This window comes from Dermochelys coriacea, chromosome 9 (genome assembly GCF_009764565.3).
Source record: "Dermochelys coriacea isolate rDerCor1 chromosome 9, rDerCor1.pri.v4, whole genome shotgun sequence".
In the NCBI taxonomy this organism is placed as follows: domain Eukaryota; kingdom Metazoa; phylum Chordata; order Testudines; family Dermochelyidae; genus Dermochelys; species Dermochelys coriacea.
Window position 1 is genome coordinate 7,946,225 of NC_050076.1, and position 278,124 is coordinate 8,224,348.

General features: G+C 51.0%; 9 protein-coding genes and 2 long non-coding RNA genes across 30 annotated transcripts in view; 8 read left to right on the top strand and 3 right to left on the bottom strand.

Annotated features, from left to right (window-relative positions):
- The window catches only part of EIF2B5 (eukaryotic translation initiation factor 2B subunit epsilon), a 24,380-nt gene extending 8,724 nt beyond the window's left edge, over window positions 1–15,656 (top strand). For both annotated transcript variants that reach the window (XM_038415595.2, XM_043492540.1), the window contains 9 exons: window positions 1–141; window positions 497–635; window positions 1,355–1,456; window positions 2,686–2,793; window positions 3,799–3,889; window positions 5,062–5,185; window positions 10,925–11,050; window positions 12,673–12,783; window positions 13,859–15,656. The exon at window positions 1–141 is cut by the window's left edge and continues 5 nt beyond it. In XM_038415595.2, the coding sequence (XP_038271523.1) occupies window positions 1–141; window positions 497–635; window positions 1,355–1,456; window positions 2,686–2,793; window positions 3,799–3,889; window positions 5,062–5,185; window positions 10,925–11,050; window positions 12,673–12,783; window positions 13,859–13,924 (1,008 nt within the window). In that variant the 3' untranslated portion in view covers window positions 13,925–15,656. The remainder of the gene's footprint in view (window positions 142–496; window positions 636–1,354; window positions 1,457–2,685; window positions 2,794–3,798; window positions 3,890–5,061; window positions 5,186–10,924; window positions 11,051–12,672; window positions 12,784–13,858) is intronic.
- A 3,597-nt stretch (window positions 15,657–19,253) lies between these two features.
- On the top strand, window positions 19,254–71,439 carry DVL3 (dishevelled segment polarity protein 3). Of its 5 annotated transcripts, none has more exons than XM_043492460.1 (17): window positions 19,254–20,190; window positions 54,798–54,867; window positions 59,207–59,328; window positions 60,089–60,195; window positions 61,079–61,214; window positions 61,504–61,597; window positions 62,080–62,149; window positions 62,936–63,075; window positions 63,238–63,314; window positions 63,949–64,016; window positions 64,438–64,488; window positions 64,604–64,753; window positions 66,260–66,391; window positions 66,732–66,899; window positions 67,600–67,812; window positions 68,807–69,199; window positions 69,638–71,439. In XM_043492460.1, exons 3-17 carry the CDS (start codon window positions 59,282–59,284, stop codon window positions 69,667–69,669), a joined length of 1,878 nt encoding a protein of 625 aa, XP_043348395.1. In that variant the 5' UTR covers window positions 19,254–20,190; window positions 54,798–54,867; window positions 59,207–59,281; the 3' UTR covers window positions 69,670–71,439. The 5 variants fall into 5 exon arrangements, with proteins under 5 accessions (XP_043348395.1, XP_038273412.1, XP_038273413.1 ...); XM_038417484.2 differs by lacking the exon at window positions 19,254–20,190 and adding an exon at window positions 26,536–26,813 and having other exon boundaries at window positions 64,604–64,681; XM_038417487.2 differs by lacking the exon at window positions 19,254–20,190 and adding an exon at window positions 26,539–26,813.
- A 2,002-nt stretch (window positions 71,440–73,441) lies between these two features.
- AP2M1 (adaptor related protein complex 2 subunit mu 1) lies at window positions 73,442–116,729 on the top strand. 8 transcript variants are annotated; one of them, XM_038416136.2, is made up of 12 exons: window positions 73,442–73,558; window positions 93,111–93,223; window positions 101,565–101,830; window positions 103,482–103,564; window positions 108,552–108,557; window positions 109,231–109,366; window positions 109,506–109,647; window positions 112,909–113,028; window positions 113,651–113,786; window positions 114,734–114,831; window positions 115,032–115,143; window positions 115,600–116,729. In XM_038416136.2, exons 2-12 carry the CDS (start codon window positions 93,150–93,152, stop codon window positions 115,732–115,734), a joined length of 1,308 nt encoding a protein of 435 aa, XP_038272064.1. In that variant the 5' UTR covers window positions 73,442–73,558; window positions 93,111–93,149; the 3' UTR covers window positions 115,735–116,729. The 8 variants fall into 8 exon arrangements, with proteins under 8 accessions (XP_038272064.1, XP_038272067.1, XP_043347876.1 ...); XM_043491937.1 differs by lacking the exon at window positions 73,442–73,558 and adding an exon at window positions 79,159–79,274; XM_043491938.1 differs by lacking the exon at window positions 73,442–73,558 and adding an exon at window positions 85,027–85,049.
- A 5,068-nt stretch (window positions 116,730–121,797) lies between these two features.
- On the top strand, window positions 121,798–130,527 carry LOC119861380 (matrix metalloproteinase-23-like). The gene is made up of 8 exons (XM_038416459.2): window positions 121,798–122,019; window positions 123,308–123,438; window positions 124,547–124,683; window positions 125,135–125,302; window positions 127,253–127,417; window positions 127,932–128,042; window positions 128,263–128,389; window positions 129,037–130,527. Exons 1-8 carry the CDS (start codon window positions 121,897–121,899, stop codon window positions 129,242–129,244), a joined length of 1,170 nt encoding a protein of 389 aa, XP_038272387.1. The 5' UTR covers window positions 121,798–121,896; the 3' UTR covers window positions 129,245–130,527.
- A 101-nt stretch (window positions 130,528–130,628) lies between these two features.
- On the top strand, window positions 130,629–147,807 carry ABCF3 (ATP binding cassette subfamily F member 3). Of its 3 annotated transcripts, none has more exons than XM_038417765.2 (21): window positions 130,629–130,950; window positions 131,691–131,838; window positions 132,165–132,244; window positions 132,877–132,929; window positions 134,940–135,037; window positions 135,163–135,285; window positions 135,618–135,884; window positions 136,235–136,315; window positions 137,031–137,090; window positions 137,703–137,759; window positions 138,056–138,078; window positions 138,714–138,769; window positions 139,002–139,202; window positions 139,619–139,695; window positions 140,298–140,342; window positions 141,759–141,891; window positions 142,277–142,365; window positions 142,843–142,934; window positions 143,773–143,905; window positions 144,424–144,511; window positions 146,571–147,807. In XM_038417765.2, the coding sequence occupies exons 1-21, from the start codon at window positions 130,689–130,691 to the stop codon at window positions 146,727–146,729; spliced, it is 2,325 nt and encodes a 774-aa protein (XP_038273693.2). In that variant the 5' UTR covers window positions 130,629–130,688; the 3' UTR covers window positions 146,730–147,807. The 3 variants fall into 3 exon arrangements, with proteins under 3 accessions (XP_038273693.2, XP_043348907.1, XP_038273694.1); XM_038417766.2 differs by lacking the exon at window positions 130,629–130,950 and adding an exon at window positions 130,965–131,245; XM_043492972.1 differs by lacking the exon at window positions 137,703–137,759 and having other exon boundaries at window positions 130,782–130,950.
- Window positions 147,808–150,554: 2,747 nt separating this feature from the next.
- LOC119861945 (PHD finger protein 23B-like) lies at window positions 150,555–158,135 on the top strand. 2 transcript variants are annotated; one of them, XM_038417769.2, is made up of 5 exons: window positions 150,555–150,931; window positions 154,346–154,438; window positions 154,675–155,284; window positions 155,679–155,726; window positions 156,043–158,135. In XM_038417769.2, exons 1-5 carry the CDS (start codon window positions 150,806–150,808, stop codon window positions 156,267–156,269), a joined length of 1,104 nt encoding a protein of 367 aa, XP_038273697.1. In that variant the 5' UTR covers window positions 150,555–150,805; the 3' UTR covers window positions 156,270–158,135. The 2 variants fall into 2 exon arrangements, with proteins under 2 accessions (XP_038273697.1, XP_038273695.1); XM_038417767.2 differs by lacking the exon at window positions 150,555–150,931 and adding an exon at window positions 152,396–152,630.
- A 719-nt stretch (window positions 158,136–158,854) lies between these two features.
- Window positions 158,855–164,516, bottom strand: LOC119861946. Its single transcript, XR_005295074.2, has 3 exons — window positions 164,316–164,516; window positions 162,277–162,361; window positions 158,855–161,094 (listed from the first exon to the last, which is right to left on the bottom strand). It is a non-coding gene; the product is annotated as an uncharacterized LOC119861946 (long non-coding RNA).
- A 5,888-nt stretch (window positions 164,517–170,404) lies between these two features.
- On the bottom strand, window positions 170,405–175,035 carry LOC119861947. The gene is made up of 3 exons (XR_005295075.2): window positions 174,882–175,035; window positions 172,956–172,994; window positions 170,405–170,813 (listed from the first exon to the last, which is right to left on the bottom strand). It is a non-coding gene; the product is annotated as an uncharacterized LOC119861947 (long non-coding RNA).
- Window positions 175,036–184,733: 9,698 nt separating this feature from the next.
- On the top strand, window positions 184,734–230,866 carry VWA5B2 (von Willebrand factor A domain containing 5B2). 4 transcript variants are annotated; one of them, XM_038417140.2, is made up of 22 exons: window positions 184,734–185,155; window positions 192,971–193,147; window positions 194,518–194,679; window positions 203,658–203,889; window positions 204,535–204,689; window positions 210,308–210,439; window positions 210,958–211,082; window positions 211,303–211,479; window positions 214,704–214,814; window positions 215,590–215,792; window positions 217,568–217,682; window positions 218,963–219,145; window positions 219,397–219,607; window positions 219,935–220,224; window positions 224,714–224,939; window positions 225,142–225,483; window positions 225,569–225,706; window positions 226,240–226,359; window positions 226,961–227,038; window positions 227,891–227,960; window positions 228,462–228,570; window positions 230,153–230,866. In XM_038417140.2, exons 2-22 carry the CDS (start codon window positions 193,009–193,011, stop codon window positions 230,819–230,821), a joined length of 3,987 nt encoding a protein of 1,328 aa, XP_038273068.1. In that variant the 5' UTR covers window positions 184,734–185,155; window positions 192,971–193,008; the 3' UTR covers window positions 230,822–230,866. The 4 variants fall into 4 exon arrangements, with proteins under 4 accessions (XP_038273068.1, XP_038273069.1, XP_038273070.1 ...); XM_038417141.2 differs by having other exon boundaries at window positions 184,735–185,155; window positions 219,397–219,595; XM_038417142.2 differs by having other exon boundaries at window positions 184,735–185,155; window positions 203,658–203,877.
- Window positions 230,867–231,750: 884 nt separating this feature from the next.
- ALG3 (ALG3 alpha-1,3- mannosyltransferase) lies at window positions 231,751–239,358 on the bottom strand. 2 transcript variants are annotated; one of them, XM_043492974.1, is made up of 9 exons: window positions 238,980–239,358; window positions 236,899–236,998; window positions 236,541–236,688; window positions 236,027–236,187; window positions 234,678–234,798; window positions 233,870–234,075; window positions 233,393–233,469; window positions 232,886–233,030; window positions 231,751–232,210 (listed from the first exon to the last, which is right to left on the bottom strand). In XM_043492974.1, exons 1-9 carry the CDS (start codon window positions 239,320–239,322, stop codon window positions 232,021–232,023), a joined length of 1,491 nt encoding a protein of 496 aa, XP_043348909.1. In that variant the 5' UTR covers window positions 239,323–239,358; the 3' UTR covers window positions 231,751–232,020. The 2 variants fall into 2 exon arrangements, with proteins under 2 accessions (XP_043348909.1, XP_038273073.1); XM_038417145.2 differs by having other exon boundaries at window positions 238,943–239,213.
- A 642-nt stretch (window positions 239,359–240,000) lies between these two features.
- Window positions 240,001–273,094, top strand: EEF1AKMT4 (EEF1A lysine methyltransferase 4). Its single transcript, XM_038416345.2, has 3 exons — window positions 240,001–240,296; window positions 259,588–259,871; window positions 271,598–273,094. Exons 1-3 carry the CDS (start codon window positions 240,125–240,127, stop codon window positions 271,883–271,885), a joined length of 744 nt encoding a protein of 247 aa, XP_038272273.1. The 5' UTR covers window positions 240,001–240,124; the 3' UTR covers window positions 271,886–273,094.
- Window positions 273,095–278,124: the final 5,030 nt, after the last annotated feature.

The window sequence follows — 278,124 nt, forward strand, 5'->3', positions numbered from 1 at the left end:
GAAGTTATCCTGGATGGAGCATTCCTCTGGAATGGTGTCCACGTAGCAGACTGCGTGGAGATCTGTCAGTCTATTGTCTGTGATGAGGCTGAAGTGAAGGAGAAGGTCAAATTAAATCCTCACTGCGTTCTGACTTCCCAGGTGAGCTGCAAGATTCTCCACGTGCCCTTGTAGAGCTATTAGACTTGCTCATTGAATGTATGAAACTGAGAGAACCTGGCCAGCAGCTAGAATGAGGGGTGCTCCAGGCCGTTTTTTTCTGGTTGGGGCATAGGCTACTGCCCTCACCTTGTCCCTTCTGCAAGGAGTTTTGTTTTATTTAGCAGGCTACATGCCCAGGCACTGCTAATATTTCCAAATATGTTTCCATGTTAAGCAGTTCCAGGAGAGACTCTTTGAGTCAGCCCTCGGCTCCTGGGGATGGGGAATGAGAAGTGGCAGTGGAGGGAGCTGTGCTTCTGTTCCGTATAGAAATGTGTACGTCCTTTATTTTTAGGTGGTGGTGGGTCCTAACATCAGTCTCCCTGAGGGCACCGTGATCTCGCTGCACTCACCAGATGAGGAGGAGGAGGACGACGATGAGTTCAGTGATGATTCTGGAGTGAACAAGGAGGAGAACAAAGTGAAGCTGAAAGGTGCATGAGCTTTTGTTGAGCCCTTGGGTCCTGTCTTTTGTGGGGCTTCACCCTCTGGGACCAGCCTGTGGTCCAAATTTGCTGAAATGCAAAGCTGGTAGCAAAAGTCTTAAGTTAAACTTGGCATCTGTGCCCCTTGAGTGGGGAAAGAGGGATATCCAGTATACCAAGCTAATAGTCAAGTCAAATAACTGGTGACTACCTGCCTTCTCTAGCACTCAATCTCCTGTTTCATCATAAAGATCTGTGGATGCTTGTCTTGGGGTAGGAGCTCTCTACAGATGACAGGCTAAAGCTTGAACAGTTACTCAATTCAGGACAGATCTAAGACATCTGGCCCTCAATTCTCTTCCACTGCACCCCAGGGAATACCTGGATCTTAATCCTCCTCCCCCATGGGGATATTGGTTCTGTCAGTCCCTACTTGTGTAGGATTCAGTGCGAGAATCAGAGTGTCGAGCCAGTCAGGCCATGCTGCTGTAAGGCGAGATGAAAGAACAGCATGGTTGTCTTCTACAGGGCTAGGTTAATGAGAGCAGCACCCTGTATTCATGGATGGGAGACCCAGCCCTCCCCCTGTGGGTTAAGTATTTGGTACACAGCTTGGTGCAGGTCATTCTGACCCTCCCCTCACTCCCCCACTAGAGGCCAATCCATTTCAGGTTGATTGGCTGTCCCAGTGTGCTTCCTTCCTTCTAAACGCCATCTTCTTCTTTCAGGTTATAATAAAGCAGAAGTGGGGTCAGAGGGCAGAGGTTACCTCTGGAAAGCAGATGATGAGAATGAAGTGGATGAGGAAGAGCAGAGACAGAGTCTTTGGGGTGAGGAAAGGTTTGATGTAGACTGCTGGAAGTGGAAACGCATGTACACGATTTCAGCACATTGCTGAGTGGGACATTAATAACGGGCAGGGATCATCTTTTTGTTCTGTCTTAGTGCGGCACCTAGCACAGGCAGGTCCTGGTCCATCACCTGGGGATCCAAGTTGCTGTAGTAATACAAATAATAATTAGTATCTAAGGTCATCAAAGGTGATGTGTTGAACCAGGCTGAGGAAGTCTCCCCAAACAAAGTGGTGTGAAGTCCATTACTGAGATGTCAAAACTCAGATTAGACAAAACCCTGGAGAAGAGGGAGTGGGGGGAACAACCTTGGTTAGAAATCTGACACTCCAGCTGAATGGGGAAATCCCATCCCTCTTGGAGCCCTTGTTTCAGACTGCCTCCAGATGCAGACAGATGTCACTCTCCCAGTTCTGCTAAGGACATGTTTGGAAAACCTCCTTCCCAGCCATAAAGGCTAGATACATTTTATTGAAGAGAAAAAAAAAAAAAAAAAAAGGCAACTGAGATTCTGGAGCACAATTCCATAGCAGGGTGGATCTCGTGGCAAACAACAAAGTCCGTGGCGTCTCAGTTATAGGTGTGGGATTGGGTGCCATGAAGTCTCCCATTGAGCTCCATGTAGAGTACAGTGTATATGGATGCATTGCGTTGACCAAATGCTCCTCTTTGCTCTTTGAATGATGGTCGCAGATCTTGTCTCTTCTGCTCCAGCCTTTTGTCTCACAATAACAAACTTCAAACCTGTGTCTAAACGGTGAAGGGAGCCCATTACATTCCAGGCACCAAGCTGTTGCTCTCACCCCTCGGGGATGGCGGGGGGCATGGATGTTGATCATCATTTTCCACCAGAGCTGCTCAACTCAGAGGCTGTATCTGTTTTTCTGCAAGGTTCCAGCTCAAGTGAGAGTCCCATGCTGCTGGCATTGGTCACCTTGCAACGAGTGAGCCGTTTGGCTGGGAGGGATGCTTTTGCTTTAATCACTGACCCGTGCTGCCTGGTTCTAGGGACCTAGCAAAGCCCCGTCAAGTTAGTGGCAGGACCCACTCAGTGGTTATGGAGGTCTGGGTCTGTAAGTAGCAAATCCCATACAAGGAGAGCTTGTTCAAACCTGCCTGGATTCCAGCTTCGTCAGCTGGGGAATTACTGCAGCTCCTCTGCTTTCGGGGTTGCCCCTTAGAAGGCTGCGTTTCCCTGTGTTTATCAGGCCCCACCTTGAATCCAGAGGAAGAGAGCGAGACGGAGAGTGACCTGAGCCTGGGCTCTGAGCAGCCAGACAGTCGGACTGATTCTCCTCAGCTGGATGACATCAAAGGTGAGAGGGCTGGGCCTAGAGGGAATTCTGTGAGGGCTGGGGAAGGGCCCTAACCTTGTGGGTAGTAGGGTGAGCCCTGTGCTGTTGTAACTGTGTGCACTGAAAGTTCCTACCTTGCTCCATCTCACGCCTCCCTCTTCAGAGAGGCCCCCAATCTTCCTGGCCAGCGTTTCTCTTGTTCCTGCCATAGTTCTTTGATATTCTCTTCCGTGCCGTTGCCTGGTTAGTACATGCATAGGGGCCCAGGTGGGAAGGTTGAGAAGGACTTTCGCTGTTCCTGACCAAAGGCTGTTTGAGGCTGTCTTTGTCAGAGACTGTTCCCTTTCCATAGCAGCTTATTGTGGTAATTCTCCCCCTGCTGCACATCCAAGAAGCCACAAGATGTGTTAGTACTTGTCAACATGGGAAAGTTTTACTGGTATAGTTAAGCCAATGTAGTTACACTGGAATTATGCCCCATGTGGCACTCTTAGTTTGGTATGAGTGCTTTTTCAGTTTAGCCTATGTGACTTGGAAAGAATTTGTTGTTCTGGTATCAGTGGCTATTTTTCAGTTTAAGTGCATCTACTTAGGGAGTTATGCCAGTCTTGCTATATGAGTTTAAAGTCCCCCCTAGCTTATACCAGTATAACTTTCCACGTAGATGAGCCATTAGGTCATGGAATAGCCTGTCAAGGGAGTTGCAGAAGCCCTGTTGCCTGAGTCGTTTAAAACAGGTCTGCATGCAACCCTGGAGAACACGTGGTGCAGTAGGAGACGGTCCTGTACTGGTGCCTAGGGATGAAATTGGTGGGATCTGGCAAGTCTTTACTTTTACACGTGCTCTGCAGTTACTTACAGGTGGAATAACTGTGGACATGTGTTGGGTGATGGAGGAGAAATGAGGAGCTCTTTAGTAGGCTTGTCCCTGCTCCTGTCATGGGGCTGGTTTCTCTGTAGTGAGAGGTGCTGTTTGCTGGACTTCTCCCTCTCCTACCTAATGGCCTATTCTTGCGTTGTTTACAGTTTTCCAGAATGAGGTTCTGGGTACCTTGCAGAGGGGTGAAGAGGAGAACATCTCCTGTGATAATCTGGTCTTGGAAATCAACTCTCTCAAGTAAGTGCTCCACCTGGGACTGCAGTGTCTTTTGTCTAATGAGCATGATGCTAAGAGGTTTGAAAGGGAACCACGTGACTAGCCCATGTGGCGATCAGTATCCGGTTAGTTTCTCAGCAGTCGGGCTTAAGAGATAGTGATAACTGAAGATAGTGACATGAGGCGATGCAGAGAGTGCTCTCGCTCCATAACCTCCCCAGCTAGCTTTAGCTGTTGTTCCATGAGCTCTCGGGCTAGGGACTGAATATCCATTGGGTGCCTATGAAGGGAATGGGAGAACACCAGTCCTTTTAAAGCTAAGCCACACGTTCGTTTACCCAGGGTGTTGCTGCTCTCCATACATTGCAACGTTCAACCAGCAAGTCCAGAGCCAAGAATCTGTGTGTGGTGTGGCATTTCCAACTTATTTACGCAACAGCTCATGGGTTTTAGCCTTCGTGATATTCTGGTCTGCTCTTATTAGCATCTCCACTGCTAACGTGCTTAGGGTAACCTCAGCTTGTCCATGTTTTAGAATTCACCTTCCAGCCTCTGCTGTCACTGAGAATAATTAGGCAGAACAAACCCGTTGGGCCTCATTAAAGTCTTCTCTCTACTGGGAGCAGACTATAAACTAGAGACACAGACAAACCAATTGACTTTTTCCTGAGCACAGATGGCAGTGGACCTGGTTTGTCTCCCGGGTCTGTGTAGGGGTGATGAAAGTAATGCTTATCTCACATTGAAAGCTATCAATTGGTGAGGGTTGGAGCGCAGGGTCTAACTGGGTGTGTTCTATCTACCACTTCTCAAGTACAAGTCTGTTTCTCTTGTTTTCTCCATCATATTCCTGCATCATACCAGTAAATGTGAGTGTGCTGTCCCTGTCCAGGCAGCATGTTACCTTCTGAAACTTGGTCTTCAGGAATGTGGTCTTTCATGAGACCCATTGCAATGCAGGCATGTTTCTGACTGCATGTATACACTAAATATGTGTTGTTGTTTTTTTAAAAAAAAAACTTGGGCCCAGGGCTGGGAAGTTAAAATTGAATGGAATTCTTAGAAGTTCCTGTCCTGCAATAGAAGAAATGACTTCAGTGATTTGCCATGGCTGGAGGCAGGATGCCAGATTGCACAGACTTATGGTTGTAGAAGGTGTGTTAGTCTGACAACTCCTCTCCTTTCCCTTACAGATATGCCTATAACATTGGCCTGAAGGAGGTGATGCAGGTGCTCAGTAAGGTGGTCATGGAGTTCCCATTGCAGCAGCTGGACACAGAGATAGACCCCCAACACTACTGTGTAATTCTGATTCCTGTGAGTACACCTCCCCACTCCTTTCAGTTTGCATATATTTTCTGTTATTCTATGTGATATGGCGTTTTAGAGAGAGGAGTCCTGGTCCCTGCCCCTGAGTTAAATTAGACTAGTCTCAGGCAGTATTACAGGAACAATAGATGGGTGTTCCCCTTTGTGCTGAGCACCATATGTAAACATGAACCTTAGAAGAGGGCTGGGGATGGGATGGAGAGCTACGCATTTGGCAGTCTCTTGGTTTTTGCACTGGACACACCCTTCTAGTAAAGTGGCATTGGAGTGTGGGGTTCAGAAGTGGGATCTGAAGGAGCTGGGAGCTGCATGGCCTGCGGAAGCAGGGAGAACATTCCCGGTGTATGCAACAGCATGGCAGTAAGTGGGACAGGCACTTGTGGGAGAAGGACTCAATAGCGCACCGGGCTTCAGTTTGTGCCAGCAGGCAAGATACAGGTCAGTTCAGAATGGTACAATCTTGAAAGTGAAGACAAAGAGATAAAGAGCCTGGGAAGGTACATTTTGGTCAGACTGGAGGGACATGAGAGTCAAGAAAGCCAGAGAGCAGGAGGCTTCAGCAGCAGCTAAAAAACAGGGGAATGGAAAATTAAGACTTATTTATTCTTTCTTGGGACTTCTCTCCTGGTGCATAGGAGTGGGTTTGGGTCCTCCAGCCACCTGCTGGCTACAGGATCATTGAGCCTAGGGACTGGCCTGTTGAGAATTCAAGGAACTTGCTGGCTCATGAGCCTCTCTTGATTCTCCTAAAGCAGTAAAATTATCAACACTGTTAACTCCAGTTGACAAAGCTCAGCTGGGTGTCTGGCTTGGAAGAGACTTTTTTGTTTAAGTAGCATATGCTGCTTTCTGTCTCCTATGTGTGAGAACTGGAAATATTATCCCTTCCCTAGAGAATAGATCCAAAAGAGGCACAGTCCTATTGGTAAGTCACCAGGAGTACTACTTGCCTGCAGTACATACCTAATACTGGTAACTTTTCCAGTGTCTACTGCAGAGACAAAGGCAGGACCTGGCTGCCTCTGAGTAAGATGCAGAGCACTGCTCCACCCCTAGAAAGACCCTGGGTGTATGTGGCTGTGTAGAAGGGGCTGCCATGTTACCTGCTGACCCTCAGTGAGAGCTTGTCCCAGGACCTCTGGTCTCAGTTTGGAGGAGGTGGACAGGTTCCCGCTTTTTCTGCTGTGGCCTCTGATGCCAACTTGTGTGTGTTGGACTGAGTGACCCTTTAGTGCTTGCAATGATGCATGTATTAGAAGAAGCAAGTCTGGCTCCTAGTTCCAAAGGGTTGATTTGGATTGTCCTGCCTCTTGTGGGATATGGGGAGCAAAAATGGGCAGCTCCTGTGTTTTCTGTGGGTCAGTGTGATTGTGTGGGGTGGGGAGGGTGGGGGAAAAGACATTTCCCCAAATGGATTCAGACATGTGACTTAGTTCAGTTTTGGGAGATGCCTTCTGTTGGAAATGTGCAGCAGTTGAACAATCAGTTCATACTAATTCAGTTCTCCTTATAAGGTTTAATTGAAAATGCCCCATTCCTCGTGGCCAAAACGTACCCTAATGAAAGAGGAGTACTGGGGTGCACACTGGAGCAGATGCTAGACTCTCCTTGTATGTGAAAAGCAACACAACTGGAGAGTTGGATGCCTGAAGTCTGCTGCTGTTTGGGATCCTAGTTTGAATAAGATACTGCACCGTTCCATGCTGGATCCTGCAGTGAGCTGCTGGTCCAGCAAGTGAGAGACATGGAAGCGTCACTGCAGCATCCTGTCAGAGGAGCTGGTGGACGAGGATGGAGCTGAGCCCATGGTTTTTCCATTAGCTTTGCAATGAGGGAAAATGATCAGAAAACCATGATGATGATTGATTGTAGTACAATAGCGCCTTAAGTTGTAATGCTGCAACATCAGGACCACTCTACCCTTGTGCCCTATTACAAATATTGTCCTGTGAGCCAATCGTCATTGATATAATATTCAAATCATCCTACTTGTATTTCCCACACTATCTCCTCTCCTCCCCCCTGCTGGATGCTTGAAGTCACAAAGACCCAAACATGTTCCGTAGTAGTACCTTTGCCACCAGCAGAGGAGATGGAATGTGGCCACTCCAGAGCCATTCATTGTTGCCTTATGCCTTGGGAATTGCTGTGGGTTCTCTGCATTCACAGCCTTCGCAGGCTTGGAAACTTGCTCAGGGGTCCCCTGTGTGGCTGTCATGCTGCCTGGAGAGGCTCAGGAGTGAGAATACAAAGCCCAGGACAGACTGCTAAGAAGCAGGGCACAAACCCCAAACTGGTTGTGAGTTCAAAATACTTCGATTTCACCAAGTAACTATTGTAAACTCCTCAGGCACTATACGGCCTTAACATGGAGTCTCAGACAGTCCCCTTGGGCATTCCAATCTATCTTGCCATCCAGGCAAGATTGACTCTGTGTTAGGTGGTCACTTTACACCAAAAATTACAAAATATTCAGGTTACTCCCAATCCTAAAGGACCAATCACTACCACAGGTCAATTTGCACTTTTAGATCTCTGACCAAAGACAATACTTGTAGCCAATCCTGTAATAAACTAACTAAAGGTTTATTAACTAGGAAAAATAAATGAGTCTTATTTACAAGATTAAAGCAGGTAATCATCCACACACGAGTTAGTCAGTTTTCAAAAGATAATAGCAACTTCTATAGTAAGCAGACTCTCTATATCCTTTAGGGCAGGGGTTCTCAACCTTTCTCTTTCAGAGCTCCTCCCCCCCCTCCCCCCATGCAACCATGCTATAAAAACTCCATGGCCCGGCTGTAACACGGCAACTGTTTTTCTGTATGTAAAAGCCACGGCCAGTGTTAGGGGGTAGCAAGCAGGGCAGGTGCCTAGGGCCCCATGCCAAAGGGAGCACCGCAAACCTAAGTTACTCCAGCTTTGGCTTCAGTCCCGGGTGGTGGGGCTCGGTGCCCAGGACGCAGTCCTGTGTGATGGGGCTTTGGCTTTCTGCCCTGGGCTCTATCAAGTCTAATGTTGGCCATGCTTGGCAGACCCCTTGAAACCTGCTCGTGGACCCCCAGGAGGCTCCGGACCCCTGTTGAGAGCCACTGCTTTAGGGAAAGAAAAGGAGTACTTGTGGCACCTTAGAGACTAACAAATTTATTAGAGCATAAGCTTTCTAATAAATTTGTTAGTCTCTAAGGTGCCACAAGTACTCCTTTTCTTTTTGCAAATACAGACTAACACGGCTGCTACTCTGAAAACTGCTTTAGGGCTAATCCTGGCAAAAGAGCTGGGGATTCCTTGCATATGCTTAGAAATCCTTGCCCCTCAGAGTTCAAGCAGGAAAGGAATAATACATTTGGCTCAGCGGGCATTTTTATTCCCTTCCCCCAGCATTCACGCTGTGATGGGATGAGGGATTGGGCACTTACCCTTTTCAGGGCTGTGAGGGAAAGTCTTTGTTTCACAATGGCCCATTTGGATTCAGTAGTCCTTCCTGATAGGCAGGAGACAACGCCTTCTGTAGGAATCCAGCATTTTGCATTAGGTGAAGTTTTTTTCCTGTTTGGTAAGTTACGTAGTTTCAGAACAAACATTTTACAGTTATAAAACAAACACTTAAGTATTACCTTGTAGCATGGGATATAGAGGTTAGAAGTGAGATTAATACATGTGGCAACATACAAGCATTTCATAAAGTCTAAACACTCTACACATTGATATAAATTCAATACCTGTCTTAACAATCCTACACACAGGTGAGCCAGACTGATTTCCTGCTCTGTATTTGTCAGTGTTCAGTGAGGCCTAAAGGGCCTTGGCATGAACTGGCACCTGGTCTGCCAGTGTCACAGTGACATTGAAGAGGTCAGAGCTTTCCAGCTGGCAAAGGTGCTTCCTCCCAGGAGTTGATGGGAGAAGTGAGTATTGATTAGCCAGGAATATGGCTGAGGGAGGTCTTTGCCCAAAGCTCCTGAGAAATCCATATTGCTGCTGTGTCAGTGGGCTGACCCATTCATTCTCGGAGGAAGCGGCTATCCCTGGAGCATGGTAAAAGAGTGCATGTAGCTCCATGGGCATGCAGGGGAACTTAGCCATTGGTTTCTCTCTTTTTAAATTAACCCTTTTAAAATGAAACAGAACTCACTGACTTAAACATCCTGCTTCCCACAGCATGTTAATGGGAGCTGCACACCCTGGCTCATCACGCTATCAATCAGGCAACTTCTTGTTCAGTTGTTATCTTATTCTAGTGCTATAAATCAGTGGTTCTCAACAAGGGGTCTGTGAGCTGGTTTCAGGGGGCTGCGGGGCCCTGCAGCTGAAGCCTGTGCCCTGATCCCTGGCTGAAACTGGGAGTGGAGCCATGGAGAGCCCCAGTTCCCCCTCTGGGGCTGAAGCCAGAGCTGTGGGGCTGGAGCCCGAAGCTGTGGCACAACTATGGGACTGAAGCCCTGAGGGCCCGCTCCACCCGCCAGGTGGCTGAAGTCTGGAGCTCCCCTGCCTGCCACTGAGCCCTGGAGTTTTTATAGCATGTCGGGGGGGGGGGGGGGGCTCGGAAGGAAAAAGCTTGAGAACCCCTGCTGTAAAAGATCTTGTGGTTTGGGATCAGGATGCGCACCTCCTGCATTGCCCTGGAGTTTTCTTCCCCAAGCCCAGACCCCCATTAGGCAGCATCCGCTTTCTTGTTTCTCAGCTAGAAATGCAGCACAAAATCACTAAGCCAAAGGTTTAATGAAAAATAAACCTTGGGGAAGGATCAGTCAGTAATGTGACAGCTTCCTGCTTCTCATCTCTCCTCCCCTTTACCTGTTACAGATTCTAGTAGCTGCTGCAGTGTCCTAAGAAGCTTCCAGACAAACACAAGCAAATGGAGGCTGAGCCTTTGGGAACATCTCTTATTGTGCATTTATTCTGGAGGCAGCCCATTTTGCTGTGTCTGCCTGGGCTCAGCTAAAGGGGATGGACAGTGCAGGGTACAGTTACTAAGGCTATGTCTACACTAGTACTTTCATTGGTAAAACTTTTGTCACTCAGAAGTGTGAAAAAACACCACCTTGACTGACATAAGTTACACTGACAGATGTGCCAGTGTGGATAGAGCTGTGTCTCCTGCCGACATAGCACTGCCGCTCGTTGATTTAACGATGCCAACGAGGGAGCTCTCTCCCATCAGCACAGAGCAGCTACCCAGGAGACCGTACAGCGGCGCTGCTGTAAGGTCTCTAGCGTAGACATAGCTTAAGTCTTTGCTCTGTTTTAATAGTTACTCCTTTTCAGTTAGACCTTCTCTAGCTGCTCTGCGGAGTGATCATGTCCTAGTCTCAGTGATGTACCTTTGTTCGCCATTGTCTGCTGTGAAGTGACATCCTTTGAGTTCCCTGCTCTCATGAACTCATTTGTGATACCTAGCACTCTATCCGTAGCTCCTAAAGCACTTCAGCAAGATAGTTACACGTCATCTTCATGATACAGACAGGAAAACACAGACACACAAGTGGCCTTGTCGCCTCATAGTCCTGTGCTATAACCCCAGCTGCCCCCTTCACTCAGCTCTTCGGGAAGGTGTTGTGTATGTAATTAGGTGGTCTGAATGATGGGCGAGTGGCTTTCTACAGTGCTTTGCTTCCCCAGACCAGCCTTTTCCCACTGGGGAACTGCATTGAACATGCACATTATCTGTATTTAAAGGTCTTACAATCCAAGAGCCTTTGTTCTTTACTCTAATTCCTCCTGCAGCTGTTGAAGAACTGGTCCCCGGTGTTTAAGAACTACATAAAGCGGGCATCAGATCACTTGGATGCCTTATCTGCCATTGAGGAGTTCTTCCTGGAACATGATGGCCTCCACACATCCATAGCCAAAGTAAGTTCCTCACTGCAGCAACGACTTCTTCGTCCACTAGCTCAGTGGTGAATTGTGGTTTGTCAGTGCCATCAGCTTGTCATCTATCAGGAAAGGAAAGCTAGTGTGTCTGTTGGGAAGGGTGGGTGAAAGAACATCTGTGAACATGATTAAAATCTCTCCTCTGCATTTGCCCAGGCCTCTGAGCCCTGCTATAGAGGAATATTGGTTGACATGAAATCTGGAGCTGCTATTTAGCAGTATCTAACCCAGAGGGACCCCTTCCATGGTGCTGTAGTGGAGGAGAGGCCAGTTTCACACTCTGAAGGCACCCAAACCCACCACCTTGGATCCAAAAACGAGGGGGTATAAAATGGCTTTTGTCACGCTTAAAGATGGGAGATAGGCAAGGCTGGAAAGAGGGTAGGATTTCCTATTCAGGCTGAACTGGGTGGAAATCAATGAACAAAATGAAAGTGGTGTGTGGCTGATCTGCTTTTCCACTGTAGGTTTCAGTCCTGGAAAGTGTTAAACGCACGTCTGACACACACACACACACACACACGCTCCCCCTGTGTTAATGGATTATTTCTGCCATCTAAAATTGCATCTAAACTCCCCAATTAGAAATCTTTCCATGAATAGTTCCTCTGCAAGTGCCTGCACAGCATTATGCCCATCACTTCCAGAAGAGAGCTGTCCTGCAAACTCGCCTACACCTTGGTTCCCCAATAAGGAGGAATTTTATCTCATGGTACCAGTGCCTCTGCCTAATGGCATGAGCACTTAGCCTGGACTGATGCCAAAAGCCTTCAGCTCAGTAAGCCAACATGTCCTTGAATGACAGAGATTGTTTGGCATGTATCCATTGTTCTAGCCTGGCTTTCCCTGGTGGTCAGGAGTTGAAGTGACACTTCATTACTGGAGCTGGCACATGTAGCCCAGCTTCTGTCAGTCCTCTGCTGTGAGGAGACTGACTGCAAAGTGTCTCATCAGGCTGCGCACAGAGGGGTGATGAGGCCCCCCAAGCAAGAGTGCATTAGCATCCTCCCCTCATTATGGTGTCCAGCAAGAGCTTGATTCTACAAATGTTTAATTGCATTTGACGCCCACTATAAGGCACCGTTTAGCAAAGGCCGTGTGGGGTTGAGTTGCAGATGTGATGACCAGAGTTAGGACTGGCTGGTTAGGACAACCAGAGTTAGTGCTCTTCCCTACTGCAGCTGCAAGAATTATGCACATCTGGATCTGTGGACACAAGGGGTTCCTGAAAGATCCCTTTCGGTGCTGCTTGTTAGTGTACTTTACCAAGGAGCGGGAGATGACTTTGTGGAGCCCTCTTGGGGTCCTTTGTTGCTTTCAATTCCTAAATACCCCTCCCTGCATCCTTGGAGTTGAAAGCCATGAAGGGAGCTGTGATTTGGACCTTGGGTGCATCAGAGCTACCTCACCTCAATGGCTCAGCAGGGAAAGTGTCGGTATTGGGGACAATAAAAGCACAATGATATACACCCTGTTCTCGCCCACTGAGGCTTGTGGTGGGCGTCCCAGATTGTCATACACAGCCTTTGGCTATTAAGTGAACCAGTCCCAGAAGAACTGTCTGTTCTGTTGCCCCATTTATGGTTTTCTGGTTGGTCCAGGTGCTGATGACCTTTTATCAGCTGGAAATCCTGGCAGAGGAGATGATTCTCTTCTGGTTTTCTCAGCGGGATGCATCTGATAAGGGCAGGCAGCTTCGTAAAAACCAGCAGGTAAGTCCGAGTCCTGGAGGGGTTCACTAGCAGCTGCAGTCGGCCTTGGGGCGGGGGTGGTTCTGGTAAAGCTGGGTTCTCAGCGGGGCAGGTAATAAAACACACAATGCATTGGCTTACGGCCGCTCAGCTTGGCTTTCTGCCATGTTCTTCTGCGATAACCAGTGTTCTGGTTGGGGTGAAGGATGAGGTACTGGGAGAGGGAGATGTTTACTGACAGGTGTTTGAGAAACTGCCGGGATCTCCCTATGCTCTGAGTAATGAAGAAGCCTCTCTAAGCTAGGCAACTGCTTGAAATGGGCTTCACGGAAATGAACTATCACTCCTTACATGTTACCTCTGAGGCTACTGTACCTGGCTCTCTCTCCTCATCCATTTGTGTGGTTCGCTGAGCACTGGCTCTACTGAGCGTCTTGGTATCAGAATAGCCCTTTTATAACTGGCTTGTGCTGCAACAAGCATAAACCTGCTCTCCATCAGTAGGAACTCTGTACCCGGATGTGGCCAAGCCCGCAACAGTACAGAAAGAAAACCCTCTTTGAGGAAAAAAACAGATCTGCTTAGTTTAGAGCCCACATGAAGTCAACTCCCTTTACAAAAACCTGTCCGTGCCTAGAGCTGCTTGTTTAAACAGGGTTCAGAAGGCAAAATGAGCAAAGTACATACCCGTACAGCAGCCTGTCAGGGAGTAGGTTTCTCCTAGCAGCAGCTTTCCTTGCACGGCCCCTCCTATGGGCTTGTTGAAAATTAGGCGGAGCTGTCATGCCTCCTTCTCATGAGCTCTTGATGGAACAACTCTGGGTCCAAACTTCCTTTCTCCCAAGCAGACTTTGTCTCTTTTTGTTAGGGTTTTGGGGGTACCTTGGCCATGAGGAGGCCTCCTTCGGGGATTCCAAAGAGTCTGTACTGCCCCCACCACCTGGATTTAAGTGTCCATTTTTATGTCTGTTTTCCCTGTCCCTCGGCCCCTCATCTAATGTGGAGGTGGTCAAATGTCAAGAAACTGCTGTTGTCTCATTAAAGTAGGTGTTTTCAGGGGTTTATTTTTCCTCACTACATTTCATTGTTCCTGCAGCTTCAAAAGTTTATCCAGTGGCTGAAGGAGGCGGAAGAAGAGTCATCGGAGGGCGACCAAGACTGACCTGGCAGCCTGCCATGAGAAGAGGCACTCCTGCTGCCCTTAGAGGAGGAGGGAGGGATCTCTTACTGGCCAGGCTTTGCCTGGCAAGATGGGCAGAGCAAGAGCAATGCCAGTGCAGGGTGCGTAGGTGTGGGACCTGAAATTGAAGTGACTGACAATCCCATCGTTAATTGTTGTGTATTCCCAGCTCCCAAAATGGCATCTTATGTGGGATAGTCATAGCACAGCATGAGACCCACAAGGGAAAAGCAGGACAGTAATGTCCAAGATCCTGCTGTGGCCTGTCTGTGATGCTATCTATTAAGCTATCCATTGGGAGCCACTCACTCCTAATGTAGAGGTGACTGGCAAATACGTACAAATTCCATGTAAATCTAACTCTTGGGGTTTGAACCATTTCTGGTTTGTGTAAATGTGGTCATATGGTCTGGTTATTGGGAGTTACTGATGTTCCTGGAGCTGTAAAGAGGCCAATGGACAATTCATTTCCACTCACTCGTGGAGAGCCCCTTCTGAAGGGACACTGGCAAGGCTGGTGGACGACATGGCTTAGTGATCTAAGCACAGGGCTGGGCCTCAGGAACTCCTTTGGCAGGGGAAGGCACGGTTGTCAGAGGAAGCCCAAGTCATTTGGCGGCCGGGAATGAAAAAAGGCACTTGTGCTGTCTTTCGAGGAGGGAGAACCTCTTACCATCAGGCACACCTGGCTAGTTAAAATCTTGGGTCTGACATGGACTTGCACTGTGATCATAGCAAAACCATGTTACCTTTCTGCATCTGTTTCCCTTTCTGTAAAGTGGGGCTAATACTCATTCTCCTACCTCACGGAGGGCTAGCTAATAACAGAAACACACTTAGTGAATAAAGTACTGTATAGAGGATTATGCCCCAGATATGACCTACCTTCTCTGTCACCCTAGTTGCTGGCTCTTTGGGTGAGGTTTTATTTTAACTTGTAAAAGGGAACAGATGCCTGACACTTGTTAAGGCCCCTGGTTCAGGGATTTGCATGGTTCTGAGCGCGCAAGCTGTGACACCAGACGTTCTCTCATCCTGCTTCCCATGCTAGTGACAGACACACTAGCTCAAACCAGGTGTTTTATTTATTTATTTTTTAAAAGCTAGCTTTGCTTTTCTCCTTTCGGGGACAAAACTATGGATCAGCAACTGCAGGATAATGCATGGGTATGCAGCAGGAGTGAATGTGTCCTTTCCATCCATCCCTCTACTGCACCCTCCTCCATGCAGGTAATAGAGCCCCCGGGAACAGCATTCTTGTATATGTCATTGTGCCACTTCCCGCCCCTGTTCTCCCCCAAGAATGGAGCAGATCAGCTGACCCTTAATAGGTAGGTCATATGTTAAGCATGCTGACCATGCCACTGTCCTTTTAGGAGGGATATGGAATAAATTCTATGAGGGGACTACATTGAAGCTGCCCACTCAGGATTTTTTTGGCCACTGGATGATGCCACATATTCTAAATGAGGGGACATTGATCTGTGGGGGAGGGGGTCAGAAAATGCTGCCTCTTAAAGATGGATGTTGGGAAGAGGGCAAACTTGAGCACTCACAGGGTCAGTTGCCAGGACTGTGCATGAAGGCCCTCGGCTTCTGGCATCACGGAACCCAGTCTTGTAAATGTTGGGGAAAATAGCTGATATTTGAACTTTCTATATCTGCCAATATTTAATGCAGGGAGTGATTAAAAACATCCTGGTGTAAACAATGATCTCTCCCCTCTGTTTGACTTTGAACAAATGTCTCTGATCATGGCACAAGCCTGAGCAGGGCTCATACGTAGTCTAATGAAAAGACTTGTGTAATAGCTGACATAGCTACTTTATTTCTCAACAGGATCCAAGTATGCATATAATATGCAGATATGAAATCAGCCCAATATGAAATTGAGATAATTGTTCAACCTTGTCCAGCAATACCACCATCTAAGATAGGAGCTGGAGAACAGTTTACCTGATTGAAACTCCTGCACTTCAGTTTTCTACTATCCAAGAGAGGCTCCCTTTTATTCAGAATTAAGTTACAAAGATGCATCTTAAACCTCAACGAAACAATGCTGAGAGTTACAAAGTGTATACAACACTATACCCTCCTGATATTGTGCGATTTTGAGGGGCAGAGGGTGGCAACAAAGCCCTTTTTCAAAAGTGTTTGCAAGCCAGCAACAAGATCCAGGCAGCTTAAAATCTCCCTGGATGTCTTGAGTATTTTTTTTAATAGTATAAAGATGGTTTTTAAAAAATGGGTTTTGCTTGTAATTGCATAACTAACTTGTTTTGAGCAGAGGATCTGGATTCTTTGTGCCAAGGAACAAATAATTCTGCTTTCTGTGTTCTGCATTCCACAGCCTGAATTCTCTGCGCTAAAGTGGCCCATTTCTTATTGTTGTGAGCCGCTCTCTCACCCAGGGGTTATAGGCACATACAATAGAGATTTAGGTAGAATGTTCCTATGTTGCCAGACTTTGTCCTAATCTTTCAGGGCTCTTCTGAGTGGATTTTTTTTTTTTTGTACTCTTGTCTCCGGGTCTATGCTTTACAAAAAGGAGGCTTCTCAAAATAACATACATTATCTCCTCCTCCAAGGGACAGCCATAGTGCAATACAGGTTTCAGAGTAGCAGCCGTGTTAGTGCAATACAGACTCTTACTTCTAAAGGGCAGATAATTATATATTTTATTAAAGAGTTAATTACAATGCTGAAGAGCAGACGAGACTTAATGCTTTCTCTGGCCTACTATCAGAAGTTAGTCAGGTGGAATGCAAAAAAATTTCTTGGAGGTCTTGACTGTCCTGTAAAATTAGCTACCCATTTTTAGGAGTGATGGAAGTGGTAGACTCATGTATTTTTAAGGCCAGGAGGGGCCATTATGATCATCTAACCTGACATCCTTCATAAAACAGGTCAGAGAATTTCACCCACTGGTTCCTGAAGCAAGCCTGTAACTTCTGGGTGAACAAGGGTATATCTTTAGAGATGCATCCAGTCTTGATTTAAAGACTTCAACACCAACCATTTTTACTACGATGTCATCACAGACTGCTCCGAACAGGTTTTCATGACGTGCTAAAAATACCTGTAGCCAGACTACGGAGGTGTTTACACCATGGGAAGCAGTGGTGCTCACTAACTGCTACAAAATTTTAGACCAGGTCTACAGTATAAACTTACATCACTCAGAGGGGGGTGAAAAATCCACATCTGTGAGCGATACAATTATACTGACCTAAGCCCCAGTGTAGACAGTGCTACATCAAGATCCGGGCTTCTCCCATTGACTTAGCTACCGCCTCTCGTGGAGGTGGATTAACTATGCCATCAGGAGAAGCTCTCCCATCAGCGTGGTAGCATCTTCCGGACTACTAACTGTCGACTGTAACCTATCATTTAAATCAGCTTCGGTACCAAATGACTGGAGGATAGCTAATGTGATGCCATTTTTTAAAAAGGGCTCCAGAGGTTATCCCGGCAATTACAGGTCAGTAAGCCTGACTTCAGTACCAGGAAACTGGTTGAAACTATAGTAAAGAACAAAATTGTCAGACACAAAAATGAACATAATTTGTTGGGGAAGAATCAGCATGGTTTTTGTAAAAGGAAATCATGCCTCACCAGTCTAGTAGAATTCTTTGAGGGGGTCAACAAGCATGTGGGACCAGGGGGATCCAGGGGAAAATCTAGTGTACTTAGATTTTCAGAAAGCCTTTGTCAAAGTCCCTCACCAAAGTAAGCTGTCAAGGGATAAGAGGGAAGGTCCTGTCATGGATTGGTAACCGGTTAAAAGATAGGAAACAAAGGGTAGGAATAAATGGTCAGTTTTCAGAATGGAGAGCAGTAAATAGTGGTGTCTCCCAGGGGTCTGTACTGGGCCCGGTCCTATTCAACATATTCATAAATGATCTCGAAAAAGGGGTAAACAGTGAGGTGGCAAAATTTACAGATGACACAAAACTACTCAAGATAGTTAAGTCCCAGGCAGACTGTGAAGAGCTACAAAAGGATCTCTCAAAACTGGGTGACTGGAGAACAAAATGGCAGATGAAATTCAGTGTTGATAAATGCAAAGTAATGCACATTGGAAAACATAATCCCAACTATACATATAAAACGATAAGGTCTAAATTAGCTGTTACCACTCTAGAAAGAGATCTTGGAGTCACTGTGGTTAGTTCTCTGAAAACATCCACTCAATGTGCAGCTGCAGTCAAAAAAGTGAACAGAATCATTAAGAAAGGGATAGATAATAAAACAGAAAATATATTTCTATAGTACGCCCACATCTTGAATACTGCATGCAGATGTGGTCGCCCCATCTCAAAAAAGATATATTGGACTTGGAGAAGGTTCAGAAAAGGGCAACAAAAATGATGAGGGGTATGGAACGGCTGCCATATGAGGAGAGATTAATAAGACTGGGACTTTTCAGCTTGGAAAAGAGACGACTAAGGGGGGATATGATAGAGGTCTATAAAACCATGACTGTGTGGGGAAAGTAAACAAGGAAGTGTTATTTACTCCTCATAAAACAAGAACTAGGGGTCACCCAATGAAATTAATAGGCACCAGGTTTAAAACAAACAAAAGGAAGTATTTTTTCACACAACGCACAGTCAACCTGTGGAACTCCTTGCTAGAGGATGTTGTGAAGGCCAAGAATATAACGGAGTTCAAAAAAGAACTAGATAAATTCATGGAGGATAGGTCCATCAATGGCTATGAGCCAGGATGGGCAGGGATGGTGTCCCTAGCCTCTTTGCCAAAAGCTGGGACTGGGCAATGGGATGGATCACTCAATGATTACCTGCTCTGTTCATTCCTTCTGGGGCACCTGGCATTGGCCACTGTCAGAATGCAGGATACTGGGCTAGATGGACCTTTGGTCTGACCCAAAATGGCCATTCTGATGTTCTTATGATGCACTACAGTGGCGCAGCTGTGCCAGTTCAGCATCGCTGCTGGAACTAGAGGTACTGCCACACCTGGCTTGAAGGAGTGTCCATCATATCCAGGGTTTCAGTTTGGTTCAATGCCTCTCAGCACCCCTGAACCCGTGGTTCATGTAGATTTAAGCCTACAGTCCGTTCAGCAATGATTCCTTTTGGAACTGGCTTGCTTAGCCTAGTCCCTTACTCCTAATTGCCTTGGCTCTGGGGTCTTTACTCCCATGCATTGAGTGAATCACACTTAACAAGACTTTTGCAAGCAATTAAGTCGGTGTTTATCAGCTGGGAATATTTAATCACTTATCCCATTTTTAAAAAGCAGCTGCAGTAATGAGTCTGTTAATGATACAAGCTGCAGGATTTGAACTATGGAGCTGGAGCAGCATTACAACTACAGAGTGCATACAGCCTAATTTCTCCATTGAACCTTACATGGCCTGTCAGCACCTACCTTATCACTGAGGAGCCTACCGCTAGAGAATACTTTGAAAACTCCATTGTGTTGTGCTGCAGCCTTACTAGCAGAAAAGAGTCTGCCTGGAGTTGGGAGTGCAGAAGGATGACCCGCCGAGTGCCAGCCACCCCCACCTGAGGGCACCCAGGAAAATCTTTAACATTAGCTCCCTCTATGGTCCCAGGGCATCGCCTTTTGGAAAGGCAGGAGCTGAAGTTGCACCATAGGGGATACTAACACATTGAGGGGGGAGCTGTTACAGCAGACCTCCACATGTCCAAGAGCATTACAACAAAAGGAGAGATAGTTATGCTACATCCTAGAATATCTTTGAGGCGTTAACACTGCATTAGGAGGGCAGTTACAGTGGATCCCTCATGCCTGGATGACAGTCTCCGATGAGAAGGGGCACATTAAACTAGACCATTGCACAGCTGGGACTGTTGGCAAGATGCCTGTGGAGTTGGACCATTCCTCTGCCATTCACTATTCTGCATGAAGGGCCGTTGTCTACAGAAAGAACTCCAGACCAAGGCATGTGGCAATTTCCCCAACGCTGAAGTGTTCCCCTCTTCCTGCCTCCTATAGCTGCTGCTTATTTGCCAACTTTTCCTGCTCTGTGCTTAGGTCTCCAGCTAAATATTAGATTGATCTCCAGCACTCCGGGTTGTGAAAAGTTGGAGACATAGCTAGGTCGACGGAAGAATTCTTTCATCAGCCTAGTTCCTGGCTCTCAGAGAGGTGGATGGACCGAAAACCCCCTTCCATCAACGTAGGAGGCATCTATACTACAGCGGCACAGGGGCACTGCCAGAGCTATGTAGTACCCTCAGGATCTATTCTTTAAGGTTTTTTGTTTGTTTGTTTTTTGGAAGGGGGTGGGGGGCTAAACTTAATTTCAGGCTAATAGATTCCAAGACAAGCGAGTGCAGCTCCCTGCCAGCAGCACTGCCTGAGTGACCCAGGCCCATTGGCAACAGTCACAAGACTTGTCGTTGTCTGGAAATGATCAAGTGGGGATTCCACCCTGGATTTCTGGGAACCCAAGGAAACTGGCCTGTTCCCTCCAAGGGGAACAGCTTATCCTCCCGACACACAGGATTCTAGCCCTGATGGTGGGTGATTTTTCAGAGTCTAGTCTGTGTTGAGCCCTTGGCAGTAGGATGCTTTCTCCTGGCTTCACTGTTTTGCCTACAGCACCCTCATGTGCGGGTACTAGACAGTGCAACAGAATCCCTCTCCAGTAGAGCTGGCTAACGCTCCCAGCAGCTCCCATACAACTTTGCTCGTCAATGAGACCATTTCTCAAAGGGATAACATTAGTCACATAGGTGAAAGGAGTTCCCGGGTCTCGGGTAGGAAGAAGCTTTCCTAACCAGCCACCAACTTGCACATGTTTGAGGAATCTACTGCTGGGAGGGAACCGTTTTCCCTGCAGCCCTCAGGGGCACTAATGGGGAAATCCAAGGAGATTGCAAGGAGTGTGGGGAAGCAAAGAAGGGAGTGGAGGAGCGATGAAGTGAGCTGTAGCTCATGAAAGCTTATGCTCTAATAAATTTGTTAGTCTCTAAGGTGCCACAAGTACTTCTTTTCTTTTTGCGAATACAGACTAACATGGCTGCTACTCTGAAACCTGAGATGGGGAGTGTTAGAACTAGGGGGTGCACATGATTGCGAGGGGTTGAGATCGTAAAGGGGTGGGGGGTGAGAAAGAAAGGGGATGGGGGGTCAAAGGGCAGCTTGGGAGACCCCGGGGTCCGTGCATGCATGTGGGGCTTTGTTTGTAGGAGAACCTGGAGTTGCAGTTAGGTGTCCCTTGGCAGGGGCTGGGGTTGGAGGGAAGCTGGGGTGGGGGAGAGAATTCCGGGGTGGAGAGAGGGGTTGGAGCCTACGGGGAGCCCTCAGAGCAGGTTAGATGAACGGTATGTGTGTGTTCAGGCAGTCCTGGAGCCCTGTTAGGAGTGGGGGCAGCTGGGGGGTGTCAGGAAGCCGGGACTGGAGGGAAGTATGTGTGTTCAGAAGTGGGGGCTGTCCTGGAGCTGTCTGTGGGGCAGCTGATGGGTGTAAGGGAGGGGTGTGTGTGTGTGTGTCTTGGGGGAGGTTGTCCTGGAGCCCTGAGGTTATAGAAGGGGACTGTAGGGAAGCTGGAGCTGGATGGAGCTCTGTGTATTTGGAGGGGCAGGGAGCTGGTGGATGTTGTAGAGGGCTGCTGGGAAGACTGGGTTGGGGGAGCTGTGTGTATTCAGGAGTGGGGGGCTGTCCCAGAGTCTGGGGGAGGGGAGGCGGGAAATCAAAATGTCTGGAGAAGCTCACGAACATGGGTGCCAACCTCAAGGCAGACTGTCAAGAAGCAGGACACAAACCCCAAATTGGTTGTGTGTTCTATAATTAAATTTCACCCACCAAGTAACAAGTGTGAACTGTGCAAGCACTAGAACAACCTTCCCATGGAGTCACACATAGTCCCCTTGGGCAGGCACTCTGGTCTATCTTGCCACCCAGGAAAGGCCGCCTTTGTGATTAGATGATCCCTTTTACCAAAACTCACAATAATATTCAGGTTACTTCTAATTGACCAGTCACTTACCCTAAATCAATTCCATCCCAGATCTCTCACCAAAGACAACACTGGTAGTCAATCCTGTAATAGTTATAAATCTTTAGTTAGATAAGAAAATAAATGAGTTATTTACAAGATTAAAGCAGGGGAACGTAACACACACAAATGAGTTAGTCTTAGGTTCCAAAAGGTGATGATAACAGCTAAATATGCAAGCTCTCTATGTTCTTTAGGGCTAACCCAAACTAAACAGCTTGGGGATCCCTTGCTTATGCTTAGAAATACTGTCCTTTCTGTATGCCAAGCAGCATAGGGATGATCATTTCTCTTTAACAGGGATTTTTATTCCCTTCCCCCAGCATTAGAGCTATGATAGGATGAGGTACCCTCTTCATGGGCGTGAGGGAAGCCATCAACAAAGTCTTTTGTTCACTGATGTTCCACTGTGGTTTGTCTGGAATCTATAGGCCTTCTTTTGTTGGGGAGGAGGTAAGGTAAATAATATTTAACACTAAATGCTTCTCCCCTGACTGTGGGTTTTACAGTTTTAGCAAACACTTAAATATTACCTTATAACAGGGTGAAGATGTTGCTAGTAAGATTAAGGGCTTGGCTACATTTACATTTTATAGCACTCTAACTTGCTGGCTCGGGAGGGTGGAAAATCACCCCAAGCGCAGCAAGTCTGAGCACTTTAAAGTGCTAGTGTAGACAGGCTCCCAGCGCTCAGAGCTAATCCCCTCCTGGAGGTGGATTACCAGGAGCGCTAGGAGAGCTCTCCCAGCGCTCCTGTGCAACCACACTTGCACTTCAAAGCACTGCGGCGGGAGCATTCTTATATCTTTTTTTAACAATGGTAATGCACAGACGAGCCAGACTCGTTTCCAGCTATGCATTTGTCAATGTTCAGTGGGGCCCAGGGGCCCTAGCAGGAGCTGGCACCCAGGGCCGGTGCAACGATATTTTGCGCCCTAGATGAAACTTCCACCTTGCGCCCCCGCATATATCAAAATCTACTACATTTTATTCTACCTTTAGAATATCCAATTATTGTTAATAATAAACATTATAAAATTAGAATGACAGGTTTCAGAGTAGCAGCTGTGTTAGTCTGTATCCGCAAAAAGAAAAGGAGTACTTGTGGCACCTTAGAGACTAACAAATTTATTTGAGCATAAGCTTTCGTGAGCTACAGCTCACTTCACTGAATGCATACGATGAAGTGAGCTGTAGCTCACGAAAGCTTATGCTCAAATAAATTTGTTAGTCTCTAAGGTGCCACAAGTACTCCTTTTCTTTTTGAAAATTAGAATGGCTGATACTCAGTCATACAACAACTGACAATATCAGTATGACAAATTTCAACAACCTACACACGCATATTCGCACATGATAAACATATACACTCAAATACTTAACATATGCACACAATTGACACAGAGTATTAGCGAAATGATGCAGCAGCAAGTGCCAGAGTCTTAGATCTGAAACAACTCAACAAAAATAATTAGCCTCTGTCGACAACCTCCGAAACCTAGTCAACTTAGCACTATAACCGGCCTGCCAGAACGGGTGACGGCCGCACGCAACGAGAAAAATGACGTCTTGGCCACTTTGTACCTTCGTGCAGCAGCAAGCTTGTGCCCGCCATGCAGAGCTGGCGTAGGCTATAGCTGAAACGTGCGAGAGAACGACCTTTCTCTTTTCTTTACTCATTCGTTTTCCATCAATAGTGTAAAAGAAAAAATTGGGGGCACCACTTTTTGGCGCCCCCAAAACTTGGCACCCTAGGTGGCTGCCTAGTTCACCTAGTGGTTACACCAGCCCTACTGGCACCTGGTCTGCCAGCATCACAGGGGAGCTGGTGGGTGTAGGAGAGAGCTGTAGGGAAGCTAGGGCTGGGGAGAAGTTGTGTATATTCAGGGGTAGGGGCTGTGCTGGACCCCTGTGGCGGGGGAGGGGGAAAGCTGGTGGGTGTAAGAGGGGGCTGTAGGGAAGCTGGGGCTGTATGTTCAAGGGAGCTCTGTGTGTTGGGGTGCTGTAGGGATGTGGGGGACTCTGTGTGCTGCAGGACTGCAAGGAAGCTGAGTCTGGGGGGGCTCTGTTCTGGGGGGAAGTAGGGAAGCTGGAGGCTCTGCATGTTGCAGGGAAACCAGGACTTGGGGTGGGGGGCTCTGCGTGCTGCGGGGCTGTAGAGAAGCTGGGATGGGGGGAGCTCTGTGTGCTCAGGGGGCTGTAAGGAAGTAGGGCTGGGGGGCTGTGTATTGTGGGGCTGGAGGGAAGCAGGGGTGACTCTGTGCTCAGGGAGGGTTGTAGGGAAGTGGGGCTGGGGGACTGTAGGGAAATGGGCCTCTGTATATTGGGGGGCTGTAGGGAAATGGGTTAGGGGCCTCTGAATATTGGGGGGCTGTAGGGAAGTGGGGTTGGGGGATCTGTGTGCTTGGGGGCTATAGGGAGGTGGGGGGGGCTCTGTGCTCTCGGGGGGCTGTAGGGAAGCGGGGTGGGGGTTCTGTGGTTTCGGGGGGCTGTAGGGAAGCGGGGGGCTGTGGTTTCAGGGGGCTATAGGGAAGCAGGGTGGGGGGCTCTGTGCTCTCGGGGGGATGTAGGGAAGTGGGGTGGGGGACTTTGTGGTTTTGGGGGGCTGTAGGGAAGCAGAGTGGGGGCTCTGTGCTCTCAGGGGCTCTGTGCTCTTGGGGGGGCTGTAGGGAAGCAGGGTGGAAGGCTCTGTGGTTTCAGGGGGCTGTAGGGAAGCAGGGTGGGGGGGCTCTGGTTTTGGGGGGCTCTAGCGAAGTGGGGTGAGGGGCTCTGTGGTTTCAGGGGGCTGTAGGGAAGCGGGGGGGCTCTGTGCTCTTGGGGGGCCGTAGGGAAGCAGGGTGGAGGGCTCTGTAGTTTTGGGGGGCTGTAGGGAAGCGGGGCGGGGGCTCTGTGCTCTCAGGGGGCATTAGGGAAGCGGGGCGGGGGGCTCTGGTTTTGGGGGGCTCTAGCGAAGTGGGGTGGGGGGCTCTGTGGTTTCAGGGGGCTGTAGGGAAGCGGGGCGGGGGGGCTCTCGGGGGGCTGTAGGGAAGCAGGGTGGAGGGCTCTGTAGTTTTGGGGGGCTGTAGGGAAGCGGGGCGGGGGCTCTGTGCTCTCAGGGGGCTGTAGGGAAGCGGGGCGGGGGGCTCTGGTTTTGGGGGGCTCTAGCGAAGTGGGGTGGGGGGCTCTGGTTTCAGGGGGCTGTAGGGAAGCGGGGCGGGGGGGCTCTCGGGGGGCTGTAGGGAAGCGGGGCGGGGGGCTCTGGTTTTGGGAGGCTCTAGCGAAGTGGGGTGGGGGGCTCTGTGGTTTCAGGGGGCTGTAGGGAAGCGGGGCGGGGGGGCTCTCGGGGGGCTGTAGGGAAGCGGGGCGGGGGGCTCTGGTTTTGGGGGCTCTAGCGAAGTGGGGTGGGGGGCTCTGTGGTTTCAGGGGGCTGTAGGGAAGCGGGGCGGGGGGGCTCTGGGCTCTCGGGGGGCTGTAGGGAAGCAGGGTGGAGGGCTCTGTAGTTTCGGGGGGCTGTAGGGAAGCGGGGCGGGGGCTCTGTGCTCTCAGGGGGCTGTAGGGAAGCGGGGCGGGGGGCTCTGGTTTTGGGGGGCTCTAGCGAAGTGGGGTGGGGGGCTCTGGTTTCAGGGGGCTGTAGGGAAGCGGGGCGGGGGCTCTGTGCTCTCGGGGGGCTGTAGGGAAGCGGGGCGGGGGGCTCTGGTTTGGGAGGCTCTAGCGAAGTGGGGTGGGGGGCTCTGTGGTTTCAGGGGGCTGTAGGGAAGCGGGGCGGGGGGGCTCTCGGGGGGCTGTAGGGAAGCGGGGCGGGGGGCTCTGGTTTTGGGGGCTCTAGCGAAGTGGGGTGGGGGGCTCTGTGGTTTCAGGGGGCTGTAGGGAAGCGGGGCGGGGGGGCTCTGGGCTCTCGGGGGGCTGTAGGGAAGCAGGGTGGAGGGCTCTGTAGTTTCGGGGGGCTGTAGGGAAGCGGGGCGGGGGCTCTGTGCTCTCAGGGGGCTGTAGGGAAGCGGGGCGGGGGGCTCTGGTTTTGGGGGGCTCTAGCGAAGTGGGGTGGGGGGCTCTGGTTTCAGGGGGCTGTAGGGAAGCGGGGCGGGGGGGCTCTCGGGGGGCTGTAGGGAAGCGGGGCGGGGGGCTCTGGTTTTGGGAGGCTCTAGCGAAGTGGGGTGGGGGGCTCTGTGGTTTCAGGGGGCTGTAGGGAAGCGGGGCGGGGGGGCTCTCGGGGGGCTGTAGGGAAGCGGGGCGGGGGGGCTCTGGTTTTGGGGGCTCTAGCGAAGTGGGGTGGGGGGCTCTGTGGTTTCAGGGGGCTGTAGGGAAGCGGGGCGGGGGGGCTCTGGGCTCTCGGGGGGCTGTAGGGAAGCAGGGTGGAGGGCTCTGTAGTTTCGGGGGGCTGTAGGGAAGCGGGGCGGGGGCTCTGTGCTCTCAGGGGGCTGTAGGGAAGCGGGGCGGGGGGCTCTGTGTGCTCAGGGAGGCGGGGAGCGGGGCTCGTCGCTGAGGCGAGGGCGCCGGGGAGCGGGAGCGGGGCGAGGCCGGGCCGCGCTCTCGCTGCCCAGCGGAGCCCCCCGGGCCTGGGGGCCGCGGGGGCGGAGCCGGAGCCGCCGGAGCTTGCGCTGTAGCCGGGCGGCGCTGGGACCCGGAGAACAAGGGCGAGGGGGGACCCACCCCGCGCGAGGCCGGGCCGCTGTGTTCGGGGGGCTCCGCGCCGGGGCCCGCGGGCCTGGTCGGGGCGCGGGCGGGGGGCGCCATGGCGGCCGCCGAGACGAAGATCATCTACCACCTGGACGAGCAGGAGACGCCCTACCTGGTGAAGCTGCCGATCCCGGCCGAGCGGGTCACCCTGGGCGACTTCAAGGGCCTCCTCAACCGGCCCAACTACAAGTTCTACTTCAAGTCTATGGACGATGACTTCGGGTGAGTGGGGTGGGCCCCCCCCCCCCATCCTGGCCCCCCGGGGTGTGCTGGGAGGGGCACCCCCCAATGTCCAAAGCTGGGTTGGAAGGTTGGGGGATTTGTACCTTTTTCCCCCCAAATCCTCTCTCATTTTGGGGCTCCCTAGTCTAGTTTTTCTGACACTCCCCCCCCCCCCCCAAAATCTGCATCTCTTCAAGGAACCACCAACCATGCAGGCACAGGCTTAATTTTCCTGTGGAGCCCCTGATCCTTTCCTCTCCCTGGGATATTCACATCCCTTCACCCCATTCTGTCATCTCCCTGCATCCCACTCTTTTCCAGCCTCTGGTGAAGATCCCATTTCAGGCTGAGGAGCTCTGCTCCTCCTCTCTTGCAGAGCACCTGCTTGGGAAGGGGTGGCAGGGCCTGTCTTGCTTGGATTTCCCCCCCCACAGGATTCACAGTTTACACTAGAACAGTTTACACTAGAACTTGTGAGGGGGCGACTGGGGGGTTGCAAGTAGCCTATAGCTTCATACTCCTCCTAGCTCCTTTCTACTACAACCAAAGACTGCCTCAGGCTGTGACCTTGTTCAGTCTCATAAATTAAACAGGGCTGGGCCTGGTTACTGCTTGGATGAGAGTCTTTCAGATAATTCTTTGTGCTGCCGAAAGCCATGTGTGGGAGTCTTTCTCCGCTGAGTCCGTTGTGACCTAAATGCCCCAGTCTGGTGTTAGGTCTGGAGATGACCGCTTTTAGTTTAGACTTAGAACCAATGTGGAGCCTATTCATGGTCCTGAAATGAGTTGGTATTACCTTTTGTCCAAATTCCAGTTGAGTGAAGTACATCTTTCTGCCCTACCTTCTCTCTGGAATTTCAGTTGTTTGCACTACATATTCTGTGCCTAAATTGTTGTATCCCGTGGTTGGGTACTGCCAAACTGCTGCTGCCTTCCCTTCAGAGGAGGCTGCATTTCAGTGGTGGGTGAAATGAATTCTCTATGCATATTGTTTGTAAATAAATGCTTTGGGATCCTTTGAAATGTTGATCTCAAAATGAATTGGAACTCTTGACTGCTCCACTGCCATATAGGTGGAAAAGTGTCTGTCTGCATTTGTCAACCAAGAGTAGTAATACCTCGCAATGTCTCAAGTTGTGGCCAGGGGGTCTGGTGGAAGCTGCAGGGACCTGTATTTGGCCTGGTCTTATTTCATAGCTTCACTGATGATCCAGAAGAGGAGGCATATGGCAGATTAGTGAAATTTGCAGATGAAGCAAAACAGGGAGGAGCTGCAGATACCAGTGAGGACAGAGAAATGATACAGAGAGACCCAGTGAGACTAGAAATGGGCGGCAAATAATAAAACAAGGATCAGCTTGGACAAATGCAGCTCATTCAGTGGGGGGAGGGGAATAACCCTAAACCTGGATCCTCTTGGGTGGAAGAAATCTGCGGTGTGGAAGTGAATGAGAGAGACCGAGGGGGTGGGCAGCAAATCAGACAGGAGTCTGCAGTGTGATACGGGGTAAAACGCTGGTCAGTGTGGTTTTGTTTTGGTGCCACGTACTTCTATGCCACTGAATAAATCATCTAATTGAGGCTGCAGACACAGAGGCCTCAAGTTCTGGAACAGGGAGGAGAGAGTCTCTCTCTGCCTGACTCTGGGGAGAACCCATCTGGAATGTTGCGTTTAGTTCTGGGTGCCTGCTCGTGCAGAGAAGTGCAAGGAGAACGATCTGAGGGCTGGAGGGAGACAGTAAGACTGATCCAGCTGTGGAATTGTCCCCGAGGAAGTGGCGGGGACCCTGTCACTTGAGATGTTTTGATAACTTCTAAATAGTATACAGGAGGGAATAACCTTCAACTGACCCACAGGGAGGTGGGCTGGCAGGAACCTACTGGGGTCTTGTATCTGCATCTTAGTAAGATGCATGGGGAGGAGAGAACGTAATGATTTGTAGAAGGGCATGGACGCTTGCAGTGCCCTGTGAATGACTGAAAAGAATTGCTGTGTGATTGAGATAGAAAGGGGTGGTATTCATGTGCACTTATTACTCTTTGCCAGACAATCTGCCCCTTTTCCCCAGGTTGCCCCTTCCCCCAGCACCTGCAAGGAGGAACATGGCTTGTGTGGAGTGAGTCTCCTATGCCAGCCTGGTTCTGACAGTGGGAGAACTTCTAGAAACTACTTCTTTATGAGGCAGAGGGAATGTTGGAGCCTGAAAGGTTCAGTGGCAGCTGGTAAGATAGAAAGGGGAAGCCTCCAGCTGGGGTGGGCCTTGGCCCCAGCTCTAAGGAGACAAAACTCCTAGGGAATGAGGGTGAGTTCTCTGCAAGCTGTCTGTCGGGGATGGATGCATTTCACCCTCCCCAGATTTCAGAGTAGCAGCCGTGTTAGTCTGTATTCGCAAAAAGAAAAGCAGTACTTGTGGCACCTTAGAGACTAACAAATTTATTAGAGCATAAGCTTTCGTGAGCTGCATCCGATGAAGTGAGCTGTAGCTCACGAAAGCTTATGCTCTAATAAATTTGTTAGTCTCTAAGGTGCCACAAGTACTACCCTCCCCAGAGTCAGCCAGATTTACCTGCTAATACAGGCCTAACAATTTCCCCTTTCCTCCTCTGCCCTTAGCTCAGGCCTGGTCAATTCCATCTTTTCCGCCTTTCTCCAGGCAGGACAGCTCTGGCATGGCTTTCCCTTGGGAGCTCCCTTCAGCTCTCCACATCCCAAAGCAGCAGTGCAACCACTCCCTTAGGCCATGTCTTCTCTGTGAGCACTAGGGCAGCACAGCTATGGCACTTTAGTGTGTTAGGGTAGACACTTGCTACGGCGCTGGAAGGCGCTTTTCTGTCACTGTAGATAATCCACCTTTCTGAGCAACAGTAAGTGGGTTGATAGAAGAATTCTTCCATTGATCTGGTCATGTCTACTCTGGGGGTTAGGTCAGCACAGCTACAGTGCTCCGGGGTGTGAACTTTTAGCTATGCCAGCCTAACATTTAACTGTAGACCATGCCTTAGTGTGTGGGATTTTCGTTTCTTTTATTTATCCTGTTAACATCTGTTTGCTCTGAGTATCAGAATTGCAGGGAGGCTGATTCAGTGTTTTCATCTCCTTGGAAATGTGAACCAAGATTCTCCTTACTGAGTGTGGAGTTACAAGGCCGATCAGCAGCTAATGCTAACCAAAGTGCAAGGTACCCAGCCTTGGAATAAGCGAATCCCAGAACGGTATTTTCTGTGGGAAGGAAAGAAACCCAAGAATAATTAATCTTGCAAATTTGGAAGAGGGGAGGATTAAACAGAGAGGTCGCAAGGTTTCCTGAGCTAGTCCTCATGGGGAAATGTGTTCATTATCCACCCACGAAAAAGGAGTCTGTTACTGGACTGAGATGTGACAGCTACAAATGGCAATAGAGTCCCCTTGGGTAAGTCACTTAATCTTTCTGTACCTCAGATCCTCATCTGTAAATCAGCAATTATAATACTGCCTCCCACCCTTTGTTTGTCTTGTCTCTTGAGATTGTAAGATCCTCAGGGCAGGGACTCTTACTTGTGTGTGTGTGTGTGTGTGTCTGTGCAGTACTTCACACAATGGGCTCTGATCTCAGTTGATACAGTAATAAAAAAAAAAAAAACCGTAAAAAATCAGGGTACCCGTGCAAGGACATGACAAACACCACACCTACTGAAGCCCCATTGTAGCTTGCATGGTTATTCAGTAAGGGTATGGACCTCAGTAATGTGTGAAAAGGCTCCCCCAAGTCGTCATAGTGAAATGGTGTCTTGCTTTGTGCGTCACAAATGCAAGTCTTCTCTGCAGTCTGTGCTATGACTCAGTTGCAAGGGTTAAACTAAAGGTGTGATTTTTAAGCCAGTTAATTTAAACTGGTGCAGCTCTGCTTGTGGCTGCTCTCTCAAATCAATTTAAACCAGGTTTTTATTGGTTTAAATTTTACCTGTAACCAATATAACCAGTTTTAAACCAATAGAAGGATGTCCATGCAGTCCTTGCTCTGGTTTAATTTAAGTAGTTTTTTAAACTCATGCAATTTCTGTGTGTGGGCAAACTCTTAGCAACTGGCTCAAAGGTTTCCCTCTTCTCTCCTCTTCCTAAATCCTTAGCTGCCTGAAAGTTTTAATTTTCCCCCTTACTCTGCTTCTTTTTTCTCATAACTCCTGTTGTGCTTAAGGAAGTGGTTGGTCTGAGCAGTTGGTTGTTTTGCTTGTCTCCATTGTGCCTTGCCAACTCTTCTGTTCCATTCCATTGCGGTCTCTGGACCTCTGTGATCTCCCCTTTTTTGGCAGTGATAAGACAAACTAGCCCCCATGCCCTTTTGTGCTGCATCACTTAAGGGACACAAGTGATTTGGGGTGGGATGATGGGGTACTTCTGCTGCTTCTCCCACTGATTTTTGCTTCTCCCACTTGTATTCAGGAGTTGATTCCAACTTTAACCTTTGAACAGTGCTGAGTGATTTCCAGGTCTCAGCTGGCAAGTGAAAATTGGTATCCATCTAATCACCAGCCTGATAACTAATCCAGGCCTGTTTAATTATCACTCAGCTTTCCAAAGATGGGTTCAAGGCTGAGATTAGGAGAACTTTCTGGAGACAGAACAAAGCAGGCCATGCTGGAATTCCCAGTTTGTGGGTCAGACGCTGTTGGTATTTGGCGACCTCATCTCGCGCACATGTGCATGGGGAAATGTGTTGCTGTCTGCTGGGAGGCTGGCTGATTTATTTTTATTGTGGGATCTTTCTGAAATCAGTGCCAGGAACCTCTGTCTTCCTGGTTGAGAGCATTTGGAGACAAGGAATGGATCCTAAACTTAATAAGCAGTGTCAATCCCTAAGAAGTGGTGAGCTGCCTCACAGTGTGCCAGCACTTTGGAGCCTGAGATGATATTTTCTTGTATGCGTAACTTTCTTGTTTGCAGAAGGCTCTTGGCTTTGCCCTGTTCCTGGTGATAGGTGTTGCTGTCACTCAGACTGGATTGCATGCAGGCAGAGGGTGAGAGAGAATCTGTTGACAATGTCAGTGAGCTTACAAGGCTTGGAAGCCTTGTGTGATTTGTTTACTTACTTACAGGTTTCAGAGTAGCAGCCGTGTTAGTCTGTATTCGCAAACAGAAAAGGAGTACTTGTGGCACCTTAGAGACTAACAAATTTATTCGAGCATAAGCTATCGTGAGCTACAGCTCACTTCATTGGATGCGTTCCGATGAAGTGAGCTGTAGCTCACGATAGCTTATGCTCGAATAAATTTGTTAGTCTCTAAGGTGCCACAAGTACTCCTTTTCTGTTTGCTTACTTATTTCCCTTGTGGTAAGTCTGGGTAAGTGGCAGTGCCTGTCCTGCACCTCTCCTCCAGCCAGTGACCTGCTAACTGTGTCCTTACTCATACTGAGGGGTAGGGTGTATGCTGTCCCTGTGGCATTCAGGGGCTGAGCACAAATCCGTTGTTGTCTTTTCTAAGCAGTTACATTCTAATTGAGGAGAAGAGTTGCTCATTCCCTGGATGGCCCCCAATCTGCTGCTGCAAAGACAGGAAGGGCGAAGGGGACAAGACAAACGGGTTTAGTTGAATTGTAGATGACTACAGTGTTGGGTACTCTGTGTAGCTCTGTTTAGGACAATTAGTCTGACTCAGCCTAGAAATCCTTGTGAAAAAGCACCTGCCTCCTAGGACAGAATTGATGTGGTTGGCCGATGCCCAGCATGTTGACTGGCCCTCCCCCAACCAGGTTATTCCTCCTCAAGCTGACCAGAAAGCTTGAGGTCCTTGGAGGGCAGTGTTCAGCTCTGAGACATGTTCACAGCATGATCGTCTATTGCAGTCTCTCCTACTTAGCTGTGAGGGCACAGAGGTCTCCCTGCTGATCAGGTGGGATGGAGTTGCCTGAGTTGGGGCGAATGATTATTTGAAATGTTTCTTGGGGGTCTGAATGCTGGGCTCTGCACCCACTGACCGGCTGCACTTCCTGCCTTGTAGGCTGCTGAGCATATGGCTAGGGACTGCCAACCTCTCCCTGCTCTTCTGGTGGCAAGTTTTCACACCATTCTCCCCGTGTGGGGGGCAGCACACAGACACTGGAGTTGATCCTAGTCGTGGCTATTGCAGGAGCCTGTTCCCAAGCTGTGAGGGAGAGGCAGAGCAAGAGCACCAGGGTTGGGGTGTCACAGATATGTGTGGGGAGGATTAGCTGCTCTACTTATGCCAGGATGGCATGGCATGTGTCTACATTGCTGTACCCTCCTGCTCAAACACAGCTATTAGACCCTATCGGTGTCCAGCCCTGTCTGTGTTGTGGTTGGCACCATCTGACCAACCACCATGTTTGATGGCACTCGTACCCTGGCTTCTTTGTCATGGAGAGGTGTTCTGTAAGACAAGCTAGCCAAATTGGGCCCTGTCTACAGTACACAAATAGCAAACCTTCACAACACTTACTGAACTTGGTTGCAGCTATCAATGAATTGAAAAGCTGAACACGGACTTCTTGACGCAATTCTGATTCCTGAAAAAGTCCGGAAGGTTTTGTTTTTGTTCTGGTGTGGAACATAAACCAGTTTTGGGACTTCAAAATTTGTTGTGAAATGGAATTGCTGTCCTCTAGCCATCTCTAGGTGCCTCTGAGCTGAGTTCCAGCATGTTTGATCTGGCATTTGGTCCATGATCATGGCCAAACATAGCCTTGTTCTCTGAGCTGCCTGCTCTGGGTTGTTAATGTCACGGTTTCAAGCATGGTTCTCAGCCCATCTGCTGAAATGTATTCCACTGGATTTAACCCTTGTATAAACATGGCCCTACACCCTTGTTTCCCTGAGTTGCTGTATGCTGTCCATCACAAGGTCCTATTTGGTTATGATGTGGCGAAGTGGGAATTTTCTGTAAATTTTTGTGAAACCTATGTGTGCCTCGGTTTCTCCTGTATTTCGCCTGGCTACCCAGTAGTGGAGGAAAAGGGACCATTTGCTCTCAGACAGGCTGAGAGATATACATGGGTATGAATGTCACCTGTCTGAGCCTGAATGGATCCTTAAAAAGGACTGACCGAGGCTGACCCCATATGAGTGGAAAATCTGAGAAGACCATGGCAAATCCAGTCACCAGGACGTTGACACCTGGCAACTGATGCCCAGAGGGAGAGGGGTTTCCCCACCGCTCAGCAGGGAAACTGAGCAAAATCCCCCAGCTCGAGAACAAAGAAGTGGGAAGGAGTGAGGTGGAGGGATCGGAGTTGACTGTTGGAAAGAGTCGGGCCTCTCACTTGGGAACTGCCCCTGGAGGTCAGAGTGAGTGAGAGAGAGAGAGACAGACCCTGAACATGGAGTTCATTACAGCTTGGTTGGGCTCTGGGCTAACCAGAATGGGCTTGGACTATGCTTTAACCTTCAGTTCTCTGTGCTCATCTAAGGACTTCCTAGGCTGTGACCAACTGACTGATAAACCTGATGTTTTTTGACACTGAGCGTCACTGCCAATACTAGTGCATTAATCCCTACAGGGCGGACAAGTCTCTACCAGGGTCCGTCTCAGCTGGACTCTCTGGAAGGAGCTCAGGGTGAAGCAGGAGGGCTGGAGCCCCAGACGTTCAGTCTTGGAGGTGGTGAGGCCTCATGGCCCACCCTGAAGGAAGAGTGATACCCCTTGGGAGTCTGGCACATCGAAGGGATTCCTCCCAGAGACTGTTCCAAAGCTGAGGGCATAGCACATGGTTCTGCCAGAAAGGGTGTTTTTTGTACTCAGCATTAAATTGACTTCAGTCCCTGACTCTACTTTCTGAGCTCAGTGGTTTGCCAGTGGCTTTCAGTGACAGCAGGGTCTAGTGCTCTGAGTGAAGGAAAGAGGCCTCACGCACGTAGTGGCCTGCCAGGGAACATGTGAGGCTTCGGTCGGGGGGTATCTCTGGCTTCTATGGTCAGGACAGTGAGTGCCCTCCCCTAGTGCTCACTGGAAGAATATGATACTGTTGGTTTTCTGGTTTACTTTTGCCTCTTATCCTATTAGTGAGCTAATGATGACAGTATGGCAGCCGTTGTTCGGTCTCCTGGTTTCCATTTAAAATAAATGTTTGAGAGTCTTGTTCTGAACTTGGCAGAGCTCCATTTCGCATAGGGCCCTTCGCTACCTTTGTAGCGTGGCTGCCTTTTAGCCATGTGTCTGGGTGGTGCTGCTTGGGGGCAATGTTAGTGTCCCCTTTGCCGGGAGCAGTAAGGGGATGGGATTGCCAGGGAATTAGTGTTGTTGGCTGGCTTGGAGTTGGTGATGCAGATGGTGGTAGCTCGTGCCCCTTGTGCTCATGGCTCAGGATGCTGAGCCCCCACCAGTCGCTCTCCTCAAGCGTAGCTCCCATGTACATGACTTGTTTGCCCTTGGATTCCCCACCTACTCTCCTCTCATTGAGCAACTCTGTAATTCGTCTTGATTTGAAGTGTCTTGTCCAGTGACTGTTGTCATATATTGTTGCAATGGCTGTATTGTCGTCCTGTTGCAGTGCACTGCCCAGAGGACTAGCTAATCTCTGCCTCCGATGAGGGCTTCTCCTGAACTAGGCAATCACTGAACTGATGCCATGTGCTCCCTCCTCAGAGACTCGGGCATGGCTGTGCAAACACTAAGAAACAAGCTTCTGCTCAGTCTTGCAGATCCCCAGGAGGCTGACAGGACCAAATGTGTTTGAGCTGCAGCATTCTGGCCCAGAGCCCTCTTGAGCTATGGAAGCTGATGTGCAGAGTTTGGCTTGACATTGCTCAGCCAGGAGGGAAGGGGAGTGCGAAGAGGAGACTCGGAGTGGATCCCCCAGCAGCTCTTTCTTCACAGTTGTGCTTGGTTTCCATCTTCCTCACAAAAACCAGCCCCTTTTTCTCGGCAGTCAGGCCATACGCCTTTCTCTTTAGCTATGCAGAGTACATTGTTAAAGCTCCTTGTGTCCTTTCTGAGGCTTCTATGATGTAGGTTAGCAGAAGCCTCCTGTGTAGCTGTTGGGGGCGGTGTAGGGTGACCAGATGTCCCGATTTTATAGGGACAGTCCCGATTTTTGGGTCTTTCTCTTATATAAGCTCCTATTACCCCCCCCACCCCCGTCCCAATTTTTCACACTTTCTGTCTGGTGTGGTGGGAAAGGGCTATGCAGACTCCCCACTGCAGCTGATGGGATGTTTCAGTTTATGCAGGGGATACTCCTGGAATGAGAGAATCGGTTCGATTCTGCTGATCTGTCACCTCCGCTGCCCCTGAGCTAGCCTTGGCTGCGTCCCGTGTAAACATCCCAGAGAACACAGCAGTGTCCTGCACCAGGGCATTGCTTTTACCTGACTCTTTGTGAAAATCCCTGCAGGGCAGCTGGGCTTGAGTGAGTTTGGTTTGTAGAATGCTGTGCAATCTGCTGATGTGGACATTGCCTAGGTGTTGCCCAGTCCTCTGTGCACGCTGGATGCTGTTTGGGCTGCGTGGAGGCTTATCTGATGGGGTGACAGCCAGAACCCTGTTTGGTGTTTCCGATTGATTCCCTCCTTTTTCCCCTCCCACCCTCTTGTTTGTTAGTTGGAGGCTGCTGCCATGACCTTTGCTATCTGGCTGGTGGTTTTCTGGAGTGTTTGTAGCGGGGTGGTTCTGGCTGCAACATCATGTGATCCCAGCCCTCATGGCTGCTTGTTCAGATGGAGCACATGAACCCCATCATTTCATTCAGGAGGGGGAGGTGTTAGACGAGACTTTGTTGGAAGCTACTGTCCGTAGTACAGTTTTCAGATCAATTCTCCCCAACACATTTTTGGGGCACTTGGAGCCAGATCTGATTTTTGGGAGATTGGGCCAATCTCTCAGCTATTTTGGCTCCATAGCAAAACCTTCCACTCCCTCTGACCACGTCTACAAGAGAGGTTCCAGTCATTATTCTTGTTTATAGAGTGTGCCTGGGTGCTCTGTACTGTGTGCGCCATCCCTGCCTCAAAGAACTCTCAGGCTAAGCAGACAAGAGCTTTGGTGACTTGCAGAGGAGACATATTGGCATCCTGAGCTTCCTTCCTGCTGCTCCGAGGCTCTTGGTCTGGCTTTTCTCTCTCTCCAGCCTTGTGCTGTTGTGACGGTGATAATTACAATGGGCCAGCACAGCTAAGAGCTAAGTTGCTCTGGTAGCTTTGGCAAGCACAGAGTTGGAGCCGGGCTCTTCTCCCCTGGGCTCACAGTTGTACAGGCAGTATTGTTTGGAGTTGGAACAATTATGATTTTATATCAGTTACTTTTTAGATTGGGGGGAAAAATTCCCTAGGACTGCCCCATCGTGGCTCAAGTCTCCAGGGCAGTGGGAGCAGCATTCAGTCAGTGCGTCATACCGGCTGGGCTTTGAGTTGGTTGTCCCCACTCTGCTCTGCCTGCCTTGCTGGCCAAGATGTAAGTAAAACTACAATGAATTCCCATAATAATGACTGAACAGGTAGGAATGAATCAGGCTTGTTGGCTCTGGCACTACAGGCTCCGAACTGCACTTAAACTTTAAATCTCTGGGGGAGGGAACAGGCTTCCTCATGCCCCCCAGGGTAGGGACATAGGCTTCCCCTTAGAGAGCAGCTGCTAGGAGAGAATTAGCGGCAGCCCTGTCTGGGAAAGTCTTTCCTCTCAGCTGACTTCTGGATCTGCCCTTGCAGTGCTGAGAAGAGCATCTGCTGAATGACCTCCCTCTTTGTTGCCAGCTGTCTCAGTGACTCATGCGGAGTGCTGGGTGTGAATGAGGCAGGCTGTGTTTGGGTTTCTCTGTTCTCTGATGCCCAGCAGCTGCTGCCATACACACTAGTCTACCTCAGAGATGAGTCTAAGGGCAAGTCAAACAGGATTGCATTCTGGGAGCTGTGTCACAGGCTTGGATTACAATGGAGAGGACATTTGTGCTGAAAGTGTAGGCCTAGGAGTCGGGTGCCCTGGATTTTGTTCTCAGCATTGCCACCAATTTACTGACTTTGGCCAAGACACTTCCCTTTTGTGTGCCTTAGAGTCCCCCTCTGTAACATTGGGGTAATACTGACCTACTTTATTGGGCTAGAGATTAGTGTTTGGAACGTGCTTTAAGATCCTTGGCTGGGATGTGCTGAGAAAGGGTCAGGTCTTATTCTAGCTTCATGGGGTGAATTCCAGAGGGATTTATTGTACAGACAGGGTTCTTCCTGAGTTGTTACTAATGTGGGTGTCCTAAGGACTTTGCTAGGATTTCTGATGGAATTCTTTCCTAAACTGGCCCCTTGTGTGGTGTCGGCTGTAAATCCAACCCTTTCCGGCTCTGTAGTGAGTACCAGGGACTGAAGAGACAGCACAGAAGCTAGCAGTGAAAAAGGCCTGTGGATGTGAGCTCATCTAGGTCTGGTCTTCTCTAGGGGAAAAAATGTTTTATTTTTACCATTAGTGTTTACCTCTGCCTGTGTTAAAACTACAACTGCCTTATCCATAACTTCACCACGTTAGTTACTATCAGTGCCTAATTTGTAATGAAAGAGGTGCCGGGTCTCAAGCAGTATTTTTACTTTCATAACTGATGTGGCAAGCATCAGTGCCGGGGCTATGAACTGCCAAGCCTATAGGTGCCTCAGCCCTGGCACGAATTAAGCACTGGTTACTATCTGTTGGCAAAACACACTTTTTTCTTAGTGTGGATGCACCCCCAGTCTGGCTTGCAGACACTGGGGTAGTTTTATTCTCTAATGCACTTTTTCTAATGTTTTGCCCCAGTCTAGTTTTAAATGTCTGAAGCAGTTGGACTCCCACCTCTTTTCTAGGAAAATGATTTCCCTAGCAAGTTTCTCTTCTGGCAGAGTTCTCGCTGATAGCCTATATTATTGCTTTTCTTAATAATATCCTCTTTCTCCTACCTACACTCCTGTCTTCCCCTGAATAGCTTTTCATTTCTAGGAGGCTAGTAGCAAGTCACTGTACCAGTGACTCAAGAGTCCTGTGGGTGATCTATATGTGGGCAAACCAAACTGTTCACTGTTGGGGATTCTTATGCTGTTTGGGAGGAGAGCATCTCGTGCACCTAACGTACACTGAACCCTGCAGGGCAGCTTCTGGTCTACCTTTTGTTTTCATTGCAGTGTCCGAGTCATTAAATAGCTGGGGATAATGTGAAAAATATTGCAGTAAGTGTGATTTTGGTACTTGATGTGATCGCCAGTTTGGTGGCAAAGCTTTGAGAGTGCAGAGAAGGACCTTAGGGTGCTAGTCATTGTGGTAGCTGACTCATCCGTGTGTTACTTAGACCTTCCTAATGCAACCTCTCTATTCCCACAAGTGAAATCAGACTAGGCCAGGAGATGCCTTCATTGTAGTATGGTAGAGGGACTTGCATTATAGATACATTTTCAGAAACATACAACTTTCTCCCCAAGGGGCCCTCTTGGATAAGATTTCTCATGTTAACTGGAGCCAAAAGGTGGATTATTTTGGAATTTTGAAAAGGTAGAATTTTGTTAGTCTGGACCTTCTCTCCTCCTCCCCCAAGAATCATGGTGTGTTTGTCACCCAATTCAGCTGCCTTTTTATGCACGTATATCTTTAATCTGGGCCCTTTTGAATCTTCTAGTCCCCCCAGCTGACACAACCCTCCGTGTGGCACAGCCTTGGGCTGTGCTAAGTATGGGGAAATTGCCTGCTGCTTGTGTGCTCTTCCTGAGATGTGGAGTTCACATGCACCTGAGTTGAGATGTGCACAGAAGTCACATGCCTGTGTAGCTATGTGATCCTGTATGGATCTCCCAGTCTCTCAAATGCGTTGTCACTAGGAGCGCTTCAACTGCGGGGCAAGGAGAGACATTCCATGCAAATTTGCTTCAATACGGCTAAGAGTGAGGGAAGTGGAAGTCCTGGGTCACATAACTCTGCCCATCCTGCAAATACACTGGGGCAGGAAGTGGATCTGTTGCTGAGCATAATTATCAGCAATGGGCCACTCTGAAGTGGTGTTGGAAAAGGTTTAACTAACTGCTAGTATAACCGCTTTTCAAAACTGCAACAGAACTCAGTATTCTGTTGTTTGTTCACATAATAGCTGCAACTTGGGTAGAAGCAGGGCAAGTCCTACCAACTTCCACTGTGTCTTCACCCTGCTCTGGAGAGACCGCTACAGGATTGCGGCCTGACAACCTAGATTTGCTGAGACCACCAAGAAGAGGACCAATTAGTGCCAGTTGTGACAGTGATCCAAGAGAAGCAAGGGAGCCAAAGCAGAATGACTTTAATTTTGAGAACAGCCTGGGAAGGGCTGGGGCTGCTGGGACTTTTCCTGTCCTGCACATTTGGCTAACCTGTTGCTTGGAGCAGTATGCCATCTCCTTGGGGGAGTGGTTGACTTGACTGGTCAGTGTTAGTTTTGTTCTGTAACTTGCTCGCTCTCTGGGTCTCTGTTCAGTCCCAGCACATCCTCTTTCTTACTAGGTGGGATCAGAGCATCTATCTTTCTTTTCTTGTTCTTCCAGTTGCCAAAACCAGTGTCTCCTTTCCTTCTGTTTCGCTTCCCTGGCCCCTCAGGTCTGGTGTTTGCATAGCGCTGGGGGAGTGCAGGAAGCAGCACTAAACCAAGAGACTTTGGCCTGGTCTACACTATGGGGTTAAGTTGAATTTAGCCGCGTTAGGTTGATTTAAAAATGACTACGTCCACACAACCAACCCCGTTCCGTCGACCTAAAGGGCTCTTAAAATTGACTTCTGCACTCCTCCCAATGAGGGGAGTAGTGCTAAAATCAAGCTTGCTGGGTCGAATTTGCGGTAGTGCGGACACAAATCGATGGTATTGGCCTCCGGGAGTTATCCCAGAGTGCTCCATTGTGACCGTTCTATACAGCACTTTGATCTCCGATGCACTAGCCAGGTATGCAGGAAAAGCCCCGGGAACTTTTGAATTTCATTTCCTGTTTGGTCGGTGTGGTGAACTCAGCAGCACAGGTGACCATGTAGTCCCCCCAGAATCGTAGAGTGTAGAATGTTTCTACGCTCCCCGTATCATCTCCGTCCCTGAGGTTATCGTAAATTAGAAGGTGAAAAAAACGCACTCGTGATGACATGTTTTCCGAGCTCATGCAGTCCTCCTGCGCTGATAGAGCACAGCTTAATGCATGGAGGCATTCAGTGGCAGAGGCCAGGAAAGAATCAAGTGAGCGCGAAGAGCGGAGGCAGGACGTGATGCTGAGGCTAATGGGGAGCAAACGGACATGATGAAGTGTCTGTTGGAGCTGCAGGAAAGTCAACAAGAGCACAGACCCCCTCTGCATCCACTGTATCCGCCTGCCCTCCTCCCCATATTCCATAGCGTCCTCACCCAGATGCCCATGAATGCGGGTGTGGGGAGGCTCTGGGCACCCAGCCACTCCAGGGCAGAGGATGGCCAAAGCAACAGAAGGCTGTCATTCAAACAATTTGCTTATTGTAGCCACACTAAAAATCAATGTGGCCTTGTCCTTCCTTCTCCCCCTCCCCACCTGGGCTATCTTCTCCGTTATCTTATTTTTTTTAATTAATAAAGAAAAACGCATGGTTTCAAAACAATAGTTACTTTATTTTGAAGCAGGAAGGATGGTTGGCTTACAGGGAATTAAAATCAATAAAGGGGGGTGGGTTTGCATCAAGGAGAAACATACACAACTGTCACACCGAAGCCTGGCCAGTCATGAAACTGGGTTTCAAAGCCTTTCTGATGCGCAGTGCACCTTGCTGTGCTCTTCTAATCGCCCTGGTGTCTGGCTGCTCAAAATCGGACTCCAGGCGATTTGCCTCAACCTTCCACCTTGCCATAAACGTCTCCCCCTTACTCTTACAGATATTATGGAGCACACAGCAAGCAGCAATAACAATGGGAATCTTGGTTGCACTGAGGTCTGATCTAGTCAGCAAACAGCGCCAGCGAGCTTTTAAACATCCAAAAGCACATTCTACCACCATTCTGCACTTGCTCAGCCTATAGTTGAACTGCTCCTTACTACTGTCCAGGCTTCATGAGCCATGGGAGCAAGGGGTAGGCTGGGGTAGGTGTGACCTCATGGTGCTGCTGGCTGAGAGAGCAGCCTGAGGCAGAAGCCTCCAGCTCGCATGATGTTCCAGGCAGGACTGAATCTCCGTGAGACGAAACTTAAAGAAGAGAATGACTTGGAGTCTGTGGGTCCCATTTGGTGCTCCAAGAGGAGGATAGCCGTGTCTGTCCAGGCGCCCCTGATCAACCTCACCGTGGTCTGCCAGGAGCACCCAGGAGACGTACGACGGCTATCAGTCCTACTGCACCATCTGCTGCGAAGGCAAGGAGCTGCTGCCATGCAGCAATGCAGTACCGCGTCTGCCAGCAGCACCCAGGAGACGTACGGTGATGGTGAGCTGAGCGGGCTCCATGCTTGCCGTGGTACGGCATCTGCACGGGTAACCCAGGAAAAAAGGCACAAAATGATTGTCTGCCGTTGCTTTCATGGAGGGAGGGGGGCCTGACTACATGTATCCCAAACCACCCACGACAATGTTTTTGCCCCATCAGGCATTGGGAGCATAACCCAGAATTCCATTGGGCAGCGGGGACTGTGGGATAGCTACCCACAGTGCACCGCTCTGTAAGTCAGTGCTAGCCACAGTAGTGAGGACACACTCTGCCGACTTAATGCGCTTAGTGTGGACATACACAATCGACTGTATAAAATCGGTTTCTAAAAATCGACTTTTATAAAATCGACCTAATTTTGTAGTGTAGACATACCCTTTGATTTGCCCGGAAAATAATCTTTGTTATGGTGGCCCTGCTGAGAGGCTATGCCTGTCCTACAGTAGGTGCATTGCTCTAGTGCTGGGTCCTGCCTCTGGGGAAGAGCCTGAGAAATGGCTGGATTTAGTATAAAATGCTCTTAAAACTTGTCCCATTCAGTATTCATTCTGTGAATTTCTTTCAACTTCCTCTGAAATGACTGTACTGGCCACTGTTGGAGTCAGGAAACTAGGCTAGCTGGTCCAGTGGTCTGGTCTGGTCTGTTGGTTCCTGTTCTCCATGCCTCCTCCCCCAGTAGACAGGTGTATTTCTGTAACTGTCTCTTTGTAGGCTGATCATTCCAGCCACATTGTTTTTGGTGCTTTTCTCTGAATTCTTTCCAGTTTGCTGACATTTGTCTGGTGGGCACTCTATACAATATTAGGTGTGTGATTTCCTCCTTCCCTGCTTGGCTCTGGTGCAGAGGAGTGGTCCAGTGATTGCTCCAGCTGTGGTTGGAAATAGTTCTCAAGCTGGCTCTCACTCTCCTCCCCTGCATCTGGGAGGAGAGCGAGAGCCAGCAGGGGAATTGGTGTAACGGTAGGGAATTGGTGTAACTGCTCGCCCTCCCTTCCCCCAAAAGATATGCTGGGATGTAGAGTCCTGGATCTGTGACTATCCAGTTGTTTCTTAAGCCATCATCCGCAGCTGCCCTGGCCCAACTTTTGGAAAGGGGCGTATACACTTTTTTGTGGTTCCATCTGTCATTGTCTGGGGCTCATGCTTTGTCATACTATAAAAGGAGGTGATTTGGTGCTTGTTTTTTACTCCCCTGTTGGCTTTGCAGAGGCTGTCTGTGTAGGCACAGAGTGCCCTGGTCAGGAGAAAAGGAGTACTTGTGGCACCTTAGAGACTAAGGTGCCACAAGTACTCTTTTTTTTTTTTTTGCAAATACAGACTAACATGGCTGCTACTCTGAAAACTGGTCAGGAGAGAAGTTGCTGTTGATAGTCCCACAGCCATCTGGAGACTTTGGAGCCTGTGGAGAAATGGGCTCAGAATTCTGCCTCTCCCCACAGCTGCCCCTCTCTGTCCTTACAGGGCATTTCATTGGAAATGGGAGCAGGGTGTAGAAGGAACATAGCTGCTTATCTGAAGTCATGTGTTTGGGAAAGAACATGTGTGAAATTTGTGTTTGCTAGGGCTGAGAAACATGACTTTGTCCTTTAGATGCTGCTTCAAAGAAAATAGCCATCAAGGCCCAAGAATGGAGCTTTGTAGTTGCTCCCACATAAGGAAGCAGCACTGGCTTCTGCTCACTGTGGGAAGGGAGGTGCCCCATCAGTGGGTGCACTGCCCTCCATTGTCCAGCCCAGCATCCCATATGGAGTCATCCTCATCCTGGCCTCAGAGGTGTATGAGTAGAACTCCCAACCTTACCCACTGCCCTTGCTTTACAAGCCCCTCTGGGCAGCTGCACTGTGGGAGGCCATAGGGGCTGAGACTACTGGAATCTTCTGACCTAGAGTCTGATAAGCAAGGTTGTGCCTTCTCCTTCATCCTGAATGTCTCATGTTTGGGCTTCCCCCTCCCTGCCCTTCCCAGTCCTCTTGCACTATTAGTTGGGGCAATGTGAGGGTAGTATGTGATGGTTGGTGACAGTTTTCCCTCTAATTTTTCCCACACGTATGCGGAAAGAATTTTGTTATGTGCACCAATATGGAGGTGATGTGTCACACATCACCTCCGTATTGGTGCGCATAACAAAATTCATGTGGCAGGGGTGGGGCCGAGGGGTTCAGAATGTGGGAGAAGGCTCAGGGTTGGGGCAGAGGGTTGGGGTACGGAGGGTGAGGGCTCTGGCTATGGGTGCCGGCTCTGGGGAGGGGCTGGAGATGAGAGGCTTGGGGTGCAGGCTACCCTGGGGCTACAGCGGGGTGACACCTCTCCCTGGGCTGGATTAGGTTGGGGCCATGGGAGGGGTGCCTGTCCCCTTGCCGTGGTAGGTCCGGGGCTGGGGTGGGGTGCCTCTCCCAGGCCCAGCCCAACCCTGGATCTGCCGTAGTTGGGGAAGAGGTGCCCCTCCCCCTCCTCTGGCCCCAACCTAGTCCCGGCCCAGACCTGGTGCGGCCCGGGGAGATCTCGGTGCCTATCCTGTGGCCCCGGAGCTGCCGTGATGGAGAGAGGCGCTTCTCCCTGCTGCAGCCCTGTGCGCTTGTGTGGTGCTTAATAGGCTACCGCGGGGCTGTGAAGCTTAGCTGGAACTTTGGTCGGTGACATGAGGCCAGGGTGCAGTCAGAGGCAATTTTGCTGCCTCCCCCCTCCCTGGGCAGACCTGTTGTTAAACACATACCGATTGTTCACGGGGTGGGGGGGAATAAATCCAGTGAATAGTCACTGTCCTCCCAACTCATGTGTGCCCAGGACTAGTACGTGATTGGAGGTGTCTGCCTGGTTTTGTGCCATACCAGTTCTGCTCTGTGAGGAGTCTGCACTGCTGACTGGTCCAGAAATATGGTCTGAGAACAAAGGGGCTATGCTGGGATGGGCCTGTTGTGCGGAGAGGCCAGGAGGAGGGGCTGCTGGTGAGCGAATTGTTTTGTGGTGACTCCCTTGTTCCCCAGGTGTGGAGGTTGAGTTGCTCAGATCCCCCCTTCTCTCTTCTTGCCTCTTTCCTCTCCCGCTGAGTTGATGCTTTTCCAGGAATGAGCCGTTCTGCTAACCCAGCACATTCCACAGCATCAGCATTGTTTTGGCAGGAGCTTTGCCTGCTGTTAAGAAAGAGCTGGAGCTGGCTGGGCTTCTCTCCTCCAAAGGCCAAGGAAAGAGGGCCTCCTTCCGCCTGCTACATTGCACACACAGGGGCTCATTGATCTTCTCATCTCTGCCTGCCACACTACATGTACTGGCAGTGGTGTGGGTCTCCAGGGCCTTTGTTGCAGTATCCCTCCATATCCCTGGAGAGCTCTTTGCGCCTCCTTGCTTTGATGTTTTTTTGCTTTAACCCCTGTAAGGTCCCAACCCCTGCAGGTGAGAACAGAGAGCGTGTTACGTTCTCAGGCAGCCTGGAAAACAGTGACGTATTGGTAGAACTGCAGAGATTCCATAGAGAGCTCATTAACGAGCTTCTAAATAAGAATGTGAAGTATACCGGATTTGTTGTAAGCACTGGGTTAGCTACTGCCATTGGCCTACTAGATCTTTCCTTCCATCTAACTGGCTAGTCCCTGCTTTTTCCTTAGCATTCCAATGGGAGCTGAGCTCTGTTCTGCTTGACATCATCAAGCTGGCAATTCCTGTTGGATAGTTAGTTGGTACGTTGATGAGTTTCTTCTCTCTTCTGTCAGCAAGCGTTGCAAGGGGTGTTGACACCCAGGTACTACAGTGATGGGTGCTGTATCATGTGCTTAATCTTTATGTTCGTATCTTTGACATTGCTGTGGTGTCTCCCAGCTGCTTGGATCCAACTGGAGCTGAGCAGCACTGTAGGCTAGGCCCTGTTGTTTTTGTTTGCCACCCCTCACCATTCAGATGAACCTTAAAGGCCACCTTTGGATTGTGCTTAGCCCACCCTAATATACATCCATCTCCTTTCAGTTGCAGCTTCTCTGAGCCAGTTTTCCTTCAGCAGGAGCCCAGCTTTCAGTCCTGGGTATGTTGTTATGTCTGCTGGCTTGCCCAAGGTTTCCTGAATTTGTCTGTAGGGAGTTTTTTACCCAGAGGCCCTTCATTCATTCCCCCAGTATGGTCCCTTTAGGCTTATCTGCTACCCTTGTGGTTGACCTTGTAGACTAGCTCATTCTGCCCCAATGAGTTGAAGCTGCTTGGATTACAGGAGTGGGGAGATGGGCTTATTTTTAGTTGGGGTGTTTCCTTTTGCCCCAGCCAGAGGGCATGAAAGTGGCTTTGAACCTTCAGAGGCCTGGAGAATGGCTCCTCTGTTGGCTTCTTTAAACATTGTTGTGTGGGTGGATGCTGGAGGTGTCTGCTGGGCAGGGCAAAATTAATTAATGTGGAATTGCCTGTGTCTCCTGCAGTTTTCTCCCCAGCTTCCTGTGTCTATTCAGCCTGATAGGTCTGTGGAGTTTGTTTGCAGGGTGGTTCCTACAGCCAGATGGTCACTCTGCAGCTCGCAGAGATCCAGGTGGGAGAGGCCACTGTGGGTCTTTGGCTTAATTTGATTTCTGGGCCTCGTGCTTAGTTTAGTTAAAACTTGGTGTTAGACAGGCCTTTGAGGTCAGTTTGCTTATTTCCAAATCCTGTTCCTTCTGCATCCCTGGGCTGGATCAACACTCAGTCCTGGGTGGGGTGGGGTGACATGGAAGGGGGTGCCCTCTTCACTGAGCACAAATCCAGCAGGAGCTGAATGTGTCTGCCACCTCCAGCTCTGGGACATAGGGCCTGAGCTGGTTTCTTTTCCAATCACTGAAAGGGCTTTTCTAATGCTTGAGTATCTGTCTAGGGCAGAGAAATCATAACAGGAACCATCTTCTTATTGTGTGTACGGTGCCTAGTTCGGTGGGGCCCCGATCCCTAAATGGGACCTGTACGCTATATTGCAGTATAATAATAGGGCCTTGACAAGGCCTCATGATTGCAGTGATATGAAGCAGGCCAAAGGTGCTCGTTAGGAGCCGGGAACTATAAAGATCTTGCCCAACAATGACAAAGGAACAGTGAGTGACCAAGGTTTCATTGAAGTGAGAGTGCTCAGCCCTTGGGCTGGGGAGAATTTCACTCCCCCTTTGCCTGTTCTCAGTTTGAAGGCGTCGTAGCCCTGCTGAAAAAAATGCTGCATGACTGATTCCTTAGATTCCAAAGTCACAAGGGACCACTGTGACCATTTAGTGTGATCACCTGTATAAAACAGGCCATAGAACTTCCCCACAGTAATTCCTTTTTAATACAGCATATCTGAGGGAGCGTGGGAGGGAAGTTGTTACAGTTGGTATGCGCATGTTCAGTCGTTTGCTCCTTCACTGACTCCATTACTTCCTTAGCAATAGGAGCACCAGGGCGTGAGACTGGTTTTGAGAGACTCTTGAGTTGTCAGGCCAAAAATGGCAGAGTCTGGTGATGTGCTTTAATTCCTGGGTGTGGCTTTCCCTGCTGCCTCTGTGAGCAAGCAGTGAAACAAAATGTGCTCTCTGAAGACTCCTTGTAAAGTTCACTTTATGACTTACGCAGGAGAACAGATGACAGGTGCTTGCTATGGCACTGTGTTATTGTAGGGTCCCAGTTTAGCAGATCAGTTGCTTTACAATCCCTGCTTCCCAAAAACCTCAAACGAAGGCAACTGCGTGATGAAGTTCTCAGCAGCACATTGGCACCAGAGGATGGAGACACTTGAGGACAGTCGAGGTACAGTATGTTGCCTCCTGAGAGGGAAGCCTCGAGGGAGCTGGAGTGCAGTTGAGCCTGTAAGCTCCTTGTGCTATGAAATTGGAATGCCGAAGAAGATATTGCTCGTGGGGGCTTGGGAAAGGAGTTTGAAGGGACGTGACAATCTCATCTCGTGCTCCTAGAGCCCTTCTCACCCCAGCATGCCTTACAGACTTAGTGCATGTGCATCTCCCAGCCATAAAATGTAGTTCAGTTGAAGGTTGCCTCAGTTATTTCAGTGGAAGACCCTTCAGAGAGAATGTTGCTCTTTCAAGGAATACAAATGTTACCTGAAAATGCAGTCAGTCAACAAAACTTCCTTATCTCTGTCCCGGTCCCTTCCATCCCATATACCCATCATGCGCCTGCTGATTCACATGAGGCGAAGACATGTTGATGGAGTTTTTTCATTGACTCTGGGAAGCCTCTGGTTTATGACTGCAGACTTCTCAAATCCCCTAAGCCTATCTGATGCACACAGTTTGCCCATGGAGCAGAGGGCCTCTGTATCTGACACACAAGTGTGGTCGCTGGCATGCAAGCGCCCTGATTTGGGATCCAGCCTTTCAGAGGATGATGTCTTCTGGTAAAAAGATGTCACAGCCTGTTTCTTTTTGGCAACAGCATTTGGACCTTGCAGAAGAAACTGAGGAGGATTTATCTGTAGTGATAAGGGCTGCAATATTTTGGTATAAATGCACAATTACTCTAGTTATTCAGCACCATTCACCTGCATGGGTGGTTGAGAGACAAGACCTGGTTCCTACCCTAAAGAGCCTATGCTATAGATGTGGAGAGCTAAATCACGTCAGTTTTTTTTAGTCACTGAAGCATGTGGTGGTGGTGGTGGTGTTGAAGGCCAGGATCATCTCCTGGTTTTCAGTTGTTCTATGAGTTTTCATACTGGGGCAGAGTTAATGTTATGTGGAGGATCTAAGCTGTGCACCTTACTTTCCTAATGTTTGGGGTTTTGTAACGTAAGGTTGTGCTCAACATTGAGTTCTAGCCTTTCTGATGTTTGAGAAATGCCACTGTTCTGTGATAGGTTTTTCCTTAAACTAAACTAAGCTTTTTGCTTATAAATTTCCTTACATTAAAAAAACCCCCTCTGATCTCTCTGTTCTGAAGTTTTTCCTGATCTTCAGCCTGCAACTGCCATTGCTGGATTGAATCTCCTAGCTCCCTGCCTTACTCTGAGGAATTCCTTTCCATCCTTGGAATATACATGCCTCAGATGCTTTGTGATCACATTATTGCCCCCTCTTCCATTCTCAACCTCTTCCCCACCCCTCAAACTATGCGGATTTGGGTTTTCTGATCTCTTCTCCATAAGTGAGTCCCCGGGTGCTCTTGATAATTTCAGTGGCTTTGCTCTGAACTTCCTTCAGTTTGTCATTATCTTTCTGATAATGAGGCTTCAGAAGTGAACACAATTCTGGATGGGGTCATCCCAAAGATGCTCTGGAGGGAGTCTATCCCCTTTGTGCCTAAGAATATCCCTGCATACGCAACTCAAAACTGCATATCCAGAGACAGCTACTCTCGCCCCCAGGCTTCTCGAATGTTTCCAGGTTTCTACTTCTGGGTTTCTCCTTCCCGCTGAATATCTCTCTCTCTCTCTCTTTTGCCAGATGCATTAGCTTTCCTGCGCATCCCCGGTAGCCAGTGGGCTCTATCTAGGAGAGCCCTGGGCAGGACTGATTCCCATAGCTCCCCCATAGCCAGCACTGCTGTGTCAGCAGGAGGTGCTGCAGGGAAATGAGAGAGGCTAAGACTCCAGCAGCTGCATTTGAGGCTACCTGAAAGTGGCTCTGGAGCCCAGGGGCTCCATCGGGGACACAGGCCAGCAGTTTCCAAGTATGTGTTTGATTTCAGCTGCCTCCTCTCCCCCTGCCCCATTCCTGCTACCTTCCCCTCACCCCCATGCATCCTGCTGTAATATATGAAATCCCCTGTGCTTGTGAGCCTGGGATTTGGTCTCTCTGGAGGACAGTCTGCACTCCTTTCATCCATGTGGAGTGATGGGACCAAGATGAATCCCAGCCTCCCTGCCCCAAAGCTACTAGCCTGCAGGAAATTTCCAGCTTGGTCACCTCTGCCGGTGGAGGGGCTGGCAGCCTGGAGGGTGGTGTTGGGGAGGACCAGTTGGCTCTGCTGGAGGGAGAAGGCTGCAGGAGGGTAGGGGTCTGATGAGGGCCTGAGCTGGCTTCCTCGCCTCCTTCTCTATTCACAGGCTGCCTCTGCCCCTCCCCCACCGGCATGGGAGCAGATGTGCTGCTTGTGTCAGCCTCTTGTCTCCGCAGACAACTGTTTCCCGAATACCCAGCAAACCCAACCCCAGCTCCTGCGGCCCTCCCCCAGCCTGGCTCCATGTACAATCCGCCTCCATGTCACTGGAGGATGGAGCCTGAATCATCCGCCCACTCACCCTGCCTCCCTCAGACCCCTCCTCCTTCCCGCAGGTCCCTTTGTTGGAAAATGCACCACAGAGGAGTGAGGCAGTGTGAGGAACACTGCCCAGGGGCCAGGCCCTGTGTGCTGTTTGCGTGTGGCGTGCTGCTCTGCCCACGGCTGCTGCGCTCTGAGTGCCCATGGGTTGAGGCAATGTGTGCAGTTTGTGCGTGGCAGATTGCTGCAGAAGGCAATGCAATGTGCTGTCATAGCTCATGGAAAGCCACATGCAATCGGGAGGGGCATCTTTATTGAGGCCCAGGATATCTTCAGTCCTCTCACACCTGGGTCTGTGCTGCCATGTACTGACCACACAGCATGTAGGTCGCTCTTCGGGGATGATATGAAGGGATGATGGCCTGTGAAGAATACAGATCCTGTCTGGAGCAGTTTCCCAGCCCTGTTGACTGCTGGGCTCTGTAATCTCTGTGGGTCGCAGAGCCATTGCAGTCTGCTCTGTGGCATGTGGCCTGTGCCACGCTCCGTTGGGCAGGGTGAGGGCTGCCCAATAATAGCTAGGAGTTCTCATTGGATGGGAGAGGATATCATTTCTCAGCGTGCACCAGAGCTACCCAAACCTAGTGGGTCTGTTAAACCCTTGCAGTGTGAGGCCAGCCTGCCTTGTGCACAGCAAACCAGGGGTACTTCTCCGGGGATCAGCCTTGTCCTGGCAGCCTGCTGGGCTCCACAGGACTGCCATGGCTGCCACTAGGTAGAAGGGTCCTTAGAGAGCCAAGAGTGAAAAGCCCCTTTCAGTCTCATCCGGTGCTTTGGGAACCCTGGGGTATGACCCCCACCAGCTGAGGATTCTTTCCCAGGAGGTATGTGGCCCTTTTCTTCTCCATGGCTTCCTCCAGGGTTGTCCTGTGCAACCTATTGAGAACAGGTATTATGCACAGCTATCGGGGGGGCTGCCCAGCTCAAGTGTGACTGACCTGGGGTAGCATGAGGTGTAGCGGGGAGGAGGACCTTAGCTCAGGATTGGGAGGCATCAGCAGATCTATAGAGTGGAGAGCCTAGGACTAGAATAGCATGGGGAGCTGTGCAGACAGGATTGACAGGCGTCGGCAGAACTGGGCGGGGGGGGGGGGGGGGGCGGCGGAGGAAGATGGTCTTGTTCAGTTTCTGATGAGCTCATTGCTATCAAGCTTTCCTCTGGGGATTTTAAATATGTATTTCATTGCACACTGGAATCCTGGTGGTAAATATATGATAAATAATGCAACATGCATTATTAGAGGGAGGTTAGAGGGGTAGATTGGGAGGAGCTTGTCCATGTACTATGGGGAAGAAATCTGCTCCCAGCACCAGTGTGAATCCTGAAAGGCCTGTTTCCTTCCTGGAGCAACTGTGTTCCTTCTGTTTTTCTGTGGGGACATGGGAAGCAGATCCCTTGTGGGACATGCCATTTGAAATTGTGGGGTCTCCCCTATCACCACTTCCTGCCCCCCAAAGCCAGCACAGTTTGTGGGGCTATTCAGTTCCTTCCTGGCTGTTGGTCACTTTGTCCCTGCCCGTGGGTAGCACTGCCCCCTTTGCCTGCACTTGGGGCTCTGTGCTGCTAAGGAAACTGCAGACAGTACTGGAAACTGGCTCTGCCTGGAGCTCTCTCTAGGAACTGGATGGAGTCCAGGCTGCCCGTGTCAGTCTGAGTTGATGTTAGTGCTGCCAGGCAAAGAGGGAGTGTTGGGGGAGCCTTCCAGCAAGTGAGACGGACTGGTCTGGGTGCTGAAAGAGACTGGTGTCTCCTCAGCAATGTGCCAGCATTTGACACTTGCTCTATGGAGCAGAGCCATGCTGATAGCGTCAGTGGAAGACTACAGGAAGGAACATTAGGCTGGCAGAGTTTTAGTTCTGGGTTTGCTGCTGCCTTGCTGTGACCTTGGGGTGGCTATATCTTAGAGGAGGAAGGATTAATCTGCTCTAAATTGCTAAGTGTTCTTGCCCTCCTGGTCTGTGGATGTACCTTTCCTTGTACCCAAGGGATATTGCCTTCTGGGCTGTTGTGGGATTGAGGTGCTGCATCTCTTCTCTTCCTCCCACCCCATCCCAGCCCCTTAGGAGCCACTGTTTCTCTGCCTTGGGAAGAGTTCATGACAATTGTGTGTTGACAGCCAGTGGTGATCTTGAAATCCATTTGGTTTCATTTGGTGACTCCCTCAAATGGCACTGACTGGAGCAGTTCATATTGCTGCCAGGGTGGGGCAAAGCCTGTTCCCTGGATTTTGGCACATAGCATTGTCCATTTGCCTTTGGTTGATGCTTTAAGAGTGTAAATGCAGTTTGCTGCCCTAATTTCAGCAGCTATCTGAGTACCTATGCTCCCATATCCCAACGTGCTCGGCCTTGATCTGAGTGGCCAGGTTGCATTGCATGCTGGGCTGATGGGTCACAGTCCAGGGAAGACAGCTGCATCCAGTTTTATTTTCTGTAAGTTAGGGGAAGCCCTTGGATGTCTAGGATTGGGCTGATGTGGCCCTTGTTTTGGGCCTTCCTGCTTCGCTGTAATAGTTACTTCCAGAGTGGAGTGATTTAAATCACCAATCTGAGTCATGATGTAAATAACCAAGCTGGAAACCCTGATTCAAATTTAATCCTGTTTTGCATTTGTACTTTTTAGTTCTTTTACTAAAGAAAGGTTCATTCTCATTGGTTGGTAGCTATTAAAACATGTTGATTTGCAATGAAATATAGCCTTTTTACTAAATTATATATATGTATAATATCTATACACACATGCACATATGCATTTATTTAAGCAATTATATAACTTAATATTCAGAATCTAAATTTTTACATTTTTTCTGATGTTAGAAAATGCTAAATGATACATTTCTTATTTACTAGATTAACTTTTTGTATGTGATTTTGTGTCAAGCTACATTTGGATGGAGATTGGAATGCAATTAAAAATGCTCAAAAACAGCATTTTAAAATTGTTTTTATTAGCTGAATAAAATCACCTTAAATGTGCTGGATATATAAAGAAAAAAAATAAGGTTATCAAAATATGTTTTGCATTTAGAACTGATTTGTTAAATGAAGGCAATATTAACTGTAGTTAACAAAGTGGCGGATAGTTTCTGGTCACTGTAAGCCAAACTTTCAAAGGTGTTTGCAGATAGGTGCTGTTTTATTTCATCTAAATTAATATATAGGCCAAAGGTGTTGTCATAACCAGTCACTGTCCAACAATTAACAGTGTTAACCAAGGTCTGGGGTTTGAAATACAGAGACCTCAGCCTCAGAGACGATGGGGAACACACCAGTACAACTTCTTTTAACTTTTTATTAATGAAATGGAAAAGAAGGGAAAGCAGTTAAAGCATCTGAAATGTAAAGTATTAAGTAAGGCTTTCATTGTAACAACATTTCCTGCTCCCTTTCCCTTCAGTGGGATTTTGAAATCAATGAGAGTTGAATCACTGGGAATTAGGCACCTACCCTGCTTAGGTGCTTTTGAAAATCCACCTAGGTACCCCTCTGCATATTTAGGTCCCAAATTACCTTTGAAACTCTGCCCTTGTTTCCCTCAGGATTTTAGTCATAGAGTGGAAGAGGAAAACAAGCTTTCCTGCATTTTCAACTCCTAATCAGTTTGTCAACTTTGATGAACCAAGCCAAATGAAGCAAATATTCCTCACACCTGCTAGCAAAACTGAAATCAACAATAATGGCTTTTCTGTACAACAGAAATGGGAAGTACTTACATTTGGAAAAATGAAGATAGCCACATTGGCTCCATTGCAAATACCGTAAATGATACGGATACTTAATTCATGGCATGTACATGGATTGTGACATCTTTTAAAAAGCTTGATTGGACCTCAGAAGATACAGACTCAGAGGAAAACATCTTTATCTTATTCAAAACCCAGCACCCTTTACCTCTTCAGAATTTGAGGATGGCTTCTTGCAGCATATTATATTTTAATGATTTCCATTGATCATGGTGGTGGTAGGCCTTCACGTAGCTGATCATAATTTCAAATTTAATTTTAAAAGGGTTTTTTTTAAGTGCATTTAATTTAAATTTAAAAAAATCCAATTTTCATATGATTTTACGTAGTGATTTTTATGCACCCTGGTTAATTCCCTCCATTGGTTTCTCTCCAGGCATCCCCCTACTCGGCTTCTCTGGGCTCGGTTGAGATAGCTGAGCAGAGTAGGGTACTGAGCAGCTGGAGTCCATACTGCCTCCAGCATTTTCCCCATCCCATCAACCCTGCGACTGGCCATTTCTCTGAACTTGCAGTGGGGCCTTCTGCTGCTAGCACCATGGGGATCAGAAATGACACTGCAACCCAGCGTGGGTGCCTCTGTGAACAGCAGAAGTTCCTTGTCCCTTCTCATCTCCTTACTGATGTCGGATCTGATGGCTCAACCCAAAAGCTGCCTTCTGTGACCCTTAGCCATAGGCTTTGAGCCTTGTTGCTAACCTGTCCCATCTCTTTTGTCCACAGGGTCGTGAAGGAAGAAATCTCGGATGATAATGCCAAGCTTCCCTGTTTCAATGGCCGGGTGGTGTCCTGGGTAAGCAGGCCTCTTGGCTGGATGTCTGTCTCTCTCTACATCAGACTACACAACCAGCTGTGAAAATCACCATTCCCATGGTACATTGCCAGGTAGAGCAGTGGGACAGCTGTGCTTTGTACTGAAGAGGCACTAACTGTAGTAGGAGCTGAAGCCATGCTGAGCTCCGGAGTGTCTGGGCTGAGGGTACCACTTCCCATCCTAGTCCTGAGCCCTAGAGCAAATCTGTCCTGGGTCCTCCACACCTGCTAGGAATCAGTCCTGGGGATACAATAGTTAAGAACGTGTCTCAAGCCTTTTTGTAACTGTTTCCTAGTGTAGCCGCTGCTTGGAGCGCTGCTCTTGACCTGCCTAGGGTAACCAGTGTGCCCTGACAGCGGGGTCAGCTTTCCAAGTTCAGATGACTGTAGCAAAGGGTTTTAAGTGCTGGAGAAGAGGACTGGATTTGACTGTTGTGAAGACTGAAGGTACTGTCTGGGCAGCCACAGGCAACCTTCTCCCTCCATCCCACACCAGGCACGTGTTCTCCCCCTTGCCCTGGAGGGGACCCCATTTTGGGACACGAGGAGAGTTCAGTCTCCATGGCCCACTGAGCCCTTGGCCTCTCTGCTGAGGCTACAGATGATGCTAGTTGGGATGTGGGCATCTGCCTACTAGGAACTAAACTGACATCCAACAGCTCATTTCCCAGGGGCTACCGAACGGTCCCCAAATGGAAGCCACCATCAGGCACTGGCGACCTGGGCCTGATGAGAGCTGATCCCTCCCAGTGCAGATAAATTACACACAGTCCCTGCCTCAAGGAGCTTACCATCTACGGTCAGACAAGGGGTAACAAAACGGCAGTGGTGGTGGTGGTAGGACAGTTGGGGAAGAAGGATGGGGAGCAGTAAGGTTAGAGAAATATGAGACCAACCGGCTGGGTGTCCAGGGCATGCTACACACATTATCCCTGCCATGAGTATGTCTGAAAAAGACACCCATGTCACTGGGGTTGAATCCTTTGTTAGTGAGTGCAGGGAATGGAGGCCTCTCTGCCGGCTCAGACACAAACAGTTGGCCTTTTTTAAGTTGTTGCCGAACAGTTTGCAGTTCTCCCTCTAGTGGCTTGCTAGGAGCCTGCACTGTGCAGAGCGTGTCCAATTCCCATCCCTCTCCAAAAAGAAAAGGAGTACTTGTGGCACCTTAGAGACTAACAAATTTATTAGAGCATAAGCTTTCGTGAGCTACAGCTCACTTCCACCAAATGCATCCGATGAAGTGAGCTGTAGCTCACGAAAGCTTATGCTCTAATAAATTTGTTAGTCTCTAAGGTGCCACAAGTACTGCTTTTCTTTTTGCGAATACAGACTAACACAGCTGCTACTCTGAAACCTGTCATCCCTCTCCAGTATTTATTGCAGTTGCATCTGTCTGCTCTGCTCTTCCCCTTCCCAGTTGCCTTTGTTCTTATGTGTTTGGTCAGTGGAGCCTGCAGGCTACGAGCCCTCTGCTCCCCAACTCCGTTTCTTTGCCATACTTCTAAATGTGGTTTGTATGCATGCACAGCAGCTGGCTTCCCCTCTTGCACCCTGACGGATTCAGGGCCTGTGGCTGAGCAGAGTCATGTCATATGGGTATAACACAGTTTGGTCCGATCTACCTACACAGAACCAGTCTGTGTTCTTGGTACCCCAGGCAAGTTAGCAACTGATACTGCTGTAGATGGGGCCTGAATTAATTAGACTCCTTGTAGGGCAGTCAGACATCTGGAGTTAGCAGTGGCTTTCAGCCCTTGTGTGTTGTGGACAGTAGCACTTGGCTCCCTCTGGGCGCAGCTGACATTCCGACACCCCCCTTCCCCCCCAAGATTCCCCATCGGTTGGTGGCTTTGGGAGCTGTGTGGTCTGTTCTGCTGCTGCCAGACAGGCTGGAGTGAGGCTATTTCAGGAATCTAGTGCTAATTTTAGCAGGGGGGATTGAGTCTGAAGCCTTCACAGCAGCTAAAGAGGCAGGGAAACTGCATGAGTGTTACTAAGCAGTGACATCCGATGAATGCATCCGATGAAGTGAGCTGTAGCTCACGAAAGCTTATGCTCTAATAAATTTGTTAGTCTCTAAGGTGCCACAAGTACTCCTTTTCTTTTTGCGAATACAGACTAACACGGCTGCTACTCTGAAACCTAAGCAGTGACAGACCCTTGCCCAACAGGGGAGGGGGAGTTCCAGCCCGGTGCTGTTAGATTACTGCCTGGATCCAGCCCCCTGTCTATCTGTAGTTATTTCCCTGTCCCCATTCCCACAGTGTCTAAATGGAGAGGGCCATGGGTGCACTTTTCAGAACCTGTCCTCTGATGCTTCTCTTGTGTGGGCAATTTAATCCTGAGCCCACCACAACATAATCAATCCTGCTTTCCTGGGCCTCCCAGCCTCTCACCCCACCTTCTTTTGCAACAAGGTTTCTGTTTGCCTGGGGGCTCATTGGAGCCAGGACTTTGTTCACTTCTCTGAATATCTGCAGTGCCCTCTGCTGACCAAAAGCAGAGCTGCAGGTGGATTTTCCCAGCTGCATCAGGGGAGAGGTTATGAAGGTATCGGAGACAGCAAAGTCCAGTTAATTGCCAGACAAATCCCTCCTCTTCCACCCCGGTGATCTTTCCAGCACTGCAGTGGACTATTCCCTGTTTGTCCTATGATCAGGCCCTGTCCCCTCCCTTGGCTAGTGACAGGTAGAAGAACTGGGACACAGGTAGTCCAAGCAAGTAAGATCAGGGGCTGCCCTTGCTAGGCCTGGTACCTCTCGCCTCCAGCTCTCTTGTCGTTCTTGCTCAGCCTGTCTCCAGACTTGCACCAGCTCCTGTTCTAGGGCCAGCACTGCACTGGACCAAGACTGAGGGACAGTGTCAGAATCCTCTCCTTGGGCCTGGAGACAACTCGCTGCCGATCTCCTTGCTCTCCAGTGCAGGGAACATGCCATGTAGGAAACATATTTGGGGCAGCCAAGCCCAGCAATGAAAGGGGAAACAATGGAAGGGTATTTATTTACTGTTTGTATTACTGTAGCGCCTAGGATCCGTGGTCATGGACCAGGGTGCTAGGTGCTGTACAAACACAGAACAGACAGTCCCTCCCCTGAAGATCGTGCAGTCTAAACAGAGCAGACAGAGGAAGGGGTAGAACACACAATCAGAGTGAACAGTATGATGGCAGCAAACGGCATGTTAGTTCTATGATTTGATTTTTCTTTTCTTAGTTGGTTTAGTTTGGGGGGGATCAGTTAAAGGGAAGAGAGAAGGGACATTGAAGGGATGGGGAAGGAGAGAGACAGAGAAGGGGACAAGAGGGTAAGAGGAATGATGCTGAGGTGAAGACTGAGGAATGGGGAAGGTTGGAGCAAACAGCCAGTCATCAAAGGCCGAGAAAGTCCAGTGAAAACTGTAGATGGTTCTCCAAGGAAACAATGGTCCCTGCTTTGGCTGCTTGTGCCCCTCCCATCTGGCTCCTCTTTGTAGCTTTCTCCCTAGCCCACGTGGCCTTGGTTTCTCCGTCTCAGAAGCTATTGATCAGCCCTCATAGGAAAGTGACTTCTGATCACCACTGTCCTAGGCTGCATTTGATTGAGTGACCTAGGTCCCCACCTCTCCTACGGACAAAGTTTGGGAATCCTGCTTAAATGTGGTGCCAGCTAAACCACTTTCAAACACAGCTTGGCAGCAGTGTGGAGGGATATATCCAGTTAGAAACTGCCTCAGCTGGAGCCATCTACAAACAGTTCCATAACGTGTCTGGTGCATTCTGTCCTTTCCCCAACCCTCCTGAGTCAGCCAGTTCTCCCTGTCTGGGGGTAAGCTGGCATTGATGCTATGGTGGTGATAGGCACTGAACCCTATTCTCTGAGCCGGGGCTCAGGCGGTGGATGGTTGTTTACAACAGTACCCAGAGGCCCCAGTCCAGATTGGGGCCTCATTGTGCTTGGTGCTGTTCCAAACCATATACAATCTAGGTTACTTCATGACCAGTATAACACAATGTTTTTCAGTGCACAAAACCCTGAGGCTTAGTTTCTGCTCTGAGCAAGGCACTGAGCCCCTCACAGGGCAGCTTACAGGCCGTGCCCACGCCCCTTGGTGTGACTGAGGTTGTGGGTTTGCAGAATACTTGGAATGGTCAGGATGGAAAGCACATTGGGGTCTGCCCCAGGGTTGGGCACAGCCCAGACCTCCTCCTCCACCAGCTTCTAGGGGCTGGAGATATGGAAGCCCCAGTTGGTCCTAGGGTCAGTGCGGTTGTAAATGTACCTCATGCTGAGGCTCCCACCCTGTTCCTGAGCTGCTTCGTTCCCTTTCTCTCCTTTCTCCAGCTGGTGTCTGCGGAGGGGTCACACTCAGATGGGGGGTCTGTCTGTGCCGATAACCAGCCGGAGCTGCCGCCCTCCATGGAGCGTACTGGGGGCATTGGGGACTCCAGGCCTCCCTCCTTCCAGTAAGTCACGTGGAGACGCATCTCAGTGGGCTTCCCGAGGACAGGCTGTCAAGTGAGCTCTGAGTTGGGAGTGGCCACGTGATCCCATTGGTCACAAACCAAGATGGGGAGAGTGATGGAAGGGCAGGGGCTAACCAGCATGGTAGGGACACAAGCTGGCAGAAGTGGGGCTGGGAGTGGAGTGCTAGGACAGGGTCCCTTGGGTGGTGGAGCTGGGAATGGAGTAACAAGCACTGGGAATGGAGTAATTAACACTAGGACTGGAGTTCTTTGATTGTTTGACAAGCAGGGCATGCTGCAAGCAGCAAGAGGACCCACACCTCCTGCTGATGTTGCTTTGATCTCCCATTGCTCATCACACATGACAGGTTTCCATCTCCCTTTTCTTTTAAAAATGGTACCAGCATATTTCACTGAGGGCTTGGCAGGGAGTGGGGAAATTGCTGACTGAACCGCTTTGCCTCTCAGCTCCATCCCAGTGTAGGACTCAGATAGCACCCCCACTCCCCAGTCCTGTGCTGGGGCTGTGTGCACCCCAAGCCCCACATGTCCCAATCCCACACTAGAAAGAGGGGGGTGGAAGCTGTCATCCAGTGGCCCCAGTATGCCCCTCAAAAGTGAGGGGTAACAGGAAATACGACTTGAGAAGTGCAGCGTAACTGGCGTATGTCAGAGCAGGGAATGCCAGGAGAAGGGGGGGGTCCCTTCATGTCCTTGGGGAACCACTGAGTTCTCTGTTGGTCGTGTCACCCCTCTGTAGCCCCAACACCGGGGGGAGTCGGGAGAACCTGGATAATGAGACGGAGACTGATTCAGTGGTTTCATCGCAGAGGGAGAGACCTCGCCGGAAAGACGGGCCTGAGCATGGTGAGCCCTGATGACCTGACGGGAGCCTCTGAGGGGCAGAGCTGGGGCGCAGGGAGGGAGCTGCTCTAGGCATGAAGAGCTGTGTCCACAGTGCCCTGTGGAGCTTGTGTGCTGGCTCCTGCTGAGCAATCAGGCAGCAGTGAGGGTAAATCCCCCAGCACGAGCAGGAGGATCCCAAGGGTGTGACAGCCTCGTACCACTACCGTGAGCTGGCCCCTGGATCCTAGTGTACCCACGTGTCACCCCAAAGTGTTGGACATGAATCTCTGGGGGGGGCAGGAGGGGCAGAATACCCATTGCCTCTAGATACCCAGGGAGCAGGGACTGTGTCTCACTGGGCAAGGCACCTCTCCACTGCTTCCCACCACCTACAGGCAGGACGTGTGTCTTCAGGGGACAGCGCTGCAGAAGGTCCAGGGCCCAAAGGCATCCGTGTTGGACTCTAACCCCTCCCAGTGAAAGGCTGAGACAGAGGAGAAAGTGGTTCCCAGCCTGGGCTGGCACTGCACTGCACTCTCACTGCCCGCAGTCTGGCATCTCTCACCCAGAGGGACTATCTCCGAGTAACCTTCCCTACTCTGTAGGGATTGTTGTGGCTTCCACCCTTGCTCCCAGTGGATCATGTTCCCCTCCCCCATTACCTAAAGAAGCAGGGAAGTTGTAACCCTGAAGGGAAATGGTCAAAGTATGGAGGGCAGCACAGTTCCCCCTCATGCCAAGATGGGATGTTTAATGAGCAGATTCCTCCTCTTGGAATTCCTTTTGAGCCCCAAGATTCCCCCCTGTGAAGCGCTGAGCCCATCAGGTGCTCCTACAGGAGGCCGGGACACAGCTCTGCTGCAGCGGGATCTCCCAGCAGTACTGACCCCCACTGTCTCCCCAGCACCCAGAGTGAATGGGACGGCAAAAGGAGACCGGCGCCGAGACCTAGGTGGGTACGAGAGCTCTTCCACTCTCATGAGCAGCGAATTGGAGACCACCAGCTTCTTCGACTCAGATGAGGATGACTCCACTAGCAGGTAGGAGAGCGTGAGGCCTTGGAGAACATGGGCACCTCTTTCACTCTTCATGCCAAGGAGATGCCAAATCAGGACACCTCAGCCCCATCCTTCAGGGCTCTTCCCTCAGCTAGAGGCCTCAATCCTGACCAGCAGCCCCCTCTGCTATTACAGTCTTCTGCTCCCCTCACTGCTTTGTTGCTGCCCCCAATCCTGGCCCGCAGTGTTCTCTCACCCTGCTCCTCCTTTGTGGCTGTCTTGCTGGCAGACCCGTCTTCTCTTGAGAGCTGATTGTCTCCTTTGCCGGCAGGTTTAGCAGCTCGACAGAGCAGAGCAGTGCCTCCCGCCTGATGAGAAGGCACAAGCGACGCCGGCGGAAACAGAAGGCCCCACGCATCGAGCGGGTACATCTCTTGGGAGGGCAATTGCAAAGCTGGGGCTGGACTTTCTGGTGCCTGTGGCATACCCCTCCCCACTCCCATGTAGGGGCTAGGCTTCACCCTGGCCCCCAGGAACTCAGTTGGGGGAATCTCCAGTCACTACAAACTGCGCCCAGGTGCTGAGAATCTGCTGGTGAAAGTACCACAAACCCTTCTGGGTCAGTGCTGCTGCTAGGACCAAAGACCTTTCTTGTCCCAGTCACAGTGGGAATGTGTGGGGTGCGGCCACCAGTCCGTTTGTGGAGCTTCCTGCATTGATCAGGGTGGGGTCAGAGGTGGGAGCATGGGGACAACACTACAGGGAATAGGAGGGGCAGTGGGGAGCATAGGAACAGTATACAGGGAGTGGGAGGGACAGGGGGCAGTGGAGAGCAGCGAGAACTGGCAGGGGCTGTGCTTGGACCAGGGAGCAGGGGGACGTCTCATTGTGCCTCACTGTGTTGCAGTCATCGTCCTTCAGCAGCATCACGGACTCAACTATGTCTCTGAACATCATCACAGTCACTCTAAACATGGGTGAGTGAGAGACTCTGTCTTTCTGTTTGGGCCCGAGGCCCTCTCGAGCTCCAGGAGTGAGATCAGGAGGTGCAGCGGGGGAGCAGGGAGATGGAGGAATGGGGAGGTAATGAAGGGAGAGGGTCCCCTGGGGAAACTGACTGGTCCTGAAGCATTAATCCCCTTAAAGATTTGCCAGTTTGCAAGAATGTGGTTGGGATCAGGGTGGTGCGGGGAGTGGTTTTTGGTCCTGGGATTTGGTCCAGGATGAGTGTCAGCCTCTTCTCTCCCCAACCTGAGCTCAGCTCCCTCTGTGTCCCATATACGAGGTTACCCCACTGTTGCTTCCCAGCTGCTTCCTGTCTGGGAGCCTGAGAGGCCAAGATGCACATGGGGAGGGTAAGGGGAGAACAAAAAACTCTGCCGTGGAGCCCAAAATGTGTCTGTGTCAAGGTGGGCAGTGTCTTTCCAGTGCTTGGCACACAGGGCCAGGTGCAGGAGGATGCTAGGCAGGAGCACGGCAGGGTAGCGGTTAACTCTGCTGTCATCCCGATGCTCCAGGTCTCAGGGGGAAGGAAGTGGGGAGCAGGCAGAGCGTTGGGAGGCTGAGGAGATCAGGACTGAGCTGGGTGGAGTTGGGAAGGTAGGAAGGAGCCAGGAAGCCACTTGATGGGGTGGGGGAGGGTGGTTGTGTGGCTGGGACTAGTGGAGGGGGATTGCCCAGGTGTGGGGCTCTAGAGCCAATGCAGTGAGGCTTTGCTGTCCCGTCCTGCTCTCACTATGCTCATTCTCCACCCATCCCTGCAGAGAAGTACAACTTCTTGGGCATCTCCATTGTGGGACAGAGCAACGAGCGGGGGGACGGTGGCATCTATATCGGTTCCATCATGAAGGGGGGCGCAGTAGCGGCCGATGGCAGGATCGAGCCGGGAGACATGCTCTTGCAGGTACTGCACGCCTTGCAGCCGGGGCTGGAACAGTGAGGGGTGAGGGGCAGACTGGAGCCCCTGCTCACCGACTGATGGGCCAAGTCGCAGAAGCTCCTCTCAGAAGGAGCCCAGCCTACAGCCATTTCTCTGGGATTCAACCTCTCTTTGCCTTGTTTGCAGGTGAACGATATCAACTTTGAGAACATGAGCAATGATGATGCTGTGCGCGTGCTGAGGGAGATCGTGCACAAGCCGGGGTAGGTGCTTTCCCCCACCTCACCCACCAGCCCTCCCGTTTGGGGCAGGTTGCCCCCAAACCTGCATCTCCTACTAGGCTATAGTCCCCTTTGCTCTGGTTCATCAGACACTGGTAATGCAGCCAGTCCTTGTGTCTAAGAGCAGCAACCCCTGCTGTCCTCAGCAGCCAGACCCCCACCCCTCTTATGCTGGGTCTGGGGAGGTGGCCCAGGGCCCTCAATCGCCCTCTCCTTATTAATATCGTTCTGACTCCTGGGTGTCATATGAATGACCTTGAAAGAGCCCAAAGCAAGAATTGGAGCTGGGAATGTCTCCATGGTCAGGTCATGAACCAAGTGTCCCAGCACTGGTCCCCTGTCCCGAGCCCCTCCTTTCTACCTAGGCTGGGTTTGCTGAATGCCCCTGCAGTTCCCACTGCCCTCCTTGTTACCAGCTGTGCCACCTGGTTGGGGGTGATCCCCAGCTGAGGGATCTGTGCTGGCAACCTGCCAGCAGCCCCAGGCAGGCCTGTACCTAAATCTCTGAGAGAGCAGGTCGTGGCCACTGACAGCCAGCACCTTAATGAGAGCAGCCTGGTTGCGTAGCATGCTGGCCTGTGCGCAGGTTGCAAAAATGGTTGTGTTTCTGTTGCAGGCCAATTACCCTGACTGTGGCCAAGTGCTGGGACCCCAGCCCCAGGGGCTGCTTCTCGTTACCCCGGAGTAAGTGGACTGCTGACTCGCCCTTAACGCTGTTGCCCAGCCCCTGTGAGCGCCTCGCTGCAAGCACCTGCTTGTTTGCTTTATTTCCTGTCTGTTTGCTGTGAAACTGAATATGGGGTCATTGAGGGTTGCACCCCCCTCCCTCCGCTGTGGTCTCAAGGCCTCGGTGCAGTGCAGACCTTTGAGGACTGCAGTCTCCCTCTCCTTGTGTCCCACAGCTAGGAGAGCTGAAGTCCTCCAGTGCCCACCCTCCTCCCACACATCATGCCTGGGACATACCTACTTAACCAGGGTGGGGAAGTCACCTGCTCGGAGCTCCAGAGGAAGGAGAAATGCCCCCAAGATTGCTGCCGCTGAGCCATAGGGGGACTCTCCCTCTATGCCCCTCTTGCTGACCCTCCCTCTCTTCTTTCTCTCCCAGTTGCTCCCCAGCGGATCTGGGCTGGGCCAGACTCTCCATGCTCCGATCCGGGTGAGTCCTGGCTGATCCTTGGGAAGGAAGGGGCTGCCCAGAGCACCCTCTAGAGGTGGGTTTCATGAGGGAATGATTCTCAGACAGCATCTGATCGTCTCTGCGTTCGCTCTAGGTGAGCCCATCCGACCAATCGACCCTGCAGCCTGGGTTTCCCACACGGCAGCGATGACTGGCACCTACCCGGCGTACGGTATGAGCCCATCCATGAGCACAATCACTTCCACCAGCTCCTCCATCACCAGCTCCATCCCAGAGACCGAACGTAAGTCCCTGTGCCTGTGTGCTCCCCCCACTGCACGGCTTCCAGTCACCTGCGCTGTGCCTGCCGGCACCCAAGCCTGACGGGAGCAATACATCTGCATGGGCAGAAACTAGAGGTCTGGGGTGGGGCTAGGGAAGGGGGATCCAGGGACCATGGGGAACTCCCTACCAGCAGGAGTGGGGACTGGAGGAACAGGTGCTCCCTCCAGGCAAGGACCAAGAGAGCCTGGCTGGGGTGGGAAGAATTCTGCAGGCAGGCACCTGGGGGTGGTGCTGGGGAAGGCTAAGAAAAGTCCTTTTGTCCAAAAGCCCAGGGCAAGTACAAGCTTTGGGTGGGCAAATTCACATCATTTTTCCTGCTTTCCAGACAAGAACAACAGAATAGGCTGAATGACATAGAAACTCAGGGTTGGAAGGAACTTTGAGGGGTCATTCCCCCCACGCTGAGGCAGGACCAAGTAAACTTAAACCGTCCCTGACGGGTGGTTGTCCAGCCTGGTTTTAAAAATCTCCAATGACAGGGATTCCAAAACCTCCCTTGGCAGCTTGTTCCAGTGTGTATCTGTTCAGATATTTAGAAAGGCGGTGGGAGGGGAGGTGACGTCAGCCACGCAAGGAATGCCTTGGGGAAAGTGAGCAGGGCCATGAAGAAATGCCTTGCTGGGCGTGCCTGAGGCTGCACCTCTGCTTGAATTAGTGCATTGATCAGAGGCCTGTGGTGGTTGGGAGGGAGAGAGCTTGGGCTGGGCCTTTCAGCTACGGGCAGGTAATTCAACAGTAGCTGTAACAGGGAGGTTTGCCCTGTAAGGGCTGGGGGCCTGGAACGGGCCAGCCCTGTTCTGAGGTGGAGCCCCATTAGGCCCTATCCTGTTCTGGGTAATATGAAAAGGGTAAGCTGATTGCCTGATGGGCACCTGTTTCCTATAAAGGCTGAAAGAGCTGAATTGAGAGAGGAGAGCTATAGGAAGCAGGCTGGCTCCTGTGGTAGGCCCTCGAGCCAGATGCTCAGGCAGACAGCCTCCGGGAGGGCTAGAGGAGAGCTGCCAGGAGCAGAGGCCCTGGCAAGGAAACCGCTCAGCTGGGGAATTGTTTAGTTGTATTTTGGGGGGTGGCTGAAGATTGTTGGTGCCAGTGGTAAACGGTGCTGTGAGGACAGAGCCGGGGCATGGCACTGGTTCTTTCCTGAGCTAGTGAGACTGGCCTTTCTGGCAAAGCTGGTAGGTACCAGTTTAATTTCCCAGCGAAACCAGCATCTGGCACAAAGCAGCTTTTAGAGCAGCTGCTGCTGGCCAGCTGCAGTTTTTGGTTTGGTTTTGCGAGGAAAGAAAGCTGAGAAGATCTAGACCACAGGTGCTGCAGTGTGTTGGCCAGTTGCTCGGTGTTATGGGGTGTGCCTGCGATGTATTGTTCCCTGGCCCATCCCCTTGTGTGTGACACCTCCATGTGGCTCCGTGGCCTCTTCCATCCCCTCTCATCTCCGCCTTCCTTCCCTTTGTCTGCCTCGCAGGCCTCGATGACTTTCACCTGTCCATCCACAGCGACATGGCCACCATCGTCAAAGCCATGGCCTCCCCCGAGTCGGGTCTGGAGGTGCGCGACCGCATGTGGCTGAAGATCACCATCCCCAATGCCTTCATCGGTAAGAGACAGCCACTTCCTCCTCTGGGACTTGGGGAGGGGTAGACACATGGGTAGACAGGCGCCTTCCCTGTGTGAGGGGATCCTGTTTGGGGACCTATGCCAAGGGAGCATCCTTCACCATTATGTCCCATTGGCTCGTCCTGTTGGTTGTGCTAGGAAAACAAATAGAATCCTTGGCCTTGTGCTGCCCCTGGAAGTGTCCCTGCACCTCTCTCACCCATGGACCAATCCCATTTCTCACCCCTGGAACAAATTCAGGCCCCCCTTGTCTGCCCCCAGAGCCAGTCCTTCCTGTCCTTGCTGCGTTTAACCGTGCTCTGTGGTTAATCTCATGGCAGGTTCAGATGTGGTGGATTGGCTTTATCACCACGTGGAAGGTTTTACAGACCGGCGAGAATCCCGCAAGTACGCCAGCAACCTGCTGAAAGCTGGCTACATCCGACACACTGTGAACAAGATCACCTTCTCAGAGCAGTGCTACTACATCTTTGGAGACCTCTGCGGCAGTACGGCCCCCTGCTCTAGTGCTGTTGAGGAAGCGGGGGGTGGTGAGGGTGCTGAAAGGAGAGGCTCTGCTCTGCCCTGATAACTCTCTGAGGACAGTCTTGCAGTGGTTTGCCAGCTCTAGACTGCCAGCCTGAACCTCTTCCGTACTGCTCTCCGGTTCTCAGTGTATTACTGTGCAGCTGATGTCACCATCTTCTGCTGCACGATCCTTTCTCCTGGCAGGACAGGGAGGAGTAAAACGGCACCTTTCTTTGATCCTGGGCTAAACCTAAACCCCTGGGAGGGGCTGGCTTCCCTCAGTGCTACCAGAGTTTGCATTGTCCTTAAAGGAGTGGGCAGGGAGCTGAGACCTAAGGACACCTGGCTCACCTGAGAAGGATGAGAAGGGAAGGGAGACAGACAGACAGACAGACCTAAGGGTGTCTGGCCAGCTCTGATGTTGTCCTCTCTCTTCTGAGCTGGTTTATGGTATTTAGCAGATCATTGATCCTCTCTGACCAAGTGGGGAACAGTAACCCCCAACATAGCCTGGGCTGGTGTCTGGCAAGGAGGTGTCCATAGCTGCCCATGAGATCTTCTGCCCCTCTTGCGGGTATCCCATGATTACCTCTCAGCAGGGATGGGGGTGAGGTTGTCCCACTGTACATGGCTTGTTTTCATTCCAGGACTAACCTGGATTCTCTATTTGCTTCTCTCCAGACATGGCTAACCTGTCCCTGCATGATCATGACGGATCCAGCGGAGCCTCAGATCAGGATACGTTGGCTCCGCTTCCCCACCCAGGAGCTGCACCGTGGCCCATGGCTTTCCCATATCAATACCCACCACCTCATCCATACAACCCGCACCCAGGATTCCCTGATCCAGGCTACAGCTATGGTGGGGGCAGTGCAGGCAGCCAGCACAGTGAAGGTAAGTTAATTAAAGGAACTGAAATGTGCCATTGGGGTATTTTCCTTAACACCTTTGGAGAGCAAGCTAAGATCTGGGTCATCTCCTGAAATGAGGAATATGTCTCCCTCTCTGTCTCTCTCATGCGCACACACAGCACAGTTGGGCTGGTGCATTGCAGAGCTGCTTTGAAGCATCAGGTATGGGCCATTGCCACAGGCTAGATCCTGGGCATGATGGAACCAGTGTATACCTCCTGTCACAGAGCCGCTATTGGGCTAGAGGGCAGAGTTTGAAAGGAGGCCAGATTTGTTGCAGTGGTGCCCTGACCTGGGGCTGAGAGCTATCATTGGACAGGTTTATTATGGTAGTGCCTGAGGCCCATCCAAGACCGGGGCTAGGCCTGTCCAAATACAGAGTAGCAGAGAGTCCTGGCCCTGATGATCTTACAATATAAATAGACCAGACAGACACAAGGTGGAGGAAGGGGTGGAACACACAAGTAGAGTGAACAGTGTGATGGCAGCAAATGGCATGTTACTTCTGTGATTCTTTAAATTTTTAGTCTTTATTTGGTGCAGGGGGTTAGTTCAGAGGGTGTCAAAAACATGGAAAGAAAAAAGAAGGGAGAGAGGGCATGGAAGAGAAGAGGGGCTGGGGGACAGCAAGGGGAGAGGAGGGTGAGGGGGCAGGTGTGGACCGAAGCTGAGGTGAAGAGACTGGGAGGGAGGGAGGGAGAGAGTTGGAGTGAACCATCAATCAGCACAGGGCAGGGAAAGTCCGGTCCAAATTGTAGACAGATCTCGCAATGACCAAAGATCCCTACTTTGACTGCTTCTGCCCTTCCTGGCTGGTTCCTCTCTGCAGTTTTTCCCAAGGCCATGTGTTGTGGCCTTGGCTTAGGGGAGGCTCCTTTTATTCTGGTCTCTTCCTTCCCCTGCAGTGCTGGCTGGGATTGCGTGTTGGGGGTGTGCTGTCGGGGCCATTCCCTAACCTTGCCTTGGGCTTCTTGCAGGGAGTCGGAGCAGCGGTTCAAACCGCAGCGGCAGCGAGAGGAGAAAGGAGAGAGACCCGAAGGCCGGCGAATCCAAGTCGGGCGGCAGTGGCAGTGAGTCGGACCATACCACCCGGAGCAGTATGCGGCGGGAGCGGGCGGCCAGCGAGCGCTCGGTGCCAGCCAGCCAGCGCAGCCAGCACTCCCTGACTCACAGCATCCGCAGCCACCACAGCCAGCAGTCTTACGGGCCGCCCGGCCTGCCGCCCCTCTACAGCCCGCCCATGCTGCTGATGCCTCCACCGCCTTCTGCTATGGGGCCCCCAGGGGCCCCGCCGGGCCGTGACCTGGCCTCTGTGCCCCCTGAACTGACAGCCAGTAGACAGTCGTTCCGAATGGCCATGGGCAATCCCAGTGAGTTCTTTGTGGATGTAATGTGAAGCACCCGTCCCCCTGTCTGTCTGCTGCCCTCATCGGTTTGTCTTCTAGGAAAAGCCCTGGCTTCACTTTGTTTTTGTTTTTTTTTTTGTCTTGATAACTAAAAAAGGGAAAAATAAACTGAACTAAACCTTGAGTTTAATCCCTAGTCCCATGGCATGGAGGCGGGGGCCAGCAGGCCTTGCTGAGCCCTGCCAGCCCCGCCCGGCCCAGCCCACCTCCGGACTTGTGTGTGCAGAGGCAAGTTGCGGCTGCTTGTGCAAGCCCCTAACCCCCATCTCTAACCCCATTAACCCGCATCCATCCTGGTGCCTGTGCTGCTCGCCCGTGTGTAGCTGCCGCTGCCACCTCGCTCCTTCCACCCTAAATGTCTCCTCTTTCTTTTCACCCTTTTGTGTTTCTTCTGTCAAGCAGCAAAGAATTACGGGGTGTTTGACTTCCTCTGAGCTTGCCGCCCGCAGGGGTGAGAGCTGGAGCATGGCATAGCAGCTTGGCCCAACAGAGGAGGACATGAAGCCCCAAGGGTGCTGGGCACATACGGTGCTGAAGATGGCTTCTTTCCCACTAGCTGAAGACGCCCCCCCCCCGGTCCTCTCCACAGCCCTGAGAGGGGAACAGGGCCCAACTCCAGCCTTTTGTGTGTTCAGATCAATAAATGTAGCCATTGAATGTGCCAGGGCTTCAGTGCCTCTGGGGAGTGGAGAAGATGAGGCCCCATCTGGGAGTGTACCACTCCCTGTTCCCCCATCCCACCACAATATGCTCAGGCTTGGGCCAGGGTCCGTTACTCTCTGTACAGTATTAAAGCCAGTGTACCCCTGTAGCAAGGCCCCACTTGGGTTCGGAGGCAGTACACTAATGAGGCTCTATTCCTGACTGAGTGCTGTTGGGTCAGTAACTCCCATAGGAGGTACAGGCCAGTGTCAGGAGGCCGAAATACCTGTCATCCATTACTCAGTGCTCGTGCCCATAGCTGCGTGGTGTGGATTTGGCTGAATGTGAGGGTTCCGTTTGCACCCGCTGCGCTGCAAGTGCGGATGTCTAGCTCTGAAAATGTGCCTTTAGTCTAGGCAGCCTCTCCCACCCCCTGCATGACAATGGGCCTGACTGCCCATTCCTTGGCCACAGAGCATGCTCCATCCAGGCCTGCTGTGTGTAGGTGGGGGCTTCAGCTACTGGCTGTGCTCTCCTACGCTGGGGCTTAGCAGCAGGCTCCAGTGCAGAAGCTATTAGGCCTAATCAGAGCAAGAGGAGTGGGTTAGAAGCTGAGAAAGGGGCAGCTGTGGGGTTCCCCTGCATTTGCTGCCTCCCTCTGTTGTCCTAGAGGGGTGCGTTGTGCTGGCTTTTTGTCCTCATCCTCTCCATGGACAGGGGAGGGATGGGGCAGGACCAGGCTCTAAGGAGACTGGAGAGTGACAGCCTTGGGCCTGCTGTGGCAGTCCCTGCCTGAGATGCTGCCCCCTTCTGTGTCGTGGCACTGCAGTCCTTGCCTGTGGCATGTATGCAGGGCCTCGGCCCTGTCCCTCTGGAGGACTGCAGTCAGTTTAGCTAGTAGCGAAAAGTTCCCTTTTTCTCCCTCGGCTTCCTGGAGTCTCTCGGAGCCCTACTCCTCCTGCCTGATGCTGGCGTGACAGAGAGACTATCTTGGGTAACTGGCTAGTGCACGAGACAGTTCATGCTACGCTAAGCTCCACCGCTGCCAAGCGTGGGCTTTGCCACAGTCTTTCCCTTTCCTCCCTGGGTCATCTCGCTCCTGTTCAACAGCTTCTTCTGCAACAGCGTAAACTCCTTGGAGTTGTGGTTTTTATTATTCTTAGCAGGCAAAATATATCGTACACCTGGCACCAGCTCATCTACTGCCCCCTATTCTGCCCTGTCTGCCATCCCAGCACCAGCTATCCTGCCCTATGTGCTATCCTCCTGCCCCTCTGGTGCAGTACCAGCTGTTCTACAGTCGTCCGTTCTCCTAGCTCCCTCCCATGCGACCAGTGCATCTACTGTGCATAATCTTTCATATCTACCCTGGTGCCAGCCTAATATCCACTATCCTGCCCAGTGTGCCATCCTGCCAGCTCATGCTGCCACCTACCATCCTACCCTGCCTTCCAGCCTACTCATCATCCTGGCATTGGCCTGGCTTTGCCCCCTGCCTGCTGGGTTTTATAAAAACAAAACCAATCTCCTTGTTTTTATTTATAAACATAGTTTTATTGGAATCCTGGCTCCTGTTGTTTTTATTCCTCTTCTGTCCTTCTGCGTCTTGGGCTAATGCGGCTGGCTGGCCCACAGCAGGCTTCCCTCACTGCTGAGGCCTAGAATGCTTGATCCTATTCATTTCCTGATGAGCTCTTCCCAGATGTTTCCGGCTCTGGCAAGTGAACAGTCAGTGTCTGTCCTATGTGGCTGCTCCTCCAACAGAAAGAGACTCTCATACTCACTGAGGCCCAACCCGCAGGGGCGCAGTATATTTTCAAATGTGTGCCCTGATGAAGGTCATTAGGAAAAAGAAGCCATGACATCGCTCTTAACTAAAACCTAAACTGCAGTGCTTGATCTATTCTTTTTTTCTTATGCCTGTCTTAAATAGAGGGAAGCTAGTGCAACTCTGGTAGAATTGAATGGGATGGGTGAATAATCCTGTCCCCCCCCACACACACCCCAATATGCTGTGTATGCATGGGAATAAATGGATTTCAGTAGCAGCCCCCACCTCTCAAAACCTGCATGGGGGTCAGTATACAACAGGCTCTACACTACAAACTTCTCCCGGCATAGCTGTCGGGCCAGCAGTGTGAGGGGCGTGCAAAAAGCTCCTAGTTCAGATGCGGTTCTACCAGCAAAACTCTGCTTTTAGGGGGATGGCTTATTTGGCTCAGAGCGGGGACAGAATAAGCTATCCTCCCAAAAGTGCAGTTTTGCCAATATAAACTCTGCCTGTGTCTATGCTAGGAGCACCTTGATGATTATATTATAGGTATAGCTGTACCTGTAAAGCCTTCCAAGTGCAGACTGGGCCTCTTAACACCGCCCACCTCTCTCTTCCATGTGAATGCAGTTCTGCTGCCTCCAGCTCAACTTGGCTTCCTGCCTTTGATACCTCTCTTGTCTCTAAGGTGCCACAAGTACTCCTTTTCTTTTTTGCGAATACAGACTAACATGGCTGCTACTCTCTTCTGTGTGTCCTATGGCAAATATAGCAGGTGGGAGCTGAACGGGTCCCTTTGGACATTTTAGGGCTTTGTCCAAGCTGTGGATTGGACAAATGAGGCAGAAGGGTGACAAAGAAGTGAGGAGAGTTGCCAACTCTTGCAATAGCTGGTATTTAAACTTGAAGCTGCAGCTTCTGGAGACAAGTGACCACGGGAGAATCTCAGCTTTATTTTTTTAAAAGCCCTCATGGGTGCGAACCAAAGCCTAAAAGTGGGCCCAAGACATTAAAGTCTCAAAAGCCAGAAGGCAAATAAAAAGAACCTCTTTAACCTCACAATTTTTAAAATAAGCTCATTATTTGATTAGTGAATATGGGGGGGGGGAGAGTGAAGTGATGCGGTCGGTGAATTAGGGGGTGAATCATTTTGCCAATCAGTGCCTCAGTTTCCCGATGTGAAGAAAGAATGCTGGTGTGGCTCCGAGCCGTCAGGCAAGTGCCAGCAGGGCTTTGGCTGGGAGGGATCCTATAAGATTGGGAGTGGCATTAAAGCGTCTGAGCTGATGGGGCTCCTTGCCCCGACCCTTGGAGACACTCACAGCTGCCATGTGGCCCCTGCTGCCCCATCCCACCGCTCACTGGGGGCCAGAGCTGCTTGGTGCCGCGTTCACTGTGGCCCGCAGGCTCTGACACGGGCTCTGGGAATAAGGGGGTGCCTCCTGTCCCGCCCCGGCAGAGCAACCCCACCCTCTGGATTTGCGGGACATTTCTTTTCCCCAACCGCGGGCTCGAACTCAGCCCCCTGTCGCTGTCCATCTTCAGGGACCCAAGCCCCAGCATGCAACGCCCCCTCCTGGAGGTCCGCGGTCTCCATCGCGGCGGTCTGGCCGGGGAGACTACAAATCCCAGTATGCAGTGCGAGTGGCCTCTGACGCCACTCGGATCGAGCTGTCGCGGTGCATACTGGGACATGAAGTTTTCGCCTCCCCGATCTACACGCTTCTCCCTTCCCGCCCCCGCGCCCTCCTGGAGGCGCATGCGCAGAGGCTGCTGGGCGGGGATTGGGCATGCGCGGAGGCGGCGGCTCTGCAGTAATGGGGGGGGGCGCCTGAGGGCGGGGGAGTAGCCGCCATCTTGGGGACTGGGCGGAGAGAGGGCGCGAGAGTGAGCTGAGGCAGCGCTGGCAGGTGAGGCCGGGCAGCGGCTGCTGGGGCGCGGCGGGGCCCTCCCTTGCCCCGGGCTGCCCTGGGTGGGGGCCTCGTCTCGGGGGCCCTGTGGGCCGGGATAGGGGGCGACCTCCCTCCCTCCCTCCCGTCCGGGCGGGGTGGGCACTCCTCTCGGGAGCCCTCGGGGCGTGGGTCACCGCCTGCCCTGCCCTGCCTGGAAGCGAGGTGCTCCCCTGGGGGCCGGCTCAGCGAGCTCCCCCCTTCCCCGGTGCCCTATGGCGGGCGCTGGCTTGGCATAGGCTGGGCTCGGTCCCTACAGCTTCCCCCCCTATATCTGGGAGGGGGGCCCCATGGGGGGAATAGACCCCGCCTCAAGGGGGTAGGGGAGGGAGACCCCCTGGATCTTGAGGGGAAATAGACCCTACATGTGGGGTGGGTGGGTGGGTGTGAAACCCTGAATTTTTCGGGGGGGGGGGGGACATAGACCCTATGCCTGGGAGGGTGGGTACGAGGGAGGACGAGACCTTGTATTCTGGTTGGGGGGAATAGATGCTGTGTCTCCGCAGGAGTGCGCAAGAGAGGCGCTGATGTATGGGCGGGGGGGAAGTGGACTCGGTATTTGGGAAGGGGGTGTGAGGGAGAGACCCTGTATCTGGGTTTCTTGTTTCATCGTTTTTCCTCACCCAATGCTCTAGAGCAGGAAGTCTGGTGGCTCCTTGCTTGGCTCACCGCTGACCTGGGAGAAGCTGCAAGGAAAAGAATCTTTCTATCCTTGGCTTGGGATGGGTGGGAGTTTGGCTTGTAGCTACAAATGCCTTGTGCTTGGGCTAACAAATGTTGCGCTAACCAGTACCTGGCTGGGTCAGCACTTGGTGGGAGACTCCCAAGGAGAAAACAAGTACTGCAGGAACTGGTGTGGGTGGCTTTTCTCCTATGTCCGTGTACAACCCATTGCTCCGCTGTGATACTGAGTATGGTAAGAGGCAGTATGCTTCAGAGGAGGATACAACCAAGGTCCTGTGGTTACTGTAATCTTCTGACCCTTTGCAGGCCACTTTTCCTTTTGTAATTGGGCTATTATCTTGTGCATCCTGTGTAAATTGTAGTCTGGCTCCCTAAAAATCTCCTGCAGTTCCTGTTAGATAGAATTATTTCTTTCTTGTGCAGGGTTGCTGGGCAGCTGTTAAACAGCGTGGTGCACCCCCTCAGAACTGCATAGTGCTAAGTCAAAGATACTGAGAGCTAAATGCTAATATCTGAAGTCTGTTCACCTGAATGCACATAGACTCTGTTCTCACCTAGTGATGAGGATATTTGACACCCCTCTTCAAATGCTAAAGCACTGTTTCTGTGGGGTACCAGCTGGTTATTGGTGATCCATCGGAAACACCTGTCATGGCAACAAAACTATTATAAGTCATCTTAGCATCAGTTATGCAGCTGAAAGTCCTTGAGTGAAATGGGAATTAAATCAGGATATGTAGATCTTTCTTGAAGGTGGTGTGGTGTAATCTAACATGACAGGTTTAAGTGAGCAAAGGCCTCATAGGCGGATCAGGAGTATCCCTTCCCCAAAATTATCTGCATTATTGATGTAAGCATGAATTAGCTGGCTCATGGATTGCAGCTTCTTTCGGTAAAGGCTACTGGGCTGAGGCATTATGTAGCTCTGGTAACTGTAAAGTGTTGTTCTGAGGTTGAAAATGGGGCCCTTTTCACACAGCTTGTCCACTGCATTCCCATTTCCTTTCTCTGGGCTTTTGAATTCCGTACAGTTGCAGGAAACCCAGTGTCTGATTATCAGGCAATGTAGTTGGCTTCTCTCCCCATTTGGAAGCTAATCTTCTCTGATCTCTCTTTCCTATTTTAAGCTGTAGGCTTTTTGATCACCGCTCTTATCCCCTCTGTACCATAGACTGCTGTCAAACTTTACCTTTCTGCTGCCCAAAATCAGAACTCTGGAACCTTTCCAGATAGGGGAAACCTGAATGCTTTGTGCATTCCAAAAGTCTGGGATATTAGGGGCCCTTCTTATTGAGCACATATTCTGTGTAGTTATAGGCTGTGTTTACACTGAAGAGTCTGTGTTGGCATAGCTATGCTGGCATAGGCCCCTAATGTAGCATGCACCAGTAGAAGTTTTTTTGCTTGTGTAGGAATGCTACCTCCCCAAATGACATTAGTATGCCATCAGAAAGAAGCACTCTTCTGTTAGTCTAGATGCATCTACTCTGGGGGGTTTTGTTGGCATAGCTGTGTTGATGGGGTGGGTAGATTTTGCACTCTCTTGACTGATATAACTATGCCAATACAAGTTTAAAATGTAGACTAAGCCACAGCCTCTTATTAGAAAAGGTTTACTTGGGCTCCTTAAGAAGTAGAGCTGATGCCATTCTGATCAATTAGCAGGAGCAACATTACTTGTCCCTGCAACCTTTGTTAGCAGTCTGGTCTCTCATCTGGTGTGATGCTACTAAACTGCCCTTTCTCTAATTTTTTGTGTAGTTTTGGTAGAAGGCAGCATCGCTTCTCTTGTGTTGTAAGGGCTCCATCACTGGTAACTTGTACCTCAGTGTTTGTTTCTTGGAGTCACAGTTTGTCAAAGTTTCCTTTCAGGGCGGTTGGGGAGATCTCCATTGAAAGAGATCAGGAAACCTCTCTGCCCAGGGATGCCCAGAATGGCACATTTAGAATTTCTCTGTTATAAAAGATAATGGACCCCTGGGGTTATGGATGGCTTGCGGCATGAGTTGTTGAGAAGTCAATGACTGGATATGTGGTGCGTTGGTGTTGGAACAAAAGAAAACATCTCTTCTCTCTTAGACTAAGGATGAACAAAGGATAGTTCAGGGTGCTAAATACATCAGAAAGATTTGTACTGTACAGCCTGCAGCTTCCTTCTCTTTAATGCAGACAGGTGACCAACAGAGACTATAGGTCCCAGTAAGCAGCATTTCATCTTGATCGCAGCAGGAGAGCAATTAATCTAAAAGCATGCTGGGACCCAGGACTCAAAATATGCTTGTTCACTTAGCAATGGCAATAGGACACTTTCCCTGGTGAGTTGGGGGCCAAAATCATCAGTTTTCTGAAGTCTAAGCTTTCACTTAAACCCTAAATCTAACTTTCTAGCTTTTAATCTTCCAAGGGGGATGGAATGTAACTAATTTTCATGAGATGTTAGTACCTCTTTCTGTTTCTCAGAGCTTTGTCCAGCAACAGCAGTGAGAAATGAGACTTGACTGTTATTGAGAACCCTAAAAGCAGCAATGAAACTCAACTGTTCAATTTACACTTCTGGTTGGAAATCTTATGAGCAGCAGTGGAGGGAGAAAACATCAAAATCGGAGGCTAAAGAGGGGTAGGATATTGAGAATGTATTTTCCCACATCTCCAGACAGCAGTCTAGAGCAGAGAGAAGCAGAAAGCTCTTTATCCCTGGAAGTAGTGCTTCAAACGGACACCCTCTGTCCACAGACTGATTATATGAAACATTTTTCAGAGTAGCAGTTGTTAGTCTGTATTTGTAAAAAGAAAAGGAGTACTTGTGGCACCTTAGAAACTAACAAATTAGCCACAAGTACTTCTTTTCTTTTTATATGAAACATGGCACCCTCAAGTGAGAGAAATCCCAGTATTCTTTTCCCTCCTGCCTTCCTTCTCTGAGAACTTATTGAGCTGGATGTAAAACCAGGGTATTGTCCCTGAAACTCCAGTGGTGGTCACTTTCATCCTGAAACTGTTGTCAGTAGCTACTGGTGTGGTGCTCTGCTCTTGTTTGATGATAAAGCATTACATGGTAAAGCAGATTGCTGTGTATGTGTTCTCGCTGTGTGCTGCCACAGCTCTGTGCAGATAGCTAACACAGCAGACCTTGAGAGAACCTGCAAAAACCACAGACTCTAGTAAGGTAGGAAGGAACCCGAGCCAGGTTTATTGTCAAACGAAGCACACTAATAGTTCCCTATAGACTCTACAGGGCATACTACGAATTTGTGTTCCCTGGCAATGGACACAGCTCAGTCAGTGGCAGGACACTCCACTGCCCCCTAGACTGGACAAAGATGTGCGCTCCCGGACCTACTTTTGTACAGTTGCAGCACAGATTACTCATCATAGTTCAAACAAATCTATCCATCATGTTGTCCTTTTGACCCTGTCTTTAAGATGCACCTGCCTGTTCCTTATGTCTGTGGAGTGTTCTGATGTTGTCTTAGCGCAAGTTCCTCTCATTAGCACTTATGTGTGTGTGCATGTGCTTCTAACAACCTTTTCTTGCCAACTTCTGTGAGTGGGACCTGCCTCTGGCTCACAGCCCAGCTTTGCTTAACACTGCCTGGAAGTACTTCTCTTCAGGCCTCAGACTGGGCCTCTGATAGAAGAGTTAGTTTCTGTAGTAAGAGACAGCCTTGAAACAATCTCTGGCTGGGTTTAGACATATTTGTAAGGGCAGCTGCTGTCTGTTCCCTCACCATAAACCAAGTGCAACTCATGAACTGCTTAGAGGGCCACATTAGGTACTTGCCAGGGAAGTTTGGGGGCTTGAGTATTAGTTTGTCAGCTGCTTTATGGCCTGTAGGGTGGCATTGTCTGATCTGATACCAACTCTAACCAGAAAGTAATTGGCTTACTAAGCAACCTCATTTTGCTTAACTCGGATCTCTGAATTAATCCTCTTCCTCTTTCAGCCACTGTCACACTTGTACTGGGCTTCAAGAGCAATCTGCTTTACCATGTAATGCTTTATGCAATGCTGAATTCCTGCCTCGGTGGCAGTTGGGGGTTGCTTGTGACTCATTCCTGTAGATATGTTGCTACTCAGAGGAACATTTTCCTGGATTCTTCCTAGGGCTGTCCTCCTCTAGCTGCTGCTGGGTTTTGGGCTGCTTAGTCAGATAAAGCTTATTAATATTCAGGAACCTCACTTGTTACTTGGAAATCACAGCTCAAACCAATTTAGTAGGCTACTAAACAAACACAAAATGGTTTGGGCAGTGAACAGAAGACCAGATTAGGTGATGGCTGGTGAAAAGCAGTGCTGTGTAAGTATCATACGTACCGAGGAAATAGTTACTCTTCAGCTTTCATGCATTTTCATCCATGTGCAATTTGTGCTGGGGAAGGGTACTGGCTTGGGAGCCATGGAGACTGAGCTCCTCTTATCCTGGCTGTACCTACTCCAGCTAAGGGAAGTGCAAGCTTTTCCAATACCACGGGCTCCCACCAGAGTGCCTCATTCCTCATCCAGCCAAACTTCTTGATGGCTACTAGGAACTGGACTGAAACTACCAACTTGTTTTACAAAGGAGCTGTTGCACATCACTAGAGTGACTTGGTGGGTATTGCATTCATCTACCAAGTCTTGACCTTTTCCTTTCTGGCAGCTGTTTGGTAAGGCAGCCAGATAAACTATGCTTCAAATGCTGCTCTGATCACCCTCAACAGTGGTTTTCAAACTTTTAGCATATCCCTTTCCAAATAACATAGTTTACCGCATGCTCCTATCTGAGATACGGTCATAATATACTTATGATTAGATTTCCAAGTCTTACTAAATAAAATGTGGTATCTGTCATTGCAGGATTTTTCTCTTGTACCACCGATGAGAGCTCGTACCCCTACGGGTACACACACTCTGGTTTGAAAAGCTCTGACCTACCTCAGACAAGAGCCAGTTTGCTTTGACAAACTGCTGCTACCTACTATCATTCTCCTTTGGTGGAGGGACATCTTAATAGTAAGGACTAGCATGTGCATGTGTACACATGGCTGGCAGCCCATAATGACTTCCTTAAAGATAGGTGGTAGCACGACTGGACATAAGCAAAGACTTCAACCTTTCTCTGTTAATGCTGCACTAATAGAAGTACTTTGGGGTTTCTGGTTATGCTGGGTGGTAAAAGTTGTACCTTTGTTATGGTGATGAGGACCATATAGGAACTGAATAGAATAGAATTCCTGTCCTGCTTACAGACTTGCTTTAAGACTACAATTTCAAAGGTGTAGTGAGGGTGCAGCACAGAGAAACTTGGCTATCCTGTACATCAGTTTTTCATGGCAGGAGGCTGGGCTCAGAATTTTAGCAGAAATGTTTTACACAGCTTCCCTGAGGAGGGGAATCCTCTGAAGTTTGCCAGGGAGAATACAAGCTAGCCCATTAGCTTTATGACAGAAATGTGTATTGGCATGTGCTTGCTTTAGGAAAGTCCATGGTAGTTTCCATAATAGTAGGATACAATAACGCCTTAATGATGCTTGTCTTTGTTCTTTAATCCTAGAAAGAGGAGGAACACATCTTCTGGCAAGTTTTGAACTTGTAGCTTCTGCAGATACGTTTCCCCTTACTCAGGTGATGGCAAGAAACTGATGAGATTAGGCTTTAGAGGGATGGTTCCCAACCTATTTACCATTGTGGGCTGCATATGCAGCTATCTGGGTTAAGCTGCATCCACACAATACTACCTGTATGTCCCTGAGGATGTTGAATGGGTTGCAGCTGTGTGCTGATTAGGCTGCCAAGCAGGCTGTGGGTTGAGAACCACTGGTTTAGAGCATAGAATTGGGAGTGAGTTGAAAGCTGCTAGTTTCTTTCTAGAGAAATGGAGGGAATTAGTGTACATTTTCACTCTGCTATAAGAGGGGTGTGTGTGTGGTGGGGTGCCCTCAGGACGGGGAAGTTGGGGGGAGGAGTAGGATATGAAGCTGCAAGTGGGTTGCAGGGGGGTTAGGAGTGCCTGTCAGCACCACATTTTCCTTCCCTGATCCCTCTGGCCTGGCCTGGCTGGCTGGTGGTGCGGAAATGACTCACAGACCTGTCTCAGTCTGCTGATTGTGGGCTAGAGGGGGATGTGTTTCACTGTGGGTGGGCGTGGAGGGGAATAGGACAAATGGTGACCTGTAGCCCTGGGAAGGGTAGGGACCCCCATGTGAGTTGGGAATCTGGAGGTCTTAGCCCTTCTCCTCCATGTGTTAGCTGGGGTACTAATGCCCCAGTGAGGGGATGTGAACGTGTACTGAGACAAGTGAAGCAGTTCACACCTCTGAGCTATTGTTGGTCTGTAGTCTTCTCCATTGGGTGTTGTGGTCAGACATCTCAGTGAAATGAAGGGGGTCACTTCACACCTCTCTGATCCACCTATGCTGCAGATGTTTGTGTAGAGCCTTTTCCCAATGTATTAGGTTCTGATTTGGGGAAGAACCAGACTGTGCTAGGAAAGTAGAGACGGATGACAAGATTGTGAAGGGGCTAAAACACACCAGTACAGTCTTTGGCAGGGGTAATGGCCAAGAAGGAGCCAGGAGAAGTGGGAGGAGGCAAGGGGCATAGGGGTATACTGAGATCACTTTTCAAAAACAAGGACACTAAATGCAGAGTTAAGTTTGCCCAGTGGGGCCTTGTGCCCTTCCAGACCATGGAAAGTGGCTAAACTGAAAAGTCTAAAACAGTAATACAAAGCTAAGGTACACGCCATCCCTTCCCCCACTCGAGCTGGCAACGACCACTAGGAAAATTTCAGTAAGAGTGTTGCAACAGTTAATAAATCACCAATGGAAGTGGTGGATTTTTTTTCCCCCTCCTGATGGCATCAAATCTAGAATGAATGCTTTACTGGAAGTTAATTTGAGACTGACTAAAGCATTAGGCTTAACACAGATTAATTTCCTGTTTAACACAGACAAGAGAATTTAGATCTAGTCTAATGGGCCTTTCTGGCCTTAACAATCTAGAAGTAGATATGAAGGACTAAGAACATTCCATTGTGTTCCCCACCTTTGAATTCCAGTGCTTTTTTGGATGCATTCAGCTGTGTTCACTGTTGGGTGTAGTTGTATTGAATTGTAGAGGGATTAGTTGGAGTATCTCTTGCCAAGTAACTTGTTGTTAACTGTAAGGGATTGTAAGTCTCTAGCCTTGTGTTGGGTCTGAAGATTTGAGAAGGGTCTGGTTCCTGTTAATTGAGCACTGCTATACAGAAACTGATGTGACTGACCCTCAAAACTCATGTGATTTAACAGAGTAAGGCTGTTTACACTGAACGCTATTGTGGCAGTGATACAGTTATGCTGTTATAGTGCTCATTGCATAGGTGCTTCCCACATCAACAGAAGCAGTTCTTCTGTTGATGTAGCTAATCCACCTCCCTGAGCATCAGTGGATAGGTTGATGGAAGAATTCTTCTATCACCCTAGCCATGTTTAAATCGGGGGTGAGGTAGGCCTGACTATGGGGCGTGTGTGTGTGAATTAATTTTTTCACACTCCTGAGTGACATAGCTAGGTCAATCTAAATTTCAGGTGTAGACCCAGGCCTAAGTGTCCCTTTAGATGGAGCCTGTTACAGTACCTGTTGGAGACTAGAATAAACACATCTGTACTGTAGCTGGGCGGTAGGGGGGAGGCGAGGACTGTAACATCTTTACAGAACAGGCAGCTCTAGGTTCAGGCTTATCACACACAACAGTGGTAACTGCATTCACAGTAGCAGACTAGAACAGCATTTTCACAGCTCTTTTTCTTCAGGTTAAAGGTCTCCTTAATCTGCTTCTGATGGAGCATAAAGCCTAGCTAACCTTTGCTTCAAGTTTCTTCAGGATAAATAACTTATATTGTAGGTTGTTAAAGCTCAAGAGTTGAGCCATTAATCTTGCACCTCTCTTGGGTGCTAAATCTGAGGAAGTATAGGGCCTACATAGGCCAAGCTACCTTGAAAAGCCTGAAAGTGTAAAGAGAAGAACAGAACATCAGTCACTCAAGGCTGATTGAAAAGGAGTACTTGTGGCACCTTAGAGACTAACAAATTTATTAGAGCATAAGCTTTCGTGAGCTACAGCTCACTTCATCAGGTGCATTTGGTGGCAAAATGGTGTTTTTTCCACCAAATGCTTCCGATGAAGTGAGCTGTAGCTCACGAAAGCTTATGCTCTAATAAATTTGTTAGTCTCTAAGGTGCCACAAGTACTCCTTTTCTTTTTGCGAATACAGACTAACACGGCTGCTACTATGAAACCTGTCAAGGCTGATTGTTTCCCAGTAACAGGATTGCTCATTCTGACTGAGTCATTCTGCTTTGTGCATAGCAGCTTGCTTCAGCTCCATTTTGGATTTTTCATTATGGGGGCCTCCTGATTCCAACAGCTGAGAGTCACAAGATATAGCAATGTTTCAGTTAACTAAACTGTTCCCTGCATTTTTTTTAACCACTGCATGCTGTTTGTGCTTTACAGCCCATTTGTTTACTTATGGCAAAAGGCATGAAAGCTTTTAAGCTCTTTTGTGTAGACACATCCCATGGTTCTAAGCAGGATTGTCCAGTAGTTAAGGCTCTGACCTTTAACACAGGAGATCTGGGTTCATTTCCCTGCTATGCCACAGACTTCCTGGACTTGAGCAAGCCACAGTAGTCTCCTTCTTGGTTCCTCTTCTGCAATATGGAAATAATGCTTCCCTACCTTGCAGGGATGTTGAGGTTAAATACGCTAAAGATTGCATGGTACTCTGACCTAGTAGTAATGGGGCTATATAGGGACCATAGATAGGAAAACTAAGATCTATAATCCACCAAACAGCTTTGTGTATTGTTGGATAACATGGTGGCAGAACTGCCTAAATACTGTTTGTGCTACAGCCTTCGCCATTGCTGCCACCAGTAGATCTGCACTGGTGTTGGATTATGGGTCCTAGTTTCTCTAGTGTAGTGAAGGCTGCTGACATTTTGACTAAGATGACAAGCTAATAAGTATCTAGGCTTCTTACTAACCTAACTAAAAGAAGGTTGAGGGGAGATATGATTGCTCTCTCTAAATATATCAGAGAAATAATTCCTCTCCCTCTCCTGTATTTATCCCAGTTCAGCACCAATGTGGACACAAGAACAAATGGGTATAAACTGGCCACCAGGAAGTTTAGACTTGAAATCAGATGAAGGTTTTTAACCATCAGAGGAGTGAAGTTTTGGAATAGCCTAACAAGGGAAGCAGTGGGGGCAAAAGATCTATCTGGTTTTAAGATTCTACTCGATAAGTTTATGGAGGAGATGGTATGATGGGATAATGGGATTTTGGTAAGTAATTGATCTTTAAATATTCAGGGTAAATGGGATATTAGATGGATGGGATCTGAGTTACCCAGGAAAGAATTTTCTGTAGTATCTGGCTGGTGAATCTTGCCCATATGCTCAGGGTTTAGCTGATTGCCATATTTGGGGTCGGGAAGGAATTTTCCTCCAGGGCAGATTGGAGAGGCCCTGGAGGTTTTTCGCCTTCCTCTGTAGCCTGGGGCATGGTTGACTTGAGGGAGGCTTCTCTGCTCCTTAAAGTCTTTAAACCATGATTTGAGGACTTCAATAGCTCAGACGTGGGTGAGGTTTTTCATAGGAGTGGGTGGGTGAGATTCTGTGGCCTGCATTGTGCAGGAGGTCAGACTAGATCAGAATGGTCCCTTCTGACCTTAGTATCTATGAATCTATAAATGGAGTGTTTCACTGTACAAAGAAGTGAGAACCTAAGGCCATAAATGTGAATATTTCAGACAAATGAAGGTGTTGGTCAGAAAATTACATGAATGGCTGTTGGTTAGACTTCAGCAGTCTTCTGGGAGGGTGTGATTTGCTTTTCATATCAAGAACCCTTGTATTGTGTGATGTTTGCTATGTTTAGCACCCTACCAAATTCAAGGCCATGAAAAACACATCATGAACTGTGGAATCTGGTCTTTTGTGTGCTTCTACCCTCACCCTATACTATACAGATTTCACATGGGAGACCAGTGTTTCTCAAACTGGGGGTCCTGACCCAAAAGGGGATTGCGGGGTGGGTGAGTGGTCATAAGATTATTTTTGAGGGGGGGGTCACAGTATTGCCACCTTTACTTCGGCTCTGCCTTCAGAGCTGGATGGCCATAGGGCTGCAGCTGCTGACCGAGGGCTCAGCTCTGAAGGAGCAGCACAGAAGTAAGGGTGGCAATACCATGCCAGCCTTCCTTCTGCACTGCTGCTGGCAGCAGCTCTGCCTTCAGAACTGAGTTCCCAGCTGCCACACTCTGGCTGCCCAGCACTGAAGACAGCACTGCTGCTAGCAGCAGTGCAGAAGTAAGGGTTGCAGTACCACAACCTCCCTACAATAACCTTGAGACTTCCCCACAGCTCCTTTTTGAGTCTGGACCCCTACAATTAAAACACTGTGAAATTTCAGATTTAAATATCTGAAATCATGAAATTTAGGATTTTTTTTTTTTAAATCCAGTGAGCATGAGATTGACCAAAGTGGACCATGAATTTGGTAGGGCCCTAGCTACATTGTATCTGGTCCTGATGCTCATCAAAACAGGTATGTTTCCTTTGGCAAGCTAAAAATAGTCTAATAATCTTAAATCATATTAAATTCCTAAAAGGGAGATTATTTTTAAGGCTGGGATGTTCTTTCTAGGAAACTTATTGAAGGCAAGCTGAGGAGAGACTTCTGACAGCTGTGGAGAGAGCTGTTTGTTTTATATGATCTACCTTCATGCAAATTACATAAGCATCTAGGAATGTATCTGTAGTCCACTGAATCAGTGTTTTTAATATGATGGAGAAATTTTGCTTTGTCTGCTCTACGTTCAAAGTCTCGACTGTAAAACACAACACACTCTTGTCTTGATTGCATATTAACAGTAAAAGTACATGAAGTGGATAACAAGCAGCACTAGCCAAATTAATAACAATTGGACTAATATTGCCTGCATGTTGCAAAAGGTTTATCCTAGTGTATTCAAACACTTGACTTAGTGTTCTGGAGTTGTGCACCTGAGCCACAAGTATCATGAATAAAAGTGGACATAAACTTAATAACTGGACCATGGCTATCTAGCAGTACTAATGTAGAAGTATCCCAATACTAACTAAAAATGTTAATCTTCTGAACAGTATAGTTCAGTGGTTTTCAAACTGCAGGTCTCAGCACAACTGACCGGGCCACTAAAAGTCCTGTTGACAGTGCTGCCTGGCTAAGGCAGGCTAGTTCCTACCTGTTCTGATACTGTGCTGTGCCCCAGAAGCAGCCAGCAGCAGGCCCAGCTCCTAGACAGGGGCCACAGGGCTCTGCACATTGCCCCCACCCTGAGCACCAGCTCCACACTTCCATTGGTCAGGAACTGGCCGATGGGAGCTGGGGGGGGGATGCCTGCGAGCAAGAGACATATGGAGCCACTTGTGAATCTCAGCCTAGGAGCTGGACCTGCTGCTGGCCGCTTCCAGGGCACAGTGTGGTCCGTGGTGCCAGGATAGGCAGGAAGCATGTTTTAGCATCCCTGCTGCACTGAAGACCAGGAGCCAACTGAGATAAAGCCCACGCCCCAATCCCCTGATCAAGTCCTGAGCTCCCTCCCAAACCCAGAGCCCCTTACTGCACTCCAAACCCCTCATTGCCTGCACCCTATTCCCCTGCCCCAGCCATGAGTTTCCCCCCCCCCCAGCCCCTCATCCCCAGCTCCATTGGATCGCAGGCATCAACAATTTTCTTCAACTGGGTCACCAGAAAAAAGGTTTGAAAAACCACTGGTATAGTTTATAGGCTCTACATCTCAGTAGGCAGGATGCTGTTACCTTGCTAAAGATATCGGGCCTGTGGATACTGTGACTTCCAAAGGCTGTATTTCAAAACATGTTGCATGTAGCCTACTGATGATATTATAGCTGCCCATTGAGACGGTAATGGGCAGAATAGATATTCTGTTAATAGCCAAGTTAGAGAGATCATTTAGCTAGTGGACATGGCACAGGAATTGTAAGCATCCTGACTTTTCTGACGTAATGTGGCCTTGAGTCACTCATCCTGTTTTCAGATCATACCACCTTGCTGCTTGGCAGTTGAAGCTTGTTTGTACATACCTTGAATGTGATGTACTAAGTATTATCACTGCATCACTATCAGAACCCTGCTAGCTTCTAAAGACATGGGTTTAAAAACCAGTAACTTCCATACCAGATCAGACTAACCCACTAAGTCCAAAAACCTTTGTCACTTGATGCTTCAGGATATGCAAGTAACCAGAGTAGAAAAGTATATAAGAATAGCATGTCCACAGGGAAAATTTCTTAATAGCGAATGCCTTTGAGCATGATGTTTTACATTTTATTCCCAGTCATAATGTCTTTTACCCCATAAGAATGCCTAATCCTTCTAGAAATCTGCCCAACTTTTTTCCTGCATGCGACCGTGTAGCAGTTAGTTCCCTAGGCTAAAACTGTGAGTAAATGTTTCCTCTTTTAAAATGTTTTGGTTATTTGAATTTGAATATTACTTTGAGCATAGATAATACATGACTCAGTACCATTTGCTATCTTGTATGTTCTTCCACTTATGGCTTGATTTTTATTTTTAATCTCTCTCCATGGAAGTCTTGTCATGCTTCCAGTTGTACTTGTCATCTCTAAACCCCTCTGTTCCTGATCTCCTTGAGGTAAGCAGGGGACAAAATAGTTCAGCTTCTTTTCTTGGTGTGTTCTAGGAACACCATGTACATATAGTTCAGTATCTCCTTCCATTTGTTGCCTCTTGCTATCCTTTACTTATTTGGGATGGGTGGGAAAAACAGCATGTGGCCTTTGGTTAACAAAGTGTAGAGCTGTGAAATACTTGCATATTGACATTCTTGTGACTGCTTGTGAGGGTCCTGTCTGCTGTCATCTTTGCTGTACTACTCTCTGGACTAAGCCACAAGAGCAGCTGTTAGAATAGATACTATGACTTGAAGGAGCTAGTTGAGTGAAGAGGGCAAACAATTGCATTGCAGAAACTGGATCTGTATTAAAGCAGCTGTCTGTTATAGATAAAAGCTGTCTTCAGTCTGGCAACCTCTTAGTGGCTGTGAGGCCAGTAAGCACACATGAGGATTCACTGGCAAATAGCTGATCTTGGCTGTTCTGTGGAGGGAAAAACCTTTGATCGCTTTTCTCAGAACAAATAGTTTGGAAACTTGAAGTGTCATGAACAAGTGCAGAGTAGAATCTAGGGTCACCAAAGTTATGTAACTCTCTCCTTGCTGATCTTCCATTCTCTGCACTATTGTACTTTGAGTGCAAAGTGGAAGCTTTGATAAGGATGAAGGCCATGGCTTGCAGCTAGACATCTTTAACTTATTGTATCATTAGTGTAGGTGGTAGAATTCTGCAGTATGTAAGTTTGGCTTTGTAGGCACTTACAATATAGAAGTGCAGCTCTACACCACTCCTAGTTTTCCTGATGGCATCAAATCTGTCTGGGATCTTAGATTTGCATTGTTTTTGGTGTATGATGAAGGAGAAACGTAGTTCCATGTGAGGTGCTGTAGAGTAGCTCTTTTTGTCAGAGGTAAATGTAGTGGGTAAAAGCTGATATTTGTAATTAGCATCTGGGTTTCCAGGGGTTGTCTTAAGTCTAGCCTATACTAGAGTTTACTCATAGATGCGGCTTATAGCAGCAAAAGTGCTTTTGCCAGTATATCCTCTTTATTTTTTTTTTTGAGCAAATAAGCTAGGCCAGCAAACACTTTTACTCCAGTATAACTGCCTCTACACACAGGTTTTTGGCAGTATGAAGAATGCAACTTTTTAATACAAGTTTTGCTGGTGTAGTATCTGTATAGACCTAGTGTTAATCCAGTCTTGGTTTAGTGGTATCCAAGATGCTATGACTTGAAGTAGTCATGGAATAAGAGGGAAGGTCTTCTCATAGATCAGTAACTGGTTAAAAGGCTAGAAGCAAAGGGTAGGAATAAATGGTTGGTTTTCACAATGGAGAGAGGTAAATAGCTGGGACCCCCAGGGATCTGTACTGGGACCAGTGCTATTCAACATGTTTATAAATTATCTGGAAAAAGAGGTAAACAATGAAGTGGCAAAATTTGCAAATAATACTAAATCACTCAGGATAGTTAAGTCCAAAGCAGACAGCGAAGAGTTACAAAGCGATCTCACAAAACTGGGTGACTGGGCAACAAAATAGCAAATGAAATTCAGTGTTGATAATTGCAAAGTAATGCACATGGGGGGGAAAAAATATTCCCAACTATCCTTACAAAATGATGGGGGTCTAAATTAGCTGTTACTACTGAAGATTGAGATCTTGGACTCATTGCAGATAGTTCTTTGAAAACATCCACTCAATCTACAGCAGCTGTCAAAAAAGCTAACCGTGTTAGGAACCATTCAGAAAGGGATATATAATAAGACTGTAAATATCATAATGCCATATCTCAAATACTGTGTGTGGTCTTGGTTACCCTGTCTCAAAAAATATATTAGAATTGGAAAAGGTACAGAGAAGGACAACAAAAATGATTAGGGACATGGAACAGCTTCCATATGATAGATTAAAAAGACTAGGACTAACACAGATGCTACTATGAAACCTGTCATTAAAAAGACTGGGACTGTTCAACTTGGAAAAGAGATGACTAAGGGAAGGGAATGATAAAGGTCTCTAAAATAATGAATGGTGTGGAGAGAGTGAATAAGGAAGGATTATTTATCCTTTCATGTAACACAAGAACAAATGAAATTGATAGACAGCAGGTTTAATACAAATAAAAGGAAGTACTTCTTCACACAATACAAAGTCAACTTGTGGAATTCGTTGCCGGGGGGATGTTTTTCAAAAAAGAACTAAAGTTCATGAAGGATAGCCATTGATGGACCTATTGGTCAAAATGGTCAGGATGCAACCTCATGCTCTGGGTGTCCCTGAGCCTCTTAATGCCAGATGTTGGGACTGGATGACTGGGGATGGATCACTCGATAATTGCCCTGATCTGTTCTTTCTCTTTCAAGTGTCTGGCATTGACCACTGTTGGAAGACAGGATACTGGACTAGATTGGCCACGCTGGGTTAGATCAATGGTCTTTCTTATGAAGCTTTAGTAATGTTGTTTTTGCATTTTTGGACACTTCATTAGGTTTGTGAATTGGTTTACTAATGTGATTGAAGAGTCATAAGTATGGGTCATTGGATTTCTATACCTATTCGGTGTACTCAGTCAACATACTAGTGCTCAAAATGCACTTTCGGTTTTGTCCAGACATAGGAAGACAGACCATTACTTGTAAAACAGCACAACATAGTGCAGTACTTATACTGCTGTGTGGCAGTGGGCTTTTCTGCAGTAAACCATTACAAGTCAATTCAGAGTGACATTTCCCTTATCTCTGGACTCTGCCTGAAATGAGAGAGATCTGAGTCAAGATGAACAAACTCCAATAAAATAATCACTTTGCGACTCAATGAATACAATGAAATACTTTTTCCTCTAGAAATACTAGATGTTATACTGGGCTCAGCACTTGCCTGTAGCTTCAGGCGAGCATGGGCCCTGAGTTCTGCTGAAGTGGAGGGATATAAGTATCTCTACTGGGAGGTGTCTAAGGGCTTGTCTACGCTGGCACTTTGCAGCACTCGGGGTGTTTTCTCACATCCCTGAGTGAGAAAGTTGCAGCGCTGTAAAGTGCCAGTGTAGACAGTGCACCAGCTCTGGAAGCTACTCCCCTTGTGGAGGGGGGTTTTTTACACTGCTGGGGGAGCTCTCTGAGCTGGTGCTGCAACTACACAGCTATGTTAAAGCACTGCCTTGGCAGCACTTTAATGTTGGTAGTGAACACATACCCTTCGTGAACTGATATTAAGCTAAATTCCTGTGCTGACTTAAACTTACAATGTACTACTGATTTTTTTTTTAACATTGATTTGACATGTAACTGCATCCCAAAACAGTCACAGTGGGCATACAGCCTCTGGCAGTTCAGGAAGCTGGGACTCTTGGCACCTTTGATGGTATAGGAGCTGGGTTTTGTTTGTGGCATCTAGGAGGCTGTTGATCTTAGTTCAAGAATTAAAGCCAATCAGTATAGATTTATAGAAAACATATCTTGCTGAAATAACTTTCATCTTTTTTTATAAAACTAATAGCGTAATGTAATACTTAGAATTCTAGAAGGTGTTTTGACTGGGTACCACACAATATTTTGATTTAAAAAATAACATGACAGATTAAATGTCTTAAAAGGTGGATGATAGAGCTCAAAATATAACTGTGAAAAGGGAATCATCAAGTAGGTGGTTGGTTTGTTTTTCTAGTGGGGGCCCTTTAGGAATTGGGTTTTGGTCTTGTACTATTTAATGTTTTTACCAATGACCTGGAAGAAAACACAAATATCACTGATAAAGGTGATACAGTAATACACAGTCATCTGGATCACTTGGTAAGCTGTGTGCAAGCAAACAATGTATTTTAGTAGTATTTTAAACTAAATGCAAATGTTTGGGAATGAAGAATGTAGGCCATACTTACAGGATGGGGAATCTATCCTGGCAAACACTGACTGTGGGGGAAAAAACTTGGTTGTGGTGGATGAACAGTTAACCATGAGCTACAGTGCAACATTGTGGCCAAGAGTGTTCATGCAATCCTCCCCTGCATAAACGGGAATCTCAAGTAGGAGTAGATTTTTACCTCAGTATTTGGTATTGGTGTGACTGCTGGAATATTGTCCAATATTCAATTCTGGTATCAACAATGCAAGAAGGATGTTGATAAATTGGAGAGGTGTCCAAGAAGAACCATGAGAATAATTCAAGGATTAGAGAACATGATTTATAGTGATAGATTGAGCTCCTTGAATCTATTTATCTTAACAAGGTTAAGGGGTGACTTGATCAGTCAAGTACTTATCTGGGGAACAAATATTTAATATGCTTTTCAGCATAGCAGGGAAAGATGCAACACAATCCACTGGCTGGAAATCAATGGTAGGCAAATTTAGACTCCAAGGTATACATTTTTAACAGAGTAAGTAATCACTGGAACATCTTACAAGGATTGTGGTGGATTCTCCATCAAAGCAATTTTTAAAACGACTGGATTTTATTTTAATTTTTTTAAGAGATGCTTCAAGAATCTTTTGGGTGGGAAATGTTATGGCCTGTTACACAGGATGTCAAACCAGATGATCACAGTGGTCCCTTCTGGCCCCAGAATCTATGAATTAGTATGTGGAGGTGGGGAGGGGGTATTTCTAACTCTCCCTTTAAGAAGATGCAGAAATCACTCTAAGTTTGAGTTAAAAGGGTGGGGGTATGGCGGCACTCTTCATTCCAGCAACCATGATTAGCAATTTGCTACCCTGCTATGCCTTATAACTAGTTGCTCTGGCTAAATTGATCAGCAGTAAATTAGCCAGTGTTGGTCAAGGTTTCATCAGACTTCAGAATAAATGCTTTCATTACACTTAAGGGTAAACGCCTAGTTGAGACAAATGCTGCAATATATCCTTCTCAGGCCTACACATGTCTACACTATCTTAGCACTGCTACCCTGCTGCAGCCTCTGTAGTGTAGACGTTTCGTACATCAATGGAAGAGATTTTTCCGTTGATATAGTTAATCCATTTGTGAGGTGGCAGCTATGTCTACAGAAGTCTTCTATTGACCTAGCCACGCCTACAGTTAGGTCGACCTAATTACAGCATTTGGGGAACAATGTTTCACAGCCCTGAATGACCTCACTAGAGTTCTAATTTAAGTGTAGATCAGGTCTGAGTTATTGTTTCAGGCTGTGGCTGTTTCTGCAGATAGACAAATTCTGCTGCCTTACACTTGGTGGTCACACTTCTAAGGTTCCTCTGAAACCCTTGGGCTAACACTTTCTTATTTAAAAAACAGCTTAAATTGTCAACTTAAGCTAAATAGCTTGAATATCCTTAGTTTATGTGGTTACTGCATCTGGAGCTCCAAGTGTAATATGATTGTAAGAGGCAAAATCCTCAGCTTCACCAAAATTTCATGCAATATCAAGTAGTATCATAAAGCTCCTTGCTGCTGACACGAACTGTACAGGTCATTCTGTGCCATTAATACCTTAACTAGGAAGTTCATCTCTTAGGCTTAGCTTACTCAAGTTACAAAATGTGCACCCATAAGTAAACTTCAGAATGAATAAACTCTATAGTTGGCTATCACTGCATTGGGGGTCAGGGAGAGGTTCTGCTTGGGGTGAAAATCGTGAGTAAGTAAAGTAGTCTGGGAGTTCCCAGATTAGATGGGTTTTTTTTAACCATCTCAAACTTTTTAAATCTCAGGATGTAAGAATCCTGTACCAATGCCCTTTTGACCTTTGTAGAACAGCAGTTCAAGATTGCTTATTGCCGTGGCACAGCCAGCAAGGGCATACGCACAGGTCCAGAGTGACTGAGCCACAAAGCTTGTTTCAGGGTGACAGATCAGTGTTCGCTTTCCTGAATAATTGGGACTTCGCTCATAGCCTGGTAAACTGACAAGTTGAGAAGCCACATCAGTGCTTGTGTAAAGTTTCCACCTGGCTCTAATTGGCAGAATCTTTAAGGTGATAGTGTATTCAAGCCTGTAACCTCATGTAGGAATTTAGTACCTTAATACAAACCTGTCAGAACTCTCATTCTTGCCTTTTACAGTAACTCTGACTCTAGCACAAATAACTCATGTATGTAATCTCCCAGCTGATAGAATTTAGTGCTGTGAAAAGTCTAATGCTGTACAATTACACCACTTATTGCCATACAAAAAGCCTAATGCTCCCTCTGTCTTCTCAGGTCTTATGCAATATGGAAAGAGAAGACTAAGGTTCCATCATGATCGGAGGCTTGTTCATTTATAATCACAAAGGAGAGGTTCTAATCTCTCGAGTCTACCGTGATGACATCGGGTAAGTAACTTGGCTCCAACTTAAAGCTTCTGCACCCTAGTCCCACTCACTGTGCAGACAACATTCCATAGCTGCTTCCTCTGCATTAGCTGTGTGTGCATGTGAGACTAGTTCTTAACGATGTTAACTTAACTAGCAGGATATTTTGACATACTCTAGATCTGTTTCTGAATATTGGTGTCCTTCAGGTGATAAAAGATGCCCTGCTAGTAAGGCTGGGCTTCTCAGCTAAAAACCTTTGTAAGGAGATGCTTCCTAACTTACAGTGAAGCTGGTAGATTTGCAGTTAAAGCAGGAGTGGTAAAATGGCATTTGAGTGTATACCACATACCAGGCCTAGGGGACACGTGCTAGTCTTCCCCACGAGCATGGGGAGAAAGAGGGTATGTTTCCATACTTGAATATGGCGCATTGTCCGCAAAGCCATTGGGCAAAGTTTGCCTAGGTCCCAGGAGCTGAAGGTTACATCTGACTTGTATATAAGAGGTAGTCTATAGCAGTGGTTCTCAACCAGGGATACACATACCTCTGGGGGTGCGCGGAGGTCTTCCAGGAGTACATCAACTCATCTAGATATTTACCTAGTTTTACAACAGGCTACATAAAAAGCACTAGCGAAGACAGTACAAACTTAAAATTTCATACTGAAAAATTGCTTACTTTCTCATTTTGTCAGCAACTGTGTGCTGTGACACTTTTTTTATATTTTTGTCTGACTTTGTAAGCAAATAGTTTAAGTGAGGTGAAACCTGGGATACACAAGACCAGTCAGACTCCTGAAAGGGGTACATAAGTTGGGCAAGATTGAGAACCACTGGTCTACAGGGCCCAGCATGCAATTCATTCTTACTGCTTGGATCAAGCCTCTGATATCCACTGGCTACCATAAAGACCATGCCAGTTGAATTTAGGCAGCCCCTAGAATAGATCTGAAACTTGCTTTACCTGCGGGAGGGATAGCTAAGTGGTTTGAGCATTGGCCTGCTAAACCCAGGGTTGTGAGTTCAATCCTTGAGGGGGCCATTTAGGGATCTGGGGCAAAAATTGAGGATTGGTCCTGCTTTGAGCAGGGGGTTGGACTAGACGGCCACCTGAGGTCACTTCCAGTCCTGATATTCTATGATTCTATCTGTCAGGTTGGTGCTTCCCTGATGATGGGCACTGACCTCTATATTTATCAAGTCTAGAATCTAGCAGTGCTCAACAGGAATAATGTGTCTGCTAGTGCCTCTTAATATGGAAACCAGACAGAAGCATCCCAATGAAGTTAGCAATCCAACTCTCAAGTGCAGCTTTTTCCTTTTTTTTTTTTTTAAAGTTGTGCAAGGCCCTTTTTATATAGTAAAACTCTTGCCTCTAGCTAATGTCCAGTATCAACAGATTGGAATCGCATAATCAAATCGGTTATGACTGTTCAAATCTTCTAAAGGCAGTAGGACTGAACAGGTGTTTTTGAAGGTCTAACTGGGTCTGTAGAATCTCTACTACTGGTGGTGCAGAAGAACCCAGAGATTTCAGATGAGAGCAGGTAGTCATTGTGCAATAAGCACAGTCCACCTTGATGTGGAAACAAAGATGTGTGGAACCCCACTGCTATTCTTAATCTCTTTTCAGAACAGATCTTCGTTTCCCAGGGACCTTTATTTAGGCTGCTGCAGACTGAATGCCTCATTTGGAGCTGGGTTGTGTAGTGGGATTTGTTTAGCTTTTCTCCCTGGACTGGAATAGAGTGGTGGTTGACCCCCTCCTATCTTCCCATGAACAGGAAGTAGCTATTTAACACAACAATACAATGAAGCTTATTTAACTGATAAGTTTAAAATGCATCCTTGGTCTGTCACTCTTTAGGATATGTCTACATTGGCAGAGTTTTTTTGCTGGCAGTTATGTTGCCACTCAGAGCACTCAAGGGAAAACACAGTTGTGTGTTCACACTGTCAGCTGCCTGCGTGATAATGTGTTCACACTTGCAGTGGTATTTGGAGTGGTGCACTCTGGGCAGCTATCCCACAGAGCATCACTTGATGATGTTGAAAATTCCACGCAATGTAGTCGTATGTCCCTTTCTGACTCTCTTCCCTGACTGGCTGAAAAGCTACAACGAGCAGATTCAGTGACCCCGTGGGCCAGCTTTCCCTATAGAGTATCTTGTGTAGAAGCTAATAACAAAGGTGGTAGTGGCTAGGGCTAGGTAGGAGGTAAGCTCTTCAAGACAGTCTGAGGACTGAAGTTTGAGCAGTCTTTTTACTAATACTTAGTGTTAAGACTTCTGAGGTCTGAAGGATTTAAAATTAAACTGGGTTTGTGCTCACTCTGCTGCTTATGATGTATGACAGCCTGTAAATTTTTTTTCTTTTTTCTTTTAAACTCCAAAATATCAATATATAAAACTTGATCTCTCCTGGGTTTTCTAGAGGATGACTCTATCAGAAATTTATCACTTGAGAGGTATGTACTTTATGCTGAATAACAAATGTCTAATAGACATTCTTGTCCCAAGTGTGCATTATGTACAGTCAGCCGTTAAGCAGAGGGAATAGGTTCTAAACCGTCCCTTACCTTCAATTGCTCATCTTTCACTCTTGTACATTCTAACTTAACCAACTCTCCAGTTGCCTTTCCCAGGGTAGGCAAAACATGATTTTTTTTCTTTAAAAAGGGGAATCTTTCAGGATTTCATTATACATAACAGAAGAAAAGGACGCAGAACCCAATTTTGCTTTGCAGGCTACCTTTTAATACTCCCAAGTGCTAGATGGGAGAGCCTGTAATATCTTCTCTCCCTCTTGCTCATGTGATGGCCCAGGAGACAATGTATCTGCATGAATGTTTCAGAATATTCTAACACCCAAAAATAAGCAGCCCTCTGAACCTTGTGTGATCTGCTGGGTATTGACACACACGCCTACACTAATGCAGAACGTGTAGTGGAGAAACAAGTTATGCAAATATCAACATGTAAAGTCTCATAAGAATTCAGTTAAGGGTATGAATTCTGCAACCTTGTAGAGCTAAAAGTTGATTCTAATGTCTCTCAAAATGGCACCACTTAAGGATGCTTTATCTGAATAGCATCCATTGAAACACTGGCCAGCAAAAGGCTGTAGCTGGGCCAAATAATTTGCAGTTTCCCCTGTTTTGCACCCCCAGCATATCCATCTCTCAGAGCCTAACGTGCAGTGAAACATCTGATCTTTTTTGCATGAAAAGTCACCCTTGTGACTGGAAAAAGCTCCTGGCAGAACAGAAGGTAGCAGTACTGGAGCCTTGGCCTTTGTTCTCAGTCCTGTACCTCATTCAGCAGTTGGCAACTTCTTTGGGCTCAGGACCCATTTGTAAACCTTGATGGCCTGTCATGACCCAATAAATAGCTTTAGTGCACAAAAATCCCCCCAAAAACTGGCTTAAATATTTGTTACCCATGATATATATATTAAAAAGAGCTAAATAAGTATACCGTGTATCGTAACAGTAGCTCCTGTCCCCACTCTGGGCGTTGTGATCTCTGGGGTTGCAGCACTGCTCAGGTTTGCCTGGTACCCCTGAGCTGGCTGGGCTAAACTTGTGAGTGGCATTGTGATCTGGTACTTGGAGTTGCAGAACCACTTAGTCATATTTGGCTCTTACCTCTCATGGTGGAGGGGCAGCTGGGCCAAACCTGAGCAGCATCCTATGCACCAGGTTGCAACTCCTGGAACAAGGAGTAGAGCCCAGCCAGCTCTGTGGGACCAGAGCTGCCACTGCAGGGTAAGCACAGGGTGGGCTCACTCTGCAGCTCTCTGCTTGACCCTTTGATGCATTCATTGTGACCCCTGGGTTGAGAAACATGACCTATGCCTTGCTAAGCATAAGTTGACTAGCCAGCCTGGGCCCATTTAACCTCCTTTTACTGAAGGGGAACTCCTACCTCTACACAGCTGTGGAGATCAGAATACTGTATCTGGATTTTGCTTTCAGTAACTTTCCTCCTCTTACAAATGAGGGAACTGAGGCCCATGTTAAATGACTTGTCTAGAAGGAACTAAAAAGCAAGTCTCTCAAATTATTACAACTGTTTGGTACTGAGGAGATTATGAAGTGGGTTGGCCTGGTTTGGGTGTGTACATATGCTCAAACTACTAATGTGGCTGGCTGAGTGAAGTGGGTACTTCTGCCTTCAGCACCTCTTTCCGAGGGCAGAGTATAAACCTTGGGGAAAGAAGCTTTCCAAGTGAAGGGTTTCTCACAATTTGCAGCTCTGCAAAACAGTTGTAACCTCTAAAACTGGTAAAGATCAATTAATCTTCCAGCAGGAACTTCACCTGGCTCTTGAAGTGCCCAAAGAATTATTGGGGGTTTCTTCTGTCATTGTGGTGGAACCTGGTAGAGTTGGCTAATGGCCCACATATGCTATTTTTATAAATAGCTGTAACTTGGTAGGGAGTGTCCTGTGCATGCTAAAAACTTGTGATGGAAGTGAGCAATTAAATTAGTGTTTTCTGCTGTACTGTGTAGTGAGTAAGGAGAGCTTGATGCTAATGTCCAAACCAGGAAATAGCAAAGCCATGTCTGCTTCAAGCTGTTGCTGGCCCATGTCTGCCCCTTAACACATCATTAGAGTCCGAAGAGAATGGAATACTATCCAGCTTCTAAGTATTCAAAAGAAAATAAAAAATACTGTTGTCCTGTGTCCTAAGTGGAGTCTGGGTATGAAATGCTCCAGTCTTGTTGCTAAAGCATTGCTGGATCAACTGAGTATCCTAAGTGGCTGTATTGTGACTCCTGGAGCCTGTGGACTCTTGTTTCCAAACCATCTTAGTTGAACAGTGATGTTAATGCAAAAGTCAACATGAATGTCATGCACAGAGGGGAGATATGCATGCCACAAACAATCACTGATGCTCTTGTTGGTTGGTAGCTCATGGTTGGTAGCTGAATTTCGTCTTTCAGTGCCAGAGTTGAGACCCATTGATCGGATGTCCATCTTTGGAGGGAGAGGATTGAGACTGGATGGGGGTGGGATTGGGAAGACTTGCGCTGCTGCTTATGCTTTGTGTGAACTCTGAGAAATTAAGGCTTCTGACATCTTGGCTCTTGTATGGCCCTTCAGTCCTGCCAAACTCTGTGGAAACTTGAAACCTACACACTGGGGGAGAAACTCAAAGCCATGGGTCTACAGTAGCTAGAACTTTCACCTTGTGCATATGTAGAATCTTAAACTGCATATGTTAACTTGGTGTCCAGTGAGCAGAGTAGCAGTTAAGTAACCATTGCTTAGAATTTTTTGGCACTTTTGTATAGCACTCAAACTTGAGATTTGTTTGCTTGCAACTTCTCTCTAAAAGAATGGCTTGAAATAAATGCATGTAGAGCATCTGCCAATGCAATTGAACTAGATGCATGCATAAATGGTCTTGTTACCTTAACTCCATATTGAAACAAAAGCACAGTGCATTTAATTCAAGATTACATGGAAGGGTTCACTGTAACCTTCAAGTGCAGTTTTTTTATTTGTATGGTTAACTCCTGAAGTAATCCTGCCTGCATTTAAACATGCAGATCTCCATATAGACACCTGGTAGGAATGTGCTATTAAATGACAAATTGCATGTATCCTCTTGAGCATTTGGTTCAAACCAGACTCTCTTAATATTGATCTTGTGCTTTGATTATCACACTCATTCTTAGTTGTGCCAAGCTGATGATAAAGTGCAGCATCTGAATCTTCTGGAAGTGACATCTCTCCTTCATGCTCTGATTGTGCCTGACTTTCTATAATTCCCTATGGTTGGGCCAAGCCTCAGATGCTTCAGCCAAAACAATAGCCTTTTAGGAGAGAATGGGGCCTCAGTCAGATCAGTAATATCACGCCCTGATGCCTGCTGATAGGGGAAATCTAAACTCTGAGCAGGCTTCTCCATTAGATGCAGCCTGACACTTTGAGGCTTCTTCATTCTTGGTGTCTATTTATTTGTAATAAACTGCACATAAGTGTGAAAATTGGGTAATACTGATAGCAACTTGGGTATGGCTCTGACTAAACACCCAATTAGAGCTGCAACTAAACAGCACAGAAATCTGTTGGCACAGACAGCTGCTGAGTGACCACTGCATGTTAAGTTTCTGTCTGCAATGGCTTCACTGCTGTCACAGCTTCTGACTTTCCAGGAAGTACCTCTTTTGCCTGGAAACGGGGAGGGGGTGCTATTTGGTCTCTCCTTATCTCTTTGGATTCATTGTGCCTTGTGTGTGTTTCTAACCCTTTCTCTTATTGCTGTCACTCCTCCTTTCTTCGCTGGCGCCATTTCTGTTCATCCCATCTCATTGGCTGCTGTAGCAATAGGTAAGAGACACGTGGCAGGCCATGACTGGCCCAACGAAGTGGGGAATTGATGTGCTAAAAGTTGCATTCATTTGAGGCTTCCTCTCTGTCTTGGCCAGTCCATGACTCTTGGGGCTAGTATTAGAGTTAGTGGGGGAAGATTTAGCCCAATCCTGGAGCATTATCGTTCATTGCAGGGTTTATTGGGTAACACTTAAGTATTACTGAGGAACTTAAACTCTTCAGGATGAGAAGTAATTCTTGTCTCCATCTTGAAGACAGAAACTAAACTAGTATTCTTCAAGGTTCTTAGGTAGTAACAATGTATGTTATCAATTGTAAGTGACAAAGATTGAAGGGGCTGGAACTTAATCCATTTTGAGGATGAGTATTTACTATCCAACTCACTAATACTAACTATACCCAGTATCTTGACTACCAAAATGCAAAGGCATCAGAATTGCAGTAGGTAGTTCAACACCTAACAGCCTATTAGAAATAGTGTTTATCTTCTGTATCAGCGGTTCTCAAACTTTACCAACCTGAGGACCCACATTTTGATTTAAAAATTTTCCTGGACCCCCAAGCTGCCTGCTCCGCTCTACCCCATCCCTCCTCTTTCCCACCTCTTTCCTTCTCCCTCCCTCCCAGCGCCTCCTGCATGCTGTTGAACTTGGAAGGCGGGGGAGGAGTTGATCAGCGGGGCCAGTGGCTCTGGATGTGACTTGTAGATCCCTTGGAGTACCTTCATGGACCCACAGGGGTCTGCAAACCAATTTGAGAAACCCTGTTCTATATCATAGGGTCTATCCCAGAGCAGAGGTATTTGAAGGACTATTGTATGGCTCCTAGCTCATTCCTTGGTGTACACACTGTAGTTCTCAGGCTTTCATCAAGAAAAGAGCGTAAAAAGCGTCCTGACTTAATGGACTTTCAGCTTAATTATGGGAGTACAGTCTGGTAACTATGCAGTGGCCAGGATGCCAAAACCTTCCTGCTACATAATGCAGATGGTTGAAGAGCTAGCCTCTGGAGTTTGTTCTAGGTTTAAATTCCACATCTCTTAAAAGTAAAGGCATTTGTACAGTAAGGATTTGGTCTAGCGCACATAAATTGTCAACTGTATAGTGAGTTTTAAGACAAAGGACCAGAATGGTAGTGCATCATGTTGAGATTAAAGGGAATGGCAGAGCTACATAGGGAAGCTTGCACAGTACCTGCCTTTAGAAGTACCTGTGTTTTTAGAAGTATAGCATAAGGACTAGCAGTGTAGACTGGAAACAAGTAAAATATGCTCTAAATTCTACATTTCACCGACTGGTTTGAGCTTCCTCATTAATGCTTGCTGTGTTCAGAGATGAAGCACATCTGGGAACAGTCCCATTCCTGACACCGCCTGCCTCCATACATCAGGCAAGTGAATCTAGTAGGATTTGATGGATTTTCACAATGGCATGTGATATGACAGCAGTCCCTTTCATGCAGAAGGGGTTGCAGTCAACCTAAACATCAAGCAAGTAGTGGGGGGCAGCAGGTATAGAAGCCAGGCTGCTGTGAAGCTTTAAGGGGTGGAGAATAGGAAGTGAAAGGCTGTTGTGTATTTAGTCAGAATTGGGTTTCTCTCTACCTATTCTACAGCCTGCTGTGCCTTTTGGCCTCTGACGGTGCTAGCCAATGAGGGAGCACTAGCAAGGGGAATTGAGAGGAAGCCTCTTGTTAGGCCAGTTGAGAAACTTCCATCTGGAGGCAGATGGGAATTGGTGTTGAGCCATAGTCCAATTTCTTAGAGGTGCAGTAGGTTCTCTTTCCTCGTTCCCCTCACATAGTATATTGCAGGATTTAACATGTTGACTCTGTTCCTGAACTCTTAGACCCCATTAGCTATAATGTCCCAAACGGCCTTCCGGATAAGGGCCAGGCAAATGTAGCTGTAGCTTAACAAATGTAGTCCTTAAGCAACTTGGCTACAGTTTCTGACCAATCTGCAGGGTTCATGTGGCATTTAATTCTGTTTTTCCGCCTCTTGTGACAACCCTCTAGGCGGAATGCAGTGGACGCCTTCCGTGTCAATGTCATCCATGCACGGCAGCAGGTGCGTTCGCCTGTCACCAACATTGCCCGCACCAGTTTCTTCCATGTCAAGCGTTCCAACATCTGGCTGGCTGCAGTCACCAAGCAGAATGTCAATGCTGCCATGGTCTTTGAATTCCTCTACAAGATGTGCGACGTGATGACTGCCTACTTCGGGAAGATCAGCGAGGAGAACATCAAGAACAACTTTGTGCTGATCTATGAGCTGCTGGATGGTGAGTTTCCCTTATGACCCCTACTTGAGATACCCAGTTAATTGCCAGGATCCAATCAGCCATAGCTTACCCCCATCCCAGCATTGCCTCTGAGTAGTTTCGTGTAGTTTGTATGGGGCAGGGCCATACAGCTTCTAGCTCTGCTTTAAAGTTTCAGTGCATTTTGCCTTCCGGTGCTCTCAAGTGTAGGACGATGGAGCTTCCCCATTCTCAAACACTTAAGCTTGTTAGCTGCTCCTCACTTCAGTAGTGAGATTATCGGTGCTATGGTGGTGATGAGGATGGCATAAACATGTTGAGAAAGTGAAGCAAATCACTGCTTCAGCAACCATCATTGAATCTAATCAAGAGCTGGTGTCCATGCCGTGTGGGCTATTTGCCCTGTTCCTTACTTGGTGTTCGAGCAAGTCTGGGGAGCTAACACCTCAGCCCTCTCCTCCCACTGAGGTGATAGTGCAGTTCAGAGCTGCTTCCAATGGCATATTATTGCAGTCTCTTCTATCTAGCTATTACAGGTACTACTGTGGATGCTCACTGAAACTTTTTTGATGCTCCATGTATTTTAAAAAAATACAAAAAACTGCTTGGATCCGTGGAGGCTAAAGGTCTGCACTTGGGCTGATTCTGGGTTCTCATCTTGCCTAATGCCAATACAAATACAATTATTTCTAATGCCGTAACTCTCTTGATAGCCAGTGTCAGCTGTTTCCTAAAACTGAGCTCCATCTTCCTCCAGACTTGAAATCAAAAGAATGAAACAAGTGTGGGTGTACTAGGATTCAGAGCCTGCCCAAAGGTCACAGTTAGTGCTTGATAAACTCTCTACAGGTTCCTCTTGATGGGGATGGAGGAGAAGCTGCAGAGCTGTAATTTATTGCCATTTCTCTTACATGGCAGGCTCTGCCTTTGGTGCTCAAAGCCTGCCCTCTCCTAGCAGAGTGGTAACAGTTCCTGCATGTGCAGTGTCATGTTATATTCACATTACAGGTTTGCTATCCCCGCTGGATTTTGTGTAGGTGGCCCGCCCTCCCCTGGAGGGGCCAAGTGCACTTTTCTCTGTAGCTAACGGCTGTTTCTCTCCCCTGCTGGCTCACCCTGCGGTGTCACTACTCTGCTGTTATTTTTTTAGGTTTTGATTTTTATTACATCTTCATGCGAAAATCAAAACCTAAAGAAAATGCTGCAAAGATAGATTATTCTGCTGTTGGATAGACCCTCTTCACTGTCCCTTGGATGTCTCTGGATAGACCCTCTTCAGTGTCCCCTGGATATCTGTCTTGTCTTGCTGGTATTTAGACCCTGAAGTACAGCACTGTGAGAGCTAGTGAGCTCCTCACTTCCAAATGGACAAACCCTCCCTTGCCCCCAAACTGGCTTGAAAATTTGATTTCCCCCAGACAGTCACTGCAGTTTGTCCAGCAGGGCTGTGTCTGCTGCAGAGGAGCATTCTGGTGCAAGTCTTGGGCTGGTCACGTCCGCCCTGCTTCAGAGGCTCCAGGTTCTGTGGAGGGGGGTGGGCATCCATGCTCCAGTCCTTTCTCCCTCTAGGAATGTTTAGCGCTGGGGACTGCTTGCGTTGGAAGTGACTTACACCCTGCAGCTCTCTTGTCTTGTGGGTTCTTTGAGCTGATTATTCTTTACCCTTCTGTAGAAATCCTGGACTTTGGCTATCCTCAGAACTCTGAGACAGGGGCTTTGAAAACCTTCATCACGCAACAAGGCATCAAGAGCCAGGTAATGAAGGGGATTTAGGATATAGTAGCACTGTCCTGTCCCTGGTCTATCTTGGTATAAAAATCTGTTCAAGGAAGTGTAGGGGTCTCAGTCTCTTGGGGGAGGGATCTATCTAAAGTACACAAACTTTGACCATGGGATCTGAGCTGGTCATGGTACAGGAAGCTGGATAGATTGAACATAGGGGAGAACATAAGCAGTGTTTCGCTCCGTGCTTACGATGTACTTGCTCCATCTCCTTGTTTCTCTCCCACAAGAGCAGGGACTAAGCTGGGGCAGCTCTGATCACTCCTTTACTTGCAAAATTCAATAGTTTCATTTCATTGAACTGACTGACAATCAGGCTGACAGGTGGAGATAAACATGTATCTGGGTAAGCCCTAGACATAGCCCAGTTAGGGAGAGAACTTGTTCATATCCCTCTGCTAGAGCAGGATGGTTCTGACTCCTGCTCCAGTCTACTCTCCAGTTCTTAGTGTCTCAAGCCATAGGGCTCTCACCTTCACCTGGGTGACCTTTTTTTGCAGCCTGATGAGTCTTGCCGTTCTCCCTTATTCTTAGCTACATGGCCTTGCCCTCACAGATTTAGTTGCTGCTTTGTTTAGCTTTTGTATAATGGTAGCACCTAAAAAGTCCCAAATGAAGTGCGCTAGGTAGCGTACAGACACCAGGCAGCGTCTGCCCCAAAGAGCTTAAACCTAGATAGGAAAGGAAAAGCGTGATCGCTTGATGACAGGCACATGGAGGATCTTCTGAAAAGGACAGCTGGGTGTCAGAGGAGGGAAGCGCAATCCCCCTAGAGGAGGGTGCACTCGCTTGCCGTTCAGTGCTTTTTGGACTGTACAACCTGAAGTAGAACTAAGAATTGGGCTTGTTTGAACTCGTTGGGCAGGCATTGCTTCTGAGATCTTACTGATGCACTCAACTCCACAGAGCTGTTCATGAAATCCACCTGCTATGGAGTAGGAGTTGGCCATGAGGCAGAAGGGCCAAGTGGGGTGAAAGAATTCTGCAGTTGCAGTACATGTTGGACCCTGTGGAATTGCTGGGAGCACAGCGGTCATTCAGCTCTGGTTCTGAATGGCCATGGCCATGCCCATAGCAGGCCAACTATACACTCCACCCAGTTTAGGCAAAAGCCATGCAATTCAGAGTGGAGAAAAGTCACTTCTCACCTGCTCTGCATAGGCAGAGTTGGAAGAAGGGAGGGGACTTGAGTCCTAAACCTGCATTAGTGACCAGTCTGAATCTTGTTAATCTGGTGAGTTTCTCCAGGGCTGCAGTCTAACTACCTTCACCTGCACTAACTTTCCCAGTAACTGCTTTTTTTTTAAACCAGAAATCCCAACAGCAGTGGCCTCACCCTTTGCCAGCCAAGAGCCCCACCCACATTCCCTCTTGCACAAACTGCTGACTTGGACTCCAGCAGGAAGTGTCGGGCCAGATGTGAAGGCTCTGGAAAGCCTGCTCTTCCAGGCTTCCTCCCTCCTCACCCCCTCCTGATCACTCCAGCCTGCTGCAATCTGACACGCCAGGCAGTCAGTGCCCAAACTGGCTGAGTCAGCTCCACTGTCTAGGAAGATTTAAAACTAACCATCTCCGTCACTTCCTTCCTTGATGTATCTTTTAAACACTGCTCTTCATTCCTGTTAGCAAATCTTCATGCTGGTAGGCAATAAACTGCCACATACAGCTCAGGCTCCATCACCATCATACCTAGCTCATTCAACAGCTGGCCAAAGAGCCAGCTGTGCTGTTATCCCTGGCAATGGTCCATCTTGAACCGAATAACAGTTCTGCTTTGCATGCTGGGATTCTGTCAATGGGCTTCACCCTCCTATTAAAAACGAGCAGATTCGGTCTGCAGCTGGCATTGTACCTACAAGGCCCTCAGATTGTTCTGCTTGAGAGTCCTACCATATTTCCAGGACTTCATCGTGCACTCTGTGTATCTATCAAAGAAAGCAAATTTTGCTTGGAATCCAGATTTCTGCGTCCAAGGACTTTAACTGCATGTAACCGTTGAGACTAAACCTGCCAAAGTATGTACACGGGGCAATGCTAGGTGGCTTGCCTGTCCTGTTTTTGTGATAGACATTTTTAGGCCTCAGTCCAGCTGTACTGTGGAAAAGACTACTGTAAGCATCCTTCAGTTCCAAATAGTCTGACTTATGACACTTTTTCCAAATAGCTTTGAACTCTGCTTCCTTTGACCAGGGTCATCCCTACCAATTAGGGTGCCCTATGCAGCCTGAGCACCTCCTCTTCTTTCCTCCCCCCCAGCCCCGCAGAGTGTCTCGGCTGCACTCAAGGCTCGCAGGGCTGGGGAGGCAGGAGCTGTGGGAGGCTGCTTTGGGGGAGGAGGCTTGGGTGTCATCTCCTTCCTCTCTTCCCTCCCCACCTCCCCCAGCACTCATCAGTGGCAGGAAGTGGAGTGACCTGGCCCCAGCCCACTCTGCTTCTCCCCAGCTGTGCCGCTCGGGCGGGGGAAGGACCACCCACTGCACTCACCGGCAGTGGGGTGATGTGACTGGGAGCAGGCTGGGGCCGGGTTGCTCTGCTTCCCGCCACTGCTGGGGAGTGTGGGGTCACTGGGGGAAGAGGTGACATAGGGGTAGGCAGGGGGGAAGGATAAGAGGCAGGGCTGAGGGAGTTGTCCCGGGCTCTACACCCCGCTCGGAATGGCCTTGCCCCTTGCAGTGGGCACAGCCTGCCTGGTGCCGACCGGGGGATAGGGCTGGTCGCCGGAGCTGGTGCTGCCTTGTATGCGGCATGCAGCTGCCTAGGGCATCATGAATTTTGGGGCAATTTGGTGCCCCAAATTTCATGGTGCCCTACGCAGCTGCGTATTCTGCATATGCCTAGGGACGGCCCTGCCTTTGACACATTGACCCCTTACACATCCACAGGAAGGTCTTAAACTGTCCAAAATGCACATTGCCTTCTTGGAAGGGCTGGTAACAACTGGACACAAATGAATTCTGGAAATGGCGGTTCTGACGGGCTATTGCTTTATAGCTTCTCAAAGCAGCTCCCACAGGGTGCTGGAAAGGGTGTCATGTCACTCTGAAGCTCATGACAGACATTAGTGTGTCCCTTCCGGTCAATATTGTGTACCTACATAAGGGGTAGTCTGTCTTCTAGGGAGACCCAGCACTAAGCACAGCAGGGTACAGATTGCATTGATCTCCCTTTGCAGAAGCTTGCACTGTAGCTTGGCTCACCTCCCTTTCATGGAAAAACTAAACTCTCGGCTTTTGAAATCTTTTCCTGATGGCCCTGCTTCTGGGCAGAAAAAGGGAGGCCAGTTTGCCATCTCTACACCCCCTATTATAAATAGGAACTAATTCTAGGAAAAAATCACACACCACACTCCAAAAAGTATGCCCTATGGGAACTTTCTACTGCAATTCCTATCCATCAGCATCTCCCGTACTTCTCACTTATTAGCAAAGTTCTGGATATTCTGCAGCTGTAGGAATTCTATAGCTACAAAATGTCTGGTAATCCCCACTCTGAATTGGAAGCCTCTCTGCATTCCAGAGCCCAGGGCGCATGCTGATTAGCACTCCACATGCACCCCCAGGAGATGACATGCTGGCCTGTCTCAGTAGCTGTGTGTTCAAAACAAAAATCCTGCAACACCATAATATTCCAAGGATTTAGTGAATACAGTAGCTGTGGGGCTGCCTCAGCAGAGCCAAATACCCTTGAACAGTTGAGGTCGACCAGCTCCATTCAGTAGAAGCAGTTAGACTTGCCCCATCTGGCTGCCGGACAAAAACAGCCCAACAGAGTGGCTTGAGCAGGAACTCGCCTCAAAGCAACATTCATCCGGTTGAGCAGTGAGCTGAGCTAGAGCCATACACCCCACTGGCTTTCCCATGTGTGACGGCATTCTGCGAAGTGGCTCTGACTACGCAATCAACCATGACTTGCATCTGATAACCAGTAAATGTTCCACTGACTGTCTGTCACAGAAACTGGAGCCCCGGGGATTCACGTCTGCTCAAGCCTCCCCGTTCCTACCATTAGGCCTAAAATTGAAGCAATAGTTTGGCAAAAATATTCAAAGGATTGAAGGATACACATATAAGGGGTTGGTCAGTGGGGTGGGTGAGAGACCATGGGGTACCCTGCAGGGTATTCGCAAAGTGCTGTATGGACAGTGTCCTGCAGATCCTGAGCTAGTATCTTGTTTAAGGAAGGCAATAGTCTAATGGCAGCGTGAGCATAAAACTGGAGATATTTGAAACCTCGTTAATGAGGAGCCTGGCATAGATCCAAATTCCCTGCTGTTCATGTGCTTGGTTTACAATACTGAGTTCACACACTGCCCCCTTGTGGTTACAGCCACAGGGACGTGAGACAAAAGGCTGATGTTGCCCAAAACATAGCCATTTTCCTGGAAGAACCAGGATTAAAATGGGGCCTAATGGTGAAAATGAAACCTAATGTCTGCATCCACTGCTATGAGACTGTCTTATAGAGTACCCTCCTGCTTCACTCTAATATCCCCTTTGTGGTTGTGCTGGGGTATGGCAAGTGCCAATGACTTAGACTGAGGGGAGTGCAGAGTCTAGACCCAATGCAAAGTTGTCTTGCTGTGCAAGGCCTGGCGCTCACCCAAGTAAGTGTTCTCCACTCTGCCTGCCCTGCTGAGCAGATTTCAGGCTCCTGCCTTGTCCCTGTTCAGTGGTGCCTTGGCAGGTCATGTCTGGAAGTAGTCCTTTCAGTGCTGGAGTTGCTCCATAGCCTAAGCTTACAGGAAAGCCTTCAGCTTGTTTGTGCTTATTAGTCGCCCAGATAGTGAAAAGCTAACCTACTGTGTTCCCCTCCTGAGGTAGCCCTGAACCTAACCTGCCTCTTTTTCCTCTTCCTTCCCTTTCCTGCTACTGACCTGCTTGCCTGTTAACTCTGTGTGCACAACACTTGCTGCTATACATCTGCTTCTTCTCGCTCTGCGTCTGACTGGACCTGCCTATAGCACCAGGTAGGCGAACCTGCTGTACGGCCCAGCAAATCCTTAACGATGTTAGTAGTGCAAATGATGTTAGTGGGATTAGATCCCAGAGCAGCAGCTGTTATACTGACACAATGTATGTGTAACTTGACATGTAATGGCTGTCCCCAACTTGAATATTTTTGGGTGTCTCTTGCCAGCTGTTGGAAACTGGTCTGATCCTGGCCTGACCAGTGTAAAATACAATACAAAGCTTGTCAAACTCGTATCTCGTTACATTCGTCTGGTGGCATTATTCTTGGCTAGCCCAGGGTTTGCTGTCAGCCATCATGGCTTGGTAAAGCCTGAACTGCATTCTAGGTCTAATTTCCCTGTACTTAACCCTTGGTCTAACTATACTCTACCTGACCTAATGGAAAGAGACCTATCCTTGCTTCCTTATGATGGCAGAGACTAGAGCCAGATGAGTGAGAATAATCAGTCCCTTCCCAGAACAAGGGAACTCTTCTTATGGACACTGCACACTAACTTGGCTATTGATACCCAATGGGGTATCCTGATGGCATCCTAGATCAAAGCAACAGATGTAGTCTCATGGCCAATTGTCTTGCACTACAAGCAACTTGCTCTATATTCAGCTGTAAACTACTATTAATGCTTAATGTTGGGTTTCCAAAGAACTATAATCTTCCCTCTTATTCAGACTAAAGAAGAACAATCGCAGATTACCAGTCAGGTGACTGGTCAGATTGGCTGGAGACGTGAAGGGATCAAGTACCGTAGGAATGAGCTTTTCCTGGATGTGCTGGAGAGTGTGAATCTGTTAATGTCACCACAGGGTAAGTGGAAGAGGAGCAGGCTTTTGTCACAGTGGATAGGCTTGGAATCGGCAATATCCCCAGGGGGCAGGAGTGGGGATTCTGTAGATAGCAACCTAACCTCCTGGTGCTGCTTCAGTGTGTGCTCTTCTCCACCCAGGTCAGGTTCTCAGTGCCCACGTCTCTGGCCGGGTGGTGATGAAGAGCTATCTGAGTGGAATGCCAGAGTGCAAGTTTGGTATGAATGACAAGATCGTCATTGAGAAACAGGGCAAAGGGACTGCAGATGAAACAGGGAAAAGGTAAGAATGTTAGGGCAGGATTCCTTAGGAGCCAGGGACTTAGCAGTTTTTGATCTGGTAGACAGAGCTGATGTGAGATCTTTATCTCCTTGAGAACTGGATCATTAGATGTCTTTGAATATATTGCATTGACACTTTTTGCTCTGAAGGTTAAAAGGGGAAAGCTGGCCTGAAGGCAGCAGCATAGATAATTTTGCTGTCTTGAGAATAATCTAGTTCCAGGAACCAGGGCCGATGTGAACAAGGAGACAACCTGGTGCTAGTTGCACAGAAGCTTTGGTGCCATTATTCTACACAAGACCATGAGATCAGAATGAGAGTAGCTGGCATCCTGTAGGTCCAGTCATGCTTGTGTCCTACTTGGCTGCACAGGGAACCAACTACTCTAGTGGCTTTTCACTCAGACATGCCACTGTGGAGTCAGACATCTGTGGGAGGCTTTGATTCCTCCACTTCCTCCCTACAGTTGTTGCCTGCAGGGATCCCCTGGGGAGCTGCTTCCTTCCAGAGTACATAATTGTTCAAGCAGCCTGTTCTGGCCAATGCTACGTGGATCACTTGCACTATATCCTCATGTAGCATGAAGGAGGGAGCACAGGCTAATCTCCCTTTCCATGACTAATGTTGAAGCCAGATCACTGACCTTTGAGCCCTGCTTCGAATGGCCAGCTAGACAACAACTTCCTGTTCATCACTTGGTGTTAAACCTGTCTCTGGGCAGTGTTGACCAAAGAGCAGGTGATGCGGGAGCTCAAGGCTCCTCCCCCACCCACCCTTGTGAACCTTGTGGGTTTAGTCCTTGGTGCCACGTGCTCAGTCAGTTCCCTTGCTCTCATGCTGTATAGAGAGGCTTGTGCTCTCTCCAGCTTCCCTGCTTGGGACTAGAGTGCTAACTCGGGCGGGGGCTGCCGACAGCACTGAGCAGCTCCGGCCTCCCACTAACCATTTGTTACATTTTCCTCTTGTTTTCTGCTGACCCCAGTGAATTGGGAAGGTAGATAATCTGCTTTTGCTGTGTGCGCGCGCTCCGCTCTGCTCCCTATCCCTGTCTCTCGCTTTGTGTGATTTGTGCATGTGACTCAAACTTCAGACACTTCTCCTGATGATTCCTGTGACTGAGCTGCTACCTGCTTACCCTTCAGAACAAGCTGAGGATGAGAACTTCACCGTCCCCTTCGATCCCGTCTGTCCAGTAGCTGTGTTGTAGATGTGACCCTTGGCAAGGAGCTACTGCTCTGGGAAATCCTCTAGCTCAGCAGTTCTCAACCAGGGGTCTAGGGCCCTCTGGGGGGCCACAAGCAGGTGTCAGATGGTCCGCCAAGCAGGGCCAGCATTAGACTCGCTGGGGCCTAGGGCAGAAAGCTGAAGTCCCACCATATGGGGCAGAAGGCTGGGGCCCTGAGCCCCACCACCCAGGGCTGAAGCTGAAGCTTGAGCAATGTAGCTTCATGGGGGGCCCCCATGTGGCATGGGGCCCCAGGCAATTGCTCTGCTTGTTACCCCCTAACACTGGCCCTGGATTTCATATGCAGAAAAACATTTGTTGTGGCACAGGTGGGCCGTGGAATCTTTGTAGCCTGTTGGTGGGGCCTCAAAAAGAAAATGTTTGAGAGCCCCTGCTCTAGCTAGTAAAGTTCTCTGCATTGGCTGGTAAGTCTCCAGCACTAGTAGCAAATAGCAGCCATCTCTCTCCAAAGCTCCTTTATTGGCCAGAAGTGCTAAGTGGGGAGACAGGATGGGAGTTTTCAAACAAGTTTGCCAGCCATAATGCTGCCTCTCCAAGGTAGGGAAGCAGGAAGGGAAACTCCCCGTCTTAGTGATCAAAAACCTGAGCTGTCTCTGGCCACAGCAGCAGTGAGCAGGAGCACTGAATTCTGGTACTGAAGTGCCCAGCAATGGTAACTGTCTTCCGAGTTCCAGTGTATGGAGGTTTAAGGCACAAGTGGCTCCGCTTTGGTGTAGAAGCTAAAGTTAGGCAATCCTGAAGTCCCAGCCTCTCCATAATTCTCCGATCAGTAGGACTTTTCAGTTCTGCAAAAGTATTGACTATTGTAATAAACTGGCTAGTCCAGCAACAAAGGCCTTCCATAGATGCACAGGAAGGCACCAGGACCTAAAGGTTTCTCTCTCCATTGGCAAAATAGAAGGGCCTTGGGCTTCGCAGAAGAGGGAAGCAGTAGGCAGATCCCACTGAAGAGTGGCCTGTGTCAAGGCTGCAATACAAAGGCTGTGTATAGTAGATGCTGACCAGTCAGACTGGAGTCTGTCCTTGTAGCCTCCACCAACTGGCTGCTTTGGGATACAGATTATTGCATAAATGAGAAGCAAACTGCTTCCCAGGCTGCTTGTTCTTGCACCGCTCCCCCATTGGCTATGAAGCCCTCAAGGCCTCCCAGCCGCCAGTCTCCTGCACTCTGGCATCCTTTCCCTGTCACTTTTGGTGGCTTTGTCCCTTTCACGCATCCCCTCAAAGCTTTTGAGGCAGACAAGTGCCCCTTGCGTCCTCTGAGGCAGTAATGAGGATATTCAGAGTGGTGGAACTCAGTTTCTATCCCAGGCACTCTGGTCATTCCAGGAGCAGCATCTCTCTGGCTTCTACAGGTACAATGCCAGAAACTCAATACCTGAACTTAAGACCTATGGCAGGGAAGCACTGTCCTTCACAAGCCAAACTTGTTGTGCTGGCTGGCTCAGTGAGGAAGGGTTGTGGCCCTGGAATGAACCACTATTAGGTGCATGGAAACATGGCTGGTGACTAGAAAACTTCACAAGGTGGAAACTTGAGAAGGGACACCCCAGAAGGTCAGAGTGGAATAGCGCTGTGTGCAGGAAAATGCCTCCTCTCCCCTCAGACTTCACTGCAGGGACACGCCTCCTTGGGTGAGGTTGGCTGAGTTTCCCATGGCCCAGTGAAGTGATGTTTGTTGGGCAGACTCCGGCATTGTTGTCCAGCTCAGATCATGGGGGGCGCCCAGCCGAGGCCTGGGTTCAGGTTTCTCACTTAGGAAAGTATCCTGAAGGTCTGATGTGACTTCAGTGGTTCACTGAGACAAGGAAAGTGTGTGTCTGAGCTGGCAGGTCTGTGTCCCCTGAATCTCTCCTCCCTCCCTCCCTGCCTCCCTCACTTCGTGGATACACGTGTGATGGCAAAGTGCTCACATAGAATACTCACTATGAAATGCAACGTGGGCAGACCTCACGTGCCCCACGACGTTCTAGATGGCCACAAATTGCACTTTAACTTTCTGTCTTGTGCTATAGCGGCAAACAGTCAATCGCCATTGACGACTGCACTTTCCACCAGTGTGTGCGGCTCAGCAAGTTCGACTCGGAGAGGAGCATCAGCTTCATCCCACCTGATGGAGAGTTTGAGCTAATGAGGTATGGCCATTGGGAATGCAGGGCCACTGCATTGGCCTCCCTCGCTGCTGCAGGAGTCTCCCTCTGTGCTGCTAGCTTCCAGCTGGCCTCAAGTTCCTTGAGCACTAGTGCACCCTACCCGTCTGGTCCCCCCTTCTCTCCTAGGGGCTTCACAGGTCTATATGCTAACAAGCTGAGCCTTGCACCTTCTCAGAGGAGAATGATCTGTTTGGCTCCCTGTTTTACAGATGGCACACAGGTCAAGGGCAGAAGCACAGGGTCATCTCAGCCATTCCCAAAGCAGTGCATACAGATCCCCTAATCTGTAGGATGCAGCCCTGTTTGCTAGCACTTAACACAACCTGTATGTGACTGGCTCAAGAGCCAGGAACAGATTCCAGGAATCCAGACTCCTAGTCCTGTATCTTAACCATTGGCCTATACTTCCCCATCCTGCTTGTGGGGCAGCTCACTTTAAATGGTGTCTCCAGCTAGTGCTCTTAATCATGGAGCCATCCAGCAGTCTGAGCTTACCTCCCGTACATGGCTGGCCTCCTCATTTTTGGGAGAGCAGCTGCTATCTGAGGCCATAAGGGCCTTCTCCTTTGCAGGGCTTATTGATGTGTTCGTCCTATTCCTGCAGATACCGAACCACCAAGGACATCATCCTGCCCTTCCGTGTCATTCCCCTGGTGCGGGAGGTGGGCCGCACCAAGTTGGAAGTAAAAGTGGTGATCAAATCCAATTTCAAACCCTCCCTGCTGGCCCAGAAGATAGAGGTAAGACACAGCCCCATGCGGTTTTGTGCCTTGGAGAGAAGCAGGGGGCTTAGCTGGGACCCCAGTATCCTCTGTGCAAAACTAGAAAGGCTCAGTGTTGGTGCTGCCATTCAGGGAGATAAAGGGCTACAAAGTCAGCTGTGTGCGATCCGCCTGAAAAGTTGCATCTCAGAATTGGGACCATTCCCTAGGTGCTGGACTGGGCTCACTTTGTGCTCTTCCAGGCACCTGCCCAGCAGCTGTTCGCTGAGCATTCCAGGCACTGGTAATGCTTGTACCCTTCTCACTCACCTGATGCAGTGGGCTATGAGGAGCCCCATTGCTCACTGCACCCAGAGGTAACCAGGCCAAGTACAGATGTGCAGCAGCAGAGCCTGCTGCCAGAGGGAACATAATACTGCAGTGCAGAACTCCTGACTACCTCATCCAGGCATTCATGGTGTACGTTAATGTAAATCTCTTGGGCTCGCATGCAAACCTGTTCCCCTCATGCATACACCTCTACAGTGGGGTTTACCCTTCCTGAGGAGGGCTGCTTGTAACACCTGCTGGAAGGCATACTCCTGCTTCCCCCTCCACTCCAGCCCTCCAGTGCTTCCTCAAGCAGAGCTGCCTGCCTGAATTAAAGGGAAAAGGCTTTATCTTGCCCTTCACTTGGCTCCTTCAGCACCAGCTGGCAGTTTTGGCTCTTGGGGGTTTAAAGCGCTCTCTCCAAGCCCTTGGGTTTCTCTCCCTCTGAGTAGAGTCTCATGCTATAATTCCTGGGGCAGTATCTAGTGTTTCTGCAGTAGCAGCTAGCTTGTGAGCCCTGGAATGGGTGGGATAGGGTCAGGGGATACAGGACAAGCTGCCCAGTCATGGCTGTTCTTGAGTTAAGATGAAGCTGCCCACAGACTCTTAACCCCAGCCAGAGTTCTTCCTGCCTCTGCTCACTGACTGTCTTCCAGGTCCGAATCCCAACTCCCCTCAACACCAGTGGAGTGCAAGTCATCTGTATGAAAGGGAAGGCAAAGTACAAGGCCAGTGAGAACGCCATTGTGTGGAAGTAAGTGAGCATGGCAGCTTGGAATCTGCTTGCATGGGGGAAACCACACTTGCATGCAAATCAGGAGTAAGTCCATAACTCTGCTGGGTGCTTGGGGCTTGCAGCACACTGTCTGCACTAGGCCAGACCCCTGTTTCCTAGAGAAGAGGTGGAATAGCTGGAATCCCAGAGTCTGACATCTCTGGCCTTTTCTTTTCTAGAATTAAGCGTATGGCTGGAATGAAGGAGTCCCAGATCAGTGCAGAGATTGAACTGCTGCCCACCAATGACAAGAAGAAATGGGCTCGGCCGCCAATCTCCATGAACTTTGAGGTAGGATGACTGCATCCCTCCTCCTCAGATACAAATCTAGCCTTGTGGGCACTTGGCTGCTGCCACCTGTCCTGCTGGGAGGAACCTCTGCTATGGAAGCTCTCTCCAGCTCAGGCTTGTAGGAGGCCACTTTGGGAGCCGTGGGAGGAGGTCCACAGTTTGTGTTCCTAACTGCAGTGGGAATGTTCCCTGTGTAACTGTGCCCTTGGCAAGCCTTGTGGCTGCATCACTCCCTGTGTATGTGCCTTCAAAGTCACTAGAAATGCCTTCCCTGTTCCTTCCCACCGTTACCCTCTGGCTTTTGCCATGCCTGGTTTGGAGGAAGACCGGCCCTAGGACTAAGAATTCTGTGCCAGGCTCATAGCATTGCATCCCATGATCAGGATCCCCGGTGCCTGCAGTGTTCTCAGATGCTCTGCTCATACTCTTTCCATTGGTTGTTCCCTCTCTGAACAGGTCCCATTCGCACCCTCTGGGCTGAAGGTGCGTTATCTGAAAGTCTTTGAGCCAAAGCTGAACTACAGTGATCATGATGTGATCAAATGGGTGAGGTACATCGGCAGGAGCGGAATCTACGAGACCAGGTGCTAGCCCCAAGAGGCTGGCGGGTTCCCTCTCTTCCCCTGCCACCCTCCCAGTCTCCTTGGTCTTCAAGTACACTTAAAGAGAGCATCTGTCCGGCCCCCTCTGCACATGGATTGGAAGTTAGACCCCTGTGGCTCACCTCGGGAATGGACTCTCCTGTCTATGATCTCCAGCTGCCACTCTGGTGGTAACGAAGTTCAGAATCTGACCATGCACAGGAGGAGCATAGCTAGCCTCCTGCTTCCTGTCCCAAGGTGGGGAGGGACTAGTCTAACCACCATCCTCCTAGGATCGTTCTAGGGAACATCCACCATTAAACTCTTCTGTTGGTGTCTCGCTACTTGCATCATATCCTAGTATTTTTGAAGTTCTTGTGCATATGTACTCATAGAGTAGGCCTGAAAACCATAGACTGGACAAATCTGAGTTGACGCTGACCTGGCTCCTGTACTAGTTATTGCTGTTGTGGTAGATGTTGCTGTGCAGTCTGAGGCACCTAGGTGTGGTGAGCGCACCAAGCCTCCCCACCTCCCTTTTTTCCCTTGCAAAGTCTTCAGTATCGTGTCCTGCCATGGGAAGGTTTGTGACCAAAAAGGATGATGAGGGTTTAAGACGCTCTCGCTGGTGTGTATGTGGGTGGCACAGCATTTCACAGCCCATATCGGGTCCTTGCCGCACTTATCCCCACCTGATGCGGGCTTGAGCCAGAGTCTGCCCTCAGTGTATTGGAAACTCCTCTTCCATCCCAGCGGGTGTGGACGCAGGTCATCCTTACTGTACCCAGGATGTGAACTACAGGATCCGTCCTTGGCAATCTGAAACATGATGGCCAGTAAGAGCCCCCTGCCCCAGCCTACCCTCTCCACACTTCTACCAAATGCTTCTGGGTCTATAGAAATGCTGCTGCTACCCACAGTCCTCTGCTTCTAATAGTGTGGTCTCCATTTTGTACACGTTGTGACTTGTCCAGTTCTAAACCTAATAAAGTACATAGAACAGAGGAGGCTGTGAGAGCTGCTGTTACGGGGGCCCTGAAGGAGCCAAGCTGGGACACAGGCTTTGACCGATAAATACTGCCATGTTGCTGGAAATGTCAGGGCTCTCAATAGCTTGAGAGTTTGCCTGGTTGGGACAGGTGAAGAGGGCCAGTGAAGCTCTTGCTTGCCAGTAATGGCAGCACCACTCACCTGACCCCTCGCTCCCTGGACTCTTGGGTTGTGACAGAGCTTCCCTGCAGCAGACACCCTCGCTTTGCAGTACCCAGCTGTGTTGCTAACTTGTTCAGACCTCTGATTTCTCAAATGACTCTGCAGGGCAGCATGTGGCAACACCCTGTAGCCCAGTAGTAAATGGGCAGAAGCCCCAAATTGATGGGGGTCATTGATCTGGCAGTTTTAGTGGCAACTTTCTTTCAGGCAGAGACCTTTTGCTGACTGGACTTCTGGTAGCTGCTAGTGCTTGAGGCCCATGGAGCCTGGCAAGCTACACCTACCTTCAGTGAGAGCCCCTGGATTCTGCAGCAACTTCACCTAGACTTAAGAAAAGGCTCGGCCTGGCTCAATGACATACAAATGGCCAGCACTGTAGTCCTGTGCTCATTACTTTGCTATAAAGCAGTGTTCTCATGGGGTGGGGGTGGGGGTGAGAGAGAAAGTAAAAATCCTTTACTGTGGTCTTGGCCCAGCACACAGCTCATGAGGCAGATCTGGTTCTGTTGTCTTCTGGCCGGGAGTGAGTGACCCAGCCAGTCTCTGCTTGCAGCAGAGCAGAGTGCAAGGCTTGAGTCGGGTGGAAGGGGAACCTAGCAGTCAGATTCAGGGGTGGGTGCATTGGGCTAACATTGGTTTCTCAGTCCACTGAGATGAATGGGGTAGCTCATCCCCCGGCACTCCCATGTTAGGGTGTCTGCAGACTCAGGTTAGCACCTCTGCTTTGTTACCCTTAATTACTGTTACCTCTGAGACACAAAGGCTAACTCTCAAAGTGGGAACAGAGGCTTTTAGAGCCCATCTCTGCAGCAGTAGAGTGAGAGAGAGTCAGAACATGGAGGCTTCCTCGTAGCCTAATGCTGGAGGGCTTGCGCCTGGAGTTGCCGGTCGGTCCTTGTCTGATAATGCAAGTCTGTCTCTGGACCCCACCTCAGGAACTTCCTGTTCCTGTGGAGCATAGGCAGTGGCTCCCTAAAGCCATAATGTCAGCATGCAGGAGAATTGTCTTGTACACTAATGATTGACCATAGTGAAGTGCTAGTTGCATAGGCACCGCCCTGTTTCCAGCTCCCCTTGTTTAAGGGAAGAGCATTACGCAGCAGCCTGTCCTATGCTCCCTACTACAAAAACAAGGCCCCACTTGCAAACTACTGGTACTACCTTAAAATCATAATCTGCATTGAGCCTGGCTGGATGCTGTCTCAGGATCTGGACACGGAGCCCATCCCCCTACTTGTCCCAACTGCAGCCCCCCAGGAAGTGCTCAGGGGGCTATCTGGGAGCTACACGAACTGGTACCAACAGGAAGTTTGTAGGTCCTGGGGGAAAGAATTCTGTCCTGCTCTGGGGATGAGCTATCTCGCCACAGTGGGCGAGGTGTTTGCCTTCTGCGGAAGTGTCCCTCCTTGTGAATTACTGGAGGAAGACACAGCAGCTGAGTACTGGCCATCCCCATGGCAAACCCTAAGCAACTTTGGTTCTTGTTCTCTGCAAGGCCCAAGGTCCTTGGTTGTATGCCAGAGAATAAATTGAAATAGTTCCCCTCTGCTGCTATTGCCCTTAAAGGCAGCCTGAGAGCCATCCAGCTAGCTCAGCCCCCTTCCCCTCTTCCTGAGTGGGAGGGGGCAGGGTGCTCTGTTGTGAAAGCAGTTACAGTTTCTGTGTAAGGCTCTAAAATGAAGCTGAGTGGACCTGCAGTCATTCAGGCCAGCTGGGCTCAGCACTGAGGCCCTCGCTCCCCAGGATAAGTGGAGTCTGGCAGAGGCCAGTGCTCAGCTGCCTGTCTTCTGGGGTGGGCCAGGCACAGCACAGGTTAGGGTGGTGTACGTACTCCTCCCCCTCAGCACCCCTACAGGGCCATCACTGTCTGCAGCTGGGAGACTGAGGCCATGAGACCCTGGGGCTCAACCACCTTTCCTCTGGTGGGCTGTGGAGGGTGTTCTTGGGCAAACTACTGTTACCAGCATCATCTGCCCCTAAGGCTATCAGAGATGTCTGGGCTGGCGGTAGCATACAGTGACCACAACTCTGAGGAAGAAGAGCTGGTATGTATTATGGGGGTGGATGAACAGCCTAGGATTTCCTGCTCTAGGGGCTTCTGCTCTGCTGGATGGGCTGGGGCCACCCTTTCATGTGACCGGGAGCAGCACTAGCTTCCTGCTAAGAGCTCCCAGTTTCTAGTACTGGTTCTGACCAGGACTTGTAGTAAAATCTGCCTGCCAAGGGTTTGCTCCCCTTGGTACATGGCTCTAGAAATACTGAACATGTAATGAGAAGGGCTTCTGTCCTGGCTCTACGTGCATGCAAGAGCCCTGACCTTCACTCGAACAAATCCTCTGCATCCTCTCCTCTTCTAACACCAGGGTTTCTATTTTAAACTAGAGCACACACTTGTCATCACTTATCCTTGTTCCCTAAACATATGTCTATTCGGCCCCCCACCCCCAAAAACAACACACCCAGCAAAACTGGGCCTTGTGATATGAAGCTAAATATCAGTGTTGCTGTTTCCGCTTAAGCTGGAGCCCAAGCTGAACCCTGGTGAGGGAGGAAGGTCCCAGAGCCTGGCTTCCAGCCTGAGCTGGAATGTCTACACTGCAAACAAAACAGAGACACCTCGCTACAGGGCTAAAAGCAGCAGTGTAGACATATCCTTCCTGCCGAGCTGAGTCCAGTTGCAGGCTCTGTGATGTTCCTGTCTGAAACTGGTGCCATTGGCTGGGCCTGAGCGATGCACTGTGCATTGATTCTGTTTTAGTGTTTGCAGTTCAAATCCTCCCTAGTACTGAGAGTTGATTCTGCTGTAGTGACTTTATTCCACTAGCGTGCACCAACCCTGAGTAGAGAGTAGGGTGCTAGGTTCTGTACATAGCAATAGCCCCATCCCAAAACTCACCATGTACAGACAACAAGACATAGCAAGTGCTTAAAGCAACTGAATCAGAAATTAGGTCTGGAAGGGACCTTGAAGTAGTCAAGTTCAGCCCTCTGTGGTAAAAGCAGTCCCAAGTAAACCTAGACCATATACAATATGTGATCTACTGTAACCCCCAGATCCTTTTCAGCAGTACCACTGCCTAGCTGTTGGTTCCCCATTGTGTATTTGTGCATTTGATTTCTCCCCCCCCCCCCATTCCTGAAGTGTAGTACCGTGTATTTCTTTACTGAATTTCATCTTGTTGATGGGGAAGGTGCAGGGGCTGAGGTGAAGAGTGAGCCACTCATGATTGGCAAAGGCAGCGGTGCCAAACCACTGGCCTTCCCCCAGCATGAGGGGGTCTTAAGGCGGGATTGGGAGATCTAGTTATGGTCACGGACACAGATTCCACCTCATTCTTCTGAATTGGTCCTAATGAACTACAGGTGCTCCTTAGGGCATTCTGCGCACAATATTTTACAATTCTGCAAATTTTATTTGTCAAATAAATGTGACTCCAGCATGGCAGTGGGGAGCACAGGCCCCTGGCTGCACAGAGGTGGGAGATCACTGTGCAGCTGTCCCCCATGGCCCCCAGGACATAAACTCAGTGATGAGGCTGCACCCAACCCTGACACAGAGCAAGAAACGCACCTGCCCCAGAAATACCCCAGGGCCCTGCCCCTCCGTACTAGGCGCACTAGGTGTGGGCAGGCAGACTCAGCAAGGCAGGATCTAAGTATGGAGGGGTTTAGTGTGTGGGGGGGGATCCAGGTGTGGGTTGAGAGGGTTCTGTGTGGGGCAGTCTGGTTGCAGGCAGCTCACTGGGCATCTGGATGTGCAGGGGCTTGTTGTGGGGGGGGAGGTTCTGGGTGCAACAGTAATGGGACTCTGCAGGGGGGTCCAGGTGAAGGTGGTTGGGGCTCAGAGGGAGGTCAGAAGCTGGGGGAATAAGGCTCAGTGGGGTGGGGATCCAGGTGCAGCTGGTTGGGACTTGGTGGGGATCCTGGTGTGGGTGACTCATTGGGGTGCTCCAGTTGCAGGGGGAGTGGGGCTCATTAAGGGGGATTCTGAGTTGGGGGGAGGCTCAGCAGGAGGGCTAGATGCATGGGGATTGGGAAGATGGGGGTGCAGCTCCCTGTACAGGGATCCCTCCCTGTACAGATGAGAAGTGATGGGTGCAGGAAGTGGGGAGAGGCGGGGGGGGGGGGGATGGGGAGTTTGCAGAGCTTCCTGCAGCCATGAGGAGAAATTTGGGGGTGGGTCTGACCGAGCCCTGGATGCCATGTAGGGGAAGAGGAAGTCCTGTGTTCCCCAGTCGGGACTTGCAGCTGAGCCTGGCGCAGGGTAGTAGCCACCAGCCGGGTCTTCCTCAGTGCTGCCTCCTGCCCCACAGTGCTTTACCTCTCTGTTGGCTGCCCCTGGCACCCGAAACATATTGCTAGTGGTCTCTGTGAGCCAGGAGGTCCCTTCTGGTCCTATGGTCTGAATTATGATTGAGCCTAAAGGGCATCCGTTGGGCTGTGTCAAGGAGTCCAGGACAGAATGGGGGCACTGGCAGAATAATGAGCTGGGAGGGGGGGAGATGCCGGGCTGCAGTGGTTGGCAAGGGTTGGGGGGGGTTGCAAGTAACTCATAAATGGGGGATGCTCAGGCTGAAAGGCACAGAATTGGAGAAACAGGGCGGGAGGTCGTGGCGTATCTACCGGTGTGACAATCCGGCTGTCAGTGCGATAATTCGGCTGTTGGTGCTGTGCAGCCTCCTGGTTTGTGCTAGGCAGGGGAAGAGGTCGGCATCTGGCCGTGAAGCTGGAATGGCTGAAGTGGGGCTTTGCTTTGTTTCCGTGCATTGTGGACAGATGGATCCAATCTAGCAGGGCTGGGGCCAGCCGCGCTGCGGCTTGGGGGCTCCTCGCAGACGTGTGCTCTCACAGCAGAGGGCCCGTGTGCGGGTGGCTGTCGGTGGGATCGGCCACAGTGGGGATAAGGGGACACTTTGTGCTGAGCCCTGTCGCTTGAGGAAGGGGAGAGCTGAGCCCAGCCATGGGCACGGGCCCCCATCTGCCGGCTCAGCCACCCCAAAGGTGGGGGGGGGGCACGGCTGATCTCCTGATCCTGCTGCTGACTGTTTTCCAGACTTTGCAAGGAGCTGGCTGGAATCACGGGGTGAGTGGAGAACTTCTGCCACTGGGACTTTGAACTCTGGGGCTTTGTGTAGCTGATCCCCTCGCTTGGGAGAGGGAGAGCAGGGGTGTAGAGTATGGGGGGTGCAGGAGAGGGAACAGAAGTCAGGGAGGCAAAGTTTGGGGTTAGCAGGGGGTTAGGGGCATCCCGCCGGGAACCCAGGGAGTTTGGATCTCTTACCTAGAGTGTTGCAGACTGAGGCTGCTAGAACCAGACACAGAGCTGCCTCTGTCTCCTCCAGTTGAAATCATGGGGGGCACTCTGGCCAGTGAAAGGGTCCTCTGGCTTCACAGCCCGTTTCCCGCCGAGCCCCTCACCTCTCCCCACTTCCTCAGCTGCAGCATTGGCCAGAGCTGGGAAAAGAGCCCAAAATACACCACAGAAGTTTTCTTCACAAAGCAGAGCCCGCAGTCCAACACCTGCCCTAGGTCCGGGGCTGGGGGTGGAGAGGGGATCTCAGCTTTCTGAGCCAGATTTCAGTGGGCCCTGGGCTGGGGGAAGGGCAGTTGTGGAGTGAAATCAGCACCATCCCAGGGGGAAGAGGGGACCCTCATTCTGCCCCCTTGGTCCTTGAACGAACCATGGAGGTGGAGCATTAACTCCCAGTGCTGCTCCCTTTGCCCAACGCACCAGGAGCCCGAATGCTGCCCCTCGGGGGTAAAACGGAGCAGATCACAGCTGATGGCTTTCATATGGGGGTTGGCTAGGCTTGGTAGGCTGGGGTCACTGGCCACAGTGCACACTGGGACCTGTAGTTTCCTCTGGAGCAGCCTGGCAGAACTCCCTGGTCTGAGTTTGGCTGCCACCCCCCCCCCTTTGCTAACCTGCAGCTGCCATTGGCTGGTAGATGCTGCCCAGTGCAATGCCCCAGAGGGAGATGGTTTCCCAAGGGCTGCCCATGGGCTCTCAAGGTGACCGCTGTGGCCCATGCTGGGCTGCCGAGACATGCTACAGGGACAGCTCAGGAGTCCTGGGGCCCACTGGGAAAGAGGCGGTCCCAGGGTGTCCCCAGAAGCAGCTGTCAGGGGAAGTCTCTGGCGCCGGCGCTGTTTGGATGGAAACCTTCTGCCCCTTTGTGCTGAACAGTCAGACCTAGGAGCTGCCCAAAGAGGCAGGTGTGGTCTGGGTGGGGTCTCTGGCATTTATGGGAGCAGAGGCTGCAACACCATGCTGGCTGGGTGGGAGGTAAGATGCGGGGGGAAGCCTGGCTGAGATCCTGCTCCTCTTGCTTCACAGTGGTTGCAGGGAGGCCTGTCTTATTTTCCTGTAGGAGGGAACGACAGCCCCCCGAGAGTCAGATCCCGGTTTCACCGTCGCACAAGATCGTCGCATGGGCAGGAGGAGGCGCTATGCCATCAACCCACTTGCTTATAAGTGGGACCATGTTAACTTGACCTATAAGTGAGTGTACTGGGGAGAACGGGTGCGGCGGCCTGTTCTGAAGCCTCCCCAGCTATTCCCATATGGAGCACCCTACACAGAGCTCAGCTGAACCCGCTCCAGCCTGGCCCACGGCCCCCATCCCTTGCTGTTAGCCCAGTTCTTGGCTGTCCCTGTTCACCCTGTTTAGCTTTGAGAGGCCTCGGAAGGTGGCTCCACAGCTGAGCCTGCCCCTGGCTCCCACCGCTGAGCCTGCCCCTGGCTCCCACCGCCTCTGCACCATTGCATGTCTCTGGAGAGCAGCGACTCCCTGAAACCAGCCTTTGCTAGCAGGAGCTAATTGCTTCCTTCAGGATGATAACAGCTCCGTGGCTCCAAGGAGCCCAGAGGTCTCTGTCGGATGCTCCGATGCTCCCACTGCACAGGAAATGGGGCCCTGACTCTGCTCCGAACCTGTTCCCCCGGGCTATGCGTGGCAGGGAGCAGGGGCTGCCTCGTTGAGCAGTGCTTCTGCCTGCTTGGGGGATCCAACCCCTCCATCTGGGGGCTCAACCAACCCAAATAATCCCCCACCACTCCTGCGGCTGGGCTCTATGACCCCATGGGGACGCCCCTGCCATGTAGGTACCCAGGGTACAGAAGGAACAGGACCCTGGCACCCTGCTGCTGCACTTGCCCTAATACAGTCTTTTCATGCTGTCCAGACAGGCCCTTTCCACATAGCTCGATGCACTGGGGAAGAGGCAGGGCGGGGAGCTGGCCTCAGCTCTCAAGAAGTAGTTTGTGGTATGAAGGAGTTTGAGAATTGTTAGTGTAGCCAGCGCCCCCTGTTCGGGAGAGGCTGGGTCTGGCTCAGCTGGGAGCTCCCCCCTCCCCCCCCCACAGCCAGCGCTCCTGCCCTACCCTGCACAGCACCCCCTAGTGGGAGAGGCTGGGTCTGGCTCAGCTGGGAGTCCCCCCCCCCCCCCCACAGCCAGCGCTCCTGCCCTGCTCCCTACAGAGGCTGGGTCCGGAGTAGCTGAGAGCCTCCTGCACTCCCGCCCCTTCCCTACAGCAGCCCTGGCTACTGTTGTAGAGGCTGGAGGAGCAGCTGGGGACCATGGGTCACGCTCCCCTCCTCCTGCTGCAGGATCGTGCAGTTCCCCAGCACGCTGAACAAGGGTGACACAGAGAGAGCCATTGCTGCTGCCTTCCGCATGTGGAGTGAAGTCTCGCCCCTCAGCTTCCGGCGCCAGCCCCCTGCTCAGCCGGCTGACATCACCATAGGTAGAAATGAGGGGCTGGGGATGGGGTTGGGGGTGCCTTGGCACGGCACCCCGTCTCTCACTGGTGCTCTCCCTGCCTCTTCTGAGCTCCCTGCTGCCTTCCTCCCGTTTGTGCAGATGGCTCTGGGGTTGCCTCTGGGGGTTGCAGACCCAAGCTGCAGGGGAGCCATCTGAAGGGCTTTGAGACCATGTGCCACCCCTGTTCACTCCTTCCCTGTTGCCAGACCCTGCCCCAGCAGAGCATCCATACAAGCTCCCAGGCCCTCCCCTGCGCACACCTGGCACCGAAGAGGGGCTGTCACAGGCAGACTTAGCAGATCCAATCATACCTCCTGCTCTCCAGCAAGTTCCAGAGCTGGGATTCCTTTGGGATTTCCCACCTTTGATACCTTTTCCCTGGGATTCACATGGCCCTCTGCTTCCAGGACATCTTTCTAGTTGTTGTTGGGCAGGCTTCTACACCTTTAACCACACTGACTGCTGGTTTTCCCCGCGGCACCCCTGCTTCGATGGACTGAACGGAGAGCTGGCCCATGCCTTCCTGCCACCCTGGGGCGAGATCCATTTTGACAACCATGAGTTCTGGATCCTGGGCCGCTCACACTTCAGCTGGAAACAAGGTAGGAGGGAGCATGCGGTGGCCAGAGGCCTGCCAGGGTTAGGGCAGGCGCCTCTCCTGTCCTGAGATCCCTCACAAACAGCCTTGGGTTGGTTAGCACCTCTGTGAGGTTCATTATTCCCTTCACCAAAGCACCAGCTCCATCCTGCGCTGCACAGCTAGGCCAGATTTCCTAATCCCCAGCCCTTTCTCCAGGGAGACTCTCACCCCAACGCCATCAACCCCCAGTCTAGTCACTCCTCTCCTCCTCCATCAGCCCTTTCCCGGGGGAGCCAATTAATGCTTAAGTGATGAGAATGGTCCGCTACTGGCTCTCAGTGCTTTGTCACAGCCAACAGGGCCGGATCCAGGCACCAGCTTTCCAAACAGGTGCTTGGGACGGCAGTCCGTGTCCCACGGTGGCAATTCGGCGGCAGCTCCGCCACTCTTCCCACCGCGGCAGCTTTTGGGCGGCAGCCCTGCCGCTCTTCCAGGGGTGGCAGCAATTCGGCGGCAGTGGTGGCGGCAATTCGGCGGTGACTGCTTGGGGCCCCAAAATCGATAGAGCCATCCCTGATGGCCAGGCTCAGCCTGCCCCCACCCCCAAGGATCAGGGCTTATGCTACCCACCCCCATGCTACAGCAGAGCCTTGGCGAGAGGGGGAGGGACGTGGGGTAGAGTGGCCAGTGCTGACTGCACATACTACAGCCAGCATGGGGCGCCTTGTTCTGCTAATGCTATAGAGCCGGATGCCTTCCCAGCCCTGCCCAGGGCTGCAGGGCATGCCCCGGCTAGGCCAGCCCAGGAGGAAGAGATTCTGCTTGCGACTAGCTCATGGCAGCTCCCCTGGGCTCCTCCCAGCTCCGCTCAGGGGGAGATGACTTGTGGCCAAGGCCAGCTCAGAGCAGCTCCAGCCTATGATTCTCCCAAGGGTCCCGGTTCAAGTCCCAGCTGCATGAGCTTGTGCCCTGGGGTGGCTTCTTCCTGGGCCCCCAGTAGAGGTCGCGGCTGGGAATTGCTCACTCCCCATGAGGCCCTTCTGCCCCAGGGATCTGCTGTCTCCCCCTCCCCATGGGTTTGCCAGGTGGCTTGGGTTGAGGTGCCATCCATCTGCAGATGACACAGGGGCCTTGCCTCTCTCATTGCCCCAGAAAGCTGCACTGTCTCTTTGGGCCCAGCTGAGCTGGCGAAGAGCGAGCTGGCTGCAGCTCAGTCAGCGTAGGAGCATGGAAGGAATGGCAGGAGGAGCCTTCTCTGTGGCGGTGGCCTCCGGCCAGTGGGGCTGCACTCTTGGGGGACCTGTGGATGCCTCACTGTTCCTTGAGCCCTGGCAAGGGGACATATGTGGCTCTGCACGTGCTTTTGGCACCTGGGTGCCATTTCCTCCTGGGTGGTGGGTGCTTTTCCACAACCCTGTCCTCCGTCAGCTCGGAGGGCGCTGTGCATGGGGAGTGCGCAGCTCCGTCCTTGCAGGCAACGGCTGAACGGACACTGCTACTGTTGCCCATGATGTCCAACCCTGCCTCTTCCATGCTCCCACAGCTGATCTCTTCTCCCTGGCAGGGTGTTCTCCATGGGGAACTCCCCCCTTTTGGAGCTTGCTGCTCCTCTATTTGGGCTTGTGTGCCAGGCTCCCAGATCCTGCCAGGCTGCAAGGTGAGGGCCCAAATTCAAAGCCCACTACAGGAGCCCCTTGTGCTGCTGCATGGGGCGGGAATTCCCCATCAAAGCCAATATTCCCTGATGTTGGGTTGGGTTAGGACAGGGGCTGTGTGCAGGGGTGGTGGGGAGCTGCAGTGGTAGCTCTTCAAGGATGCTAGTAGTTGGGTAGCAGAGAGAAGCCAGGCTGGGCTTGCTCAGGGGGCTGCTCCAAGAGCCCTCTCCCTGCACCAGGGTGGCTGGGACCTGCCAGGGTTCACTCTGCAGCATGTCTGTGTGGTCCTACTCCCTTGGGGCACTTTGTGCTTGCAGGGGTCTGGCTGAATGACCTGGTCCAGGTGGCAGCTCATGAGATCGGCCATGCCCTGGGCCTGTGGCATTCGCGGGACGTCCGCGCGCTCATGCACCCAAACGCTACCTACAGCAGGACATGGCGCATCAGCCAGGATGACGTCTGGGCTGTTCAGCGACTGTACGGTAAGGGGGTGCCAGAAAGTGCCAGCACTGATGTATGCCCAGCACCTAGTCGCCATCTGGCCTCAGAAGAGGGGACAGTCCTCCTGAGGGCCCCTTTGGCTGAATCATCGTCCTGCACTGAGACAGTGTCTTACATCGGCCCAGCTGCATCCAGCCAGGAGCCCAGAACATAGAGCTGCCTTGGGGTCACCTTGGCTAGAGTATCCCATGGATGCTGCAGCAATGGTTATGGGGGCGGGGTCACTGAGAGGAAAATGAGCAAAGGGCAGTCCAGACCTTTATTGCATCCTTTGACCTGTGACAGGCAGCTGGGGATAGGATGGGAGCCCCATGGCTTGGAACAATCCCGCCCAGCCCTCAATTGGGGATTGCACTGTCTGGGGCTCTTCTACCCCAAATTCCTTGGCTGCTTCTGTGCTAAAGGTCAGTCCCCCTGTAGCTGGGTCCCAGGTTGGGAGGAAATGGTTTTACTTCAATGCTCAGCGGGGGCCTGCCCTGAGTGCTGTCCCTGCAGGCTGCGTGGATGAGAAGCGGCAGTGTGAGCCTTGGGCCTGGCTGGGATTCTGCACGCGCCGGCGAGCCTTCATGAAGAGGCACTGCCCCAAAATCTGCAACTCCTGCTTTGGTGAGACACCCCAACCCTGCTGCTGCCTGGTGCTCTGAGCTACAGAAACCAGCTGCCCACAGGTCGACCAGCCCTGCCCAGCCCCCTGCAAAGCAAATGCCACCTAGCACCTCCCATGCCCCTCAATCCCCATCCAGCCTCTGCAGTATGAGGAGAGGTCTGGGGGAGCTGCAAGGGCCCTCAGCTGTTGGCATCACTGCTCTTTGTCTCTCTCTTTCAGAGCCCCTTGCTGTCTCCTCCTCCCCCTCTGTGCACCCCCCACGTATTCACACCAAGTACATCTCCAAAGGCAGAGTCATAACCTTCCGCTGTGGGCTGAACTCCTCTGGGCCACATCTGCAAGTCAGGTGAGCCACTACCCCCTGCAGCCGGGGGCCCTTCTTGGGTGCAGAGCATTGCTGTGCCCAGGGTCACAGACAATTCACTCTCCCCACAGTAGCCGCCAGACCTGCCCCAGGTCTCTCTACTCTAGCCCCATAGGGCTGATCTCTGCAGTAACCTCCTTGTCCAGAAGCTTGATGTCTTCTGAGGGGGAAGGTCTTTCCCAGTGCAGCTCGCTCTCCTGGAGCTGGGTTCTGTGCAGATGTTGCCAGCTGTGGAGGGCAGGAAGGAAGGAGGCTACTGCTTTGGAAAGGCAGAGCAAATGGGGTTCAATGGCTACTGAGCCTTGAACACCCCTCTAATAAGGAGCAAACATGGGTCCTGATTCTGACCATGCCTGAATGAAACAAACTTCTCCACTGTGTTTTGTGTATAAAGTCCCTGTCCCTGTCTAGCAGGCACAGCAGAGAGATGGAAGGAAGGGAGAAATGGCCTGATCTCTGCTGTAGCTGGGAGTGCTCTGGGCAGAGGGAAGGAGGCTGCTAACAAACCAGAAACTGCAGGAAAGGCATTAACATTCGCGGGGTGACACTGAGTGATGGGCCAGAGGCGGCTGGTGCGAGTTGAGAGCAGCTGCCTTGGACTTACTGTACTGCCCCCCTTTCTCTTGCAGCTGGTACAAAGATGGGGTGCTCCTTTCACATTCTGTTCCCGGCTTCAAGCTGCTGCCGCGCCAGGAGCTGCGCGTTCGTGCCACCAAGTTCAGCGAAGGGGAGTACACGTGCTTGATCCGCCACGCCAGCAGGATCCTCCGGGCCCATTCTTGGCAGATAAAGCTCAAGGCCAGGAGTCCTTCCTCTCACAAGCAACCAGGGCTCTGAAGGGACATGCAGGGAAATGCATGTGCCTGATTCATAGGGCAAGGGATGCATGCACAATTGTAAACATGTGCCTCAGGGCCTCAGGGCCCTGTGTGGGGACAGTATCTGCCCTGTTCGTCACAGCAGTCTCATTGCTCGGGTCTCTCATTACTTAGCATCCTGCCCTATCTCCTCTGGATCCTCCTCATCCTGGGCACTTAAATGAGGGCTGGCCAAATAATAGCAAGTTCAACGCCAGGACCCTGCTCCTTTAGTTGGCCCACTCCCAGTGCTGGCGGAAGCTGCTCTGCTCGCTATTCCTGAGCCAGGCCAGTGATCTCCTGCTGGGAGGAGGTGAGGATGAGATTGCTATCAGCCTGCTTCCCCAGGCCCTCTGCTTGCTTTCATTCCCTACCCACCCAGTTAGTTGGTATCTGTGAGCATGCCCACTTTCCCCTCTCGTGCATCTCAAGCCTCTGCTTATATCCGGATCCACCCTGCTGTAGCCCTGTCAAACCAAGAGCTGAATTAAAACCAAGGTGAGAATCCCAGCTGCCTTCTTCTGCCCTTCTTCTTTTGGCTCAGTTGCCCTTTTGAAGCAGTGATTTGTCATTTCCTGCATCCACAGCCTGGCCCAGCGCAGCTGTTAGCTCTGTACCCCAGCCCTTAAGCGTGTGGATGTTAGTTTTCCTGGAATAGATCCCTGCAATTTCCCGCCAAACAAGTTATCTGCAAGAAACTGCAGCAGAGTGGGCTGGAAATGCTGATTATCCAAAGCTCCCTTGTGAGTGGTTGCTCAGGCCCTTTGGCGCTATCTCCCCTGTGCACCCACTGCCTCTGGTGCCCAGCTGGGCCCTGTCACGGAGCAGGGGGCTGCTGCCTTGCTGGATAGCAATACACCCCGCCTCTCCTTTCGGCATCTTCATGAGGACTGGAAGGGAATGAGGGGCTGAAGGAAAGTGGTATTTTAACCCCCAAGTCCTCGGCTGCCTTCTCAGAAGCGTTTGAGGCCCCGTCGCGTGGAAAAGCCGCGCTGGGAGCTATTCGCAGGGGGGGGGTAGCCGTGTGGGTCCCAGGATATTAGAGAGGCCAAGGTCCCTGGGCTCAGCCCCCCACGGGGCAGAGTCATTGAGGGGGGGCGGCGAGAGGCCTGAAGGCCCCAGCACCCCCTGGGGGTCAGGATCCAGGCTGGCCGGTTCCCCTGGGCTGCGGGGGGGGGGGAAGCTGGGCCGAACCCTGCTTGGTTCCCAGCTGCCCCTCAGCAGGTGGGCGGGGCCCAACCTCTGATCACTGGGGCAACCGTGTCGTTGCCCCGCCCCCTGTCCTCTGGGCTCCGCCTCCCGGCCTGGCCTCACCTTGATCCCCGCTCTAGAGCCCCGCCCTCTACCCCCGCTGCACGCACTGCGCATGCGCCTCCCCAGGCCTGGCGGGAACTTCGAGGACTGCGCGCCCCAGGCAGAGGCGCATGCGTGGGACTCCGTCTCCCGCCGTCCCTCGCGCTGTGGCTTGTCCCGGACTCCGTTTCCCAGCAGCCCGCGCGCCCGGCGGCCTTTTTCCCGGCGTGCCCCGCTCTTCCCCCTTTCCCAGGGCTGCGTGGGCCGGGGGCGGCTGGTCTGGGGCCTGCGGTCCGGGGCCGGGGGCGGGCTGCGCGGCGATGGCCTCCTGCGCCGAGATCTTGCGCAGCGAGTTCCCCGAGCTGGACGGGGAGGTGTTCGCCTACGTGACCGGTGAGGGGGCTCGGGGGTGCCCGCCTCTCCCCGGGGCTCTGCTGCCCTCCGCTCCGCCGCCTGCGATCCGGGCCTCGGCTGCTTCTCTGCCTGGGCCGGTCCGAGACACCGGGAGGTGCTGGGTGTCTTCCCCGGAAACCGAGCCTCCGGAGCAGCCCCGCGCGGCGGGACCCGGGCGCCCTCCTGCCGCCTTGCTCCAGCTCCCCACGCCGCGGAGAGTCAGTCCCAGGCTGGCTGCCCTGCTCGCCCGGAGGCTTCCTGCTTGTGGGGGAGGCTCCAGGCCCTGGTGTCCGAGGTGCGGGGTCTGATTATCTAGGTGCTTCTGCAGCCCCCAGCAGCGCAGTCTGAGCCTCTCAAATGTGGATGAAATTACTCTCAGTTCCTGTGAGAGAGGGAGTCTGATCCCGTGGTGGGGATCTGAGGCACAGAGACACTACGGCACCTCATTCCTATTGGCTTTGATGTCAGTGAGGCGTCTAAATCCCTTGAGGATCTGGGCCGAAGTGACTTACTCGTAGTCACCCAGGGTGTCTGTGGCAGACCCTGGAATTGAACCCACAGCTCTTTTATTAGTGTCAGTCGAAGAAACCAAGAGTCCCAGTCCACTACTTTAATCCCAGAATCATCCTTGTTGCTCAGTTAAAATGATGGGCAAGTGCTGAGCCTGTGACACTGGCTGTTGTTTGGGTTGGGATTATTTGGGGCTTGTTGCTCAGTGGCTTGTCTCTTTCCTCTTGCAGGGGTCTTGCATAGTGGCAGTGCAGATTTTGAGTCTGTGGATGATCTCTTTGAAGCGGTGGGAGAGCTCTTGCAGGAAGTGTCCAGAGACTCCAAAGATGATGAGGACATCCGGGAAATCTGCCAGAGGATGTACAACACCCTCCACCTGTAAGTACCCTCCGTCAAGTGACGTGGTGGGAGTCTCTTGGGCCTCAGTGCAAGGATCTGGAAACAGGCCTGGGGCCAAGGCAGTGGGTGAGAGATCAGGTGGGCTCTGGGTCTTGTGATGTGTTGGAGCCTGCGTTCTACTTTGGAGCTGTGGTGACAAGTGTCAGCATCTGGAATGTATGGCATAAGGATGTAAAACGGAGTGACAAAGAATAACTTAAGGCAGCATCTAAGACTCATTTGGGGAGGTGTGTGGCAGATGGGAACGTTGCAGGAGAGGATAGTATCTTGGCAGCTTTACTCCTTGATTCTCCTGTATGTTACAGGGATGAGGAGAACTCACGGGGACGCAAGCAGGTGCTGCTGGATGCCCCAATTCAGCTTTCCAAGATCACAGACAACTATGGTGAGTAACAAATGTTTAGCAGCCCTTGTTCCTAGGGAATCGACCTTCGGTGCCTGAGCTGGACGGTCTCCCAGCTGATCTGCTCCTTCCAACAGAAGCATCATTGTGGTGGGAATTTTATAAACCCTGGAGTTTATGGATTGGAATGGGACTCCCTCCTTGGAATTTTGAGGAGCTCATCCTGCATAGTGGTGGCCTTTGAGACAGTGAGATCTAATGGCAAGAACAGAACTAGGAATCGGAGTAGCAGCCGTGTTAGTCTGTATTCGCAAAAAGAAAAGCAGTACTTGTGGCACCTTAGAGACTAACTAACATGAATGCATCTGATGAAGTGAGCTGTAGCTCACGAAAGCTTATGCTCTAATAAATTTGTTAGTCTCTAAGGTGCCACAAGTACTGCTTTTCTTTTTGAGAACTAGGAATAAAAACTTAAGTTCTAGTCTCAGCTCTGCCACTTGCTTGCCATGTGATCTTGGGCAAGTCATTTCACCTTTCTCCATCTGTAAAATAGGTTATTAATTTTCCTGCCAGGGAAGTGGGTAGATTTGTATTAAGCACTGAATTTGCCTTGGCAGAAGGTGCTGGAGAGAGAAAAGGGCTGAGTGTTACTGTGCCTTTCTTGTTGATTGCAGATTCTGGCTTGGACCTGTTGCCGAAGCTGTTGCTAAAGAGAGACCAGAACTCAGTAAGTAAGAAAGGGATCCGTCCTGCTCATGCTGTTACCAGCCTGCCTGCTGCATTGCTCAAGATGCTGAGAGGGCCTTGCCTTCTTACACATACATCCACACAATAGGCTGGGGAGTGGGGCCTTCTCTCTAGATGTTGAAATTGCTTTCTCTCTGTTCACACCTTCACTTTTATGTGTGGGGCTGCTTGGTCTCGATCTGGTAAACAGAATTACCTAGGTAATTGTAGGCCTGTGAGCCTGACATTGATCCTGGACAAAATAGTGGAACAGATGATATGGGACTCAATTTAATAAAGAATTAGAGGAGGGTCATACCACTGATCAACAAGGCTTTATGGAAAATAGATCCTGTCAGACTAACTTGATATCATTTTTTGATTAGATAACAAGTTTGGCTGATAAAGGTAATATCAGTGTTGACATAATATACCTAGACTTCTCCAAGGGGTACGACTTGGTACCACACATTTTTGATTTAAAAAACTAGAATAATATAAAATTAACAGGGCATGGATTAAAAACTGGCTAACTGATAGGTCTCAGAATGTAACTGTAAATGGGGACTCTTTGAGTATGTGTGGTTTTAGTGAGGTCCCACAGGGATCAGGTCTAAGCTATTTAATATTTTTGTCAATGACCTGGAAGAAAAAAAAATCGTTAATGATAAAAATCTGTAAATGAGACAAAGATTGGGAGCAGGGAATAGTAAATAAGGAAGAGGACAGGTCACTGATACGGAATGATCTGGATCACTTGGTGTGCTGGGTGCAATTGCATTTCAGTACAGCCAAATGTAAAGTTGTATATTTAGGAACAAAGAGTATAGGCCATACTTACAGGATATGAGACTCTGACTTGATAAGAAGTGACTCGGGGTGGGGGAGACTTGGAGGTCATGGTGGATAATCAACTGAGCGTGAACTCCCAGTGTGATACTATGGGCAAAAGGCCTAATATGATCCTTGGATGTACAAACAGAAGACTCTCAAGCAGGAAGGTGATATTACTTCTTTCTTTGGCACTGTGCAACCAGTACTGGAGTGCTGTGTCCATTTCTGATGTCCATTAATTCAATAAGGATGTTGATAAATTGGAGAAGGCTCAGAGAAGAGCCATGAGAATGATTAAAGTATTGGAAAATCTGCCTTGGACTCAAGGAGCTCAATCTATTTTGCTTAACAAAGAGGTGGTGACTTCATCACAGCGTAGAAGTACATATATGGGGAACAGAAATTGGATGATAAAAGGCTCTTCAATTTAGCAGACATAGTTATAACAAGATCCAAAGTCTGGAAGTTGTAACTAGACCTCTTCAGATTAGAAATAACTTTTCTAGAAAATATGCACTAGTACAACCACAGCTGTTTGCCTGGAAGCAGGAATTAATTTAGGGAGGTCCCCTGACCTGTGATATACAGGAAGTCAGATCGGATGATCACAATGGTCCATTCTGGCCTTAAAATCTATGAATTCATTAAATATTGGATCCCCAGCCAGATTTATTAACCATGTAGCTAGAGTTAGTATCTATCTGCCAAAGGCCATCTTACTGGGAAAGTGGAGTGGCTAATGGGGTGGGGAGGGGAGGCTAGCTTGGGGGTGGGGTGGGGGGGAGTGTTAGAGATAGTGAATTGGCAGAAGAGACTAGGAGACTCTTAGGTTCCTACAATCATAAAAATGCAACCTGGGGGAAGAGCAAATGGTTAGATCCCATCTAGTTTGTCCACCACTCCAGGGCAAGATTATCCCCCCCAGGTAATTGATTCTCCAAGAATTTCTCCAAACAGCTCCCAGCTAGAGCTGTGACCCTGAAATGCCTGTTGGTGCCATCTGCACCCTCTTAGTCAATCCTCATGTCTCACCTAAATAATTGATCCTTCCTCCTTGAAATTTCCACCCATCAGGGATTTTCCCGCCTAACTAGGCTCTTCCCCTTTACTAGTCAATTGCTTCAGGCCCCTGATGGTCATTCTTGCTCTTTTCTAAATGCCCTTCCTTGTGTCCCAGATGGTGAATGCCAAGAAGCTGGAGAAGGCGGAAGCCAAACTGAAGGCCAAGCAGAACAAGAGGACAGAGCGGGATTCCCTGAACCCTGCTGGCATACTGTGAGTATGCACATGGCTGATGGGCAGGCTCTGATCGCACTGATGAGTGTGGCTCTCTGGGGAGCCTGATGTGCTCCGGGGCTTTGCCACACTGAAACTCTACTTTCTTTCATGCCTGATCACAGGGTCCTGGAGGAGGCATCTGCTAGCCAGGCATCCAGCAAGAAGGAGACTCGCATGGAGTCATCGGGCAAGAACAAGTCATATGATGTGCGCATCGAGAACTTCGATGTGTCCTTCGGTGAGCGGTGAGTCCCTGTGGGGTGGGAAGGACTCAGGGGAGGCTGAGATGGGGTGGGGTGGGGGAAGATTCATACGGTGGCCGCAGTGTGTGTGGGGAACCCTAGAATAGGGGAGGTGGTGGGATAGGATCGCGGGATAGCCTGGACTAGAATAGCAGGAAAGGTGCAACAGGCCAGGATTGATTGCCACTGGGTGGGAGCTTGTCCTCCCTCTGGCTTTGGGTAGCAGCTTTCATGAAGTTCCCAGCAGAACCTACCATCCAGTGGAAGCGCCGCTGCTGTGTCTTTGCAGGTGAACTGTCAGGCTGACCAGCTATCGGTCTGTTCTCTTGCCTTAGTGTCCTGCTAACGGGTGCAGACCTGAACCTGGCATTTGGCCGGCGCTATGGCTTGGTGGGCAGGAATGGGCTGGGCAAGACCACTCTGCTGAAGATGATGGCCAGCCGCAGCCTGCGCATCCCCTCGCATATCAGCATCCTCCACGTGGAGCAGGAGGTGGCAGGGGATGAGACGCCAGCTCTGCAGAGCGTGTTAGAGTGCGACACCACCCGCGAGAAACTGCTGCAGGAGGAAAGGGAGCTGACAGCCAGGATCAACGCTGGCAAGTGAGACACTGCCGTGTAGACCATGCCTTGGGGTTACGGCCTTGCCTGAACCTAGGCTTCCGGTCCTGCTCCTAGTGCCTGAGCCTAGTGTCCCGGAGAGACCAGTGGTTTCTCCTGCCATGTGCTAGAACTAAAATTGAGCTACTGGCTTTGCAGGGTTCTACTCTCCATTTCTCCTCCCTGGGGCTGGTCTTGTTCAGATTAAAGCTCCAGTAGGAATGGAGTGCATACACCAGGAGCTTGAGTTCTGCTTGCCTTCTCCCCCATCCCACATGCACACAACCTGAGAGAGCTGATTTTTAAACCCTGACCTTACAAGAATTCCCTATGCTGCCCTTGTCTCCTACCAGGGGACGAGGTACAGAAGGTGACAGACTGTCGGAAATCTACGCCAAGCTGGAAGAGATAGAGGCAGACAAGGCACCAGCCAGGTAAGACAAGCCCCTTTTCTGAGCCAGACATGGGGGGCTGCCCCTTGACTATCTGCAGCCAGCCTGGGGTGTTGGCTGATTAGGAGATGGGTATTTAGAGTGGTGGACATGGACTCCAGGATACAAGGCATGGACTCTTTATCAGTGGAATGTCCCTACCTGGCCATGGAATCTAACAAATGAGCTGGAGGTTCTTGTGGCCACTGCTCCTGCCTCACTCTCTACAGCTGAGAGAGGTTGGGACTGGAGCAGCTGGGAGCTCCCCAGAGGTTCTGGGGAAAGTCAGGCTTTCTTACCCCCTTGTGACTAGACTAATGGTGCTCCACTTGGCCTCTGGGACCTCCCAGAAGGTGACTATCTGAGAGATGTTTCCATGTCTGTTGTAGGTGATTGGAAACTGAATGTTTTGTTGGCCTTAGAGGCAGGGCTGGGCTTCTTTGGCTCTGGGCTAGTGGCCTGGAGTCAGTGTCTGATTTCAAACCCCAGAATGTCATGTCAAAACCATCCTGTGCCCTGTTGGGAAGCTGGGATTCCCAGCGTGGCTGCTATTGGGCAGGAGATGGGTTTCTGCTGGGTCCAAAATCTTGCAGCATCCTTTCGATACCGCAGCAGTCTCCATTGCAGCACTTGTCTTGGATTCTGAGCCCTGTGCTGCAGGCAGTTACACATAGCTGTCGAGTGGATTTCAGGGGCCTGTCTCTCCTCTTCCCCACAGGGCATCTGTCATTCTTGCTGGGCTGGGCTTCAGTGCAAAGATGCAGCAACAGACAACCAAGTAAGTCTCCCCTGCTCCGTACATCAAGGTGTCAGTGCTTGGGTAGATTCCTCCCTGCCCTAGGCCTGGAGGGGCCTGAGCTGCCCGACCCCAGTGCTTCTCTTGCTAGGCTAGAGGCATCAGACTGAATGCTGGACACTGCCGGACGCTCCATGGGTCACTGGCATCCCCTTTGCTGTTGCTGTGGGGGTGGCCTGGCGTGGATGAAACAGCAGCTGGTATGCTCTTTGGGAGGGCTTGGCTGTTTCCCTCCTGAATCGGGCTGCTACAGATGTGGCAGGGCAGAGAGCAACTCAGCAACATGTGATGCTGCTCCAAAGTTCAGCAGCAGGCATACCATGCCAAATTTTTGCTGCCCCTTGTAACTTCTGAGTCAGGGCCTGCTGCATCTCGCCCCTGCTGCACTGACAAGCTCTCTCTGGGGTGACAGCAGAGTTTAAAGGGCACCTCCTTCCCCAGGTGGTGATGAGCCCTGGCATCTCTGCTGTGGAGGAGTCATGGGGTGAAAGAACAGGGTGACTCGTGGGAGAGGATTTCTTGTGGATGAGCTAAGTCAGGGTGGTTCTGTACTGAGCTCTGATGCCTCCTGTATGCGTGTTTTTCTCTGTCCAGAGAGTTCTCCGGGGGCTGGAGAATGAGGTTGGCCTTAGCCAGGGCCCTTTTTGCCAGGTAGGTCTCAGCATGGTCCATATTTGATCTTATTCCACTCCATCTCTGTTAAAGTAGGGTAGACTCCGTGATGGCAGAGCCCAGGAGCTACCTTGTGGTTAGCTCACACTCACTCTGCCAGCAAGGGAGCAGGGCAGTATTGGCTGCAGGGGGAGCCCCCAGCTACTCTGGTCCCAGCCTCTCCGGGCAGGGTAACAAATAATTGAATTAAAACAATCTTACAGTAGATCTACTCATATTTAAACATACACCAGTATTAACTGTTCTCTCTCCCCTCCCCCTACACTCTCTCTTAGACCGGATCTTCTTCTGCTTGATGGTAAGCGAATGCCATGAATCCCTTCTCATCTCTGAGCTGTGGCCTTGTGGGATGGCTCTGAATGCCCTTGCTGGGAATGAGAGACCTGGTATGGCTTTTTGGCTGCATATCCTGAGTGAATGTGTAGCTGTTCACCTGGTGCTGCCAGGGCTGTGGAGATGCCTTGCTGCATGTGGCACAGTGAGACCCCTGTGTACTGGCTCACCAGAGGAGTCCAGACATCTAAGGAAGTCAAATAGCTTATCCTGTCCCCTCTTCCTCCTTGGCTGTTGACCTTGGCTGGCCTGGATGTTGGGTTGTTCAAGGGCTCTGAAGGCGTTAGTATTTGTGTTTATTACCAAAGAAGACTTGAAACCTGCCAACCATTCAAGTTGGGAGCTACCAGATTTTCACTGTTTGTTGCATCCACTTGTTGCATCTTGTCTGACTCTCATCCTGTGGATGTATGCGATGCCCAGAACATAGTTCTCATGATTCTCTGGGCACTACTGTAACGGTCCCCTTTCCAATGGTCCTAGTTCTGGATCAAGTGGTAGCTTTGCATGTAGCTTTGTATGTTCTTGCCAGCTGGGTGTTTGCCATCCTTTGTGCGGGCTGAATCCCCTGATCCCTGTCCCTTTTCTGTTCCCTTTCAGAGCCTACTAACATGTTGGATGTGAGGGCCATTCTGTGGCTGGAGAACTACCTGCAGGTAGGTGAGGATGGCAAAGGGTAATGCGACCTGTGGAGAGCTGTTGTCTAAGATCACTGGTTCTTTGGTGATGCACCCTTGGAGTGGAGATTACTCCTTAATGGTTTGATAGGCAGTAGGCGTAGGATATGGGTCCCTGTGACACAGGCTGGAGATCTCCATTGGCTGGATGAAGCTCCCTTGGGATCAGTTAATGCCTTGGCTCAGGCCTCCCCGCTACTGTCTCCTCTAGACCTGGCAGTCAACCATTCTAGTGGTGTCCCACGACCGGAACTTCCTGAATGCTGTGGCCACTGACATCATCCACCTGCACTCGCAGCGTCTCGAACCCTACCGGGGCAACTTTGAGAACTTCATGAAGATCAAGGAGGAGCGGCTGAAGAACCAGCAGCGCGAGTATGAGGCCCAGCGGCAGTACCGGGAACATATACAGGTACAGAGATGATGACGTGGTGTGGATGCGATCACATCCTGTGAGAAGAGCATTGCAGTACTATTCTGGGAGCCCCTCCAGCAAAGGGGCCAGTTTACAAAACTCATTCCTGTGCAGCATGGCTCTGGCAGTTGCCAGTGGTGGGGGCAATGGAGGGGCTCATGTGGGCCTAGCACTCTTACTCTGGGCTAATTGTAAGGGGAGCATCTTTAGTCCTCCTTCATACTGACAGCCATAGACTGTTCTTGGGCTGTTCTCACCCTGGATCCTCCATGCTGCTCTGGCTTTAAATCTGGCCCTCAGCTCAGATCCCATTGTAGGAGGACAAGCTCTGAGGTGGGGCCTTAGCAGCAGGCAGAGGTTAGTGGCTGGTACCACACTGGGCCAGGGGACCCTGATGATCTGTTCTCTCCTAGGTCTTCATTGATCGATTTCGCTATAATGCAAACCGGGCATCCCAAGTACAGAGCAAACTCAAGCTGCTGGAGAAGCTGTGAGTGCTTGGTCCTGCCCCTCACTTGGGCCTGGGAGGAGGGGAAGCAGTGGCATGCAGTTAGACTGTGCCACTGGCACAGCTGCAGGAGGGACTGAGACCATGCCAGGTGGTAGGGGACAGTGCTACACATGCTTTAGGTGGTAAAGCACCTAATCCTATTTGAGTAAGTGGAAGGTGTTGAGGGCTTTTCCCAGTGGCTCCACATGGGCCTGAAACACAGTGGAGTTTCTCTAGGCTTAAAGGGCTGGCTCTGGGGGGCTGGGAATGGCTCTGGACCCAGAAATGGCTGATCTCTGGCTGACCAGACATAGGGCCTGCTCTTTTGGAGGGGGTCACCTGACCTACATGGTCAGTTCCCCAAGGGTTCATCTCCTCTGCTTCCCATCCTGTCTCTGAGGCCACCTGGGATGACTGTATGGAGCTGGATGGTTGTACAGTATATGGCTGGGCGTGTCACTGACGTAGTCCTAGCCCCCTGCCCTGGGGCAAAAGTTCCCCACTCTACCCCGGCCCAGGGAATTGCATGGCGTGTGGGGAGGGGGTGCTGACTTGCTACAGCAATATCCCAGATCAGAGTGACACGTTTCTCCTTCTCCTAGGCCGGAACTGAAACCTGTGGACAAAGAGTCTGAAGTGATTATGAAGTAAGTGACCACAGACCCCGTGGTGAGGAACTGGTAGCTCGGCTCCCTGTACTGGTGACTGGCAGCCTCAGACCACAGCTTCTTGCCTCCCAGGTCCTGTTACTGGGCATGTGCTCTGTAAAATGTGGCCCAACAAAGCACTATCAAGGCTGCAGAAGCTGGTGCCATTTCCCTGGGTTGCCCTCATAGAATCCTAGAATATCAGGGTTAGAAGGGACCTCAGGAGGTCATCTAGTCCAACCACCTGCTCAAAGCAGGACAAACCCCAACTAAATCATCTCATCCAGGGCTTTGTCAAGCCTGACCTTAAAAACCTCTACGGAAGGAGATTCCACCACCTCCCTAGGTAACGCATCCCAGTGCTTCACCACCCTCCTAGTGAAATAGTGTTTCCTAATATCCAACCTAGACCACCCCCACTGCAACTTGAGATCATTGCTCCTTGTTCTGTCATCTGCTACCACTGAGAATAGTCCAGATCCATCCTCTTTGGAACCCCCTTTCAGGTAGTTGAAAGCAGCTATCAAATCCCCCCTCATTCTTCTCTTCTGCAGACAAACAATCCCAGTTCCCTCAGCCTCTCCTCATAAGTCATGTGCTCCAGCCCCCTAATCATTTTTGTTGCCCTCCGCTGGACTCTTTCCAATTTTTCCACATCCTTCTTGTAGTGTGGGGCCCAAAACTGGACACGGTACTCCAGATGAGGCCTCACCAATGTCGAATAGAGGGGAACGATCACGTCCCTTGATCTGATGGCAGTGCCGCTACTTATACATCCCAAAATGCCATTGGCCTTCTTGGCAACAAGGGCACACTGTTGACTCATATCCAGCTTCTCGTCCACTGTAACCCCTAGGTCCTTTTCTGCAGAACTGCTGCCGAGCCATTTGGTCCCTAGTCTGTAGCGGTGCCTGGGATTCTTCTGTCCTAAGTGCAGGACTCTGCACTTGTCCTTGTTGAACCTCATCAGATTTCTTTTGGCCCAATCCTCCAATGTGTCTAGGGCCCTCTGTATCCTATCCCTGAGCTGGCACCTCCCCTCTGCCTTCCCTGGTATCAGGCCCAGGCATGCATATAAACCCTACTGTTTTCTCAGTTTGCTTGCATCATTCTCATGGTGGGGGCACGGATCCAGGTCCGGGGAAGATGGGCTGGGTGGGCCAGGTACAGCAGTAGTGGATGCACATGGCAGGCAGGTGGGGTTCTGTGTTGAACTTCTTCCCTATCCCAGAAGGCGGAGGTTGGCAGGTGTGGAGTAAGTGAAGCAGCATCCTTTCCTGCCGCCCCCCCCCCGTGCCTCGTATGGTGTGTGGGTATTCTTCTTCTTCAGGGGTTGTGCTTCCACTGGCTACCTCTCCCCCTTGCCTGTTGTATTCACCTCGCTTGGCTTTCCTCTCCACCCCCACCCCCTTACAGGTTCCCTGATGGCTTTGAGAAATTCTCTCCCCCAATCCTGCAGCTCGATGAAGTGGATTTCAGCTACAACCCAAGTCACTGCATCTTCCGTGGCCTCTCTGTCTCAGCTGACCTGGAGTCCCGGATCTGTGTGGTACGTATTGGGGGACCCAGTCTTCTAGGTGGGATGGGGCCGCAAGAGGATGTTTCAGGAGAGACCTGGCAGGCTCTAGAAGTAGGATTTGGGCAGTTGGGGCAGATGTCGTACAAGGGGATCACAGCTGGACTGTGGCAAGTAAACCTTTTGTGGCCAGCTGGGGCTGTGGAGCTCCTTGCATTGCTGGAGTATCTGCTGTCCTGTGGCTAGCCCCCTTGGTGTGAGGGAGGGCTTGGGCAGTGGTAATGGGGGATGGTCAATTATACCTTCCATCCCTAAAATCCAGTCTAATCTTGGGTGAGGAAAGGAATCCCCATGGGCACTGGGGCCCCATTGCTGTCCCTGTGGGACCTAGTCTCTCAACAATTGCTTCTTTGCCCAGGTCGGAGAGAATGGAGCTGGCAAGTCAACCATGTTAAAGATCCTGATGGGAGACCTGGCACCAGTTCGAGGGATTAGACATGCACACAGGTACAGCTTGCGTTGCTATTGCCTGGCTTTAGCACAGAGGAAGGGATTGGGGGGATCATGGGGTAAGGGCCAAGAGGTCTCTGGACTTGCAGAGGGGATTGTGGGAAATTGCCCCCCATTTGCAGAGTGCTGGAGGGAACATGGTTTATCGGCCACTTCCCCAAAAGCACGATGGGTGGGTCCCCAGAATGGCTGCTCCTTCTGCCCTGGGGCCACCTCCCGGCATCTCCACGGCTTGGGGATCCTGCATTAACATGTTTCCCCAGTTACCAGTGGCTAAGACTTAATGGCCAAGAGCTTTAAGCTGTCATGGAGCAGCCAGATCCGCAACCCCTGCCCCCACCACCACCACACATGCGCATGCCTTTCCTTCCTGCTGCCTCTGTTTTGCTCTTGGCAGTGAGTGGGTGAGGCCAGTGGGCCAGAGGAGCTCTGGGTAGTGCTGCCTGTAATGGCCTCTCTTCTCTGGCTTGGCAGGAACCTGAAGATTGGCTACTTCAGTCAGCACCACGTGGACCAGCTGGACTTAAACATCAGTGCTGTAGAGTTATTGGCCAAGAGGTTCCCAGGTGAGCATCACACTTCCATGGGCATTGACTCTGGGCGCTTGGGGGTGCCAGATGAGACCTGCATTTGATGTCTTGCCTCCTGGGGCAAGTAGAGCTGTCAACTGGCATGTGGCGCCTTCTGCCAAGCAAGGAGCAGCATTGATGCATTCGGGAGGCTTCCCCGGATGCCGATAGGAGCTCCTGCCTAGAGAACCAGCCACCTCTCGCAGTGCTCTGGGGCCATCCTCTTCCCTTGCCTAATATTTTCCCACCTCACGGGAGTTGCAGGCTCTCTGATACCTGGCTTGAAAAGTTCAGGTAGTGTCACAGTGTAAGTGCTGCAGGGATGTCCAACTCTGCAGACAGCCTGAAATGAGCCCTGGGAACTGATTGTTGTCACTAAGTTTCAGAGTTATGCATAAGCATTGCAGACTGACTAGCTGCTGATCATTTTAGCAGCAAAAACCTCAGTTGCTCTTCTCCCAGCTGCCAAAACCTCCAGCTTCCTCCTCTCTGATGTAGGATAACCCTTTTACCTTGTATAAAAATATGCAACACTGAATTTAGGGCCATTGTCACTTGAATTTCATCTCAGCCAGTACCCTGGAGCCCCTGTCCTGATTGTGTCACTCAGGTTCATATTGAAGCCTCTAAATTTCCTCCATTCTGCTGCTGCATTTCCCTCGTCCTGCACTTGAGCACTGTAGATTCCGGGGGACTTGGTGCAGAACCTAGGTCCAGCTTGCTACCGAGGCCTTGTGTGACTCCTGGCTGACTGGAAGCTCTGAGTTAGCATCTTGGGGGCTAATGCCAACAGGCTCCGGCTGCGTTGTGACATTCTCCCTCTGTGCCGTTTCAGGGAAGACGGAGGAGGAGTATCGTCACCAGCTCGGAAGCTACGGAGTCTCGGGGGAGCTGGCCGTCCGCCCTGTCGCCAGCCTGTCGGGAGGTCAGAAGAGCCGAGTGGCATTTGCGCAGATGACCATGCCCTGGTAACTCTGCCATATGTTGCTCCTGCTGCTTTTAGTGACACGGATCTGTCCCTAGGTCCTGTTGTTTTGGGGAGGAAGCAGAGATGCTAAGAGTATTTTGCTGGCTCTGGCTAAGCAGGAGACCCAATGCTTTCCAGGGAAGCATAGTCACCCTGAGGGAGCTATGCGTGGACAGAGGCATGCAGCTTGCTCTTGTCATTACCCTTTTGGGCTCTGTCCACAGTCCTATTCTTGGGACATTGGGATCCCTATAGCCCACACATGGGACTGGGCAGAGCAGACACTTGGGGACCTGAGCCTTGACAAGAGACACTGCCATGGAGAACCCCTCTATCGTGTTTTGAGCGGCATGATCAATACGCTGGGCTCTCCCGTCCAATGTGAGTCCTTGCTCTCTAGCCCTGCTAACAGGGGGCCCGTTCTTCTTGACGGTAATACCAGGAGGTGACTGCACTGCAGGCTCTGCATGGGCCTCTTCCAGTGGGATGCTGAGTACTGATTCTTTCCTCTTCTTCCAGTCCCAACTTCTATATCCTGGATGAGCCGACAAACCACCTGGACATGGAGACCATTGAGGCCTTGGCAAAAGCGCTGAATAAATTCCGGGTAAGGCTCTCCTGGGTCTGACACTCCCTGCAGCCTCTTGTCTTGTGGTGCTGGAGCATCCCAGCCCGGTGGCAGCCACTAGAGTAGTTTAAAGTGGCCCCAAATTATCCTGGTCAATGGAGAACATGGTGCATTTCCATCTTGACTCTGTGTTTCCTGTCCCTTGGCTTGTTTCAGACTTCCCTTGAAAAATATGGTTATTCTTCTTTTAGTGCCCAGGAAAGTGGCTGACAGGTAAGAGCCAGCCAGAGAGCAGCCCCTTCCCCCAGCTCTGTGAGGTATCTGGACCCACAGCACCCCCTCTTCTAGGTCAGGGTATCTCACCACTCTGCCAGCTCACTTCACTTCAACCTGGCCTCTAGCACATTTTACTGTTCCAGTCCTAGGCAAATATGCCACTTGTGCCATATTCTGTGGTGTCTTCCTGGGGATGGGCCCATCACAATCTTGTTTCCAGTAATAGCTTGACAGGTTAACTCAAAATCCTCCTGCTTCAAAAGAGAAGCTACAGCTTGTTCAGGCAAAGCTGAGGGCAATGGCTGAGCCTTGCTGTGAGTTTGGGTGGCCAGTGGCAAACTCTAGCTGTAGGCCAAGGAGTGAAGTGAAAAGGCAGTCAAGCCCCTTCTCACTACACACACAACCCGTCCCTAGACTATGCATTTGCCCTGCCAGCCTTGGCCCCAGATCTCCCAGGAGGAAAGGTGAGGGTCCCGAGCCAGGCTGAAAGTAGCTTTAGTTCCCCATTAGCCCCCTTGTCCCTCCTGCCTGTTTGTACCATGGAAAGTCGGAGTTCCCAGTGGGCCCATTCTGCAATAGATGGAGTCCAGAGGTTCCAATATGCAGTGCCGCCTAGCTATTGGAATGATACAAAGTGGGAGGATGTATCCAGTGGGGCCCACAGAGGTCACTCTTGGGTCTGGAAACTAGTCGGTATTTTCATTTATGACTTGGATAATGGGGTGGAGGACATGCTTATAACATTTGCCGATGACACCAAGCTAGGAGGGGTTGTGAGCATTCTAGAGGACAAGATTAGAATTCAAAATGACCTTGACAACTTGGAGAATTGGTTTGAAATCAACAAGGCAAAATTCAGTAAAGATAAATGCAAAATACTTCACTTGTTAAGAAAGAAAAAAAAAAATAAAATTCACAACTGTAAAATGGGGAATAACTGGCTAAGTGTTCATACTGCTGACAAGGATCAGGGAATTAGTGGATCACAAATTGAAAGTCAACAATGTGATGCAGTTATGTAAATGCTAATAGCATTCTGGGCTGTATTAACAGGAGTGGCGTATGTATGACACGGGAGGTAACTGTTCCGCTTTACTCAGTGCTGGTGAGATCTCACCTGAAGTACTTTGTCCAGCTCTGGGCACCACTTTAGGAGAGAAATGGGAAAATTGGAGAGAGTGCAGAGAAGAGTGTCAAAAACCATAAAAGGTTTAGAAAATCTGACCTATGAGGAAAGGTTAAACTGGGCCTGTTTAGTCTAGAGAAAAGAAGGCTGAGGGGGGACCGACCAGTCTTTAGATAGGTTCAGGGCTGCTATAAAGAGGTTGGTGATCAGTTGTTCTTCATGTCCACTGGAGGTTGGATGAGAAGCAGTGGGCTTAATCTGCAGCAAGGGAGATTTATGTTAGAAAGTATTTTTTTACTATCTAACTCTAAGGGTAGTTAAACTCTGGAATGGGCTTCCCAGGGAGATGGAGGTTTTTGGGAGGTTGGAAAACCCCTGTTAGGGCTGACCTCTGTTTACTTAGTCCTGTTTTAGTGCAGGGCTGGACTTGATGGCTTCTTGAGGTCCCTTCTAGCCTTACATTTGTATGATGCTATTTTGCATGCCCGGACCTGTGGTCTGCGTCTCCATGAGCTGAGGGGTCAAGAGCTACACTCAGGCCACCTCTGTGGTCTAAGCAGTGGGGTCAGCAGACTTAACAAGACGCGTTGCCCTTCCCCATAGTATTCAAATAGCGATTTAGAGCTGGACTGTTTGCCGTGGTTCCTTTCTTTCCCTTCTGGCATAAAGCACTTTCTCTTTGCACCTCAATCTCAGGGTGGTGTGATCCTAGTGTCCCACGATGAGTGCTTCATTCGCCTGCTGTGCAAGGAGCTGTGGGTGTGTGAGAACGCTACCGTGACGCGTGTCGAGGGTGGTTTCGATGAGTACAGGGACACCCTGCAGGAGCAGTTCCGGAAGGAGGGCTTTCTATAAAGGAGGCGGCCAAACTGTGTGTGAGCTGGCTGGAGTGGGGAAGTGCAGCGGCCTCAATCTCCATCTGAAAGGTGCCCGGCGGAGCAGCAGGGACACCACTTGCACCCCATGGACTTCAGCTGTGCCATCTGCATTAAACTCCCCCCAGAACTGCAAAAGTGTTTGGGATGTGGGATGGGCCCTCTCTCCTGCCTCTGGAGCTACACCAGGCCTCTGCTGGGCAGGGGTGAATGGACAGTAAAGTGATGGGGGGGAAGGGGGAGTCTAAAGCTGCAGAGCGAGGGGAGGAGTGCAGAGTGGCTAGTTTCTGCTCTGAGCACGTCCTTTCCTCTGCCCCCTGCCCAGTGCTGCCTAGCTCAGCCAGCCTCTGTGGCTAGTGGAGGATTGGTGATCCGAGTGCACGGGGAACACTGGGCTTGAGTGCTGCTACCTGTTGCACCTTGAGCTGCTTCTCTGCTCTGCTGAGAAGAGGGATAGAGTTTAGACCCCCCCCAATTTTAACTTAAACCATGTGCGGTGGTGGGAAAGGCCTCTCAACCCCTCTGCAGAGAGGAGCTGCTGCCTCCTGACTTTTCAGTCATTTTTACCTGCCAAACACTAGTCAAACCCTCTTAGGAACACACTTCTTTCTTCCTGGCCTGACCCTATGCTACTCTCCCCGTCCTGCTAAGGAGTGAGGAAGCTTATGCTGCTGCTTAAAGGGCCCTGCTTCTTGCTAAGGTCCCTTGGAAATCCTTGACAGGGTTTGCTTTTGTTTTCCCTAAGCTGCAGTCAGTAAGAGTCAAGGGCTTGTGCTGTTTGAATCACAGTGGCCCACTACTCTGCCAGACAGGGACAAGATCTTGCCTGCACACAAGCTTCTTCCAACTTAACTGCTGCACAAACCCCTGCACCCTTCTCCCAGCTAAAGCCCTCTCCATGCAGGACTAGGCTAGGTCCGTCCCAGCTATCACTCTGTTTCATTTCTTTTTAAATGATCAAATACTGTACATTGCAAGGTAAGTTATTGAGTACTGAGTGAAACTCTCTCTTCCTCAGCCCAGAGGTTGCAGTGTAAATAAAAACAGAACCTGATGGCCTTGGGATTCTTATTTCGCTAGTGGATTCCACTTGCTGGTTTCCAGTCTGTTTCTTTACCGTCCTTTCTACTGATAGTGAATTTGGGCAAGAGGGGCTGGTTACACTTCCTGCACAATCTCTGCCTTCAGTCAGCAAATGTGCTATGAAAGGGGAGTTTGATTATTCAGTTCTTGCTAAAGCACTAAATGAGGGGGAGGAAAAGATCCAGCCCTCCCTCTGCTGAGCAAAGCACATAGGGCTAGGAGCCTCTGCAGAAGGATATCATAAGCAAAGAATTATTTGGCTATGACTATTAGAATGGTGGGCTGTTACAAACCAGCACAGGAATGGGTGGTGGGGTGATGCTGAGGATGCTGTAGCTTCTGTGTGACTAGATGAACTAGTTGGGGAAAACTTTTTTTTAAAGTTATCATCTGTGAGGAGTCTCATTGCTTGGTCTCTGCTCCCTAGCATGAGGCAGGCACAACTCACTCCCCAAGCTCTGAAAGCTTTTATGGCAATGGTAATGTTTTCCCCCATCCCTCTTTGCTGGCAGTCATTATCACCCTTGGAACAGGACTGCTGCCCCTGGAACCCTCCATCATTTCCTCCTGGACCATGGTTAGCTAAGGAGCTGTGGCTCTTCTTCCAGAACATGCCAAAGCAGGGGTTGGGTATCCTTTGTCAGGTCCCTGCATTCCAGGCCGGTCCAGCTTGCTCCTGAAATTGTTCTTGGCACACTTGCTTCCAGTGTTTTTCTTTATTTTTTATGGCAAAAATATGTGGCAGCTTCAAACTGTCCTTGCAGCAACATCAGTACCAAATTATGTTTTGCATCTGCCAGGATGGTGGTCATACAGTGAAGCGATATAGCCCTGGGGAAACCTATCAGGCTGATAAAAGGCCTGCTTGGACCGCTAGTGCTGAGAAGGGTAAAATGTTATAGTTACAGCTTGAGCTGTTCAAGAGCACTTGAGCGCTGGGTCTTGATGCTAGTGATGTTAAGATGAACCTAGCTTCCTGAAACCCCCTGGGAGAGTTTCCATCAAAGCACGGTGTGCTGCCCCCACAAAGCCTAGTGCTCTGCTGAGTGTCAATGGCACTTGCAGCCTCAGTGCTGCAGAAGAGGCTAAGAAAGGAGGGAGGGGAGCCCCTCTCTCCCTTACAATCAAGGGGTTTTGATAGCAGCCTGACAGCTCCCACATGCCTTCTTCATGTGCTTGACATGGGGATGGATCTAGTGCTAGTAAACATGCTATGAAGTCTTCAGTCTCAACTAGGACACATCTTGCCCTTCACAGGTGAGCACAGACTCCTGTGCGGTTTGAGCTTTCCCTGCCTTAGTCCTCAAAATAAGGACTTCACTATCAGTCCCCATTTGTACCTAGACCTTCTCCAGCAAGCACTCACCCTGCTACTGGATTGCCTTAACAGCTAGCTGTATATGTGGTTGGTCTTGGACTTACAGTCCTATGTGTTGCAGCTGTGCTCTCCCTTTTTCTTTAGGGACTTCCCCTCTGCTGGAGTGAGACTCCTCAGGGCTGGGATCTTTATCCTAGAAGTGGGGGGGAGAATCACTTAATAGTTTCTTAATTTTAACATTTGTTTACTTTTTGGGGCTAGTTTTTAATTGCTTGATTAACATTCTGGAATTTTTGTCTCCTGTGCTGTTGCAATGGTACATTTGCAGTGGCTGCCTTGGGCACCACCTTCCATGCTGTGGTGTGTTAAAGACAGGAGCCACCTGATTTAAATAAAAAAAGACCTCCCTTAAAAAACAACAACAAAATGCTGCATCTAGCCCTGTGGTGGGCTCTATAACCATTGAGTGACTCTACCCCCAGCCTTCTATATATACACTGATTCCTGCCACACATGGCCCACCTAAGTTCTGTCCTGTGTATGATCCCCTTGGTAAGGTTGCAGCCCTGTTGAAAATACACCCCAGCTCTGCTTCTCTCAGCCTTTTCTGGGGGATTTTATTGCTATCCTGTTCCCTACCTGTATGTTAGAAAATGTGGGGGGCTAATTCCCCCAGCAGCTCCCCTTGAGGCAGTTAGGGCATTTTCTGCTAATTCCAGACTTTCCGTTGTCTCTAACAAGGATTTCAATCTGTCTCCCAGTAGGTATTTTGGGGGAAGGGTTGCAGGGCAACGGTCTAAAAGGCTTTCTGGGCAAAAGCTCTCTAATGCAAGGGTGAAGTCCCATCCTGCCATGGGGGAAGAGGCTGGGAGAGGGTCAGTAGCAACCTTATCTCCCAGGCAAAGCCTTACCCGGCTGCTTGTCTCACTAGATCACTGGTATCAGGTGCCTTGTGTCTGCTCTGGGAGCTGGCAGCAGGGTAGGGAGGCCCAGGGTCTGCTCTAGGTAGCGTCATTTTAGCCTCGGACGGCTGCCTTCACCTGGCGAAGGACCCCAGACCTGTAGGAGTTGCCATATCCCCTCGGATCCCTGGTCCAGCTCTTGCCAAGGGGCCAGTACCCGTGGCCTCTCCGTCCCGCTGCCGAGCCGGCGCCGGCTGCCGTGTTAATGACCCCAGCCTGGAGGGGGCTCCTGGGCTCGCTTCCCAGCGGAGGGGACCTAGGAGCGATCGGGGCCGGGCGGGAGCTGGGCCCCCCCAGCCGCCCTCCCTTGTGCGGCTGGCGGGCGGGAGCCCGAGAGGCCTGAGCTCCGTCCCGCAGCCCCCGCCGGGCTCTCGGGAAGCTGCGAGCCGGGGCGCGGGGGCGGGGGAGGCCGCGGGGCTGCCGCTCAGCTGACGGGCGAGTCCAAGTGCCGAGGGGCCCGGGCGCCTCCCCGCCCTGTGCCGGCTCCAGGCCCCTCCTCCCCCGTCCCCGCCACCAGGTGGTTCCGCCCCCGCCCCCCGGAGCGGCCGGGCGGGGCTCCAGCGTCGGAGAGGAGCGGCCGGGAGGGAGAGAGGAGCCGGCGGCGGCGGCGGCGGGGACAGAGCCGGGACCGAGACCCGCGCCCCGGAGCACGGCGCCCCCCCCCCCGAGGCACACGCGCCCCCCCCCCCCGCGATGAGCGGCGGCGACGAGCTCGCAGGTGGGAGGCGGCCGGGCTCGGGGTCGCCCCCCCGCGCCGATCGCTCTCCCCCTGCAGGTGCCAGCCCCGTGCCCAGCCCCGGCTCGCCCGGACCCGAGGAGGTGAGGCGAGGCGGGCGGCGGGGCGGGAGCGCTGGGCGGCGGGGGAGGCTCGGGCTGCCGGGGAGGGGGCTCCATGTGCTGGCCGGGGGGCTCTGCCCCGTGGGGAGGCTGGGGCCGGGGGGGACCGTGGGGCCCGGGCTCTGGCGGGAGGGGCGGCGTGGCGTGGCTGGCCGGGCTGGGGGCGGAGGCTGTGCGCCAAGCTCGGGGGGGGCAGGGTCCCGGGCTGAGGCGCGGGCGAGCTAAGCGGGGGGCTGCGTGCCACGCTCTGGGGACGGGAGCAGGACTCCGCCGTGTGCCGGGCTGGGGGGGTGCTGTGGGCTGGGGGGTGGAGAAGGCGGAGGGGGGCCTGTGCGGGGTGGAGGAGAAGGCGGGGGGGCCTGTGCGGGGGGGAGGGTGCTGTTGGCTGGGGGGTGGAGGAGAAGGCGGGGGGGAGGGTGCTGTGGGCTGGGGGGTGGAGGAGAAGGCGGGGGGGAGGGTGCTGTGGGCTGGGGGGTGGAGGAGAAGGCGGGGGGGAGGGTGCTGTGGGCTGGGGGGGTGGAGGAGAAGGCGGGGGGGAGGGTGCTGTGGGCTGGGGGGGGTGGAGGAGAAGGCGGGGGGGAGGGTGCTGTGGGCTGGGGGGGTGGAGGAGAAGGCGGGGGGGGGCCTGTGCGGGGTGGAGGAGAAGGCGGGGGGGAGGGTGCTGTGGGCTGGGGGGTGGAGAAGGCGGAGGGGGGCCTGTGCGGGGTGGAGGAGAAGGCGGGGGGGCCTGTGCGGGGGGGAGGGTGCTGTGGGCTGGGGGGGTGGAGGAGAAGGCGGGGGGGAGGGTGCTGTGGGCTGGGGGGGTGGAGGAGAAGGCGGGGGGGAGGGTGCTGTGGGCTGGGGGCTGGGGGGGAGGGTGCTGCGGGCTGGGGGGGTGCGGGCTGGGGGGGAGAGGTCGGAGGGGAACTTACGTGGGAGGAGAGGGGCTGCGTGTCTGGCGGGGGGCTCTTTGTGTGCGGGGCTAGGCTTTGGGGGACCGGCGGGGCCAGGCCGGCCGGGGAGGGGCTGTGGAGGAGGCGGAGTGCGCTGTCCGGGTTTTGGGGGGAGGCGGGGGTGGTGTGCCGGGGGGCTCTGGGGAGAGCTGTGTGGGGGGCGGGTGCAGGCTCTAGGGGGCTGTGTGCCGGGGGTGTATCTGAGGGGCGGGCGGCTGTTTTCTCGAGGGGGCTCTGTGCCTGGGAAGTGTATCCGGGGGCCTGTTTACCGGCGGGGGCCTGGGGCGCGGTGTGCTGGGGTGTATCTGGGGGGGCTGTTTACCGGAGGGGGGTGGGGGGGTGTATCTGGGGGGCTGTGAACCCCGAAAGGCAGTGGGTGCCGCCACACGTTTTGGAGGGGGGGGAGTGTTCCGGCGCCTGCCTGCCCCCGCCCTTACTCAGCTCCCTCCGGCGGATCCGCCGGGCCGCTCCTGCGGCGGGGAGGGACCCCGTGGGGGGCCGGCTCAGGGCTGCGCGGGCGCCATCTTGGGCGGGATCAGATGTCGGGGGAGGGGACCCCCCCCCCGGACTCCTCGCTCCGTCTCGGGCTCCGGGCCGAGGGCTGCTCCTCATGGAAGCGCCGGGCTCGGGCTCAGCCTGTCTCCATCCTCCGTTGGGGAGCTGAGCCCTGGCCGGGCGGGCCCCCGGGTGGATCGGGCTTGGGTGCCGCAGCTAACAGGCTTTTCCATGGCCTGCCCCTTCCGCAGGAGGTGTCAGCTGTGTGTGTGTGTGGGGGGCACTGGGAGCATGTGGGGATAAGCTTTGGGCTGGGGGGCGGGAGGTCCGGGCACTGGGAGAAGAGTGCGTGGCTGAGGGCAAAAAGAAAAAGAGGACTTGTGGCACCTTAGAGACTAACAAATTTATTTGAGCAGAAGCTTTCCTGTAGTCAGCTTTCTGTAGCCCTGGGCATGCTCTTTCCTTCAGGCCAGTAACTCCCGGCAGGAGTGAGGGTGGGACGCTCCTCCCACCCACCATAGGCAATAAAGGCTTCTCCCCCTTGCTCCCCAGGAGGCAGGTGCCCCTCCCTGTGGCTGGAAGTGACTGTCCTTCTAGCCCTTGGGGAAGAGGGGTGCTTGGGTGGAGACAGACCTCTGGGGATGGGATGTGACCACACCCCAGAAATTCCAGGCTTCCCTCGGTGTTTATCATGCACTTCCCCTTCTGCTGTTTGGGGTACAACCCTTCAGAGTTGGGATTGAAGGGCTGCAGAGTTGGCCTTTCTGGTAGCGCCAAGTGTTAGATGCCTGCAGACCATCCGGGAGGGGGCCTCCAAGCTGCTGGTTTTGACTCTGGCTCAGCCATTTTTCATTGCCCTTGGGTGGGTGGCATGGACTGTCTGGCTGAAGTAAATGGCAGCACTGTGCCCATATGGCCTGTCCCCAGTCAGTCAGTCAGATAAGTGCCCCTGTGCTGGCTGGGATTGGCTGCAGTGCTTTCATTTCCCTTTGTCTTGAAGGAGGTGGGTGCAAGAGGCTGTTCTGTGTAGGACCCTGGAGTTCCATAATAGGCAACTTGATTGTCCTGAGAGGAAACTCTTCCCAGGTGCCCCTGCCATTGTGGCACAAATGTTTTGATTCCCCTCCATAGAGCTGTAGACTCAGGGATCAGGGCAGGATGTTTCCCTGGAGTCCAACGCTCAAAGCTTTGTCTGAACTCTCCTGTGTTAATTGGGTAGGGGCCTGTTATCCTTCCCATTGGATCTCAGAGCAGGATTTCCATAGGCACTGAACATGGTCCCTGCCACAAACACCCCAGTCCTGTGACTGCAGATAATTGGAGCTCATTGCTGGGGGCTCTTCCAGAACTTTGGGGTGTTCACCCTGTTTACCTTGTAGAAACTCAATATTCAAATATTTTTGTATTATAGTTCCTTTCTACACATTGTGTGCAGGTAGATTTGATGTCGTGGGGATGCCTGTATGGGCTGTGGTTGCAGGTTCTGGGTGTATTTTTGATGGGGAACATCTAGGTACAATGAAAAGGAGTACTTGTGGCACCTTAGAGACTTACTCCTTTTTTTTTTTTTTTTTTTTTTGCGAATACAGACTAACACGGCTGCTACTCTGAAATCTAGGTACAATGAATGTGTGGGTTGGTTTGGGAGAAAGGAGGGTCGCCTGGGCACTGCAGGCTTCTGTGGCGGTGTTCGGATAGTCTGGGACTGTGTGGTTGGTTGCTTGGTTGTGGGGAATGTTGCTCAGGCATTCCAGGGCTGTATGTGCTGGATATGTGATGGAGTTACTTGGTGGCTGGTGTTGCACACACAGTCCTTTCTGACTCCCACAATGGCACCTTGTAGCATAAGATTTGGTCTTTGCCAGCTTGGCCTTTTAACTACAGACAATGGTTGGTCACATTTTTTTCCAGCCATCAAATCTGAGGCTGGAGGTAGAGACTCTAATCAATAAAATGTCATTCTTTGCAGCCGCCACAGAAAAGACAAAGAACCGTGGAGGACTTCAACCAGTTCTGCACTTTCGTGCTGGCTTATGCTGGCTACATCCCCTACCCTGAGGAGGTAAAACAGATTGGTGTGTGCGTTGTGTCATTGTTTAGTGTTGTGTGAAGAGGCCAATGTCCTGGGAGACAGACCTGGCACCTCTTCTTTCTTTCTTGGCATTGAGGTTTGGGGGCTTCCTGCTATGTCATTTCTCCCGCTCATGTCTCCTTCTCTCCCACAGTCACTCCAGGAACACCACATCTGTGGTGTGGTCTTGTGCAGATCCTATGTGCTTTTCTTTGTCCTTCTTGCAGAATGAACCCTGGACCCTTGGAGGCAGCATGAGTCCCCAAAATAGCACAGGCAGCACTCAGGACAGTGACAGCTGGGCCTCATCCCATTCCTCTGATTCCCAAGTACTGCCAGATGAGGGGAGGATCAGGAACGCCAAGTACAAAGGGGGCAACCTGTTCCTGAACTGCCCTGACTTCCCCAGCACTTTCTATGCAGCCCGACCCCAGCAAACCAAGAAGAAGAAACTGTCTGCAAAGAAACTCATCTTGGATCAAGAGATGGAACAGAAGATGACACTGGCTGGCACGAAGAATTTAAGTGATGCTCAACCGCAAAGGAGAGAGTCGGCTGTACTAGAGGAGCAGGCGCCTTACGTAATGGCAAAATGTCTTGAGTCCTTGGTTGTCCCAGCTGGTGAGCTCCGACCCAAATCCCTGCTGGAGGAGTTCATGAAGGAAGAAAAGGATTGGACACAAGGGGTTCAGGGGAGTGAGGTGCCAGTAGGAGGCTACTTTCGACCAAAGGAGCAGGAATCATGCCCTGAAGAGAGGAGGAGCTCCAGCTGTCAGAATACCTTGGATCAAAGCAAAGAAGAGGAGGGTACAAGCAGTCTCCGCTCCCAGCTCAATTGTAAGCTTCCAAACTAGTTTGTAATGAGGAGCGTGGAGGGGTCTGTAGGAAAATGGGGCAGATGTCCCTGGTCTGGATAGATGGTTATGTGAATGCTTTGTTCTCTCTGCAAAGCTGCATAGTGTTCCAATGCCCATACCTTGCTTTCTTCCAGGTGGAGGAACTGTAGGTTCACTGGCTTTGTGGGGAGCCCACAGCTACTAGAGTCCTAGCCTCACCCAACAAGAGGTGAAATAGGGGAACTGCAAAGTATAGAGTCAAGGTGTTGGGCCTCAGCCTGTCAGAGTCTTCTTTCCCTGGTGCAAAAAGTGCTGGAGCCAGAGTCCAGACTCATTCTTCAGCTTGGGAGACTCTCAAACTAAGCATTTGACTGGTTTTAATTGCTCTTTTGCAGCTTCACCTGTGGAATTCATGGTGGCACCTCCCAACACCAAATCAGAAGGTGAGAGGGACCCCATTATGTGTGGTACTGGTAGCCTCTCCAGCACAGGGAGCTGGGAGTCTTGCTTTGGTGCTGGGCTTCTCCCTGAAATGGGTGGGGTATTGAACCAAACAGAGGGGAATGCAGGCCAGTGTAGGACAGGCCTGGGTTTCCTTCAGAGCTGATCACTAATCATCTGTGGGGGTCAGTGCTGATCCCTATAGGCCTTCATGCCCCTGGGACAATGTATATTGCCTTCCCCTGTGTGCATAATCTTATGCTATAAACTGGGTTTGTCTGGCATTTTCTGATGGAGGTCTGTCTCTTTCCTGCCCAGAGGATGATGCTTGGGACCTGATTACCTGCTTCTGCCTGAAGCCCTTTGCAGGGAGACCCATGATAGAGTGTAACGAATGCACCACCTGGATCCATCTCTCTTGTGCCAAGATTCGCAAATCCAATGTGCCTGAGGTCTTCATCTGCCAGAGATGCCGTGATGCCAAACAGGAGATCCGTCGCTCAAACCGAGCCAGGACAGTGCCCCGCAAACGCTTCTGTGACTGATTCTCTCCCCCAGAGATACAGTGATTCTGGGCGGGGGCCCTTTGTTCTAAGACTATAGCCCAAGATGGCTAGACAATCGATACATGGTGACCATAGGAGGCCTGAGGCACTGGAAAGTGGGAGCATTTTTGCTGGGCATGCCCCCTGTACTTCCAACTCTAGGAAGCTGGCACGTTGAGACTCAGTCTTTCTCTTGTGGGGATCATGTAAACTATGCAGTTGAGACATCAGTTTCGCCAATGCAGTGGGGTCCTGGAAGAGAAGTGTCTCTCTGAATGGAATCCAGTGCAATAGGTCAACCAGAAACCTGCCTGTTGTCTCACAAACAGGGCTCAGTGCCTTTCCCTCAGGCAATCCAGGAGAGCCTAGTCCAAGTAGTTTCCCTCTGGTATGGTGGCTGCTTAGACTTATCCCAATGGTGGTTGTTATCCCACTGGTGCCCAATTCCTTTCCTGACAGTCTCTTAAGAGCGAGTTTAGTGCTGGTGAAAGTTGTCAGGTGGCTAGTGCCCCCCCGACTAATGTCCTCTTTAATCAGGACTGTATCTGCTTTGTTGAGTGCACAAGCTTCTCCCTCTACAAACCATGCTCTGGAGTGACACCCTCTCTGGGGGAAAAGGAAGTTGTCCTCTGTGCTATCATGGCCCATCAATTATAGTGAGGTGGACATCTGCCCCAGGACCTGAGTTGAGCACCCCTGCCTTCAAACTTGCTTCATGTAAGCAAAGAGTAGCCCCTTGATCTGAGTGCATTCACTAGCTCCAGAGGTTGGGAAGAGAGGGGCAGTGTGCAGTTACTGTAAATATTAATGGAGTGACTGTAAATAATTTGTAACAGAAGTTTAGAAAATTATAAAAATTCTTGCTAAACTGTAAAATGGAATCCTCTGCTCCCAAACTTCCAGTTGCACTGTAGTCTCCTGTATGAGGGGATTTAAGGAGTTGTGGCAGGAACCCTTGGAAACTCATGAGGGAGAGGGTGAGGCCACAGGCAGACCCTAGGCAAAAGCAGATCTCATCCCCTTGGAATGGCTCAAGACTTCCCCTGCTGTTGTGCACTGGGCTGTCTCCCAGGAAGTGAAAGTGTGGTGGATGATGTGAACAAAGTCCTGATAGAGCAGAAAGTGAAACTTCTGTCTGAATTGTCCAATCCCCTGAAGAATTCTCCAGTGTTAGCCATCTAGGCTCCTCAGTAAAGTTTGGGGAATGTTAGCGTCTCATACAGACTAGGGGTCTTGCCTTGAGCCTCATCCACTATGCAAATTGCTGCCTCTTAGATTGGATGTGCCTGCTATGAGCACACCTTTATGTTTCTAGACAGGATACTTTGGTCTTCTGTCTCCCTCACCTCAGGGAGGACATGGCTGAGCTGTCTGGTCTCTAGGGGCTCCACATGCACTAAGTATTAGATTCCATCTTCTAGTTCTCTCTTTACATCCCCCCACCAAAGAACCAGACCCATGTGCCTTCTGCATTTCAAAGATGCTGCTCGAGGCACTTGATTTAGTCATATAAACTGCAGGTATGCTGTCTCCTGTGCTACATGTTGGTACTGAGCTGGGCCTCTGCTTCTTGGGGTGACTGAGGGTTGGGGAGAGATGAAAGGAAACTAAGATCACAATTCCTCTCTATTTTTCCAAACTTGTATACTTAGCTGCCATGAGACATTTTCATCACTCAGCAATGTCCCTCTCCCTCAGGGAGGGCTTGCTTCTTGTACCCCTCTCCTGTAGGGGGAAATCTAAAGGCCCCTGAAATGCTTTACACTTTTATAGTTTGTAGTAACTTTTACTGAAATTATGTAAAATACAAATTCTTAGGAGTGTGGGTGGAGTAATATGTATATAATAAAAGTACTTTTGCCATAACCCTTGTGGCCTTATTGTTTCACAACCTCACCTGTAACTCCCCCTCAGGGATAAGTTTCTGTGGATACTTCCTTGGCTGTGCTGGGGGGTGGGGAATAGCTGCTAGCCCTGTCATTTCTACTATGGAGGCATCTTTGACAATTTGGTGGATGCTAGGGAATTAAAAATCCACAGCAGCGTACAAGCCTGCTGCTTACGGAAGTAGGTGGTAAATCAAGGACGTTGCATAAAGAAATATAAGGTAAGGAGTAGGTGGAGCACCAGGGCTCTCAGAGGGGTCAGGTTTGGACACAGTCTCCCCCTGAAAAGGTGAGAATCCGATGTTAGTACCCCTAGGATTAGACCATATGTACTAGTCAGGTGCAGTGAGAGATTCTAGTAAGGACTGATGAAATCTTTCCCTCATCTGTGATGCAAACAGGCTTGCTGTTTAACTATTTTGAGAAACATAATGCACTATTGCTTACCATGGCAGTGGTCTGCTACCCATAGTGCTGTAGAAAAGAAAATTACGAAATAGAAGGCATCTCCCTCACCTAAGGGAAAGTATCCCTTCAACTGTGGGAGACATGCTCAGCAGTGGTGGTAGCAGCTCAAAATGCCAACCCTCTCTGCAACTAGACACCCACTCTCCCATGCTGTATCCTGGCCTCTGTGGTTACTTAAACATCAAGCTCCAGCCTCTTCTAAAAATCATAGAAAAAATACACCCTAAACTGAATGTTTTGTTTAGATATACTTTAGTTTCCAAAACAGGATCAATTTGAACAAAACAGTGATCTTGTATACCAAGGCAAGTTATGTACATGACAGTCCTGCTACTAGAGAAATAAACTTGCATTAAAAAGAGTGGGATCTCATGTTGTGGTGGTACTTGGGTCACCCTTGAAAAGTTAACTGATGGCATTTTCTTCCGACTTTGCAGGTAGCTTGAAAGAGTAGCTCTGAGGTGTAAGCTCTTCCCTCACATTCTCATGGGGGCAAGATTTGATGCTAATGCTAAACAATACTTTAAATATAAGAAATTAGTCTGTTAACAATCAGCAATTAAGCTCACTCAGGGAAAGAGGGTGGTGGGAGTGAATACAAGACAGTAGCCTGGGAAAACAGCTGTGTGTGATGTTGCAGTGACAATAAGGCCATAAGTTTAGTTACTCCCTTAAGCAGGGGTTCTCAAAACTGGGAGGTCCCCTTGCAGGGGGGGGTGTCACAAACTGTCAGCCTCCAACCCAAACCACATTTTACCTCCAACATTTATAATGGTTTAATAGTGTATTTAATTTATTAAATGAGGGGTCATCCTCAGAAGTCACCAGTACAAAAGTGAGAACCATACCTTACATTTTATCTTCAAGCCTGCCCTGACAGCAGCAAGGATCCTTGGACTAAAATTCAAGTTTAGTCCTAGACTTTTACTCCAGACCATTAAATGGAACCCAGCCCCCTCCACAGAGTGAGTCTAACAACCCAACTTACTTTCCCCAGAGATTATGGTAATTTGAATTTTGTCTGCACACACACAGAAGCATCAAATGACAAAAGTATTTCTGCAGCTAGGACAGAATCATTGACTGTCTCTCAGTAGGAGACAAAGGCAGATACTATCCTGGCCCTCATGGACCTCACAATCTAAAGAAGGAGGAAGAGTCTAGGCTCAGGAGGCATATTCTAGAACCCATAGTTCTGCTACAGCAGAACCAGAGATAGATTAATGGACTATCATGGCATCTGGTGGAGACCAGAAGTCCCTGGTGGGTAGTGGCCAGATGTCCCCATTACTTTGTTCTTCTGAGCCCAAACTGAGTTGCTTCTCTTCTCTAGGTGGGGAATCACAGTCTCCGTGTAGAACTTCTCAGCTTGGGCTTCAGTTTTCTCCCAGAACACTGCATCAAAGTCCACTGAGACGACGACTGTATCTTTGTTGGTGTGAGCCACAAAATCAGCCCTGTCCAAGCCTGTTGTTGCCAGCTGGCAACTGCACCTGAGTGTAGTAGGGATGGTTTCTCTTCAAGGAGAAGGATCATCATCCACTTCCAGGCAGAAGGCTTTGTCCTTACAGGGCCTCTTTCACTGTCTTGTCTGTGTTATAGGGAACTTGACCTCCAGCAGCTTCTTGGTATCTGCTTCTCTGACAATTCCATCTGGGCTGGCTGCGAGCCACTCCTCCCTTGGTGAATGAAGAGACCACACTCCTCCACATTCACAGGCTACCTGTCGTCCTGGATTGGAGCTCCTCATATGCCTGCACTGCCTTTTTCTCATTTTGGGTGCCCCAGGACATGGCTGGTGATCTGCACTTTGGAACCGGAGCTCACCACAGCCTTAAGGTAAGACTGGGGCACCTCTGAGCTCTTGCCAGTGACAAACTTGCTGTTAGCAATCCTGAGTGCGACTGAGGCTGTGATGCGGTTTTCCTGCCACTCGGGATTGTCCCTCTGGCCCTGGGTTTCCCTCTCCATTTTCACCACATCTTCTGTTGTCAGCAGGGAGGGAAATTTGCTTGCTGTGCCCTGGCCAGTGGTATTGGCCCAAGAGCGGCTGGATTGATTCCTTTCCAGGCAGGGGTCGACACCGACAGGTGCTTTAGCTGATGTGGAGCAGGGTTTCCTTCCACTAGTCACTGAGGGGTTCTTAGCTGACACTCTGTAGCTTATCTTGGTGTCTCCTTGATCACTGCCATGTGTGCAGTGGCCCTTGATTGGGAAGAGCTTTGCCCAGCTCTTCTTGCAGTGGTGCTGCTGGTTGGCTTGTCTGTCTGTGCCCTGCTGGTGCCTGAACTCCCAGCAGCCTGAGCACTCTTCGGTCGGCTGGCTGTGGGTGTTGTCTTGGCCTGGGTGTAGGAAGCAGAGAAACGGGGTGCTGCTGGGGTGGCTTTGGGCATAGTTGCAGCCTGATGAGGTGAGGCTGTGCTGTCAGGGTTTTTCCTGGGTCTCCCCCTTGTTCAGTGTCAGGGGTCACACTGTATGGGCACAAGAGAAAGGTGAGTGTACATCCCTAGACCAGATCTGTTTCCTGGCTCTGGCAGGAGCCTCTATGCTTGTGTCTCCAGGAGGGTTACACATCCCTTCTCTCCCCATGTAGGCAGGACACCCTGCAGCCCTCCGCAAGAATATGTCTATCTTCATATTAAGCTGTTATGACACCTCTGCCTCTGTGCTGTCCCTATGCAAGCCCCTTTCCCAGGCTGTGATGTCTACCAGGCAAGCCAGGATGTAAGGAGCATGCAAGTGCATCAATGCCCTCTTTAACCCTCTTTAAGGCTGTGTGATGTCTGACTTCCTTGCGGCAAGCTGGGTCTTGGGGCCTGCAACTCTACAGTATGCATGGTTCTGACCCAATGAAGCCAGCCCAGAACTGAACTGGAGCTTGAGCCAGAGAGGGTTCAGGGAAGGAGTAGGTATCAGCAAGAGCTGTCCCATGGGAGCTGGAGCTGTGATGGATGGTGGGGGGTGGGGAAATGTAACAGCTAAATGTGCAAGTTTAGGGAGATGTCTGAGTCATTGTGAATCCCATTGTTTTGTGAACACCTTTTGTTACTGAAAACTTCATATCACTAACTCATTAGAACACCCACTTTGTAGCACAGCCTTGACAGTTAGTGGACAAACTGAGAAGTTGAGAGTAATCAAGGAACATCAGCACTGAATGACTTTCCTACTGGAACAATGATTTTCTACTGGTACTAGATTTCAGGTAGCAGCCGTGTTAGTCTGTATTCGCAAAAGAAAAGGAGTACTTGTGGCACCTTAGAGACTAACAAATTTATTAGAGCATAAGCTTTCGTGAGCTACCAGTTAAGTGAGCTGTAGCTCACGAAAGCTTATGCTCTAATAAATTTGTTAGTCTCTAAGGTGCCACAAGTACTCCTTTTCTTTCTACTGGTACTGTTTTATAATTGGTGCTTCTTTAAGCAGGGGAGGCCAGCCCTTTCCACTACCAGCAGCAACAGAACAGGCCAGAAGGCAGTGAAATGTGCACAAGGACTCAGACCAAACCCAGGACTTGCAGACCAGCAGGAACTGCATTCATGCGCTTGCTGTCCACAGGTCTGTTACTCTTAACAAGTACAAGATTTTTGTAAAAGTCTTTAAATTTCAAAGCCCAATAACATAGTAATATTTCCTTCAATTTTCAAACTTACCAATCTTCACCTTTAGGTATGCAACCCTAACCACAGCAGTGGCAACCTGTAGGGCAAAGGCCTCCACAGAGATTCTCTGTCCAATCTGCAAGAAATACAAAAGAAAAACAGTAGGAATTAAGATCAAGAAAATATATATCTACATGATGCAGAGGGAGAAACTGAGGCAGAGAGCAAAATGACTTGGCCAAGGCTGTTGGAGAACAGGTGTCTGTGCCAGGAATGGAACTGATTTCTTGTTTCCTAGTCCAGAGGTACTTTTACTTGTCCAAGCTGCTTCTGACCATACTTTACCGATTATTAAACAAAGACGCTTGAGAGTAAATTAGAGGTTCCTGGAGCAAAGACTCCCTCTCTGCTGGCCTATGAAGGATCATGCCCAGCTACAGTCCTGGGTAGATAGACACAGAGGGGATTAGTGCTTCTTAGAGCCCCAAAGTAACGAACTAAGCCATAGCAAATACTCAATTGCTTCCTGGGAGAACTAGGTCTCTGCATCTGCCCCACTATGAAAGGCCCACTTACTACATCACTTCTCAGAAATCAAGCCTCTGAAATTATGGATGCACTGGGATTTCACTTCCCTTTCTGGCAGGGAGATTTAAGAGCCAACAGCAGAAGTCCCCTTTAGCAAACACACCTCTGCCTGCCTCTCCCCCATACAAGGGAACTTTGGATTTGGAAGGGTTGATAGTCAATTTCACTAGTTCTCAGGGAGAGGTGTTAGCATGACTATTGACCTGGCAATAATGAACATTGTTATTAAAGAACTGAAAGGCTGTAACCACTATATTTACTATTAAAGTGTACCTGATCCCCCAAGTAATTCCAGCCATTCTCTTGTCCTCCACCCCCATGTAAGGATCTTTACTCTCATATCCTGGTTTTCTTCCCAGTTTAGTGACTCAATTGGGGCTTTTGGATGCCAGTGTCATTTTTGCAAACAGGCCCATCTGTTTATTTCATGATAATCTTTAGAATGGTGACGTTTTCTTGAAAAAAGAAAAGGAGGACTTGTGGCACCTTAGAGACTAACAAATTTATTAGAGCATAAGCTTTCGTGAGCTACAGCTCACTTCATCGGATGCATTGAAAGCTTATGCTCTATAAATTTGTTAGTCTCCAAGGTGCCACAAGTACTCCTTTTCTTTTTGCGAATACAGACTAACACGGCTGCTACTCTGAGACGTTTTCTTGGGATCACATATGACACCCACTCTTTGCCACCCTAAATTAGCTTCTCCCTCCATGTTTCTCACTGGTGCCAGCCTGGCTTCCCAACCGCAGTGCCAGGACTATGACACGCCAAAATGCCCAAATTCCAGTGACTCAAGTAGTCCCTTCTTCCAAGAAGTCCAGGCATATTTGTCAGAATGGCTTGACCTGCTCTAGTCTGCATCCACGTGAGAGACTGTCACGGGAAGGGGGTTTATTTATGCCTCACTCTGCAGCTGCAAATCACAAAAGCATCCAAAGGTGAATGTTTCATGATTACACGCCGCCACCACCACTGATTCTTCAAAACAAGCCTTTCTGCAGCATATCCCCCCCCCCCTCCCTCCCCCAGCAGGGAACGGGGCCCGTCTCAACCCAGCCCCACGCAGGCAGCGGATACAAGCGCCCCCCTCCCCCCCAAGCTACACACCCCACTGCGGGAAACCAAATCCACCCCCCGGTGGCGCGCTCCCCCCCCCCCCCCGCCAGTGACTGGCTCCAGCGTCCGTCCACACGGCTGAAAGAGACCCGTGGCAGAGGCCGGGACCAGTCACTCCAGCTCGCGCTCCGGGACGGAGCCCCGGCTCGGCGGCCCCGCGCTCAGACTGGCGGCGCCGGAGCCGTTCAGCAGGGCGGGTCGGAAGGGGCTGCCCGGCTTGTCAACCGCCGGAGCACAGGCCAGGGAGCGCCGCGGGCCTCCCGCTCCGCTCGGCCGGCCGCGCCCCCCCCCCCCTCCTCTCCCGCGGGGGTTAGGGCGGCAGCTCGCCCAGGGCGCCGCAGCGCAGGCGAGGCGAGGCGGGCCGGGCCCGGCCCGCCGCTCCCACCTGAGGCGAAAGCGGGCCGCCGGCACACGAAGCGACGGACCCGCGCAGCTCCAACCGCCGCGCGCGCGCCCCTCAGCTCAGCTAACGACAGCTTCGGGCCCGCCCACGAGGCCCTTAAAGTAGCCCCGCGGAGCCAATCAGCGAGGTCGCCTCCTTTTTTTTTTTTTTTTTAAACAAAAGAGTGAGCGGGATGGCCCGACCAATCAGGAGCCTCCGCGCTCTTTCTTAAAACGTCCTCGCAGGCCATGGCTGCGAGGTAGAAGCGGGGGCGGGGCGGGGCGGGGCGGGGCGGGGCAGGGGTGGAAGCACCACAACAGAGCCCAGAGGAGAAGCGGCCCATTGGTTGCAGGGGAAAACCGGTGGCGTAACCGCCCACGTCACGTGACCACCCCGCTCTCTCTCTCTCTCTCTCTCTCTCTCCCCCCCCCGTCCCCACTCGGGGGCGCGCAACCCACCGCCTGGGAGCGGGAAAGGGTCGCTCTGTCAGCGGCACGGGGTGTCTTTGTGGGGGAGGGGTTAGGTCTAGGCAGCGGGGGGGGGCTGAGCGGGGTTACTGGTCCAGTAGCGGGGTGAGCTCTCTCCCTCAAGCCACTAACTCAGCTGGGAGCGAGGTTTGGGGCGTGGGGGGGGGGGGATGGGATGCGCTGTCCAACCATCCCCTATCCCCAATGCTTGGCTCCTCTCCCCCTTTGCGTCCGCTGAGTGCTGGTGAAAGGTGTCAGGGAGGCTAGTCCCAGAGGCTAAAGGCCTCTTTCAATATAGCAGATACAGCCCAGATCAGAGGGCAAGCTTCTCCCTCTGCCCACCAGGCCCTGGAGTAACGCCCTCTAAGGGGGTGGAAAGGAAGTTGTCCTCTCTGCTGTTATGGCCAATCAATGTCAAATGTTGTGATTTGCCCTAGGACCTGAATTGAGCACGCCCTCCTGTAAACTTGCTTCACCTGGACTAAGCAACGAGTAGCCCCTATCTGATCTGACAGCACTCTCTAGCTCCAGAGGTGGTGAGCAGCGTGAAGTTACTGTAAATAATTTGTAAAAGACATTTAAAAAAGTATAAAACAATTCTTGTTAACCTGTAAAATGGAGTCCTCTCTGCTCTGGAACTTCCAGCTGTACTGGAGTCTCTTGCATGGAGACCAAAACAGTTAGTTAGCTGGGGTAGTTCAGAAAATTCATGAGATCCGGGAAGAGGGAGAGTCCACAGGCAGCAGCGAATAAGTCAAATCACCCTGGGCAAAAGTAGATCAATCTCATCCCCTTGAAATGGCTCTCGGGACTTCCCCTTCTGCTGCTGGGCTGCCTGCCAGGAAGCATTCTTCATAAAAGTTTGGTAGATGATAGGAACCAAGTCCTGAGAGAGCAGGAAACAGGTGAGGCTTCTATTTCTGAACTGTCTTCTCCCCTGAAGAATTCTCAGGTTTTGCAATCTTGGCTCCTCAGTCAATTTGGGGACTGTTAGTGCCTCATACAGACTGGGGGTCTTGTGCGTTGAACCTCATCTGCTATGCAAATTGCTGCCCCTTGAATGGGATATGCTGAGTATGGAGTTTCTAGACAGGGTATTTGGTCTTCTGTCTTCCTCTCTCTTCTTCAGGGGGAGGTAGGATGACCAGATGTCCCGATTTTATAGAGACAGTCCTGATATTTGGGGCTTTTTCTTATATAGGCACCTATTACCCCCCACCCCTAGTTCTGATTTTTCACACTTATCTGGTCACCCTTGGGGGAGGACACAACTGAGCTGGTTTCAGAGTAGCAGCCGTGTTAGTCTGTATTCTCAAAAAGAAATGGAGTACTTGTGGCACCTTAGAGACTAACAAATTTATTTGATCATAAGCTTTCGTGAGCTACAGCTCACTTCATCGGATACAACCCCGATGTATCCGATGAAGTGAGCTGTAGCTCATGAAGCTTATGCTCAAATAAATTTGTTAGTCTCTAAGGTGTCACAAGTACTCCATTTCTTTTTACAACTGAGCTGGTTGGTCTCTTGGGAGCTCCACATGCACTAAGAATCAGATCCCATTTTCTAATTCTTCCTTACTCTCCTCCTCCCCCACAGAACGAGACCCATGTACCTTTTGCACCTTCTGTGGTGGATTTCAAAGACTCCACTCCTCTTGTGTTGGAGGCCCTTGGTTTAGTCATATGATTGCAGGTGTACTGATGCTTGTGCATAGGGGATTTATGTTGGTACTGAGTTGGACCTGTTTTTTGGGGTCACCAGGGGCATGGAGGGGTAGGGGACATGGAAGGAACCTAAGATCACAATTCCACCCTTATTTTTCTAAAGGGGTTTTTTCATACTTGTGCATTTGGCTCCCATGTGACCACTTATTGGGGGGAGGGGCATATGGGGGATCTTCCCCTCACTAAGCAATCCCCCAAAGTGGGAGGGTTCACTCCCTGTACCTGTCTCCTGCAGTAGGAAACCTAGGTCCGTGAAATATTTTACACTTTTATAGTTTGTGGTCACATTTTTATCAAAATTATGTAAAATAGCAAATTCTGGTCCTTGGCCCGTGGAGTGTGGTTGGAGTGATATGTATATAATATAGTACTTTTGCAATAATCGTTGCGGCTTTGTCTTGGTTTCATAGCCTCGCCTCTAATCCCACTTGGGGGTGAGTATCACTGAATCTCAACTTTGACTGAGAACGCAGTGGGTGGGAATGGTTCCTCACCATGTCTTTTCTACCATGGCTCAATCTTCATTGGGAGTTTGGTGGATCCTGGGGAGTTAAAAATCCAAAGCATGGAAGAAAGAGTCTGTCTACATGTGTTTTAAAGAGAACAAGCCTCTTGCCCTGGCAAAGAAAGGGATGTGGAAGAGCAAGGGTGTGTAAAGTAGGTGGAATGAGGTGAAATTGAGCAAACAAACATAGGGTAAAGAGTAGAGAGAACACCAGGGCTCTGAGCTAGATCAGGCTCAGATGCAGTCTCCCAGTGGAAAAGGTGGGAGACAGTAAGCTGGGGTACCTAAAATCTCAGACTAGAATGTATCTGCTAGCCACAGGCTGAGAGAGAGAGATATAGGACTGATAGCATTTTCCCCCATCTGTAATGTAAGCAGCTGGAAAATAGGTCTCATCTAGGGTCTTGGGTGTGAAATTACCACTGTTTTTCTTGATGACTATTTGAGATGTGCACAGCCCTATTGATTACAAGGGTGGTGGTGGTAGCCTGGCTCCCCTTGTGCTGTGAGGAACTCTGGAAATGGGGGAATTCCAACACCCACTAAAAGCACCAGTTCAACCATGGGAGAAACTGGGAGGCAGGCACAAGCCCATGCTACAAGGCACGTATGTTAATACAAGCAGCTCAAAATGGGTGTCCTGTTCTTGTGTGTGTGAGCAGACACCCACTCTGGTAATGAGCCCCTCTGCTGCAGTGCCCTATCCAGACCCCCGGGCTTAATTATAGCTCCACAACTGGTTCCCTCTACAAATCACAAGAGAATCACCCAAAGTGAATATTTTATTTAGACACTTAGTTTCCAAAACAGGAGCAACTGAAATTAACCAAAACAGTGATTTCAAAGACATAGGCTACTCTACATACTGCTAGGACACACATGGCAGTCAGCTATTGAAGAAATAAGCTTAATTAAAAAAAAAAAAGTATCTGGGGAATCTCATGGTTGTGTAGTTATACTTGGTTCACATTTGAAAGGTTAATGATGGATGCAGTGTTGTCTTCCTGCATCTGCAGACAGCCTGAAATCGTAGCTCTGAGATGTAACCCCTTCCCCAAATTCTCATGGGGTCCTCTTGGGTTCAGGAGAGCGGGGTGGGCATAAGTCCACCCATGACTGAAGACCCCTCAGAGAATGGAACAGAAATAGGCCCCACAGTCGCAGAGAACCCCCTCAGCCAACATCCTCTCCCTGGTGTTATAGATGCCCACTTTCACCATCACTAGGAGGTTGACTAAGAGACCCCATGACTTTGTGGGGCCACAGATGGGGTGTGTATATGAGAAGGTGGGAGAAACGCAAAAGTGGGTTTCAAGAGGAGCCAGAAAAGAGGCTGCAACCTGGTGCACACAAGCCAGGGTCTCCCTCATGCCACAAAAGGGACAGGCATCAGGGATGGGGTGAACCGCACAGGTACACACCTGTGCTCATGGTTCACATTCTCATGGGGCAAGGGGTGGATTCAAACCCTACTAACACTTTAAATGTAAGCAGTTAATGAGTTAATAGCTGATCATTTTGACAGACTGTGGGAAAGAGGTTGTGAGGGAAGATGGCAAGAGAAGAAACAGCAGTCCATCTAAAGCAGAACACATTATCCCTTTGTCGGATGCTGAATTGACAATGCAGCCCATAATTACAAGTTCAGTTACCCCTTAAAGTCCATGCCTTTTGTTTGATCTTGGCAAGCCTGCCATTGACAGCAGCAAGGATTCCTTTGTAGAGTAAAATTCAAGTTTAGTCCTGAACTTACATCCCAGACCATTAAATGGAATCCAGCTCCCTCCCCAGACAACCTTGAACTATGCAGTTTTGTTGTAACTGTGTTGGTCCCAGGATATGAGACACAAGATGGGTGAGATTACCTCACCCACCTTCTCTAAAACCTGAACTAGACCATTTCACAGACAGACCAACTTATTTCCCTAGAGATGGGATATTTTGCAGCAGCTGCCAGGCACTGGAATAAGAAGTTTAAAGAGGGCAGCTGTGAGGAGAACAGTGAAGTTGTCTACACAGACAGGTTTCAGAGTAGCAGCCGTGTTAGTCTGTATTCGCAAAAAGAAAAGGAAGTACCGGTGGCACCTTAGAGACTAACGAATTTATTAGAGCATAAGCTTTCACAGACAGGGAATCAGTTCAGTCCCAGAGCACTAAATGCCGAGGGCTGAGACAGAACCATAAAATCATTCCCCGTGTCTCCACTCCTGTAGGAGGCAAAGGGAGATACAATCCTTGCCCCGTGGAGCTTACAATCTAATAGGAAGGGAAGAGTCCAGTCTCAAGCAACGTCTATATTACAGCCACTACAGCAGCACTGCAGAAGTGCTGCGGCTGTACGGAAGATAGTTCCTACAGTGAGCAGTAACTAGCTCATTAAAAGACTAGCCATGTCTACACTGGAGGTTAGGTAGACCTAACGAAAGCATTTAGGGAACAAAGTAGCTAGTTAGATCTAGCTTTTAAATGTAGACCCGGACTCTGCAGGCATCATGTTCTAGATCCCATAGTTCTGCTATGGCAGAACAAGAGAGAATCCATTAAACTTACTATTATGGCATCTGGTGAAGACAGAAGTCCCTGGTGGGTAGTGGCCAGATGTCCCCATTACTTATTCTTCCCTAGCCCAAACTGAATTGCTTCTCGTCTCCTCCAAGTGGGGAATCACAGCCTCCACGTAGAACTTCTCCAGCTTCGGCTCAGTCTCTCCCAGAACACTGCATCAAAGTCCACTGAGATGACGACTGTATCTTTGTTGGTGTGAACCACAAAATCAGCCCTGTCCAGCCGTTGTTGCCAGCTGGCACTGCACCTGAGTGTAGTAGGGATGGTTTCTCTTCAAGGAGTAGGACTCATCATCCACTTCCAGGCAGAAGGCTTTGTCCTTACAGGCCTCTTTCACTGTCTTGTCTCTGTGTTTATAGGGACACTGACCTCCAGCAGCCCCAATAGCTTCCCTGTATCTGCTTCTCTGACAATTCCGTCTGGGCTGGCTGCGAGCCACTCCTTCCCTTGGTGAATGAAGAGGCCACACTCCTCCACCTTCCGGGCCTACCTGTCGTCCTGGATTGGAGCTCCTCATATGCCTGCACTGCCTTTTTTCTCATTTTGGGTGCCCCAGGACATGGCTGGTGTCTGCACTTTGGAACCAGAGCTCACGGCCTTAAGGTAAGATGGGGCACCTCTGAGCTCTTGCCATTGCAAACTTGCTGTTAGCGATCCTGGTGCGGACTGAGGCTGTGATGCGGTTTTTCGCCACTCATACCACTTGGGATTGTCCCTCTGGCCCCGGGTTTCCCTCTCTACTTTCACCACATCTTCTGTTGTCAGCAGGGAGGGAAATTTGCTTGCTGTGCCCTGGCCAGTGGTATTGGCCCAAGAGCGGCTGGATTGATTCCTTTCAGGCAGGGGTCGACACGACAGGTGCTTTAGCTGTTGTGGAGCAGGGTTTCCTTCCACTAGTCACTGAGGGGTTCTTAGCTGACACCTCGTAGCTTATCTTGGTGTCTCCTCGATCACTGCCATGTGCTGCAGTGGCCCTTGATTGGGAAGGGCTTTGCCCAGCTCTTCTTGCAGTGGTGCTGCTGGTTGGCTTGTCTGTCTGTGCCCTGCTGGTGCCTGAACTCCCAGCAGCCTGAGCACTCTTCGGTCGGCTGGCTGTGGGTGTTGTCTTGGCCTGGGTGGAGAAGGAAGAGGAACAGGGTGCTGCTGGGGTGGCTTTGGGCACAGTTGCAGCCTGACGAGGTGAGGCTATGCTGTCAGGGTTTTTCCTGGGTCTCCCATTGTTCAGTGTCAGGCGTCACGCTGTGTGGGCACAAGAGAAAGGTGAATGTACATCCCTAGGACCAGATTGGTTTCCTTGCTCTGGCTGCCACCTCTGTGCTTGAGGCTTCAGGAGGATTACATCCCTTCTCTCCCCGTGTAGGCAGGACTCCCTGCTGCCCTCTGCAAGAATTTCTGTATCTCCATATTAAGCTGTTATGACACCTTTGTCTCTGTTCTGTCTCTATGCAAATCCCTTACCCAGGCTGTGATGTCCGCTGGGGAGCGGTCATGCAAATACATCGATGCCCCACCCATCCCTTTATTCCTCTTCTTTAAGGCTGTGTGATGTCTGGCCTCCCTGCATCAAGCTGGTTCTTAGGGCCTGCAACTCCACAGTATACATGTCTCTGACCAACGAAGCCAGCCCCAGAACTGAACTGGAGCTGACCCAGAGAGGGGTCAGAGAAGGGCTGGGTATCAAGCTAGGGCTGTTTCATGAGAGCTGGAGCTGTGATGGATGGGAGGGGATGTAATGTAATAATAGCTGGTGAGAAAGTTTAGGGAGATGTCTGAGTCATTATTAATCCCATTTTGTTTTGTTTGGCGAATGTAACTTTGACTAGAGTTTAGAGCAGGGGTGAGCAAACTACAGCCCGGGGGCCACATCTGGTCCTTCAGACGTTTTAATCTGGTCCTTGTGCTTGCGCTCCCGCTAGGGAGCGGGGTCTGGGGCTTGTCCCACTCCATATGTGCTGTGGCTCTGCATAGCTCCTGGAAGCAGAGGCATGTCCCCGCTCCGGCTCCTATGTGTAGATGTAGGCAGGGGGCTTCACACGTTGCCCCTGCCCCAAGTGCCACCCCCACAGCCCCTATTGGTGGGGAACTACTATCATGGCATCTGGTGAAGACAGAAGTCCCTGGTGGCTGGGAACTGCGGCCAATGGGAGCTACAGGGGCAGCCTGCAAAGATGCCTGGACGCGACTCTGCGTAGGAGCAAGAGGGGGGATGTGCCGCTTCTTCCGGGAGCTGCTTGAGGTAAGCACCACCCGGAGCCTGCACCCCGACCCCCTCATGAGCCCCAACTCCCAGCCCTGATCCCCCTCGGTCCCAACTCCTCATCCCTAGCCCCGCTCCAGAGCCTGCACCACCAGCTGGAGCCCCACCCTCCCCACACACCCCAACCCGCTGTCCCAGCCCAGAGCCCCCTCCTGCACCCTGAACTCTGGCCGCATCCAGAGCCCACAACCCCCAGCTGGAGCCCGTACCCCCTCCTGCACCCCAACTCCCAATTTCGTGAGCATTCATGGCCCACCATACAAGTTCTACACCCAGATGTGGCCCTTGGGCCAAAAGTTTGCCCACCCCTGGTTTAGAGCATCCATTTTGTAGCACAGCCTTGACACCTAGTGGACAGACTGTATTCTGAAAAGCCGAGAGAGCAATTGAGGGCCAACAACATTGACTGTTTTATATGGGGTGCTTCTCTAAGCAAGGGAGGCCATTCTGTGCCAGGCCTAAGGAAATAAGACCCAACGCAGGAGTCACAGAGGTGATAAGATCAGACAAATGGGTATTGTATTCAGGAGTTTGATTTCTACACTATCTGTAACTCTCTTGTGCTTTTAAAGAGTAAAGTATTTGTGCTTAAGAAATTCCTTTGCTAAGCCTGTTTTCATTGCTTTAGGGCCACATTGACCCTGAAGGGTTTAAGTAGAAAACCAGAGCTCCCAGAGCCCATGAACTATGGGGGAAATGTGACTAAACAACTGGGGGGACTGGGTGGGTTGTGCCACTGTTTTCAGGATCTTAAGAAAGGTCTCAGAAATGGGATCTGTACCTGGTAGTATGCCTGAAAGACAGAGCGCTAGGAACAGTGATCAGTCTCTCTCCAATCCAGGGGCTCAGAAACATGTGAGATTCAGTGGCTGAATCCAATCACAAGAGACTGGTGATCATCCAGAGAGTGGGTCTGGGCCAGATTCTAACAGCTGATTCTTTCCATCTTGAAAGTGCTGCCCAAATACTAGAGAGAGAAATGCCAACTGCTTGGTCCCACGCTCAAGATATTTGTAAAAACTCTTTAAAATCCCAAAACAACAACAACATTTCCCTAAATTTTTAAACCAACCAATCTTTATCTGTAGCGTGTGCAACTCTAACACAGCAACAGAGATGCTAACCTGCAGGGCCAGGGCCTCCACGGAGATTCACTGTCCAATCTGCAAGAAATGCAAGAGAGAAACAGCAGGAATTAGGGTCAAGTAAGCTCCTTTCACTAGTCCAAGCTGCTGCTGATCACATCTTTCAACCTGCTTAAAGGAAGTGTCCACTGGATTGTTTATTAAGTAAGAAGCTCCAGAGAATATATTATTAGAGGCTCCTGGGGTAGAGACTCCCTCTCTGCTGGCCTATGAAGGTTCATGCCTAGCTGCAGTGCTGTGTATATAGAGATAAAGGGAATTAGAGTACTTCAGAGCTGCAAAGTAGCAAACAGAGCCATGGAAAATGCCCAATCTCCTCCTGTATGTTTATGCCCCCATGAAAGGCCCACTTGCTACACAACTCTTTTCAGAAATCAAAACACTGAAATGACGAGTGCTCTGGGATTTCACATCTCTTTTTGGCAGGAAAAGTTATAAAGCCAACAGCAGAATCCATTCAGCAAACATGCCCCAGTTTGCCCCTCTTCCATTCTGGGGAACCTTAGATTTGGAAGGACTGATAGTCAATTTCACCAGTTCTGGGGCTGAGGGTTAGCTTAAGGGGTGGCATGAACACTCTTGACATGGTAATTATGAACTTCTAAAAGACTGTAATTAAAGAACTGAAAAATTGTAGCCATTATTTTGACATGTACCTGATCCCTCTGAGTAACTCTCCAGCCATTATCCTGTCCTCTGCCCTGATTTTAAAACCTATATCCTGCTCTCTAGTTAAGTGGCTCAGTTGGGCTTTGGGGCAGTGTCATTTTGCAAAACAGGCCCAGCTGTTTATTTCATGATAATCTTCAGAATGGTGAAATTTTCTTGGGATCAAATGGTATCACCCACCGCTTTTTTATAGCCCTAAAACTGGCTTCCCCCTCCATGTTTCTCTCACTGGTCCCACCCTGTCTTTCCAGCTGCAGTGCCAGGATTATGACAAGACAAAATGTTTCAGATTCCAGCGACTCAAATAGTCCCTTCTGCCAACAAGTCCGGGCATATCTGCCAGGCTAACTTGAAACTGCTCTGGTCTGCATCCCTGTGTGTGACTGTCAGGGGAAGGGGGTTTATTTATGCCTCACTCTGCAGTTGTAATTTCACAGAGCATCCAAATATGAATTTTTCATGATTACACTCTACCATCCCCACCCTCACAGACTCTTCAAAACAAGCCCATTAGCTTAAAAGTGAAACTTGTTCCCTGGTTGAAATACGCCCCCAAGCAGGCTTATTCCTAATGCTGTATATGTTAGCTGAGCAAACCTCTGCCAACCATCTGTGGGTTCCGTAAACCACCCTGTGCCCCTGAAGAATAGAGGGGTTGTAGCGATAAGTTAGATTTCATTTTAGGCTGAGTGCCGGTCCTGGTCTGTGACTTATAATTCATAAAGTGCTAGAGCCAGGAGGGGCCATAGGACAGCTCAGGGAGTGGAGCCTTTGGCCTGTAGGTCATCAATGATCTCAGACCCACAGGCATCTACAGAGTACCCCCGCATACCACCCCCCCGGCAGGGAAACTCACCCCGCCCCCCAACATTCCTCACCAGCGGGAAACCAGCCCCCACCGCACCCCAGTCCCCGCAGAGGTATTCAGCCCCTACCCTGCCCCCCAACATTCCTCCCGGTGGGGAAACCCAGCCCCCACCCGCACCCAGCCCCCACAGGGGGATTCAGCCCTACCCCGCCCCCCAACATTCCTCCCCAGAGGGGAACCCAGCCCCCCACCGCACCCAGCCCCCCGCAGGGGGATTCAGCCCCTACCCCGCCCCCCAACATTCCTCCCGGTGGGGGAACCCAGCCCCCACCGCACCCCAGCCCCCCGCAGGGGATTTCAGCCCCTACCCGCCCCGGCAGGAAATCCGGATTGTAGGCCCCCGGGCCCGCACCGCCACACTTCCTCACCCGACACACGGACAGAGTCGTCAGTTCTCTTGAGAACTTGTTTGCTCCGCCCCGGCTCCTTCCCCCACCTCCAGGGGCGGGTGATGGGAGGAAACTGGGGGAGAAGTGGGAAAGCCTACGCCTTAGAGTTGGGAATTCGGCGGGGGGGGGGGAGAGGGAGGGGCCATGGCGGGGGGGGGGGATTGGCAGAGGAAAGAGCTGTGGCCTGTGGAGAGAAGGGAGAGGAAGTTGGAAGAGCTGTGGCAGGGCAGTTGGCAGCGGGAAGAGCTGTGGCACAAGGGGGATGGGGGAGTTGTGAGAGGGAAGGGCTGTGGCATGAGGATGGGGGAGGGGGAGTTGGCCAGTGGAAGGAGCTGTGCACAAGGAGGGTGGGGAAAATGGTAGCGGGAGGGGCCGTGAGACAGGGCATGGGGGGGGGTTGAAATGAACGCCGGAGGGAGCATGTCACAGGGAAGGGGCAGTTGGAGAGGGAAGGGCTGTGACAGGAGGAGGGGGGGCAGTTGGCAGGGCGGGGCTGTGGCACAGAACAGGTGAGGGGGGTGGGAGAAGGAAGGAGGGAGGAGCCATGCAGGGAAGGACAGTTGAGAAGACTGTGGCTTGGGGGGGAACCCTGAGTGGTCGGGAGGGCAGTTGGGAGAGGGAAGGGATCTGGCACCACACGGGATTGGGAGGTGGGGGGACTAGCCAGGATATCAAGTCTGGGATGAAATCTCTCCACAGCAGATGGGCCCCACACATTGCATAAATATCCAGGGGGAGTAGAGTGATGGTGCTGAGACTGGAGCAAAGGGATGGGGCCATTGTGATGGGGGAGCGATGTGGAGAGAGACTGATGGATGTGGCAGGAGACAAATTCCTCACTTTCTTGAGGCCCAGCCCTGTGCTGCAGATCACTCACAGCACCATAAGGTCAGCAGTTCCTGTTAATACAGTAGTGCTTGAAGAGAAGGGTGCTTGTGAAGAGGAGTTCCTTGTCTCTGCTGGAGCTCATCCCTACCTATGGTTAATGCTAAGGTCTTTACCAGCTGCGGGTTATAATTTCTGAAGTTGAACAGCACGAGATGAAACTGAAAACTACGATACAACCGCATTGCTCCAACCCCCTCAGACAGAGACAAACACCTACAGGATCTCTATCAAGCATTCTTATAACTACAATACCCACCTGCTGAAGTGAAGAAACAGATTGACAGAGCCAGAAGAGTACCCAGACGTCACCCTACTACAGGACAGGCCAACGAAGAAAATAACAGAACACCATTAGCAATCACCTTAAGCCCCCAACTAAAACCTCTCCAACGCCATCATCAAGGATCTACAACCTATCCTGAAGGACGACCCATCACTCTCACAGATCTTGGGAGACAGGCCAGTCCTCGCTTACAGACAGCCCCCCAACCTGAAGCAAATACTCGCCAGCAACCACACACCACACAACAGAACCACTAACCCAGGAACCTATCCTTGCAACAAAGCCTGTTGCCAACTGTGTCCACATATCTATTCAGGGGACACCATCATAGGGCCTAATCACATCAGCCACACTATCAGAGGCTCGTTCACCTGCACATCTACCAATGTGATATATGCCATCATGTGCCAGCAATGCCCCTCTGCCATGTACATTGGTCAAACTGGACAGTCTCTACGTAAAAGAATAAATGGACACAAATCAGATGTCAAGAATTATAACATTTAAAAACCAGTCGGAGAACACTTCAATCTCTCCGGTCACTCGATTACAGACCTAAAGTGGCAATACTTCAACAAAAAAAAAAAACTTCAAAAAACAGACTCCAATCAGAGACTTCTGAATTGGAATTAATTTGCAAACTGGATACAATTAATTTAGGCTTGAATAGAGACTGGGAGTGGATGGGTCATTACACAAAGTAAAATTATTTCCCCTCCCCTGCCCCCACCCCCCACTGTTCCTCAGACATTCTTGTCAACTGCTGGAAATGGCCCACCTTGATTATCACTACAAAAGTTTTTCTCCCTCCGCTTCCTTGCTGGTAATAGGCTCATCTTAAGTGATCACTCTCCTTACAGTGTGTATGATAACACCCATTGTTTTCATGTTCTCTGTGTATATAATCATGTCCCCACTGTATTTTCCACTGAATGCGTCTGATGAAGTGAGCTGTAGCTCACAAAAGCTTATGCTCAAATAAATTTGTTAGTCTCTAAGGTGCCACAAGTCCTCCTTTTCTTTTTGAAAACATTTACAGGTGCTAGATCCTTTTTAATGGGCATAGCTGGATTTTCCACACTAGAGGGAGTCATTTACTCAAATATACAGAGAACACCACAGCACTTGGCAAATAGGCAAATATAAGGCCCTTTAAGGCTAGCTCTGACATGTGTTTTTACAGAGACAGGTGACTGGGCCATGTTGATGTACAGCTGCAGCACAAAGAGGCTCATCTCTTAAATGAGCCTGCTGCTCATAGTCACTGGCAAGCAGAAGAAGAGTGAAATCCTTTCTGTTTGTGGGAAGTCTTGCCACCAATGAGAAATCAGACTGTCTCCTTGCTCACCAAAACTGAAAATGTTATGCTTCAACTTTTATGTGGACAAAGTGAACTTTGAGTCTGAGGATCTTTTACATGGGGGTAATTCCAGGAACATTGTTGTTTCCTTAGGGGGTTGGGGGTTAGAGTGTGTCAAATTTTGTTGCATAAAACTAGGCTTGAAAAAGTGAAATTTCACTCTGGATCAAATGTATTGACAATGTCACATTTGCATAGCTCTGCTCTCAAAGTCAACAGTAGAAAAATCCATCATTTCAAAACATTCCAACCCCCCCCCCTTTTTTTGGAGGCTGTTTGTATCCCTGCAAGGGTGTTGTTAGAAAGTTGACCAGTAAGATGAAAGATGTTCTGTATCTCAGAGTAGGGCGAGGAAAAGCCTGTTTTATAGACACCAGCTGTTGCAGGATCACTTTACTTTGCTCCACTCCTCTGGATTCCTGGCTACAGCAGCCATATGAGCTCTATGGAACACCTTATTCCTTTCAGGCAAACTGCAGATTAACAGATCCTTGTCAATTGCACTTTCTGCTGCTTCATATCAAAAGGCAAAATATCAGTTGCCATGGGAGCATAGCAGCAGCTGTGTGGGATTTGCTTCCTTGATTAAAGGTCTGTGGAGCAAAGGGATGTCCTGCCACCCTAGAGGTCATGTTCCTCTTCTGGCTGCTGAGCACATGCCACCTCCTTTATTCTGTCTTTGGCACAATTCAGATGGGAAAGTAAGGGGACATCCCACCTTCAGCACAGTCCAGATAGGAGAGGGGGAGTGCATAATTTAGCATAATGGAGAGTGGGAGGGAGGAGCCATCCCATTCCAACATGATCAGAAGGTTTATTACAACAATTTGTAATCCACTAACCCCCTCTGTTTGTCCTAGGACTGCAGAGGCATTAATGGGCCATTCTACCTTGGTCTATTAGAATATGTGCTGTCTACTTGTGCTAAACAATCCACCTTGCATTTGCTGTGACTCTGGGAGTATTTTTCCCAAACCTGAAGAAGAGCTCTGTGTGACTTGAAAGCTTGTCTCTCTCACCACCAGAAGTTGGTCTGATAAGATATTACCTCACCCACCATGTGTCGCTAAGATCCTGGGACCAACATGGCTACAACTAGACTGCATACAGAAATGGAGTGGCAGTTTCACAGTAGCATGATACAGATGGCGAGATACGATCATCCAACTCCCTTCCTTGCATCTCTCCTCATGTTCTCCTTCCTTCCATTCCCTCTCCTTCTCCCAGCACCTTCATATCTCTTTCCTGCTGAATTTTCCCTCTCCTCCCATTGTCTTCTTGTCCCTCAGCCCTCTTTTCTGGTCTTTTCCCCTCTTCTTTTTTGAGCCACCAGATAAACACACCCGTCAGTTAAAATCAGAATCAGAGCCACTTTCATGGATAGATGCAACTTTTGGCTTAATACTGGATTTGGTTCTGCAAATTGTATCTCAGATGGCCTAATCTAACTGTTCAAGCATCTAGCACATTTTTTGGCAATATGTAAATAATTACACACACAAAACTACATTAAAGAACACTAAGGTGGCAAGGTCAAGCACTTAAAATTAGGAAGTGCCAGAATTAAAGTTTCCTGTGCAACCAATTCAGCCCTCTTGTGTGTATGCATTATGATAGTCTTTAATTACATGATCACATACTGTTTTTTCCATAAGCAGTCTTCCCCTCGCTTCCTTATGATGCTCCACTGGTTCTTAGTGCCAGTCTCCTTGCTCAGCCAGTCCCAGTCTCCGCGACTTCTCATTTGATCTCAGTTTCTCTGCAACCTCCTGAGTCCCACTCCTTGTTTCCTTTCCTGACTCCCAGCCCCAGGTTCTTACCCAACCAATGCCAGTCTTCCCTTCCCCAACGAGACCCAGATTCTTTGACCAGTTTGGTCCAGTCTCTCCCATGGGTCCCAGTTTCAGTCTCCTTTCCCGGCCAGTCCTTCTCCTCCTACCCTGAACTACCAGTTCCCCTATCTCCCACACCAGCTTCCAGTTCCTGTCTCACCCTCCCCAGGCTCCTTCTCCCAATCTACTCCCAACATCCACCTGCAGGTACGACTCTTGTCCTCTCTGCATTTGTCTCAGGCAGCTTCCTCTTCTATGCTGCCTGGGCAAGGCGGGGAGGCACTGAGAGCACAGAAGAGACAATCTTCCTGTTCTCAGTTCAGGTGCCCAAACCCAGCACAGTTCAGAGCCGCCCAGAGCTGCGATTGCAGGGAAAATCCTGCTCAGCCCTAGGCTGGAGTATGCTCAGTGTGGTCAAGTTCCTGCTCCAAAACATGGGGGTGCTGTTGAAAGAAAAGGTTGCCAGCATTTTTTGATATGGGCAAACAATGTATTTTCCCCCAATCTCATTCTCAGAAACAGCTCAAGCATTTTTGAGGCAGACACATGGCATGGAAAATTTCACCCTAAATGTTAAGTTTAGCAAAATGATAACTATAAACACGGTTTATAATGGGAAGTGTCAGGCAACCTTAATAATAGGTAGTGTTACCTGTAGACACTGTTTGTCTATGCTCTCCAGGTGTGTATTTGGTACACCTCTGCCTTTGCAATATGCCACCAAATAACTCCCAGCAATGTAGATACTTTAGAGTTAGCAAAACATAACTGAGTGTTAACTTGCTGCAATATATATTGTGACAAAGTTCCTGCTCTACCTTGGTGGGTCTTGCGCTTATTGGTGGATTTGCTCACCTTGGAGCTTCACAGCAGCCCTGAGCTTGGCCATTTTTCTGAATTCACAGTCCAGGTCAACTCCTCCTGTGTCTGACCAGGAGTTGGAGGATTTGGGGGGAACCCAGCCCCACCCTCTACTCCAGGGCCCTGTGGAATGCAGCTGTCTAGAGCACCTCCTGGAACAGCTGTGCAACAGTTACAACTCTCTGGGCTACTTCCCCATGGCCTCCTCCCAACACCTTCTTTGTCCTCACCATAGGACCTTCTGCCTGGTGTCTGATGATGCTTGTACACCTCAGTCCTCCAGCAGTCCACATTCTCACTCTCAGTCCTAGTGCCTCTTATTCCCAGCTCCTCACACACACCACAAACTGAAGTGAGCTCCTTTTTTAAAACCCAGGTGCCTGATTAGCCTGCCTTAATTGATTCTAGCAGCTTCTTGATTGGCTGCAGGTGTTCTAATCAGCCTGTCTTAATTGTCTCCAGAAGGTTCCTGATTGTTCTGGAACCTTCTTGTTACCTTACCCAGGGAAAAGAACCTACTTAGCCTGGGGCTTATATATCTTCCTTCTATTACTCTCTTATAGCCATCTGGCCCTGACCCTGTCACAATATATATATGCAAACAGTGCAGGAGATTGAATACTGCAGTATATACATTATAGGAGGTGGTATGCTGCAGTACATACACTATGGAGGGTAGCATACAGCAGTATGTGTACTCCCAGGGGTTGACATACTGCAGTATATGATTGTAAGAATTAGCACACAGGAGAGCAACTCATGCTGATGAATGCTAGACTGGTCACCAACAAAACCAGCACCATCTGTGATCTGGTTTTGGATGGGACACTAGACCTTGCATGCACCAGTAACATCTGTTTAAAAGGTTTCAGAGTCGCAGCCGTGTTAGTCTGTATTCGCAAAAAGAAAAGGAGTACTTGTGGCACCTTAGAGACTAACAAATTCATAGAGCATAAGCTTTCGTGAGCTACAGCTCACTTCATCGGATGCATTTGCTATCTGTTTAAACTATCCGTTTTCCCATTGTAGTTCCCTAATTCCTCCAAAATACTCAGTACAAACTGAGAAGGTTCCCAGGAAAGGGGTAAAAAGGAAAGAGGAAGGCAGAGTAGCAGTCTTGTTCCCCTCCAGCCTCAGATACAGAAGATACCCATCCTAGAAACCAAAAGCTTCTACCTGCATCCATGTGGTCTGCAAAGGCTAGGGACAAAAGGAACCTCCGGATCTACAGGACCTCCAGATGAAGACTTCCTGGAGGAACTAATGGACTTGTTGCCTAGCATAGTGCCTGAATCACTCAGGTTCATCATTCTGGGTGACTGTATCCTACACCTAGACAACACCAATACATCATAATATCTGAATTCCTCAGTTGCATGGAATCCATACAGTGTCTGGATCCAGACCTTCAGCTGGGCACACACTAGATCTGATCTTCATCCTAATAGGATATTATTGATGTCACAATCTTCACATTGTCCTGGTGAGACAGTTGCCTCATCTAAGCAAAGATCGTAATCTTCCCTTATCACAGCAGGGAAGTGAAAGAAAAACCCAGTTTACTTACGAAAAACTTTGGAATACGTTAAGTTTCAGATCACCCTAGACCAACTAACTGCAAAGCAAAGGTGGTGATGATGAGCAAGTAAGATAGTATCACCTACTGATTACTGCGGTCAGCACTGTTGCCCCATCCTGCCCTCTGCCCTCAAGCTGACCAAGATCACCATAGTTCACCAACAGACTGCATCAGATGAAGAACATGGGCAAAAGGTTAGAACACCTGTTCCAGATCCATCCACTGACAGCACAAAGACTTCCTGCAGGGCCATGTCACTGCAGTAACAAGCAGAACCAGAATTTCAAAATCACTGATGGCAAAGCTGTTCCATAGAGTGAACTGGCTAATCAACTTGGACTGGATCAGTGAGACATCAGACACACACACCTCAACTGCAAGGTCTTCTACTTTCCAGAAAAGATCAACTGTGAATACATGAGGCAGAATACCTGGTAGTGAACCAGATGGCATTAACCACCCACCCCTTGGCTGAGGTTTGTCTCATGACACACAATGAAGCACTGGAACCTCTTAGAAACATTCAACCTACACCAACGAAACTGATCCCTGCACCTACTGGCTGGTGAAAGCCAGCAAAGAACAACTGTGTCTGTCTAATACTTACCAAAATAATCAATGCATTGTTTAGAGAGGCAAACATGGCAGTCTCTAAAAAATGCAAATGGTTAACACAGTCCTTAAAAAAGACAGCACTCAGTGCAGATTCTCTCTCCAACTAGAAAAGGAGTACTTGTGGCACCTTAGAGACTAACATATTATTTGAGCATAAGCTTCGTGAGCTACTGCATCCGATGAAGTGAGCTGTGGCTCACAAAAGCTTATGCTCAAATAAATTTGTTAGTCTCTAAGGTGCCACAAGTACTCCTTTTCTTTTTGCGAATACAGACTAACACGGCTGCTACTCTGAAATCTCTCCAACTAGTGCCCCATCTTCAGCTGCTATTTCCTAGGCAAAATCATCAAGAAAATACTGACAAACATGCACTAACATCATGTGACCTCTGTTAATATCCTGGATGCTTTGCAACTGACCTCAGACAGGGCACAACACAAAGACAGTGCAAATTGTGTCAAACGTCAGCCTCCTCATTGCAGCGAATGTAGGCCATGTCTCAGTGTGGATGCTGCTCAATCTCTGCAGCTTTCAACACAGTTGAACACAAGGTGCTGCTGGTTCACCTACGTGACATAGAGTAAATGGTGATGCAGCAGTGTAATACCTCCAATCTTTCTTCTCCAGCACAACCCAGAGAATGGTGATGGGCAATTGCTCCGTCTTGTGGAGCCCTCACATGCAGAGTCCCACCGGGATTCATCCTGTCCCCATTCCTCTTCAATATCTACATTAGACTACTTGAAGAGATGGTGAGATGACATGGACTCTGCTGCCAACCATATACCAAGTATCAGAGGGGTAGCCGTGTTGGTCTGTATCCACAAAAACAACGAGGAGTCCGGTGGCACCTTAAGACTAACGCTGTATTTGGGCATAAGCTTTTGTGGGTAAAAAACCACTTCTTCATATGCATGGAGTGAAAATTACAGATACAAGCATAAATATTACTGGCACATGAAGAGAAGGGAGTTACCTTACAAGTGGAGAACCAGTGATAACAAGACCAATTCAATCAGGGTGGATGTGGTCCACGCCAAATAATTGATGAGGAGGTGTCAATACAAAGAGAAGGAAAATTGCTTTTGTAGTGAGCCAGCCACTCCCAGTCCCTATTCAAGCCCAAATTAATGGTGTTTAAGTTTGCAAATTAATTGTAACTCTGCAGTTCTCTTTGAAGTTGTTTTTGAAATTTTTTTGTTGCAGGATGGCTACTTTTAAATCTGTTACTGAATGTCCAGGGAGATTTAAGTGTTCTCCTACTGGCTTTTGTATGTTGCCGTTCCTGATGTCTGATTTGTGTCCATTTATTCTTTTACATAGAGACTGTCCAGTTTGGCCAATATACATGGCAGAGGGCCATTGCTGGCACATGATGGCATATATGACATTAGTAGATGTGCAAGTGAATGAGCAAGGGAAGTAGCAGCATATTGCAGTATATATGCTATAGGTCTAAGCATACATGTTCTATAGGAGTGAGGAAGAACCATACTGCAGAATATATAGGAGATCGTCAATGATCTAAAACCCAGGAGATCTTCCAGGAGATCTCCAATGATCTAAAAATCAAACAAAAGTGGGAAACTAGGTCAAATTACAAAGGATGAATATAACAAATAACCCAAGCATGTAGGGACAAAAATTAGAAGGCCAAGGCACAAAATGAGATCAACTAGCTAAAGACATAAAGGGTAACAAGAAAACATTCTACAAATACATTAGAAGCAAGAGGAAGACAAAGGACAGGGTAGGCCCGCTACTCAATGGGGGTGGGGGGGATAATAACAGAAAACGTGGAAATGATAGAGTTGCTTAATGACAACCTTGTTTTGGTTTTCACCAAGAAGGTTGGTGGTGAGTGGATGTCTAACATAGTGAACATCAGTGAAAATGAGGTAGGATCCGAGGTTAAATAGGAAAAGAACAAGTGAGCTGTAGCTCACGAAAGCTTATGCTCTAATAAATTTGTTAGTCTCTAAGGTGCCACAAGTACTCCTTTTCTTTTAGACAAGTTAGATTTCTTCAAGTCATCAGGACCTGATGAAATGCATCGTAGAATATTCAAGGAACTAACTGAGAAGATATCTGAGCCATTAACAATTATCTTTGAAAAGTCATAGAAGACGGGAGAATTCCAGAAGACTGGGAAAGAGCAAATATAGTGCCTTCTTGTAGTGTGGGGCCCAAAACTGACACAGTACACCAGATGAGGCCTCACCAATGTCAAACAGAGGGGAACGATCACGTCCCTCTGCCCAGGCATTTGTCCTGACACCTCTGAGCTGGGCCTGCAGATGGGGATCAAAAGGATCATCAGGCTTGTCTCTGCTATAATCTGCTTGTTGTGTGTGTAAATCTGTAGCTCCCTACTGCTTTTCTGCCTGTCCCTCAAGTACTCCTGACAAGGTTCACCATCCCCCTGAGAAACAAGAGAGCACATGCAGAGCAGCTCCATCCCCTCCCAGTTGCTGCCAGACCAGTGCGTATGTCCCTTTAATTAGGCTGGGCTTGGAGCTGCTCAGCTCCCTTCTGGCACCGAGGAGGAAGAGATGTAGTACAGTACTGAGGAAGCCAATGCCAGAGAGAGAGGGAGTCTGCAGCAGTGAGAGGGAGAGAGAGAGAGAGAGACAACAGGCTGGGGAGGGAACACATCATTTTCCTCTTGAGAGGAGAAAGAAGAGCCTGAGGGGCAGGAAAGAGCAGGCTTCTAGTGAGTGTCCCAGGCAGGACACCATCCAGAACTGGGCTGATTTCATTCCTCCTCCTTATGTGTTTCTAATTCATCGGAAGCTGGGCGAGTTGGGACTGCAGACTCTGTCATCATCCTCCAGGTAAGTGCTTAACACTCAGTCCTGCCTGGCAACTTTGCAGGGCAGAAAATGGGAGGTTTGAACAAGGTCTGGTGGTGGGAAAATAGATATGAGACCTTCGCTTTCTCAGGCTCCCCCGCACCCCCGCAATCCTTGGGGGTAAATTGTGGTCAGCGACTCCCTAAACGAAATGTGTGTGTGTGTCTTCTGCTTGTTTATGTTTTTCATGGCTGACCGGGAGACTCATTGCAGACTGGTAATAAATTTTCTAAATTAGCGAGAAAGCAAATGAACACAATGAAATACCCTCCAGTCAAGGCCGTAGCATCGCCGTGACCTGCCCTTAAGTATTTGACAAGTGTAGTTTTAATTATTTATGATAATATGTCATAGTATATTAGCAAATGTTCCCTGGTCCATACTGTACAAGTCCCTGATATCTGAGGAGTGAGGAGTCTGTCCCTCCCTCTCCCCACCTTCCCCAGCACTGCTTTGGCTCATCAGGCTTTGATGAGAAGTGGGGAGAGTGCGCTTGGGTATCTTTGTGGGGTTTCTTTTTTGCTAAGAGTTACTGGGCTTGGGAATCAATGGCATGAGAATTAGCAGCTTTGATGGTATGCTGAAAAGAAAGTTCTCTCTGTTTCCTGGTATTTGATTATTGTTGTAAAGATTTGTATTTTATAAGTGGCTTCAGGGAAGGTAGAGATTCCCCTGGCCTATTATTCCCACCGCCCATGCAGAGATGGAGACTTTTAGCTTGTCTGAGATCAATCTGCATGAAAAAGTGCTCAAGTGAGTTTCTCCCCTAAGATTCAGTGACTTGGACATGAAGGAGCATCATGAACCAAAGAGACTTTGAGGCATTTTCTTGGTTTGTGTCTGACACTTCCCTGGCCACCTGAGCAATGTGGTTGAGGACAGATGGGGGCTCCCAGCAGGAGGCCCCATTTTTTAATGTCCGATGTGTGTATTAACTTGTGGGTGGCTCTGTCTAAATGGGCTGCGTTCCTTATTTCACCTTTTGTGACACTTCCCTCTTCGCCAGTCAGAAGCGGCAGTGAACACAAGTAGGAAAGCATGGGGTGGGGTAGAGAGCATTGCCAGTCACCAGTGGGGACTGCTTCTTTGAAATCTGGTGACTGTTGTCTCAGTGCAGCCCATAAAGGGTCGGTATAATCCTTGCTTAGCCTAATGTCCTTATCACGGAGTCTCTAGGAAAATTCTCTTTCCCCCCTGCTACCCCACTGTGCCTGACTCCTCCCCCTCATTCAGCCATCAGCAAGGTGAGCTAGAATGCCTATGCTCACTACTTGTGGGTGCCTTGTAAGTGTGGGCACATGGCAATTTTGTGTGTTCACCCACAGCTATCTGCACATTCACCCTTGTCCTTGTTTTTCCTCAAAGTGTTGTGTTGCACCTGTGAAGCTTGGTTTGATCCTGTCGTCAATGACCTTATGCTCAACTCTAGCGTGGTGATTTGGGGATTTCCTGGGATATTGCCTGGTGGGAAGCAGGAGAGAGGACTGGTTTCCAACACTACTAGGAAAGGCAAGTCCTCCTTTATTTTCAGGTAGGTCTGTGAGACCTACAGTGCAGAGTGTGTTAGATAGAGAGACAACTAGAGACCAGAAGACAAATGTGAGCACTTTGGTCCAAATCCTCAAAGGTATTTAGGTGCCTGACTCACATTGATACCAATGGAAATTAGGCACCTAAATACCTTTGAGGAACTGGACCATTGTACAAACATCTGAACTTGGGCTGGGTGGAAACTGAGTTCATTAGATACAAGAGGATCTATTTTGCCCATGCTAGACCTGGCAGGCCCCACTATCGTGAGCTGTGAAGGAAATTCACTCACCACCTGCACCCTAATATTGGCACACATGCTCAGAACTGTAGGATCCCCTCTGGTGGGTCAGCATAGCTTTTAATCTTCTGGATCTCAAGTAAGAGACAACACCAATAAAAAGGAGACAGTAAACTAGTAGCAGAAAGTTGATAGGAGGGAACAATCTGGAATTGTTTCTTGAGGCAAAGTTAATGGCAGTGGATGCGGTGCTGCTGGAGGTTCTGTCTTTTGGCTGAGGAGTAATACCAAAGTCCTAACCACTTGTGTTCAATAAGGTTCCCGTGGCTGGTTTTGCATGAGTTGGGTTTGACTGACTAACTTCCAGCAAGGATAATTACATTCCGTCTCCCCAAATTGCTTGTGCAGAGGCAGTTGGACACAACATTCTGTTCATGTCTTGCCCTAAACTACTCTGCATTGCCACTGGACACTGTTAAACATTCCACCCCAGGTTACATTCCACCCCAGGACTGGGAGTGATATCACAGGTGAGTTTAGGAATTCCCATATATTCCATAGGTGCAGGAACTAGAGGTGCTGCCTCACCTCCATCTTGAAGTGGTTTCCATCACATACAGGGTTTACAGTTTGTTTCAGTGACTGTCAGCACCCCCACTATACAAATTGTTCCAGCACCCCGATGTATCTTACTTTAAAAAAAAAAAGTGTTAAAGTTGCAAAGTAAAGCATTCAAAGCCAGGCTGCCTGCACAACTAGCTCTGCTTCTTTGTGTGTGTGCCTTATGATAATCTGTAATTATAAATACAGTTTTTCTGCAGGATCCCTGCCTCACACAGTGTACTAGATGGCTGTTGCTCGATGAACGAGGCAGCTGTTCAATATTTATTTTTATCCTCTTCATTCAGTTTATGGCCTCTGGGCCCATACACTGCTCATCCTCCAACTCCTACAATGAGTTAGGCAGTGGTCCTATGGACCCTGAATTAATTTGTTACATGCTACAAAACTTCAGCAGCAAATGAAGTTTGGGTCCTCTGTACTCCTGCCTCATTCCATGTCCAGCCTGGTCAATAAATGAGGCTAGGTCTATAGAAAAGTAATAGTATGTGATCATGGAATTGAAGAGTATGGAACAACTCCTCAGCTGACGTAAATTGGCATGCTGCCCTGATTTTCACCAGCTTAAGATCAAACCCTTTTGTGTGAAATTTCCTACTTTTTTTATAATGAACAAAACTCCTGTATTGTGTTCAGTGTTAGAAAGCTCTGTCCTGTATAATATGTGCAGTCAATGAGGTAGAAGCCCTGGCTTCATTCTACATGCACCATCACAGACAATATCCCCCCCACACCATGGCCTTAAAATTTATTTCCTGCTTTACTTTCTAACACATGCATGTGAAAGTCCACTGTAATGTTATGAGATCACCTTTTCAGTGGAAGTTTCCACTGGGTTTGCCTATGTACCTGTGTGTAGTGCAAATGAAGCATTGGCAGATTGTTACATATTAAAAAAAAACATTGCATATGCAAAACCATTATAACTTAGGAAAATTAGACAGAAATATACATGCTGAATTTCAGCAGAACATGCAAAAGTTTGACAAAGTTACAAGCTTCTGAAGATGACCCTTCAGGCTCTAAGCACTTGAGCATCCTTAACTATTCCCATTACTCCAGCTAGAATACAGTCAGGCAAGTGCTTTGGGATTCATTATTTATTTTTAAAAAATACAGTAGGAATAAACTCTCAGGAATATTGTGAGTCTTAATGAATGTTTAAATGAAAGTTCTGAGATCCGTGGATGAAAGAAGCTTATATTTCATTATCATTGCCTGATCTCACAGACACTCTGGGCCAAATTCAGATCTGGTTTAAGTAGATTTAACTCTGTTGTCTTCAGTAGATTTCCACCTCCTTACACTAGGCCTGGATTTGGCCCTTCTCTCAATATCTACTACAGATGCTGTTGACCACTCACCTTCCCTGGCTGTTTCCCAACACACAGCTTATTCCCCTGGATTTTGAATCAGTTGATCCATAGCAGGGATGCTGGCTCTTTAAATTACCATTCTCTTTCCCCTGCCAGCTGAAACAGATATTAACAACAGCTTCCTTAGGTAGAAGTGACAAGCAGGAGTGGGGTAGGAGGCAGAAAGAGCTAGCAAGTTGTGCTTCCCTCTGTGCCATTTGATAGGCAATCCAGAATAAGAGAAAGGGGCTGGCACCCTGCTCATATGAGGGGACCTGACCTGTCTTGCAGGGGATGCTGTGGAGAGAGCAGCAAGAACCCACAGTCTTTGCAGTCACTGCCACAGACCATTTGCTTCCCAGTGGGGCAATAAGAGGAGGAGGATGGGGGAGACAGGGTGAGGACCTGTGGATCTGTTTTTATTCATTACCAACTGGCTCACTGCAGCCTACATAAAACATGAGAAGACCAGATGGGACTTGTTTACTTTGGTAGACTAAATGTAAAGACTGTTGATAAAAAGCAGCCAGTACAGCCTCTCTGGTAAGTCCCTGGTAAACAGCTAAATGGAGCTCTGGCCAATCAGAGGCCTGGCAAATAGCGGGCTCACTGGTTGCGCTTAAGCACACTGTCTTGGGAACAAGTGGAGTGGCTCTGAGGTGAAAATGTGTCTGAGCCCCCCTCAGGTTCCTATGGTTTGCTTGATGCCTTCTTTTCCCTTTGCTAATGCTCAAGGGTCCTAGTGAGAGCATGATCAGAACAGATGTACATCAGCTTGGCTTCCCAATGCCAGCGGGCACTTTGAGCAGTGGGAGTGTCCCTCTGGCAGTTCCCTATTCGGATGACTGTGCTCTAGAACCTCACCAGAGCTCTAATGCTAACCTGGTGTGATCATCCTCAGAGCAATTTTAATGACACCTGGAACTACAGCACCACAATAGTGCCAGGACTCAAATTCCCAGCCCCTGAGCCCAGAAGGACCTGTACATCAGGGTGAAATCCTGGCTCTGTTCAAGTCAATGGGACTTTTGAAATTGACTTGAACAGAGGCAGGATTTCACTCCAGGACTCTAGTGTTAGGAATCACACTCCCAGCTCCTAAATGCAGCAGGGTCCACACCCCGGGCTGGATTACTACCAAGATTCACACTCCGCAGCCTCCTCAGATCTGTGCACTAATCTAAGTTGTCTGGTAATTACATTTATGGGATGTGTAGGTGGATGGCATGGTAATGGCAATCTCATATAATCTATGTTTTCCTGGGTTGTATGTACTTTCTAAGGGTCATCTGTAAAGCTCCGGGACATCGTCCGCATCCTTTGTAGCCACTGCTCTCTTCACTGTGATTGACTTGATCACAACTCTGTCTCCTCAGACTTGTTTTGGGTTTATCACTCCTCCACTTCAGCATCTCCATTTTCCACGTGGTGTAAGGTGCTCCAAACAGATGCATCCTTGACCCATAAATTGTGGGTACATGGAATCTTAAATTACAGTCTGTCTCATAAACCTGAAATTCCTGAGATGAAGGCCACTGGAGTGAGATGAAACCAAATGCTTTGTTTCCATCTGGCCTTGCCCTTTTCTCTTAGCCTGTTGCACTGAGAGCAGCTAATCTATAGCACACGCTAGTGATACTGGGATGTCTCTATCCATTATGCTTCTGGGTGAATCAAGAGTGGGAGCTGAGGTGAGGTATGTAGCAAGCTGGATGGGCACAGACTAAATACTTGCATGTGTCTGGAGAAGAAAGACCCAAGGAATCTCTTTGCAGGAAAGATGCATTACGGCTTATCCAAATGTTTTATGGAATGTTGATTTGATCAGTTTGGGGATCCATTCACTTACAACTGCGAAGAAGCTCAGCTCTGGCTGGACACTGAGCAAGAATCTTTTTCTTATTCCAGGACTATGCAATCTCTTCCCATGAAGGGGTGAGGGATATTAGTGGAAGAGGGGCCAAACAGTCCCTTCACGTAAGCAGTGAAGCCTGTTGGTTCAGGCAGTCCTTCCACGTGAGTCTTGAGGCATGTTGTGGAAATAACATTACATTTCACATCTTGTTCAGGAAAATCCTTTGGCCAAAGCAATAATTTTGGAGAAGTCTCTCAGTCGATATGGGAAACCGGAAGTAGGAATGGGGTGGGAAAGTTTGATAGCCTCAGGGATGGGCTGGTGTCCTGATCTTTTGGTATCATTCATGGACTTTTCTCAGGGTAAGTGACCACAGGTGGAAGGTGGGCATAGCCTGGGAGCTGCTGTGGCCAGAAGTGGACTCTGCATGATCTGCCTGAGGGCATTGTGGAGATCCCAGGTTTCCGAGGGATGCATTCCTTCCCCCGCTCTGTTGTCTCAGTTTTAGTGTTGTCCTTGTTGTTAATTATTAATCCCCCAACAAACAGAGACTCCAGTCTGTTTTGTCCTAGCTACTCTGTGTGTTTTTTTTCCCTTCACTTGTTTATCAATTACCCAGGTAACCTTTGTGGGTGGCTGACGGGGATGGGAACAGCTGATACTGCGTGTGCTCTGAGGCTGAAGTATGGTTTGGTGTCTCCTGATGTCCAGTCCCTAAGACAGCAGAAGAGAGCATGGAGCATAGTCTGGGATTAATCTTCTTTTGCCTTCAGTGTCCATATAGGCCCCCTCTGGAGATCTTAGCAGCTAGGACTGGTTTCATTGGAAAGTTTAGGCTGAGTGCTCAGCTGCTGCTGACATGGAAAAATAAACAGAGAGCAAGCGCATGGCTATTTGATCCCAACCATGCTTAGAATCAGTCCTTGTGTTGCTCTTTTCCTCCCAGTCAAAATCCATTCCGAAGGGCTGCGGAAACTGGGACTTTTCTCTTAATTTCAGTTAAATACAGGGACTGAGGAAGTCCTCACTCTGCTTAGTGTGTGGGCTTATTTAATTCTGCTGCTGTTGTGGCCAGTGAGCACACCCTGAGTGGCTGCTCAGCCTGGCAGCATGATGCTACCTTCCTCAGGTCCCTACCCAAGGATTGTTTTTTGAGAACCAACAGTATGCTCAGCCCTGTACAAAACATAAGACAGCGCAGTCTTGCAATAAAGTCTAGATGCAGACAATGCAGAGTTCAGAGACCCACTCTAGTGAGTGCTGGTGTGAGCTTGAGGTGCTGGAGGAATCGTGCAATGCTCATTATTGGAAGGCTTGCCAGAAAAAATACTGTGAAGAGGGATTTGAAAGCAGAGAAGGAGGTGGTTTGGTGCACCAACAGAGCGAGCTTCTTCCAAGTATAAGAGCGTAATGGCATGGAGAAGGCATGAAGGTGGGCATGGAGGAAGGATACAGAGAGGGAAATTAGGGTAGTGCCTTAGTAGGAGCAAAGGAAAGAGCAGGAGAAATGAAGGCAGAAACATATACATGATCCTGGAGGTGAAGATGATGGATGAGAAGTATGTAATACAGCAGGCTAGGGGAAGTCAAGGAGGGGGCTCAGAGGTGGAGTGGAATGGTCAGAGAAGTGTGAGAGGAGAATTTGGTATTGCACTTTAAATAGATTGGAGGGGAGCAAGATGAGATTCAGGGAATCTCTAGAGGGAAAAATTGAATAGCTGAGATGAGAGAGGACCAAGGCCCAGGTGAGAGTTTTAGATGAAGGTTGGGATGGAGATGAAAGGACAGTAGAGAAGTTGCAGAGTACAAAGTAACAAGAACTGATTAGAACTGAGACATGAGGAGAGAAGGGGAGAAAGGAGTTGAATGGTACTCCGGGGCTGTACACTTGAGTGATTGGGAAGATAGTGGAATTATCAAGGGTGACAGAAGAGAGAGTTTGAGATGAAAGATGAGAAGATCCAGGATAGCAAAGGATCATGGAAGCCCAAGAAGCAGAGAGAGGGGGTGAGGAGGAATTGAGGAAGGAAGAATACTGTAATGTCACCAGCTTCATTGTGCAATATTTTAATCTTGCGGTTGACTTATTCCAGACTTCTGAAGCTCTCCTGATAGTTAAAGACAGCATTTGGTCTGATCTCTCCTTGCCTCCAAACTTCAATGCTTGCTTGTGTTGTTTCACCTTCTCTCGATAGCCCCAGCTGGCAGGACCTGGTAGCTGTGCCTAGAGACCATGCCAGGCTTGTATTCTCTAGCTACCTGGACAGCTCTCCCTCTGAAGAGCTCATGCATAAAGGCCTGTGCCAACGGGTACTCCCTGGGAGTCACTGCTCACCTCACTTACATCAACTCAGAGGAGGATCCTGTAGAAGGTAAGATGCGTCTATTTAGAGCTAAAGAATAAGTTGTACCTAGTTAACTAGCAGATTGCTGGTATATAGGAGCAGATCTGACCTATCTTGGTGTGGAGCAGTGCTGCACCCACCCTCCTCTACCTGTTCATCTTTAGTCTCTTGAACTCTTGCCTCTACTTAGTGATCTAAAGGAGAAGACCCACTAGGACAGTCAGTATAGGGAACTGATATACGCAGAACCAAACTTAGCATGTTCCCATAAGAGGCAGTGGAATACGCATGCTTGAGCTAGGACATGAATGCTGGATTGGCAGAAGAATCCTTCCCAAACCTAGCACAGCCCATGAGTAATGGCTTGTCTACATTGGCACTTTTCAGCTTTGCAACTTTCTCACTCAGGGGTGTGAAAAAACACCCCCCCCGAGCGCTGCAGGTTTCAACGCTGTAAAGTGCCAGTGTAGACAGAGCCGCGCTCCCAGTGCTGGTAGCTATTCCCCTCGAGGAGGTGGTTTTTGTAGAGCGCAACTACACAAGCCATGTTAAAGCACTGCTGCAGCACTGCTTTAACATTGCCAGTGAAGATGTGCCCTAAGAAGAGGTGGAAGCACTGGGCTTTCCTTCTTCCTGACCATATCATAGGTGAATCTGGGCTGGTTTGCATCCAGGAGGCACTGATCCAGTCACCTTTCAACAAATACCCAGGCTGTTGTGCATTTAAATGGCTAGGCACTCTCTTATGCATTAAGTAGATACTAAAATGGATCTAGAGCAGTTTCCTAGTTGCCTTACTGGACCCTGAAGGTTAAAAATCCCTTATGGAAGGACTGATTAGCTCAGAGGGGACTGGAACTGGGATACAAAACCTTGCATCACTAGGTCAACTGCTCCATTCTGTCCACGTTGGGAGTAGTGACCAAAAGTCATTTCCATGTGTTGCCTGTTCAGTGGTTTAGGAGGTGAAGTGAGTTAGTGAGTCTCAGTCCAATTTCCAGAGTGCAGATGTCCACATCACAAAAGCCACCATCAGATTTGACCCCCTTGTTGGGAGCTATGAACCGAATAAACAAACCGAGTCTGAACTCTTCTCTCCACAATAGAAGGGTTGCCTTCAGGGCAGAGATAAGACATGTGAGGGAGTGTGGAACATGGGAGAAGCTGATGTTGCAATTGCTGGTGCTGTAGCAACGCTAAGGATAAATGGAGATGGATGCTCTCCAGGACCTTTCACCAGCACTAAAGCAGAATTTGTGGTGAAGAGCTAATACATCACGTAGTGCAGGCTGGGAATGTTGAGCCTAAGGTTGGAATCTATTCTGAGTCAGGCTGGTTTCTGTCTGGTAGCTCTTGCGATTTCAGCCTCAGAGTTCTTTCTCCGCTGCCCCCTATAGGCGTGTTCATCTATCCCCTGGAAGAGTCTGAGGTGGTAGTGGGTTTTGAAGCTGTGACAGGAAGCAGAAGCATCACCTTCCAGATCCAGAATCGACACCGAGCAGAGGACTGCTGCGTTAACTGCAGCCCCAGTTTGGGCCAGCCATTGCTCTGCGCCAACGGTAAGTATGCTGGGTAGTGTGACGTCACCTAGCCTAATTAGGACAAGGGTATGGCTAAAATGATGTCGAAGCCAAGGATTGCTCAAATAAAATAAGCATAGATGGAATCCAAGAGCTTCCTGAGGGCTGAGAAGTTACCTGTAGCATAAGTGCTGACTTTTATTTTTCCACGTGGGTGCTCCGCCCCACTCAAGGCCCCACCCTCCGTCCACCTCTTCCTGCCCCCCGACCTCAGAAATCTTGACTACTAGTGCCCCTCTTCCATGTACATTGGCCAAACCGGACAGTCTCTATGCAAAAGAATAAATGGACACACATCTGACATCAGGAATCGTAACATTCAAAAACTGTTAGGAGAACACTTCAACCTCTCTGGCCATTCAGTAAAAGACTTAAGGGTGGCAATTTTGCAACAGAAAAGCTTCAAAAACAGACTCCAATGAGAAACTGCTGAGCTTGAATTAATATGCAAACTAGATACCATTAACTTGGGTTTGAATAGAGACTGGGAGTGGCTGGGTCAGTACAGATATTGAATCTATTTCCGCATGTTAAGTATCCTCACACCTTCTTGTCAACTGTCTAGATGGGCCATCTTGATTATCACTACAAAAGTTTTTTTCTCCTGCTGATGATAGCTCATCTTAATTAATTAGCCTCTTATAGTTTGTATGGCAACTTCTACCTTCTCTGTATATCTATATCTATATATCTATATCTATATATATATAATCTTCTTACTATATGTTCCATTCTATGCATCCGATGAAGTAGGCTGTAGCCCACGAAAGCTTATGCTCTGATAAATTTGTTAGTCTCTAAGGTGTCACAAGTACTCCTGTTCTTTTTGCGGATACAGACCAACACGGCTGCTACTCTGAAACTTGACTACTAAACCAACCCTGTCTCTATTTTCAAGACAAGGTTTTTTTGAGGGCCTTTTTCCCCCTAATCACCTTTTTCTTACCCTAACCTATTCTGTTGTGCTCCCAGCACACTGTTCTATATGTACGTGCAATGGTGGAAAGGAACAAATTTTCACACCCAGATCCAGTCTTTCAGCCCCACAAAGTCAGCAGTTACCCTGGTTTTGGGGAATTAGGAATGTAAAGGATCATTTTATTTTTAAAGGTGATTTGTAAAGGGGCAATAACTGAGACTATGCCTTTGTTTGATTTTCTTCTGATGTGTAAAGAAGGCATAAAGATTTGGGGTTCTTAGGTGTTTTTTGTTTTGTTTATGTGTTTGCTTGTTTTGGGGAGTGAAGATACATTTATGTTGCCACCTTTTATATTAAAAATCCAGGTCCTGTCTAGCCTGGGGGAACTCATGCTTTGTCTTTGTCTAGACTAGAGTTGGTGGTCCTGTTATAATTTGAACTAATTGACTGTGAATGCTAACTGTGTTAATAACTGAGGCTCTCCACAAATGTTTGTTCTGGAGCACAAAGTTTTGTGGTTTGCCTATGCTGAGCCCCCATGTCCTGATACTCTGCAAATGTTTGCATCTAGATTAGCATTTACAGTCACTTTAACAAGCAATTGGCAATCAATTACATCAGGAGGACAAATGCTAGTCCAGACAAAGCCTATGATAATAGGAGAACTATATGTTATCTTGAAATGATAATATCACAAGAGTCAAGAGACAGAAAATTGAGCAATGGAGAAGGGAAGGGATTTTAAATCACACTTTGAAAAACTCTGTTCTGTTTGATTTTGTTAACACCTATTTAACTTCCATGCCAAATGAGTATTTTGGATAAAGGATGCATGGGTGCAAGAGAGGGAGGAGAGAGACAAATTTGCCCCCAGATTTTTACTATCCTGGGGGGGTAGGACAGTCCCCCCCTTGCCCAATGGCACTCCTGTGGACAGACCCTTCCCCACCAGAGCAGAACAGCTCAGCACTGGCAGAAATGTAGGAAGGTAGTGGCAATGATTCTGCATGCCCCATCACCTCCAAATTGTGCCCATGGTGGTTTCCCCTCTCCTGCCACTGCAGTGGGCCCTACACACCCCCAGCCAGGCTCCCTCTGCCTGGACTCACCTAGTGCCGCCTACAGTTGGAGCCGGCTAGGAGCTGGAGCCTGCCCAGGAGATCTACATAGGAGGCGGGGCCACCCAACCCAGGTAAGCAAGATCTCACTGCTGATGATGAGGCTGGGCTTCTGCAGAGCAGAGGGAACCCTGTGCTCCCCCCACCCTGTCTGGAGCAGCTCCCTGAGGCTGCTGGAGGAGGGGTCCCAACCCCCACTGCGGGCTGAAAAGTAGGACTGGGTCAGCCTCTACTGCAACCAGTCCAGAGGCTGCAGAACAGCTGATAGGCGGGGGGGGCTGCATTTGGGGAACAGGACAAACAGCTGATTAGTGCAGTAGCCTACCAGCTGATTGGTGTAGGCGGGGCTACTTAGGAACTGCTGATCCCTGGCTGGGGCTGCAGCACCACTATTGCTGGTGTGTGCTAAGCACCCACTAATTTTTTTGTGTGTGTGCTCCAGGGCTAGAGTATCCATGGAGTCAGCGTCTATGTCATGTAACTTTCAAGGCTGTCTTTGTGCTTCTGGGTGTTAGCTGGGGTGGGGGATTCCAACCTTCCCTGAAAAGGTGATTCCCAAAGCAATGCTGTCACAGCTGGAACTAAGAGGTGCTGAGAGTCTGGCCAGAAACCCCACTCATGAGTTCAGCCAACAAAGTTTGGAGAAGCAGCATGTGAATTTCCGGATGCTGCCAAGGGAACTGAAACACTGAATCCTTTGAGGTTTGTCCAGGACAAATTAAAACCGACTCCTCTCCCAGTCAGGGCAGGTACTGAGGTGAGAGCTATCCTACCTGGGGGTAGGAGGAGTGATGGGGAATGGGAGTTCTCTGAAATAAACTGTTCCCCCTCCCTGAATCCACTGTCCCATAGTTGGACAGTCTGTAATTTGGGGTTGATGATCCCTCCAGTACCAGCATTCTAGGGCCAGCTGGTTTGTCAGGAGTGAGGGCTGATTCTCTTGAACCTGCTGTCTTTGAAAAAGGATAGTCTTCATCCCCATTAACATGTAATTGTTTTCCCTCAGCTTTTGAATATGAGCCTATAGAAACCTCTCTGAGACTCTGTCTCACTCCTATCCTTTGCCTTCGAGCAACTTGAATGTGCCACCAGTTCCAGCTGCCTTGACATCCTCTGCTCTAATTCTCTTGTATCCACTGTTCCCTCTAAGCTGTGCCCGTGCACAACCCAGTGCACACGTCGAAACACCGAATGCACAAAAATTTGCACAGAAGCACAACAATTTGCACAGAAGAAATTTTTTGTGCACACAGCCTGTCAAAAATTTGCACAGAAGAAATTTTTCATGCACATGGCTTGTGAAAAATTAGAGGGAACATTGCTTGTATCCCATACAAACCAGCTTCTGTCCTGTCTCCTCCATTGAAACTGCTGATTTAGCTCATTAATTATCTTCAGGCTCTCCTCTCTTTTCCCCTCCTCTGTCTTCTGCTGCTTGTAACAGTCAATCACTACTGCTTCTTCCTCCAGGACATTTGCTTCTCAGTTCAGTCCTACTGCTCCTCCTATCTCTATGCACTCCTTCAGTGTCTCCCCTAGTGGCTTCTTTTCCTCTTCTTTCCCTCTGTTTATTGACATCTCTCAAGATCCGGGCTCTGTTTTCATTCCCCTTCTCTTCTGCCTCTGTGCTTTTTCCTTGGGTGATCTCATCTGTCCCAGTAGTTTCAGCTACTATCTCTTTGACAGTGACTCCCATGTCTAACTCTGCATCACCCACTCTGCCCCATCTCACATCTGAAGTCTTTCCTCCTGGATATATCTCATCTCCAGTATTTCATTTTGAAAGTGTAGCTCTACATCTCTGGCTGCCCAAATGCCCCCTAGATAATCTCAGTATGTTTGATCCTGAACTCCATGTATTTCCCTAAAACCATCCCCCTCCTTTTTCAGTGATGAAGTCATCTTTCTTCTCTGGGAACCATCCTCCATTCCCTTCTCTCTCTCTCCCGCTCCCCACCATTCAGTGTTAAAAGATCGTTTCAGTTCCTGCTCTATAACATCTCAAAAATCCATCCCTGACTCTCCATTCCCCCACCAAAACCTGCTCTTTGTCATCTCCTGCCATGACTACAGCCTTCTCCTCTCCTCTGGTCTCCCAGATTCTCCCTTCTACTCCATCATGAACACTGAAGCTGACATCCATCCTCCTTTCCTGACCACTCCACTCCTCTGATTGAATTCCTTCCTTTGGCTGCCCCCACCTTCCTCATCCAGTTCGGCATAAAGCTGTTGCAGTTAGTATATCGCTTGTGCGCATGCATACTAGGCTCCTTGCGTTGGTATACTCACCAGATATGCTTTTGTCGATGTACAGTGTGATTGCAACATTGGTAGGTATCCCAGTGTGCAACTTGCTACCATCCAGCGCATTGTCCTTTGGGAAATGTTAGCAATGCATGGTCGGACAGAAAGGAGCGGCGCAGGGGTCACCGGGACTAAGAGGTCAACTTCCCATAATGTCATCTGCAACTGTCTTCATCCCATAATGTCATCTGTATCCCATATTTTTTGCACCTTTTTAAAAAATTCCATGAACCCTTCTCAAAGTCTGCCATCTCTGACATAAGCATGAAACCTGCATACCTCTGCACTATTGTCATGAGTGTTGCAAACACAGGATGCATGATCTTCCGGTATTTGCAGAGCCATAAGAAGAACGGAATCTGTGGGGAATGTGATGATTTCTTGAAGGACAAAGATTGCTGTGGGACATTATGAGAACCAATTAAAGCTTGTAGGTGGTGTTCACGGAGCAGTTTCAGATGATGGAGAACCACTTTTGGGCATGAGGAATGAGCACTGACAGGTGGGAACACATCATAATGCAGGTTGGGATGAGGATCAGTGGCTGCAGAATTTTCAGATGCACAAGGCCACATTCCTGGATCTGTGTGCCAACCTCGCCCCAGCCTTTGCGCAGGGATGCAAAAATGAGAGCTTCACTGAGAGTGGAGAGGCTAGTGACAATTGCACTCTGGAGACTTACAACTCCAGATTGCTACTGGTCAGTGGAAAATCATTTTGGAATTGGGAAATGCACTGTGGGGGCTGTTGTCAGGCAAGTATGCAGGGCCATTAATTGTTTCCTGCTACACAGGACTGTGACTCTTGGCAGTTTGTAGGACACAGTGGATGGATTTGGAGAAATGGGGTTCCCAAATTGGCGTGGAGCGATAGACAGCATGCATCTCCCTATTTAGGCACCAGAGCACCTTGCCACAGAGTACATCAACACAAATGGCTACTTGTCCATGATTATACAAGCATTGATGGATCACCAGGGATGCTTCACTGACATCAGTGTTGGCTTGTTAGGGAAGGTGCATGATGCTGGCATCTTTAAGAACAGGACTGTTCAGAAAGCTACAAGCAGGTACTTTCTTTCCCGACCAGCGGATTGCCATTGGCAATGCTGAAATACCAATAGTGATCCTGGGGGATCCAGCCTACCAGTTGTCCTCTGGGTTATGAAGCCATAACCCAGGCATCTCAACAGCACCAAGGAAAGATTTAATTACTGGCTCAGCACATGCAGAATGACAGTTGAATGTGCTCTTGGTAGATTGAAGGGACGCTGGTGCTATTTACTCACAAGATGAGATCTCAGTGACAAAAATCCCAATGATTATAGTTGCCTGCTGTGTCCTGCATAATATCTGTGAAGCAAAGGGGAAAAGTTGCAGCTGGAATGGAGTCTGTCTGAGTTTTAACAGCCACATGCAAGGGCTATTAGAAGAGCCCAGTTCAGAGCTATACGGTTCATAGAGGCTTTGAAGGAGCACTTTAACAGTGGGATCACAGTAATGCATTGTGATATATTGTGCTGACCTCACCCTGCTATTTGTGGGCCTTTTAAAAATGGTGTGGTGCTTGGTGTACATCTATGACTATAACGCTGTCAATGCACCTAATAATTTTGCAATGCTTGGTGTACATTTATAGTTATTACACCATGTGTGTCATTGATCCTATGAGTTATGTCACACTTGGGGGTGAAAGTGAGCCAGTACGGGCCGATATGACATACCGGTAAGAACCCGCACCAGACCATACCCAGCCCACATTAAAGTGCTGTTGCAGCAGTGCTTTAATGACCCTGCCCCTTTTGTCTTTTGCAGGGCTTTAAAGTTTAAACGCAGCAACATTAAATCGCTACTATGGCAAAGGAAGCTGCAACGCTTTAATGTCCCTGCCCCTTTTGCCCCCCCCAGCCGCTGACGGTCCCGGGGCTCCGGACTCCTCTACCGCAACAGCGGTAAATCAACATGGGAGCCCTGGGTGGCGTGAGCCAGGCAGCCTAGAAAGGCTGGCTGGGGGATGCTGACCCCCAGCCCCGCCCCTTCTGCCAGAGGCCCCGCCCCTTCTGGGGCCAGAGCTGCCCCAGCCCTGTACTGGTAAGTGTCCTGACTTACTTTCACTCCTGGTCACACTGTAAAATAGTTAATAAGTAGGTGCTTTCAGAACGGCTAGGCACTCTGCAGCATATGTTGGAAGCTAATAAAGATGAACTATTTTCCAAATAATATAATTTTACTCAGTTGCAAAACCAGTACAAAGAAAAATCTGTGCAATTTAAAAGCAAATACATTAAAAACTTAATAAATTAATGGAACAGAACTTAACAAGGGAAAGAACATTTGTGTTCTACCTACACACATTTACATACTCATACAGCAACTGTGGCTTTCACAGATCAGTGTATGTGAAGCTGTGGTTGCCCTCTATGTCCCCTGGGGTGGACTGGTGAGGTAGGGATGTGCCCCCTGATACCAGGTGGAATGTTAGGGGTATGTGTAGAGAGGTGTAATGGAGTTCTCCAGGGATGGCAAAGGGAGGTATGCCTGTGATTGTTGACCCTGTAGGTCCAGCAGAGTCTGCAGCATCTGTGTTTGCTGCCAGAGAAGCCTTATTATAGCTTGATGCATCCCTCTCTCCTTTTCCTGCTGGGACTCCTGGGCCTTTCTCCTGTCTTCCCTTCCCTTCTCCAGGCTGTCTGCAGTGTTCACCCCCCAGGCCCTTTGCTCATAGTCTGATGCTGGCTTGGAGCGTCTCATTGAACATGTCATTCCGAGTAATTTTCTTTCTCCTCCCCATCTGGCTCAGCCATTCTAAAGATGTAGAGGGAGAACCTGCAGGTAAAACACACGGAGGTACCATTGTCAGTATAGTCACAACAGAAGGGGAAAGTTAAGATTCATAGCTCCCTTCTCTTTCTCCAGTAAAGTTTTAAACAAGGCATACTTATTGACAATTCTGCTTTGGAGAGCTTGTGCACGGCGCCACTCACAGCACCAGCCAAGGTGAGTCTGGCTCACCAGGGGTGAGGAAAAGGAGGAGGAATTGCTCAGCTGCATAAAACTATGAGTATAGGCCAGTGGTTTTCAACCTTTTTCATTTGCAAATCCGTAAAAAATTTCAAATAGAGGTGAACCCCTTTGGAAATCTTAGACAAGTTGAAAACCACTGTTCTATGGTAACAACAACCTTTCATGTATCCTTACACGTAGACCACAGGTTGAAAACCACTGGTATAGGCCAATGGCACTGAATACTGGCACCATTTTCCATAGATGGTGGTGGTTTAACTGATATCTTGTTACCGAGGGTAACAAAAGCAGAGAGAGCACAGCTGCTGCTGGTGTCCTGAAACTGCCCGAGCCTGTATGCTGCTAGCCTGTGTACTGCAATGGTGCCTGCTGAAATTAACGCTGACTGGTGTGGGAAAGGGTCCTTCAATGGAGGAAGAAATAAGGCTGCCATCCCTAGAAACCTTCAAGAGAGGATTGCAGAATACCTCCATGAAAGTTTTATCAAGCTCTCTCAGGAGGATTTAAGGGACATCCCTGCGTACATAACTCCACTGCTCCACATGGCTCCTCTTGCCTAACTCGCTTTTCATGACACAGGCCTGTGGCTTGGGCTCCACGGAGGTATCCATGGTGTGTGCAGGACAGTGTTGGGATCTCCGCTGAGTACGGTATGCAGCTCTTTGTAAAAGTGGCAGGTCTGTGGCTCGGCACTGGATCAACTGTTGGCCTCCTTGGCCTTTGATATGCCTGCCACAAGTTCTTTGCTTTCACAAGACACTGCTGCTGGTCCCTTGTGCATCCCCCAGGCAATCTGCTTATAGATATCCATGTTTCTATGGCTGGTCCAGAGCTGTGCTTGTACAGCGTCTTGCCTACAGGCCCAGGAGATCCAGTACCTCCTTTCTGTTCCAAGCTGGAGTGCCTCTGGAGCATGTAGCCAGTATGATCAGCTGGGGAGTTGCACACAACAAAAGAGAGCTGCTAGGTATGCTTGCCAATCTGGACAATCAAGGAAAGACGTTTCAAAAATGCATGGAGCTTTAAAGGGGAGGGGGGCCTTCCAGTCTCCGTGACCCCGGGCAGTGAAATTCACAATTGTCACCAGAACTGTCAGTGTCGGGCATTGTGGGACAGCTGCTGGAGGACTGTTAGGGTCAACATAAATAACGCAGTGTCTACACTCACACTGTATTGACCTCAGTACATCGACCATGGCTCAGTGCTGCTCAAGGAGGAGGTGTTACTGCATCACTGTAACGGGGCACTTACATTGGTGGGAGACAAGCTCAAGTGTAGACACGTATACACATAGGTCAACGCAAGGTGGCTTACATCAGCTTCATTTTATAGTGAGACCAGACCTTAGACTGTAAATTTCTAGGGGCAAGGACTGTGTCTTTTTTATATGTTTGTACATTGCTAAGCACACTGATAATACTTAATGTATAATGAATAATAATCCCCCTGGCCTCACTATTCCAGTTTGGGACTGTCCATGGCTGAGGGCCTAATCCCCTGTCCTGGTGCTGGTCTGTAACTGCGAATACCAGCTTGATGCTCTAAATGCCTGTTCTGTGGAAACTGCCTGCTGACTGTTCCTTTCCTCCCCAGGTCACCTAATCATTGATGAAGATTTAGAGCGTTCTACCTTCATCCTCAGCATGGGCCCCATTGGGCCCTCAGAAATCCTGACTGTGGTCTTCACCAGCAGCCAGGAGCTGTCGACCCTGCCAGATGGTGCGCTCCACATTGCGTTCCCCTCCATCCTCATGCCCCTCGTGGTGGCCATCCCGGAAAATGCGAGTGAGCCGGGAGGCTTGTGTGACGACAGGTTGGCCCTATGGTGATTTTCATGGCTTTCTCAGAGTCTGTGCCATAGTGGGGGCTGAAGAGGTTATGGAAGGGGAAGGAAAGCAGACGGGCTATAAGGAGGGGATAAGGAGCATTGGATGGTTCTGTGGTCACCTCATCCCTGAGGAGATTCCCAGAATGTACCTTAACTTCACCAAACCTGAACACAGAGTCTCATGCTACAGGGTTTGCCCAGGTCTCCCCAGTTGTGGATTATCACATTCTCCTGTTGCTTGCTCACGGGGGGGGCAGACCAGGAATTACCTGACAGGTAAATGTGGGAGGATGTTGGGGTTTAGGAAGACACTTCATGTTCCCTCCCTGATGGACTGTGGATCTCCACTGGCCTGAGGTGGCAGTAAAGTCCCCATGGCCTGACTGAGATACCCAGGTGTGCACTGAAGTCTGGTGCACATCCCAGGCTTATCATCAGAGGAACCTGTTAATCTCCCAACTGCTGGAATGCCCAGGAGTGCATGGCAAGAGCTCTCTGCGCTGATAGGGAGAGAGGCTGCTGTGGATAAGGGGTCTCTGCAGGCTGCTCAGCACTGCAGAGGCTAACGTTCCCCAGCAGGCCAAGCCCACCCCTAGCGGGTGCTTTGCAGTCAGCTCATGACTGACTTGTCTTTTGTTTCAGTCCCACTAGCTGCTTTGGAGCTACTGGCTTGCGAAGTGAACAGTCATTCATTATGCCTCCCAAGAGCACAGACATCTTCAGGGGCCAGGCCTACAATCCTTTCCCCTATGAATTCTCCTTTGAGCTGCTGGTCAAGGGGCCCTGCTTGCTGGCAGGTATGAGGGTGATGTTTCTCTGTCAGCTTATTTTTCTCTCTCTTTGGTGGGTCATCAATGCTCATGGAAGTGAAGTGTCAATAGAGCTGGACAGTGTGTGGGAAACAGCTGGCTAAGCCTCCCCCTGACAGCCCATCTAGTGTACCTCAATCCCCATCCGCAGCACCCCCCCCCCACTGCTATTCCAGCCCTGGGATAACAGACACACACAGCTCATTTCATGTCCCTCTATCCTGACCCACCACAGCCTACTATTCCAGCCCTCAGCTCCTTAGATCTATAGCTTACTGATCCTACTCGTCACCTACCAAGGCTCAAACAGGGGTTGCAGAGTGTGACAAAGGCCCAAAATTAAGAGCACCAAAAACTTACTATTCCATTGCGGTTGTGGGATTTATTCCATTAGTGCAAATGTCTCTCTCTGTTAACTCAGATTCATGAATCTGTTTCTGATGGAAAGTTTCCAACAATAAAAGCTGGGGGGAGGGGGGGACATGTAGGTAACTCTGGGACTAATATGAGAGATGTCCTGTGAAACAAAGGATATCTGATGATGCACCTCATTCCTGAAGACATTTCCTTTTGGTATTTAAGGGAAAAGCTACTTCCTGTCCCTCCGTACAATCCCTTCTCCAAATCTGCTCCTTCTGCCTCCCTCCATCATTGAGCCTCATTCCTGCTCCAGCTGCTGAACAATAAAACAAAAGGGTTGGGGAGCTGAACTAACATGATGTGATCCCACCATAGCCAAGGAACCTCCAGACCTTCTCTCATGTTAACCTGGTCCGTCCAACCCGCCCCAATGTCCTTGTCTGATTTTATCTCTCCCTGGAACATGCCATCTCTGATTAGCTTCTCAAGGTAGAGAAAAGGAGTACCGGTGGCACCTTAGAGACTAACAAATTTATTAGAGCATAAGCTTTCGTGAGCTACAGCTCACTTCATCGGATGTAATGCATCCGATGAAGTGAGCTGTAGCTCACGAAAGCTTATGCTCTAATAAATTTGTTAGTCTCTAAGGTGCCACCGGTACTCCTTTTCTTTTTGCGAATACAGACTAACACGGCTGCTACTCTGAAACCTATCAAGGTAGAGAGTAGATTTTGACTATAAATGCCAAGCTGTGAACCAGTGGCATTCTCGCTGTGCTCCAATACACTTACCACAAACTCGAGAGAGGCAAACCCCATCCCAAGCTGCCTCCCCAGGGCACTCACTTCAGACAAAAGCACCCATAGATACCTCTGGCCAAAGGGCTACTGCCACTTCCATTATATCCAGCAGGAATCAATTAACATCTCCTATGGTGTCCCAGTACCTTTATAAGCAGGAGGGTCAGCTGAAGAACCCAACCACCCTGTTAAATAAGTACACCATTAATAATAGAATGAGAGCTCTTGGGTGAGTCAGGGAATGCAGGAAGGATCAAAGGGCATCTGAGGCAGGCCAGTGGATGAGCCAGTCCACTTACTCCTGCCCCCAAATGCCATTGCACATCATGGATTTATGGGATAGCTGGCTGAGACCAGTCAACTCACTTCACCTGGGATGGAGTCTTAGCTGCTACCACTTAGATCCAGCAGTAAAAGCCTAGCTCTTTATTGCTTAGCCAATATCCTCCTCCACTCAGAGAAATGAAAGTGAGGAATGGCTGTGGGGAGAAGGGATGTGATGGGGATGAATTGCACAGAGACTGGAGTGTGTGTCTGAGAGGTTAGGGGCATTGATCCCATTAGCGTTGGCTCAAGGCCCATCTGTCTCTGAGGTGCCGCACTCTGGCCTCACTGTGCATCGATCTGGAGAAAATGTCTGTTGTGCTGAGTGGTTTATAGGCCCCTCTCTGGTAGGAGTGGGAGGTATGCCAGAAAGAGAAATGTCAAGGGGTCCCAGCTGCACTGTGAGCATCCCCACCGTCCTTTTTAGACCTTGAAGAGGCTCTTCTCTGCCTCCCCTGAACTACTGCGTCTGGGGGTGGGGATGTTGGCACTGAGCACTGGTGTGAATATTACACTGGGTGGTGACTAGCCAGTGGCAATTTCAGTGGAGGCCATGCTCTGGTGAGTGTCTGTGTGTGGGGTGGCATAAGGTGAGCAGGGAGGGATGCTCAGGAAAGACTCTGGCCAAGTGGGATGGGCAGAGGGCTCTCATCAGATAGCCTGTGGCTTTCTTCTATACTGTCCCTTATGTGCAGAGCCCCTTTCCTTCCGCTTCCACCCTCTCCTCCTTAGGCTCTCCTCAAAACACGCTTCCTCCTTCTGTGAGGCCTCCAAACCTTAACCTTCCCTCTTAGCAAATGTGTTTAACCCCTTGCCCCTGTGTAAGTGTAAGTGCTTGTGCTCATGGCTGTGTGTGTGTGAGTGTGTGTGTTTGCATACACTTGTGTAAGCATGTGTGTGTGTCAGTACACATCTGTGTGCATGCATGAGTGCTTGTCTCTGTGTGTGAGCAAATGTGCATGCATGGCTCTATGTGTGCATATGCACTTATGTTTGAATGTGCCTGTATGTGTGTATGTGTTGGTATAAATACTCCTGTGTATGGAAGCATGAGTGTGTGCACATTTGTGTGTGAGTACTTGCATATGAGTGAAGTTCTGGAACAGCCTTCCATGGGGAGCAGTGGAGGCAACAAACCTAACTGGTTTCAAGACTGAGCTTGATGGGTTTAAGGAGGGGATTGCCTACCATGGCATATGGCCCATCCGCAACTGCTAGTAGCAAATAATCCCAGTGGCCGGAAATGGATCCTAAATGGGGAGGGCTCTGAGTTACTACAGAGAATTCTTTCCCAGGTGTCTGGCTGGTGGATCTTGCCCACATGCTCAAGTTCAAACTGATTGGCAGATTTGTGGCTGCAAGGAATTTTCCTCCAGGTCAGATTGGCAGAGACCTTGGGTGTTTTTTTGCCTTCCTTTGTAGTGTAGGGTACGGGTCACTTGCTGTTTTGAACTAGAGTAAATGGTGGATTCTCTGTAACTTGAAGTCTTTAAATCGTGATTTGAGACTTCAATAACTCAGCCAGAGGTTATGGGTCCAGTATAGATGGGGCATGCACAAGAGGGGGCAAGCAGGGGCACATGTACCCCGAATAATCAGCAGGGGCACAGAACTCTGGGGTTAAGGTGAGGAGAGCCAGCTCCTCGAGGAGAGAGCCAGCTTTTCCGGTTCCAGGGCCATTGGGGGCAGGGAGAGACAGAATGTGCTCCTCCAGAAGTGGTCAAATTTTTATTCCTGCGCACACCTCTGAGTACAGGATTGGGTGGGTAAGGTTCTGTGGCCAGCAATGTGCAGGAGGTCAGACTAGATGATCACAATGGTCCCTTTTGGCCTTGAGTCTATGAGTCTATGTGTGACAGTGAAAGGAGGCTGATGGAAAATCCTGAGGGGGAAGGATAATGTTGCCCCTCTGCGAAGCAATACCAGATTTTCAGGGCCTTACATAATGATGTTAGCCAAACATAACCCCCAAGTACGAATGTGCCTGAGTGTGTGTATATGTGTTGGAGGCTAGTAAATGAGAAAATTCTGTCCATTTCAGTTTGACAGACCCTTCCTTCCTCTCCTGGGATGGATCTGTTTTATTTTAGCAGAGCTGGTAGTGTGGCCTGGAGTTAAGGTTGCATAAACTTTTCATTATAAGACCCTGTTTTCAGTTGCTTATAACTTTGCCAGACTTTAAGTATGTGGGCTGAAATTTTCCATGCCAGATGTCTGCCTCAGCTGAGTTGTTTTGAAACATTTCTGCTGAAATGGTTTGGCTGTATCCAAGAGTGAGATTAGGGAAAAATACATTGTTTGTCCAGACCAAAAATACAACCTTAATTTGGCCCCTTTTGCATATGCATTGTGGTACAGTCTTTAATCACATGATCACATACTACAGCTTCATTCACTGCCACAGAATAGACAGTGCTTTGGGAATGAATCAGGGTTGGCTGTAGTCTGTTGGACCCCTGCCTCATTTGTTGAAGAAGTAGGAAATTGAGTAGTGGATGAGGCAGGGGACTGCAGGATGAGAAAGGATGGTCTCACGGTTAAGGCAACTGAATGTCTCCCTGGAGAACTGGATTCTGTCCCTGCCTCTGCCCCTGAGTTCCTAGGTGATTCTGGGAAAGTCACTTACACCAAAATGTTCATGGTTGGCCACTAATTGTGTGTTACTCCTTTTCTGGATGGCCAGCGTGAGACACCTATGGCCAGATGTGCAGAGTGTTCAGAATGACAGCTGCAGACTGTTGGAGCTGTGCTGTGCTTTGAATATATAAAGTCCTGGTACTCTGGAAAATCAGGCCCCAAGTGTCTCACACTGGGCCCCCCAAATTAGTGGACACTTGACAATTTTAGCCTTAATCGTTCTGTGCCTCAATTCCCCATCTGTAAAATGGGCATGATAATAGCACCTATTCCCACAAGTGTGTTGTGAAGATAAATTAAAGAAAGATTGTGAAGCCCTCAGATACAAAGGTGAGAGCATCATAAAAACACTCAGGAAAGAATGAGCAGTTTTGAATTCAGGGCAGGGTTTGAATGGTATGGAGTAAATAAGGTCTGGGGCAACACACTGAATGGTGGGATAAAAAATATTGAATAATTTCTCATTTACTCAATGAGGCAGGGGTCCTGTGGAAAAAATAATATGTGATCATGCAATTAAAGATTGTATCATAATGCACAAGAGGGCTGAATTCAGATTGCAAAGGCAACCTGAGTTCTGACACTTCCTAACTTTTCAGTGCTTGACTTCACAACCTTAGTGTTCTTTTAGCATAGCTTTTTGGATGTAATTATTATCTACTTGCAAAAAGAAAAGGAGTACTTGTGGCACCTTAGAGACTAACAAATTTATTTGAGCATAAGCTTTTGTGAGCTACAGCTCTGTACGTCTTCTGCGGGGGAGGAACAGCAGGGTCTAGGGGAGAGAAAGAATTGGCATAACAGGCCACAAGTATTCAAAAAAATAAAAAAGGCACCCAGATGATGCAACAGGGACTTAGATTATGTTTGCCCTGCAAAAAAACATCTGCAGCAACAATTCTCAGCTACGGTCTGCAGACTCAGGCTCACTGCTATGGTGCTAAAAACAGCAGTGCAGACATTCCCACTGGGCTGGAGCTTGGGCTCTGAAACCTAGCAAGGGGGTTGGGTCTTAGAGCCTGAGCTCCAGCCCAAGTGGCAACATCTATGCTACACTGCTATTTTTAGCACTGTAGCTCAAGCCCGAGTCTGTATACCCAGGTTCTGAGACTCGCCGCTGCAGGGTTGATATACCCTAAGTGCCTTGGGATGATGTCTGGATATAAAAGCCACAATGATGATCCAGAGCTGAGACTACATGATTTAGGCCCAGATTTTTAAAGATATTTAGGCGTTTCTGTGCATCAGTGTTGCAACATCTACCTGATATAGGTGCCTAAATCCCATCAACAGTCAATGTGATTTTTGTCTCCTAAATGCCTTTTGAAAATGAAATTTAGGTTCCTAAATTGGTTAGATGTTACAACACTGAGTGCAGCAATGCCTGAGTACCTTTAAAAACAACAAATCATGGGCCTTACCCCTACCTCCCCAAACCCCTTAGTAATTGTAACTTCTGCTTCTTATTCTTTCTCTGCCCTGCAGGCTTGGAGAGCCCATCACATGCCCTACGGGCTGATGCAAATCCCTATGCCAACTCTGCCTCCACCATTTGTGTTACCTTGGCAGAGGGTCACCAATGTGACAGGAGTCTGGAGATTATCTTGTACCCCTGTGGTAAGAGGAACAAGTGAACCAACATTACAGTGGGAGCATGTTTTTAACTTGGCGTCCACAGCTAGGCTAAAGGAAGCACTGCAAGGAAAATTCAGGAGGCACTGACTCTGGGAGCTCAAGGCCGCTCCTAGCAGGAGTGCTAGCTGTGGGAAGCTCCTGGTTACTACAGTTCAAGACTCTTCCAAGCAGGCATGCTAAGCATGGGGAAGCTCTCCATTGCTTAATTCTCTGCCTCTCCTAGCTGGGGTGCTGCCAGTGGAGAAACCCCAATTCTCTTACATGGAGTCATATTTAGTATTTCAGAGGCTTTTTCCATTCACCAGTCCTAGAAGACTGTGCCAGTGGCCCATTCTGTTCTGCAGCCCACTTCATAAGGGAGGGGGTCCAGTTCCCCTCCCAACATCTCACTTCCCAACTGCTGGATCCTCATGACTCTAAATTCTGCGGAGCACCAGGAAGTGTCCCAGGGCCATAGGATGGGAGCTACTGACTTCTCTGATGTTTGTCCTTTTGCCCAGAGCCCCATTGCCCTCACCTGGTCATTGAGGCAGGTGCCATGACGTACCAGGAGTATGAGGCTCACATCAGGAGTCGTCGGGATTACGTGCGAATCGCCAAGAAGGACAGTGATGGGGAGAGACAGGTGACCAGCCCTGGAGGGTCTTTAGCAGGGTGGTCCTGGAGGGGGAGGTGCCCCAGCCAGTTAGAGGACTGGGATGGAAGAAGGTCTGGGAGAAGTCTGAGACTCGGAGGAAACAGCTGTCCTGGGCGAGGATGTGTGAGGCTCAAGGGGAAGTGCCTGTGGAAGGGGGATGTGAGGCTTGAGGATTCCACCCCCTCCTGTCTCTCTCTCATACTCACAGGTGGCCTTCGTTCAGAAGCGATTCCACAAAGACATCTTCCACAACCCGGTCTTGATGCTGAACTTCTGCCCTGAGGTGGGCAGTGTGCCTACTGACCTCCAGACGGTCACCCGGGAAATCCTCTTCCTCATCGACCAGAGCAGCAGCATGAGTGGCCCCAACATCATCAGGATCAAGGTCAGGGGGAAAAGCTTGGGGACAGGAGGCATAAGATCCACCTAGGGAAAGAAAGCCAGGAACAAGCAGTGGCCAGGATGGCTCCAAGTCCTCAGGGTGAATCACTGATGTGTCTCAAATCTTCCCATTAGGGTGAGGTGAGAGGGAGGAAACAGTAGGTCACCCAGAGCTCTCAGATTCCTTTCCTCCTTATCAGTGGGGCCTGATGGCACAGAGAATGTGTTAATCCCCTTGGTTGATCAGCTACTTAACAGGCAGGCTAGCTACCTCTATTCCCTGTGCTGCATTTGAGGTCAACTGAGGGACTTGCTAACAATCCCTGGATTTGAATGTTGTGGGGAGGGGCCAGGTCATGCCATTTTCTTTGGAGGAGACAGACTGCAATTTGCTTTCTCACTGAGTCCACCAAAGCCTGAGTCTGCTGACCTTAGGCCAGGGTGTAAGACCCATCTCTCTTCTCATGCTTTTGCTTGGGGTGTTGGGGAGGGACATGATATCCTGGAGGGGCAAGACTCCTTGGTTACTTCTGAAAATACTTTGGCCAATGCAGAGAGACTTTAGAGATTAGAATGGAAGGAAGACAGACAGACATCACAGACTGATCTGTATTAGAAACAGAGAAGGGAGGAGGTAGCTAAACAATGTGCAGGGTCAGTCCATGCTGCAGGGAGAAGACAAAGCAGATTGAGGCTGTTAATAAGAAGGGCTTTTAAAGAAACGGTTGGGGGAAGGGAAGGATAGAGACATTAGAAAATGAGGAGGGTATGACATCAGTGCTGACTCAGATGTTTGAGGTTCTGAGCTGCTCAAAAAAATTGTCTTAAATTAATAAAGCAAAGAGGTTTGGGACACGCAGGCCAAATCCATCTTCCTCCTCTGAGAGCCCCTGGGCCATGGAACCAATATGACTTTGTACAGTATGAACAGGTGTAGGGGCAGAGGACCTGCAGTAGGTGAGTGAAGTCCTCTGCACAGCAGAGGAGTGGGGAGGGAGATGTGGATGAGCTGGAGGTGGGACCCGTGGATCTGCCGCTGTGCGGATCCTCTCATCTCCTTCCTCCTGTGGGGGTAAGACTGTGTGAATGCCCTGCATAGGCTACTGCAGCAACTGAACTGAAAGGTCTTTGCAGAATGGCTCCACAGCTTCTCTGCAGCCTAAGGAAATACTCCTTCACACTTTCCCTACACATCTCCACAGCCCAGCTGTTCAGGCTGGAGTTGCTGCATATGGAATAGTGAATATCCATTGATAAAACCAAGTGAGGGAATACTTGGAAAATGTGACCATATAAAGATTAGCTAGTCTGGATGGCCCAGACCTCAGGGCATTAGGGAAATAAACTGACAAATCCATTTGATCGCTGAACTGTTTCTATAAAGTCTTGGAGAACTGGAAAGATATGAGAGGACTGGAGAAAAATAAATGTGGTACCAGTCTTTAAAAAATGACAGAGAATGATCCTGACAATTACTGCCCTGTATGTCCCTTCTAGAATAATGGGATGGATACTCTGAGAACATTGTTTATAGAGTAAGAGGACCATGAGCAATAAGGGGCTGTACAGAATAAATCACATCAAGCAAATTTGATTGCTCTTTCTAACAGAACAGTAGAATTAGTGAATGAAAGGAACATGGCAGTTTTTATTGAGAGAGACTTTAGGGAAAAAAAATCATTTGATTGTGCCCCATGAAATCGTGCTTGAAACATTCATTCTAATTGGCTTGGATAGGAGCACTGGTACCTGGGTTGAAAACTGAAAGACTGGCAAATGGTAACGGATAGAGCTGTGAGGAGGTTTCCAGCGGGGACTATAGGGATTGTTGCTAGGACCTGTCTGAGTTAACTTGTTAATAGTGATACTTGTATGCAGTGGTGTTGTAGCTGTGTTGGTCCCAGGATATTTGAGAGACAAGGTGGGTGAGGTAATGTCTTTTATTGGACTAATTCCTGTTGGTGAGAGAGAGACGCTTTTGAGCTTACACAGAGCTCTCACCAACAGAAGTTGGTCCAATAAAAGATATTACCTCCCGTACCTTGTCTCTGTAATAGTGGTACTTAGCATTTGCATAGCGTTTCACATATTTAAGGTGCAGTGTAAACATGAGCTAATTAACCCTCTTTATCGTTTTCATGTAATGATCGGAAAGCATGTTAAGAAAGTTCACAGGTGAGACTAACTGAAGAGGTGATGCAAGCGCCAGTGAGGGCAGAAAGATGATACAAAGAAATCTAAAGGGATTAGAAAAATGGGCTGTAAATACACTGAGATTTGTCATGGGGAAATGCAGCTATCCCATCCGAGGAGAGGGGCTGAAACAGGGACAGGGTGTGATCGCCTTGTCCGGGACATCCTGGACTCCTTGGCCTGTATCGAATGTGTGTGTAAATATATAGGGGCAGATCAGCTCCATCAGTAATTCAATGGCTGAAGTAGCCTGTGAAGAAGCAGGGCACTTAAGCAGCTGAGGATATGCCCTGTAGGCTTTAACCAGAAATACACCCACATCCGAGGATCATCGTCATTGCCTGACCCTCTGATCCCAGCACCCCCTCACAGCCTTCCAGTGGCTCCCCTTCTCCACTGCATCAAACCCAAGCTTCTTGTCCTCCCTTTCAAGGCCCTTCACACCTCAGCTTCTTGCTGCTGCTCCCCCTTGTTACGTTGCCTCCAGCCTCCTTCCCCCCAGTGAGTCCAGCCTCAGCCACGCATCTGTGTGCTTCTCCCCCAACCCAACACCTCCTTCCACACTGGCCCTTGTGCATGGAGCATCCTTATTCAAATGACCCAGAAAGGCCAGGGGGGCATCTGAGGCTGAGGAGGAGGGAAGTGACTTGGCTCAGTTGCCCAGTGAGTGCCAGTGCCAGGAAGTGACGCCGCAGAGAGGTGCTCTAGCCTTGTGTCACAGAGGGAGGGGTCCCAAAGGCCATGTTTGTTGAGAGATGTCAGAAATTGAACGGACCCACAGAGGCAATGCAGGAGTGTTCTCTCTAGCCCATGCACCAAGGCTTTGTCCAGTCCAGTTACGAACGTTCCCAGCAGTGGGGCTCTCAGCCCTTCCCCTGGAAGATGGTTCCGTAGCCTGGTAGATCTCCTTGGTAGGGAGAGGTGCGTTTTCATGGACAGGGTGTGTCCAGCTTACAGCTGATCAGCCTCACTCTCCGCTTTCCCCATCATCACTGGCCTCACCTGCCGTATGTGTTACATTTCGTTTCTTCCCAGGAGGCCTTGTTGGTGGCAGTGAAGAGCCTCCCTTCAGGTACCTTGCTGAACATTGCTGGATTTGGCTCCCACATCAAACCCCTCTTCCCAGCAAGCAAGCCCTGCAGCAACGTGAGTGTGGTGCATGTGAGGATTCCTGACTCTCATAACCCAGATGCCATCACAACCTGGCTCAAGGGTCCCCAGCCACCAGTCTCCCTCACTCATCCCTGTCTGAAGCCTTCACCACACTTCCCCACCTCATGTTAGCCCCCCATGACCAACCCCTCCAATAATCAAGGCCCCCGATCTACGTCCCTGACTCTTCATGGGCCGTGGCTGCTTGGTGCACTCTCATCATGAGCTTGTTTAACACCTAAGTCAAGGGTTGGCAAACTTTCAGAAGTGGTGTGCTGAGTCTTCATTTATTCACTCTAATTTAAGGTTTCGTGTGCCAGTAATACATTTTACCGTTTTTTAGAAGGTCTCTTTCAATAAGTCTGTAATATATAACTAAATTATTGTTGCATGTAAAATAAATAAGGTTTTTAAAATGTTTAAGACATTTCATTTAAAATTAAATTAAAATGCAGACAGCCCCGGACAGGTGGCCAGGACCCAGGCAGTGTGAGTGCCATTGAAAATCAGCTTGCATGCTGCCTTTGGCACGCGTGCCAGAGGTTGCCTACCCCTGACTTAAGTCTTTTTCTCTAGCTCCTGTGATTGAAAATTAGCTGCATTGGTGTGAGCGGTGCTGACCAACAGATTGGTGCTCGGTATCAGGCTCCTTGCTTCAACATGGCCGTAGTGTGGTGGGATTATAGACAGGAGGGGAGAAGAGTGAGAATTTGGGGGTGATTCTGTGGGCTTGGGGTGCCCCTGTAATCCACACTGTTTGTGTTAGCAGGAGAACCTCAGATTGGCCTGTGAGTACATACAGAAGCTCCGGGCTGATATGCGTGGGACCAACCTTCTGGCAGCTCTGACCTGGATCCTGGGGCAGCCTCTTCACCGTGGTTACCCGCGCCAGCTCTTCATCTTCACGGATGCCAATGTCAGCAATGCAGGCAAGATCATTGAGCTGATTCGGAGGCAGGCCAGCACCGTCAGGTATGGAGAGTGTGTGTGTGTGTGTGTGTGTGTGTGTGTGTGAGGGGAGGGAAACAAACCCAGGGGAGGGACAGGACAAGAATCTTCCTGCTGCGGGAAGGATGGTTAAGGGGATGGGGAACTAGCCTGCAGCCCCTGGTGCCAGAGGGGATGAGCAGAGGGCCCTGCATTGGTACTGTTATACCCAGGGCTTAAATTCTCATAGGGTATTTCCCTGAGCCCCTCCCAATCTCTCCCCAACCCCCGCAGCTCCCTATGAAACCTCCTGGGGCTCTGTGCTTCAGCTGTGGGGCAAGGGGGGCTCAGGACTGAAGCCCCGCAGGGTGCACCATGGCTTGGGGCTTCAGTCCCATGGGTTTGAAAATATTTACTGGAGCTCTGCTCTGGACAGCTCCAGCTGAATTTAAGCCCTGGACAGAGCCATCCCTAGTGTATGGCGAATCGGGGTGGCCACCCTGGGGCCCACGCTCTGTGTGCGTGTTGTGCGGGCGTCAGTAGGCCAGCCCAGGGTGGGTGGGATTAGGTTGCGGGGGCCAGGCTGGCCTGCGTGGTTACTGGGAGGCCTGGTGCTGGCAGCGGGGGTCAGGCTCACGCTCACGGGTGAGAAGCGGCAGCAGCAACCCCAGCCCGCTCCGCTGGCTCCCAGCGTCGTTCGGGGGAGGGGGCGGAAGGCGGAAAGAGGCAGGGAAGAGGCGGGGCAGGGGTTTGGGGGAAGAGGTGGAGTGGGGGCAGGGCCTGGGGCAGAGAGGAGGGGGTTGTTGCTGGCCCCTCACCCCCCTAGGGACGGCCCTGCCCCTGGTTATACCTAAGTTCACTCCTGAGAGAATAACTCTCACACACACACTCACTCACTCACTCAGATAGAGCGCTCCAAACTCAGAATTCCCATTTCGCAGGAAATGTTGACATTCTGAAATTTGTTTTTGTTCTCATGAATTTCTCACGAAACAGAATTTCGGAAAAACTTTTGGCTCTGGAAAATGTTTGTTCCAGAATTTCAAAATTTTGTTTGGGGATTTTGAAATGTTACCTTGATTTTTAATTGTAATTTTCATGTCGTTTTTATTATTTGTATATTACTTCAAATGTCAGCATGTCAGATTGTTTAATTAAAACACAAACAGGAGACTCAGATCTAGAAAACAAGATACGATTTTTCAATCTGTACTAAGTAGCAGCTGCCCTCTAATGATTTTAAAAATAAAATAAAATAATAAAATATTATAACTATATTGTATTATGTCATAGTATGGCAGGTCTATAGCACAGGTGCATATTATGCATTATTGCTACGGACATGTCACGAAATGATATAAAGAATAATACAAATATACAAATGAATTTTTTTTTAAAAAAGCCCCAAAATTTCAAAATGAAAATTCAAAATGTTCTTTGTTTTGAGTTTTTGTTTTAAATTGACATGGTTCTACAAAGGTATTACCTCACCTGTCTTATCCTCTCATCCCGGGGTCAGTACTGCAAACACACTATTTCTAATTGTTTTGATTTTGACAACAATGTCATTTTTCATCAAAAACTTTTCAATGGAACATTTCCGACCATCTCTAACCTCAAACCCCAGGAGAGAGGTCTTGGAGCATTCTATGCCAAAGACCTCAGTGCAGACCTAGTCCTAGAAAACTTACAAATATCCCAGCCCGAGTGGGGTGGCTCAGTGCCTCCTTCTTTCAGGCTAGAGCCATTCCCATCTAGGCCAGGTGAGTCTCAGAGTAGGCCCCAAGGTTACTTTTAAGCAGTTCTGCTTATTCCTGCAGGTGTTTCAGCTTTGGCCTGGGCTCTGGAGCCTGCCGGAGGCTCCTGAGAAGCCTGGCCAAAGTGAGCAAAGGTCAGGCTGAGTTCCTGAGCCCTGAGGAGAGGCTGCAGCCCAAGGTAAGTGTCCTCCCTCTGCACCAATATTTTGGACTCAGTTGTGCTGGTGAAAGCACTGAGATCTCTATTAACCAAGGATGCCTAAAGCTCACCCACCATACCTAATGGGCATAGAACGACACTGGCTTCAGCTGCCCTCTTCCTGTTACAGAGAGGTGGCCTACAGAGAGCACCCACAGGTGCAGCCTGCAGTGCCCAGCCTGCAGATGGACCAGGGGACTTGGCATGTCACACAGCTTGTGGCGTGTGTATCATGGCAGGGACTAGGGGTCTCCAACACAAAGCACGTCACTTTGATCTAGGCAGCGTGGCAACACTGCACACCTGCTGGGAATGCCCATCTACATGGCCTTGGCTGCGATGGGTTCCGTTGTGCTGGGCACTGCTCATAGTGATGTGCAATGGCCAGTGGCTAAGACGCTAGGTTAATAAACTGCAAACACACTGAGAGATGGTCCCTGCCCCAAATAGCTTACAACCTGAACAGACAAAGGAAGTAGTGGTATAGGCTCCTAGCTTCCATTGAAATCAAGGCTCCAAGGATTTGAGGATCTGGGCCTGGGTGACTTGCCCAAGATTATGCAGAATGAGTGGCAGAGCCAAAAATCAAGCCCAGCTCTCCCGAGTCCCACCTGTGCCTCAACCACATGGCCATCCTTCCACCATTCCCCCACCCTTTGTCACTCAGTCCCTGGGGTGAAGGGCCTTTTGTCTGCTGTTGAGGCCCCAGTACCTAGGCTGGTGCTCGGAATGGTAATCCTGGGCTCTGGAGTGAACTGCATTCATCTCCCGTCGGTGGGAGGGAACTCAGTGCAATGGGAGCTCTGAGAGAGTAAGTGTAGGGGGAGAAGAATTAAGGTCTCCCCCCACCCTGAATGATGTTTGAAAGATGTTTTAGTGCCAAGATCAGGCTTTGCTCACTCCCCTAGGATCCATCGAGCCAGCCCTGTGCCAGTGATCAGCAAGGCATTGGCCACCAGCATTTAACAGGGCCCCTGTAGCCCCAGATCTACCCTCATCCCCTACTCCAGCTTGGTTCCTGCTATCAGTATTTCTGTGCCATCTTGTGACCCAGAGTGCAGTGTCTGGGAGGCCCAGTCTGTGCTCTGAGCTCTGGGTGGCTCAGCGTTCACTGTCTGTCATCTGCTTCTCTGGATCAACAGCTGGTTGGTAATTCAAAGGGCTGGAGCCCCCTGGAGTGCGTGTGGCAGTGGAACATATAGGTGGGGAAGCTGTGAGCCTCTGAGGGCTGATGGGTCTGGTTTCTGCCCCCTGTTCAGCTGATAAAGTCTCTGAAGAAGGCAATTGAGCCCGCCGTGAGTGACATCACCATAGATTGGTATGTGCCTGACACCATGGAGGCTTTGCTGTCACCCAATGAAATCGCAGCCTTGTACCCAGGAGACCGGCTCATCAGCTATTGCACCCTCTACAACATTGCCAGCTTCCGGGACAAGAAGACAGTAAGAACCCTTTGTGTAGCGGGGGGGGTGAGGCTTTTCCACTGGGCCGTGCTCACCAGTGGGGATTGGACAGTAGCTGCAAAGCATCAGGCGCTATAGTGAGGAAGGTTGCTGCTAGAGCCGCAGATGGCTGGGCCCTGTGGCGAGGAAACTCACATGCTGGGGTATTTCTTCCCTGCCCGTGATCTGATGCCAGCAGGAGAGCCTCTTTCTGTGGCTGTGACAGCTACCTTGTCCTCTTGTTTTTCCAGGGTAGAGAACGGGCGTGCAGAAGCCTTTCACGGGGCTCTGTGGGGTCAGCGTTCCAGTCCCAGGATGAGGCATTTAGCCCGGACGTGGCTCACCCGTGCCCAGCTGGCGAAAGCCAGGACATCGGCCAAGCCCTGCAGGAGATTTCCCGTGAAATTTCCCTGGAGTTTTCTGCTGGGGCCTTCGAGCAGTCTGAGAAAAGTGAGAGGAGCAGTGAGTGAGCGCTTAGTGTGGGAGTGGGGCTAGCTGTGCCTGGGGAGCTTGGCCAGTGATATGGATGTTCATTCACAGGGGAGCTGCAGAGGCAGAATACTGACCCCTTACCTGTTTGGTCGCTTACTGCCTGCTCTTGCTGCATTGGTGCTGTGTACGTAGCCCTCCAGACTTTGCGGCACCCACCCCTCTTGTTTGGAGAGAGTTGGCCAAAGGATGAGTCCCTGCCAGGCAGGATCAGAGGGCTATAAAGGCGGGGTCTGGGGTGAGGGGGAGCATCTCTTTCCCCAGTAGAATAGGGTTGCTGCTTGTGTCTCTCCTTGGCAGGTGTGGATCCTGTTTCTGACATCTGGAAGAGGATTTACCAGGCCTCCTACATCCAGGAGCAGTATGTGCTCACTCACTGCTCCATCAGCACGGACCGGAGCCAGGGCCTGCTCTCCTATGGCTCCACCAGCAGCGAGTCCACTGGCTCCAGGGACATAGCACCTGAGAGTGGCTCGCTGGCCTGCACCTTTGAAGCCAACTCTCAGCAGGGACAGAAGAGCGTTTCTCTGTGCGACTCCTCCACCAAATCTGCTCCACTCCCGCAGGCCAGGCTGACTGCTGGCACCAAGGTGAGGTGTGGCCGAGCCCCAGCTGGCCACGACTGGGACTGCCGTGAGTAGAGAAGGCCGGGGTTGTCCATCAGCTCTTGCCTCATGTACCTGCCCCCGCTGGTGAGTGCTGAGGGGGTGGTTCCCCCCCTGGCCCCCCCAAGCCAGCCCCTCCCCACATGGGGGCTGCATAGGGCCTGTCAGGGTTCCCTCCCCAGTCTGAACTCTAGGGTACAGATGTGGGGACCCGCATGAAAGACCCCCTAAGGTTATTTTTACCAGCTTAGGTTAAAAACTTCCCCAAGGCACAAATCCTTCCTTGTCCTTGGATGGGTACTGCTGCCACCACCAAGTGAGTTAAACAAAGATTCAGGAAAAGGACCACTTGGAGTTCCTGTTTTCCTAAAATATCCCTCCCAAGCCCTTCACCCCCTTTCCTGAGAATAATCTACCAACCAGATAAGTAAACAAGGTGGACACAAACCAGACCCTTGGGTTTTTAGGACCCTAAAAACCAATCAGGTTCTTAACAACAGAATTTTATTATAAAAACAAATAAAAGAAGCACCTCTGTAAAATCAGGATGGAAGGTAATTTTACAGGGTAATCAGATTCATAACATAGAGGATTCCCCTCTAGGCAAAACTTAGTTATAGAAAACAGGGATAAACCTCCCTCTTAGCACAGGGAAAATTATCACAAGCTGAAACAAAAGATACTCTAATGCATTTCCTTGCTATTACTTACTATTTCTGTAAGTTTACATGTATCATTCAGTAGGAGCTAGATTACTTGCTTGGTCTCTCTCTTTGTCTCCCAAGAGAACACATACAAAGAGTCAAAGCAAAACCCTTCCCCACCACAGATTTGAAAGTATCTTCTCCCCTTATTGGTCCTTTTGGTCAGGTGCCAACCAGGTTATCTGAGCTTCTTAACCCTTTACAGGTAAAGGAGGGATTTTATGCTACCCTTAGCTGTATGTTTATGACAGGGCCCCAGAATAGCTAGGGATGGCCCTGGAACTGTGTCTGTTATCTGCCCCCGGGTTCTTGCAGTTCTAGGCCCTGACATCTGGAGAAAGGACATCTGATGGGTACAATTTCCCAGTCACATGGAATTTAAAATGTAATTAATTAATTAAAAACCCCAATACAATTAAAATCATTTAAAATTAGTCAAAAAGAAAAGGAGTACTTGTGGCACCTTAGAGACTAACAAATTTATTTGAGCATAAACTTTCGTGAGCTACATGAAGTGAGCTGTAGCTCACGAAAGCTTATGCTCAAATAAATTTGTTAGTCTCTAAGGTGCCACAAGTCCTCCTTTTCTTTTTGCGAATACAGACTAACACGGCTGCTACTCTGAAACCTTAAAATTAGTCTTAATTTAACATGAAACAAACAAAATTAAAATAAAGTGGGCTAATCTCAAACCATCTATTTAATCTCATTATCAAATTAAGGAATACCAAATACACCACCAGTTTCTCATCAGCTTGATCTAATCATTGAGGAAGCGAGCAGTCTTTGTTTAGTTTTTAGCCCCACAATTACAGCTCATTATCTATCTCCCTGCCAGTTGACATGCTTCTTTAAATTCCTGTTAAGGGCAGATATAGGGAGGGTCAATTCACTCCCTTGTTGAAGTTAGTGTTTAGACTGCAGCTGTGGTACCAATTAAGGTCACTCACCTGCTAGGTAATGATCCATCTTTCCTCCCCCTACTTCCCCTCCACAATTTAGGTTTACATAAAATGTTCCAGTCCCGGATACCACAGCTGGTTACATTTGACAGTCAAATGAAAAATGTAAGTGAAGATAATGTGATTTCCCAAGATTTAGGCACACAGGCTCTCAGCCCTCTGCCATCACGTTAGCTGTCTGCCCTTCCCAGAGCTAACATCCTAGGGATGCCCTAACATTTCCTGGGATGCCCTGAGTAATAGCTGGGACTGGAGACTTCAGTACTTGGACTACCTTCTTCTGGAATCAACCTAGGCCTCGAAACCTATATTCACAAGGTACTTCTGTGGCAATCTCTAGGCAGAGGAATGATAGCAAATTACAGTCCAACAATTAATTTAAAGAAGGTCATGCAACTGGGGCCACTAACCCCATGTCCCCAGACTCCTGATAGCTCCTTCCTGGAGCTTCCCCAAGTGAATCTCTCCTGTCGTCAACACAAATGGTTACCTTCCCAAATCGACTGTCTCCTGCCAGCTGTAGGACCTAGCAGTGAATGTTGATGGGTGTCACTGCCTCAGTTTGGCTGATGGCTGCTGACCTCTGTATCACATTCTATGCTTTACTATGGCAGGCATCATCTCAAGATGATACTGCTTGAAAGCTGGGTCTACCCAGAGCAGTGCAAAAGTTCCCTGTTATCTCATACAGGGCTCTAGGGCTGGTCTTGCAAAACATTATCTTAAATATACAAGCCATGGGAAAGCCTACATGTGCATCACTCATAGTTTATAATTCTTTGCCTTTAACTGTCACCACTGTCAATCTCTCAATCCAAGCCTGAGCTCTGGCTTTTAGAGTCTAAGCAGATCCCCAGATCTCCTGCTTTGTCAAATTAAATTCATCTAGACAATTTCTTCTGTGAAACATACAACTACATCCTCATACCTTCCACGGCATACTGGCTCATTCATGACTAAAAGAGAGCTAATAAAAATAAACAAACCATTAGGGTCAAATTTAAGGCATCTCTTTTGCTTCATGTGTTGAATGTGTGTGTTGTACTTTGGTTTATTTTGGAGAAAAGTCAAAACGCTGGGCTACAGTCTCCAGCATCTTAAAGTGGACTTGAAGCAATTTTTTGTTGAATCCATGTGATGATGACCTCTTTCTGATAACAGGCAAGATAGCAACATCTCCTTGAGACAGACTCTCAGTGACTCTCTGTGATTGCTTTTCTGAGATGAATCAAGAAATATATACATGACAGTTTTAAATTACAACACTATTAAAATCTATTTTAATTTGAGAAGGTGACTCTGAAAGCAACAAATGTATGGGCCCTTAAAATATTGATCTGCCAGTTACACTAGGGACTTGTCCACTAAATCCTCTAGATCATTCAAAAGCAGAATAGGAAAGAAAATATAATCCATCTTTCAGAACCATCCCCCCTACAGCCCAGCCAACGTGAATATTAAACACTGCCTCCAGCTTGCATAAACGCTCCCTGCTAAGTGCACAGGGGTAGTTCTGCTCTGCTGACCAAGCAGAGTTTCACAACAGTCCTTGGCTGTCACTTCTGTTTTTTCCCCAAAACGTTGTTTCTGCTTTTCTGGCCGCCAGCTCTCTGGAGCAAAGACAGAACTTTACAAACCCAAGATTTTAAAGGGAATCAACATCTCAATCCATACAACAGATTTAATATTTCTTTCTAAAAGGGCCCATCCAGGGAACCCCAGTGTGAGGACTACAGGAGGCAGGTCATATGGATCACCACTAGGTGGCTTATTATCATGTTCTCTGTGTATGTAAATCTCCCCACTGTATTTTCCACTGAATGCATCTGATGAAGTGAGCTGTAGCTCACAAAAGCTTATGCTCAAATAAATTTGTTCGTCTCTAAGGTGCCACAAATACTCCTTTTCTTTTTGCAGATACAGACTAACACGGCTGCTACTCTGAAACCTGAGTTATCTCTGGCTTCTGTCCCAGGGTCCTACAGTTTTGGGCTCTGACATCTGGGAGAAAAGTGTCTGGTTTTCAGAGTTTCATATTATTTAGTAACTAAGCTAACAAAAAAAAACAACCCTCACTGAAAATATACTTGTGGTTTAACGTTAACCAAATCACACTACCATAAAAGGGGTTAGTGTCAAATAATCAAATTAATCTCATCAGATTAAAATCAAATAAACCAACAATTCCTCATCATCTTTATCTAATAATTTGGGAATGCAGCAGTCTTTACTTAGCTACCACACCCAAAATAACAGGGAATGATCAATCTTTCTCACTGATAGATGTATTTATATTCTAGTCAAATGGCTGATAGAGGAGCAGATCACAGCCAGCTTGAAATGAATATTTGGACTGCAGCTCTAAAACTAGTTAAGGGCACCTGCCCTGAAAATCTTGTGTTACAGTTTTGGGTTGAGGCTCAGTTTGTACACAGGGTCTAGCTCCAACCTGGACACTGCTGTGACACCACCATTGCCAGCAGCCAGAGCATGTCCAGGGAACCCGAGGGAGGGAGGTAGCACTTCAGTCTATGCCAGCTACTGGGCTGCCTCAAAGCCCTCTCTGAGCTCCATTGGTTTGTCTGGGACTGCAACTGCCCCAGCCTTGGGGGCAGCTTGCCCACCAGCCAGCACTCCACCTATCAGGCCTTGAGTCCTTGCAGAGAGATAGGTGGGCTCAGCACTAGGCCTGTGTACAGAGATGAGCCAGCTGATCCCCTGCAGTGACCCCAGGGGGGGTTCATCTGCAAGCCTGCCCAAAGCAGAGTACTAACTCCCCAGACTGACCCCTGAATCTCTCCTGCTCAGGCATGCGTGGCACTGAGCTCCGAGGAGCTGGCACGGCGGAAGAAGGCGCTGGCACGAGCTGCCTTATCTGGACGCAGCTTTTCGTCCCCGCACGGTGAGCTGGATGCCCATCGGCTGCGCAGAGCCCTGGAGAAAGTGTCCCAGAAGCGGAACCAGTCCCTGGAAGGGAAGCTGGATGAGATTGGGCCAGAGCTGCAGTGGCTGCAAAGGAGCCTGGCAGATTCCAGTGAGTGTTGTTACCGCAGGAGGAAGGCGCTGGGGGCTGGAGTCCAAATTAGCTCAGATCTCCAGGCAGCCCCCTCAGGAAGGTGCAGGGGACTCAGGGCAGTCCCGTCCCCAGGGTGGAGCAAGGGACTGCTGTGCCCTGTAGAAGCCATGGGGGGCTGTCTCCCACTCTGCCCCCTGACCTCACTCTTGCTGTCTCCTAGGTAACTTGCTCTCGCCATCCCATCTGGACTGGGACATGTTGGTGGAGCCCCCATATCTTTTCAGCGCGTCGCCAGTGGCTGAGCGCGGTGAGTGTGAGGGGGGTGCCTGTCTGCCCCTGCGATGCCAGGTGGTGATCCATGCACTCAGTGCTGGGAAGCCCATCTCCTGGGAAGTGACAGCCACCCTGGAGCCTCTGCTCCAAGCCAGGGATGGCAAGGGCAAAGAGGAGCTGCCACAACAGTCGTGTAAGGCCTGGGACAAACTGCTGCACCATCTGACGGCCAGCTCTGTCATCCGGGACCACGAGAATGTGGCACAGAGGGAAGCTGAGCTGGAGCACAGTGAGTATGCACTTACCTGTATCCCCCACCATGTCCTGTCGGCTCCCCCCTCCCCTCCCAGCCTCACCCTGTGACTCTCTCTCAGATTTCTCCCGGAGGTTCCGCCTCAAGGCCATGCAGTCCAGCAAGGCTTGCAACACGCCCTCCATCTACACCTGCCTGGTGCCTGTGGACTCCTCCACCCAGGAGGCCCTGCCCAGGGCCCTGGAGGTTCGCAATGCAGGTACGGCTCCCACTGCTGCACTGAGCTCCCTCCCGGTCCCCGAACTCACCGCTAGGGACCCATGGGACTCTGTATGCATATGTGGATCTGCATGTGTCTGGGTCTACCTGGCTCCATTCATGGGCCTGTATGTGTGGCGGGGTCTGTGTTTGTATCCCTGTTGGCATATGCTCATGCATGCACCTGTGTGGTCAGGGGTGTCTAGGGTCCAGGCGCAGAGATGTTTCAGGAGGGCAGCTGGCTATGACAAGGATGGAGATAGATTAGACTCCAAAGAACTGCCCAGAGAGTGGGAAAGCCGAGTGTGAGAGGAAGCATTAAAGGAACTGAGGCCCAGACCCTCAGAAGTATTGAGGAGCCTAACTCCCATTGAGATCAATGGGAGTTAGGCACTTCATACCTTAGAGGATGTGGACCTGAGCTTCTTGGGCTCAAAGCAGCAGTGGCCAGGGGGGCTTGGGGACCCTCTGCAGGCTCTGAGCCTGGCTCTGTGGTGCAGCTGCCAGCTGATGGTGGGTGTGATTCCTTCCAAGGGGGCCCTTCCAGCCATCGCCGAGGGTCCCAGGCTGGGAGCCGGTGCCAGTGCAATTACTCAGTGGGCCTGAGACGACGGTGTGACTCAGAGGAGCTGGATGATGCTGTCATCTCTGCAGGTACCAGCCCAGCCCTGCATTGCTAATCTGCCCTGGCACGCTGTCTCATGCCCATGAAACCCCAACACAGCCTCCCTAGAACCAGCCCTCTCGGGGAGGAATTGCAGCAAACCAATGAGGCTTGCCCAGGCTCTTAGGGCAATAGCAGGCTTGCTGACATTGCACAGCCCCCAAAGGGTTACATCAGAGGGCTGTCAGCTGAAGGGGCCACTGATCTCAGCCACCCAGGATGGGAAATTAGGCGAGTTTGAGTAGCCTGGATCAAAGCATCAAGGGTTCTTTGGGCCACACTCAGCACCTTGAATTGGGAGCCAGGGAAGCTTACAGGGCCGTGGGGTGAGGTGCTCCCTGGAAGCCCAGAGCTGGCACTCCCAAGTGCAACCCTGTGCAGGTGCTGGGATCCCGGGGGTGGGTGCAGCCTCTGCATCAAATGGAGATGGAGACAGAGGACAGCACTGCAGGCCACTGTTGTTGCAATGGGGACCAAACCAGAACCCTAGAGCCCGTGGAGGTTGTGGCTCCATGTCCTCAGCCGGCTGCAGCTGGGAGTTGAAGGGTCCCAGCACCTAGCGTAGTCTCTGAATTCTTGACTCCGTTCCAGAGCAAGACGAGACACCCGCATCTCCTGTCAGCGTCTCCTCTGCTGCCGGTGCCTGGGAAAAGCAAAGCTGCCCCGATGGTAAGTCCCATACACAGCCCAGAGCTGGGGGCTGGAGGGGGAATCTGGGAAAGCAGGCTCTTTGAGGGTTAGACATTGCGCAGCTCGGCCCTATAGGAAAACCTGAGAGAGAGATGGGGCCAGCTGTCCTCTCCACCGCAGCTCCTGGACAGATGCCTGCCTGTGGCTGCTGCCAAGGCCCCGGGAAGTGGCATGAAGCCTGGAGCCTTAGCGTGAATCATCTCACAGCCCATTTGGATGTGTAATGCACGGTGGGCTCAGGCACCTGTCAGCTTTACTGTCCACCTCTCAATCCCATGTTGGGGTGCGATGTCTCTCATGAGGGCTGAGCCCCCACCCCTAACCTGTGTGGTTACGTTATCAGACAGCCTGCTGCCCATGTCTGTGCTCCTGGGACTGGCCGAAATGGGCTGCTCTCCAACCTCGCTGCTCCAGCCACTGCAGAGATGCTGGCTCTCTTGTGGAAATAAAGGGTCTAATGAGAGGGTGGCTCCCATTTCCAGGAATGTAGGAGACCTTGTGTGGGACCCATAACCTCCTCACGCTCCTGATCTGTCTGCGGTACCCTGCAGGAGCACTGGGTTTGGAAAGGCAGCTCTTGCTGGGGTCATAAACTTCCCATCCTGCACTGTATTGCACTTGTTCAGGTAGGGCACAGTCTGGGGAGAGGGCCTGCTGATGGAGGCCATCCACCTGCCCTGTTACCTTCTAGCGTGGCTGAGCCCTTCCCCCACAGGTAGGGGTGCTTTGGGGGCCTCTATGGAACTGTGCCATGGCAGCAGGCAATTGTGGTGGGGATAGAGAAAGCAGGGGAGCCGAGCCCTATGGAGTGACCTTTCCTCCCCATGCCAGGTCCTGTAGCCAGTCCCTCTGCCACCTCCGTGGGATCCCAGAAATCCATGGAGAACTTTGCTGGCTCCAGGTAGGCCTTCTAGACTGACTCTCTGGGGTTGCGGGGGCCTGGGTGGGGGCTCCTTCCATGCAGAGGGGACTTTGCATTCAGCAGGAAAGTCCCTAGGCTGTCAGGGGGAGACCCCACCACTTCTTCACTGAGGGGACCTCCCCCAAAACCTCCAGTGCTTGAGCCCTGACCCTGCAGCACAGCAGGGGTTAATCTCTCCCCATGCTGCTGCCAGCCCACCCTGCACTGCAGCCTGCATTGGCCTGAGGCCCAGCAGCCTCCTGGAGAGAGGCCAGCATCCCCCTGCAGCTTGGTCACCTCGCTTCTTCGGCAGGAAGGAGCTGGAGAGGAATCTCTCTTGGCCAGGGCTGCTGTGCCACGGAGGGGAGTTGGGGGTGTGCTCATTCAGTGCTGGAGGCCCACAGCCCTCCCAGTGGACCGCCTCTCTCCTGCGATGAGCACCGCTCTCCCAGTGCTGGCAGGATCCAGGCCATGCTGCTCACTGGTCTGTTCTCCTGGCAGGTTCAGTCTCAGCAGGATCAGGGGGCACGGCCTAGTACTGCGGCCACAGTGCCTGACCCCAGAAAGTGAGCTCTCCAAGGACAGTGCCATCCATGACTACCTCCCACTGGTAAGGACCCTGCACTGTCATCCCACCCTGCTGAGCCCAGCTCCTCCCCTAGGGTACTCCACTCCCAGCCCAGCAGTGCCAGGGATGGATCCCACCCCAGGACCTGCAATCAAACCTGGGTCTCCTACATGATGGAGCAGACTTGTAAGGACAAGGCCAGGATCCGCCCTAACCCCAACCTCACAAGAGCCAGGGCTCCTGCAGAGCTGCCCCCACCACTGCATGGTATTGCCAGAGGTTAGGTTCCAAAGCGCAGAGTCAACACTATGTGTGCGCCCCATGACAGGCCTCAGCACTGTACAGGGGAAACTGCTCCACCCCAGCTCAGACCCAGTGTGTCCGTGTGATGGGGACAGATCTATGTTAGCTGTTAGCACTCGCGAAAGAGAACGCAGAGCATTGTCAGTTCTCTGAAAACACTGCTCGATGTGTAGCAGCAGTCCAAAAAGCTAACAATGGTAGGAACCATGAGGTAAAGGATAGATAATAAAACTGAAAATATCACAATGCCACTATATAAATCCATGGTACGCCCACACCTCGAATCCTGCATGCAGCTCTGGTCGCCTCACCTCAGCAAAGCGATATTAGCATTGGAGAAGGTGCAGAGAAGGGCAACAAAAATTACTAAGGGTTTGGAACAGCTTCCATGTGAGGAGAGATTAATAAGACTGGGACTTCTGAGCTTGGAAAAGAGACACCTAAAAGGGGACATGATTGAGGTCTATAAAATCATGTCTAGTGCGGAGACAGTGAATAACCAAGTGTTATTTACTTTTTCACATAACACAAGAACCCAGAGACACCCAATGAAATTAACAGGCAGCAGATTTAAAACAACCAAAAGGAAGTATTTCTTCCTACAACGCAGTCAGGTCAGCCTGTGGAACTTGTTGCCAGGGGATGTCGTGAAGGCCAAAACTATAATGCCTGCTAAACCCAGGGTTGAGTTCAATCCTTGAGGGGGCCATTTAGGGATCTGGGGCAAAAATTGGGGATTGGTCCTGCTTTGAGCAGGGGGTTGGACTAGATGACCTCCTGAGGTCCCTTCCAACCCTGGTATTCTATGAAATAATGGGGTTCAAAAAGGAATTGGATAAGTTCACTGAGGAGGGGTCCATCAATGGCCATTAGCCAGGATTGGCAGGGATGCAACCCCCTGCTCTGGGTGTCCCTAGCCTCTGTTTGTCTGAAGCTGGAAGTGAACAACTCAATGATCGCCTGTTCTGTTCATTCCCTCTGAAGCACCTGTCACAGGACCCTGGGCTAGATGGACTGTTGGCCTGACCCAGCCTGGCCATTCTTATGTTTGTACATAATGAGCCCGGGCCCCAGTGCGGGGCTTCCTCAACACTACTGCACACTGCTAGCATCAGCAAAAGGGCTGCCTGGTGCACAAGCACTGCCTCTCAGAGACAGCCTTGCTTCAGCCAGGGCCTCACCTGGCCAGGAGACCCCCCGGGCCTCTGGAGTGAGTGCAGGACCCCTCCTCCACACCCTAGGCTCCATGCAGTGCGAGTGACAGATGCTGGCCCTGTACAGTGAATGTGAGATGCTCCCCCCGCCCTCTCCTCCCCACCAGGTGCGGCTGCAGCAGGCCCTGGGCACCTTCCAGCTGACAGAAAGCTTCTCGGAAGTGGTGCAGATCCCGCTGGACCGTCTGCGCCGCGCCTCGCCATATGCCTCGCACCGTGCCAGCCTCAGCCCTGGCTCCTGCACCTCCCCCTGGGCACTTGTTGCCAAGGGCAGCCCTGATGGCGGCCCAAACCAAGTGGCCAGCCAGCCCCCTCCAGAGGGTGTGGAGCCTGCCAGAGGCAGCCAGGAGGGGGCGCCAGAACCAGGCTCGCCCCATTCGCACAGCACCTGCTCTGAGGTCCTAAGCACCGCCATCTGGCCGCAGGCAGACAGCGGGCGCGGCTCCGAAACCGACGCCTGCGACCACTCGCCCGCCACCTCCGAAGCCGTCAGCCTGCAGGAGGTGGGTCTCGAGGCCGAGGAGGGGGACCTGGAGAGTGCCAGCTGGGCCACGGCTGTGGCGCTGGCCTGGCTCGAGCACCGCTGCGCTGGCTTATTTGTGGAATGGGAGCTGCTGGCCGCCAAGGCAGACGCCTGGCTCCGGGCACAGCAGCTGCCGGAGGGAGTGGATGTGGGCTCTCTGAAAGGGGCGGCACACCACCTCTTCCTGCTGCTGCGCCACTGGGACGAGAACATCAAGCTGAACATGCTGTGCTACAACCCCAGCAACGTGTGAGGGGCAGGGCCGGGCCGTGGCGCCAATAAAGAGGTTTGGTTCAGACCTGCTATGCCCACAGCTCCTTCCCCTCTTGCGCTGCCACCGGGGGGCGCTTCCCTCTGAGATGGGCAGGTCCCACCCGCTCCGGCAGCCAGCTCCCTCCCACCATCAGTCCTGTTCCTGGGCCCAGGTGCCCATCACTCAGCCTCTGGCTAGGGGCCTGGGGTAGCCCAATGAGCAGCAGAAGGGGTTGGAAGCAAGTGAGGGGCAGGCGGCGTTGGGTGAAGAGGAGGCATATGAAAACCCCTCCTCCCCGCTCTGTGCTCACATAGGCCCAGGGCCCTCGCATGCTGCACTGAGCCTCACTGCACCCCCAGCGGGTGAGGCAGTCCCCTTACCCCCATTCTGAAGGTGGGGAAACAAATAGAGGAGGTGAAAGGCTCTTTTGCTCTATAAAAGCAACTCGAGGGTGCTAGGGGACCAGGTTCCAGAATGATTCCATGGTGTAGGATCAATGGGACTGAGCCCTGTTTGAACCATGGCCTGAGCAGGGCTGGAGCACGGGTGGGGGGTGATGCTTATCCCCACATGTGGTCCCCTCTCCTCTAAGACTGACCGAGTTTTAAGCACCTTGAAGGCTTGAAGGCTGAACCACATTGTTCCCTGAAATGGGTGTCTTTGCAGGTACCCCTCAGGGACTTGCCCCTGGGAGCACATAGAAGCCAGGAGTCCTCCGTCCCAGAGCTGCCCTCTGCCACCCAGCCCCCTGCACTAACCATACTCCCACCCAGAGCTGAGAATGGAACCCAGGAGTCCTGGATCCCAAGCCACTGCTCTAGCCATTATACCCCACTCCCCCCAAACAGCAGGGCAGCTGCTCTGTCCTGTGAAATGGTGCCCCTGCCCCAACAGCAGCAAGGGCCAGACAGATCACTGCAGGCCGGGGCCAGACTGCAGGCCGGGGTCAGGAGAGCCCACAAGGACATTGCCACATTTATTGAGGAAATCCCATGTAACAGGTGTCCCCGGGGGGAGGGGCTGCTCCACTCAGCCGCCGGGTAGGACAGGCAGTGCCACCAGCTGAGCGGCATCTGCAGAACCTGGAAATTCAGCAGCCAGAGCTATCAGCCCAGGGCATCGTCCCACCCAGGCAGAATATCCAGTTCCAGCTCCCAGGGAGAGGGGCTGCAGGTCCCATCGTCCAGCTGCCCACGGTCTCACTGGGTCTTTTTCAGGGAGGGGGTTGTTTTCTGGGCAGCGGGAGGGCCCTGTGGCTCCAGGGGGGCAGTGGTGCCGTACCAGAGCTGCAGCAGGATCATCCCATGACACACGTGCAGGAAGGCTGAGCTGCAAAGTGTGGAGGGGTACGTGTTCCAGGAGAGCTCGATGAGGCCCAGGATCATCACCCTGCAATGGGAGAAAACTGGGTCAGTGCGGGGCAGTCAGGTCCCTCCCTCACAGGAGGGAGAACACCCTTCAACTCCTCACCCTGCTATCCCAGCCCTGGGGGGCTCCCCGTCACACATCTGCCAATACCCCTCACTCCCAACCTGCAGCCCCCCACTATCCCAGCCCTGGGGGGCTCCCTATCACACAGATCTGCCGATATCCCTCACTCCCAACCCACAATCCCCCGCAACCCCAGCCCTGGGGGGCTCCCCGTCCCACAGATCTACCGACATCCCTCACTCCCAAACCACAGCCCCCCGCAACCCCAGCCCTGGGGGCTCCCCGTCACACAGATCGGCCAATACCCCTCACTCCCAACCCACAGCCCCCGCTATCCCAGCCCTGGGCTCCCCGTCATACGGCTCTGCCGCTACCCCTCACTTCTGACCCACAGCCCCTGTGATCCTGGCCCTGGCCCTTTCTTCAGCAGAGATGACGAATCAAGCAGAGTTGCGATGTGGATAATTACCTGGGAGGAACCCACACAGCCCCTCATTTGCTCAAGTTTATGGCACCACTGAAGGCCAGGGCCTACCCTGTGCAGTACCAGCAGCTGGAGGGATTCCCCGGAGCTGGGGACAGGACACTGAGGCACAAAGGTCGGTCAGCCCCACTCCCCTCTCAGGCACGTACCTCAGCAGGTGGCTGAGCTTCCCGGCGGGTGTGCACCACAGCAGGTAGGGCAGGGTGTGGAAATACCACACGTAGAACTGATAGTGCAGGGACCGGCTGCAGCAAATGCCGATGAAGTTGGAGGTGAAGAGAACGAAGACGACCTGTGCGCTGCCGTTAAGGAGGAATGGAGCTGCCGGCTCCAGGGCTACTGTACTCCCATCCCAACCTCCCAGCCCAGGCTGGGGCTCTCAGCATGTGACCGAATCCCAGAGCCACAAGGCTGCACGAGGAGTGGCTGCTTCCCCCCTCCTAATCCAGTGTGGGGGAAGCTCCCAAACAGCCATGCTGCTCCGGGCTGTGGGACTGGGAGGCCCCCAGGATGCCTGGGTCTCCCCAGCATCGCATGGCCGGGAGCCTGGAGATGCTCGCACCGAGGCTGCCTGAAGCCCATGGCCTTCAGGCGCTCCCTGGCCGGCCAGGGCTACCCTGTCCTAGCCTCCATCGCCAGCTCCAGTGTAAGGATATGGTTGGCCGTCAGGGGCTGGGGCGGACTCTTCCTCTCTGCTGGATCCTTCAGCAGTGACAAGAGACTCCCCTCAGACCTGCAGGGGAGAAGGACGAGCACAGGACCCTTCAGGCCCAATCCCGGCAGAGAAGCTGCAGACCCCCTGGGCCATGAACTGGCCCCTCCGAGACTATACAGCCAGCAATGGCTTCACAGAGCTGGGGGGGGCGGGGAGGGGGGCCAGGTCTGAATGGGGGAGGCCCCAAAAATGGACTAAAGTTCTCCCTTCCCCCGCTACCCAGGCTCCGGAACTCCATAGCCCCAGTGCAATGGAAGCTTTTTAACGCTATGCTCCCCATAGCCCGGCCAGGCAGGGAACGCTGGGGGTGGGCTGCATCAGTCTCCTCTCCAAACCACCTGGCAGCGTAGGGGCTGCAGGGAAACCTCAGGGATCAGCTGCTCTGTACCTGGCGCCCCGTTCCATGCCGGGGTCTCACCTGTGCCACCGGTGCAGTGCAAAGAGTCCCAGGGCGGCCAGGTGGGCTGCGAGAAGTGCCAGGTGGAAGGCCCGATGCTGGAAAACCTCCTCTGGCAGGAACCGCCAGTTCACCGTCCACTTGAAAAGGAACTGGCGGCCCAGGTCGAAAGAGCGGGTCACGTACCCAACAGGGTTCTCCAGCAGGAAGGGCAGCCCCAGGACCACCTGCAAGTGAGACCCCTGAACCATGAGAGCAGCTCCCCAGCCAGGACCGTCCCAGGTACCTCACCAGACACCCCTAAGTGCTGGGGGTCGGGACTGATGGGCATCAGCAGAGCTGAATGGGGAAAGCCCAGGGCTGGGACAGCAGGGGGCTGTGGGTCGGGGTTGAGGGGCACCGGCAGAGCTGTGGGGGGAGCAGGGACATTGGCGGAGCTGCGGGAAGAAGCTTACACTGTGTTCTCCTGCCTGCTGCTCTGGTCATGTCCTGTGTGAATTTGGGCCCCCAGGCTCCTTGCCTCCTGCGGGGGAGGGGGGGGAGACACACTGAACGGCTGGGGATACTAAGTGCAAGTTTGTGAGGGGGCTCTGGGTGGGGATGGTCTTTGCCCCAGGCTCCCCTCTCTGCCCACCCATCCACTGTCCTGATTTGCCCCGTCCCCCATGCGTCTCTGGGTGCTGGGCCTCTTGGGATCAGCCTGGCAGAGTCAGGTGCATCCACGCAGGAGGCATCAGAGACCCACAGACCGGGCTGGCCACGCAGCTCGCCCCAGCTCTGCGGGGCCCCAGTGTTCGCCTGGGCTGGGCCCGGCCCAGGGGCGGGTTACCTGCAGCAGCGCGCAGATGGAGAGCTTGGGGACGGCGCCCAGGGGGCCGAAGCGCCAGAGAAGCAGGAAGAGGAGCCCTGGAGCGAAGAGCAGGACGTTCATCTTCACCGACACGGCCAGGCTGAGGGGAGAGAGAGTCGCTGCGGCTCACCAGGGCCCTGCCCGTGGGGTGCCACCCTGCGCTGGCCCTGACCATGCGCAGAATGGCCCCAATCCTGACGGCAGGCCCCCCCCCCACGCAGGTTCCACAGCACCAGTGCCCGAATGGACCCTATTCCAGCGCTGTGATGGTGCTGAGGCTTGTGGGGGAGGGCCCTGGATGAAATGACAAGACAGACAGTGAGAGGAGAACGGCAGCTGCCCATCCTGAGGGGAATGGAGCCAGGGGAACGAACCGTCTCTGTCAGAGGATGCGGGCTGAGGGGTTAGATGCTGCATCCCATGAAACACAGGCCAAGCGGCTCAGTTGGGTGCTACCGGGGGCATGGGGACCCAGCCCAACCACAGCTCGACTGGCTCACACAGGTGCTGTCGGGGGCATGTGGGGTTGTGTCCGATTCCTCCCTTGCCCATGGCTTATGCATCTGGGCCGTGTCCAAATCCTGCTGCTTCTCCATGCTCAGCATCTCCAAAATCCGTTCTTTCCTCTCCATCCCCACAGCCAAATGTCCTGCCTGGGTCATTGCTGCCGCCTCCTCTCTGGCCTCCCATATGCCCCCATCACCCTCCCTCCAGCCTGCACAAAGTCCTGCCCCAAGAGGCCCCGTCTTGGCCCAGGGGTTTGATCAGGTCACTCCCAGTAGGGGATCCCTCCACTGGCTCCTCCTCCATCACAGTCACCCAAGCTCTGGGGAAGTTCCCATCCCTGCTCCTCCCTCATCTGCTTGGCGTTGCCCCTCCCCATCCCCCTCTGCTCTGCTAAGGCTCCCAATGCTGATTCCTGTGCACAGGGACTTGAGGGACCCTGCCCTACCCATGTCTCAGTCCCCCTGAGGGCACATCCATGCTGCCAGCTAACTCGGGCCAGACATGGGTATCTAGCTGCAGGGTAGATGGACCTTTAGAGCCCAACCTCTGTCATGCTGGTGGAGTCAATCCTGCTGATCTGCGCAGAAGTCACCTGTGCTCATTCCCCTTCCCTGAGCTCTATCTGTGACCGGGAGCTCCTGGGAGCAGCGACCACCCCTAGCATGGACTCGCTGCACTCCTCAGCCCCAGAGGCCTCGTGTCCTGGAACAGGGAGGGGTCAGTCTGACCCAGAACAACCCACGAGAATCCGACACTCCCCAGCCAAAGGAAGGGGTCCAGAGGCTCAGGCCTTGTGGTTTGGGAGAGCAGGGGGGACTCACCTGAAGAAGAAGCAGCCCCAGGACCAGCGTTCTTCCAGGAAGAGGTTGACTGCGAGGAAGAGGATGGCCATGGCGACGGGGTCGTTAAAGAGTCGCAGGATGTAGATGGAGTGGATGCGGTAGGAGGCACAGCACATGAAAAAGAAAACATAGGGGGGGACCTACGAGCAGAGACAGAGGCTGCCATCACTGCAGTCCCAGCCCCCTGATACTCGTCAGTCCTGACCCACCACCCCCTGGTATCCCAGCACTGCCAATGCCCCTCAGTCCCAACCTACAGCCCCTGTTATCACAGTCCTGGGCTCCCCCCATCTTTGCCAATGCCCCTCAGGCCCGACAAACAGCCCCCTGCTATTCCAGCCCTGGGCTCCCCACCCACAGCTCTGCCAATGCCCCTCACTCCCAACCCGCAGCTCCGCACAGAGCGGATGTGCTCAGAAGCTGGAGTTGTGATTACTCCCTTGAGCCCCAGGGGGCTTTGGCCCTGGCCAGGTGGCTGCAAGTAGCGTCTCACCTTTCTGGTCCGGCTGTAGATGCGGAAGACAAGCAGCAGCGTCACGAGATAGAGTGCGGCAAAGAGATACTGCGCCAAACGGATGTTGGTGCCGCGGCTGGTGATGTAGTAGAGACCCAGGAAGATGTAAACAAACCCGGCGGGGTAACTACAGAGAGAGATGGGAGTGAGGGGCCGGGGCAGTCTGGGCCACTGCAGGAGGGAAGGGGACCTGGCCAATGGACAACCCCCTCCCAAAAGAGTCAGGCCCTATCCACCTCTTAGACACACACTTCCCTTCCTTAGCCAGCAGGAAGCCCCGGCCCCCAAGATTGGTCCCCCAAGTCCCCAGCTCCCTCCCAGCCCTTCCTGTACTCACACCAGGGGCCCGGTATCTCCCTTCAGCCGGGTGTAATCGAAGGTCCCGTTAACGACTCCCTCCACCTCATCCATGTAGGCTTTCCAGTCGATCTCTGTGTCTGTGGGGAGAGCATGAGGCTCACACTCAGCAGCGTCTCCACACAGACGGGCTAGGAGGGGGCTGGGAAAACATGATAATTCCCCAGCCCTTCAGGGTGGGAGATGGACACCAAGCCAGGTCCTTGCCCATGGGACTTCCCAACTAGGTAACACCAGAGGAGCAGCCCACGCACAGAGCTGGAGACAGGCACTATGGGGTTAAGCAAGGAGAGATCACAGGGAGGGCCAGGTGGGGAGCTGGGCAGGAGGCTGTTCCAGTGAATTAACTGTGAAGGGGCGAATGGGAGGAGACAAAGCTGAGAAAAAAGTGGGGGAGCGAGTGAGAGGAGCTGGGAGGCGGGCGGGACACTGAGGGTCAGAAACTTGAATCTGACATAACAGTGAAAAACTAGCCCACAGCAGCCTCGAGGTTCCCCCACCCCAGCTCTGCCAGTGCCCCTCAGTCCCGACCTGCAGCCCCTGTTATCCCAGGCCTGGGCTCCCCCCCACCCCCAGCTCTGCCAGTGCCCCTCAGTCCCGACCTGCAGCCCCTGTTATCCCAGGCCTGGGCTCCCACCCCCCCAGCTCTGCCAGTGCCCCTCAGTCCCGACCCGCAGCCCCTGTTATCCCAGGCCTGGGCTCCCCCCCACCCCCAGCTCTGCCGGTGCCCCTCAGTCCTGACCCGCAGCCCCTGTTATCCCAGGCCTGGGCTCCCACCCCCCAGCTCTGCCGGTGCCCCTCAGTCCTGACCCGCAGCCCCTGTTATCCCAGGCCTGGGCTCCCACCCCCCAGCTCTGCCAGTGCCCCTCAGTCCCGACCCGCAGCCCCTGTTATCCCAGGCCTGGGCTCCCCCCACCCCCCCAGCTCTGCCGGTGCCCCTCAGTCCCGACCCGCAGCCCCTGTTATCCCAGGCCTGGGCTCCCCCCCAGCCCCCCAGCTCTGCCGGTGCCCCTCAGTCCCGACCCGCAGCCCCTGTTATCCCAGGCCTGGGCTCCCACCCCCCAGCTCTGCCGGTGCCCCTCAGTCCCGACCCGCAGCCCCTGTTATCCCAGGCCTGGGCTCCCCCCAGCCCCCCAGCTCTGCCAGTGCCCCTCAGTCCTGATCCGCAGCCCCTGTTATCCCAGGCCTGGGCTCCCCCCCCCCCCAGCTCTGCCGGTGCCCCTCAGTCCCGACCTGCAGCCCCTGTTATCCCAGGCCTGGGCTCCCACCCCCCAGCTCTGCCGGTGCCCCTCAGTCCCGACCCGCAGCCCCTGTTATCCCAGGCCTGGGCTCCCACCCCCCAGCTCTGCCGGTGCCCCTCAGTCCCGACCCGCAGCCCCTGTTATCCCAGGCCTGGGCTCCCCCCAGGCCCCCAGCTCTGCCGGTGCCCCTCAGTCCTGACCCGCAGCCCCTGTTATCCCAGGCCTGGGCTCCCCCCACCCCCCAGCTCTGCCGGTGCCCCTCAGTCCCGACCCGCAGCCCCTGTTATCCCAGGCCTGGGCTCCCCCCAGCCCCCCAGCTCTGCCGGTGCCCCTCAGTCCCGACCCGCAGCCCCTGTTATCCCAGGCCTGGGCTCCCCCCCACCCCCAGCTCTGCCGGTGCCCCTCAGTCCCGACCCGCAGCCCCTGTTATCCCAGGCCTGGGCTCCCACCCCCCAGCTCTGCCGGTGCCCCTCAGTCCTGACCTGCAGCCCCTGTTATCCCAGGCCTGGGCTCCCACCCCCCAGCTCTGCCGGTGCCCCTCAGTCCCGGCCCGCAGCCCCTGTTATCCCAGGCCTGGGCTCCCCCCAGGCCCCCAGCTCTGCCGGTGCCCCTCAGTCCTGACCCGCAGCCCCTGTTATCCCAGGCCTGGGCTCCCACCCCCCAGCTCTGCCGGTGCCCCTCAGTCCCGGCCCGCAGCCCCTGCTCCGGTCCCAGGTTCGGGGCCTGTCCCGGGCCGGCCCAGCCCGCCTCGCGGCCCCGTAGGAAATGCGCCAGGCCACTCACATGCCACCCTGCGAATGACCCAGGACGTGACCCCCACCTCCGCCAGGCAGAGCCAGGCGGCCACCAGCCCCGTGTACTGCGGCGCCAGGAGCACCCGGTGCTTCTCCTGCCAGGCTCGCCGCAGGCCCTGGCGCAGCGAGCCCGGCCCCGCCGCCCCTTTCCGCCGGAGCCCTGAGCCGGGAGCGGGAGCCGGAGCCGGAGCCATCGTCCGCCCTGCCCGGGCCAGGCGGCCGACCCCTGGCCCCGGTGTCACCGGCTAAGGGCTCCCCCACTTCGGGCGGAAACACGCAGCCCTCCCAGGGAGGCCCGTCCTCGGCCGGTCCCCCCGGCCCGAGGAAAGCGGGGGACGGGATCTGCCTGCCGGGCTGGGATGGGGCCATGCCAGGAGCTTGCCCTGGACCCAGCCACGTGTTGCTTGGGGCTGGCGGGAGAGAGGCAAAGCTGGCGGGGCGGGGACACATAGACCGGGGGGCTCCGGGCTGTTCCAGGCTACGGGAGGGCAGTGGGGTCTGCTGGGGGGAACCCTGGGGCTGGCTAAGCTGTTTGCTCAGTTGCCACATCTTTAAATGTCCCGACCAAGCTGGTTTTCCTAAATCCCCAGTGGCTGGTGTTGGGAACACAGGAATCATCTTCCCTTACAGCCCTGGCTGGCAGGGTGTGGGGAAGCAGCTGATGCAGCTCCGGCCAGAGGCAGCTGCATTTCACTGCTGTGTGAGGGGGGTCGCTGTATCAACAAGTGTCCTGCCCCATCCCTGACCCCGAGGGGCTGCATTGTGGGCTAGGATCCTGGTACCTGTGGGCTTAAACGTACCATGATTAATCGGTGCCCCTGACCCCGTCGTCCAGGGGGTGGGCTAAGTAGTGCATGGGGGTGACAGAAGGGCCGGGGGATGGTGACACAGGGGTGAGGACGCAGGGCGTGGTGGGGGTCCCCATGAGGAAACATCCCCTCCTCTTTCCGTCCCCTGGGTCCACTCCCAGGGACTCGGCCTGCCCACTGGGGCGGGGACGGGGGGGGGGTTGGTTTCCGGACGGAGTGTTTTCAGCGTTGCACCAAACCCGGCCCGGAAGTTCCACGTTTTGTGTGGGGAGACACGTGGGAGGCGGCAGGTTCGGTTTCAGCGACCCGCGGCAGATCGGCCACGCCCCCTGATCGATGGCCCCGCCCCTGGCTCCGGGAGCATGGATCTTCCATGGCGGCCGGACTCGAATGTCCGGTACCGGGACCGGTGCTTCTGGGATTCGCGGTACCGGGAGGCGGGGGCTACTCCGGCTGAGTGGTTTGGGGGCTTATCCTGCTTCCGCCAGCAGCTGGAGGCGGAGCTGCGCCCGGGGGACCGGATCCTGGTGCTGGGTAAGTGAAATCCCCCGGGAATACCCCTCAGCCTCATCGGGGCTTACACCTTCCTCCCGCGGACCGGCGCCTGGGGCTGGGTTACCGGCCTCTATCCCCGTTTTCTTCTACGGGGCTGGATCTTGGTGGTGAGTTTGTGCTGGGGGTCCCCGCGCGGGGTGATATGTGTTTCCACTATCAGACAAAAAGAAAAGGAGGACTTGTGGCACCTTAGAGACTAACAAATTTATTAGAGCATAAGCTTTCGTGAGCTACAGCTCACTTCATCGGATGCATTTAAGCTTATGCTCTAATAAATTTGTTAGTCTCTAAGGTGCCACAAGTCCTCCTTTTCTTTTTGCGAATACAGACTAACACGGCTGCTACTCTGAAACACTATTAGACACTAAGATACCTTCCCCCCCCTCCACCGCGCTTTCCGTTTATTGTAGGTCCTCCATAAACAAAACACTGACGGTGCCTTTCTTCTTTGCGAAGGAGCCCCCCTGAGTTGCGGTAACCTCAGGGCTTGCGCCCTCAGAGAGCTGCAGCCTCCCAGGCGCCTGGGGGGACTGGTCTGCCCTAGGGGACGCTCCCTTAATGGGGGACCTGGGTCTAGCTCTGTAAGGCGGATGGGACTGAGCCATGACCCTGGATAGTGCTGCACCCCTTGGACTGTGCAGGGCCCATTGGCTCGGGGATGTGGCTAAAACATGGCTCCGACATGCCTGTGCCATGACACTGAATCATGTTTTAACCATGCTGGGCTCTGGCCTGTCCCTGGGCCCGCTGGCTGAGGAGCTGGACTGGTGTAGTTGGGGCAGACACAGTGCGGCCAGAAGAGGACAGTGGTGACATGCTAGCCAGTGTGATCCTGCAGCTGATGCCGAGTGACAGGGCTGGGATGGAGCCGGTTGCGGTAGTGACACCTCTACACTGAGGTCATGCCTAGAGGCCCAGCCCCAGTGAGCTCAGCCCCATGAAGTTAGACCTATCTTCCTGGGAAGTAGCCTTGAGAACCTGGCACTGGCGTAGCCTCTGGTCTACCTGAGCCTGCTGGCAGTTAAGAAGGAAAACTCTGAGACTCCTGACCTGCCTTCTCTCATGTCCAGGATTGTTATCTCTGGAGCGTAATGATGTATTGAGTGTTAATATTATTTCATTGCTGATCATTGTAGTAGAGAAATCCAGTGGTGCTGGGATTGTGGGGGGAGCCTGAGCAGAGAATCATCCCTTTATCCCATGCGCATCTCCGCCCTGGGCTGGGCACTTCCAGGTGCGGAAGGGAAAGGTACTGGTGAGTGAGCAGCTTTTGGTGTTAGCAATGCGAGGCAGCTGCATGCCTGGCCTGGGGGCACAGGATCAATGTCCAGTTTCATCTGGATTACGTCCCAGCGGCTGTGGGGAAAGCCTGGGCTGTGTGGGGTGACCTTGCACTGGGCTGTGTGAGAAGGTCTCTTTGAATCGGTGGTCCTTGAACATGGCCTTTCTGGGGCTGAGTGCTGCAGGACAGACAGGGGAGAACGTGGATCTGTCTTTCCCTCTGTTTGGGGAAGTAACTGGCTGCTTCTGAGGGGGGTTGTAGTGAATTTGGTGAGGAGGCATAGTGGGGTCTGCACTGACCTGGAGAGGAGAATGGCCCCTACTGACTCAAATGTGCCTCCCAGTCTGGTTAGCTGCCGAGAGCTGACCACACTGCAGCCTGTTGGAAATTTCCCTGTGTCATAACCATAGGGGGTAGCCTAAATTCCTCCATACCTGTAAGGGGGTTAAGAAGCTCAGGTAACCTGGTTGGCACCTGACCAAAGGAACCAATGGGGACAAAAGATACTTTCAAATCTGGTGGGGGTGTGGGGAAGAGGTTTTGTTTTGGGGTCTTTGTTTTCTGTGGCCGTTTGCTCTTGGGACTAAGGACCTGACATCAATCCATATTCTCCAAATCTTCCTGAGCAAGTCTCTCTCTCATATTTCAAACTTTTAAGTAACGGCCAGGGAAGGCGTATTAGTTTGCCTTTGTTTTCTCAACCCTGTGAATTTTCCCTTTGCTAGAGGGAGGTTTATCCTTGTTTTGTTGTAACTTTGAAACTAAGGCTAGAGGGGTTTCAGAGTAGCAGCCGTGTTAGTCTGTATCTGCAAAATTATAATCCACCTTGATTATCACTACAAAAACTTTCTTTCTCTTCTGCTGGTAATAGCTCACCTTACCTGATCACTCTCTTTACAGTGTGTATGGTAACACCCATTGTTTTGTGTTCCCTGTGTATATAAAATCTCCCCCCTGTATTTTCTATTGCATGCATCTGATGAAGTGAACTGTAGCTCACGAAAGCTTATGCTCAGATAAATTTGTTGGTCTCTAAGGTGCCACAAGTACTCCTTTTCTTTTTAAGGCTAGAGGGGGTTCCTCTGTGCTCTTTGAATTTTCTGCTATCTTTAAGGTTAACTACCAGCCTAAGTTTACAGAGGTGATTCTTTTACCCTTGTCTCTTTAAATAAAATCCTTCTTTTTAAGAACCTGACTGATTTTTCCATTGTTCCAAGACCCAGGGGTTTGGGTCTTGGATCATTTTGTAACCAATTGGTTAGGATATTACTCTCAAGCCTCCCCAGGAAAGGGGGTGTATAGGCTTGGAGTATTTAGGGGGAATAGGACTCCAAGTGGTCCTTTCCCTGATTGTTTGTTTGTTTGTTAAATCACTTGGTGGTGGCAGCGATTGCAAGGCAAGAAGGGAATCTGTGCCTTGGGGAAGTTTTTAACCTAAGCTGGTAAGAATAAGCTTAGGGGGTCTTTTGTGCGGGTCCCCACATCTGTACCCCAGAGTTCAGAGTGGGGAAGGAACCCTGACACCCTGGTAAGTTTATTAAGGTTTTATAATGACTCAGTTTCCACACAAGCATTCCTTTATTAGTCCAAAGGCCACTTGGCATTGGTTACATCCAAAATATCAACATAATCAGATTCTACCACCAGGAACATAAGAACAGCCATACTGAGTCAGACCAAAGGTCCATCTAGCCCAGTGTCCTATCTTCCGACAGTGGCCAATACCAGGTGCTCCAGAGGGAATGAACAGAGCAGGTGATCATCAAGTGATCCATCCCCTGTCACCCATTCCCAGCTTTTGGCAAACAGAGGCTAGGGACACCATCCCTGCCTAATGGCCATTGATGGACCTATCCTCCATGAACTTATCTAGTTCTTTTTTGAGCCCTCTTATAGTCTTGGCCTTCACAACATCCTCTGGCAAAAAGTTCCACAGGTTGACTGTGCGTTGTGTGGAAAAATACTTCCTTTTGTTTGTTTTAAACCCGCTGCCTATTAATTTCATTGGGTGACCCCTAGTTCTTGTGTTAGGAGAAGGAGTAAATAACACTTCCTTGTTTACTTTCCTCACACACTCATGGTTTTATAGACCTTGATCATATCCCCCCTTGGTTGTCTCTTTTCCAAGCTGAAAAGTCCCAGCCTTATTAATCTCTCCTCATACGGCAGCCGTTCCATACCCCCTCATCATTTTTGTTGCCCTTTTCTGAACTTGTTCCAGTGTCTTTTTTGAGATGGGGCGCCCACAATATTCAAGATGTGGGTGTACCATGGATTTATATAGGGGCAATATGATGTTTTCTGTCTTATCTATCCCTTTCTTAATGATTCCCAACATTCTGTTCACTCTTTGACTGCCATTGCACATGGAGTGGATGTTTTCAGAGAACTATCCACAATGACCCCAAGATATCTCTCTTGAGTGGTAACAGCTAATTTAGACCCCATCACTTTATAGGTATAGTTGGGATTGTTTTCCAATGTGCGTTACTTTGCATTTATCAACACTGAATTTCATCTGCCATTTTGTTGCCCAGTCACCCAGTTTTGAGAGATTCCTTTGTAGCTCTTCACAGTCTGCCTGGGACTTAACTATCTTGAGTAGTTTTGTGTCATCTGCAAATTTTGCCTCCTCACTGTTCACCCCTTTTCCCAGATCATTGTTGAATAGGACTGGTCCCGCTACAGATCCCTGGGGGACACCACTATTTACCTCTCTCCATTCTGAAAACTGACCATTTATTCCTACCCTTTGTTTCCTATCTTTTAACCAGTTACCAATCCATGACAGGACCTTCCCTCTTATCCCATGACAGCTTACTTTGCTTAAGAGCCTTTGGTGAGGGACCTTGACAAAGACTTTCTGAAAATCTAAGTACACTATAAACCACTGGATCCCCCTTGTCCACATACTTGTTGACCCCCTCAGAGAATTCTAGTAGATTGTTGATGCATGCTTTCCATTTACAAAAACCATGTTGACTCTTCCCTACAAATTATGTTCATCCATCTGTCTGACAATTTTGTTCTTTACTATAGTTTTAACCAGTTTTCCTGGTACTGAAGTCGGGTTTACTGACCTGTAATTGCCGGGATAACCTCTGGAATCCTTTTTAAAAATTGGTGTCACATTAGCTATCCTCCAGTCATTTGGTACAGAAGCGGATTTAAATGATAGGTTGCAGACTACAGTTAGTTCTGCAATTTCACATTTGAGTTTCTTCAGAACTCTTGGGTGAATACCATCTGCTCCTGGTGACTTATTACTGTTTAGTTTATCAATTTGGTCCAAAACCTCCTCTAATGACACCTCAATCTGGGACAGTTCCTCAGATTTGTCACCTAAAAAGGATGGCTCAGGTTTGGGAATCTCCCTCACTTTCTCAGCTGTAAAATCCGATGCAAAGAATTAATTTGATTTCTCTGCAATGGCCTTATTGTCCTTGAGTGCTCCTTTAGTTTCTCGATCATCCAGTGGCCCCACTGGTTGTTTAGCAGGCTTCCTGCTTCTGATGTACTTAAAACATTTTTTGCTATTACTTTTTGAGTCTTTGGCTAGCTGTTCTTCACATTCTTTTTTGGTCTTCCTAATTATATGTTTTACACTTCATTTGGCAGAGTCCATGCTCCTTTCTATTTTCCTCACTAAGATTTAACTTCCACTTTTTAAAGGAAGCCTTTTTGCCTCTCACTGCGTCTTTTACTTTGTTTAGCCACACTGGTACTTTTTTGGTTCTCTTACTGTGTTTTTTAATTTGGGGTATACATTTAAGTTGAGCCTCTATTATGGTGCCTTTAAATGCATGCAGCTTGAAGGGATTTCACTTTTGGCACTGTACCTTTTAATTTGTTTCAGTAACCTTCTCATTTTTGTGTAGTTCCCCTTTCTGAAAATAAATGTTACAGTGTTGGGCTGCTGTGGTGTTTTCCCCACCACAGGGATGCTAAATTTAATTATATTATGGTCACCATTACCAAGGGGTCCAGCTAATTTCACCTTTTGCTCCACTTAGAACTAAATCAAGAATTGCCTTTCATGGGTTCCAGGACTAGCTGCTCCAAGAAGCAGTCATTTAAGGTGTCAAACTTTATCTCTGCATCCCATCCTGAGGTTACATGTACCCAGTCAATATAGGAATAGTTGAAATCCCCCATTAGTATTGAGTGTTTTGTTTTAATAGCCTCTCTAATCTCCCTGAGCATTTCACAGTCACTATCATCATCCTGGTCGGGTGGTCTGTAGTATATCCCTACTGCTATATTCTTATTAAAGCTTGGAATTACTATCCATAGAGATTCTATGGTACAATTTAGTTCATTTAAGATTTTTTAATTCATTTGCTTCTATGCTTTCTTTCATGTATAGTGCCACTCCCCCACCAGCATGACCAGTTCTGTCCTTCCGATATATTTTGTACCCTGGTATTACTGTGTCCCATTGATTATCCTCATTCCACCAAGTCTCTGTGAGGCCTATTATATCAATATCCTCATTTAATACGAGGCACTCTACTCACCCATCTTATTATTTAGACTTCTAGCATTGGTATATAAGCACTTTATAAACTCGTCACTTTTTAGCTGTCTGCCATTACATGATGTAAATGAATGGGACTCTTTTTTTCATTTGACTCTCTCATCAGATCCTCCCTACATTTTATCATCTTCCATCCTCTCCTCATTACTCGGACATGGGGAGGATCTATTAATGGAGATTCTCTAAGGGATGTCTCTGTCCGAATCACATGCTCCCCCGCACATGTTGGTTTTCCCCCAGCCCTTAGTTTAAAAACTGCTCTAAGACCGTTTTAATGTTACGTGCAAGCAATCTGGTTCCATTTTGGTTTAGGTGGAGCCCATCCTTCCTGTATAGGCTTTCCCTTTCCCAAAAGTTTCCCCAGTTCCTAATAAATGTAAACCCCTCCTCCGTACACCATCATGTAATCCACACATTGAGACCCTGCAGTTCTGCCTGTCTAACTGGCCCTGTGCGTGGAACTGGAAGCATTTCAGATAATGCTACCATGGAGGTCCTGGACTTCAATTTCTTACCTTGCAGCCTAAATTTGGCCTCCAGGATCTCTCTCCTATCCCTCCCTATGTCGGTGGTACCTACATGTACCACGACCACCGGCTCCTCCCCAGCACTACACATAAGTCATCTAGATGTCTCGAGAGATCCGCAACCTTTGCACCAGGCAGGTAAGTCACCATGCAGTTTTCCCAGTTATCACAAACCCAACTATCTATGTTTCTAATGATCAAACCACTCATTACTAATACCTGTCTCTTCCTAATAGCTGGAGTTCCCTCCCCTGGAGAGGTATCCTCAGTGCAAGAGGATACCACAACATCACCTGGAAGGAGGGTCCCAACTATGGGATCGTTTCCCTCTGCTCCATTGCGTGTTCTCTTTCCCTGAGGCTTTCATCTTCCTCAACAGCACAGAGGCTCTCAGACCAGGGGCGGGACTGTTCTACTGTGTCCCGGAAAGCCTCATCTATGTACCTCTCTGTCTCCCTTAGCTCCTCCAGCTCAGCCACCCTGGTCTCCAAAGGCTGTACATGGTCTCTGAGGGCCAGGAGCTCCTTGCACCGAATGCACATACATGCCACCTGCCCAAAGAGCAGGTAACCATACATGCTGCATTGGGTGCAATAAATTGGGTAGACCCTACTCTGTTGCTGGACTTCTGCCTGCATTCTCTTTTTACTCCTGCAGCTCGTTCCTTTGTTTTGTTTTTTCTATTGGGGGGGGGGGTTGGCTTAAGTTTAAGGAATGTTAAGTGTATGTAGCCCCCACACCCCCTCTAATTTACCTCAGAAAATTCCCCCATTAGCCGCTCCTGTTCAAAAAGCCTTGTTAAGAAGCTCTCAGCCTTGCCTAGCAGGCTGCTAGGCTCAGCATCCAATAGTCACACATGGTTCGGAAACAGACCACATGGTATATTTCAGTCCAGCAGCAAACATACCACCACACACACTCACACTCTACAGTGATCAGCATCCCCTGAATACTCCAGCCAGGTCAGGTCCAGGAGCTGTCTTCCCCCAGAGGGGCAAGGGAAAGCTCTGACAGCTCAAAAAGCTTGCTAACAAACAAGCAATGTCTCTGCTGGTGGTTGGACCTTAGCTAAAGTCAGTGGAAGCAGTTTAGGGCTGCACTCTGCTTGTCAAGGTTTTTCCCCGTCTCTCACTTTGCCATATTTTGTCCCTGACTACTGCACTAAGCATTTCTAACCAATTATTCACTGTGCCTGGTGCCCAATTGACCATGGTTTTTTTTAGTCCTGTTGCTTAGCCCAAACCTTAAATCGGGGAATGCTGCTATTCCAAAGGGTCACTACGTGTTTAACACAAACAGTCCTTCTTTCTCATGATTTCTTTTTTTGGTCACATGCTTTGGGCCTGTCACTCATGCTAAGATCCAAACTCAATTTAAAACCATAGCTCACCTAGGGCTAATGTGGCCTATATTCCTACATGTCATAGAATATCAGGGTTGGAAGGGACCTCAGGAGGTCATCTAGTCCAACCCCCTGCTCAAAGCGGGACCAATCCCCAATTAAATCATCCCAGCCAGGGCTTTGTCAAGCCTGACCTTAAAAACTTCCAAGGAAGGAGATTCCACCAACTCCCTAGGTAACGCATTCCAGTGTTTCACCACCCTCCTAGTGAAAAAGCTTTTCCTAATATACAACCTAAACCTCCCCCACTGCAACTTGAGACCATTACTCCTTGTTCTGTCATCTGCTACCACTGAGAACAGTCTAGATCCATCCTCTTTGGAACCCCCTTTCAGGTAGTTGAAAGCAGCTATCAAATCCCCCCTCATTCTTCTCTTCCGCAGACTCAACAATCCCAGTTCCCTCAGCCTCTCCTCATAAGTCATAAAAAGAAAAGGAGTACTTGTGGCACCTTAGAGACTAAGAAATTTATTAGAGCATAAGCTTTCGTGAGTTACAGCTCACTGCTGTAGCTCACGAAAGCTTATGCTCTAATAAATTTGTTAGTCTCTAAGGTGCCACAATACTCCTTTTCTTTTTGCGAATACAGACTAACACGGCTGCTACTCTGAAACCTCTCATAAGTCATATGTTCCAGTTCCCTAATCATTTTTATTGCCCTCCGCTGGACTCTTTCCAATTTTTCCACATCCTTCTTGTAGTGTGGGGCCCAAAACTGGACACAGTACTCCAGATGAGGCCTCACCAGTGTCGAATAGAGGGGAACGATCACGTTCCTCGATCTGCTGGCAATGCCCCTATTTATTACTCCCAAAATGCCATTGACCTTCTTGGCAACAAGGGCACACTGTTGACTCGTATCCAGCTTCTCGTCCACTGTAACCCCTAGGTCCTTTTCTGCAGAACTGCTGCCGAGCCATTCGGTCCCTAGTCTGTAGCGGTGCCTGGGATTCTTCCGTCCTAAGTGCAGGACTCTGCACTTGTCCTTGTTGAACCTCATCAGATTTCTTTTGGCCCAATCCTCTAATTTGTCTAGGGCCCTCTCTATCCTATCCCTACCCTCCAGCGTATCTACTTCTCCTCCCAGTTTAGTGTCATCTGCAAACTTGCTGAGGGTGCAAGCCACACCATCCTCCAGATCATTAATGAAGATATTGAACAAAACCGGCCCAAGGACCGACCCTTTGGGCACTCCACTTGATACCAGCTGCCAACTAGACATGGAGCCATTGATCACTACCCGTTGAGCCCGACAATCTAGCCAACTTTCTATCCACCTTATAGTCCATTCATCCAGCCCATACTTCTTTAACTTGTTGGCAAGAATACTGTGGGAGACCGTGTCAAAAGCTTTTGCTAAAGTCAAGGAACAACACGTCCACTGCTTTCCGCTCATCTACAGAGCCAGTTATCTCATCGTAGAATGCAATTAGATTAGTCAGGCATGACTGCCCTTGGTGAATCCATGCTGACTGTTCCTGATCACTTTCCTCTCCTCTAAGTGCTTCAGAATTGATTCCTTGAGGACCTGCTCCATGATTTTTCCAGGGACTGAGGTGAGGCTGACTGGCCTGTAGTTCCCAGGATCCTTCTTCTTCCCTTTTTTAAAGATGGGCACTACATTAGCCTTTTTCCAGTGTCCTGAGATGGTGTTAGGTGTGGGTGTGTTCTAACTGTTCTTCTTCTCCTCCTCCTCCTCCCCCATCCTTGGGTATTCCACAGCCCCTGCTCTATCTGGCTAGTCATTCACTGCTCTCTTAATAAGCCTGGTCTATGCTACAGGAAATGCCCTTTGCTGACAGTGGGTGTCAGTAACACATGCAGGGTGGAAAAGGAGTACTTGTGGCACCTTAGAGACTAACAAATTTATTTGAGCATAAGCTTTCGTGAGCTACAGCTCACTTTATCAGATGCATTCAGTGGAAATCGGATGAAGTGAGCTGTAGCTCATGAAAGCTTATGCTCAAATAAATTTGTTAGTCTCTAAGGTGCCACAAGTACTCCTTTTCTTTTTGCGAATACAGACTAACACGGCTGCTACTCTGAAACATGCAGGTGGATGGGCACAAAGCATGATGTGGCTGGAAGTGTAGCCAAGGACATGCCATGCCCAGCTCTGGTTCAGCTGCACCCCTTGCTGATGTTCATTGTCGGTGCCAGCCAGGTTTTGAGCCAGGCCACTGGCCCAGCAGGGTGAGTGAGAGGTTTGAGGCTTGTGTGGAGGAAGCTGTTTGTGGAGCAGAGGAGCTGTAAGATGCTAGCTTAGCTTGCCTAGCTTATCCCTCTAAGATGACGTCCATATGTGCCAGCCCACCCCTTATTCCCCTGTCCCCCCAAGACTCTATGGGGGGAGCAGGCCTCTGGCCTACAGCCTGAGCACCCCATTCCATAGATCAGAGCTGCAGCCTGTGTGTGTGTACGCCATATCCGTCTGTGAAGCCATCAAAGGCCCCTTTATTCCAGGGCAACCTTGGCAGCAGAGGGTGCATTGGAGACCCCTGAATTTCTGCTGCAGAGGTAACCTCTAGAAAGTAAAAAGAAAAGGAGTACTTGTGGCACCTTAGAGACTAACAAATTTATTAGAGCATAAGCTTTCGTGAGCTACAGCTCACTTCATCGGATGCATTCGGTGGAAAAAACAGAGGGGAGATTGATATACACACACAGAGAACATGAAACAATGGGTTTATCATACACACTTTAAGGAGAGTTTCAGAGTAGCAGCCGTGTTAGTCTATATTTGCAAAAAGAAAAGGAGTACTTGTGGCACCTTAGAGACTAACAAATTTATTAGAGCATAAGCTTTCGTGAGCTACAGCTCACTTGAGCTGTAGCTCACGAAAGCTTATGCTCTAATAAATTTGTTAGTCTCTAAGGTGCCACAAGTACTCCTTTTCTTTTTGTAAGGAGAGTGAAACCTCTAGAAAGTAAGTACCTGCCAATTCCTCCTGAGCGCCACCAGGGGGCAGCATGGCCCTTTCGAGTTCGGCTGAGGGTGCTGGACTCTGGGCCCCGTTGTGGGCGAGTGCAGAGCTCGGGGTGGGGTAGGCCCTGGGCTGTTGGGGCTGCCCCTGTGAGCTGGCTTAGGGCTGGTCTCCTTGTGCGGCGTCTCCTCGCTCTCTGGCCCCTCTTCCCTGCCTCCCCTCAAGCAACTCTGGGGAAAGCCTGCTGCCCTTTCCCAGCGTGCTTTGCTAATGAGACTCTTGCACTCCTGTCTGTTGCACCCGAGAGCCGTGGGGATGCCTGGGAGTTTCTGCCCGAGGGCCCCAGCCGGGTCCCGGTGCGTGCTATACCCAGCAGGGCTTCGCGCTCACCCCTCTGAGGCCTTGCTTCATCAGAAGAGCTCACGCTGCCCTCCTCCGCCTACAGCGAGCCCAGGGCCCATGGGGAGAACTGAGGCAGAGAGCAAATGGGAGAGAACCCAGGTGTCCTGAACCCCCAGCCTACGGCATGCGGAGGCTACCATGGCGCAGCCTTTGGCAGGGGAATATCCATGGGAGGGAGTTCACTGCCCCTGTGGCCCCCGGGTATTGTCACTGGGCTAGAGCGGCCGCCCTTGTGCCTGGCAGCGGGGATCTAGGGGCTTACTTTGCCCAAGCCAAGCTGGGATTGCTCTGCGAGGGCTGGGCTCCACCTGGGCTGGTGCCACCCTGTCCTGGGCTGTGTGGTGGGAGCTGTCTCCTGCTGCTGGCTAGGTCTGAGGTTACTCCAGGTGGGGCTGGGACTGAGACTGAGTAGCGCCTCTCCCTTGTGGGCTCTATGCTCAAGGGAGGAATGGGGGTTTTGCAGAGGCCCTGAATCCCTGCATCAGGGATAGACTGGGGCGGGGAGACCCATGATCACTTAACCAGGGCTGGTCCCCAATCTGTCCTGTGTCCCCTCCCCTCAAATGTGCTCAGGATCTGCTGCCATTCCCACCATCTTCCTCTTTCCCTTCCGTGAGAGGTGTCCAGCCGCAGGGGGCTCAGACCTCCTCCAGGGTCTCTCCTCGGGCCATAGGAAATGTTGCTCCCTGCTAACCCCACTTCAATCATCCTCCCCTTTCTCTACGGTGACAGGACGAAGGGCAGGGCCAGGTGCTCCCTTGGGGGCTCCTCCCTGCACTTCCTAGAGCCCTGGAGTTTGGAGCAGACCAGAGAAAGTCCCTAGAGACATCCATTGGTCTGGCTTCATATGTGGCCGTCCCTCCCCCACTGCTCTAGTGGGACGGACCAGGCGAAGCGTCAGAAGCCTCCCCACCTTCCTGGGTGGTTGGAGTGGGGGCTGTGGGCTTGCGACACATCAGTGACTCTGCACCAGTTTCCCCTTTCTCCCCCTCCGCTCCCCGGAAATGAGGCTGACCTCCTTTGTGAAGGGCTTGGAGCTCTACGGGTGACAGGGGCAATGGAAGAGCAAAGTGCTGGTAAGGGTGAGCTTTAGGCTCCCATCCAGAGGCTTCTGTGCAGGAACAATCAAGGCATTTTCTGGTGGTGACTGAGGAACCGTCTCTCCTTCAAGTGGGAAGAATTGCTCCGGTGGTCCCTCAGAGTACGTCTACATGGCAGCGTGAACCCAGGGTTTGAACTCAGAGTCAAGCCTAACCACCCCCTTCCTTTTACATGCAAATCGCACCAATCCAGGGCTTGCATCCAGCATCCCAGGACCCCATGCGGTGGAGGGTTTGTGCTTGAGTCAAACTGGGGCTTAGGGTTCAAGCCCTATTGCTTTACAGTGTAAATACAGCCACACTGGACTCGTGCTCTGGAGGTCTGCCAAAAAAATACCACAGGCCGGCCTTCTGTGTCCTCTGGAGAGTCAGGTTTGGACAGTAAAGTTTTCTCGCTCTGCACCATCAACAAAGGGCTGTGGGGGGTGCGTTCTGTGAGGGTGCTGGGAAGTCTCAGTTGGGGGTGGTTGGACTCAGGTCTGCAAAATGCAGTGTAGATGCTGGAGCCCCAGGTTCAGTTGTTCCTAGGCTTACAAACATGTTTAGATGCTCAAGCCCAGGGTCTGCTAGGTCGAGTTCTGCTAACCCTGGGCTTGCACTGCAGTGTAGACAGACCTGAAAGGGCTTCAAACGAGAGCGCAGTCCTTGCTTGCAACAATACGCTGCAGACATGGGCTTGGGACTTGAGAACAGCCATGGAGGAGCCGGCTGGCATGTGCTGTCTGGTTATCGCGGAGTTGCACATCAGTTTATGCTACACATCCCTCACCTTGGCCGGTGAATTTGCTGACAATCCGTGTGCGCCGACTGCATTGAGGGAGGGTATCCAGAACTTTTGCCCTTTATTCTGAGCAATAAAATCTTTGAAGATCCATCTATGCTGCAATGAAACAGCCATGCCCAGCCTGTGCCAGCTGACTTGAGCTCACAGGGTTATAAAATTGCAGTGTAGACCAGGATCCTCGCAGGGTCCCAGAACCTGGGCTACAGCCCAAGCCCCAGTGTCTACACTACAGTTTTATAGCCCCAGCCCGAGTCACAGGCCAGCTGCAGCTGTTTTATTGCAGTGTAGACAGATCCAGAGGGAACCAGCCTGGCCCGTATCTCACATCTAGACTGAATGCTGTTTCAGGGTAAGCTACGAAAGCTCCGTTGGCCTTTGGAGAGCTGAGAGGCGAGAATGCCCCGTCACTAATGGGAGGAGAACGTTGGTGACCTACACTTCCTACGGCGAGGATGTGCCATCAGGATGTCCGGTTCTCTGTGCTGGCTCAGGCAGAGCCCTGGCATCAGCACAGCGCTGGAAGCTCTCTGTGGTGGCGGGAGCCAGTTTCCAGCAGCCCTTGGCTTTGGCTGGGGGTTGGTAGAGCTGCAGCTGCTTCTTCCAATTAAAGGGGCCTCTTCATTCATGAGGATCCAAGTGCCGGCAGCCCTTAAGTTGGAACGTGAAGTCTGGCTGTTCCACAGTGTGGCGGGGGGGAGATGTGCGAGAGCCCTCGGCGGAATGGGCTACGACTACTTCCAAATGGAAAAGGCAGCACCTAGGTATCCGGGACTTGCTCGAACGTGGTGCCGTGGCTGCTGTCCCCATAGCATGGTGGAGCCAGTGCATTGGTTCGCTGTATGTTTTTGTTAGGATCTTCGGAGGTAGCGTAGTAACCGGGCCACACACTTGTGTATTTGCCCTGCTGTCACCCCTGTGAGGCCGGGCAGGGCTTTTATCCCCTCGTTGCAGTCTGGGAATTGAGGCACAAAGAGACTGAGACTTGGCCAAGGACCCATGAGACGTCTGGAACAGCAGGGTCTAGAACCCAGGTTCCGGGCTGGCACTCTGACCACTGGGCCAGCCTCCCTCATCCCCCACAAGCTGCAGGTGGCTAAATGGAGGAAAAGTGGAACAGAAGATTGGTGTTGCTGTTAATGCAGGATGGCTGGACAGTTAAGAAATGACCCAGAAGTGGGGGTGACCTGCTGCCACACTAGCTGAGCAGCAAACCACAGAGCTTCGTGGCCCAGGTGCTGGGGATGCCTAGCAAGGGGGGTCTTTGCTGCTTGGCTGGGCAGTGCAGGAGGTGAGACCTGAGTGGGGGCAGCCGTTGCAGGCTTGTGACTCGGATGTCTGGCGCACGACTGAACCTGATTCCGCAAACAGCTGACTCCTGCTGTGAACGTGGAACTCTCCCATCGCTGCAATGGGCGGGATGGAGGAGGGACGACTGATGCCCCGCACCTGGTGGCGCTCGGGCAGGGCCAGCTGTTGAGATGGGCACAAGGGCTCTGATCAGAACACGTCTCTGCCAGGAGGCCCCTCACAGACAATGGGCGAGGGCTGTGGAGGGACTCGCTGGCTGATAACTGATCTGGGTGGAAGCCTTGGCTTGACCCAGTTAACAACAAAGAGCTGTTCCCCTACGAGGACGCCGGGACAAAGGGCCAGGCCAAAGGGCTGAGAAGCCAGGGGGTCTTCAATGCAATGTCTGCCAATCCAGAGTACAAAGACCAGAGCCTGGAGGAGGAGGCTGGAACACTCAGTTTTCCCTGGTGAAGGCAGTTGTGTGGCAGAGGGGCCGACCTGCATGGCATGATAATGCACAGGGCGGGATGGTTAAATTCTAGGTTCTGTTTTTAAAGCCCAGCCCTGGCATCTGGGCATGAATTACCAACACGTTCTTATTTTTCTGACCCCAGCGCCTCGGAGCCCTGGTCATGCACCAAGACTCTGTGGCGCTAGGAGCTGTACAAATGATGATTCCTGCCCTGAAGAGCTTCCGATCTAAGTATAAGACAAGAAATGACGGATGGACATGGACAGACAGGGAAGTACAAGTAAACACTGAGACACAGTTTGCTGCTGTCTATCACAATGTTAGCTGCAGCCTGGCTTTGGTCGACACTTCCTAATGCTAAGTGCTAACATTGGCTACACCCCCCAGCTTAGCTAATGAGGAACGTGGGGCGGATTCTCCATCACTTGAAGCTTTCGCCCCAAGACTGGATGTCTCTGTCTAGAAGAGATGAGTGGGTGGGCTGGGTGCAGGGACTGCTGGGTGCACTCTACGGCCAGTCTCTCTGCGGAAGGGTGGCTGGAGGTGATTCCCTTCTGGCCTCACTGTCCGAATGCAGGGGAGCACAGTCTCGCCTGGGGGAGGAACCTGGTCATTTTGGCCAATCCATACCTCTGGGGAATCAATGCACTATTCACCTGTGGAACTCCTTGCCAGGGGATGTTGTGAAGGCCAACAGTAGAACTGGGTTAAAAAAACCTAGGTAAGTTCATGGAGGATAGGCCCATCAATGACTATGAGCCAAGGTTCAGGGGCACCCCCCAATGCTCGGGGCATCCCATAATCTCTGACTGCCAGGAGGGGAAGACATGGATCTCTCCATAATTGCCCTGTTCTGAAAAAGTCCCCTGCAGCTCTGATACTGGCCATGGACGGAGATAGGAAGCAGGGCAAGATAGACCATGGTCTGACCCAGTGTGGCAGCTCCTGTTCTTATAAACACGCTCCCCGTGAGTTATGTGGCGCATGGTTGTGTCTTGGTTTGTAAAGTGTTTGGGCATGATTGCGGGGTGGGGGCGGACAATGCCCACCGCATCCTGCCTCTCTAGCTTGACCCCCTCACTGTCCTGAGCACAGTGCTTCTCCTGTGAATTAACCAGATCCCCCAGCAGGCCATGGGGAAGTCCTGTCTGTCCAGGGGATTTAACTGGGAGGAGAGGAGTCAAAGCTTCATTTAATTCAACCTGGTGCTTTATCCATCTCTGATCTGGCTGCTGCTGCAGCTTTTAACCTGGCGCCTCGTTAAGCTGGAGTTTTCCCTGAGTTTCCGAGCAGGTTCAGATTAACAGGGTCTAATCTCCTGATCCCCTAACAGGATCAATCTATACGATCTGTGATTAATAGCAGCCAAATCCCCCCGGGGCTGAGGGCTGCTCAGGAAAGGTAGGAGGGGAGCTCTGGGGTGTGGGCTGGAGCCAAGCCTGATTGTAGGGCTGAGTATGCTAGGCCAGGCCCCATCTGGAGCAGGGAAGGCAGTGCCTCACCTGGTCTGGAGCAGGCAGGGACCCTTGGGGAGGGGAGTTCTGCATTGGGGAGACCCCCAGGGATACACCTTCCATGGCCTAGCTGCAACCCCTGCATGAGGCTTGGCTTGGGAGCTTCCCCAGCCCCTGGTCTGAGGGCACTTGGCCAAGGCTTGGCTGTCCCAGATGCCTTTGCTGCAGGGCAGTGCCAGGCTTCCCCCTGCCTCAGCCTCCCATGTACCCCTGTGGGGCTGGCTGGGGAGCTCCCTTGAGAGCCTGGACAGCCCGTTCCCTTACCTGCTCTGCCTCACATGCACTAGAGAGTTGCAGATGCTCCTTCCATCCCCTACACCCCCCAAATTGGTTAAAGCCTGCCAGATGGTGCCAGGCTGCAGTAATCTGTTCACTGGCCAGTGGCCCTCTGCATCCCAGCTACATCCCTATTTGGTGGGTCGGCTCCCCACACAGCTCAAGGGGCGGGCAGGGGGCAGGAATGGGGAGCCTAGGAGGGGTGTAGGGACCCACAGACTGGCTGCACCCAGCACTGTGACTCAGCTGTCAGAGAAACCATGTAAAGACCTTGGCTGCGGGGGGGATGCCCTATCTCTGCAGCCCCACCTGGCATTGGGGGGAGCTGCCCGGTGTCTGCATCCCAGCCTGGCATGGGGGGTGGGGGGCTATGTTGCTGGGGGAGCTGTCCGGTGTCTGCACCCCAGCCTGGTATTGGGAGGGGGCAGTACTGTGCTGTGGGGGGAGTTGCCCGCCCCTGCCTCTGCCCCTGCCCCTGCCCTGGGAGTAGTATACTCGGAACCTGTGCTGGTGTCTGAAGCCCAGGGCGTGGCAGGGACAGTGGAGTCCCTTCCATGTCGCCAGAGGATCCAGTTCCGATGTTTGTGCCGCCCCAGGCCACTCTGACATGGGCTGGCCCCGGTAAATCCCAGACTGGAGTCTCTCACCTGCCCGACCTGGAGTGGGGCAGGGCAGAATCTTGCTCCCTCTTCCCTGGTGCTGGGTTCCTGGCCAAACCCCTCTAGTCCATGGTCAGGGCCGGATTAACCTTTTGTGGGTGGCAATGGAGCATGGCCCAGGGAGGTCAGTCCCCGGAGCAAGGGGCCAGCCAGAGGCAATGGGGCAAGGCATGGCAAGGGTGGCCCTGCTCCACCCAATGCGAGGGCACTATTTACAAACCAGCAGTTGCGAGATGCCCAGTGGCCTGCCCAGCCCTGTGCTGCCAGCATGCCCCTTCCCCTCGGGGGCAGGCCCACATCACACCACACAGCCCCCCCCCAACACCCCCTGACACCCTATGGCCAGAGCCCCCTGGGACCTACCCACAAATGCACAACACCACCCCTGCCCAGAGCCCCCCGATCATAGCCCCACCATAACTGGCCTGCACCCCCCCCACAGAATCCCCACTCCCTAGAGCCCAAACATACACAGATCCTCCCTCCCCTTCACAGCCCAGCACCTCCCCCTACTCCCCACAGACCCACTCCTGCAAGCCCTGCCTCCCGGCCGCACTCACCAGCCTTGCTGGGAGGTGACTGTGTCTGCCAGGCTGTGTTGGCAGCGTAGCCAGGGCTGGTCCCAGGGCGGGGAATCGCTCCGGCCCCTTGTCCCCTCGGGAGTGGCACAATCAGGCAGGCCAGGACCTGCCCCGGCTGGAGTCCCTCTAAATGCACTTGCCTGGCGGGGCCCAGCCAAGCCCCTCATGCTGTTTTCCCCCACGCCTGGCTGAGACTGGCCAGGCTTCTGCACCAGTCCCAGGTGGCTCAGCTCTGGGGAGACAGGTGGGGCCCCACAGGTGGTGGGAAGCAGAGACTGCCCGGAGCCAGAGGTGCACTGGGGTCCGGCCAGTGGGCAGAGAGGAGGCCTTGGCCAGCCGGCGGGCAGGCTGAGAGAAGCAAGTGGTCGGCAGGGGAAGCCAGCGGGGTCTTGGGGCGCAGTGCAAGCGGAGCAGGCCGGGGCCCCTTCTGAGCATGGGCCTGGCTCCATGAAACCACTGGAGCCATTGTAAACCCAGCACTGTCCACGGTGAAACTGGCCAGGCTGCCCATGGAGAACCGAGTTCAGCAGGGCTGGGATCTGTGTCCCCAGTTGCCCTGTGGGATGGAGCAGAGTCTTGGGTCCTTCTGGCTGCTCTGCCTGGGCACGTCTGCCCACCCATGGGAGAGGAGGCGCCCAGGACGTTAAAATGGAATTTGCAAACTGCTCATTACTTGGAGCTTTGTCTCTAAGTTAATTTGACCCTGCTGCACCACACCGCTCACCCTCCCAGAACTGACTGCTCTTGGAATTGCAAAGCAGAACTGGAGGAGACCAGGCCTTTTTGGTGAGCCACACAAAAATTGAGGTTCCTACTTTTGATATCCAGCTTCCCCAATCAGGTTGGAAGCAGGTTGTTGAGTGTTTGGGCCCAGACCCTGGGCTGGGGCCCCGTCAGTCTGAGTGCTCTCTCTTCCGCTGCGCACTGTGGGTCGAGGAGGATGGCCCAGAGCTTGCTGCAGAGAGGACCTTGTGTGCCAGCTGCAGTGAAGGGAAATCGCTGGGGTTTGCTGGATTAGCTGTGATGACGGACAGTCAGGCCAGACTCCTTCGTGCTCCCCAGCTTACTGGGCGTGTGGGGGGGGCAGGGAATGTGTGTTATCGTCTCACCAATCTGGGGGTTGGGAAGCCGCTGGGAGGGGACAGTGGGAAAGTCTCAACCTTCCATCCCCCACTGTACTTGATACTGTGTGTGACCAAGGCTTGAGCTCCTAGGTCAGCACCCCAGCAAATGGTAGCTCCTTTGCCTCCGGATCTGCCCTGGCATCCACTGACAGTGGAAAAGTGCATTAGCTGGATTTTACTGCTAAAATGACTGGCACTGAAACAGTTAACACTGACATTTGAATAGTCTTCTGTAGGTTCCAGAGTTAACAGCTTACTGAGCTGGCTGGGGCAGCTGGTTCCTTCTCCCCAGCTGCGAAACACCCACAGCTCTGCTGGGCGTCACGGACCTGCCCCTGCAGTTCATGGACCCATCTGCCTTGGCTGGCTCTCACCTGGCCATCCTCGTTTTTGCAGGCTGTGGAAACAGCGCCCTGAGCTCCGACCTGTTCCAGCTCGGCTACACTGATGTCACCAGCATTGACTACTCTCCTGTGTGCATCGCGGGCATGCAAGCCCGCTATGCCCAGTGCCAGGGCCTGCAGTGGGTGGTGATGGACACTCGGGACTTGGCCTTTGCAGACGGCACCTTCGACGTGGTTCTGGAGAAGGGCACGTTGGATTCTATGATGGTGGCGGAGACGGACCCCTGGAACGTGTCACCCGAGACCACGGCGCAGCTGGACCAGGTGCTAAAGGAGGTGAGTGGGCAGGACTCTGAGGTCGTTAGAGGCTCTGATCTCCTTTTGGCAGTCGGGGCAGGGTGGGACCAGACTTGGTCCCAGCCAGGATGTGGACTCATATCCACCAGGCGTGGTGGACATGCCATGTGGATGTGTGACAGAGCTGGGACTGAGAATCCCTGCCACCCCCAGGAGAACGGCCCCGGCTGCCTGACTGCTCCAAAGCCGGGGTAGAGTCCGTCCGGCCCATCCCTGGGCCCTTGTCCAGGTGGGAGCCAGGCAGCATTGGGGTGAGGTCTTGGCTCAGCTCTACGCTCTGATCTGTGGGTCTGAGGGGAGCTGCCTCTCCCCCAAAGGGGGTGCTAGTTACTCCTCCCCACCCAGGCTCTTCGTTACGGACCTCTTCCACCACCAGCATCTCCGCCAGCTACTGGGGCACATCCCAGCCATTCACCCCCTAATGGAAACTGCTGAGCAGTGAGACACTGGAGTGAATGCAGTGTCCTTGGCTTGGCCAGAGACCTCTGGCCACTAGTGATCTTGCTCTGCCCCGGGGCTGTATCCTGAGGTTGGGGAGGGGAGATACTCTTGTGTTCCTTGCCTGGTCGTTCAGAGCTGGCTGGTTTTGTCAGGGCAGGGATGTTGGTCCACAAAACTGCCGGATGAGCATCTCTGCTCTGAAGACAACACCAGGAAGGCAAAAGCGGGTGTGGGGGGGAACCGCGGGTCAAGATTGAGAGCCCAGGGCTGGGACGGCAGAGGGGGCTACAGATTGGCACGGAGCAGCACTGGCAGAGCTGGGGAGCTCAGGGCTGGGACAGCAGAGGGGGCTGCAGATTGGCACGGAGGGGCACTGGCAGAGCTGGGGAGGGGGGAGCCCAGGGCTGGGGCTGCAGGGAGCGGCAGACTGGCTCCTTGGAAAGAGTTAAGGCTGCCTGCCATTTCAGGACTGCTAAGGGTGTGAAATTCCTCTTCCCTGTTCCTCCCCAGCACAATGACTCATCAGGGTTGCCATGGTGATGTGGCCGCAGCGCCTGTTGCCTGCACATAGTTTCAGTGGCTCACCCTTTGATGTTGTGTTCGGGCCAATGCTGCCTGAGAAGCTGGCAGTGGCCGTGGGAGCAGCAGGTCCCTGCCTCTTTTGGTGCAGGTGATGAGTGCTTGGCTTCACTCTGCCCTGTTGGGGCGGCAAGAGCCAGGGGGCAGCTCCGGCTGTGTGTCAGGGGAACTGCCTGCCAGGAAGATGGAGCTGGCTGTGGAATCTCCTCCCAGGGAAGGTCTGGCTTAGGGGGCATCGCACTGGGGCTCCGGAGACCTGGATTCTGTTCCCACCTCTGCCCTGTTGTCTGACCCTGGGCAAGTCACTTCCCCTCCCACCCGTTGTCCAGTGAGGCTGTAAGTTCTCTGGTTCAGGAATGGTCTCTCGCTGTCTGTGCAGCGCCCAGCACCGTGGGTTGGGACGACCGCGTGTGTCACTGATCCACAGGGCTAGTGTGCCTCTGACCTTTCCGGGAGGGCAGCCTGTGTAGCACTAGGCCCTCGGCCAGCACTTCTTATGAAAGTCAGCCCCACGGCCTCCCTACCGCAATACTGGCGCACTGGCTAAATCACCCCGGTGTCTCATTGTGCAGCAAGACTTTTCCCCTTTGGCAGCCATGCAATGTGCAGATGTTTTGCAGAGAGACAGAATGGCTTTTTCACAACACACCAAAATCTGGAATACAGCAAGTAATAAGATCCTGAGGTTAGGATGGAAAAGACATGCATGTAAACTTTACCATGCTGCAGCGTTACCTGCCTCTGTAGCCCAAAGCATCCAGCATCTCATCTTTCCCTCACTGGTAGCCAGTTCTTATACCAGCTCCGAACACCTCTGTCTTCCGTTTCCAGTTACGGTCAGGCCGGTTCCGCATGTCCTGCTTCCCCTAGCTGCCAGTCCTTAGAAGTTCCTGTCTGGTCCTTGGCCTTCTGTTGACTCTCCCAGGCAATTCCATTCATGCCTTGACAGTCTCTGATCCTTCATTGGTTTCAGAGTAGCAGCCGTGTTAGTCTGTATTCGCAAAAAGAAAAGGAGTACTTGTGGCACCTTAGAGACTAACAAATTTATTAGAGCATAAGCTTTCGTGAGCTACAGCTCACTTCATCAGCATCCACAAGTACTCCTTTTCTTTTTTCTTGATCCTTCATTGGAACCAACAACCCAGCCATGCCGCTTGCCTACCAAAATTAACTCTTTCAGCCCTACCAGTTCTCCATACAGAGTGAGTGGGTAAAGCAAGGCTGTGTCTACACTACAAAGCCTGTGTTGGCCTAGCCCCTAGTGTAGAGCAAGTGTACGCTGACAGGAGTTTTTCTCTGTGTGTGTGTGTGTGTGTGTGTGTGTGTGTATGTGTGTGTGTATGTATGTATGTATGTATTCTATTATTTTCCTGAATGACATTAGCTAATTCTTCTATTGACATGGCTGCGTCTTCACTGGGGATGGGTTGGCATTGTTACAGCGGTCAGGCCTGTGTCTTTTTCACTCCCCTGGCCAACATGACTAGGCCATGCTTAAAGCTTTAAGTGTAGACCAAGTCTCAATCTTCCATTTTTTTTCTTAAACCATTTCCCACATGCTGTTGTAATGTAGACGATTCAGTGAAGGGCTGGGAGCCCCAGCGTTCCCCAACAGGGGGGTGGATCCAGCCAGGAATCCTCCCCTAGGGAAGGGTTGGGACCTTTGATGGAGACCTCTGGAACCAGACTGGCTAAAATGCTTGGAAGGCCTTTCCCTAGCCCTGGGCGTGGGACTGAATGGGGTTCCTCCTGTTTTACCTGTGCTGCATTGCTCTTGTGGGGTGATCACGGTCCTCTAGGCTGAGGGGACAGCAAGAGGGTTTGGGCTCTGAGCATCCCTACCCCAGGCAGGCTCGCTGCCATTGGCTCCCCGGGTTTTTTCTCCTGGTGCCTCCTGAGTCAAGTGAACCTGGGCACTAGGCACAGAAACGGGAAGTATTAGAAGCCAGAGCCCATCCCCTCCCCCTTTGATTCCTGCACTTTGATCTTGTTAGCTGGGGACCCCCTTGCAGAGGGAGATCTGCCTGGCTTGTTCTCCCGGTTGCCCGTGGAAACCCTTGTCAGTATTGACTGGGCTGTGGCGTTACCATGGGGATGGGTAATGCCTCCAGCCCACTATTAATTGGCACGATGGGGTGATGTGGCTGCAACAGCAGGAACCTGATTCAACTCACCAGGGTGGGGCACTGGGGATCACTGGCCCAGGCAGTGCTGCCCACTGGGATGGGAAGTCCCTTCCCCTCCTATCTCGCACCTGCTCTCCTCCTCTGCTTGGCCTTTTGCTTTCACTGGTTTCTCTCTCTCTCTCTAACCTTGACTGGGTTCCTCCTGGGCCAGGATCTCCCCATCCCTGCCCATTCTGCACCGAGTCCAGGCCTGCTCAGTGAGGCAACCTCCGTGGGGAACTTGCTCAAGGCCCTGGGCTCCCCTGGGTGACTCGCCCAGGACCAGAGGGGTTGGGAAAGAGCCTGGCCTTCTGCTCAACTTGAAACAGCCCTGTGCTCTCTCTCCCACCCACCCTTGCCCTGCGGCTTTCCTCTGCTCTCCCTCGTGTAATCACTGCCTGGCTATGGCTAACCATGCAGTGCGTGACATGGGGGGAGGCCTTCCCCCACTCCCGCTGACTCTCATGTGCCGCAGCCACAAATAGACAAAGAATCAATCACCCCTTTGAGCTCTGTGAGCTTCCTTCTGCTACCCCAGCCCCCTTGCTGCTTTAGGCCTGGGATCCCCAGGTGAACACAGCTCTGCTAATGTCCCTGGATCCTGACCTCCCCCAGCCCCTGACTCCTGGAGGCTGGGGATAAGGACAAAGATCCTGCATGTTTGCACATGGTCCTGTCCACTAAGAGCTTGGCTGTGACCCAGCTGTCCTCTGTGGCTCAGAGCATAGGGCCCTGCAGCTGTGGGTGTTAGTTCTCTTCCCTGCCCAGATGCTGCTGTTTTGGTGCTGGGCTGTAAAGCGACTGGTACGAGCAGCTCTGGGGCTCCCTGGTGGCTGCCCTCCCCTGGCCAGTGTCAGCTCAGCAGGGCTGGAATGTGTGGGGCGAGAGAGATGGGGGTGGGGGCTTGGTTCTGTGGAGAGCAGTGGAAGAAAAAGGAAGGGTGCCAACAACTGGGGAGCACAGGAGTGAGCTCCATGAGGGGGTGGTTCCTGACCTTCAGGAGGAGGGGAGCTAAGGGGATTGGAGAGATGGGGTGACCCCATCTCCTCACGGAGCTCTATGAACATGATGCTCCCTGCCCCACCTGGCCTAGAGACAGCAGCAGTCACCCGCATGCTGGCGAGGTGCGGGGTGGGTGGAGAGAAGACCTAGGGCATCCCTGTTGCTCAGCAAAGGGGTTTTCCAGGAACACCATGTGGCCCCCTCGCCGGCCCCAAACCAGTTCTGTGATTGTGACTAGAGGATCCTGCAAACTCTTCCCACCCCACTGGGAATCATGGGAAGTGTGTGAGGGCAGGCAGTTGCCAGGAGCAGCAGTCTCACCTAGTCCCTCTCCCCAGGGCAGGCTCTCTTGCTCCAGTCCAGTCTGATTATCTCAAACCAGGGGGCTCCCTGTCCAGCTGGATGCTTTAGCTTCTCCTTTGGCCCTGAATAACCTCTTGCCCTCTGTCGTGTACCCTTCACTTGCCTGCAGACTCTTTCCCCACCAGCCCTGGGCCACTTGCCGTGGGGCTGGGCCTGCCCCCTGGTGCTAGGGGCAATGGGAGTCACGCCGCGGGCGATGGGTCCCTGCCAGCTGAGCCGTGCTCTGATCTGTGCCCGTCTCTGCTCCCACTCTCACCACGGCTGGCGGTGATGCTGGCTTCCCAGAGAGGCCTGGGTGGAGGTTGGGGCTGGTGGTGCCGCCTGCAGCTGTCAGTCGATCAAGTTAAGCTCTTGTAACCTTCACTCCGACCTCAGTCCCTGCAGCCCTGCAGACTCTGGCTTAGAACTGGGTGAAGCAACGTTCAAGGTGGGGTGGCTGGAGATGGGGGCTTTGTGTGCCCTGCTCTGGGACAGGACATTTCGGGGGGGTGGGGGGCAGAGCTGGGCTTAGCAGCACAGAGGGCATCTTCCCTGCAGCTGTGTAGGAAGAGCCAGGCCTCTCTCATGCTCTGCCCCCAATCCCATTGGCCCTTTTACGGCCATGTCCCATTGCAAACTCCTCCCCAATTCATGCCCCCGCCCCCAGCCTTTCTTGCCCCAGGGAAAGGGCTTAGGGGTGGAGGGCAGCAGGCAGGGCTGGCCTGGTGCTTTCATTACATGTTTGCTTTCCTCCTCCCCCCACTGTTATGGGAGGAAGGAGCCGAATCCCTCTGCTCCTCTCCCCGGCCTGTTGGATTTGTGGACACTGAAGTACTGGCCAGGGGGCTCTGCCCTCCCTCCCGGCAGACCCCATGCGGTTTGGCCGGCTCGTGCTGCTGTACCTGGACTGATGACCTGGAAACCTGTATTATACCAACCTCCGCTTGAGTCAGAGCAGCATCTCTCTCATGACTGTCCAACTGGCAGCTCCAATCCTCTTAGGGAGCAGCGCTGGGCTCTCGCTGTAACGAGATTACGGGCAGCCGCCCCAGCCCTCCCCAGGGACCATGGGGGATGTGCGTGTGCACATCTATATGGCACCCTGGTGCTGCGTGAACACGCATGGCCACAGCTGTGGAGGGGGCCCAGACATGCACAGGTGTGACTTGGAAGGCTGTGTATGAAACACAGCAGAGCTTGCACACGTGAACATGTACAGATCCCGGTGCTCACCAGTGCACGTAGAGTTCTGTAGTATGTGGCTGGTGAATCTTGCCCATATGCTCAGGGTTTAGCTGATTTGCCATATTTGGGGTCGGGAAGGAATTTTCCTCCAGGGCAGATTGGAGAGGCCCTGGAGGTTTTTCGCCTTCCTCTGTAGCATGGGGCGTGGTTGACTTGAGGGAGGCTTCTCTGCTCCTTGAGGTCTTTGAACCATGATTTAAGGACTTCAATAGCTCAGACATGGGTGAGGTTTTTCATAGGAGTGGGTGGGTGAGATTCTGTGGCCTGCGCTGTGCAGGAGGTCAGACTAGATGATCAGAATGGTCCCTTCTGACCTTAGTATCTATGAGTTTCGTGCTTCCCCTGCGTGTGTACAGGGGCTCTTGTGCCCTTCACCCCATACTCCTCTCCATGGCAGTGCCACCTGGCTAGTGGCAGATCTGTGGACCCTGGGTCCTGCGTTCGGAGCCTGTGGTGCATGAGGGCCCCTGGGGCACCAGCTCCCCGCTGGGCGGGGGGAGTAGGAGGAGGGGACAGACACCAAATGAGAGAGAAGAATTGGCAGAGCTGGGTGTGTGGGGAGCCCAGGGCTGGAGTAGCTGGGGGGCGGTGGGTAGAGATTGAGGGGCACTGGGACCCAGGGCTGGAAGAGGCGGGAGGGGGCTCTGGGTTGGGATTGGGGGGCAGAGGCAGTGCCAGGGGAGGACAGCTCATGTAGCTGGAGTGCCCAGCGGCCCCTGTGAGTTGTGCTAGGGAGTGATCAGATCCTGCTGCGCTAGTAGGGGATGGCAAGAGACCCGGGGGGCCTCTTGGAAGCAGATGCTTCTTCCCATGCCCATCTCCCCAGAGCCCCTCCGCAGCAGCTACTGGTGGATAAAGTTCTGTGAAGCTGTCTCTTAGCAACAGCCATTAGTCCTCTCTGAACTGGAGATTTCACAGCAGGAGACGGAGCCCACCTGGAGTGTGATGGACCCAGACCCTTCCTTCCCCAGCCAGCCTGCTCTCAGCAGGGACCCCCCACCCCTCCCTCCTGCCCCCCAGGCAGCTCCTGGTACTGAGGAAACAGCCTTAGCAGCCTGACCGGGGAAGATTTTGGCCTGGCGCTGGGGGCCCACGATAATGAATTTTTCACCAGACTGAAGCTCTGTCAATGTTCATGGTGCTGCTGGATTTTAACAGGGAAAGCGCAATGGCCCAGGTCCCCAAAGGTATTTAGGCACCAAACTCCCACAGATTTCAGTGCGAGTTCGGTGCCTAAATGCATTGGGGGATCTGGGCCAGATGTTCCATGCCCCTCTTGGAGGCAGAAGAACAGACTAGCCAGGCCCCTGGGCTGATCGAGTCTGGCGGTTGCAGTGTAACGTGCTGGACACTGCCCGCTGTGGGACTCAGAGGTGCGGGAAGGGCCTTCTGAAGAGAGAAGGGCCCATCGGTGAGCGTGTGTTGTGTCCCTTTCTGCCTGCTCCACAGAGGAGCTGATCCTGTTACAGCCCCAGCGAGGGAGCTTTGGCTTATGCTGCAGCAGCTCATGCTCTCCGCTCCAGAGACCCCCAGTTCAAGCCTGGGCAAGTGGTCCGGGCTGGCGGGTGTTGCTCTAACAGCAGCGTTGGAGCTGGAGAGTTGGGGTTTTTAGCCTTGAATCCATGGTAGCTCCCACTGCAGCCCTGAGTGGTTCCTCTGGTGTCATTAGCCAGGCTGCAGTTTGGCCTCTAAGATCCTCTCACCTTTCCTTGGTCGTCACTGCTCTGTCAGCAGGGCCCGGTCCCCAGCTGGGGGCCCCCCTGTGCTCTGTAGCCCTGCCCCGTGCTGAGCACTTGGCTATCCCGGCAGAGCGACTGACATCCCTCTGGCCCTTAGCGGACCTGGGTGTTCTGCAAATTTCTTCTTCCTTTGCTCTTCTCCTCTCCAGCTGCCTCCCCCGCCAGTTCATCCCAGCACTCGCCCCGTTATACCCCATTTCCCCACTGTGGATTCCCAGCTGTGACACCCTTTCACCCACTCCCCTATCCCAGCCCAGTCCCCCGATCACGCAGGTCCGTGTGCTCGGCCTTGTGCTGATTTCCTCTGCGAAGATCCAGGCTGGCCTCCCTGCTTGGCAGTTCACCAGCCTGGGCAGGGGGCTGCTTTTCCCACCCTTTGGAGGTGGTGCTTCCCTTTGCGCTGCTGCTGGCCTGGCTGGCAACTGGCTCAGTGGAGACCCCGGCTATCTGCACTGACCCCGATGGCTGTAAACCCTCTGGGCCAACTTGCCACCTCCTGCGATTGAGGGACTGGCAGCGGGGTGCTGGCCCCAGCCGGCTGTGCTGGGGGATCTGCTGAGGACAGGCTATTGCCTGGGGGTGGGGGGCTGGTGCATCCTCAATGTTTTTCAGGCTAATTCCCCCTGGGATATGGGGTGAGAGTCCTGACCCAGGTGGGGGCTGTTCTCCCACAGGTCTGCTTCTGTCCTTGCTCCTGCTTCCTGTCTCCTCTGCTAAGCTCTGTAATGTACCTTGCAGTGCCCTGCATACCCCTGTCAGCTGGGAGCAGCCCCTTTGACACCGATTCTTCCTCCTCTGGGCTGCTGACCCCCTGGCATTGCCACAGAGCAAGCATTGGGGGGTGGAGGTGGAACCAGACTGGGGGCAGTGACCAGCAGCACCCAGACCTGCCTCAGAAACTCTGCCCCATGCAGATTGGGGCTTTCACAGTTCCATTTCCACCCTCTGCTGAGCAGAATTAGGTGGGGCATGTCTGGGAGCAGGGGTCCCAGGTGTGGCTTAAGGGGCAGATTCTCCTAGCTCTAGAGCTGGATCTGAGCTGGGTCTGGGGGCATGGTCAGACTGGCTCTCAGGCAGTCCAGTGGCTGCTGGCTGAGCTTGACTGTTTGCTGGCTGGGTGAAGTCAGAAGCGGCTGGCTCCTGGCACTCCAACCGTTCTGCAAAACAGGAACCCTTGGGACCGGCAGGCCCAGCTGCCCGTGGGCAGTGAAATGGAGGCACAAAGGGCTGTGATTAGTTCTTCCGGTGTCTGATTATTCTCCCCAGCTCTGTGCATTCAGGCCTAGGTGGCTCCTGGGCCATGTCCTGGTTTTACCCCAGTTGGGCCCCTCATCCTGGCCATGTTCTGGATGGCGAACGCCTTGCTAGGGCAGGCTTCCTTCTCAGGGCTCCCAGTGCCTGGAGTAGGGACATTCCCTGTGGAGGGACATGGTCTATGCAGCCACCCCAAGCTCCTGAGGAACGAGAATCCTGACTCCAGCTCTCTTGGAGGAGGCAGTGAAGGCTACTTGGAGTCCTGCTGAGTCCCTGGAGCTGCCCCGTGTGGCACTGAGTGTGAGTCAAAGGGCACAGCCTTCTGGTCTCCAGGGCAGAGAATTGAGCTTAGGCCTCTGAACCTTCTCCAGCATAGTTCTGAGCACGTGTAGCTCTCCTAAAGGGCCTGACTTCAATGTATGCACCACCCCTTGCCTCCTGATGCATCCGATGAAGTGAGCTGAAGCTCACGAAAGCTTATGCTCAAATAAATTTGTTAGTCTCAAGGTGCCACAAGTACTCCTTTTCTTTCTGACAGGGACAGGCAGGGACCTGTGTTCCACTCCCTTTGGGAGGTGGTGGGGGGCAGGGGTTTAAGGCTGCACAGCTCCGTGCTGTACACTGTCCACAGCAAGCTGCTCTGCCTAAAGGCCAATTCCTGGGCTTGCTTCCTCTCCCCGGGCTATTAGCAGTGTACTGCCAGCAGTTACAAGTTACCCCCAGCTCTTCTGAGCAAGCACCTTTATTCTTATGGTAAAAGCAGTTCAGAGAAAAACCTCCTAAAACCAATGAAAGTGCTTCGCCATGGGCTGACACTTGGGCAAGGTCACCCCTCAATCTTAGGGGGCCCTGGAAAGTCAAAATCTCCCCAACCCTTCCACAGAGGCTGGGGCTCCCCGAGGACAGAAGGTCCCTGTCCGTTTGCTGAATCAAAATAAAGCCCCTGAGTCAGTTTAAATGCAGCCTATTTATCTCCTAAGCTCTTTCCTTGTCTGTTGCTCTGTGGAGACCCAGTTTGAGCCAGGACATGTCAGCCTCCATCCTGGGGGAGGGGGAGGGGGGGAAACGTTATACCTCTCTGCAGGTGTTTATAACCTGAGTGATTCACCTTAATCATCCCCATTTTCGTTCCTGGAGGAGCTGTGGGAACCCTGCCCCTGGAGTTGCATACAGTTCCTGGCCCACAGTGGTACATCAACTTAATATTGCATGGTCCCCAAAGCTATTGCATGTGGTTGCACAATCTGTCACAGCACCAATCTGGGAAGCCGAGGGCTGGCCCTTCTCCTGCCATCCGATGCTGTGGCCATCCTGGATGGGCCCTGGTTAGCTCTATTTCCCAAGGCCCAACTTCGGCCTCCTCCCTCTCTGATCAGAGGATGCCCAGCTGCTACATTTTCAGGACTAATAGCCCCTGCGTTGCCAGTGGCACCAGCTGTGGATTCCTCTCTGCATCAAACAACGGACAAATGGATGGTGTCCATGGGAGACGCCGGCCCCTGTATTGCCGGAGGATTAAAGGAGCACCTTTTACCCTGCCACAGAAATCTGTCCTGCGTGGGTGGTCCCTCCCCTGCCCGCCTGCTGCAGAGCCCCCTCCCCACTGCCAGCATTCAGCCAGGACTGCAGTAGCAGCAGCTCCCTGGCGCTGTAGCCCTTTGGCTAAGGGTGAGTCATGAGAGATGAAGGGCGGTCGGTCCCCACCTGTCAGGGACCCAGGCAGCCGAGTGCGGGGGAGTTCCCGGCTCTGCGCCGTGCCCTCCCCATCAGGCTGCGCTGGGAGTAGCTGTGCAGCAGAGTGCAGGGAGGCCGCCAACGCTGGCTGCTCATACCAAGCAGCGCCGTTAGCATGCTGAGCACGCCGGCGCTGGCCGTAAATGCCTTTGACATTGGATAAAGCCAAGCAAGAAAATTGATGTTCTTTTCCATCCTATTAGCAGGAGCTTAGTTCCAGTGAGGAGAAAATGATGATTAAAAGGGTCAAGTCCTCTCTGCTTCAAACACACCATACCTTGGACACTGTGTTTTCGAGCGCAGCTCAGGGACGTTCTGGCAAGCACAGTGGGGGGCTGGGATGGGGGCACTCTGCACAAACAACCACTTGGGTGGGGAGCATGGATCCTGGAGCTGTTACCTTGTGGGGGGAGGGGTGGCGCCGTGGGGTCCTGCCACCTGTGGGGGTGGGGTAGCTCTACCCTTGTCTGTGCTGGGCATGCACAAGAGTCCTGAGAAAAGACAAAGGAAAACTGCCCCTCTCCCCTGCCCTCTCGTAGCAGTTGCACTTGGGGACCCTAGTGGGCTTCCTCGTTTGGGGGCTCTGGGGGCTGCAGCCCCAGGCCTGGCCAATGCTCTTGCTGCAGCCTTTGCGCGGTTGGGTAAAATTGTCATCCCTGCAGTGAGCCTTTCCTGTGTGAGCAGGGTGGGGGTCAGGCCCCTGGAGGGGTGCAGAGCAGGTGGAAGAGGCCAAGCATGGTCTCTTGGCAGCAGCAGGAGCCAGGGCTGATGGCGATAAATGCCAGCTCCAGCAGCATGGAGTAGGCAGCGGAAAAGGGCCAAGGACAGCGCAGGCTGGAATCTGCTAGATCCTGTAACATCCCCTCCCTTCCTTTCGGTGGGAGCCGGCCACTGCTTCACCCTTTCCTGCCCAGCTGTGCTGTGCTGCCAGTGGGATGGAGGAAATTCTTTCCAAACCCCTGTGGTGAGCAGCAGATGCCCTGAAATTGGGGATCAGCTGCTCCCTCCCTGCATAGCCTGAGATCTGTAGCAAGATGGGAGGTGACCCGTTTTCTGCACACTCCTGGAGCAGCCGACAGGTTGGAGGGATGCCCTGGCAGGGATGGGGGGGAAGTGTTCCCTGGATTTGGAGAGGTTCCTGCCCAAAGCCTGGCACAGTGCAGGGGGGTCCTTGACCCTGTCCCCTTTAACCTTTTCCTCACAGGTCAGCAGAGTCTTGCGGCCGGGAGGCCGTTTCATCTCCATCACCTTCGCCCAGCCGCACTTCCGCAAGCGCCACTACGCCCAGCCCGCCTACGGCTGGTCTCTGCGCCACTCCACCTACGGCACTGACTTCCACTACTTCCTCTATGTCATGTGCAAGGGCCAGGAGCTGTCCCCTGCTGACCTGGCGCTGGGGCGGAGACTCCACGAGCCGCCCTGCCCCGCCTGCCCGCCCAGCTTCCTCCAGGCCTCGGACAGCGAGGATTATCTCAGTGCAATTGAGCTGTGAGTGGGAAGGGCCTGCGACAGTTGTAGCTGCAAGGAGTTCTCCAGCCAACGTGGGGGCCTAAGCCAACCAGTGCCAGCTGCAGCTGCTGGTGCCAGATTCATGGGGCTGGATGACAGCGGGCTCCTCTAATCCAGTGCCTTGCCTATGGCTGGTAACAGGAGCCCAGCCCATCCTTCCAGCCACCTGGGTGCTGTGAGACCAAAGGGAATGTTGCTTTGCAGCCAGCTCAATAAAGTCAGTTTCTCTGTAGTCCCCCAGCCCAGCCCCTCATCCTGGTGCTGTCGATCTCAAGGCTTCAGAACATGGCTATGTTCCCTTTGCCCTTTGTCCCAGGACCCCAGACTCCCCCTCCCCTGAAGGTCTGGCCTGTGTAGACTACAGTTCCCAGCAGCCACTTGGGTCAGGCAGCCCTGGGGGGCTGTTGTGTCTACAACTCTGCTCCCCCCACCCCTCCGTAGCTGGGTGGCTGCAGCCTGTTCCTCCAGCAGCAGCCGTGGGGGAGACATGTGGGGAGCACCCCACGTCTGGCTGCAGAGCATAGTGGGTGAGGGGTGGCATGGGGGCTGGGGAAGCTTGCTGCAGCCCCGCCAGTCCATTGCAGTGTGCACGCTCCGTGGGGCTGGATGTGAGCAACGCCCGAAACCTGCTGCAGTTCTGCAGGGAGCCGGGGCAGGCCAGGCGGAACCGGGGAAGAGCTGGCAAAGGGCACTTGTGTGGGGAGGCTCAGGTTGACTTAGCTCCTGGACGAGCGCGGAGCTTTGGCTCTCTTCCTCCCCTCCCCCCCCCCCAGGTCGCTGGTCTGTGTGGCTGGTAATGAAGCTGCCAGAGAATCCCTGAATCATATTAATTCCCTCCATCCATCTTTGGGGGGGGGGATGCGGGGAGAGGAGCCGGCCTCGCATGCTCTCGCGTAGATTTCGCAGCAGTGCAGAGGCAAAGGGAGGGATTTTAGCATTCGCCACAAGCAAATCGCTCTAATCCAGCTTCTGTCCTCGCATGATTAGGAAGCATTATGCCAGCGAGAAAGGGGCAGGATTCCCGGCTCCCTGCTCAATCAGCCGCTCCCTAGGGAGCTGTCACCCACAGCGTGGCCCCGGCTGGGTCCTCCCCTGCTCAAAGGCTCCTTGTGCAGCTCCCCGGGCAAGGGAACCTGTGGCCTTGCTGGGGTTGGGGGAGGGGAGGGCTATCCCTTAAATGGTTGAATTTGAATGTTTTACTTGTTATTTTACTACACGTGTGGCCAGAATAGTGGGGGAGGGGGAGAGGCTGGTTATACCATACACAATCAGGGACAGATGGGACATGACAACCTACTGCCTTGGTGTCACACACTGGTCGCTGGGGGGAAGCCGGCTCCTGGGCTGGAAGAAGCCAGGCCACTGAGGTTAGCAGGGGCTCAGGCCCTGGGATTCAGGACTCAAGAGTTGCTTGGTCCAGCTGGCTGCCTCTTTTGGGGGAGGGGTGAATTCTGCCCAGTGTTGCTTCAGTTCTGGGCTTCGTCCCTGTGCCCCAGCCTGGCGAACCCACCCTGTTCCCTGGCATAACTGCTTGCTCCACGGCTAGGACGGGAATTCACCCTCCTTGTCCGGTCAGCCTGGGGCTTGCAGCACTTTGCATGGGCCCTTGTCTCCTGGGTTGGGAAGAAGAGTCCACTTCCACCATGTCAATTGCTGGCTTCCCCATCTCTTCCCAAGGCTGCCTCTGTCCTGAGGCCGGTGTGGTGCTTTCCCACTGCTGCAGTGTACAGGTGTGGTGCCTAGTGTGCCCTGGGGCTGCAGGAGTCGGAGCAGGTCGCAGTGACATGGTGGTAAAAAACCTCAGCATTTGGTTTACAGTAGGACTCCCCTTTTGGGGCCTGCACCTCCCACAAAACAGCATCGCAAGCATGTCTGGGTAGGCAAGGCTAAGAACCATCCCTATCCTCCTGTATGTATTCCCTGGCCCCCACGTTGCCCCTTCATCTGTAGAACATCATTCAGTGTCATTGTGTGGCACATACAGCCATTCCAGTTTCCAGGGTAGTTCAGTCCTTAAGTGTATCAGCCCCTTCTACATTGATGGGAACCTTCCCACAAACAACACCCTGATATTAAAGTGGATCTGACCCCCGCCCCTGGCCTTTGGTCAGTCCTAGGTTCTCCCCAGTGAGCCCTCATGCCACCCTATCCTGCTGTGGCGTTGGCTTTTTTCTCCCTTTTGTTGCTCTCCCTTGGCTGGTGGAGGCCTACTGATTAATCCCGCTGCCTTTGGGCTGTATCTGTGAAGCAAACTCACTTGCCACATATATGTGGGAGCTTGTAAATGTCAGCACTCTCCTTGTTAGTCATCTGGCTGGCTCCCTCCTGCGTGCACACCTTTTCAGCTCCTCGGAGATGCTGCAGCTGTTGAGTTGGAGCCGCGGCATTGGATTGGCTACTAGTGCCTCTCCGCCCACACGTGTCTGAGAAAAACTATTATGTTTCCCAGTGTTTATATTAGCTCTGCATAAAATTTGTGTGCATGAAATCTTTAATGTTGCTCCTGACCTAGATTTATCTGTGTGGATAGAACAGGTGGAAAATGCACTTCACTTTTCAGCTGCCACTTTGGGAGCAGTTGAAATTAATTGGGTTGGTTCTTTCCCATGTGGTCTGCAAGACTTGTGTAGAATCCATGCGGAATGGGCAGGGTCACCGGGAAAGCCATGGGAGGTTGGGGGAAACCGTTTTTCCTGAAGTCCACCAATTTGCTCTTGAAAGTTTACCGGGGCGATGTGGGGGATCTCAGCGCAGTTCCAAGTGAAGAGCTGGCTCCACTGAAGACTCCATGAGTCTAATTTACAGCATCATCGGTGGTATCGTTAGCAAACCCAAGGGCTCAATGAGGCTGGCTAGATCACTCAGAAGAGTATGAGTAATCTCAGAGTCATGGGTTTGTGCTTCATGTTGGGTGCAACCCTTTATTGTTACAGGGGTAATGCTGACATTCTCTGGCCTGTGTTATGCAGAAGGTCAGACTTAATTTACTGGACCCTTCCAGCCTTAGACTCTATGAGCCTTGCAGAGCCAGCTCCCCTCTAGCCTAGGAAGCTCCAGGTCCAAGCACTGTCATGAGGCAATTGGGGTAAATTTGCACTGATACGGCCTCTATTGTTGTTTGTATTTTGGTAGCATCTGTGGACCATGATCAGGGCTTGGGGTCCCTTTGTGCTTGGTGCTGTGTGTACATGATGATGAGAGTCCCTGCCCCAAGGAGCTATTGTGTGGGCAAATCCAGAGCATGGCTAAGGTGATCAAAGTGGGATTATGTCCCAGCACTAAGTGCATTTAAAAAGCAAAAAGAGCGTTCAACAAAGCAATTCAAGAGGTTTTAACTGATCGGAGAGAATGGGTCCCTCTTTACATTCCCGGGGAACGAAAGCAGAGGAGGAGCTGGCACTACATCTCTTTGGATTCAAACATTCCTGTTCCTGTCATCACCTGGGCCTCCCGCTGTCTGATTTGGCTGCCTCTGATTTGTGTTCTAGCTCTTTGGGAGGGCTCTGTGGGTGGGAAGGAACTAGAGTAAGACTGCATGTGTCAGGAGAGAGCATCGCCTGCAGAGAACGCGCCAGAATAACTGAACTTGTGAAATCACAAATGGCTCCTGGTCCCCCACAAGCAGAGACCCCTGCTGGCTGGAGCACCTGCCTCTCTCCAGCTTGCCTGTCCGCTGGAGAACGCTTCTGCAGTTCGGAACGTGAGGGGAGCCGGCAGCCGCTGAGCTGGGGGACCGGGCTGTGCAAGAGCAGAAGCCTGTTCTGGCTGCTTCCTTCAGGCCTGGGCAGGGCCCAGGGATGGCTTTGCTCTTTGGCAGTTGGCACTTGTGTCACCAGAGGCTGATAGCCCCATGAGGAGGCAAACATACAGTGAGTCAGAACCACCGTCGCTCGCTGCCCTGGGGCACAGAAAGCACTGTGGGGGCGAGTCCTTGGAGAGCTGGGCATTGGCTGTGGTGATGGGTGGGGTGAGATGGGCCAGCTGTCGGGTGGGAGAGCAGGGTCAGTCGAAGGCCAGGCCATGGCCACTATGGCAGGACCCAATGAGGGGCACAGTCGGGTTAACTGGTTACAAATTGCACCCATCAGTTGGAGCCCAAGCAATGGCCTTGATGCCATCACAGCCGGGTTTCTGCAGCTGCAGCCAGCCTTGCTGTGCTCTCCGAGGGTGCTCTGAGCAGCTAGCATGTGGGGCCCCAGAAACAGCCCCCTGCTCCAAAGACAAGGGGTAGGTTTGTTCTAGAGCCCCTCCCCTTGCCACCTAGGATGATGGGATTCCTTACGCAAAACCCATAACCTCTCTGTCTGGGCCTACAGTATCCATTTGGGATCACCGAGCCCTTCCTGGGACTGTCACTTGCGGCTTCCTCTGGCTTATGCCACCTGTGAGATGCTCCTTCCCTGTGGGTCATTGTATCCCTGGCCAGAATCGCGACCTCAGCATCTAGAGAGACACAACACTTCAAGTTGGCCATCCTAATTCTTCCATCTCCCGGCCTGGGAGTGACTGAAGAGGGCTGAAAGCTCACCAGCTGCCTTTAGATTAAGCCAGGCTTTCAGCCAATGGAATTTATATTTTTTTAATAATTATTTGGCATCTCATAAGCAACAAGCCCCAGAGGGCCAACTCCTTAGCAGGTGTAAATCAGCATTACTCCATTGAGGTCAGCGGCCCAATGCTGATTTACAGCAGCTGAGGCCCTGACCCACAGAATTCAGTAGCACAGGTTGGGCTGGGCCAGACTCTTTCCTTGCTGATGGGGTCACAGTGCAGATGCCTGCTAGTTACCCAGTGTGAGTCCATCGAATTCCATTCTGCCGGTGGTCCATGAACTGATCTGCCACCAGCCTGCTGGGAAACTGGACCCCTTTGCTCGGGGGCTGGCCGGAGGTAGAAAATGGATGAGCTCTGATGCGAGTGAAGAGGTTGGGTAGTGTGTGGTGGATTGGAGGGGAAAAGCGATCCGCTCAAGACCCTGGTGTGTTAGCGAGGATTGGGATAGGCTGGGGCTAGATTCCTGTGTCACCTAGAACATCCAGAGGCAAAGGGAAGGGTTCTCCAGCAGCAACTGGCTGCAACGCTGGCAGCTAAAAAGCTGCAGGATCTGGGTTGTTCACTGGCACCCTGAGCCCATGAGGCCCTCCCCATTACCAAAGGGGGTACCCAGCACCACTTGGCTTCAAGCCCATCCATCTCTGAAGCCATTATAAGGAGAACATTTGGCAAAGACTCGTCTCAGAGCAGGCCCTGTGCAAATAAACGCATGAACAGACTGTGTTGCTGGCCTATCATGAATGTTCTTTGTCTGGAGCCCGCTGGTGGGAGGTATGCCCTGGCACCTGGCAGTGTCAGATGCCTTGATGTGATGCTGGCCCCAGCATCCGGCATGTGAGGGCAGGTGACTGTTCACCGTTGCCTTTCGGTAGCTCAGCAAGCCTTGGGTGGGGAGTCCAGGGGGAGTGATACCAACACCACTAACTGGTCACTGAACAATACTACCCAGAGCAGGTGATGGCACTCTGGGCTGGAAGTAAAGGGGAGACAGTTTCTGGCCTCACAGGGGGACATACTTGGTTCATATCAGGATATGCTCTGCATAGGGACCGGTCTAGCCAGATAAGCAGCCCTGTGATGTGGTAAAACAGGGATCTGCACAGTACCAGCATCTTCCTGTCCTGTTAAATCTCTGGGCACAGTTGCCATCTTATAGGAACTTTTCCCCCAGTGTACCTTTTGGAGGCTGGCCCTTTAAATTTAGCAGCGACATGCAACTGCAGCCCTAAAGTAACCATCTTGCACCTGGTCGCTGCTGGCAGCCTCTCTGGGCAGTGAGGCCCTGTTGTTTCCTCCTTCTTAATACTGAGGAGAAGGCAGGTTTCTCCAAACACTTTAGTCCTGGGGGCAGGGGCAGCAGGTTTGTATAATTTTTGGTGGTGCCCAGAATGGGTCCAAGTCCTGCCCCCCCCAACACCTGCCTAACACTCTGGGAGGGAGTTTGGGTAGGGGAAGGGTGCAGGCACTGGGTGGGAGTTGGGTTTAGGAGGTGATTTGGGGTGCAGGCTCTGGGAGGGAGTTTGTGTGCAGGCTCTGGGCTGGGGTAGGGGGTTGGGGTGTGGAAGAGGGTGAGGGGTGCAGTGCTTACCTTGGGTGGCTCCCAAAAGTGACCTCCACACCCCTCTAGCAACGGCTCCTAGGCAGGGGGGCCAGAGGGTCTCTGTGTAC

Bases quoted from the DNA above. Each gene is read 5' to 3' on its own strand.
- ALG3 (XM_043492974.1), bottom strand. From the start codon at position 239,322: ATGGCCCCATCCCAGCCCGGCAGGCAGATCCCGTCCCCCGCTTTCCTC. The intron at 233,470-233,869 runs GTGAGACCCCGG...TCTCCCCTGCAG, and splicing joins GCACTGCACCGGTGGCACAG to GTCTGAGGGGAGTCTCTTGT. The intron at 232,211-232,885 runs GTACGTGCCTGA...CTCCCATTGCAG, and splicing joins AAGCTCAGCCACCTGCTGAG to GGTGATGATCCTGGGCCTCA.
- LOC119861945 (XM_038417767.2), top strand. From the start codon at position 152,421: ATGTCGGGGGAGGGGACCCCCCCCCCGGACTCCTCGCTCCGTCTCGGG. The intron at 152,631-154,345 runs GTGTCAGCTGTG...CATTCTTTGCAG, and splicing joins GCCTGCCCCTTCCGCAGGAG to CCGCCACAGAAAAGACAAAG. The intron at 154,439-154,674 runs GTAAAACAGATT...TCCTTCTTGCAG, and splicing joins ACATCCCCTACCCTGAGGAG to AATGAACCCTGGACCCTTGG.
- AP2M1 (XM_038416136.2), top strand. From the start codon at position 93,150: ATGATCGGAGGCTTGTTCATTTATAATCACAAAGGAGAGGTTCTAATC. The intron at 101,831-103,481 runs GTGAGTTTCCCT...ACCCTTCTGTAG, and splicing joins GATCTATGAGCTGCTGGATG to AAATCCTGGACTTTGGCTAT. The intron at 114,832-115,031 runs GTAAGTGAGCAT...TTTCTTTTCTAG, and splicing joins GAGAACGCCATTGTGTGGAA to AATTAAGCGTATGGCTGGAA.
- DVL3 (XM_038417487.2), top strand. From the start codon at position 26,647: ATGGCGGCCGCCGAGACGAAGATCATCTACCACCTGGACGAGCAGGAG. The intron at 61,215-61,503 runs GTAGGAGAGCGT...CTTTGCCGGCAG, and splicing joins GAGGATGACTCCACTAGCAG to GTTTAGCAGCTCGACAGAGC. The intron at 64,754-66,259 runs GTAAGTCCCTGT...TCTGCCTCGCAG, and splicing joins CTCCATCCCAGAGACCGAAC to GCCTCGATGACTTTCACCTG.
- ABCF3 (XM_038417765.2), top strand. From the start codon at position 130,689: ATGCGTGGGACTCCGTCTCCCGCCGTCCCTCGCGCTGTGGCTTGTCCC. The intron at 135,885-136,234 runs GTGAGACACTGC...GTCTCCTACCAG, and splicing joins GCCAGGATCAACGCTGGCAA to GGGACGAGGTACAGAAGGTG. The intron at 138,770-139,001 runs GTAGGTGAGGAT...TGTCTCCTCTAG, and splicing joins GGCTGGAGAACTACCTGCAG to ACCTGGCAGTCAACCATTCT.
- LOC119861380 (XM_038416459.2), top strand. From the start codon at position 121,897: ATGGGCACGGGCCCCCATCTGCCGGCTCAGCCACCCCAAAGGTGGGGG. The intron at 128,043-128,262 runs GTGAGACACCCC...TCTCTCTTTCAG, and splicing joins AATCTGCAACTCCTGCTTTG to AGCCCCTTGCTGTCTCCTCC. The intron at 128,390-129,036 runs GTGAGCCACTAC...TTTCTCTTGCAG, and splicing joins GGGCCACATCTGCAAGTCAG to CTGGTACAAAGATGGGGTGC.
- VWA5B2 (XM_038417140.2), top strand. From the start codon at position 193,009: ATGCCAGGCTTGTATTCTCTAGCTACCTGGACAGCTCTCCCTCTGAAG. The intron at 210,440-210,957 runs GTAAGAGGAACA...CCTTTTGCCCAG, and splicing joins GATTATCTTGTACCCCTGTG to AGCCCCATTGCCCTCACCTG. The intron at 226,360-226,960 runs GTACCAGCCCAG...ACTCCGTTCCAG, and splicing joins TGATGCTGTCATCTCTGCAG to AGCAAGACGAGACACCCGCA.
- EEF1AKMT4 (XM_038416345.2), top strand. From the start codon at position 240,125: ATGGATCTTCCATGGCGGCCGGACTCGAATGTCCGGTACCGGGACCGG. The intron at 240,297-259,587 runs GTAAGTGAAATC...TCGTTTTTGCAG, and splicing joins GGACCGGATCCTGGTGCTGG to GCTGTGGAAACAGCGCCCTG. The intron at 259,872-271,597 runs GTGAGTGGGCAG...TTTTCCTCACAG, and splicing joins TGGACCAGGTGCTAAAGGAG to GTCAGCAGAGTCTTGCGGCC.